The sequence below is a fragment of the Canis aureus genome, chromosome 26, assembly GCF_053574225.1.
Source record: "Canis aureus isolate CA01 chromosome 26, VMU_Caureus_v.1.0, whole genome shotgun sequence".
NCBI lineage: Eukaryota > Metazoa > Chordata > Mammalia > Carnivora > Canidae > Canis > Canis aureus.
Genome location: NC_135636.1, coordinates 25,228,310 through 25,507,780, shown reverse-complemented (window position 1 = coordinate 25,507,780; position 279,471 = coordinate 25,228,310). Strand labels below are relative to the sequence as shown.

Here is a 279,471-nt window from a genome sequence, read left to right as displayed (position 1 = left end):
AACATGGAGAAAATACTTCTCTCCACCTGGAGAATTTGGCTTTTGCTCAAATGGTTTAAGCAAAAAGAGAACTCATTGGCCAATGTAACTGAAAAGTGTAGGGGTTTCTAGCTTCAGGCATATCTGCATCCAGATCCTTAAATGATAGCAGGAATCTTCTTTTTCCTCGGCTCTGGGCCCCTGTTTCTCAGTTGGCTTAAATCTCTGATAGTTCTCACCACCATTACCCCCATCATTGGTGGCAACAGTTCCAATCTATCAACTTAGCAACCTCTCCCGAAACAGAGTGCCCCTTTCCTTATGGTTCTTGGGAAGGTTCTGGCTTGGGTCACAAGGACATTCCTAAGCCAAATACTGTAGCCAGAGGGATGGGGTACTCTGGTCCATCAGGCCGGGCCATGTGCCCAGGCCTGGAGCCCTGGAGTAGGGTTAACCTCATGGGACTGAGAAGGATTAAGGGAAGTGTAGAGTGGTTTTCAAGGAAACCTAGAGTAGAATGACCAGAAGGAGACGGGTGTTGAGGGTGCAAAGAACCTGCCCACTTGCCTCTTCATCCTGGCAACTCACCAAATGAACCGGTTCCCTCCACTGCCACTGTCACCCCAGAGCCAGTGGAGCCTCAGCTTCACCAGGGATGCCATGGGAATGTAGCTCCCATTTAGCTTGTGAGAGAACATACCTAGAGGGGGAGGCAACTTGCCCAAGGTCACACGCTGGAATTTATTTTCCTGGAAGCACTGATCTTCCTGCTCCTGGGAACTGAGGCATTCCTGGAGAATCACATGCCCACGTGGGGCTCCTTGAGTATTTGGATCCAGAGGAGATGAAGCCACAAGCCTGAGTCTCTCACTCTGGGCCTTATCTCCAAAACCCAGCACTTCTCCCAGCCCCCTTCCTTTTTGGCTCCCTGCATTTGAACACCCAGGGTGATAACTGAGGGTGGCTGGTAGGGCGGCATGGAGGGCCCCAAAGCTGTGCAGTGCACCGCCCTCAGGACATCACCTGGGCATCTCCTGAGGCCACTCTGGTGGCGTGGCGAGTCCTGGCATGAAGCTCGGTGCTGCCAACCACCTTGGGGATGGCATGTTCGTGTCTTTAGGAGGTCGAGGGCCAGATCTCACGGAGCAGGACTCGCGGTAGCTCTGTGAGACTTTCCACTCGAGACGATGGTCTGTTTGTCAACTGCTCCCTTCTTCCACCCCAAACCCTGAACCACAACACAGTTCATGAGTCAGAGGGGACCCAAGGTTGGGGAGGGGCATTGAGGGGGTATCCACCCGGTACCAGTGTTGAGTAACAAAGCACTCTAACACTTTGTGATTTTCAACAATGGTAATGTGATTTCCCTCATATATGTACAGTTCTGGCCAGGTTCAGTGGGGATGGCATGACTCGACTCCATCGACAGCAGCTGGAGCAGCTTAGAAGCCTGGAGTAATCTGAAAGCCAGTCCAGTCCTGTATCTGAAACTCAGCTGGGCCTGTCATCGAGAATAGCAACACGAGGCCTCTTCTGTGAGGCAGGGTCTTCCTCACAGCCTGGGTGCTGGGTTCCCAGGGCTGGCATCTCTGGGAACCAGGCAGAAGGCATTTGACCTTTGATGGCCTAGCCCCACAAATCACTCGGGTCAGTCTTCTGCATGCCCTTCATAGAGACTGTTACAAAGCCCCACCCAAGTTCAAGGGGAGCCAGAAGAAACTGCCTCTAGGTGGGGAGTGGCAAGGTTCCAGAAGAGCACGTAGGGTGAGAGAGATTGCTGTGGCCATCGTTTGAAAACACAGTTGGCCACAAGCAGGTAGGATGAGACAATGCCATTTAAGAATTTAGCACCTAAGTGTTCCAGAGCCGGTAGTGTTATTATCCTTGCTATTATTGGAAAGATCCAGGATCTCTTGGCGTGAAAATGTCCTTTAGACCCTCTGATAGTGAAAGGTGCAGTAGGAAGTGGATTATTTCCATCAGGGCTGCCAGAGAAATTCACCAGAAGTGCTCCGGGATTTGTCCAAAGTCACCCAGCTTATCCATACCTAGGGCGGTCCTAGACAGATGGGCTCCCATTTAGCTGCCTCTGTTGTAAGCAACCACCTTGGCTTCAGTTTCCCCTCTGAACAAGGGGAGTGTCCTGGCTCTGCCACCCCAGAGCTGAAGGGTCCAGGGTGGAGGACGTGCACCCTCTCGGCTATGCAGCTCAGCCTGGGCCACCAGTCTACCCATCTTTTCTCAGGCCTGGGGAGCTCAGCTGCCTCTGAACCCATGTCTGGCACTCACTCTGGGATGTGAAGAATGAGCCTGCCAGGTCGGAGGGCAGATCTATTTTTGAACCTATGGTCCAGAAGAGCCTGTGACCCAGAGAACCAACATGCTCCTATATATTTTGTTTATTTTTATTAGACAAGCACAGCATGTCCTTCGTAGAAAAGTCAGAAAATTCATGTTAGCATGAGGAAAAAATAAATGGAGTTTGTATTGTCACCAGCTGGAGGCAAAGACCATAGCTCACATTCTGGAGTGTTCCCCCCCTAATCATTTCCCTCTACATATAGATGCATGTGTTTGGGGGTGGGTTTTCTAGCACACACACACATACACACGCACACACAGACACACACTGTGTGTCTCCACACACTGGAATATCCTCTACATTGTTTATTATATTTTACTTATTTTTTGGATTTACCTTTTGAAAAAAGAAATCGGAAATGTGCACAAGATCATATGATACAACCCTATGTACCCATCACTCTAAATGGGCATATGCCAGCATTTTGCATATTTGTTCCAGAGTTCTGTTTTGTTTTAAAAGATGTATTTGTTTGAGAGAGAGAAGCAGCAAGAGGAGAGAGTAAGAGAGAGTATGAGCTCGGGGAGAGGCAGAGGGAGAAAGAGAGGCAGACTCCCCGCTGAGCAGGGAGCCTGATGTGGGGCTTGATTCCAGGACCCCGGGATCATGACCTGAGCCAAAGACAGACTCTTAACTGATTGAGCCACCCAGGAGCCCATGTTCCAGAGTTTGTAAAGAAACAAAGTAGTATTACACGTTAAGGTAGCATCTCTCCCATCCTGCTTCCTGGTCTCATTTTTTCTCCCTTCCCACCCATAGGTCCGTATATATGTATGTATCCATAAATAATGTATATTGTTTTCGTGCTTTCAAAATTCAAGTATATGCTACTAAGACATAAACAATGTTGTGTGCACACGCTATGTTTTCCAGCTCTACCCAAATGACACATATAGATCTCATGTCTAGGTCACTTTCTTTTCACTGCTGTGTAGCATGACAGCATATGACTCTTTGTTTATCCAGCCCCTGGCAGATGGACATTTGGATGGATTCAGTTCTTCTCTCACTCCTATTGAGGCTTCTGTGGCTATCTTATCCACGAGCCCTTATGCCCACGAATACATTGCCAAACTGTGCTTCCAAGCGGCTGCTGCACCGGGTTATTTCCCGCCCGTCCGGCATGAGGGTTTCTTTGCTCCCCATTCTTGCTGTCCCTTGGTGTCACAGGCTTTACTCTGTGGAATCCAATGGCTTTGAAGTGGTACACGTATGTTATAGCCTGCTATAAGCTACTTAACAATATATTCCTATTTAACAATATTATGAACTACTTCCCTCAGCAGATATCTCTTCTATAAGCACATGTTTATTAGTGGCAAAAGCCTCTGCTGGGGCCCTGCCAGGATTTTCCAAACTGATTCCCTGTTGTTGGACACTGGGCTTTGTTTTCACCATAGATTGCAAAATTGACCACAGATTCCTCCCATCTCTGTGAGCACGCTGCTTTGCAATGTGACTTTCCAGCTCCTCCCACCAAGAGGTGGAGTCTATTTCTGCATCCCATGAAGCTGGGTTTGCCCCTCTGACTTGCTTTGGCCAATGCAACAGTTTGAAATGCGAGGCTCCTGAAGCTTGAAAGGAGCTGTGCCTTGGGACTTGCTCTCTTGCTCACCGGGGACATGGGGACCAGGGTGGGAATAAGCCTTGCTAGCCTGCTGGATGATGAAACACATGTGGTCGTGTCATCCTGTCACCCTAGCTGACGTTGAACCAACCCCAGATCAGCAGTGAGGCCATCCTAGACCACCCAACCCAGATGAGAAGAATTTTCTGTAGGTCCAGTTGACCCACAGAAACATGGGAAATAATACCTGTTTGTTGTTCGAAGCCATTAAAGTTTGAGAATGGTTTGTTAGACAGGAAAAAGTGATATAGCTCTGCTAGCAATTTCCTTTCCTCAGCTAATTACTGTGAACATTGGGCTATCATCCCTCAAAGTCATCATGAGGATGGAATGAGATGGCATTTGTCAATCACGGGGCAGGACTCAATATCCAGGAAGTCCTCTTTCACATCCTGGTGGTCTTAGATATGACTTGTGACCCATCTTATTTCCCCTTGATTCTCCTTCCTGCTCTGCCTTATCTCAATGGACTCATTCTTCCAGATTTTCTGGATGGTACCAATATTTAAATGTAAGTGTAATCATGTGAATTTAGATATTTAATGGCAGTGTTAGGAATATCCCTAGTGCTGGATTTCCAGGTGTCCTGTCCTTCCAGACAGTCTCTCTCTTGAAGTGAGGCATGGTCACATGACTTTTTTAAAAAAAAAGATTTTATTTATTTATTCATGAAAGATATAGAGTAAGAGGCAGAGACACAGGCAGAGAGAGAAGCAGGCCCCCCTAAGGAAGCCCGATGCAGGACTCCATCTCTGCTGCAGGGATCATGCCCTGAGCAGAAGGCAGATGCTCAACTGCTGAGCCACCCAGGTACCCCCACATGACTTGTTTTGACCACCAAAAAGTGAATAGTAACTTTTAAGAACCATTGTGTGATGCTCTATGCTTCCTTCCCCTACTGCACAGAACCGGGAGCCTCATATTAAGATAGCAGCAGCCGCAGCAAATGGTCTAAATTCTTGGCTCCTGTGAGGTTTTGATGAGCCTACCTGATGATCTCCATTAGACTAGAGCATGAGAAAGAAAAACATTCTTTCTTGTGTTGTGCTGTTTGTCATGGCAGCATAGCCTAACTATTTTGGGTTGAACTCTATTCCCCCAAATATATGTTGAAATCCTAACCCCCAGAATGTGGCCTTATTTGGGAAAAAGGATAATTAGTTAAGATGAGATCATGCTGGAGTAGGTTTGCCCTTAATCCAACAGGCCTGGAGTCTGTGTAAGAAGATGGCATGCAGAAGACACAAAGGCAGGATGCCATGTGAGGACAGAGGCAGAAATTGGAGCAATGCAGCCACAAGCCAAGGAATTGCCCAGATGTCTTAGAGAGGACACAAAAACAGAAATCATAAGAGAAAAGACTGGTAAATTGAACTTCATCGAAATGCATGGCTTTTATTCTCCCAAAGGCTTGATTAAGATAACAAGAAGGCAAGTCACAGACTAGGAGAAAATGTCTGCAAAATACATATCTAGGGGCACCTGGCTGGCTCAGTCAGTGGAATGTAAAGCTCTTGATCTCAGGGTTGTAAGCTTGAGCCCCATCGTGGGTGTAGAGGTTACTTAAAAATAATAAAAATATATCTAATAAAGGACTTTTATCCAGGATATATAAGAAGTCTCAAAATTCAATAACAAGAAAATAACTCAATAAAAACATGGGCAAAAATTTTGAATAAATTCTCACCGAAAGAACAGAAATGGCACAGAAGCACGTGAAAAGGTATTCAGGATCACCAGTCATTAGGGAAATGCAAAAGCCACAGAGAGACACCAATAAACATTCACCAAAATGACTATAATCAAAAAGATTGCTGATAAGTCCTGGTGAGGATTCGAAGCAACTAGAACTCTCCTTCATTGCGAGTGGGAATGCAGCATGCTACAGCCATTTTGGAAAACAGTTTGGCGGTTTCTTCTAAGATTAAACATATGTTTACTACAATTCATTAATTCTCTTCCCAGGTGTTTATCCAAAAGAAATGAAAATGTAGGTCCATCTGTATATATACAAATGTTCTTATGAACAATATTATTCATAATTGCCTCAAACAGTAAACAACCCAATTATCCATTAGCAGGAGAATGGATAAACAAATTGTGGTATTTCCACCCAATAGAATTCTACTCACCAAAGAAAAGGAATGAACTATAATACAAAGAACAACATAGATGGATCTCAAAAGCCTTATATTAAGTAAAGGAAGCAAAACTATAAAAGAGTTCCCACTGAGTGATTTCATTCATATGGAACTCTAGAAAAGGCAAATCTATAGTGACAGAGGGCAGATCAGTGGTTACCTAGGCCAGGGGGACTGAAGGGAAGAGATTGACTGAGAAGAGACAAAGGAAGGTTTTGGGGTAATGAAGTGTTCTCTACTGGATCAAAGTGGTAGCTACACAGGTATATGTATAAATTTGTTAAAATGCAAAAAACTATAAATATAAAATGGGTGAATTTTACTGTATGCAAATTATACCTTAACAAAGCTGGTTAACACAATAATAGGTCTTAGGGAAATGGTCAAACCTTGGTCATCACTAAAGTGTTTGACCGCTGCCCCTCTGTAAGACTAGGTCCAAGTCACTGTGCCTCATCAGCAAATGAGAATCACCATCCACCTCATTGTGCAATCCTTGTGAGCATTAAAAAGGATTCAGGGAAAGACCCCAGAAGACCATAGCACCTGATGGCTAATGATTGTTACCTTTAATAATCGTAAGGAGGGATAAGGTTCTTTAAAGGCTCTTAGCATCCTCTCTCTCCATTTACTGAGAATTCAGCCACGCATCCATCCCCACACCCATCCACGTACCTACACATGCACCCATCCATGCACCCACACATCCATCTGTGTACCCATCCATGCATCCAGCACCTGTTTATCAAGCACTTGCTATGTAATTAGCACTGTGCTCCACTCTATGGATTCAGTAACAACATTAAGAAGAAATGCTGTCCTGTCGGTTTATATTTTAAGGCAAGAAAATGATACCAACCAGGGGTGCCTGGGTGGCTCAGTCAGTTAAGCATCTGACTCTTGACTTTGGCTCAGGTCATGATCTCAGGGTCATGAGATGGAGCCCCATGTAGGGCTCCTCTGTGTTCAGTGGGGGTCTGCTGGAGATTCTCTCTCCCTTTCCCTCCCTCTCTGCTGTCCTTGCATGCACACACTCTGTCTCTCAAAATAAATAAAATCTTTTTACAAAAGGTTCATGAGAGAACACAGGCAGAGGGAGAAACAGGCTTGATGCAGGGAGCCCATTGTGGGACTTGACCCCGGGACTCCAAGATCACGCCTGCACTGAAGGCAGATGCTCAACCACTGAGCCACCCAGGTGTCCCCAAATAAATAAAATCTTAAAAAAAAAAGAAAAAAGGAAAAGAAAACAATATCAAGCAAAGAAGAGGCAGAAGATGAATGCCAATGTGACAAATGTTGGGAAGGAGGCTCCAGGGACCCCTGGGCCAGTGTAATGGGTCTTACTCTAGTCAAAGTCAGAAGACCCTTCTTTGATAACGTTTGAGATGGACCTCAGGGGAGGTTAGAGTTACTCAGGCACAGGGTCAGAGGACACTTTCCAGCAAAGGGCACAGCACATGCCTGGGTAAGGGAGGAGCTGTGAAGGAGCACTTCGTCTGCTGGTTGCTGGTTCCTTCGCTGCCAGGTCTGTCCACCTTACAGGAATGAATTTCCCATTCCTCCGTGGCCCTAGCCCTGGAAGTGGGGATGAGTGCAGGAGTCCAGCCTGGACTGGAAGCTCCAGGTGTTTGGTCATCTTCCCTACTTATGTGTCCTAGACCCTGGCCTCTCCCACTGTAATCTAACACTTTCCTCTGCCCTCCCCCCAGAAACCTGCGCAGGCCTGGAAACAGCCCTATTTGAATCCCTTTTGTTTGAGGCCCTTCTCAAGCCAAGTGGATGTTCTACTTCCTGACACAGAGCTTCCTGCCTCCAGCTCAGGTGAACTTGGCAGCTGTCCTTGGCTGGAAACCTGCTCATTGTCTCTGTGATGCTGCTGGTCCTGTGATGAGGCCTGGTGGCAGCAGTGTGGAGGGGCCAAGGGGCCAGGGCCCACAACTGACCAGGAGGTGTGTGAGCAGGGGGTTTCCCATTCTTTCAGTCCCCATCCTCCAAGAGGCCATTCCTGATGCCCTCTCTGTTCTACAGCACCCCCTCCTCTTCCTCATCTGGCATCAGACACACCAATAATCGCTGAGGGTACTGATGTTGCTGCTGACAAGTAGAAGTAATATCAGCATTGACAAGAATAACAGCATTGGCAGGGAAACAGAGAGGCTAAGAAAACAGACTCTGGAGTTGGATCTGACCACTCTGAGCCTCAGTGTCCTCACCTGGAAAATGGATTTAACATGGTATCTACTTACTTCATGTAGGTGCTGGAGATGGCACCAGATGAACATACATCATCCCTAGCATCAGAGCAAGGGCTTAATCTGGGATGTGAATTGCTGCTGTTCCTTTTATCTATCTATCATCTATCTATCTATCTATCTATCTATCTATCTATCACCTATCTATCTATCTATCTATCTATCTATCTATCTATCTATGAGAGAGGTGAATGGGGGGGGGAGAAAGAAAGAGAAAGCATGATCAAGAAGAGGAGCAGAGGGAGAGAGAGAAGCAGACTCCCCGCTGAGTAGGGAGCCCGATGCAGGGCTCGATCCCAGGACTCCAGGATCGTGACCTGAGTGGAGGCAGATGCCCAACTGGCTGAGTCACCCAAACACCCTGAATTGTTGCTGTTCTTACTGTCATTGCTACAAAGACTGTTCCACCAAGGACTTCCACAGACTAGGACCTGAACCACTGCCTCCAATATCACAAGAGTAACAGGCTGTTGTGGCACCACATTAGGACAACTGAGTTCCATCAAAAGTAAGGCATGGGTTCAAGGTACCGCAGTTAGAGGCAGACAAAGCCAGCAGTACATTGAAGATGTAGGTGACTCCAAGGCCTGGGCCCTCACCCAGCAGACTCTGAGCCCCCCAGGGTGTACCGCTGTGCACACTGGCCGCTGGAGGGTGCCAGGCTCACTGGGATCTGTCCTCAGACACCCTAGGCTCATTCCGCCTTCACCTTGAGTGATCCTGGGCCAGCCACTTCACCTTCTTGAGATCAGCATGTGCCTTTGGAAGATGAGATCACTGCCCTACTCCACAGGGGCTATGGGGGATTAATGAATAAGTGGATGGGAAGCCAGAGCCCAAGGCCTGGCACACAGTAGGGCTGATGGGGCAGGTAGAAGCAAAGAAGGCCAGGGCTGGAAATTCTGGAGGGCAGGCACATTACCCCTCCGGCCTTGCAGATATCATCTCCTTGGCAGAAACTGCTCTCAGAGGGTTGGCAACAAAGGAAGTTCTATGGGTGACAGAAAATCTCAAACTGGCCTATTTTCCTAAGTGGGGTATTTTTTTCATTTCACGTTGGTGTGAGAGGAATGTTCTTGGCCTAGGAGTTGCTGTATTAGGTTCATTCATTTATTTAGGCATTTCTCATGCAAGGGTCATGTAAGGCCAACCTGGGGTCTTTGTATTTTCTGTTCCCTCCATCTGGATCACAGTTCCCCCAGTGGACATCTTAGCATTCTAGCTAGGCTCGAATATCTGCCCTCAGAGAGGTCTTCCCTGGGCACCATGTAAAACCATGTATCCCTTCCCCACCATGCTTTCTTCAGGGCACTTTTACTATCTGAAGTTGTGTTTTAAATTTATTTGTCAGAGGGTGCCTGGGTGGCTCAGTTGGTTGGGTGTCTGCCTTCGGTTCAGGTCGTGATCTCAGGGTCCTGGGATTGAGCCTCATGTCGGGCTCCCTCCACCTGCTCATGCTTTCTCTCTCTCTCTCTGAAAATAAGTAAATAAATAAAAATGTATTTGTCTCTCTAACAAGATTGTGAGCCTCTGAAGAGCACAGATCGTCCCTAAGCCATTCATTTCTGTATCTCCATTGCCTACAACATATCTGGCATACAGGAGGTACTCAATAAACACTTGTTAAGTGGATGAAAGAAACACTATATGCTCTAACTCGAACATTTCCCGGGCACCTATCGTCAACGGGCTGTGCATATGGAAATAAATCAGACATAGTCCTCGGCCCCAAAGAGTGCTCGGTCTAAAGGAAAGCAGGATTTTGACAAACGCCATAGCAAAACATAGCTGGGAAATCCATCTCCAGGTCTTGCAAACTCCATGTAAGTGAGTGGAAGGAAGGAGCTAGGTAGTTACTGGGAGCTGGGAGCCTATGCCGTGACAGGACCTTTCACGTGTGACATCCAGCTCAGTCTTCACAACAGCCCATTTTACAGATTAATCATAGGGTGAAATGACTTGGCCAAAGATCAAATTCATGGCAGTGCCAGGATTGGAGCCTGGGTGGCCCGCTACTAAACTCTGAGTTTTTGTTCCTTTACCAGCAAGACCCCTCTTGCTCAAGAAAAAGAAGTTAAGTCCATCCTAAGGGGGCTCAAATGAAAAATTATATACATAGTTTTATATATAAAATATATATATACATTAAAAATTATATTTATAGTTTTATATATAAAATGTATAAAACATCTTATAAATGTCTACTTCATAAAGTATTTTATAAAATATATATTTACATTTAACATTTTATGTTTATATAAAAATTTAAAATACAAATGTAATAATTTATTATTATTATTATTATTATTATTATTATTATTATGTATTCATGTAATAGCCATGTCCAAGAATATCAGCCTTCAGGCATGGCTGGATCTAGTATGGCAAACATCATCACTAGAATTGGCTCCATTGCCAGGTGACCTCACAAGTCACGGTGGCAAGATGGCGGCCTTGAATGCCTGCCCTCCCATCCCCTCTCCATAGCCCCAAAGAACAAAATCTTGAGGGAAAAAGAATGTCTCCCTGCAGGCCTTGGGGTTGGCTAATCCAGGGCCATTTCCCATCAGCCTCCTCCCACAATGAAGGCTGTATAGCCAAATACTAACCTTTCTGGCCCCTTCTATAGCTGGGGGCAGGGGGCACATGACACAGTGCCAGCTAATGAGACAAACTAGAGTCAGCTGGCAGGAGGAGGGTTTTCACTGCTCCCATAACAGGGGTAGCTCCAGCCACAGCTGTCTTGAAAACAAGCATGGTGATGGAGCATCCTGCAACCATGAGGAGGAGGGGGTTAGAAATCACATGACCCCTGACATCGCTAAGCTGCTGAACTTCCACCTTTGGATTTCTTTCTAAGAGAGAAAAATGAACCTCTATTGTTTAGGCCAAGGCATTAAATCCCTTGTTACTTGTAGCTAAAAGCATTCCTGCTGCTCCACGTCTCTGTCAAGTCCCCATAAAATTCCTAGGGAGGTACCGCATTGGCTTCAATGGGGTCCTGTTCCCACTGCTAAGCCAGTTATGGTGGCCAGTGGGGACGGGATATACCAACCACCACGTAGGCTGGGTGTGGGCAGGGATGGTTCCCCAGTGAAAAGGGGGTCTGTCAGCAGAGGAGGAAATTATGGCTACACTCCCTCCAGTCCAGGATCCGTGGAGAAAACAGACACCTCGCTCTTGGCCTAAGGTTCCTTCTACCATTTCCTGCAACACGGGGCTTGTTCATCTTCCAGGCTTTTCTCTGGGGAGGTGGAAGGGAGGATAGTGGGACTGTCCAGCTAGAGGACCTTCCGGGAGATAAAACACAAGCCACAAAAACTTAATTAAATGCAATACCAGAGTGCCCTTTCCATACCCCAGGACCAGGCCATCCAATCACACCTCAATCCTTGTTACTCTGAAGGAAGAGGGGGTTAAACCTCTCCCTTCTCAGTCTCTCCCGTCCTGTAAGACTTTGGCTCCAGACAGGTTCGAGTTCAAACCCACCTCCATCATGTTCACAGGTGGGCAGCTTCAGACTATTATCTTATTTCTCGCCACCTGGATCTCTAACACTGGTTGGGGGTGGTGGGCAGAAGGACACTCCATGGGGTAGGGCAGCATGAAAAAGAGTGGACCAGGTGTCTGGCTCACAGTGGCCCTGTGGCCACCAGCAATAAAAGGACATTTTCTCTGCAAATCCTTCCCTGACGATCCCAGGATTCCAGGGAGAAAACCTGCTCCCATCTGAAGCACCAAGCACCCAGTGGTGACCAAACCCAGGCACATGGCTAGGCCATAGTCCTCAGCCTCCCTTGCATGCAGGAGTGGTCACATGACTGAGTTCCATTCCACTCCACACCTTCCCCTTCCTTGGGCTTGATGCACACAGGCCTGGAGACCTCAGAGCCACAGTGCAAGATGGCGGGGCTGTGAGAAGGAAGGAGTTTGGATCTTGGGATCATTGCTAGGGAGAGCTGCTCACTCAGTGGGCACCCCCTTATAGGACTTTCAGTGAGTGAGAAATAAACCTATATGGTGTTTGGTGCATTCACCTTTTGGGCTTACTGACGTTGCCCTAACTTACCTGCTGCACAAGGGTGGCTTATAAAGGCTCACAGGATGGGTGATGGATGGCCAGTCAAGAAGGGCACTCTGTGAGGGTGTCAGCCAAGGCAGGTGTTGGGGGTGGGGTGTGTGTGTGGGTGTGAGGAGGCTCTCCTTGAACCCTCCTTGCTGGCCGGCCAGATAGCAGCCATGACATCAAGCCTAGAGTCAGGGTAAGAGACAAATAACAACAATAATAATAATGGGAGTTGTTGCCAATTTTCAAGAGCGCTTAGCACTTGCCGGGCATGGGGCTGATTGCTGCAGAGCCTCATCTCTCTCACTGAATCCTCATGATGATCCATCAAGGAAGGCACTGCTGGCGTCAGCCCCATTTTACAGAAGAGCCCCAAGAGGGGTCTGAGGATGCTTTCCAAGAGGTGGGATCTTTGTAGGAACAACATTTCCCTGGCATAAGCCTCTTCCACCTTTTCTTGGGCTGTGCCTTCATCCCACTATGTGCCGGGCATTATTCGTGGGGCTGAGGACACAGCAGCAAACAAAATAGATGGAAATCCCCAGCCTCATGATGCTGAAAATCTAGTGGGGAAAACAGGCAATAAACACATAAGCAAATAAACACATTGCACCGTGAAGATGGCCCAATCCCTAGGGTTACAGTGAGGAGTAGGTAGGTGTACAGTGGCTGGTGCTCATAACTGTTGGGATTCCTATTATTACTATTATTTTACCATTTTGTTGCTTTTGTTATCGTTGCTATTAGCATTCATGCAGATCTGTTCTGAGGCCTCTTCTAGCTCTCAGCCTGGCCTGGTTGTTGCCTAAACCTCTCCCCCTGGGCCAGCGTGGGGGACAGTGTTCACCGGCCTCCCCGATGCTCTGCCTGGAGCAGGGGTGGGGAAGGGGCTTGATGTCCCCTCCTGTGGACGGACCCAAACCCTCTCTTGCCTGTAGCTGTCCTGGCCTGGCCCCCTTCAGCAGGGACCCAAGCCTTACTCCCTTGAAAAGGATGCTTTCCCACAGAAGGAGAAGTCAAGACCAGAATCATCCCTGAGGCCTGAATGACTACTCAGGAGGAATTGTTTGAGAGCCTAGAGAGAGCAGGGAGGGGACAGGATGGAGCTAGGGAGGACAAGAGATGAGCCCCAAAGCCAGCTGTCATCCCTGGTCTTCATCAGGGTCCAAGGGACCAGCCTCCCTCACATTCTTCCTGCTTCCCTGCTGCACTCTGGCTCCTGTCCCATCCTCTGGCCGCCTCCCTCGCCCTCTGAGAGGATGCTCCCTCCCTCCCTCTTGCCCCGGCCACTGGCAGCAGCAACCTGCTCTCTTCATGCCCCGCTGGATTAAAATGCAGAAGACGCCTTTATCCAAAAAAATGTGGCTAGGCCCTAATCGCTCCCATCCTTCTTGGCTGCGTAGCCACTGGCTGCTGGCTGCCCTCCTCCAAGACTGAACAGGACTTGCAGACAAGGGAGCAGAGGCCAGAGTGGATGACAAGTTGAGCTTCAGGCTCCTGGTCCAGTGCTCAGGCCTGGTGGGAAGGGATGTGAGAGGAGGTGGGGTGGATAGCCCATTGATCCCCCACTTGGGCTTCCATTCTTCCATCTGCAAAATGGGGATGATAATGGAGATCTCGTGCTTAGAACAGTGCCTGGGCCACAGGAAGCACTTGATAAATCCCCAGTAAGACTTTGGCCTTCAGACTCCCACTATCTGCTCACATGGCCTCCCCCCAACCACCCCGTCCTGCCATGTCCACAGAAGCCACTGTCAATCAGGCACTTGAGGCCACAGCCCAAGGGAGGAACCCCAATGGTCCTCTTCCCAGCTCCACCCCAGCCCTCAGCTGACCCAGGGCTCAAACTGCCTTTGTCAACATTGGCTGAGCCCCTTTCGTGTGCTGGGCACCGAGATGCATGCTGTTCTTTGTTTGTTGTTGTTGTTGTTATTGTTGTTCCAATAAAGCAATTATTGATTCAGTGAAAGAAGTTCTGAAAGGATGTAAAGCAAAGAGTTAAAATTATATCCAGCCAGTGGCTCGTGGGCCCTTCCCACTCCTCCGTGACTGTGCACAGAGAGCCTGGGCCCTGGGTGCGCTGTGCACATGCTGCCCTCCAATGCCCTTTGTCCGCTGCACAATGGGATCCCTGCAGAGCCTGGGGATCAGGCTTTTTCATCACTGCATAGTTGGCCACGGTGCAGCTGCACCACTGGCAGTGGGGCCAGTGCACCTGATGGACTTCTGGGCTGCGGCCTGGGTCCTTCTGTTTCTAACAGGGCTGCAGGGAAAGCCCTAGTTCATGCCTCTTTGTCCACATGGGCACTGTTTCTCTACGACAGACACTAGGACATGAGCTGATGGGCAGCACATGCTCTTTATGCTGGGGGTGCTGTCAAATCCCACACCCTGGGGGCTGTTCTAGGCCTGTGCATTTGCTGCCCCACTCCCCAGTCCTAGCTGTCTCCAGCCTGCTTGCCCCCTTTATTTTCTTGTTCCATTCCTGGCCATACTGTTGCTGCTCCAGTCTTGGTCAGCCGATACTGGTTGAGATCAGCTTTCATCTCTCCCTGAGGGGACAGTGTCACAGGCACCCACAGGAATCAGGGAACATTGAGGAAGAGGTTTGGGTCCACAGAGGAAATAGAGGAAGAGCTTTGGTGTGGGGGTTCTGGAAACAGATAGCCCGGGTTCGAATCCTGGTATGCCCCTTGCTGGCTCTGTGACTCTGGGCAAGTCATTCAACATCTCTGAGCCTCAGCTCTGTTATCAGAAAAGCCAAACCAGTAGGAGCATCTAGCTCAGATGGTTGTTGTGAAGTCTGGATAAGTTAGGAAATACTCGGTGCTTCGAGCAGCGCTGGGCACATTAGCTATTGATACTGTTTGGGCCCTTACAGTATTGTAATGAAACCCGGAGGGGCATGAGAAGATAATCACGATGATTGTTTATGGAGCATGGACTGTGCCAAGCGATTTGTGTGAACTGGCTTATTTAATCCTTCCAACTGGGAAACCTGAAGTTTAGAGGGGTAAAGGCATATGACAGCCTGAAACTGGAAACCCACCGCCTGCTATTCTTGGGACCCTGTTCAGGTCCCAGTGGGGAGGGTGGCTGGTGTGAGGGTGGCCCGGCCCTGCTGGGAAATGGGATTTCCAGGGCTGGAGCCGCATCTATAGCACCAGTCTTGATGAGGAACAGATGCACACAGAGTCAGGGGCCCCGCCCACCCCTCCTCTGCAGTCCAGGATGAGGGGTGGCGATCGCTTCCAGATGGGCCTGGCTCCGAGCAGCACCTTGGGTGATCCCATCTAGCTCTCTGAGGGGACAGCACTGCGAGTCTCCTCCATGGCCCTCTGCCCCTCTGGTCCTGGCAGATACCTGACAAGGTACCTTGGTTGGGGCCAGTTGACCTGGGGAACATCTGCCTTGCTCAGTTTCCCCATCTGGGAAACCAGCATTCTCATCAAGCTGGTCCAGCAGAGCGGTTGCATGCTGGGAAAGCTGCAGAGGAGCAGGAGACGATTTCCCCAACTGTGCAGGCTGTGCCATGGGACAGAATTTCCCAGACCAGGCGCCCCTGGAAAAGTGGGGCTTCCTAAGTCGGTTTTACTCTTCCATTTGGATTTATTTTTAGACTCTTTAATGCATAACCATAGTGCAAAATCTCAGAGGTGCAAAAGGAGACATATGAAAAGTGAGTCTCTCTCTCACTCCTGTCCTCTAGACTCTCAGAGCCCCCTTCCCTGAGGCAACTCTTGTCACTAATTCCTTGTGAATCTGTCCAGAGATATTTTATGTGCATGTTGGAAATACACATAAGGATTTTTAACTCAATGATGGCAAATGTCACACACTATTCTGTTCTCTTTTTGTTATTTAATATTTATATTTAACTTTATATATATATATACTTTATATATTTTATATATATATATTTTATATATATATATTTTATATATACTTTATATATTTTATATATATATTTTATATATATATTTATATATATATATATATTTATACTTTTTATAAAGTTATATTTAACTTTAGAGATCTTTCTACTTCACTTCATGAAGAGTGCCTCATACTTTCTGACGCCCAACCCAGATTAGAGCCAAACATCAGACAACTACTCAGCATGGACACTGACCAATCAGAATGGATCCCAGCAGCAGTATAGGGCGGGCAGTGGGCTGGTGCTGGTGACTGGTGGCAGCTCTGTGTCTGCACAGTTTTTGCGTGACATGGGTGTGCCAGCATGTATTTAACCATCTTCAAGTGATGGCATGTGGGCTGTTTCCAATGTTTTACTTTTTCACTCAGGGTTGCGAGGAATACCCATTTTGCACATATGTAGGAGGATAGAAGTAAGATGATTTTCTAGAAGTGAAATGGCATTCTGCATCCATATGTTACAAAAATTATTTTAACTCATCTCTCACACCATACGTAAGAGTAAACTCAAAATGGACCATAGAGCTAAATGTCAAACCGGAAATCATAAAACATCCAGGCAAAAACCTTAGATCAGGCAAAGATATTTTTGACAAGACACAAAAAAACCTGAACCATGAAAGACACAAAAAGTCTGAGCGATGAAAGAAAAAAAATGATCAATTTGACTTAATCAAAATGTAAACCTTCTCTTGTCATAGCACTGTTAAGAAAATGGAAAGGCAAGCCACAAATCAGGAGAAATATTTGCAAAAGTCATATCTGATAAAAAATGTGTGTCCCGAATATATATAAAAAGCTTTCACAACTCAATAGGAAGACAGATAATCCAATAAAAAGTGAGTGAAAGATTTAAGAAGACACTTCACCAAAAAATACATAGTGACGGTTAATGAGCGCAGGAAGAGATATCTAACAGTATCAGATATGCAAATGAAAGCCAGAGCGAGGCACCGTGGCACATCTCTGAGAATGGCTAAGATGGAAAAACAGCTGATAATACTAAGCAGCAGTCAGGGTACACAGCCACTGAAACTTGGGAAATAATTTGGCGATGTTGTAGAAAGTTAAACATATACTTACCACATGACCCAGCAATCCCACACTGATGCATTTACCCAGTAGAAACAAAAACTGTGTCCACACACAAAAAAATTATATGCAGATGTTTAGAGTGGCTTTTTGCATAATCACCAAAAACTGTAAATAATTGTCCAACAGGTGAATGGATAAATGATGGAATACTAACTGGACAATAGAAAGGGATGAAGTATTGATACACACATGTGGGAAGAAAGAAGCCAGATTCAAAGGCTACATACTGCATGATTTCACTTATAGGACTTTCTGGAAAAGACAAAACCATATGGACAGAGAGCAAACCGATTAATGTTCGTTAGGGGCATGTGGGGGTATAAGGGAGACCAAGCACAAAGGAGTACGGTGGAGTTTTTTGGGTGATGGGATTGCTCTAGAGCATGATTGTGAGAGAGTTGTGTGAGAACACAACTGTATGGGGTGAGTACACGACTGTATGATTGGCCCTTGGACAAAACAGGCTCAAACTGCATGGGACCGCTTATATATGTGGGGTTTAGGTGTAAATACAGTATGATACTTTAAATGTATTTTTTCTCCCTTATGATTTTGTTAGTAACATTTTATTTTCTCTAGCTTACTTTATTGTAAGAAGAGAGTGTATTACATCTACTGTACACAATATACAAAGTAGGTGTTAATCAACTGTTTGTTATGGGTAAGGCTGGTCAATTGTAGGCTATTAGTAATGAAGGAGATTTTCTACCAACTGGCGTCAGTGCCTCTAAACCCCAATTTGTTCAAGGATCAACTGTAGATGTTCGTCAAAACACAATGAGCTTTACATCTCAAAGGGATGGGTTTTATTTACTGTAGTGAACTATATTTCAATAACCTTTATACTTAAGAAAACCATATGTATGTCTGTAAATGTGATAATTATTTCTAAATGGCCCACAGAGGGAGAGGCTGTACAGGTTCATTTGTCCTCCCTCATAGTATGAGAATGAGGGCCAGACTCTGAAGGATCAATAGAGAGTGGGGGGATGGGGATCGGTGACAAGACAGAGACTGGAGGCTGTCTGCTGGGGCCTTGGGGCCAGTGGCTGCTGCGTGCCGGGTTAACACCAGATCTCACTCCTGCCCAGTGCCACCTTGGGGTCATTCATTCATCTCTTCAATAGTGGCTAGGTCCTACCCTTGTGTCAGACTCTGACTGGGCACGGGGATCCAGAGAAGAGTCAGACCCAGGCCTTAACCTCATAGTGCCCCGATTTGGGAAAGACACACACACACACACACACACACACACACACACACACGGAGTCAAGGACAACACAGTCATGTCAGCGCAGAGCTAATGGAAGAGGCACCAGGCCAGCCTGGGAGGCTGTCAAGGAGGGCTTCCAGGAGGAGGTGGAGTCAGAACTGAAACCTTGAAGATGGTTGGGTTCACCAGATGAGGAAAAGAAGAAGGGAGCTCCAGGTGGAGAGCACAGCTGTGTGAAGGAGGTGAAGAGTATAGTCAGGGTGGGGGGAGTTACTCGGCATGGTTTACACACTCTGTATCCATGGGCCTCCCGCAGCCGCAGCCGCAGCCGTAACCGCAATCTCCCAAAGTGGTTGAGATGATTCAAGATAATGGGTATCAAGTGGTCAATGCACCATTGTGTCTGCTACAATGACGGGAGAAGGAGAGGGGCCTAAATATTTGGGGGCCTAGAGGAGGGGCAATCGGGAAAGTCTGGTGGCAGCCCCTTTGAAACAGGGTCAAATCCAAAAAGGAGGTCCTCATACTCTCAGCTTCAGGGATGTTTCCTCCAAGGAAATAGAGGTTTACTATCAGTCCTTTACTTATTCCTTAGAGTGAATTTTCACACCCCTCACCCTGCCCCTATTTCTTCTGAGATCTGCATTTTTTAAAGTAGGCTCCACATCCAGTGTAGAGCCTAATGCAGAGCCTGAACTCCTGACCCTGAGATCAAGAGTCAGACACTTAACTGCTTGAGCCACCCAGGCACCCCTGGGATCTGCAGTTTAAGCTGGGTTTCTGACCAGGGGATAAAGTGTCCCTTGAGATCAGCCCAACTCTCATTCCCATGTGTTACCTCCCAACTGGAGTGGTAATTAGTTCTCGATGATGAAATGCAAGCAGAAGTCTGCTAGGTGTGTAGGGTGGGGCTGGGGGGTGAGAGAGAGCCTGGAGGGAACTGGAGGTTTCCTGGGAGAGCTTTCTTGGCACAGATATAGCCTCTTTCTCTTGTTGCCTCCTTCTTTCTGCCTTGAATGTGTGCGTAGAGGTAGCCATCTTGCAACCATGAGGGGAAGTTCAAGAGAATCACATTCCTGACATAACTGGATCACTGAACCAATGCCAGCTGCCACCTACCTCCAGACTTTATGTGTGAAAAACAAACCATTATTTGCAGGGGGTGATTCGAAAATATCGAACAACTGGCATGACCATACACCTGTGTGCTGGGTACATATTCCTCCCGCTTATTTGCTGACACTTCTATGAGTTTGCGTTTTTCAGTGATTATAGTCAAATCAGTCTTAAAAGCCCACTTAACAGAGTCTTAAACAATTAGGGGCTTATTTTCTCCATGTAGTGGAGGTTTAGAGGTCAATGGCAACTGGTAAAGTTTCAGTGGTTCAACAAAGTCAGGGATGGCAGCTTTGCTCTTTCCCTCAAACCTGTCACCTCATGGACACAAGATGGCTGCTGCAGCTCCAGATATTACATCTACATTTAAGGCAGGAGTAATAAGAGGTTTGAAAGAGTAGTTCCATCCACTTCCTTTTGAGCAGACCTCTACTAAGGCCTCATTGGCCAGAATGGTATCAGATGATCACCTCTGGCTTCCTGGAGGCTAGGAAAGTGAGTATCTGGGAAAGCCAAGAAGAAAAATTGTGTTCAGTTAGGAAGGCAGAAGTGGGGGATGGTATTTGGGAAGCTGTGCCCACTATATGTCACTCTAGTGTCAGGAGCAGGTGGAGAGAGGCTGTAGAAGGGATCCTAGACTAGGGACGCCTGGGTGGCTCAGTGGTTAAGCTCTGCCTTCAGCTCAGGGTGTGATCCTGTGGTCCTGGGATCGAGTCCCACATCGGGTTCCCTGAGGGGAGCCTGCTTCTCCCTCTGCGTCTCTCATGAATAAATAAATAAAATATTTTTTCAAAAAAAGGTATCCTAGAATTCAATAATTTTTTGACAGAGTATAATTTACATATAGTAAAATACAAGGAATTTAAGTGTACAGTTGGATGAGTGTAGACAAATGCATCCTCCAATGGCACCACCGACTGAAAAAAGTTACAGGACATTTTCACCACTCCTCCCAAATTTCCTTGTGTCCTTTGAGAAGGAGAGATGGGGAGGTATTCAAGATGAAGAGCCTTTGCAAGTGACTACAGGACTCATGATGAGGTGGTTTTTCTGTTTGAAGAAAGGAAACCCTTGTCATCCATGAGGTGACAGATGTTGTAGCCAGATGGCCCTTATATCCAGACAAGGTCATTTAAAATCACAATAAGGGCTATGAAGAAACATTTAAACAGGTACTAAGCAGAGAATGCCTTGGGGTAGGTACTGGCTATTAGGTAAACTTGTCAGGGAAGGCCTCTGAAAAGGTGACATTTGAACAAAGAGGAAGAGAAAGAGGCAGGCCACATGGAGATCTAAATCTAGAGGGAGAGCACTCTGGGCAGAGGGATAGCAGGTGCAAAGGCCCTGAGGCCAGAATGAGATTGGTGAATTTTGGGAACAGATGAGGCTACTGTGGCTGGAGGGGCAAGGGGGACAGGAAGAAGATAAGATCAGAGAAGGAGTAGTGGCTGATTTAGTAGGACCTTGTGGCCATGAGGAGTATGGATTTTATTCTAGGAGTGGAGAAGCTTTTAGCCTGCACCAGTCCTGACACAGTGCAAGGTGCCCTCCAAATCCTTGCTCCTGGTGTCTTTGGGCCTCCTGCTTCCTCCTCTATGTTCATCAATGTCACTGGGCAGGTTGGCCATCCTGATTTCTTCCAATGCCCCTCTACCTGTCCTGGCTCATCTAGCAATGATGCTTACCCTTCCCAAACCCCCTTTACACAGGCTTCCAGGTCCTCACACTGCTCCTCTTGCATTTCATTGGGTCAGCAAAGCCAATGACCTAGACCACAGCCTCCTGAGATCTTGAAGGAACCAGAAAAGTCATTAACTGAGTGAAAAAGGGTGCATTATCATTGATGTGAGAAGGGCAGGCCAAGGTGAGGGCTCCCCCTCCCACCACTTGGGCCTGAACTTTGGTGGTAGCATACGGTTAAATGGGGGAGAATGTGGCAAACAAAAGTGTGAATCGATGCTCCTACATCCTCAGTGGTCATCAGAGAAATGGGAGTTAACAGTGAAGAGGCACACCTCCTTTCTCTGCACCACTGGGCTGGCAAAAATGAGAAAGCCAGGAGCTTCCCGGTGTTAGCAAGGTGTGGGAGATGGGAATTCTGTGTTCTGCTGGGTGTTCAGACTGGTGCAAGACCCAGGGATGGTAAGCAGAGATATACCAGTGGCCCCGCCACACTTTACCTGCATGTGTAGCCCAGAGAAATTCTCCCACAGGCCCAGGAGGGGGCTCTAAGGGGTATTAGACATGCCAGGTAAGTGAACCAGGGCGGATGCAGGAACAATACCACGAGATCTAAGAAACACGAAGTGGGTGAAAGGGGGGGAGAAGACGGGAGGAAATCTGTAGTGCAAAACCATTTCTGTAAATAAAAACACGCAAACCCAAGGATTCATGCACGTTAAACAACACCAAACGAACTTGTGAGAGCGGATACCTGGGTGGGAGGGGAAGTGGGGCAGAGCAGGGGGCGTCAAGAGGGAAATTAAATAAAGCAAGAGAGGGGTTTGCCTGAGTTGAGAATGAGGAACTCAATTCTCTAGACAGTGAGCTGGAGGAAGCAGAGTGCCCAGGGTGGTATCCGGCACACAGTAGGGCTTCCTAGGTATGCGCCACCTGGTGTTGCCTTGTCCAGCCTGGCTCCTCTGGCTTCCTGGGCAGCGCTGCCCTCTCCTGACCAAGAGAGTTACAGCACCCCCCGGGCCACTCCCCAGGGCGAAAAAGAGTGTGCAAGGAGGGTGGAGAACTGAGTCACACAAGGAAGAGACAGTGGATCAGGTAAAGCTTCCTGGAGGAGGAGCATCTATGCTGCAGGACAGATATGATTTGGAGTCAAGGAGACTGATGAACAAATGAAGGGATGAGTGGAATTACAGTATCACAAGCTACCATAGTAGTGCTAAGCCCTACTATGTGCCAGGACTTTACATACCCCCTACCATTTCATCTTCTACCCCTTGCCCCGGGAAAGGGTGCTCTTGCCTTTGGCAGCATTTACAGTTGCAGAAAGGAGACTTGGGGTGGGAGTTGAGGGGGGTAAAGTGACATGCCCACCAGTGTATTCTATCATCCCCTATTTTCTTGCAAACGAAGGAACCCCTGTGAGCTCAGGCAGGATTTACATGTGTCTTGGTGTCTGGACAATGTCTCAGCGGAGCTTCATGCTAAGTTTGCATAGGGAGTGAGCTTTCTGCTGCTCCTGTGTGAACAGGAGAAAGTTCCCTGTGGGACTTTGCTCAGGGGCTCACGTTGGAAGCTGGACCCCTGCTCTCTGGCAGGCAGCTAGGACACCCAACTTGGGGATTAAAAGTGGGCCTCCCTCCTTGAGCTCAGGGCCATTATTTTTTGGAGTTGGTAGCATATTCCTATGTCTTAATAGTTAAAAGGAGCAAAAGAGAAAAGTGGTCTCCTTCCACCTGCTGCAGTCCTAGCCCCCGCGCAGACGACACACAGTTCTGCAACTTGCTTTTCTCAGTTAATAACGCGTCTTGGCGATTGCTCTGTGTCTGTGCATTGAACACTTCCTCGTGATTCCTTCTCAGCGGCATGGCATTTTATTGAGTGCTATGCGATTATATCTTTAACAGGTCTCCTACAGAGGTTTAGGATGTTTCTAGTCTTTTGTGATCACACACAGGCTGCAGGGAAGAGCTCTGTGTCATGCACACTTGTTCTGCACTTAGGTGAGGCTAATCAGAGCATAAGTCCCTGGAAGTGGCTGGCTGAGCCAGGGGAGGAGTACATTGTCATTTTGATAGATGTTGTCAACTCATCCTCTATAGAGGTTGGGCCAGGTCCTTCCCCCTAGGAAGGCAGGAGAGAGCACGGGCTCACCTGCAGCCCTGGCCAAAGCTCTGTGGTTTCAAAATCTGACTCTTTTCCACTCAGGTCAAAATGGTAGCTCTGTGTGATTTTATTGTCATTTAATTTGAGTGAGGTCGACTCTTTTCCGTTGTGTGTGTAAGAGTCCTCTGGAGTCCTTTTCCAGATGAAGCTTTTTTGCTGTACAGGAGTGACCCTAAGTGGAGGACAGCAGCGGAGCTACAGCGGAGCTCCAGTAACGATGCGCATCTCCCCGGGGTGGAGTGGGATATGCCCCACAGGGGCCACACAGGAAGCAGCCACCTGGTGGAGAGTGAGATTTTAAGTTCCCACTCCACTGCTTCCTTTCTGAGCCTAGGATTCCTAGGCTATAAAAAGTAGGAAAAATAACAAAACCTACTTCTGAGGGCAGGATGGAGGATGAATTTAAGTTTTTAACGTGAAAGGCCTGATACAGTTCTAGGCTCAGACTTAGTGCTTAAGAAATGGTTGTTGAATGAATAAATGAAATAGATCTTAAAATAAAACCCTTTGTTGAGTGCACTTACTATGTCTATAAACTCTCGCGTGTTATTAAACTTAATTAAACCTCTAGGAGACACCATGAGGGGTGCTCTTATCCCCTTTTACAGATGATGAAGCTGTGGCACACAGAGATGTACAGGATGGTGCCTAAGAGCTCAGAGCTGGTCAGTGGTGAGATGACACGTGTGACCTTGCTGTGTGGCTCTCCCCTGTCCCTCCCTGCCCACCATCCCAGGAGAGCGGTGCCACTATTAACTCCCATTCCAGTCGTCTATCGCTGCGAAACTAACTTCCGTGACCTTAGAGACATAAAACAACAATCATTTTATTGGGTGTGTGGGCCTGAGGGCCAGGAGTACAAGACAGGGCAGAGCAGGGCCCACTTCTCTGGGCTGGGGCCTTAGCGAGGAAGACTTCCCAGTTGGCGTCTCCAGCCCCAGGCCTGACTGGCTGATCTAGTTCACCTTGTGGGTGGTGGGTGGCTGCTTGAATGGAAGACTGTGGGTGAAGCTGGCAGTTGGAGGGCAAGCTGGGGGAGCAGCAGACCCCAGGGCTGAGTCCTCTGGTCCCACAGGCGGGCTGCCTAGGAGGCTTGCAAATTCTGGGGTTGGCACCCAATGAGCACTTTCTGCTCCAGGCATTTGTGCATCCCATTTCCTGTAGCTGGGATCCCTCCTGGCCCATGTCAGTCTTCAGTTCCCAGCCTGCCTACCTGGTCCTGGAGGAGGTGCTCCCTGAGGCTCCCCTCCCCACCATGGGCTGTACATGGATCTCCTGTCCCTCCTCCCCATCCCCTCCTCTGGGGATCTGGAATCATGGTAATTGACTTAAGTACAGATCTTGTCCAGGGACAAGGCCTGGGGCTTTATCACCAGCACCCAGCACCATCTCAGGCACACAGCAGCCCCAGTGTGCAAATTTACCGAATGGATGACAGGATGAGACTGGTGGATTTTGAATGGCTTTAACTTGAGCCTCACTTTCCTTTTCTGTAAGTGAGCTTGCAGGGCTGTCATGAAGCTGCAGGAGATGAAGGATGGGGAAAAGCTCGCACACAGGAGGAAGTCAGAAAGATGATCTGTATGGAAGGCAGGAAAGCAAAGGAAATGAGCTACTGCCCCTGAAGTGCCCAGCCAGCTCAGTACATTTAAGACATTCTTATTATTAATCATCATGATCATTACTGTTGTTCTGTTATTACAAGAATGCACATTTCCTGAGTCTGATGGACCACACAGGATGGTTTGAAATCTTCCTAGAAGTGCAGATGGGAGAAATATAACTTGGCGAGTCACCCGTGCCGGGGGCCAGGATGTCTTGGCAGGAGGTCAGGAACTGCTGCAGTCATGCTTATCAGCTACGGGATGTTGGGCTCAGGTCCTCCTCTGAATCTGAGTCCCCCCTGTGCCCGGGAGGAAGGCCTGAGTGCTATGAATGTCACTCTGCGGAAGCCACCATCGCAATGCTTGTCGTTCAGCCTGAGGCAGGAGGCAGCCTCCCCTTGTCATCCACGCGCCCACCAGCCCTGCTGGGAGAGAAAAGCCAGACGGCCTGACCCCTATTTCTGAAAAGTGCCCAGTTACTAGCCAGGCTGCTGCACTATTCCTGGTTGGGTGGCACCCTCTAGGGACAGGATGTGGGAAGGATATGCGGGAATGGGGACCGATGAGCTCTGGGGTGGGGTGTCTGCCTGCAAAGAGGGCCTTGGAATGGCCCCTGGAGCCGGGGTGGGAGTAAGGGGGAGGCCAAGCCATGTTTTCTCCCTCTGGAGTAGCATCTGGCCAGCAACGAACCTCCCTCTGGGCTCTGTCCCTCTTCGGCTGGATGACACTAGCCAATTTTCTGAGCTTCTCTCTGAGCTTCACCTGTAAGAGGTAGTTCAATGCGAGAGTCTCCTTCCCAGTAAAGCAGCCCAATCCTCTGGAAAACGTGGGAGAGGCTGGGATGAGAATGGATTAGGAGCGGGGGTGGGGGGGGGGTGGGGGGGGGTGGGGGGGGGAGCAGGGAACATCTGAGATCCAAAGGTTATAGGAGGGGCTTTATCTCCTAATTTAAAAACATTAAAAAAAAAAAAAAAAAGAAAAAGACAGCCTTGTCCACAGCCTTCAATTGCAGACAGAGGACCAGGCCCCTGCAGGAAAGAACACAGCCAGGGGATTGTAGGATGGGAAGCTTCCACTCCCATCTCAATTTCTTAGAATGGTGGACTTTAGAACCTCCAGCATCCTAGAATTCAAATCTCATCAGAAAACAGAATGGAGAAGAGACATATACATGAAACTCTATAGAATCATATCGCAGAGGCTTGCAGTCAGAGTCAGGTTGGCAGCCGCTTCAAACTTAGGCCCGAGCACCGTGCAGCTGCAAGTCACCCAAGAGCCACCCTCTCCACTGAGCTTGTTCTGGAATGAGTAGCTAGCTCTCACTGTCTGTCTCCAAATTTGTTCACAATTAGCAGGCCTGGGGTAGGGCCCTGAAATCTGAATTTTTAAAAAGCATCCCGGAGGATGCTCTTGGGCCACCCAGATTTGGGCAAAGAGTATAATCTAGTCATGCCTCCTCTTCATTCATCAAATTGGGGGAGGGGAGAATTGAGGCCCAGAAAGAAAAACTGACTTGGCCTGGAGCCCACAGACAGCTGGTGCCAGACTGGGATATGAACCTGGGCCCCCAACACTGAGGCCACTGTCACCTGCAGCTCAGGGTATTCAGATAGCTCCTTGGGATGGTCACACCTCCTGGGGTGTCCCTGGCTTCTCAGACATGTCCTCTAGAGCACAGATGAGTTCCTGCGACCACTTCTGTGATTCATGGGACTAAGAAGAGCTGGGGGTGGGGAGCACAGTGTTACTGTTTCTGCCCCATGGTTAAACCCCCTTCTAGAGAGGACTGGGTATGGGGGCTGAGGGACCCTTCTCTTCTTTCAGCAACCCCTTTGTCCCCAACACACTCTAGTCTTCTCAGCCCTGAACATTCCAGGGAAAACCGCCCCACATGGTTTAGATTCAGTTATTCCAAATTCATCAGCATCATGGTTTTGTAACACCCGCCTGATGCCCAAGAAGCACTTGCAAATTTCTTGTTTCTTTTTTCTCTTTATTAAAAAAAAAAAAAGTTGGGGTCTTGAAACAACAATAGAGCATTTCAGAGGCACAAACTTTTGCAGAAGAGAAGCTGGTGGTCTGGCCAGGCGAGGAAGGGCTGTAGCTGTCCTCAGGGAAGTGAAGGGAACGTGGGAATGAGGGTGAGCCTTGGAGGGGTGGTAGCAGCATCAAGAGATTGAGCCAGATAGAGGGAAGCCTAAGGGCGGGTACTTTCTTGGAGTCGGGGAATGCTACTTCATCACCTGGAGCCTCTCTTCCAGCCTGTGGATACCCCATTCCCCAGGCCACCCTGGGCCCCTTGGACCTCAGACTCTCAGTGCTCCTAGCTCCTGGACCTTGAGTTCAGGCCAGCCAGTAATGCCAAGGAAAATTGGAAACGCCCCTTCCTGGGGACTCAGGGAGGCTGATGAGGAGGGGGTATGTACCATGATGGTGAAATGACAGGCAGTGAGGACAAACCTGCTACTGAGCTAAGTCTAACCTGAGACTCCCCAATGTTCTGGCGTGTGGGGGTGTCACAGTGAAATGCAAGTGCTCAGGGTTCATTGGTGGTGTGGGGGAGGGGGGAACTTCCCTTGCTCCAGACCCTTCCCTTGCTCCTTCCTTCATCACCTCCCCAAAGGCAGTGACAGAGCAGTGACAGGGCTTGGCAGGCATCGTCCAGGAGTGCAGACTCTGCAGCCACAGGAAGGCACAGGGCTGGCTGTCCAGCCAGAGGCCCCATCGTGCTCCTGCACAGTCAGCTGGGGAAAAGTGTCAAGACAGGGTACCGGGAGCCCCCAGAGCCTCTTGATGGGGGGTGTTCCTACATGATCCGGTGACCCAGGGCTGTGGAGGTGGCCTCCAGGGATTGGCCTGCCCACGGGGCACTCGCAGACCCGGGTTCTGGGGTCTCCTCTGGAGCAGAAGCAGGGCTGGCAGGACTCACAGAGCCTGTTTGAACCCGGGGCTTGGGCCCGCTTTTGGAAACCCCTTCCCTTCTCTGCCAACAGGGCGGGGTGGGGGAAGGTGGGTCAAGACAGCGCGAGGAAAAGGCCTAGAGAAAGATGTTTGCTTTCTTTAAGAAGTAGAGAGAGCAGCCGGGGAGCCAGGCACAGAAGGATCATCTCTCAAAGTGTGCGTGTGCATGCGTGCGTGTGTGCGTGTGTGTGTGTGTGTGTGTGTGTGTGTGTGTGACAGAGAGAGAGCAGGACACAGGGAAGAACAGGAAGGAAAGCACGAGGAAAGGAAAAGAAAAGCGGGGGAAAGGGAAAAGTGAGGGAAGGGAAAGGACGGGAGGGAAGGGGGGAGGAGAGAGAAGGAAGAGCAGGAATAGGGAGAGCGCGGGAAAGGCAGAGGGCACGGGGCGGACGGGAAGGGTGGGGAGAGGGTACAGGGACCGAGCGGGAGAGGGCGGGGCGGGGCGGGGGTGGCTGCAGGCAGCGGGGCGGGGGTGCAGGTGCTCCTCAGGCCGCAGGCGGGCGGGGCCTCACGTCCAGCGTGCGGTCCAGCTTCCTGTCCTTGCGCGGGCGCCGGTCTCTCCGGCCCTTCTTCTGGCTGGGGTTCTTCTCTGCACCTAGAGCACAGGGCGTTGTTTCTGAGGCCAGGTGGGCCCTGGAGAGGCCCCTCCATCCTGAGAGATGACGGGGTGTCCCCCACACCCCCGCAGGGCGCTCAGAACCGCATTTGGGGGCTGACCTTACAGTCACTCCTTTTTGGAGTTTGGACTGCAGGGTAACTTACCCCAAATGGAACATCGCCCCCAGTTCCTTAGCAGTTGAGGAGGAGCGCTGACTGGCTGAGACCCACACCCCCCCATGCTGGGCATCTGGCATGGCCAGGCCTGGAGGTTCACATCACCAGGTTGGGGGGAGTAGTCAGGACTTAGGGTGGCCTCCATGGGGGTGCCCGAGACCCTCCCACTGGCACTTACTTCCCAGTCTACAAGGCTCTACACTGGAGACTCAACACCTTTTACCCGGGTCCCTGCACAAACTTCCCTGATGAGCTTCTGGCCCCAGCTCTGGCCCTCAGACAAGGACAGTAGCATTTTGCTGGTGCTCCTGCATGCCAGGTGCATCCCAAGGGCTCTATGGATGTTAACCTCAGGACCGCTGTGGGGGCAGGCACAGCCCCACTGCCCCCATATGACAGTTCTTATGTGGGGTTGGTGTGCAAACCCCAGACTTAACTGAAAACTGTGACCCCTTGACCTTGTGCCTCCACCCCCAACTCCACCCTTGGGCCTGGGATGAGTTTCTAACACAAACATCTGATTTGTCCCATTTCTCAGATAAAGTGACTAAGGCCCAGCAGGGCCTTGACTTGTCTGGTGGCATAGTCTGGGCTGGGCTTCTTGATGTCACTTTCGAGTGGCTCCTGGCTCACATGGAGGAAAAGACCAGGCCTTCTCCCTGGCCTTCCCTCCTCCTCTTACCCCTCAGGGGGCACTCTGAGTCATCCCCTTAGACCCAGTTCTGTCCAGTTTTGGGCCTCACTTCTGGGCCTCCCTTCACCCACTCCTGAACCTCAGGGGTTGATTAGGCCAGGTTCCCACTCTAAACTGCCGGGGTGGCTGTGTCATCTGAGGAGACATGAGCATCTGGGTGATGAAGTGTGGGTGCTCCCATCCCTTCCTTATGCCTGCTGATATTGGCCCACCTCCCCTCCCATCTACCTACCAATCCACTCCTCAACAATGTGAACTGAGCACCTACTGTGTGCCAGGCTCTTTTCTAGGCCCTGGAGAAACAGGCAAAGAGTTGGTCCTCACTGGAGATCACATTCTAGTAAGGAGGACAGACACCAAACAAGCTAACACAAGAATGTGCGCCATCATTTTGGGAAGATGTAAGTGCTATGACACCAGATGTTGGAAAGTGACTCTTGGTAGGGGCCGTCATGGAAGGCCTCTCTGAGAACTTTGAGCTGAGACCTGGAGGATGCAAGTAGCTCACAGTAGGCTTGTCTGGAGATCAAAAGGGATCATATTTACAGAGCACTGACCACAGGGCCCAGCACACAGTAGGTGCTGTGTATGAATGTTTGCTGCTGCTGTTGTATATTATTACTATTATCTGTGGGAAGGGCTTTCCTCTCTCCAGGCCTCCACTGCCAATCACCACCAGCTCTCAGGTGCCATGAGAGGTGTGGTCAAAGTGACAAGTGTTATAGAGAACTTCCTATGTCTGTGTGTGTGGGTGCTTCCCTGGGTCTGGGGTCCTGTCTCAACCTCACTCTCTGTCCTCAGCTGCCCAGCATGACTCCTAGAAGACCCATCTCTGCTTTGCACTCATACCCCAGACACTACACGTGCTTCTGAAACCAGGCATGGGTTCGAGTCCTGGTTCCACCACATCCCAGCTGTGTGGCCCAGGTGACCTGGCTCCAGGCACCTTACACTTAAGCATGACTTTCGTTCCCTCTTTGCACACAGACCTACGTTTCAATTCCAGGTCCGGGCTTTCCTAGCTGCGTGAGCCTGGGGCAAGTGACTCAATCTGTGGCCTCTACCTACTCATCTGTAAAATGGGAATGGTAACAATACCACAGTATTGTGCCATTGTGCAGATTAAGTGACTTGAATGTGGAGGATGAGCTCCGTGCCCAGCACATAGTAGATACATAGTTAATGATGGCTAATTCCACATGATTGCTACTCACCATTCACGGTTTACCTACCACACTCTGCAGCCTCTCTTGATTTTAAGTCAATGGCTTTTTAACAGGCCTCATGGGTATTTTGTAACTCTGTGTGCTGATCTGGGTTGTTACAAGGAAGGGGGCCCCAGCAGTGCTCAGTGGACAGGGTCCAGGGACAGCTCGTGGGTCAGTCCTCCACAAAGAACTCTGGTTCCACTCAGTTCTTGCACCTCTGCCCCCTGCCGCCCCAGGCACACAACTGAAGACTACACCCTCAGAGCCAAGCTCCATCTCGCCTGTGAAGGTTATGTGTGCTTTTGAACACTCACCTTAGTCCCTGAACATCCCCAGGCTGCCAGCGTGGTGCCAGCCAAGAGATCTGACAGGTTGCTTGGGCTTTACTACGAGTGGGTCCCCTCTTGGGAGGTCGCGTCTCTGCAGCCCTGACCATAGCTCTCACTTTTGCCTTGACTCCACTAAGTGCTCACCGAGGGTGTGGAGCCCAAGTGCTGCCATGTGGGGCAATTTCTCTTCTTTCTCTTTTATGTGACAGGGCACTCTACTGATTTTTTTTTTAATGACCTGTGCAAGGGGATCACATTATCCATGAACTTTGGAGTTGTAAAAAGGGCACTCCAAAATCCTTGTTATTAAAAGGGAGGCAGTCAGTCCGAAAGGGCAGAGAAGTCCTGATGAATGCAGGCACACATCCCTCGGGTAGGTGGGACTGACCCGGGCAAGGAAGACTGCTTTTGAAGGACACCAGGGAGGGCGGTACTTTACCCACGGGAAGGCATGGCTGATCTTGGGCTTGCAGGCGGCCTTATGGGTGCTATATGGGCAGGCGGTGTCCCCAGCCACTCTACGTCCCCCATGGGCCCTGCCTGCCCCAGCCTCAAATGCCCGGCCCAGTGCTCACCTGCTGGGCATGGCCTCTGGATGGGACACTTCCTCGACTCGGACAGCACCTGGCAGGTTGGTGCCTCCTCCCGCCCAGCCCTGCCGGCCTCCCGCACTCGCACTCGGGTCTCCAGGCCCCAGGCCGAACCACAGGTCTTTCCGTTATGCATGCAGGGGCTCCAGCTGCCCCAGGGGCCCAGCTCACATTCTTCTGTTGGGTGGAGAGAGACAGACAGATCAAGTCAGCAGGCAGGGAGTGTCCTTCAGATCCAAGGGTAGGGTCTGAGGGGTCCTGGTCCTTGAAGACACCATCTCAGCATGCAGGGCGGGGTGGGGGGTGGGGGGGTAGTGGGTGCGGGTTTGTAAGCTCTCACAAGGAGCAGAGAGAGAGGAGACACTTAAATATCTATTTATGAGGACCTGGGATGGGTGCCATACTAAAGCATGCCTGGGTCAGAAGCAGGAGTGACCGTTGGCTTAAAGGGGGAGGCTTCCCTGAGGAGGTGTCAGAGGAGCTAAAGGGAGAGGAGGTGATCCGGGGGGCCCCCCCGAAGGAAGCACATTGCAAGCAGTGGTGCACCGGCAGCCCCATGGATCTGCAAACCGTGTCTGAGGAAGGACAGCTAGAGTGGGGGCTGGGGAAGGCTGGGAGGAGGGGCAGGCCTGGAGGCCAGAAGGTCTGAGGGGAGGCCCTCAGGGCCACGACATCACTTTTGACCTTGATCACGTGCCTCTGATGCGCTGTGCAAGGCAGAAGCTATACAGTGCTATTGTGAGGAACAATGAGGTCACAGGATAAGAAAGTTCTCAGTAGGAAACAACTTTAAAATACAGATCAATATATATGTTCTTTCACATTGGATTATATTAAGAGTCCCTGAGAGGTAGGCAAAGAACAGGGCAGCTATTAATACCCCATTTTGCAGACTAGGCCGCTGAGGCCTAAAGCAGGCAAGGGGCCTGCTAAGGGAACAGAAAAAGGGCTCACCGTCAGAGCACTGCAAGTGTTTAAGGCCCAACTGGATCCAGAAACCGGGTCTCCAGACCTGACGACAATGGTCCTTCTGCTAGATGTGTTCATTTGACAAGCAGGGACTGAGGACCTACTGCGTGCCTCGTGCTGCGCTGGGTGCTGAGTGGCAACGGGGACAAGACAGACCTGGCTTTGACTCCCAGAGTTTGCCCATAGAAACGTCAGGACAGAGGAGCAAGGTACTTGTGCAGTAATGGGGGAAGCACAGGCAACGGCCGAAGCCTAGAAGAGGCATGGGTCCCAGGGTCCTGAGGAACCTGGAAGGCTTCCTGACCTGAAGCTTGAAGTAGGGGTGGGGAGATTAGCCAGGCTCAGGGAGGGGCAAAAAGGAGGCATGAAGAGGATTTGAACCCAGGTCTGTCTTACTCCAAAATCAGTGCTCTTCTTGTGGACTCTGCTGTCTCCCTTGCTAATAACAATGAAGCTGACGTTGGTAGTGATAGTGATCATAATAGCGGTGCTTATGATGGCTCTAGGGAATTGAAGGGTCCCTGTGTATACCTGACGTCACAGGTTGGGCCTCCCAGCACCACATGACACTCTCCTGTGGTTCTTCTGGGTCTCCTGACACCCCTCTCCAGCCCCTGAAGGGAAGGAGGCAGGTGAGAAAGCCCCCACTCACCCTGGCACTCCCGTGTGCTGGGCTGGGCCGCAGTGCCCAGCGGGCAGGTGGGCAGACACTTCCCCTTGTACAGGTAAAACCGCCTCTTGCACTGGATGCAGAAGTCCTGGCTGAAGCAGCTCTCACACGTGGCCCCACATTCTGCAATAGAGCCAGGGCCACCCCTGGTGAGGGCAGCTGCCCAGAAGGGGGCCCTCTGAGCCTGCCTGAGGTGAGAGGGCCTTTGAGCAGCCCAGGCTCTGAAAGCTGGGGTCAGGATTGAGTCTCCTCTGAAGCCCAAACTCCTGTAGGAACTGCATTCAAGAACTCCCTTCCTCATCTGAACGGAGGCTCATTGGAGGCAGGTAACATGTCCAAGGTAATGTGGTTATTTGGATTTAAAGTCCAAGACTCTCTTTCTCATTTGAGCCAAGGCTCAGAGAGGGCAAGTGACTTGTCTAAAGTCAAATAGCAAATCTGGGCTGTGAGTGAGGACTTTCTGCTGCATTTCCATCAAAGCTCAAAGATGGTCATGCTTTGTCCCAGGTCACAATGAAAATTAGAGTTAAGAGTTGGGACTCCTATTCCCATGTGAGCTAGGCCCAGAGAGGGTGAGTAACATGCCCAAGGCCACACAGCAAACTAGGCTAGAGAGGTGAAGGTTTCCTGCCCTATTAGTGCTGAGACCAGACAGGGCACTGATTGGCTTAGGACTTCTGAGCCAGCCTGAAAGCAAGCAAGGATCTGAGTCGGGGCTCAGGTACACAGCACTTCCCCTGTGGCCGTGTTGGGGTGAGAGGTGGGATGTGGCCAGAGGTCTCAGGAGCCTGGCACAAGCACAGGACAAGGGAGGAGCCACGTACTTTTGCACCTGTTGACCTCCTGGCCGCGGACGCCGAAGTAGCCAGGGGGACAGTCATGCACACACTTGCCGTACTGGCGGATACCTTCCCGGCGGATGAATAGGAAGAGCCTCTGCTGGCAGGTGGAACAGCCATTTTCTTCTGAGCAGATGACACAGCCTGTGCAGTTGCCACCCAGACCAGTGCCCACTGCCAGCCAGACCAGGGCGGAAGGTGGGGGGATAGGGGAGAGAGAGAGAGCCAAACCATATATGTGAGCAGCTTAGACTGTCTCCTGTGTCACATTAACTGAACACGTGGCCACCCAGACAAACGACTACATTTCCCATACAACTAGATACGGTGGTATGACCCCAACTTGGCCAAAGGGGTGTAAGCTAAAGCAATGTGTGTGACTTCCAAAAAGCTGCCTTAAAGGCCAGGGGCATGCCCTTTGTCATCCCCTCATCCTTCCTGTTGTGTGGAATGTGAACACGATGGCTGGAACACAAGCAGCTACTTTGGATCATGAAGTGGGAAGTATCTGTTGAGGATGGTAGAGAAATAAGAAAAAAGCCCAGGTCCCTGAGGAAGGGAAAACCTGCTAATCCAGCCCTGGGCTGTCTATGTAAACTTACAGGAGAGAGAAGTCACTGTCTGTTTTGTTATTTGGAGTTCTCTATAACTTACAAACTTAACCTTCAGTGGAAATAGTGTGTATTTTTCATTGTGGGGGGTGCACATGCACGTGGGGTGGGGGAGGCCCTTGTCCTCCTGCTGTGTTTCTGAACAAGACTCCTCCGTTCCTTCCTGTCACTGTCATCAAGTGCTCCCAGTATCAAGTATAGCGAGTTGAGAGAAGGAAACTTTTATTGCTCCAGAGTCAGCAACCGGGACCCAAAGCTTGGAAGAGGGAGGCAGAGAATACTCTAGAAAGAGAGCCTCTCCAAGGCTCATAGAGGGTCACTGCTCTCTTGACCATTACCTGATTAAGCTGACCACCCAGAGAGAGGGGCTCATGGGTGTTCAGAGTTGTCAGCCTGGGGAGAGGGTGGGTGGCTGTGGCTTTCCCTCTGTTCCCAACCCCCAAAACCAAGTAAAAAGAGAGGCAGGGATGCCCCACATAGAGACGAGGTACCTGCAAAAAGAGGTGACCAGCTTCTCATGTCCCAGTTGGACAGATATTCACTGTCTTGAGCAGAGACAAGAGGCCAGGAGAGAGAAGGGCAGAGTTGAGAGGAGAGGCAGCCATGGGCTGCTTGGTGTCGAGGGCCCCTCCGGAAGCAGCTGGGCTTCAGTGCTAACGCTGCTGCCTCCCCCAAGCAGGCTGCTTGCTGGCAAGGGTCCCAGCAAGAGGCAGCGGGGGAAACCATGACAGGTAGGAGCTGGGGAGAGTCAGAAAGTGACTGGGTGTCATGAAGGACCAAGCAGTGTCTTAGAGGCAACTAGAGGACACATTAAACCATTCCACGTTTACACTCCAGAAAGATCAGACTGTTTAATAAACACAGTTGCACACCCTGGCTCTCCTGAGCCCATGGCCACCCAGCATAGGACATTCTTGACTCTCCAGCTCTGTGCCACCACCACCCCTTCTATTGGTGCCTCATCTGTCTTTTATTTATTTATTTATTTTTTAAAGATTTTATTTATTCATTCATGAGAGACAGAGAGAGAGAGAGGCAGAGACACAGAGGGAGAAGCAGGCTCCATACAGGGAGCCAGATGTGGGGCTCGATCCTGGGTCTCCAGGGTCACGCCCTGGGCCAAAGGTGGCGCTAAACCACTGAGCCACCGGGGCTGCCCCTCATCTGCCTCTTAAAGGAAATTCCCTGTTGTGTGAGGACCTGGGAAGGGCAAATCCTGGTACACCCCCCACACACCCAGAGCAGAAACCAAGGAGGTCCAGCCCTTCTTCAAGCTGGTGATGACTGGGCATTGACCAACCCAGATACTCATTCCTGAGTCCTAGGAGTTAGAAAAAAAAGCAAGGGGCTATGTGAGGATGAGGGTCACTGTGAGGTCTTTCCAGACCAGCCTGGAGCCTTTTCTCCCTCCTTTCCCTCCTGCTCTGGGATGGGTACCACCACCCTGTCTCCAAGCTTAATCTCCAGCTGCCTGGATCCTGTGAGGCCCCCCACATCCTGCTGATAACTCCCACTGCTGTTGCTTACAACTGAGAACCCTGACTGATCCAGCAGGCTTACTAATTGCCCCTGTGAAGAGGAACAGCCACAGAAGAGCAGAGTAAAGGTTTGTGTGTTTCCAAAGCTGTAGCCCCGCAGGGACCTGAGAGCAGAGAGAAAGTATGATGTCACAAGAGGGATCCCCAGAGCCAGAGAGAGAAGATTGCTGAGAAGCAAACAGAACCCAGACCTCCCACCCAATGGGAAACAGATTGAATTGTGATAGCACAGAGGGCTGGCAAGGATGAGAGGAAACTATTTCTTCTGATAGGAGTGTAAATAATCCCTGGAGAAAAATCCAGCAGCTTCTAGTAAGTCTGAGGATGTGCCTTTCTGAATACAGCAATTTGGCTTGTGGTCTAAACCCTAGAGCAGTGCTTCTCAAACTCTTGCATCAGCCTCTTCTACAGGTCTTGTTACAACACACAATGCTGGGTTCCACCCTGAGTGCCTGCATGTCCCACTGAGTAGATCTGAGGCTGAGCCTGAGAATTTGCATTTCCAACAGGTTCCTTGAGGCTGATGCTGCTGACCCACAACCAGGCTCTCAGAACCACCAGTGCAGAGAAACTCTTGTGTCTGTGCCCAAAGATGTTCGCTGCAGCATCATTTGCTAGCAAACAAGTGCAAAAACCTGTCCATCAAAAGAAGAGATAAGCGCACTGAGTGTAGCCCCATACCTCAGCCATATACCACATATATGACCCATGATACGTGACTGATGTGGAGTTGGGGCTGACACCATGGACACATCTCAAACACAACACTGAGAGTAAGAAAGCAACTTGCACAATGAATCATAGAGGAAGAAGCCATTTATAAAGTTCAAAACCCTGCAAAACTATACTTTGGGACATGCATGATACTTGTTTGTATTAAGAGTAAAAGACGTAAGGGACTGATAAACACTGAATTCAGGATGTGGCTCCTCCAGGGCGAGAAGTACAAAAAGGGATTCAGGAAGAAGGTTGGAAGGCTCCTCTTGAATCTGTAATAGGGCATTTCTTAAAATCTGAAGCAAGTATTAAAATGGCAAGATTTGCTACAAGCGGTTGGCAAGTATGCAGATGTTCATTGTATTTTTTATTCTTGACTATAGGCTTGAAATACTTTGCAATAAAAATATATTTTAAAAACTGTTTAGCCTCAATTGTGTGTGTGAGCTGGGGGAGGCAGAGGGAAGAGGGAGGCAACTATCTTCTACTCCTACCCCTCCCAGCTTCCTTCCCCAGGTCCTGACCCATCCTCAAGCTGAGGGCTTGGGCAGGAGAAGGTGACAGAAGTTCTGAGAGCCGTGGAGACCCACAGCCATGAGCCATGAGTATCCCCCCAGGTCCATTCTCTTCTCAGTAATGGAACCTCTATGTGTAGCCCAAGGCTTGCCTCCCAAGAATAAAGACTACATTTCCCAGCCTCCTTTGCCTAAGTTTTGACCAGTAGGCTTCGAGTGGGAGTGTCCTGTGCCACACTCAGGGAATGATCTTTGTGGAAGGGCAGCTCTATTCTCCTCCCCTTCCTCCTCTGCCTGCAGGATTGTGGACTTGGAGGCCCAAACCTGGGAGGATGCAGGGGGCAGAGGGACCTGGCAGTGAGGCCGTGGCTTGGCCATGCTAACCCAGAGCTGTCTACTGCAGACTCCTGTATAGGTGAGGGAGGAATAATAATGATAATAATAATAATGACTGATACTGTGGGGTCTTCAGCTCGCAGGTAGGCACCGAGTGACATCAGTAGAGGAGACCAGGGTACCTCTTCTCAGTGCCTTGGTCCTATGTAATCCCGCTGCACGTGAGATGCTGTCCCAAAACAAAGGGCAAAGGGACCCTCAGCTGGCTTGAGGTGATCTCGGCCCCTTGGAGGAATAGGAGGTCAAAGTAGAAATTATGTTCAGTTACAGAAAAACAAAATAGTATTTCCTGCAAACTGAGTATGTGGACAGAGAGACTCACACCCAATATGGGTGTCCTTGCCCACTTTGCAGCCGAGGAGACAGGCTCAAGGAGGTGAGATGCACTCCCAGGGTCCATCAGCCAACCCCCACAGCCCTTGTGGAGCATTTGTTCAGGGCTCCTCCGTGTCAGGCAGAGCCTGGGGCTGAGGGGGGATGCGCCACACATGGCCCCTGCCATCATGGGACCTCACAGCTGGTGGGAAGGCTGAAGCCCACAGGAGTGGCTCTCTGGTCATGCAGACGGGACAAAGCAAACTCTTTCTAACGGGTCTCTGGGAAGAGCTTAGGAATCATCCAGCCTGACCCCTGCGGTTGCACTGGGGGTCCTGGGGCCAGAAGGGGTGGAGCCTTCCACAAGGTGAGTCTGTCAAACAGCAACTAGAGCTACAGCACTATTTGTAGAGTGATATTTCAACATGCTGAAGACAGGAGATCCTGATAAGGACCCTCCCCTGACCTTGGATGGTGTCAGTGTGTGTGTGTGTGTGTGTGTGTGTGTGTACACATGGGTGTGCATGCAGGGATAGATCTCAACTGGCTTCTTTCAAACCCAGGTCTTTGCCAAGGTAGCTTTGCCTCCTGCTGCGTTCTTGGTCCTGGTGGCGGGCTAGGGTGCCCTCTAGTGCCACTATGTTGTAATGGCACTTCTGGCTTTTAATTCTGATGGCCTCAGGCTTTTCATCACATCACTGTAACTTGTTGGAAAGAACTATGCTATTTCTCTCCTCCTCAAGGTCACGGGTGCAGAGTCTTGAATGATAATTTTGTGAATAATAAGTGATGACAACTAGAGTTTGTACAATGCTGCTTTAGAAAGATCCAAACATGATAGTTCTTAAACTTGACTGTGTGTTAAGATTCCCCAGAGAGGCTTGTAAAGTATCTTGATTCAGGCCCAGGAATGTGCATTATAATAAGTCCAAAATAAATGTAATGTGTTTTGGATGTATCTTCCCTGCTCACAATATCTCCTTTCCTTGAGAACCAGACCTGGCAACCGTGCTTGAATTGCACGACCCTGTCCCCTGGCCAATAGTGGATGGATTGAACGAGAATACTGATGGCCCTCCCTGGCTGGGCCAATTAGACCATCTCTCTTGAGAACTTTTAAAAAGATTTTATTTATTTATTCATGAGAGACATAGAGAGAGAGAGAGAGGCAGAGATATAGGCAGAGGAAGAGGCAGGCTATCTGCGGGGAGCCTGATGTGGGACTCAATCCCAGGACCCTGGGATCATGACCTGAGCTGAAGGCAGATGCTCAACCACTGAGCCACCAGGTGCCCTTCTCTTGAGAATTTTGACTTTGGGGCAACAGACAACGGTCTGGGTTGGCCTCTTGATCTAGGGACATTTGCAGGAGGGCAGGGTAGTGCCCATGTATGAGCAGCTTTGGTAGGCACTAGCATCTGTGTCCCCTCTCTTTGCTAAAGAGCCACTTACACTGAGACTGTCCCCCTGGAAAGGGAGGAACAGTCCCACCAGGGAGGGCAAGGGCAGAGGGTGGAGTCTCTCCACCCAGATGCACTTAACCTGGGCTCGGGCAATCACCACACCAGGTCCTCTTGACTATAGCGGCTGTTCAGACATAGGCACATGTCTCAACAAGAGCCAGTCTTAAGATTTTAAGTGAGGGGTGGGAGTGGTTAATGTGTGTGTGTGTGTGTGCGCGCTCGCGCGCACATACGCATGCCCATGCACATGCATGCATTTTCTTTTCCATTCTATTTGGATTTGGGAAGACATAGACCAGAGCTGGTGGACACCACATGACAGGAGGGTGTTCCTGAGAATGGAGGCCACAAAGTAGCAGCAGGGCTAAGAGATTGTCCATGCACCTGGATTCAACCCTGGGAGTGTCCATAAATTCTCTTCTTTTTTCAAGCCACTTTGAGTTAGTGACCACTTTGGTCACTTGCAACCAAAGCCTCCTGACTAATACAGGAGAGAGGAAGGAGAGAGGGAGAGAGAGAGGGATAAACATATGCAGAGAGAGTAAAGCAACCAGAAACCTCATGGGCCCCCAAAGATAGAGTTGCTGACCATCATCTAAGCCTGGGTTCCCTCAAGGCTAGGCTCACCCTGTAGCTCTGAAGAAAGTCACTTTTTCACTTGAGCCAACTCTCCTCCTATCAACTTATAATCAAAACGATGTACCTCACCAGATATGTGGAGCTCACCAGACCATGGTGGAGCTACTCTGCCTCAACAAGGCCAAGGGGCCTGGAGCACCAGCCACCTAGCTTGACTACCATGGCTCCCCAATGACTACCATGCCCTGGGCTTTAGGGAGCACACTGTGAAAGCCCCTGGATCCTTTTACACCTCAACTGGATCCTGGCCTTCATCACTGGCCTCTTCCAGCTCAGATGCACATTTCTAAATGAAAGCATTTGAATTCTACTTGCAACACCTTGGGTTTATCGGGGGCATCAGAGAGAATGGCTCCCCATGTGATTTCCTTTATCAATTATCTCCTGTGATCACAATCATCCTCCCCCACTCTAAATACCAGGCCCCAAATGCACGGTCCTGATTTACTCCAGCAGTTGGGTGGGTTTGGAATGACATCTGAGTCACTTCATCTTTCCCCAAGAAAATGACAGTGGAATAGGTCACATTGGGTTTGGCAGTTTCCAAAGGGATACAGGCTTATAACAATTCTGAATATGTCCGCTAGCCTGGGATTGAATGATCCATTCATTCATCCATCCATGCATCCAACCAATATTACTCTGTGTCAGGTTCAGTGTGAGGGGCTCTAAGGTTATGAGCTTTGGGGGGTCAGCTGTGTGATCACGGACAAAGTGCTTTAGCTCTCTGTGCTCAGTTATTCTGGTGTAAAAGGGGGTGATAAGGCTTATCTTGTTGTAATTAAAGGAGATATTTCCTGAAAATCTCCTGGCTTTGAGCCCAGCACAAAGCAGGCCATTGATAAACTGTGGCTACTGTCATCATATATAAGCAATGACTTGTTCTGTGCTCTCAAAAATCTAAGGATGTGTGTTACAGTGCAGGTGTTCCATCACTCATGGAGTGACCTTGGATAAGTACCCTCATCTTTGTGGGCCTCAGTTTCCACATCTGAAAATCTGTGGCAGCAATTCCTACCCTCATGAGGCCTTGATATGATGGGAGCAAACAAACCAGCAAGTGCCTGGCACATAGTAGGTGCTTCTTTATAAATGTAAGTTCAGATTCCCTTCCTGTTCCCACTGTCATGGCCCACAGTGAGATGTAAGTCCACACTTGGACCTCCTCCCTTTCATAGGTGAGCAGAGACCAGAGATGTTGGTGGACAGCAGGGTCCAGGGAGATGGTCTTCAGGACAGACATGAGGAGGCAGCTTTGATCTTGGATGAAGGGCAGGTTTATCCTTTCTGTTGGGATCAGGGGATGACCTGTGTCTTCCAACAAGGGTTCCCAACCTCAGGGTGACCCACATCCCAAAGCCAACCACAGGAACCTCATTGCAGTAGGAGTCAATGGCTCAATGTTTGCAAGTGATCTCCATATTTTTTCCATTTGGGAATTTCGAGTGGGTTCAGGATCATCTCTGCAATGTCGTGCCTCCCCGCACTCTTTCAGCCTGCAGAACTTTCCTGGAGGGGGTCAAAAGGCACAGGGTGACATCTAAGACCCTGCACATGACATGTTCTCCCAGATAGGCTCATGTCCTCAGCAGCCCACAGCGAGTCAGTCACTGAAAAATCCTCAATACTCAAGAACTCCAGCCCCATACTTAAAACAAACAGACAAACAAACAAACAAAAAAACAACCCAAAACCAAACAAAAGACCTTAATTTGGATAGATTGTTAACATTTAAAAAATCAGATTTCACATAAAAAGCTGGAATTTGGACAGCTCTGGAAAAAAATCAGAATATCTATCAACACGGGGCCTGCATTCCCATAAAGCAATCATTGACTGAGGTTACATAGATGGGGCACAGGCTCACCAGTCTGCCCCACCACTCGTTTGAATTATCCCTGACACTGAGGGCAAAGGTCAGCTGCCCTGCATTATCATCCTTGAGCCTCTGTGTATCTCGCACCCACTTCACTCACTGGTGTTAGAAGGCAATGTAGAGCACGGGTTCTCAAATGCAGGCATGCATCAGATTCACTTTGGATTTGTTAAAACACAGATGGTTGGGTACCCCCTTGCCCCCCCGAACTGTTGATTTGGTGGGTCTGGGCAGGGCTTGAGAATGTGCACTGCTAACAGGTTCCCAGGTGCTGCTGGTCCAGTTCCTGGTCCTGGGACCACACTTGAAGACTCAGGTAGGATTAAGAGCCAGACAGTATGGGTTCAAATCCCAGTTCTACCCCTTATCCTTGCTCATGTGACCTTAACCTCTCTGTGCTTCAGTTTTCCCACTGGTAAAACAAGTGTCATACTGGCTGAGCTTCCAGTGGATGTCCTGAGGACTGGGCAGGCCTGATCCCATGAGGGGCTCGGGATCCTTACCATCACCACCTGCCATGCATCTTGGGTGTCTGTGATTCAGAACTTGCTTGGGCAATCAGTGCAGAATTTTAATTTCGATGTCAACATGCTGGGGGTGGAGTTTCTTCCTAATTGGGGTGTGCCCAGGGAAGTGTGTCTTGCATGAGAACATGGTGTGTCATGGTCGACTGAGGATTTAACACAGCTGTCCCGAAGGACCCCCTGGGGGTGAGAAGGACGGGGATGGAGAGAGACTGCTGCCCCTTGCCCTGAGTCCTGCCTGCTTTTTCCCTGGGAAGTTTCCAGAACCACTGTTGTGGGGCGGGGGTGGGGCATGCAGAGAGCGCTGGGCAATGCATCCACTGATCCTGGTCTGGCAGTGGAGACACATGTCACCGATGACCAAAGAAAATAACAACATCTGGTCTCCCGCCTGTCCACTCAGGCCACCACATATGGGAGGCAGTCGCTGCCCTAAAAGCTGGCTCAGAGGAGCCCCAAGGCACATCGCTGCCTGGGGGGCAGATTGCACCATCCCCAGCTAGGGATGGGCCCTGGAGATGACTCCCAGCTTGTAGTGTCCCATGGGGTGTGGGGCTAAAGGTCTCCAGGCCTGCCTCCCTGGCCTCTTCTCAGCACGCAGGGGGGAACCTAGAGAGCCTCACATTCAGCAAAATATTGAGGTGGTCTTTCTTTTGGAGCCTGACAAACCACTGTTTCCTGGCTGGGTGATCTTAGGCAAGTGGCCTCATTACTCTGAACCTCAGTCTCCTCTTCTGCAAAATGGGAACAATAGTAGCAACCAGCTCCCTCCCAGGCACGTGTCTGAATGACATGAGCTCATCCATGCAAAGTGCTTAGCACCCCTCATGATGATCAATGGGCACTGTTTCATTACTTGGTTTCTGTGAGATGCATGGGAGGCGCCCTGAGGTGTTCCCTGGAGGGCCAGGGCCCAGTTTGGAGTGTTTTCCTTCAAGTTTCCATAGCTTTGCATCTTGTTCTCAGAGAGCTGCAGCTGTGGTGGAAGGGCCAGGCTCTCAGATTGCAAAGGAAGTTGATGATGTCCCGCTTCTGCCACTGAAGGATGAACCCCAGGAGGGCAGGGAAAAACCACAGCGCCCCACGGAGATGAGTCTGCACTTTGCTTGTCCTCATCCAAATTATCCTGGCAAATGTTACACCTCACTGCCTCATTCTTTTCCAGAGCTGCTCACCATCCCACATGGGGATGCTGCAAAATTTATTTAATTACTATTGTCATACCCACTTCAGAGACAAGGAAACAGGTTCAGGGCAGTGCTGCTGCTTGCTCAAGGGCATGTAGTAGGAGGTGTAGTGGGCCGTCAGACCTGGGCAGGGTAACTGCAGGACCTGAAAGCTTCATCTCCAGGCCACAGCACCTCCAGGGTGCCAGTACCTCATGCCTCCTTCAATCCTCCACACTGAGTAAAATATCCCCCACTAGGGCCTTCCTGCAAAGGCCACTGCCTCCTTCCATGTCCATTTGACCTTGACTGAGACAGGAAGTTGGTCCGGCTGCCCATTTCAGGCCATCCCAGGACCGAACCCGCCTCTTCTGCACGGCTCATTCATTCTCCCCTGGGCCGTGCTCAGCCCCGGGGGCGTGGAGCAGGTTAGCACATGTGCCTTCAATCAGGGCAGCAAACACCTGTTCCTGTGGTTCTTCCTTCAGGTCCCTTCCAAACTCTCTTTAAGGGATTCTCATGTTGCCCCCACGAGGGCTTGGAGAGGGAGGCGGAGAAGTGCCCTGCCCCACCTCCAGCCACTGCTTAGAATCCAGAAGGAATCCTTTACAGACACCAGCTTACATCCTCAGGGGGAGGCAGGGCCCGCTGGAAGATGGTGCGGAGCCAGGGTTCACACCCACATCGGTTCTTTCCCAGCCCTCGGTGATCCTCAGATTTCACTCCACGTAGAATCACCCAGGACTGCTTATTAAAAGCAGAGGCGCCACCACCTTTCGATATATGGGGTGGGTTTAAAGTATATGGTGCTGTGCCCAGTATTGTATATGTATGAATTCAGGCAATCCTCAAAAACCACTCTGTGGAGGTCAGCCAGGGCTTCCCAAACAGTAATGCTGCACAGAGTGCCCAGGGATCTTGGGTTCAAAGGTAGATTTTGATGCTAAAGGTCTGGGGTGGGGTCTGAGAGTCTGCTTTTCTACAAAGCTCCCCAGGAGTGCTGATGATGCTGGTCCCTGACCTTGTTTTAAGAAGCAAGGCAGTTGGTGTTGTTATTACTGCTCGTTATAAAGGTGAGCATATTGGGGTGCAAAGCCCAACCACTGGAAGTCGGGGAGCTGAACAGAGTCCCCAGGCAGTACCTTGCCCTGTGATGGATGAGAGGCTGGGTAATATCTAGAAGGGGCAACCCAACTCCTCTTATCACTCATCAGAGGGCTTTCCCAAGTGGCCCAAGTTGGGGACAGTCCCAAGGTCAGCAAGTCAGGAGGGGGAGGGGCTGGGTTTGTATGTGTCTGAGCGTGAGCATACTGCTGGGTCACTGGTGGGTGTGTGCTGGCAGGTGAAACCCACATCAAAAGGAGTCTAGTGCTCAGGGTTGAAGCGTGAAATCCTTGTCCTGTGTTGTCCCTGCCTAGCCCTCCTGCTAGATAGGGAGCTGGACACAGTTCAGAGCAGGCTGCTTGTGCCTGGCACCACCACCCTCTCTCCGCCCCCACCAAAACAAATCTTTGCTTCCCTAACCCTTAACGACCCACCCTGGCCCCAGCATGCATTCTGCTTCCCATTAACCACCCATCAAGGGCATTCACACTTGTGTCCCTGGGGGGAGCCCACGGGTGCTGAGCACCCAGAATCCACAGTACTGACCCTCAGAAAATCATCATTTTCTGTTAAAAAAAAAAAAAAAAGATTGTTATTGGATCTCTCATTATTTAGCAAGTTACCCTGGGGGTAGGAGTAGCCAGTGGAGACTGGGAGCAGGGGGAGGGAGTCCAGGTGGCTTCTCTGGGACCCATTTCCCCAGAGCTCAGCTGCCTGTTTTCCATGAACACAGAATCATCATGAAGCTGTCCTGAGAGTCAAATTGTCAGAAAATCAAGCTGCCCAGGTAGCACTGTGCCAATGCTGTCTGGTGTGTGGAAGTGTCACAATGTTGTCAAGTATATGAAATCGTGTAAGGAATTGTCTCCCGATTGTCCTACATGTAAAACGGTCACAAAATTGTCAAGTAGATGCAGTGGCCACTCTTGAAAAAATATTGAGAAAAGAGTTCCCTCACCCCCAGCCCGATTACAGGCACAGTTTTGCTATGTGAGCGGCTCCTGAACAAGTTGCGGAAGTCACTGTGCCTCAGTTTCTTCTGTATTTACCTCATCAGAATGTTTTGAGGATCAAATACATTCTGCTTAAAACAGTGCAGAGGAGGTGCTCAAGAAATCTTACTACCCCGCCCATGAACGGCATCTCCCTGCAGCAGGTGTGTTTCTGCCTTGCTTGTGGCTGTAACCCTAATACCTGGCAGAGTAGGTACCTGGTACACAGTCGGTGCTCAGTGAGGACTTGTTCGCTGAGAGTGGACCCAGACAGGTTCTGGCTCCTTCCAGTTCTGGCTCTCTGTGGTTTGCTGTGTGACCCTGGGCAGGCCTCTTTCTTCTCTGATCCTCTCTATACCTATTTGGCTGCTGTAAGGTACCCTGAGACCTGCGTATGAAGTACATGGCACTAATTCTAGCTGCTAATCCCCCTTCCCTCCCCTGAGGAGCTTGTGCTACTCCGTTTGCTCTTTATTTGTGGAGGCCTCTCATGGCTCTGTGGGAGGCTAGAAAACTTCACTCTGGCTGAGAAGGAGGATGTTCGCAGCAGTTAGGACCCTGGTGAGACATGTCCAGCCAATCTGGAGACCCCCTGCCACATGCCACGGGGCGGGGGGGGGGGGGTGCGGCGGCGATGGCCCACTGCCTAAGCCAGGAGGCTCCCACAAGCCCTGGGGAGGATGTGAGTGCCAAGATTCCAGGGAAGGGAGGAGAGACTTTCTAAGAGGAATGGGAAAGTGTGGATTCTGAACGTTAATCTGAGAAAGGTACTGGGTTTGACAGCTCTACAAGCAACCTCCTCTACTTTGTCCTTTGAAGTCCTGTGATTGATGGGTGCAGGGCTATGAATCAGGACAGGGGTACCTGTCGCAGCTTGGACTCAGACTCCTTGTATGATCTTCGCAGAGTTCTTCATCGCCTCGTGCCTCAGTTTCCCCAGCAGAAAAACAAACGATTGGTCTTGATAAAGGGCTTTCAAAATATTTGCAGCCAAGGAAGCTTTCTGTTTCCCATAATGAGACGGAATGTGGGCACTGAGGTAATAAGGCAGGTAAGAAAGGAGCTGCTTTGGTTGAAGCCTGGATGGGTGTGAGGGTGAGGATCTTGAGCCCAATCCTTCTGGTTCCCTTCGCTCAGTTCTGGAGGCAGCCCCTGAGGGCTGGGATCATCACTAAGGACCCTTCAAGCTCTGATGTCTCACAGTGCCAATGGCAGTAGGAGGGGTGGAAGAGCAGTTAGCAGCCCTGGCTGGAGACGGACAGCCTGGGTTCAAACCTCAACCTAACCTCTCTGAGCCTCAGTATCCCCATCTGTAAAATGGGGATACCAACTGTCTCCTATGTTGTTGTGAAGGCTCAGAGAGTTGGCATGTGACACGCTCAGAATAGGGTCTGGCAGATGGTAGGTGCATGGCAGCAGGATATTTGTGAGTAGCGTGGAGCTTCTTCTACACGGCCAGACTCTGTTGCAACAATCCTATGGAGTGTTATTATCTCCTCTCACAGACATAGAAGTTAAGGCATGGAGAAGGTAAGTAAGTTGCCCAGGATCACACAACTGAGAAGTGGCAAGCTGAAATTTAAAGCCAGGTCGTCCTAATAAGCAGTGGTTTTTATTAAGTATTAGGGAGAAGCTAGCCCTCAGAACTGGCTCAATATAGACACTCTCCTCAGCCTATAAGATGAAGCCCAAGGAAGCTCTGGGTATATGATCAGCAGTCAGCACAGACACATCCCGGGGCCCCACTGCCAGTAAGCACCAGGGAAGGGGAGCAGGTCTAAAAGTCGGGGCTGGTCCTCATGCCAGACCCTGTCAGGGTTCCAGAGACAGCCCTGGCCCTCTCAGCCAGCACCCTGGGGACCAGGAGGTTTTGAGGGGTAGCAGAGTCGAGAATCTGGTTGGGCCTACAGGCATGAGAGGCGAAGCATCTCCATGAGCCTGATTCTGGGTTTGGCCTCTTCTCATAGGCTCCCTTCTCCTCTCAAATCCTGGCAGAATGGAGAGAGCTGCAGATGCGGACTCTTGTCCCAGACCTTCGGGCCCTAGGGCAAGATCCTCCCTGTCTCGGAGCCTCAGAATCTCCATCTGTCAAAACCCACTGTGCATAAGGGTCCAATATTCACCTATCCACCCATTCATTGGGCGCATATTTCTTGAATACCTGCAATGTACCAGGCCCTATTCTAGACTCCGGGAACATAAGGGTGAACACAAGAAACAAAACACCCCCTCTCATTTGCTTTTATTTATTAGGCAAAGTTAGAAGACAAATCACAGACCTGTTGAAACATTTTAGAAGATGTACAATATTATTCTAGATTGGAAGGTAAATTTCCCAGGTTCTCTGTCTTTTCCATCCCTCCTCCCAGTGCCATGCACAGTGCTGGGGATGCTGGGTGCTCTGTAAATGCTGAATGAATGAATGAATGAACAGGACTTAGCTTGCTGCTCCCAAACTGGTAGAAGCAGTCTCTGAGTCCTCCCCTCCCCTGCCACAATGTTCTTAAGAGAGATGCCTCATGAGTATGAAATTGGGGCCTGACATAGGCTCCAGGGTGTAGTAAGAGGGGGCCAACTATCTTTGCACCCCCCTATCACCTCCTTTTCCATCACCTCCCCATCCTGGGTAAATGCATTTCTGAAGTGCATCCAAAAAAATTGTCCCACAGGGGCTGGGGCCAGGGCTGAGCACTCCCCATCTCCCTAAACCCATCTGGGGTGGCAAGAGAATCACTCATTGTTTAGAGGGGACCTGACGACCGTGGAAATGGCATTTCACCTACTGCTGGATACACATTCACTGACTCTCCCCATGCATATTGGGGAGGAGGGGAGAATGAGTGAGAGATACAGAATGGGCCTGCACAGACCTGGGGAAAGCCTGCACTGCCACCATTTCAGCCAATTCTCTGCCAAAGGTACTGAAGAAGGCAGTTGATCTTGATCCAAGCTGCAGATTCCCCACCCAAAGAGGCAAGAAGCTGTAGGGACACCAAGGGGTGGTGGTGATAGTAGGAAGATAGGAAGAAGTAGAGTCCACGCTCCTCCCCTGATAAGTCACACCCCTGTCACAGTTATGACACCTGCGGGGTCCAGGAGCATGAAGGGAGGCATAGGCAAGTTTAGACCTGACACCCTGCCCTGCTGCTCACTGGGGTTGGGACCCCGAGTTTATTCAGTGCTGTGAGGCCACAACAGCACCAGAGAAGTAAGAGACCACTGTACCTGTCCCCATCCCTTTTTCTGCTCCCCAACACACAGGGAAGGGAAGGAGGGAGAGAGGATGACACATCTCTCCACAGGGCAGATAATGGAGTCAGGAGACAAGTCTGTAATGTGGAAGAAGAGACCCTGGAATTAGACCTATGTTTTTAAAATTTACCACTGGCAGCTAAGTTTTTTAATACCAAAAAGCTTTGAGATCATCCAAATATTTGAGGACTGAGTTTTAGAGATATAAGAGAATAAAAGAGGGATCCCTGGGTGGCTTAGCAGTTAAGAGTCTCCCTTTAGCTCAGGACGTGATCCTGGAGTCTCGGGATTGAGTCCCACATCGGGCTCCTTACATGGAGCCTGCTTCTCTCTCTGCCTATGTCTCTGCCTCCCTCTCTCTCTGTGTGTGTCTCTCATGAATAAATAAGATCTTTTTAAAAAGAGAGAGAGAGAGAATAAAAGAGAGGGAGGAAAAAAAGCACATGTCATGTTTGCAACCCTCTGTTACAAGTTCAGTCTGATCATTAGGCCACTTATACACAAAGTAGGCTGCAGATTGTCATTTTTTTTTCAGATTGTCATTCTTAATATACAAAGAGCTCCTAGAAATCAATAAGAAAAACAGGAACAACCCAAGGGGGGGGGGTGGAAATGGGCAAAGATATCATAAGTCATTCAAAGAAGACAAACAAATGGGCCGGAAACCACATGAAGAGCTGTCTGGCCTCACTAACAATTTTCAAAATGAAGATTAAAACAAGAAAGAAATACTACTTGCGACCTACGGCATATGGAAACTGTGTAAGACTGAAGTCATCCAGACCTCCCTTTTGAGAAGAGAATTTGGGGAGTGTCTATTAAAGTTTAACATCTGTAGTGTGAGGATAGTAATGTCCTTTTATTTTTTATTTTTTTAAATACATTATTTATTTATTTATGATAGTCACACACACACACACACACACACACACACACACACACACACAGAGGCAGAGACATAGGCAGAGGGAGAAGCAGGCTCCATGCACCGGGAGCCCGACGTGGGATTCGATCCCGGGTCTCCAGGATCGCACCCGGGGCCAAAGGCAGGAGCCAAACCGCTGCGCCACCCAGGGATCCCAGTAATGTCCTTTTAGAGATGGTGCCCTGATGCCCAGAGAGAGGCAAGCACCTGTTTGGAGGCACCCTGGTTACTGGAGAGGTGCCCTTGCCCCTCTATCTCTAGCCAGCTGGTCCTCCTCTGTCCTTGTGTACAGTCTGGCCCCTGGTACCTGACTTGGGAGGGTAGGCAGACTCTACCAGCTGCTGCGCTGGGGCTGAGGACGGCTGGTGGCTGGCTCTTGCAGGTGACACCCTTTGCCCACTGTATATGAGGCTCCCTATCAGTCCTGCTCCTAGTGAGGTGCACGGGGTGGAGGTGGGAAGCCAAGGTCTGGGAACAGACAAACCTGCTCTCAAATTCCAGCTCCACCCTTACTTCCCAGGACAGTTATTTAACCTGTTTGCTCATTTGTAAAATGGAGACGATCACCAACTCACTGGAAAGCTAGTTCCTCCCTATAGAGGGCCTCTCTGTGCCAGGCACTGTCCTAGACACTGAGGACACATCAGCGAACAAGAGGGTCCTTCTGCTCATAAGATCTGTGTCCTGAAGAGAGAGTATTTGAGGTAGTGACAGGGAGTGAGCGAAAGTTAAGAGAGCGATGGGGAGGAGGATCCGGGCCAAGGATGGCCTCACTAAGACATACCAGGGAAGCATTCTTGACACAGGGAAAGGTGAGTACGGAGGTCCAGAGGCTGGAAAGAGCCTATTACGGCAGGGGGGTGGTGGCGGGGGGAGAGTGGTGGCAGGTGGGGTGGAAGGGTGAGCAGGCCAGCCCGGGGTGTGTGGGCTCGGAAGCAGCTGGCACGGTGCCGATCTTCTAGAAGCAGGTGAGTGTTTGCCTCAGCTCCAGCTGGTGCTGAGGGGCATGAGGTGGGGGCGGGGGGTTGGGCAGGAGCGGGAGCCGGCCCACGGACTGGGTGGCGGTCATTAGGTGGTCATTAGGTCATTTGGGTGGTCTGGATGAGGCTGGCAGCTGTGGAAGGAGGCGGGGAGGATAGGCGAGCTCTGCCTGGGGAGCTGCTAGGAGAATCACAAGGGAGGTGGCCCAGTCCTGGTGTGGTTGGTGTTTACAGATCCGTTACCCCGCCTCAGATCTAAGGAGACCTAATCTGAGAATCCCACAATCATGTTTACCCCACAGCCTCCTCCGTAAATGCCCAAACCACTTCTGCTTCTCCTTGCCATCACTTCTGGTGGTGCTCACTGCCCTGCTGTCGCTCTTTACTTCCACAGGCCACCAGAACCAGGTACCTGTCCTGGGTTCCGTCAGCTTGTGAAGCAGCCTTGCTGTTCAGTCACACCCCCTGCATCTGCTGCACACCCGCTACTCTCAAGATGGGGTGAACCCCGAGGCCCTGACCGGGTGGCTTCTCTTTAAGTCTGAGTTGAGAATAGGTGGTGAGTCACAGTGACATCTGCCTAGGCCAGTCCCCCAGACCAACTGCCCAACAGTGGGAAATGGGGAGGAGGAGGCAGCATCGGGCAGGTGGGACCCCAGTCACACACCTGGAGTTTGGATCCCAGCTTTGCCACCTTGCCCTGGGAAGGCCCTTGGACCCCTCTGAGCCTCAGTGTCTCATCTGCAAAATCAAATGATGCTATCCAAGGGTTGCCTGGAGGATAATGGGAGGTAAGAACCCACAGAGCACCTGGGGGTGTGCCTGGTGTATATGCCAAGCACTCACCAAATAAGAGCCAAACAGTCTTATGCTCTGCCCTGCATTTAGCTAACCAATTCCTGGCACAGTTAAAAGGAGCTCTTTGGAGCCCCAGCCTGGGTTTAACCCAGATTCCCACAGAACCTGGGTTACTGACTTCCCCCACCTGGGTCCTACTTTCCTCTTTTGTCAAATGGGTACCAATTTCCTAAGGTTGCAATGCACACAGAGTACCTGGCACATAGTAGGTGCTCAATAAATGGTATGACACCAGTGGGGAGGAAGTGAGTGGAAGAAAGGGAAACAGGTACAGCATGTGGTGGGGGTAGCAAGAGCACAGGGAAACAGGGACGTTGATGACCTTTGCTCTAACCCTCTCATGACCCCGAGGCACTGTCTCCACCAAACTGAAACCCAGGCATAGAACTCAAGAATCTGGGCTTGCACTGGCATGAAAATTTGACATCCACTGTCATTGGGCCTCAGTTTCCTTATCTGCAAAATGGGAATCATCCTTCTTGCCCAGTGAAAACCAGGACAAAGGTCTGCAACAGAGATGGGCATCATGGAGCCAGAGATGCTGGTCACTGGCAGGTCCTCGAAGGGACCAGGACTGCAAGTGAATAGAGCCCGGCTAATGCTGTCTGAGCCTCTGCAGCACGCAGGAACCCATGCCACCCTGGTCCTTGTGTTACATCACTTAAAATGCACTACAGCTCAACAAAGCTGGGGTTACACATTCCCCATCTTCATAGAGGAGAAAACTGAGGCTCAGAGAGATGAAGTGGTTGACCCATGAACTCACAGTGAGGAGTCAGGTAGATACAAAGCAGAGTCCAAGTTCTAAACTGCTGGGGGTCACACCTTCCAGAAGGCCTGTTCGCCACTCCCTGCTGACTCTCCGAAAGCAGAGGAAAACCCTTGAAAGCCATGTATGTGTCTCTCAGGGCCCAAGGTCAGCCAAGGGGGTCCTGAACTGTTTGTGAGGACAGACAAGATGACTTACTCCAAGCGGAAGAGAGGACCTTCAGTGAAGTCAGCTTTGCACACAAATGTCCTGAGTGTTTGTATTCTTTTTTCCTTTGGTGGTAGTGGTGGTGGTGGTGGTGGTGGTGGTGGTATAAGGTTGATGCAAGGGAATAAGATGATTTACAAACTGCGGCCCTTTAGACAAAGCAGCCCTGGGAAGTGGCAGCCTTTTGCTGGGGCTGCTCAGCAAAAGGCTTAATAATTTTAAGATTATTAAAAAATAATCTTTTTTATAAAAATAAAAAAAATAAAGATCTTATTTTTAACTAACCTCTATGCCCAATGTAGGGCTCAAACTCACAACGGAAGATCAAGAGTCACACACTCTACCAACTGAGCCAACCAGGCGCCCCTCATAAGGACATTTAAATATATATATATATATATTTTTTTTTTTTTAAAGATTTTATTTATTTATTCATAGACACAGAGAGAGAGGCAGAGACACAGGCAGAGGGAGAAGCAGGCTCCATGCAGGGAGCCTGATGTGGGACTCGATCCCAGGTCTCCAGGATCACACCCCAGGCTGCAGGCGGCGCCAAACCACTGCGCCACCAGGGCTGCCCCCTAAAAAATATATTTTATTTAAATTCAATTTGCCAACATTTTCTAAGATCAAAAAGCCCAGACCATAAGGCAGATGAAAACCTCCTCCCACAAAAAGCCCATATGGGATTTGACCACATGAACCATATCATAAGTAATGATTTCTATTCCCCAAGGGACATACAATGTTAGCAGATGGGTATAAGACTGAAGAAAGATATTTCCAATGTCCAAACCAACAAGAGGTCAATATGTAGGCAACGCAAGGAGGTCCTATAAATTGACAAGAAAAATTCAGGAAACACAATAATAGAGTGGAAAAAATAAAAATAAAACATAATAAAAAAATTGAAAAAGTTAAAATAAGGGGAATGAAAATCAAATAAAAATAGTGAAAATTGACAAAAATATATAATAAATAGCATTTTAAAACTAAGATAAAATAAAAATAACGTAGAAAAACAAAATGTAAGAGTAAAATTAAAAATGCATTTGTAACATAAATTTAAATGCATTAAAATTATTATCATTTTTTAAGTATTGGAAGCTGATTTCCTTTATGTTTTAAAAAAATATTTTATTTATTTATTTGAGAGAGAGAGAGAGCAGGAGCCAGTGGGAGGCGGGGGGGGGCGTGGCGTAGTGGAGGAACAGAGGGAGAGGGTGAGGGAGAGCCACATGTGGGGCTCAATCTCAGAACCCTGAGATCATGACCTAAGCTGAAGGCAGATGCTTAGCCAACTAAGCCACCCAGGCGCCCTGCATTAAAGTTATTTTTAATTACAATTAAACATTAAAACTACTAATAAGGAAAACTCCAAAAATAAAATTTAAATGTTTAAATAAAAGAAAAAATTTAAATAAGTGAAATAAATTTAAGAATAATTTGTAACAACTTTAAAAAGAAAGAAAACTAAAATACAAAATAAGAGCAGGATTTTGCATGACTGGTGCTGATAATGTGCTATGAATTAAGGAGTCTGATTGACTCAAATGCCTGCCAGAAGGGGAGCAGGGGGGAGGAGGAAGAAAAAGCATGTCCAAAAGACAGCATCTGACGGGGTTTTTCCAGCCTGCTGTGGGCAGAGGGTAGGACGTCAGGCCCCACGACGGCCTCATCCACAAATAGCCATCACATCATTTATACATTTATAATGTGCCAGCACCACGCACACATACCACACACATCCTTCCATCCTCACTGCTGTCCTCTGAGGTCTGATTTCACAGAAGAGTGAACAGAGGCTAGAGAGAATGGTCTCTGTGCCGCAGTCACACAGCATTTAGGACCACTCTAATCTCTGAATCTGGGCTCCTCAAAGTGACCTTCTTTTAGCAAGTTAGGTCTCCTGAGGACTTCCAAACAGGCAGGGACATGTCTGACATCAGGCTAGAATGTTCTGGACACTAGAAAGAGCCAACCTCCCATGGCGCATCATGGTTATTGCCATTAAGTGAACACTTACTATCTCTCAGGTGCGTTACAAACATAATCTCAATGCTCAAGACAACCACCTGGCATAGAGGCTCCTATCGTCTCCATTGTACTGACAGATGACGCGGAGATTCGGGAGTGGAATATTTTCACCCAAGCACGGCGGTCGCAGAGACAGGAGCTGGACCCATAGATGTCACAGCCCCAATCCTACCCTCCCCACCTGGAACTCTTGAGCGCTCCCCCTATTTGATAGAAATGTCCTATTTTGCAAGTTGGCCAACAGAGGCACAGAAGGGAGCGGTGACCCACCCAAGGTCACTCAGCTAGTGAGTGGCAGGGCCCATGGCCTTCGTGACAGCCCATTGGCCTCCCACTGCTCATCTGGGACTTGCTAGAGACAGCTGTGCCCACTTGCCAACCCCAGAGCAGGCTCCGGAAGGGCAGTGGTGACATTCTTTCTCTGCACGTCCCCACCCCTGAGGATGTGGGTACTGCTGTTGGGCTTCAGGGAAAGTGGAGGCTTCTGGCGAAAGGGAGTGGTTTTCCCCATGTGCTCTGGGTTCCCCCGGGCTTGGGAATGCCTTTCTTTTGAGCTGGTGAAACAGAACCCCCACCACAATGGCACACTGGAGCCCCCACCATGGACCGCAGAGCAGGGGCCCTATGAATCACGTGGCATTACTCCAAGAAATCATCCCCAGGCAGGCGGCGGTGGCCCAGCCCGAGGCAGCCATGCCCGAGAGGAGTGCCTCCCCCTTTGAGATGGGAACCAGACCATTCCCTGTGGGACCTGGAGGGATCCCCGAGGTTGGGGCTGAGGGCATGTGTCTGACAGTGCTGCCTGTTGCACAGGCCAAGAAAGGAGGCTCTGGCCCAAGGAGACCTGGAGGCATATCCCAACTTCTCCCCGTCCTGGCTGTGTGCCCTTGGCAAGTCAATTGCCCTCTCTGAGCTTGGAGGGACTCCTCTGTAGAATAATAGGATCAAACTACCTCATAGGCTATTCTGTAGCTGATTGGAAGAAGGCCTGGCAAGGTGGTTATGCACCCAAGCTTTGGAATTAATTGTCTAGGTTTAAATCCTGGTTTTGTCAAACTTACTCTGCCAAGCTATTAGACTGAGACATATGAAATTGCTAATATTGGGCTGTTTTTGACTTATAAAAATGGCAATTTCATATACTTCAACGAATACCCTTTTCTCTTAAATCAGTTTCTTCCTCTATAAAATATGGATAATAGTTCTCACGGCAACCTACGAGGATTAAATAAAGCTGAGAGGCAACTAAGCTCAGTAGAGCTGAGGCTCTGGGACCAGGCAGGATTTGAACCTTGGCTGTGTGACCTTGGGTAAATTACTTAACCTCTCTGTGCCTCAGTCTTCTCATCTGTAGAGCAGGGGTAATAACAGGATCCACCTCATAGGTTTTTAAAGAAACTTTAGGGATGCCTAGGTGGCTTATTGGTTGAGTGTCTGCCTTAGGCTCAGGGCATGATTCTGGGGTCTTGGGATGGAGACCCACATTGGGATCCCCATGGAGAGCCTGCTTCTCCCTCTGCCTGTGTCTCTGTCTCTCTCTGTGTGTCTCTCATGAATAAATAAATAAAATATTTTAAAAAATAATTTAACTAGTTCACATGTACTAGCACTTAGAACAGTGCTTGACATTGTTAAATAAAATAAAATAATACAGATAACAGCATCTGGCATAGAGTAAACGTTCAACCGTAAAACCAAATCAAAAGCAGACTTTAAGAAACCTTTGATGCCAGTGAAAGTTAAGTACTCTTAAAGAAAAAAAAAGTTTTTTAGGAACATACATGTGTGTGGAAATACGGGTGAGGAGCATGCTCCTGGGTACCCACCACGCCTGGGGCTGTTCTGTGTCCGGACAGTGTCCACAGCCCACAGTTCTAAGGGAAGGACTGGCCTCAAGGCTGTGATGGCTCTGAGTCTGGCCCTGGCCTCAGTCAGCTGCCTCTTGTGGAAGCACAGAGCCAGGCCACAGACCCTGGGTGGCACACAGGTAACTCCAGGCCCATCTGAGGCTCCCAACCCGTGCTGGCTTCTCGTTATTAAGAAACCTCTGCCAAAAGCCTTCGAGCTATGGAAGCCCTCTTGATTCCATCTATCATCTGACATTTATCCTAGACCCGGGAGACCCAGCACAGCCAAGTCATACAGGGAAACTGAGGCTCTCAGGAGCCCTACACCAGGACTTCCAGGCTCTGGAGTCAGCCACCTTCCTCCACTTCTCCAAAGTCGCCCTCCCCTCCTCCCCAATCTCTGCTGCACCCTCGCTTCCACCCCCAGCCAGGTGATGGTGGGTGAAGTGCTGCCCTGCTTGAGCCTCCATCTGCACAAATATTGATCTCAGAGGTCTCAATTGGCTTTTTCAGGACTAGCATTCCATTATTCTATAAAAAAGGCAAGTGGAACCCTTCCACAAACTGTTAAGTGCTGTGTGAACCAGAGGGCGTTAATGGCATTAACCATTAATGGGTTTTCCAGAGAAGTCTGGTAGGCAGGATTTGCTCCTGTAGGTCTGGAATCTGGAAGACCCAGGCCACACATCCATCTCCTGTGTGACCTTGGACAAACCAGGTTCCCTCTCTGAACCTGCTGTCCTCTTCTGTAAGGGCAGACGGAGCAACCACATTTGCCCAGCAGGATCACTGCAAAAGGCCCACACGATGCCTGGCACACACTGGCTGCTCAGGGGTGTCCGATGCAGGAGGATGTTTAGAGCCTTGCCCCATTGTTCTACCTTCTGGGGCTAAAAGTCATGTGTCTTGGGAAGGACGTGGCCACCAGATGCCATCAGAAATAGCCATACGACTTGCAAAATGTGTCAGGGGCAGTTGCTGCTCAGAGACAGTTTGGTGTAGCATTTGAAGCTCTGCAGCCAGACTCCCAGAGTTCACATGCCCCGGGGCCCTCTGGGCCTTAGTCTCCCCATCTGTGATATAGGGACCCTCCTAGGACCCGTCTCTGAGAGATTTATAAGGACTGTATGGAGGCTGATCTAGCAGCCTCCATACTTCCTTGACAGTGGTAAAAATTACAGTTTTATATCAGTTCACACACAGTATGCAGAACACACTCACTAGAACAAACACACACATTCACACATACCCCACATCCACGTGCACACAGACGAGCCTACACACTCACTCACATATTCACATATATGTGTAAACGGACACGCATTTCTCACAATGACATTTAATCTTAATACTTGCAATACATTCTGATATTTTCTAAAAAAGGAGGCTAGCTAACTAACTCTAGCCTATGGGCCATATCTGGCCCTCAGCCTATTTTTGTATGGCCTGGGAACTAAGAGTATGGGACAGGTCATATGTAGCCTGCAAAGCCTGAATTATTTACTACCTGGCCCTCTACAAAAAAAGTTTGCTGACCCCACCTTGTTTTATTCTATTCTATATTGTTGTGTCTTGTCCCATTGCCCTGTACTCCACTTCATTCAAAATTGCTGGCTGTACTTAACTAAATTTATCTCCCTGATATGCAAACCTCAGTTTGAAAACTTTGCATTAATGCAAGAATCAGGTTTTTTTACTAGATGGAAAAATGGATGAATAAACAGTGAACTCAGATGGACATAAAGACACAGGAGAACGAAATGGATAAGGTCACCTTGACCAAGCAATGTGCCCTCACGGAGTATCAGACTGCTCAGCTGAGTCCAGGAACACTGCTGAGCTGCCTGCCACCCAAGGCTGTGTTGAGGAGCAGTGGGGTCCTGTGTCAATCTTTCTGATGGATCTGTAATAACTGACATCTCAAGGAGGCACTGAGCTCTCTGACTGTAGGGACGGTGGAGCGCACGCATCTCTACTGTCCTTGTCAGCTCCCAGTGCAGAGGCTGGCCTAGAGGAGGGGCTGAATAAATATTTCTTTGTGATGATGGTACATGCAAGTGGCTTCCAAAGCCCTCCATGATTGGACTCAGGCCCTGTCCGCAATCGGACCTCCACTTCCTCTGGCCATACAGCCTCTTTGCCTTTTCCACTTGACCAGACTCTCTCTTCATCCTGCTGGAGTCCCCAACCCCTACGCTGCCTGAAAAAATCCCTGTGGTAAGGCTCCTCTCAGATGCCTTCACCTTGCAGCCCCTGGCAAGTCATCAGCAGGACCAATTTGTATTTCTGTGCATGGGCTTTGGAGCCTCCGAAACTCTAGGTCCATGACCCTGATGTTGGGAGTTCCTGGGCAGCTCACTGCCCTTCTCCAAGCCTCAGTTCCCCTGTCTGGGAAATGGGTGTAACACTAGGCAGCACCATAGTGAGGATTCCCTGTGTGCAGAGCTCCTGGCACATGGCCAGCCCTCACGACATGGCCTCAAGGCTCTCCTTTGGTGACTGGATGGGGGCTGGGTGTGTTCCATCCCTGGACAGGGAGGTGGATCCCCCCTCAAGGGAAGGGGCATGTGAGGTGAAAGCAGCATCCCCTGTGAGCCCAAGTTTGGCTCCAGAACCGGCTGCAGGAGAGGGCACGAGAGCAAACTAGTTTATTGAGTACCTACTACGTGCCAAGCATACCGCCTTCCTTTTCTCAACCAGCCATATTTTATGAAGAAAAGCCATCTTTTACGAAGAGGCAAGGATGACTTGCCTAACGGAGCCTTCTATTGACTCACACCTGAGCCCTCCAGGTGTGGTTAACACCCCTGGCCCCATCTGAGCTGCCCCAGGGGCCAGCTTTACCTGGTGTCACCTGGATGCCGCCAGTGAGAGGGATGCACCTTGTCTTGTGCCCGCCCAGCCCTGGCTCAGCCCTGGAACAAGAACCCTGGGTCATTCCCCATCTCTGTCACTGCCTCAGGCACCTGCTTGCTGGGTCTCAGCTTCTCTGCCAGGTACAGGGGACAGAGCTGCTGGCCTCCAGGGTCCACATGGAGCTCTGCAATTCACAGAGAATGATCACACTCACCCCACCAAGGGAGGCGCTGCCACAGTTGTTTCACAGATGAAGAAAGACAGACTCACAGAAGGGACAAGGGAAGAGGTGAGCTTCAACCCACAGGAAACCTCCTTTCCCACCCCCAGTCCAGACAGCACACCAGCCTGCTGTAAAATGGGAGGGAGAGGTGGTACAGTCTTTATAAAACACCTACTGTATGCTTCTAGACACCTTCCCTCTGGGGCTGTAGTGAATCCTCCCAACTGCCAAAGGGCTAGGTACTGTTCCCATTTCCCAGATGTGGAACCACAGACTGGAGAATGCATGAGGGATGCCCAAGGCCACACACCTAAGGCAGGAGAGGGCTCAGGAATTGCACCCAGGGCTATCTGAATTCCAGAGCCGGATGCCCTGAATTCCCTCTGCCCCTGGATGCCTCAGGTCTAAAAAGATTTGAAATCACCATGTGACGGTAGGGGACTCATGCCTCCACTCAAGCCCCCTCCCCAGAAGGCCTTGAACATCAGGAAAGTCTATCACAAGCGGTCTTCTCCTCATTGCCCAAATGAAGCTCCATATCGGGGTTGAGGGGTGCAGACCAGAGCTCCCTCACACTTCCTGACAGTCCCATTGCTAGGACACCCCAGCATGTTTCAAGAGAAATGTTTCCATCTGTTTTTGATTCATTTACACTTAATTAATCAACATGCTGTTTTGTAAGAGACACTTGAGATCCAAGAACCATTCTCAAGTTGTTCTTTCATTCTTTCTTGTCTCAGAAACAGAAGAATTGGGGGGGGGGGGGGGAAGAAACAGAAAAATTGGGTTTCATCAAAAAACAGTGACGCCAGAGCTTGAGGAAGCATGGGTCTGCGGGTGCCAGGCCCTGAGGGCAGCAGCTCAGGCTGGGCAGCTGCTGGGCCTTGCAGAACAGGCCGAAGACTGAGGCTCAGGACTCAGGCGCGCAGGGGAGGCGAGGGAAGTCAGGGACGGGGCATCCATCCCCCCTGGCAGCTGCTCAAGGGCAGGCCCCAGGTCTGGACACCTCGGCATCTCCAAGATCCCCAGCACAGGGCCTGGCGCAGAGGCTGCCCTGTAGCAACTGTTGAATGAACAAGTGAAGGGATGGATGCATGGAACACAGCCAGGGCCTAGGTGCCTTCAGGATACATTCTCCTCCTAGAGTTAGAGCAAAATGTCAAAGCTGGTAAGACCCTCAGGGATGTCCTGTAGAGTTTTCTAAGCAGTTGTCTTAAGAAAAATGGCCTCTGCTGCATAATTAGTTTCGGAAAGGTCCTGCTATCTAGCCCTACCGCTTCACCATTAATGCTCTGATAAGCCCTGCAGTCAAGAATTATGCTAAATCCAGCATTTCCCAAACCAGGACTCCTGTGACCAATTGGCAGAATATGCTACAGGAAGGGTTTTCCTACCCCTCCACCCCCACCCCAGTGCCAACAGGGAAACTGAGGCTGTTGGCAGGAGCAAGGGAGTCCACTTGCTCGAAGTCACACAGTACAAAGGAGTCTGGGGTGGGACTGAAATGCAAGGCTCTCTCCAATGCACCTGACTGATAAGTGGAGCTACAAGCCTCTCTCTGGAGATGCTGGATGGGGCATGTTTGTGTCCCATACACAAGACACCAACTATAGCAGGGAGGGGTCCTGAGAGCCTCCTTGCTAAACTTGGGCAGAATCAGGAGCAGCCATGCCCAAGCTCCTCACGGAGCAACTGGGGATGTGGAAGTTTTCTTTATCTTTAATCTGTGTGTGTGTGTGTGTGTGTGTGTGTGTATCTTTTTAAAACTGTGAAGCATCTTAAAGATCTCCCCAACTGGATCCTCTTCAGATGGGGAAGTGGAGGCTCTGAGAAGGGAAGACCAGCACAGCTCAGGAGCCATCATGACCGGAGTGGGATTCCAGCCTGCGTTGCTACTTACCCGCTGTGCAACCTTGTTCAAATCAGTTTCCCTCTCTGTATCTTCATCCAGATCATAAGCATCTCCCCAGGCCCCAACCCCACTAGGCTGCTGTGAGTAGCCAGAGACATCATGGCCGGGAAATGATGACTGGTACCTACAAATGCCCACTAGGAACCTGTATACGTGGCTACTTACTTAGTATACACACCAGTGTACCTTGTGAGTTGGATACTTCAGATTATTATTCCTTTCTTAAAAAAGGAGTCAATGAGAAAGTTTTTATTTTTATTTCTTTGGTACATTTTAAAACTGAGAAAAATCTTAGAGATTTTCTAAAAGACCCTCAGATGTAAACCCAGGCTCAGAGAGGCAAAGTGACCTTCTTGAAGCCACTCAGCTAGTAACTGGGGGAAGCTGAGATCTGAACTCAGGCAGGCCAATTCCAGAGCCCATGGACTCAACCACTATACAAGGGCCATTCGCGGAGGAGCATCCCTGTGAAGTTGTAAACTTCCCCTAGCTCACCTGAAGCCCACTGCTTCTCGGGCCCCTGGGTCCCTCCATCTAGACACACCAGGGATTGGAGCCTTTTGGGCCAGTCTCCCAGCCCCAGCCCATTCCACCACCCCATTCTCCCATAGCCCCTCTCTGCTTTCTGCTTTACTCCAGGAATGACGGTGTCCCCGCAGGGCTTTTCACTCAAATGGACTAGAAGCCCCTAGAGGTCAGACTCTCTCATTCCCTTGTAGCCTTGTTCAGACCTAACACCACAATTGGAAAGAAAGAAGACACTGGGTCTTCCACTCATCTGCTGGACAACTTAGCAAAGTTACTTAACCCATGTGAGCCTTGGCACCCGGCTTTATAAAATGGAATGAGCGATGGGGATTCCCTTAATAAGGGAAAACTTTGGCACGGTGGCTGGTATTCCAAGGCTGGTTCTCAGACTGGTACCAGCTCGGGAGACTTGCTAGCCTGCTTGCCCTCCGGAGCCCCATGGGCTCTGCCAACCCCGACTCTGCAGCAACAGCCTCAACTCCACCTCCTGGGGACCTTCCCTCACAGTGAGCGGCTGTGACATAGGACCCCGAGGGTACAAGGGGCCCCTCTGTGCCCCACGTACATTCATTGTCTGAACCTTGGTTTACCTTCCCAGTGTTCCCAGGTGGTCAAGATGGAAAAAGTGGGGAGCTCTGGGGTTTCTTCCAAGTCATCTCAGAATAAATGGACTTGAATTCAGGTCTCAGGGCTCCCTGAATTCCCAAAGCTCATGTCCTTGCCCGAGGGGGTAGGGGGCCGCTAAGGAATACTGCCTTCCCGGAAGGTGACAGGGTGAGTCAGGGTCAATGATGAGGCTGAGACTGGGGCATCTGCACTCCCAGCCCAGGGCTGTACTTGTCATGGCTTGTAAGTCACTAGTTCTTGTAAGTTCTGTCCCCTAGTCCTAGTGTCCTCCAGCCTGGCACCTGGCTTCCTGTCTCTGCACAGAGCCACCCTCCTTCTTCTCAGAAATGTTGCTACGATAGGGAGCGAATCCGCGAGCGAGCCCTACCAGCCCCTTCCTTCCTTGGGGAGCCTCCTTGGCCAGCTTGCTCGACAGGTGCCCCGGGGCCTCGGTCTCCCCGTCTGCAAAGTGGGTCTGACGGAGTCGGCGGCCCGGGGCGCGGGGCGCCAGGCAGCTGTCCCGAGGGCAGCCCTGCCCGCCCCGCTGTGCGCGCCCTGCCCCCCGGCCCGCCGCCCCGTGTACCTTGCTTCTTCCTTCGGCTCAGGGGAAGCGTGTCCACCGCGTGCGCGACGAGCAGCAGCAGGCAGAGTGGCGCCCGCATCTGGGCAGCCTGGTCGGGGCGGGCGCTCGGGGGCTCCCCCGGAGGCCCGATGGCTGCTCCGGGCGCCGCGGGCGCATCCGCGGGGCGCCTGCTGGTCCCGCCGCCAGGGACGCGCCGTCCGCCCGGACCGGCCGCCAGGTCGAGTGAGGGCGTCGGCGGAGCGGGGACACTGCCCCGGCGGGGAGGAGCCGGCGCGCGGGGCGGCGCGTTCGGCGGCTCCCGCGGCGCGCGCGGTGGGGGGCGGGGGTCGCCCGGCAGGGGTCGCGGGGTCGCGGGGCCCGGCGGGCCGCGGTCTGGCGTCGGTCCGCCCCCTGCTCCGCCGCCGCGAGGTACAGGCGCGCGGCCGCCCGGCGGCCCCCATCCCTGTGCTGGGGCGCGTCCCGACCCCCTCCCCGCCGCCCCTCGGGGCCACTCCTGCGCGCCTCGGTGTCCTGCCTGCGTCTCGCGCCCGGCTCTGCGGCCTGACCGCCTGGTGCGCGCTCTGCTCGGCCTCGCTCTTTCAAGACACTCGTGCGTCCCTTCTGGCCACTGACCCTGCAGGTTTCCTGCGCGGCCTGCGGGGAGCCCCTAATCTTTGACTCCGAGTGACCGGCACCTCATACATTCACTTGTGAAGGGGCTGGGGACTGGACTGTGTTTCCTCCAACCTTATCTACTGGACTGGGAGCAGCTGGGGCCGTTTTAACCCTTTCGGAACCAGATCCCTCTGACTACCCGGCAGAGAGCTCACTCCTTCCTCCCTGCCGCGTACCCACCGCAAACAGGACCAGTCATAAATAATCCCTGTAGCTCCCACTTTTGAGGCCTGTGCTTGGGGTTGTGCTAAGCACTTTACAGAATGTCATCTTCAAAGCCACCCAGTGAGAGTCTATTCTGATAAGCCCCACTTCAGAGAGGCCGTGATGTGCCCACCGCCACACACAGCAGGCCAGGGCCCTGTCTGCCTCCAGCGCCTGCCCTCAGCCACTGCTCCAGACACAGAGGAGCTTACCTTGGACAGCCTCTGGCTGAGCACTTGGCCTTTCTTTATCCTGTGTGTGTGGCTTGTCTCCTTCAGTCCCTTCTTTCCATCCTCTGAGTCCCCCATACAATGAGGGCATTTGAAGGCATGTGGAGGGGAAGGAGACACACAGGGAGGCAGCTGTGACTGGGCCATTCTTCTGTGGGGCTCCATGAACACCAGCAGACAACATCCTGCCGTCTTGATCAAATGTTGGAGCCGGTCCACCCAAATGGCTCCATTTTACAGATGGGGTCACTGAGGCTTCAGGATTATGAGTGCTTAGCTTAGCCAGCCCAGCAAGTCCAGGGCAGAGGTGGGATGGGAGTCCAGAAGCTCCAGCATGGATCTCTCTCTCTCTGGGCCTATACAGGCCTCTTGTTCTGATTCCTTTGATCTTAATCTTCCCCATCACTCCACCACTCACGCCTTTGATCCCAGAGATCTCAAGTCCTTGCAGTATTTGACAGACTCCTCCAGGCCTCCCACACCTCTGAGCCTTTCATGTATGGCCTCTCTGTGAATGTCAGCCTACATCCCATCCCCTTTCTTTGCTTACTCATTCAGGACCCCACCCTGGATATGCCCCTCATCCAGGAAGCCTTTGTGGATTCTCAGGCCAGGTTCAGTGCCTCCTCTGGGCTCCCACAATCTCTTTATCACAGCTTGGATCACACTAAGTGGTAACTATTAATGTTTCTGTCCCTCTCTCTAAATTGTCAATTCTTTGAGGCTAGAGGTGAGGTCTTACCTGAGTCCCTAGAGCACTGGCCCCCACTGGACAGAGATCAGGAGCTCAGCATGTTTGTAGGATGAATGAGTGAATGAGTTCTCTGGATGCAGGAGTCTCCTGGCTTATACATGGAATTCAGGTACTTGGAGAAATGAGGTGACCCCAGAATATCAAACCTTAAGAAGGTGGGAAGTGAAGTCAGTCCCTATCCAACCACCCCCAGGGCTGAAGTGTTCAGAATCTGGAGCTGGACAGCCCCCGGGGTGAGCAGGGGCTGGGAAACAACAATGTGCAGTGGGGACCGCGCAGAGCCCTTGGCTACTGGACGGCCACACAGCTCTGCTGGCTGTAGCCTCTCGCCCCTTCTCTTCTCACTCCCTCTGCTCTGGCTACTCAGCCTTCTCCTGTTTCTCAGACTCTGCCTCATGCCCTCTGTAGGGCTTTTTGCTATTTCCACCATCTGGAAAATCCTTCCTGAGATATCTTCAGGGTCTGTCTCTGCTCAAGGTTACCACCTCCGAGAGACCTCCTGACCACTCCAGATAAAACAGAACACCAATTTCCTTTATCCCCTTATCTTGCTTTATTCCCCATCCTACCAAGTACACAGTTCTGCTCATATTTGTAATTTGCTTGTTTATAAGTTCTATGAGGGCAGGATCTTCTATTTTTACTCATGTGCTTAACACATAGAATGCTTAATAAACACCTGTAGCATGAATGAGTGCTCACTCATCTGCTAGTTCACTGTAGGACCTCGAGCACCTCCTGCTAGCAGGGCCTCAGTTTCCCCATCTGTTCAGTGGAACAGATGGGAGTCTGTGTTTTCTTAGAGTCTTACAATCCTTTCAGAATCTGCTATTTCTAGGATTCTGGGAGCCAGAACTCAGGCCTCTCCCCGGCTCTGACCCACAGAGGGTCTTGGGGTTTCTGCAGCTATAGGGAGCTGTCTGGGAATCCTAGCCTGCCATCTGGTCACCCTCCCCCAACACAAGCACCCAGGATGGACATTGAGGCCAGTGGTGCTGATGGCATCCCAGGAGGTGTGCACATCAGGGGCATCCATTAAGGAACCACAGGACACTGTCACAATAGATAAGACTGGTATCATGGTTACAACGCATTATAGTCATATTGGATGTTCCAAGTCAGCAAATCCTTCTCCTCCATGAACTCTCAGGTTGTGCTCTGCTTTCTCAGTACACGTCTCAAAGCTCACTGTAGAAGCTCACTTGGAAGGATCTTCCAAGGCCTGGAAGATCACCTATGGCAGGTACCAATGTCCTGGCCAGAATTCAGTCACATAGCCACACCTACCTGCAAGGGTGGCTGGGGAATATAGTGTAGCCATGTGCTCAGGAGGAAAACCAAAAGAGTTTGGTGAACATCGGGCCATTCTATTGCACAGGACCACTCTCATTCTTGCCATAATGATGTAGTAGTTTTTGCCTGTGTTGGCTCTGACCTCTACAAGCTCTTTTTTTTTTTTTTCAAGCTCTTTTTCCTAAGCAGCCAGACGACCTGGATTTTCTTCCAGGTGAAGTCCACAATTTTCCTTGGGCCTGCAGGGGCTGCAGGATAGCCCCTGCTAGAGTGACCAGTTGTCCCAGTTTGTCAGGGATTGAAGAGTTTCCTGGGATGCAATTTTATCTCATGGACAGCTTTGTTTACAACCACATCAAGATACTTAACTAGACCTGCACAAAACTCCCTCATGATCCCTTTATGACTCCACCCTCTCCCTTCCCTACCCTTAACCCCTAACAACCACTAATATGTTCCCCATTTCTACACTTACGTTGTTACACAGATAATATATAATAGAATCATGTAGATGTGTCCTTTTGAGGTTGGCTTTTTTTATTTGGCATAATTTCTTGAGATTTGTCCAAGTTGTTGCATGATTAACAGTTGTATTTTATGGGCACCTGGGTGGTTCAGTCAGTTAAGCATCTGCCTTCGGCTCAGGTCATGATCTCAGGGTCTTGGCATCGAGCCCTGCATCATGCTTCCTGTTCAATGCAGAGCTTGCTTCTCCCTCTGCCTGCCACTCCCCCTGCTTGTGTTTCTCTCTCTCCCTCTCTCTCTCTATTAAATAAATAAATAAATAAATAAATAAATAAATAAATAAATAAAATCTTTTAAAAATGAACAGTTGCGTTTTCCTGCTGAGTAGTATTCCATGGTACGAATGTACTAGAGTTTCTTTAGCCATTCATTCATTGAAAGACAGTTAGATAATTTCCATTTTGAGGTTATTAAGTACAAAGCTACTATGGATATTTGTGTACGAGTTTTTGTATATCCTTCTTAGCAAAATGTCTGTGCATGTCTTTTGCACATTTTTGATTGGAATTTTTTAGTTTTACTGTTGCATTTTAAGAGTTCCTTATTCCACACTGAATTCCTTTGTTGGATATGTAATTTGCTAGTATTTTCTCCTAGTCTGTAATTTGTCCCTTTGTTCTCTTTCCAGTGTCTTTCACAGAACAAAGGTACTTAATTTTGATAGGGTTCATTTTGACAATTTTTCCTTTTATGGATCATGCTTTTGGTGTCAAGTCTAAGAATTTTTGCCTAGTCTCAAGTCTCAAAGGTTTTCTTATATTTTTTTCTAGAAGTTATATCATTTTATGTTTAAGTTCATGATCCATTTTGGATTAATTTCTGCATAAAGAATGAGGTTTACATCAAGGTTCAATTTTTTTGCCTGTGGATGTTCAAACACTCCAGTATTATTTGTTGAAAAGGCTATCCTACCTTCACTGAATTGCTTTTGCTTCTTTGTCGAAAATTAATTGGGCATATTTGTGTGAATCTGTTTCTGGGTTATCTATTCTGTTCTGCAGACCATGCATCCTTTTGTCTGCCAGTACCTCACTGTCCTGATTACTGAAATTTTGAAATTGAGTAGTCTGATCTCATCCACCTTATTCTTTCTTAAAATTGTTTTAGCTCTTCTAGTTCTTTTGCCATTTAATATAAATTTTATAATAATTTTGTATATACCTACAAAAAAATCTTGCTAGGAATTTGACCAGAATTGCATTAAACATGTATATAAATTTAGGGAGAATTAACATTTTGACTATACTGAGTCTTCCAATTCATGAACATGATATATCTCTCCATTTATTTAGGTCCTCTTTGATTTTTTAAAGAATCAGTGTTTTGCCATTTTCAAGTCCTAAGAGTTTTATTTGACTTACACCTAAGAATTTTTCTTTCCTTTTTAAAAAGTACTATAAATTGTATTTCAATTTTGTTGCCCCACATGTTTATCCCTAGTATATAGAAATACAACTGATTTAATTTTTTTTATTTAAATTCAATTTGCCAACATATAGTATAACACTCAGTGCTCATCCCATCAAGTGCCCTCCTTAGTGCCCGTCACCCAGAATACAACTGGTTTTTATGTATTGATCTTATATCCTGCCACCTTACTGAACTCACTTATTAGTTTTAGGAGTATTTTTGTAGATTTCTAGGGCTTTTCAACAAAGATAATGTGTCATCTGCAAATAGGGACAGTATGCTTGCTTGCTTGCTTTTCTTTCTTTCTGATTTATATTCCTTTTATTTCCTTTTCCTGCTTTATTATATTGGCTAAACTTCTAGCACTGTACTGAATAAGAGTAATAGGAGCAGACATCCTTGCCTTGTTCCCAATCTTAGTGGAAAAGTATTCAGTCTTTGATGTTGGCTGTAGAATTTTTGTGGATGCTCTTTACAAGTTGAGGAAGCTCCTCTCTATTGCTATTTTTCTGAGAGTTTTCAATCAGGAATGGGTGTTGAATTTTGTAAAACAAAACAAAGCAATGTTTGCATCTGTTAGTAATATAATCATGTGATTTTTCTTCTTTAGCCTGTTGATGTAGTGCATTGATTGATTTTTGAATGTTGAACTAGTCTTCCCTTCCTGGAGTAAACCCTATTTGGCCATGGTATAGGATTCTTTTTTTGTATTGCTGAATTCTACTTGATAATATTTTATTAAGGATTTTTGCATCTATATTCATGAAAGACATTGACTTATATATAATTTTTGTACTGTCTTTGCCTGATGCTAGCCCTAGTAGCACCAGAAGAACAAAGCAGACCAGAATTGAAATGCAAGGGTTCTAGAAACTAAATGGTCATTACAACTCCAGCCTCCAAAAGTAGATGAGAGATACAAACTACACCTAAAAAGTGAGGTTGCCTGCTAAAATAAAAGACTTAAATAGGGCCTGAAGTTTCCTAATATACCAGCCCAAATGTCCAGCATATATTACCTGTCACACTGAGAACCAGAAAACCATAGTTTGAATGAGAAAAGACAATCCACTGATGCTAAAACCAGGATGATTCAGATGTTGGGATCATCTGACAAGGACCTTAAAACAGCCATCCAAAAAGTGCTTTGGCAGGAAATTATAAATTATTTGGAAATGAATGAAAACATAGAAAATCTCAACAAAGAAATAGAAGTTATTTTTAAAAGAGCCAAATAGTATAAAATTGAACAATACAATAATTGGGAGAAAAAAAGAAAACCTTGCTGATGGACTCAGTGGTGGAATGGAGATAACCAATGATGGGCAATGACCCCAACCTCCTCCTTCAACAGGTGGAATAGCCTGAGGCATGTCTATGCTGTTTCCCAGAACTCCCCAGCAGTGTTGAGCTCCAGATGTCCCCAGTGGTACCTATGTCGATGACACACCCTTCACGGATTGGCCTCCCATCCTGTTTCACAACTTATTCACAGCCCCATGTTTCCTAGGACCAATTCCCAAATAAACTTCTTGAACTCCAATCTTTGTCTCAGTATCTGCTTCACAGCAACCCCAAATCAAGACAATATCTTAATTGTCATGACCTCGCAGGGGGTAGTGAGGTAAAAACAACATCTAACCCAGAATAAGTTCTCACTAACAATTTTCATTATCTGGGCCTCAGTTTCATCTCCTTAAAAGACAGGCATTGAATCCTCTACCTTCCTCCGCTGAACTTTGTCTTGTTTCCTGTTAAACCACAACCTCTGCCTCATTCCATCTTCATTCTTCACCTTGTCTGGTTTTTCCGAGGGAAGGCAAGCAGCCTTGTCCCTGGGTTTTTCAGGCAAACAAAGGAGCTGCTTTAGGCCAGCCGCCCCTCCCTCGCCAACCCCAGTGGAATCACAGCCTCCGTGGTGGGTTGGGTTGTTGTTTTTAATACCAGTGTGAAATAAATTGAAAAATTACCCATAAAATACAGGTTTTCAGCAGCTGGCCTGAAATTTCTTTCCATAAACAAACAAGTTTAAAGAGATGCCTTAATGCCACCCGCCAACTCCTCCTCTAGCCTTTCATGTCCCCTGGTGGGAGTGGGGTCTGCTGAGAGACAGCCTCCTGGGGAAAGGCAGCTGCTGGGGGCACGGGTCATTGCTCGGCCTGCTGCTGACTTGCACCTCTCACCCCTGTCTGTCTGCTTCAGGAATAATCCTCCAGACTTGTCCCTCACCCCCAGTGCCTACACTCAGCATAGACTTGGTAGCCAAAGAGCCTAGGTTCGAATCAGAGATTTTCTACATGTAAAGTGTGACTTTAAGCAAGCTACTTAACCTATCTCTGCTTCAGTGTCCCCACCTGAAAATAGGGATAAAGTCAGTACCTACTTCATATGATTGTTCGTAGATTAAATTAAATATGCACAAAGCTCTGAGAACAGTGCCTAGAACAAGGCCATGCTGCGTAACTGTTAGCTATTATTAGTTTTACAGGACAGAAGAGAAACTAGGATAGAAGGTGGAGTAGGAGGCTTAGTGACATTTGGACTTTTCCATGATCAGCCTTCTTTGGGGTTTCCCCCGGGGGTGTTTATGTAAACATCTGCCCAACACCCTGCAGTTTGCAAAGCTTGCTGACATCGCTATTTCATCCAGCCTGACATTTAACTATGGAAGTATTCAGGATGAGGTTATAATTTACCCCTAGCTCACAGAAGAGGAAACTGAGACCTAGAAGGTGAACTGACTCACCTGTCGTCCCAGGCCTTTCTTTTTTGGGGGGGCCTAAAGACCCAAGATGAATCCTGATCCTGGTCACACATTGAACCCTGACTCTCATCATAGACTGAGTCCTGGTCATTCATCACACACTGAAACTTGACGCTGATCCTAGGCCAAATATAATCCTAGTCCTAGGTGAAGTTCTGATCCCATTCTTGATCATGGACTGAGCACCAGACTAGCCACATGTTGGTTTTAATCAGACCCTGAATGTTGTTTCCTGCCCGGCCTTGACTCTAGCTTCAGCTGAGTTCTGGTCCTGATCTTAGACTGAGCCCTGACCCTGTGACAGACTGAACCCTGATCTTTGTTATGGACTGAGTCATATTCCTGGTTCCATACTGACCCATGATACTGGTTCCATACTGAGCCCTAGCTCTGGCCCCACATGGAGCCCTCAGTGGAGTCTCTAACCTCAAACTCCACCTGTGGCCCCATCCTAGATCTGCTGTCTGAACCCAATTGTCCATCTGCCCCAGAGTCCAGTGTGTCACCCAGGAAATGGCCAAGAGAACTTCTCTCAGCACCTTTAGGAGAAGGCTCGGGCATCAGAGCAGGATTTACAACCCATTACAGAAGCAAGACTCCCATCTCCTGTATTTGCAAAGCCCCAACCACCCCCGGGGGGCAGCCTCAAAGACCCAGGTCCTCTAGACGCCAGAACTCTGAGGAGTTCTATTGTTTGGGTGGTTTTCAGTTTTGATTATCCTTTCTGGTTTTGCGTTTGTCGTCCTGGTCCTCTGGGGTAAGATTTTTCTTCCCCCTGCGGTTGGAACTGTAGCACTCTTTCAAACAAAGGAAAAAATTTTAAAACAGTGAAAATATTTCCAAAATATGTTCACAATCAAGTTGATCTCTCAGTAATTGACTAGAGGTGGGGGGAGAAGGGAAGGACAAAGAGAAGGTTTTGGTAACAAAGGGCCAGCAGGTCTCTGGTGGACTGGGGGCAGGGGTATGGGGCCAGCCTTGGCTCTGGGTCAACACAGAGGTGACTATGGCATGGGGAGATATTGAACAGAGCGCAGAAAAGTGGAGGACAAAAGCCAAGGTCCCGGCCTCTAGACATTCCCACTCTAGAAGGAGCTAAGACCAGGAGCCACTTACTTGCTATGCATCCTTAACTCTGAGCCTCACTTTTCTACGCCTATGAAATGGAGGCAATACTGCTCATCCAAGGATGACTCTGGAGATCAAAAGAGCATGTGACTGCAGAGGCTCCAGCCCAAGTCTGGTACTGACCAGGTGCGTGTAATAACAGTTGCTGCTCTTGTGATTATGTGTATGCATTGTTCATCAGCTGAGAGGCAGTAGAGGCTGGCGGCACATGGAGGCCAAACTGCCGGGGTTCAGGTCTCCTTCTACTACTTACTACGTGTATGACCTTGGGCAAGCTGCTGAACTCCCCTGAGCCTGTTTCCTCATCTGTAATCAAGTTATGTGAGGATTAAATGAGTTAACACATGCCAAGCACTTAGAGCTGTGCTTGGCACAGAGTGAGTGTGCCTAGTGTTAAGTTTTTTTAGTAACTAGACGGAAATGAGACCGCCAAGGCAAGCGAGGGTCCAAGAACAGATTTTATTGCAGGCACCCTCGGGCGAGGTTCCACGACTCACGGGGGAAAGAGAGTGAGTCGAGGAAGTCGCCCCAAGACAAGGTGGTAGGGGGTTTACATAACGTGTAAGGCAGAACGGTTTCCTATTGGTTGGCTCATATGCAAAGGAAGGATTGCAATCCAACCAGTCAGAGTGACCCTCACTATGCAAAGGAAGGATTGCAATTCGACCAGTCAAAGGTGACTTCCTCCTCTGGGGTTTGAAGGGCATTGGGTTCGGTTGAGGAAGTCCAAAGGAGAGGTGTAAGGGTCTGCTCAAGCTGTCGTCCCAAGTGGAGGTGGTGACAGGAACCTCAGCCATTTTGGCGTATCCGCCATCTTGAGGAGTTTCCCTTCCCGCCTGGCCCCAACACCTAGTAAGTGTGAGCTATTATCACCTGTTCAAAAATTATTTCATGCATTTCTTACATGAGCAGGTTGGTGTTAGAAAATTTACTTCACATGAAGAGCAGTGAGGGACACTGGACCCCCAAGTTTTCTTGTCCCATATCCTCCATCTTGATTCTGACTACAAGCGGTTGATAATTGATGAACTGATTAATTCACCATGACCTGACCAAGCACTAACTGCATGCCAGGGAGCAGTGAGAGTTAAAGACACAAGGCCCTCATGGTCTGGTGGGGAGAGAGAGAAAAAGGAGAAATCACAACCATATTGGGAGAATTCTCAAATCTAGGCATGTGGGTGGGGTTGCAGGAGCTCAGGTGAGGTGAGGAAAGTGCCTGAAGAAGCCAATGGCTGAGCTGAGTCCTGAGTGGCTCGCAGGACTTAAATATGCACTCATTCAACACATCTTTACTGAGGGCTGGTCCACCTGCCCAGGACTCAACTGACAGTACAACAGGTCTAGAAATGGCCCTCTTGGAGCTTTGGACCCAGGAGCCATAACCCCGTACATGTGGAACATAACATTGGTGACAGTGAGTGCAGTGAAGAAAGCTGGAGTTGGAGCAGGGCGGGGGCAGGAAAGGCTGCTCTGAGACACTGAACAAAGACCTGAATAAGATAAAAGACTGAGCTGTGTGGAGATATGGGCAGAGCATTCCAGGCAGCAGGAACAACTGATGCAAAGACCCGGAGGCAGGAATGAACTTGGGGCCAAGGCAGTGAAGGGAGTGGCTGGAGCAGAGCTGTTGCAGGGGGGTGGGGTTAGCGCAGGGCTTTGTCTGAGTGTCTTCCCACAGAGATGGGAAGGGGTGGGTGGAAAGGGCCAGATGCTAGAGAGCTGGGGCAGGACAGATGGGGAGGAGTCTTGTTCATCCAGGGAAAGGTGAGGGAGTTTCCAACTTTCTCTGAAAGCCATTGCTGGCCACCAAGGAGCCCAGGACAGGGGAGGGATAAGATGGGACCCTGGCATCAGAAAGTCTAGAGTTCTGGGTCTTTGTACTCTCTCTCCCTTAATCCTCACAACAACTCATTTCACAGATGGGATGCTGATCGGAGAGGTCGAAGATCTGACTGCATCCAGCTATCCCACCTTCTCTGGCCTCTGCCTCCCAGCCCAAGGGCCCTCACACAGCCGCCCCAGGCCCATCAAGTCCTTAGCCACTTTATTTCCAGCTGCTCAGCAAAAATTGGACCAAGGAGGAAGTGAGAGGCGCCGACCCTCTGGTCTTGCTCAGCCTCTGAATCCTAGGACCAGACCTCCATCACCCTATGGCTCCCATTCCAATCCATCTTCACTTATTGGTTCAGCTCCCAAGAGGTGCTGGCCAAGGTATTCACTTCCAAGTCTCCACGTTTCCACTTCTGTAGCTCCTTCAGTGGCTGCCCTGCACAGACCAGCTAGGCATTCACCATTCAGGTCCTTGCTGCCGGAACCCAGGGAGCGACCACCCTCCCGTAGGCTGGGGGTGCTGGTGACTTAATGCCCCTAGGAACAACTCTCAACCAGGGGTGCTAGGGGTGGGTGGATAAGCCCCCAGCTCCTCGCCCCTGCATGGGATGATGACTCTGTCTCCAGAGTCCCAGCAGGATGGAAGCCCAGCTGCCCAACTCAGTTCTCACTTCTCCTTATACTCGCTTCATTTTCTTCCCTGTCTTCCTTCACTTCTTTGCTGGAGTTTTCTGGGATCCGCCCCTAAGTAACCAATTTGTCCTTGAATTCTTATTTCTAGGTCTTCTCAGGTGATCACCACGCCTAGTCCATTTTACGCAAACTAACTCTCAAACCCAGCCCCTTTCTGTCACCCATGTTACTGCCTGTCCATCTCTACCCCTGCATCTCCTGCCTGCATGTGCGTAAAGGCCTCCCAAATGTTCTTTCGGTTTTGCCTGCAGTCTGCTCCCCACCCCAAGAAGCCAGATGGATGTTGACATAAAGAATATCAGGCCATCTCCTTCCCCAGCTTAAAACCTGCCGTGGCTGCCTGTTGTTGTCCCCGTATCCCTGCCTATGAGGTCCATAGGATTCAGCCCTGCCACTCTTGTCTCTTATCTACCGCTCTCCTGTGGTCCTGTGACCAGGCCACACTGGTCACTTACCATCTCAGGGTCTGTTCCCTCTGCCTGGAGCACCCCCCAAATCTTGTGCAGTGAGCTCATCCTTGTCTTTCTGGCCTCAGCTCCAAGGTTACCTCCTCAAAGAGGCCTTCCTTGACCGCTGAGTCATCCTTCATCCATTCCCTTCCTCTGCTTCCTTCCCTTTATACCATCTTCCAGGATCTGAATGGGCCTTGTTGATTTGTTGGCTTGCTGATTGCACCCCTGAAAGCACGGACCTAGTTGGCATATGCTGGACCTCTTTGCCAAGGGACCCTGTGCGGGCCCCAGTGTGCAGCTGTGAGTTTGATGATGTCCCTGCCCTCTTGGAGGGCAGGGCAGTCTGGCTGGTGGGGCGTGGGGGAGGAAGGCAGATGCTAGGTCAGTTATGGAAAATACCACCAGGAAAGCGGGATCCCCTAGCAGGGGATGGGCAATGGAAAATCATGCTCGCTTGGGTAGCTAGATTCTGTAGAAGAACAGAGATCCGGGACAGGAATGATTGAAGTGAGGTGCAAGTGTAGCTCTCCCCCTCAGCAGCCCAGATGTGAGTAGTGCTGCTGGTGGAAAGTCTCCATGATACAGACTCATTGCACATGGTAGCTCCGTGGCTCCCTAGGGGCTACCCAAGATAGCCTCCAGCACACCCATATTCCAGCCGGTGTGATTGGGACGTGGCCGAGTCCAGTCTTCAGGGAGTCTGGGAAAGCTAATATGCTACAGGGAAGCCTCATGCTTAGCTAAAATGCAGAGGGAATGTATTACCCAAGAGAAAGGGAGATTAGATATGGGAGATGCCTGGCGGCTCTTGCCTCAGGCATCAGCTGGAAGCCACTGGTCCTCACTTCCTGTTTTCTGCATGTCCCCAGTTGGTGCATGGTGGAGGGAAGGATGACTGCTCATGGTTCTCAGCGAGCTTGAACCCACCTGTGAGCCCTCATACCCTCCTGCGTGGCCCTCAGCATGGACCTCCCTGTCCTGGAGCTCCATCTGCCTGGGGTCTGTCCTCTCTGTCCATCTTTGCTCCAACCTTCGCTCTGCTTCTCCCTCCTCACGAAACATCCCCAAAGTTCTGCCCACGCCTGTGGTGGCTGTTTTCTCGCTCTCTTCTCTCTCCGCTCCCTCCAGAAGCATGGCCTAGATCTAGTTCCCGCTCCCAGGAGTAGCTGACCCAGCAGGGCCGGTCCCTCCCCAACACGAGAGCCACTCTTCTTCCCAATCTCTGCACTGCTGGGCACTCTTCTGGATGCTCCCTGTGATACTTCACACACACTAGAAACACAGAACCTGGGTTCTGTGTTCAGGCAGAGGGAGCAAGGTCACTTCACCTCTCTGAGCTTCCATTAATCACTCCATCTGTAAAATGGGGTTAAGAACATCCACTAACTACTTAAATAATTTTTTATGCACAGCCACTCCTCACAGGTATTTACATAAACCCATATAAAAAAAAAACCATATAAATGCACCTGAAAGAGTGATGACAAAGCCAATAACTCCACCACCAAGTGCTTAAGAGGCCATGCTAAGCCTTTGACAGGCACAGCTCAGAGTGCTGCCCTCCTCAATCTGTTTGCACTTTCTTCTTCCTTTGCAAATTCGACTTACCCTTCCCTCTCCTTGCTGCCTGCCTGCCTTGCTGTGTTTCTGAGTCTGTCTGGGCTCTGTTCTCCCTCCATCTGTGCTGCTCTCGCAAGTCCTTTCCCAAATGTGACAGCTCCGCTGGAGGTCCTGTGGGCACCTCAAGCCCAGGTTGTCCGGAGCCGGGTGCAGCCTCTTCCCCTTCAGGCTTCCCACCCTGGGAGGCACCCATCTGCCCACTCACCAGGTCTGTGGAGCCAAGCTGCAGCCCGGCCGCAGCAGGAGGGCCCCAGTGTCTTCTGCAGCCACTTCCCTGGGTCTCAGGCTCTGAGTCTCCCCCTACCCTCTGTTGCCCACCCCACCCTGAGCGCTCAAGTACTCTTCCTAACCCACTACTTTGTATGTGTCACCCCACCTATAGCACTGGCCATCATCACTCCCTCAGTACCCAACTTTCCATGCCCAAGGAGCATCCTGCAAACACCTGCAGCTTTCTACTGAGGCCAGAGGTGCTGGGGAGTTAACAGAGCCAAGCATCCCCAGCTGGTGACCAATGGGAGCTAGTGGATAAATTCTCAGCTTCCAGCCCTCAGTTGGGATACCACTGAGGGATGTTGTTCACTGTCTCCCGGAGGCCCCTGGTTGAGATACAATTGGGATGGAGCTCCCATAGCCCACGTCAGCAACCTGTTTGATTATGCATCATTTTGGCTGTCTATCCTTCCAGGCCTCACTTCCCTGTGTTTCTCTGAATCACCTCCCAAATTAGCCACTTGCTTGATTCCTCATCTGGGTGTCTGCTTTGTGGGGAACTCAAACTGAGATGCCGTCCTCTTTTGTCTAAAATAAAACATATGTCTTCAGCTTACCCCAGTGTCATCATTGCCTCTGGGTCATGGGATTTTATGAAAGTCACGGCTTCTCTCCCCAGAGCCCATAATTAAAGCCCATTTGCCTCTGCTTGAGAGGCTCTGCTCTGCAGGATGACAGCCAAGCCCCTTACCAGGCAATCAAGGCACGAGTGCACCAACCTTTCCACCATGTACCTGTCCTTCTATCCCTTGTTCATGCTGTTCCCGCTGGTGTGAAATGATTGTCCTTTTGCTTAATGTTCATCTGAGTTACACCTACTGTTCAAGGTTCAGCTCAAGTCCTCCTCTGTGAGGAGGACTTCCAAATCACATTGATCCTTGGAGTGTTTCCACAGCCCCAGGAGTTGGCTCCCTGCTTGTGGCACAATACTTAGTTTGTTCCTCCAGGAGACGGTTAGGTTAGCATTTTCTTTGTGCATGGCTCTGAGAGCTGGGAGAGGTAAAGACATGGAGGAGAGTCAACATAGAGCCTACCCTGAGGTTCGAGCAATCCAATGCAGAAGATGTACAGGATATGGAGTTGGCATTCCTGGCAAGACATCAACTCCACAAAGAAAGGAACTATTTTTATACACCATTAGAAAAGCATGAATCATTTATGTTAGTGGCTTGAAACAGGGATTGGCAAATCATGGACCCAATCAGGTCCATCATTTGTTTTTATAAATAAAGTTTTACTGGAACATGGCCACATTTATTTATGTATTGCCTATGGTCGACTTTGCACTACAATGACAGAGTAGTTGCAACAGAGACCACATGGCCCGCAAAGACTAAGATATTTGCTATCTGAACTTTTACAGAAATGGTTCACTGACCCCTGGCATATGACACCAATAATTATGTATTATCTCACACAGCTCCTGAGGGCCAGGAATTTGGGAAGGGCTTAGCTGGGTGGCTGTGGCTCAGGGTCTCTCAGGACATTGCTGTGCAGATGTTGGCTAGGACTGCACATACCCTAGGGTCTGGCTGGGACCAGGGGACCTGCCTCTAAGGTGGCTCACTCATATGGCCATTTAGCAGATGCTGGCTGCAGGCTGCTGGCTGGGATCTCAGTTCCTCTCCACAGGGTTGCTTGACCACTCTCACAGTGTGGCAGCTGGTTTCCTGTACTATCTATGTTCTTTATACAGAACCTCATCAAATCCTCACAACAGAGCCTCATAGAATCCTCATACCATCCTTAAGGGACAGAAATGACTTTGATCTACATTTCTCAGCTGAGGAAATCAGAGCTCAGAGAGAGGAAGCAACTTGTCCGAGTCAGGGACAGACTTAGCGCTTGACCATTGGTCCTTCTGGTTCCAAAGCCCTGTTCCTAAATACTGGGCTGCCTGTCTGAATCATCACACACTTTCAGTGAATGATCTGTGGCTATGGATCCAGGATCATTTTGGCTTGATGTAGACCTCCCCTTGCTGGGACTGTGGTCCTACCCTCCATCGAATTACCAGATCTATGTGTAGCTCCACTGTCTCTCAGACTCTATCAAGTGAGTCACTGGTCCTATCCAGCCTCCCTTCCCAATAGTTTTGCCATCTACGTCTCCTCTTTTCTAGCCCCACTGCTTCAGTTTTATCTTGGCTCTCTGGTCTCACACTTGAAGACAAAGTCAGAGGAAGCAATGCTTCCTGACGATGTCTCTTATTTTACCCAGCTGGTGTACCCTCAACTCTCCAATGGAGATCCTTTTGGAAATCAAGATGTAAAGGATGACCTCAAAGCCACAGGAAAGCCCCAAATATATTCCAAAACACCATAAATTGTACTTCCTGGTCAAGTCCTATCTCTGATAATCAATAATAGTAATAATAATGATAATGATAACAACAACAACAACAACAACATAGTTTCCTGTGTTCAGCCCTCCACATTCACAAATAACGGGATCTTGGTATCAGTTGAGTTTCTTGAGTTCCTTCTTGGTCTTTGCTAACTTGTGTCCACAGTCAGGCCATGTCTTTTACTTTGGCCTCAGCCTCCTCATCTCAGGGTTGCTGATGAAGTTAAAGGAATTTGGCATTGCATTTGGTACACAGCAATTGCTAGACACCTGATACAAAGAAAATGTTTGTATATTTTGCAGATGTGGGAACAGAGAGTCAGAAAGCATGAGTAAGTCAGCTCAGGTCACCTGGTGAGTGGGGAGGAGACTGGAACAAAACCCCAGGTCTGTCTGATTCCAAGACCAGTGGTCTCCTTACTCTATTCACTGATCCTGTACCCATTAGCCCATAAAATCATAGGCCCATATTTCTATCCATCCATTGACCCATCAATCCATCCTTCCATCCTCCCATCTAACTAATTTCCCATCCATCAACCCATCATTTTCCTACCCAACCGTCCTCTCACTTACCATCCATACATCAACCCATCAACCCACTGATCAATAGACCTATTCTCTCATCCATCCATTGACCCATCAACCCATCCTTCTTTCCTCCCATCTATCCATCTTTCCATCTATTCTCTCACCATCTTCCCATCCATCTCCTCAACCACCATCCACCCATCCACCCATTGACCTATGACCTATCTTCCCATTCTCCTATCTACCCATCCACCAATCTATAACCACCCATTCTCTCTCACACTCCCATCCATCCACCCATCCTCCAGTCTATCCTCCCATTTCCTAATCACCATCCACCCATCTACCCATTTATTCAATTGTTACTAAGAGCCTGCCATCCATCAGTTACTATTCCAGTGAATGAGATACAACTTAGAGCCAGATCAAGTTCTGCCCTCATGGAGCTCACATTCTGGCTGTGGGAGGCAGACAATAAACAAATAAATACATACTATACATGAGATATAAGTGCTACTAAGAAAAATAAAGCAGAGGAACAATGTTGGGAATAACCCGGGCAAGATGGTAGTCAGGAAAGTCCTCTTTGAGAAGATGACATTTAAGCAGAACCCTAAAGGAAGTAACGGAGTAAGCCCTGTGATCACTTGGGAGAAGAGCATTCCAGGCAGAAGGAACAGCTGTGCAAAGGCTGTTTGGATCAGCAAGGAGGTTGGTGGGTATGAAGCAGGGTGAGGGAAGATGAAGAGGCCAGTTAGAGCTAGATGGCATGAGGCCCTGTTGGTTACCTTACCTGGACTTTATTTCAAGTGAGCTGACCAACAGAATTACCCCAAAATAGGTGATTTTTCTTCTTCCAGGGAAGGGGCCACAAAGTTCCAGGCATCAGAACTTCCTGATCTCCCCTTTATCAACCTCCCAGCCCAGTGGCTTTTATTAGTGCAACTGAAGCAGGGATGGGGCTCAGAAGGCTGAGATCTGTGCATTGGCTCCCATGGAAAATGAGTCTGTACTCTGTTAGATAAAGAAAGAGAGGGATTATTATTATTGTTGATAACCTTCATTAAGCTATGTTCATAGACCTTAGCCTGTTTCATCTTCATGACTTTCTAAAGCTGGCATCATTAGCTCCGTTTTATAGAAGAGAAGTTTGAGGCTCAGAGTGGTCATGAACTTGCTGGAGGACACATGACCAGGAGGCAGCACCACACTGGCCCTGTCTTTTCACTCTACTTAATTAAATCTTTAAAAAAATTGTTTGAGTTGCTATTGGGTGCTGGACTCAAAGTGAAAGGCACTTGTAGTGTCATGGTCAATTCTGGAGGGACCAGCCTGGTGCAGCCCACCGTTCTACTGGTGGGGGAACAGAAGCTCTGAGAATGTTCATCCTTTAGATCACACAACTTAGAGAAGATGAAGCTGTGACATTCAAACTCAGCTTGTTTTATCACAGCTCTACATGGAATGAAAGGGAAAGAGCCCATATTTTTCTCACAATTTAATGGCTTGACTTGGAGCTTAACAACAGATGTGTTCTCAGACTGTTGGCTGTAAAACAAAGCAAGCTAACCCACTGATTGTCATTGTGTTTTGTGGGAGGGAGTCTAGGACTTTGGTGTGTGCACTTTGAGTCAATAACTGCCTCAAAAAAGCATATCTGGTAAAAGTGGGAATTTATTAAATTTATCAACAGGCTTCTTAATTGATGGACAGATTTTTTTAAAAATATATTTCATTTATTTATTCATGAGAGACAGAGAGAGGCAGAGACATAAGCAGAGGGAGAAGCAGATTCCCTGCAGGGAGCCCAGTGCAGGACTCCATCCCAAGACCCCGGGATCATGTCCTGAGCCAAAGGCAGACACTCAACCAATGAGCCACCTTTCCGTCCCTGATTGATCAATGGATTTCTATGTCCCTATTATGTCTTCAAAGGATTTGAGGCATCTTAGGAAGGAAGGCAAAAGTAGAAACTGGTCATCTTCTGTCTTCTTATATTTCACTCATGGGGAGCATCAAGAAATGAAAAAAAAAAAAATTCCAGCTGCACCATAGCTGGAGAACAAATTTTTGGTATGGAAGTAATTCTAAAGCTAGCCTCCCCAGAGTACATTCCAAATGCTTTTCCTATTTTCAAATTTAATTAGGAGACATTTCTGTAACGTGAGTCATCACTTAATAATGGGGGGTAGTTTATTACGGGTTGGAAGGAAAGAAGACAGGACAGTTGGACAATTCAAATCCAGCTTCTGCAAGTCTCTGACTGGCTGTGTGATCTCGAGAGGCTTCTTTGCTTCTCTGAGCGCCAGTTTCCTTGTCTGTAAATTAATATTTCCCTGGCAGAAAAATTTGGGGAGATCTAAACCCATACAAACTTGCCACATATTCACTGCCTTCTCTTCCTTTTTTTTTTTTTTTTTTAAGATTTTATTTATTCATGATAGTCACACAGAGAGAGACAGAGAGGCAGAGACACAGGCAGAGGGAGAAGCAGGCTCCATGCACCGGGAGCCCGACGTGGGATCCGATCCGGGGTCTCCAGGATCGCGCCCTGGGCCAAAGGCAGGCACCAAACCGCTGCGCCACCCAGGGATCCCACTGCCTTCTCTTCCTATGTCTCTTCTCACTTAGTCACCTAAACAACACTGGGGACCATAGTAAGAGTGTTTGCTTTCTCTAGCACCAGCTCTAGCCTTCAAGAAGCCATTCAGTGAGCTCTCTGAATTGGCATTTCAGGTCAAATTTGGTGCACCTTCCTACACTGACATATCTTTGTCTCTCCCCATGGAGCTAAGCACACAGTCATTATGGTAAAAATGTCTTTGGATGGTGTGGAAAGTTCAGAAGAAGGAGGCATCTCCCGGGTCGGGGGCTCTAAGGACGAAGTGCTAGGATTTGGTTAGGAGGCAAGACGGGGGCATTCAGGAGGTAGAAACAGTAAAAAGTCAGTGTATGCCATCAGGACAACATTAAAGATACTGTAGTTGGCAATGATGATGGTATATTAGCCCCCAAAGTCACTGAGAGCTCAGGAGCAGGAGGGAAAAAGATGAGTTTCCATTAAAGAAAGACCAGTCACTCGTGGGTTAATATATTCTTTGGGTGAGCATCTTTTTCTTCCTCTCCTGGGAAATCTGCTTCCCTAGGACAATAGGCATTGGTCAGTGCAGACTTTGCCCACCACACTGTTTTTCCCTTTCCTCCATCTCTGAGGAACACTCTCCAATTCCAGGAACCTAGCAGAGCTGTGGGTCAAGACTGCTGTCACTCTAGCTACAAGAGAAGGGCTTTCCAGGTGGGGCCAGTTGGAATCTTTTCTTTCTGTTGAGGCTCTAGGGGAGGGTCTCCCCTCTTCAGGCTATCTGAATTGTAGACTTGGAGCTGCTGGTGTCATACTTATGCCACATGGAGTGAAGCTGTTTGAAGCAGGAAAGGGTGATGACCAAGTAAAAAGACAGAGAGAAGCAAAGCCAAGTGTGGAGGGAGGCCTGTCAATATTGTCTAGGTGCCTGAATCTAGCCATACCTGCAGCCCATTGGATTGGTTCTATATGTGAATCAATAAATCCCCTTGCTTGTTTGACAGGATTTCTGTCATAGGCAACTGAAAGAATTCTGATTAATACAGTTGGCAAATCAGACAAGGCTCCTCTTCAGAAACAAGCAGAGCCGGGAAGGAGCATAGACACGGAGAAGGCGGGCGTGAGTCTGGCCTTCTCTGATGACTCAATGCTGCCTTGGCTCAGGGTGCTGTCCCATCTCTGGGCCTCAGTTTCATCATCTGTGAAATGAGCTGCTATGAGCAGAAAAATAAAATCATTTATTTATGTTCCATCTGGAAGCAAAAATGCTTTTAGGCAGCTTACAGCTGTTACAAACCAGAGGATAGGAAAAGAAATGGAGAACAAAGCTGGGAAAAGGAAAAGGGAACTCAGGGATGAGATCAGGTTGCAGAATGCCTGCTGTGAGGTTCTGGGCAGTTGCTAGAGGTGAACAGGAAGGTTTGTTCTGAGCTCCCTTGCAGCCCAAGCATGAAAAGAGATACATAGATTCACTTGGGGGTGGGGGTGGGGGTGGGGGAAGGACACAACAAACCAGTTCCTGAGGGGAAGCCCACGTTTTCCTGGAAGAAAAATCTGAAATAAACTTTCTGTGGTTCTTAGGACTTTTTGAAATACCATGAGCAAAGATAAAAGATAAGTAACGGGTTAGATAGAGAAAATAGGTGTGACATATATGTCAGAAGATCAAAATATATAATAAATTGAGAGCTCCTACAAATCAACAAGAAAAAGACAAAGCACTCCGTCATAAAATGGGTGAAGGAGAATCTCATCACCTGACATATCACCCTGTATATGTATTCATTTGTTTGGGGCTGTTGCCTGACCAGACTGCTAGTTCCAGGAGGATGAGGACTATTTCCAGTTCACTGCTGAATTCCTAGAACCTAGAAGAGCATGCCCAGCACAGGAAAGGTGCTCAATAAATATTTATCACGCATATGAGTAAGTGAAAAAAATGAACAGGCAGCATGTAAATTAGTGTAGTATTTTTTGGTAAGTGATTTGGCAACATTCATTAGAATTTTACGTGCACATTCACAGATTCAGAAGTTTTACCTTCTGCTCAACAGAGATACACAGATTCTCAAAGGACTGGTAGAAGGGTGTTCCTTACAGCATTGGTTAAATGGCAAAAGTTGGAAATAACCTACATACCCAGTAGCACTCACTGATTAAATATCCTGATGGTATATCCTATGAAATACTCTGTGTACTTCTTAAAGCGAACAAGATCAGGTCTCTGATAATGATATGATCCAATCTGTAAGATATATTACTAACAGGAAATAAACAGTTACAGAAAAACAGTGTATGATGTTCATGGGAAAAACAAAAACTCTATCTATCCATCCATCTATCATCTATAAATCTATCAACATAAACAAATAGAAAAATATTTTGGAAGGAAGTGTCAAACTTAACAGTGGTGGGTTCTGGAGGAGAAAACAAAATGGGGTGGTATGCAAAGAGCTATTTTTACTTTGAAATTTTATTTGTGCTTGGATTGTCTATGTGCCTGGATCCGGTATAGCACACATTTGGAACATGCACAGAGGGGTGCCTGGGTGGCTAAGTTGGTTAGGTGACTGCCTCTTGATTTCATCACAGGTTGTGATCTCGAGCTCCATGATCAGCTTGGGATCTTTTCTCTCCCTCTGCCCCTCCTCCCTGCCCCCCCCCCCAAATAAATAAATCAATCTTGAAAAAATAAAATGCATACGGATAAGGGTGGAAGTTGATAAATTTTTCACAAACTGTGCTCATCCCTGTCATCACCACTCAGAAGAAGAAAGAGAATATGGCCAGCGTCCCAGGAGCCCTGTCTGCTATCCTCTCAAGGGTAGCCATCACTATCCTTCTATCCCCTTTATTATCTTAAGCGTGTTTTGCTGATTTTTAAACATTATATAAATGGAATCATAAGGTGGATACAATTTTGTGTTTGGCTGTTTTCATGCAATGTTCTGTTTATGTATTTCATTATTTTTACTCATTTATTGATCCATTTCAACTATTTTCCAAGAGAATGTATCACTCGTTTTCTACATATGTGAGTTGGATAGTTACAATTTATTAGTTAAAATGAGTCAACATAGAGAGTGTGTGTTCATCGAGTACCATAAGGAGTCTCAGGTACAACCAGAGAACAGGATTGCTGGGCACAGTTGCAGGCTGCTCTTTCAGACCCCTCACCCCAGAACCCGCAGGCAGAAGGAGTCCTGAAACCTGTTTCGTGAGGTTTTTTGGGCTTTGGCTGAGGATTTCATGGGATCTGGAGGTTTGGCAAATGGTGCTCATTTTCCATGATAACAGCAGCTTCCATGTGGTGAGCCCCACCTTGCCAAGTGTTTGCAGACACCAGCTCCAGCTCACACAGCAGCCCAGGGAGAAGACGTGACTTGGGCTTTGGGGGCTGAACTCAGGTCTGTCTTAGCTTCAGATTCTGAGCCAGTATTTTATGATTTGGTGGTGAAACAGGCAGCCAAGAAAACAATGAAAGCGTGCAAAGCAAGACACATGTGGCTGCACAGAAATCCACACCCAGGAGGCGTGAGTGGTAGAGAATGGGATGGTGGGAGGTCAGGGACGCTGATGCAAAATGCCGAAAAAAGGCCTGCACCTTGGGGGTGGGGGTGGGGGTGGGGTGGGCAGCTAGGGGTCAGGAGGCCTGGAGGCTCATCTTAGACCTCCTGGGCCTCTGCATCCTCCTCTGGCACGAGGGGGCCAAAGTCTCCACTTTGAGTCAGTGGGGGACGAATTGTATGGCTCCATTTCAGCTGTTGTCTGTGATTATTTTTATGTATTTCCAACAGTGCGCCGGGACAACAGGTGTAAGCTGACAATCGCTTCAAATGCCTTTAAAGATTTCTTTCTTCTTTTTCTTCCTTCCTTCATTTTCTTTTTTCTTTCTTTCTTTCTTTCTTTCTTTCTTTCTTTCTTTCTTTCTTTTCTTTCTTTCTTTTCTTTCTTTTTTTCTTTCTTTCTCCTTTCTTTCTTTCTTTCTTTCTTTCTTTCTTTCTTTCTTTCTTTCTTTCTTTCTTTCTTTCTTTCTTCTCCTTCCTCCCTTCCTCCTCCCTCCCTCCTTCCTTCCTCTTCCCCTTCCCTTTCTCCTACTTCTTCCTCCTCCTCCTTTCTCTTTCTTTCTTCTTTTTTTTCTGAACAGGTCCTAGACATAGGTTGTTCAAACACAAACAGTACAAAAGTGTATCCTGGGGAAGGAATTGTCGGTCCCACCTGTTCCCAGACACCCAGTTCCCCTTCCCAGGAACTGCCACTGTTTGGGGTTTTTTCCTTGTGTTTCCACTCAGGAGCGCTTTACGCATTTCTGCGCATGCGCACGAGCATCCTCTCTTCCCCTTTCATCTTTACCAAACGATGAGATGATCGCATAGGACCAAGTGTTCTGCACCTCGCTTCTGCAACACGTCGTAGGCGTCATTCTCCATCAGTACTTGGAGACCTGCCTCTTTCTTTTGCACAGCTGCCTGAATTCTGTGGTTGAGATGTGCCAGCAGCTTATTTAACTGGTGCCCTACGAATGGATGTGTAGGTTGTTTCCTGCCTTTTGCTGTCACCACAAGGCTGCCATGCCTGTCCTTATGCCGATGTCATTTGCAAATATGTCATGTGCAGAATAAACTCCTAGAAGTGGGACGGGGCAAGGAGGGGAGATAGAGGGGATGTGACTTTGTACCTGGGTAGATATTGCCAATGGCCTGACACTCCAATTGACGCAGTAGAGTGCCTGTACCCTAATGGGCAACTGGCCAATACTTTTCATCTGATCTGCAGTCTGTATTCCAATTTTGTCAGTTGCACTGATAATGCCCTTTATAGAATGTTTTTTCCAGTGCAGGATGCAGCCCAGGATCATATATTGCATTAGTTGTTGTCCCTTTTTATTCTCCTTTAATCTGGAACAGTTCTCGACCTTTCTTTGTCCTTCATGACATTGCTGTTTTTTGAGGAACATAGTTATGTTGTGTTACAGGATGTCATACCCTTCGATTTGGGTTTGTGCAATGTTTCTTTATAATTAGACTCAGATTATGTTTTTTTTTTTTTTTTTTTTTTTTTTTTGTCAGGAATACCCTGGAAGTGATGCTGTGTCCTTGGTGCATTGTATCAGAAGGCACGTCAACTTGTCCCTTCATGTGAACTACGATCACTTGTGAAGGTGGCATCCAGTTTCTCCACTATAAAGTCATTACTTTTCCTTTTGTAATTAATTTTAATGTTTAGGTATATACTTTAATTTCTTTATTAAATATCTATCCTTTTCAAACCTGTTGTACTTTTAAAATCTGAACTTAAAATCTGGAGTGATGGGAAGCATTTGCTCCTGTGTTTAAGAGCCTTGGGTTTTCTTTCTTTCTTTGTTTCTTTCTTTGTTTCTTTCTTTGTTTCTTTCTTTGTTTCTTTCTTTTTTGAATTTTAATAATGATTTTCTTTTCCTCAACTTGGAAGTTTGTGTGTGTGTGTATGTTTTTAACTGCATGCTTTAAGCTTAGCCCTATAACTCTTGATTCATGATGATAATAGTGATTTTGTATAAATCCTCCTTTCTCTGGCATCTCCAAGGAAGGTTCCTTTCCAAAATACATCTGGATCTCAGACCCAGGGATGGGCTTGGTCTGCCTTCCTTGATGGCAGCCAGAGGCCTCCCCCCACATTCTTGGCCTCAGGAGAGGACAGAGAAATGCCCCCTGCTACTCCTTGGAGGCTGCAGCTGTTAGGGGCTGCATGTAGAGGTGGCCCAGGCCAAGATTATAGCCCTGCCCTGAGAGCCAGTCCTTAGTTATAGAGTTATTGCCCCTAACCATCACCTTGTCCCCAGCCGGGCCCATTACATCTCTTGGATGCTGAACCAGACTCCAGGGTTGGAGACCCAACCCTTGTCCCCAACTTGTGCTGGCTGCAGTTTCCCCATACTGCCCCTCCCAGTATAGACTGTCCTAAAACACCTTTCCCACCTGACCCAAACCCTCCAAACCTGCTGCAAGGGATGGCCCTTGCAGCCAAAGAGGAGAATTTCCAGAGTGGTTTAGTTACAGCTCTCTGCTCAAATAAAATCCTACTCAGAACCTTAGCCTGTTCAACATTTCAACTCTACCTTGAATGTGGGTTCTATTTTTTCCACTTTGCTAGAACTCCTAGAGGTGTGTACCAATTGCCATTAAGTTTAAGCAATTGTGAGTTAAATAAATCACCCATAGCCAATACTTATAGAAGGTAAAATTTAAAAACTCTTTCAAATAATTGTATGGCTAAAAAATATATTTAATGTGGGTGCATTTAAAAATATTTGATACAATTTTACTTCAAAAATAACAGTGCCAGGGGCTCCTAGGGAGCCACCCTCCCACACCTCCCCCAAATAATCACGATCACCTGGTGTTGTCTCTATAGCCTGTTGCCTTTACTGTTTACCTCACTCAAATTGTGTATTATTGATGGGACTAATTGTTTAAAGTCTTTCTTGCCCTTGACCATCAGCTCTGTGGGGTAGTCAGGTCCACCACTGTCTCCCTAGCTCCAGGAATAGGGCATATCATAGAAGAGAAGCACTATTTTAAAAGAAAAAAAAGGTACATTGGGCTCCATTAAAACTAAGAAGCTTTTTGAGGTAAGGGATTCAAAAAGTAGCTGGTGGATAGATGAATGGATGAAGGCATGAATGAGAAAATCCACACAAGTTTCTGGTGAGCCTGGGGCTGATGGTGTTCCATTTGCAAGGTGATTGCAGAGGGCTTTCTGTGTTTGGATTTTGGGTCGGGCTGTCTGACGAAGTGACTGGTCACCACAGTGGCTCTGCCTTCTCTCCTGGACCCCCATATGTCTGACAGGGGGAAGAAGACTCCCTATTTCCAAGGGGGCCAAACTGGGCTCCATAGGTGGGGACAGAGGCAGGCCTTCCTGGTGGCTAGCCAGTATTTAATGGGAAGGTCCTGAGTCCATATCTAGACAATGGTCCCTAACACTTCTAATGATACTAATGCCCGGGGACACTGCAGAGGTCTGGGAGGGGTCTGCCGTGAGGAAACCTGACCTCACCTCCAGTGCACTAGGGGAACCTTGGTCCTGGCTGAGCACAGGAAGCTGGAAGGAAATGGAACTGAGTTTAATTATCCACTCTGGCACCTAGTAGCCATGTGACCTTGGGCAGGTGATGACTCCCTTGGCTGGGCTGCCAGGGATAAAATGAGGATAATCATACTCATAGCCCTGTACCCACATAATGCCATTGTGAAGATCAAAGAAGAGTGGGTGCAGAAAAGTTTAGCAGGGAGCCCTGCACCCAAGAGTGGCCATTCTTATATTTTTTTCAAGATTTCATTTATTTATTCATGAGAGACACACAGAGCGAGGCAGAGGCACAGGCAGAGGGAGAAGCAGACTCCTCTCAGGGAGCCCGATGCAGGACTCAATCCCCTGCCCAAGATCATGACCTGAGCCAGAGGCAGACACTCAACCACTGAACCACCCAGGTGTTAGGAGGAAATAAAACCTTATTAAGAGAAAGATAAAATATCCAAGCATGAGCTGCCCAGAGTCTTTAAAAAAAAAGATCAGAGAGAATAGTTCTCATGCCTGGAATGCCTCTCCACTCCAGATGCTTTCCCAGCCTCCCTTGTGGTGAGGAGTGGTCATGTGTCCCAGTTTTGACCAATGAAACAAGGGGAAGTCTTTCTGGGAAAGAGTTTCTTCCCTCTATCTACACTTCTCTCCCCCTTCATCCCCAAACACCTGCCCCCCCCCCGCCATCTTCTTCTTGCTTTTGGATATTGTCATATGAGGATGTGATAATTGGAACTGTGGCAGCCATCTTGTGACCATGAGAAAACCATTCTTGCCACACATGGAGTGTGGTAAAGTGAAGGATCCAAGAAGCCTTAGACTTTGATGATGTTATTGACTCTCTAAAGCAATCCTATTACCATAGATTTCTTATTATGAGTGATAATAATAAATTCCCTTGGGCCTAATGAGCCTTTTCTAGAACGAAACATGGGAAAATATTTTAATACTCTTGGCTATTGTGAAATATCTTATACAGAACGCAAAAAGCACCATCACAAAAAGAAAAATCAATAAACTAGGCACATTAAAATTTGAAACTCTGTTTATCAAAATACAACATTAAGAGACCAAAAAAGCAACACATGTTCTGGCAGAAGATATTTGAAATACCTCTACAACAGAGGACTCAAATACAGAAAATATCAGTGATAGATGAATAACCTGATTTTTAAAAATTGGGGCAAAACTTAGATAGGAATCCTAGAGAAGACGAGATCCAAATGGCCAATAAGCTCATGAAAAGGTGTTCAACATCGTTATCCATCAGGGAAATAAAAATTCAAACTACAGTGAGATGTAATGTTGAACCCATCAGAATGGCTAAAATTTGAAACACTGACAATACAGTGTTGGTGAGGACATGAGTAACTGAGCTCCCATACACTATTGGTATGAATATAAATTTGTACACTTACTTCAAAAAACCATCGAGGAATAGCTGTTAAAAACTAAATACAAACTTACCCAATAACTAGGCAGCTCCACATTTTGGTATCTACCCATGAAAAATTAAAACATGTCCACAAAAAGATGTGTATATGTGATAAAGGATATTTGGAGGAAATACAGGCAGGGACAAGGGGTCCCTGCCCTAAGAGGAAACCACCCTTAAAAGGATTTTACACCATCCTGGAAGGAGCCCTCCACCCTTCCTATGTGATGACAAAAACCCGATTGGGTGACAGGCTTGTGGAGGGTTAATCAGATTCAAAGAGCCCACCATCAAGTCTATAAAACCTCCTAGACTTAGAAACCAGTGGCAACTCTCTTGGGCCCCCTCCCTCTTCAGGAGCTTTGTACTATCACTCAATAAACTTTACTATTTCTCAGTAAATTTTGCTTTGCTGCCCACCACTCTTTGCTCTACCTCTTCATTCTTGAAGCCATGTGATTAAGAACTGCAGGCACTAAAGGAAGAGAAATCCTATAACAAATGAGAATTCACTGTAGTTTTGGTCATAATTGCAGAACATAAGGAACACCATCAATGTCCATTTACAAGAAAATGGATAAATAAGGTGTGGTATATCCATTCAGTGGACTATTATGTAGCAGTAAAAAGCATAAACTACTGATAACAGGAAACATGGATGAAGCTTAAAATCCTTATGTTGAGCAAAAAGAATAATACATATTACATGATCCCATCTATGAAGTTCAGGAACTGGCAAGCCTCATTGATGCTGTTAGAAGTCAGGTCAGTGGTTACCCTTTGTAGTGGTAGGAGGAGTGAAGGATTAGCTATGAAAGGGTCATGAAGGAGCCAAATGGGGTGCCAAAAGTGTTCTATATCTTCATCTGGAGGGTGAGTACATCTGCAAAACTCATTGAGCTGCGTTACTCAAGATTTATGCACTTTATTTATGCGATATATCAGTTTTGAAATGCTAAAAATAATTATCTTTATGATTTAAGCCATTTTTTTAAAAAAAGGTTGTATTTATTTATTTGAGAGAGACAGTGTGTGTGAGCTAGAAGGAGAGGGAGAGACAGAGTCTGAAGCAGACTTTGCACTGGGCATAGAGCCCGATGTGGGCTCGATCCCATGATGATCCTACAACCCTGAGATCATGGCCTGAGACAAAACCGAGAGTCAGTCGCTTAACCCACTGAGCTACCCAGGAGCCCCTAAGCCACTTTTAATTGGGTGTTCTGTTACTTATAGCCACTAGCACTGCAGTACATTCCTTACCACATCCTGGAGCTGACTCAGAAGATGTCTGTTGGGTGAGTGATGATAATGGTCATGCAGCATGTCACCTTTTTTCAGGATGTGACCATTCCTCACCTGATCCACCTGCGGACTGATATGTTTTAGCTGTGTTTTCTGGTATTGACTTCCATATTTCTAAGTCTTACAAATAGGGCAGCCCGGGTGGCTCAGCGGTTTAGTGCCGCCTTCAGCCCAGGGTGTGATCCTGGAGCCCCAGGATCGAGTCCCATGTCAGGCTCCCTGCATGGAGCCTGCTTCTCCCTCTGCCTGTGTCTCTGCCTTTCTCTCTCTCTCTCTCTCTCTCTGTCTCTTATGAATAAATAAAATCTTTAAAAAAATAAATCTTACAAATGGACAGTTATCTCTTCATGTAACCATTTTAGACATTCTGTTGACTTCCAGTTATAAGAGGAGAGATTTTAGCTCAGTTACATCATTTCTCCTCTGCTACCAACATAATCAATATCCATTTTTTGTTAATTTAATATCAGTGTTTTCATCATTATGATTGTGCAAAAATATTGTTTCCTGCAGAGTCAGCAGTGTACTATAAGGACATTTTCTTTCTTTTAAACGCCTAGCACTTTCTCCTGGAATTAATAATTGCCTATTTTCATTTGTTTTCTTTGAACATTTTACCTTCCCACACCCTGAAAACAGCTCTGTAAAACACCTCTCCATGTGATCCTCACAGACAAACTTGGCTGATAATGTAATGCTGCCATCTTTTTTTCCCAGCTCTCTGACCTTCAGTGCTCATCTGGACTTGGTTTGCTCCAGGACTGGGGCACAGATACCCTGGAGGAATTCCCTTGTCTCACTCTACAGTCTCTTGTATTTCATGCTGCCTAGGTTCACCAAATAAAGCCTCAAGATCTCTTGGTGGCTGAGCTCTTGCCCAAGCCACTTTCACACGACTGCTGGGCTTAGTCATGTGACTTGCTTTAACCAACACAATAATAGAAAATATGACACATGCAGAGGATCCAAAAGTACTTATGCATTTGGGGCTTTGCCCTTTTATAGGTCTGGGAAATCTAAAGAGCAGCACCAGTTTGTAGTGAAGCCAAGCTGGTTTCCTGGAGGATAAGAGACTCATGGCCAAATCATCTCCATTCTCCCTGCTTATATCAGCTGAGATCGACCACTGGACAAATGAGTGAGGCCGTGGGCCACCAGCTGACTACAGACACGAGGGGGCCCAGCCCATACTACTGGACCAGAGGGTCATGAGCAAATCAATGGTGGCTATTTCAAGTCACTAAGTTTTGAGGCAGTTTGTTACACAGGAAAAGCTGATATGTGTTTTCCTCTTCCTTGGTGTTTTGGTTTAGTCTTGCTTTTTGACGGAGCACATCCTTCAGTAGCTTGGCAGTTTTAAAACATGTTCCCAAATTCTTTGATATTTGTCCCATCAGAATATGGAATCTGTGACACACACACACACACACACACACACACACACACACAAACACACACACCTCACTTGAGTTTGGACCAACCTTGTAACACCACAGAAGTGATGCTACATACTTCTGAGGCTAGGTCAGAAAAGGCCAGGCAGTCTCCACCTGGTTCTCTTGGGACACTTGCTCTAGGGGAAGCCAGCTACCTTAAGAGATCCGACTCCCTCAGGCCACCATGCTAGAAAGGTCACATGTAATCATGCCAGTCAACAGTGCCAGCTGAACCCAGCCTTCTAGTCATCCCTGCCAAAGTTGCCAGGGAGTGCCACCATCTTGAACCCCTAAACCAGCCTGTACACCAGTTAAAAACCACTGAGTGACCTCCATCAACACCAGCTGGAGCAGAATAATCACCTAGCTGAGATCTCTCTGAGTTTCCAATTCATGAAATTAGCCCACTAATTTTTGGAACAGTTTGTTAACATAGCAGTGGCTAACTAGTAGAGCCTCCATCTCCTGAAGGGCAAATGGGCAGGCATTTTGGAATGGGAGGAACTGTGGCTATTTGTTCAATCTACCACATGTACTTTTAATTTTCCTTATTCTGTTTCTTTTTAATAGCTTCCTGTTCATGTTTTATGGATGCAGTATGTTCATCTCTCAAAGGATATTAATTGTAGGACTTATTTTTCAGTTTTCTTCTGTTCTCTTCGTTGTCTCTAAGTTTTCCCCCCAACCCCCATGGCTTGCTTTGGTCTCTTTCATGTTGGAAATTTCTTTAAATGTGTAGTGATCCCTGGCTGTTCACTCATATTAACACCTGGTTGGACTCTGTGGGTGGGGCTGATGGACTGGTACGTTTCCATGTAGAGCGGGTGATCAAGTGGCTGCTTGGCTCATTCTCTGGAGCATTCTCCTTTCTCCCAAATTATCTTATCTATAAGTTTTTGTCTTGGAAGTGGTTCTCCAGGTAATTTTCTGCCTGTGGGTGAGGAGAGGGCATAAGCCCACCCAATGACACTCTGGAACTAGACCAATAAATGGAACTAAGGATCTCATCTTCTCTGGGACTGTTGTCCCTGCTTTTAGAGCCTCTTTGGTTCTCCCTTTGCTGGCCTGGATGGGACAGGGGCTATTGGCAGGATGGGCAGAGTAGGAATCAGGGACCTGAGGATTTGGTGCTCCCTGTATGGACTTCCAGACCAACCCCCTCTTCCATCCCTGTCTCACTGGCACCTTCTGTGATAACTCATATCTGTCATTTTCGAGCCTTTCAGGAATATCAGCTTGTTTCTTTTTGCATCTATCCATCCACAGAGCAACCTTCTCCCTGGGCACTTCCATTTGATGCTATTCCTCACTGTGAAGCTCCTGGCCATTTCTTCATCCATTTCCCTTCTCTGTAAACTGTGGTTCGGGGTTATAATATCTCCCAGTTTTCTCAAAGACAGAGTTTGTGTTTCTCTTTCTTGTTTTAGGGAGATTTTTTAACAAGAGAAGAGGAGTAGAAATCCTTTTGTCTAGTAGAAATACCATTTCATTAGAGTTTTAAATGGTAAAAGCACCATTATATTGAGCAGAAGCATGTCAGCAATGTGGGTTTCCTGAGTCTTGCTGGACAACTTGTGCTATAACCCAGATGGCTTTGTGTTCTACGTTTACTAAGGTATTTGATTCACTTAGTAAAATGGCAAATCACATACTAAGTAAAATACAGATAAGTCATCGCTGGCTAGGCAGAGAGAAAGGCAGTCCAGGAGGCCCTGACAAAAGACCACAGAAGGATGGGACACCTGAGTGGCTCAGTCGTTGAGCGTCTGCCTTTGGCTCAGGGCATGACCCGGGGTCCTGGGATCAAGTCCTGCATTGGGTGTTTCTCCCTCTGCCTATATCTCTGCTTGTCTCTCTCTCTCTCTCTCTCTCTCTCTCTGTAACTCTCATAAGTAAATAAAATCTTAAAAAAAAAATCCACAAAAAGAAAAGAGCAGTGAAGGCACAAGGCTGCTCTGTCTCTGCTGCGGCAGAAGTGCCCCTCTCTACCTGCAGATCTCTGCTCAGATATCATCTTCTCAGAGAGACATGCGCCAACTCATCACTCATTACCTGCAAACTGTTTCAGCTGTCCCCATCTGACTGCCTGCTGATGGGTTTATATTGACTTACTCATCTTTAGTATCTTTCTAGAATTGGAGCTCCATGACAGGAGGGATTTTTTTCCTCTTACCTTTCTATATGCTCAGTGCCTAGCACAGTGCTTGGTACATTAGTAGAGGCTCAACAAAGAGTTATTAAATGAACAAATGAGAAAATGAATGGTCTTGTGAGTGCACAGGTTTCTACAAGAAGGCAGGATTTGTGAGGACAGGTGGAGGCCGAGGCGGGGTGAGAGAGCCTTGCTGACCCAGGCAGTGGGCTTGGGTTGCCTACCATGGCGGGCCCTGCTCTTGGGGAACCACAACTGCTTCCCTTCTAATAATTCCCTCCATAGAGGTCAGGGGGCTATGAGAAAAGGAGAGAACACAAGGTCTCTTTATTCGGGGGAGTAGATTCCATCCCAAGACAAATTGTTACCTCTGAGGCCACCAGCCACCCAGCCAGCCTATCACCGTGGCCTCCCTCTCAAGGATGTGGGCACGGGCCTGGCTAGAGCTGAAATTGCCCTGGAAACTAGTCTTCCCTTTAATTAACAGGGAGAGCGACCAAGCCTGCTAATGGAGTGGGGTATGGAGTGGGGGTAGGGTCAAGTTCATAAAGTCCCCAAAGCATCAAGGCCTCCTTGTTTATTTTCCCGAAAATGTTGCCCTTTACCCAGAACAGGGTGGGGGCCCAGTGGGCCGCAGGCAGGGAAAAAGCTTTAACCTCCAGCCTGCTCGGCTCAGCATGTCACAATTTGACTTGCATTTTTTTAATAATTGCAAACTTAATGAAAAAATAACCTAACCCCAAAACACAGCAGGGACTCATGGCTAGTACTTGGCGAGAGCCCCTGGCAGCTGTGAGGACAAGATGCAAAGGGTAGAGGACCAGTGGAGGACAGCGGGTACCCTTCATCTGGAGACTCTCTCTCTCCAGAGCCAGGCTTGGTTCCCCATTGCCTTTTGTGTCATGCCCAACTGTCTCAGCCTAGGTCTTAGAGCTGATTTTCCTCAGATCTTATGTAGAGGACTCTGGGACCCAGAGGGGTGAGGACATGGCAGTTGTAGGCTGTGTGAGAGCTGATGCAGGTAGTGGGACTGCTTGAGATGAGTTTTGAGAACGTTAGAGGGGAGTAAGAAGATGGCCGTCTACAATCCAAGCCCGGGCTGGCTATGCCCAGCATGTCAGGCAGCTAGCCCTGGGAAACAAGCATTGTGATTATTCCTTTTTACATCCCAGGACTGGAGCCCAGGCCTGTCTGGCTTTTAACCCACCTTAAGTTCCCTGAAGTAAGGTGGGGATTGAAATCAGTAACACTACTAGCAACTCCCATGGATGGCAGACCTGCTGTGCCAGATACTGTGCTAAGTCTTTCGCTCTCTTTATCTTTATAATAACTATATCTAGTAGGTGGTGAATCAGTCCATTTTACAAATGAGGCAAAGAAGCACCAGAAGTTCATATCATTGGCCTGAGATCATGCAGTAAATAAGGGTGGGGCTGCCAGTAGATGAACCCAGGGCATCTGGCTCTAGAGGACACTGCACTGCTTCAGATGCTGAGTATCACTGAAGCTCAGAATTTCAGAATCATAGGAAGTTACATGGCAGGATATTAGAGCCACTGAATCTTAAAAATCATAGCACTTTAGAACCCACCATCATTGACTTGTCAAATTCTGCACTCATAAAATCCAGGCATTTTAGAATTATGGAATTCTAAACTCATGGGGGCCTCAAGTCAGAGACATTTGGATTCTAGGGTATTAGACCCACAGAAAAATTAGCAAACCAAGGTCTTTCCTCTCAAATGGCAGCCAGGGAAACTGAGGTCCACAGACAGGAAGGGAGGTATCTAGGAGAGGTAGAGCCTGGAGGCCTGGATGTTGGCGTTTGGCGGAAGAAACTGGAAGGAACAAAGAAAGGCCCTGGTGGACGGGGATCTGTCAGTGAAGAGCAGTGGGTTTAATGCTGCCAAGGAATTTGCTCACGTTATGCTAGTCCGCAGGTTTCTGCTTCCTCCCTTTCCCTCTGATGCTTTCCTCGGAGCCTGCCCTCACCAGGCTCTGTATCCTATTTATACTGCAACAAATTGAATTTTCAGAAGTTGGCTTCCTAGAAGCCAGCTTAATACATTGGAGGTTTTCTTTGCTTGCATCCTGTTTCTTGGTGAGATGCCTGCTCTCTGGGAGCCCAGGCGAAGCCCATAGAGGTTTTGTACACTCACACTGGCAGTGCAGAAGGGAAGAGGGTATAGGAACCAGGAGCAGGTGTGTGGGGGCATGTACAGACGCAGGAGAAGGGATAGAGATGAAGTGTCCCGAGGCAGGAGGTGACAGGCCCACAGGGGCTCCATGCTTCTCAGACCACACCTGGGAATGTATGTCCTAAATGGGGGTCCTTGATCTCTCAGAGACATCCGCCAATGCAATTTGTCCAGACAAGGTCTGGGGAGCGGTAGGTGGGAAGCCCATGCACTGGGAGGTCTTTAGCCTGGAGCATATGGTCAGGAAGCAGGAAACTTAGCTTTCTAGGTGCCGCCCCCTTGAAGGTGAAAGAAAGGCTAGTGGAAGCCTTGGGGGGCAGACCTAAAACCCAAGGGTGGAAACTACTGGAGGAGATTTGGCTTCCATCAAAGGCAGTGGTTCTCAGGGGCACCTGGGTGGCTCAGTTGGTTAAATGCCTGACTCTTGATTTTGGCTCAGGTCATGATCTCAGGGTTATGAGATCAAGCCCAATGTCAAGCCGGCAATGAGTGTGGGTGGAGCCTGCTTGAGGATTCTCTTTCTCCAACTCTGCCCCAGCCTCCCTCTCTAAAAACAAAAACAAAAACAAAAACAAAAGCAATCAAGCAGTGAATCTCGAAGTACAGTCTGCAACCCTTGGGGTCCCATGACCATCCCAGGAGGTCTACAGGTGACATTACCATGTTTCATAATAGTACTAAGACATCATGTACCCTTTTCACTCTCAATGAGATTTTCCCAAGTTAATATGACATGTGATTGCACTTTCATTCGGAAAACAATGAAAAAAATAAATGCAAAAAAAAAAATTCATGATCAACAAATTGTCAAAATTTTAAATAAAGACAAGATCGATGTTGTTAATTTTTCCTTTTGCCTCAGGCTCTGATATTGATATACCTAAATATTATTTGAAATTTTTTATTTTGATAACTGAGATTTGGGGACACTCAACTTTTATGATCATTTAACTCTCTCTAATCCTGGCCCTGAAAGTAATCCACCCAAATAGAAGCTCTTTGGGGTCCTCAATAGTTTTTAAGGGTGTAAAGGGGTGCCACATCACCACTAGCAGCCAACGGATCTTCTCATTTCCCCACCCAAAGTCTCTCAATGGTTTGCCATCACACTCTGACCAAAATGCAAATTCTTTTCTATGGCCTGTGTGCCCTGGCCCATCTCCCACTCCAGGCCCTAAGGGGCCTCTAGCTCCTAGCTCCATACCGGCCTCTTTCCAGTCCTCTTTCCCACCATAGGGCTTTTGCACATGATATTTCTTCTTCCAGGAACACCTTTCTCTTCACTCTTGGTAGCCTTTCATCCTCTCCAGCTTGATTGTCACCTCCTCTGGGTGAGCCTACACTGATCACCCTATAGAAAGCAGGATTTCTCTAGCTTTCTCTCAACCTCTCATTTGTTACTGTCACAGACATCATCACCACCTATTTTATCTTTATTTGTTGGCATGGATGGTTGATATCCATTCTCCCCATGAGATCATGAGCTCCTCCAGGGCGGGAAGTCTGACTATCTTTAGAGTGGGTCCCAGCATCTGACCTAGCACCTGGCATGGAGGAGGCCCTTGAGAAATATTTATTGAGCAAATAAACCAATTCATCATCAATGAATGAGTAAATGAATAAATGATGAACAATTGCCTACTGATGCTCAGGCACTCACGAGGATGCCTAAGGCAACACAGATTGCTGGAAACATCAGTAACCAACACTGGATATGCTGTCTGATGAAGCATTAAGTGCTATATATTTGCCCCACCACCCATGAGCACTAATCAAGTGAGACAAGAGAGTTATTGGACTGGCTAGAAACTGGATGAGTCAAATCATGAATACAAACCTCTGGATCTTTGCTCAGGCAGTTGCCCTTGCCTGGATGCCATCCTATCTGTCTGATGATTCATAGTTTATTCATTGTCAGGGCTAGGCTCAAGTAGTCCTATCCCCTAGGGTCCTTCCCTGACTCTCCTTCCATCAGAATAAATCACTCCTTGCTCTGGGTGTTCTTTTGTTAAGACAAAAACCCTTGTCTACTACCCTGATTTGAAAACATCAGCTTATAGAAATGTCCTGACAGACCAAGATGTCATTGTCCTATTTCAGAGATGAGAAAAGTAAAGACCAGGGAAGAGCTTACATTTTAGTAGAGGAGACTTATTCTAGGCCAAATAAACAGATCTGTATTATGTCGGAGTGATAAGAGCGATGGTAAAAAAAAAAATATTGCAAAGGGGTGGGGATAAGGGAGGCCTCTCTGAGGGATTGATAGCCATAGGTTCAAATTCCAGTTAACTTTCAGTTAACTGTTACTCCAACATTTAGTTAGTCTTTACTTGCAGGATGTCAGCTGCACAGGGGCAGGGATCATGTCTGTTTATTCACTGCTCTGCCGCAGCCCCTTGAACAGTGCCCAGCACATAGGAGGTGCTTTGTATTGGTGCAAGGTGAGCAAAGGGCTGTCTGTGCCCCAGGCATTATATGTGTCCTGTCTCATCCCCTCTCAATGGTCCAGTCCATGAGGTAGGTCTATTATCACCCCCATTTTATGAATAAAGCAGCTGGGACCACAGCAAAGTTAAAGACTAACACGCCCACAAACACTCAGCTAGTGAGTGATGGAGCCAGAGCTGGACCCTGATTCAGGCCAGTCTGTGCTGCATCTTGGCCATGACCTCACACGGCCTTACTCCTCCGACTGCTGTGTGGTCAGAGCATGTGCCTCCTCTCTGAGCCTCAGTTTATCTTTTAAATAGGACCCATGACACAGCATTCCCATGAAAGTTCAAACCCTACAGAGCTCCTAGGCCCCTGCCCGGGGCTCAGGTGACCCAATCTTCTTTGATATCATGAAACAAAAGGGCATAGAATAAACATTTCCAAGAGGATAAACTTCCTATGATTTCTGGAAGGTTTTGGGGAAATTGATAGGTTATGGAAGACACAGAGAAGAAGGCCTGGAAGTGAAGTGTAAAAGCAGGTGTCCCTGCCTGTGCAGGTTGATTTATAAACTGTCTTCCTCATCCCTTGGGAGAGGTTGTATAGCAAGCAGTATTTAGGGGGCACCCCTTCGCAGACACTATGCTAAGAGCTCTCCAGCACCCCTTGTTGATTCTTTCCAGCCCCATTATATAGTTGGTACTACTGAGGCCCAGAAAGTGAAGGGACTCATCCAAGGAACAGAGTGGGGACTCAGACTCAAGGAGAGGCCTCAAAGCCAGCATCCCCAATCACTGTGACCAATCACCACAGAACTAGGGAGGGCTCAAAGACAAGGGCAAGAAGAAGGCAGGCATGTTCCAGAGATCTAGAACAGGGCCTCCCAGCTTTGTCCGGGCCGGTGTCCCAATCTCCTCTCCTGGCCTTCCTTTCCATCTTTCACCCTGCCACTACCTGGGTTCCTACATCACCTTCCCTGTTTGGGAGTTCTGGAACTTCAGCCCCAAATGCCTATTATCTTCTATTGGTTCTTGAGATGGTAATCCGTGTTATTTAGGAGTGCTCTTACGGGGGAGGGAAGGAGGGAGGAAATGGAAAAGACAGGTCTGGGATGACACAGTAGATTTACAGTAAGACCTCAGCTGATGCCACAGGAGTTCTGGAGCTGAGATGGCCCCTCACAGTTGTCCCCAGCTAAGGGTGGAGCTGAGTATTTGTATGCACATCAACCAGGGACCTCCTCTGGGAAAGGCTGTGTCTTTGGGCAGGCATTTCCCTGCAGCTGAGGGCAGTTCCCATCTGGGAGCCATCAGAGACCGAAATTCCCATCAGGAGGAGTGGGTGGAGGACTGGGTTCTGGGCAGAGCCTCCAGGATTCACTCCACCTGCCCACCATCATCTGAAAAACAAGGATTGTGCCTCCAGAAGCAACCACTGTTGGAACACTGTCTATCTCTCAGGCACCTCCCTACATGTTAGGTGGATTCCCTCATTTCATCCTTGTGACAACCCTGAGGGTGACACTATTATTTCCACTTTACAGATGTGGAAACTGAGGTTCAGTGCAATGAAGAGCTTTCCCAGAGTTACATGCATGGAGAACACTGCAGCTGGAATTCTAACCCAACCTAAGGAGGACCTCAGGATCCTACCATTGCCCCTTGTAAGAATTCCTTCCTTTAACCCAACTCAGCTCTGAGTCCCTGGAGTCCAAGTTCCTGCCCCTAAGGAGTGCAGAGTCCAGTGGGGAAGTCAAGGCATCTAATGTCTTACAGTAAGTATCATAAGGAGAATTGACCCAGGCAGGGGCAGTGAGGGGGGTAAAGTGATTCCTGGCCTGGAAGCCAGGGAAAGGAGGCAAGTTCAACCAGGTAGAGAGGCCAGCCACAGGATACTACATGACAAGCCCTGCCCTTCTAGGAATATTTGTTGAGTGAATGAATGCATGCATGCATAAATGAATGGATGGGTGGTTGGATGGATGGAAAAATGGATGGCTACTAGTAGGGGGTGGATTGGAAGATCCAGACAAGAGGCAGGGAGACTAATGAGGAGCCTAGAGCAACCATCGAGGGGAGATAGTGGGACCTAATCCTGCAAGGAACATGGAGCTAGAACAATGAGAAATAGGAGGTGAACCTTACAGGATTCTGGGACCTAGAACCTCTACCAGCCCCATTTCTCAAAATTCTATCCATATCTTCACCTCCATGCCCTGCACTGTGCTGTTTCCCTTTCTTTCCCCTCTACATCTCCCATTCTTGCCCATTTCTCCTGGCTGCCTCAGCCTTGCTTCCTCTGGGAAGTCTTACTGACACTGTAGTTTTCCTTCACCCTGAGACATCACTTCCCATTCTCCTTCCATTTGGAGAGGGCTGTGTTCAATCCCTGTTCTGCAACTCCTGACATCACACTTGCGAGGAACCACTGAACACCCCAGAGTAGCCGTATGATGGGATGAAGGTGATGCCATCTACCCAGCACAGGTGGGATCTCTCTGCCCTCATATCACCTACTCATTAGACCTCTGAAGGCAGCATCTGACTTCAGAGGTCTAAAAAAAATCAGGGTGTGGAGCTCAGATAATTGGAAACAGGAACATCTCTGGGGATGGTCCCTAAATTCTCATGGAGCAGAGTTTGTAAGTCCTCACACAGAGGCTTGCAAAGCCCTTAATTAAAGATATCATCAGAACACAAATTCTTTGAAGCAAAAGGGTTTGGACCCCATCATAGCCCCAAATCCAGGGAACCAGGCCTGCCTCAGTGTGCAGCACAAAACCAAATGAGGCCTGAGGAAGACAGGGCTCCGTCCTTCGCATGCTGCCCACATGAGGGATGCTATCCTACTGCTAACATGGATTGTGTTTTTATCAGTTGACTCCTCTGATTGTGGGCAAGTTTCTTTTTTTTTATAAATTTATTTTTTATTGGTGTTCAATTTGCCAACATATAGAATAACATCCAGTGCTCATCCCGTCAAGTGCCCACCTCAGTGCTGTGGGCAAATCTCTTGTGCAAAAGGGGATTTTTTGGACTGGAAATCCCAGGCTGGAGCTTCAGATGGGGCAGGGTCTAAGGACTCCAATGATACCATCAGAAATTTCTCTCCATTTCTCTGCTCAGCATCCTTCAGAGTTGGCTTCATCCCCAGGGTCCCTGTGGAGGCAAGATGGCAGCATCAGGCAGGTCTTCTTGAACCAATGCAGTCATACACCCATCCTGAACCAATCTCTGTGGCCAAAGAGTACAATACCCGGATTGGTTAAGGCCTGGGAAGTGGCCCCCACTGACCAAAGAACAGGAAAAGGTTCCCCAAATAAAAATTAAAGGGGAAATGAGTTCTGGGGAAGTAAACAACCAACATTTACTCACTGTGTGCAAGGCAGATATTGTTCGCTTTACCAATTTATGGAGGAGGAACCAGCCTCAGAAAGGTGAAATCATGCTCACAGTTAGGAAGGGGCAAAGGCTGGTTTCAAACCCAGCTCCATCTGGCACCAGAGCCTGAACCCTGAAGTGTGCATCCTGCTTCTCAGGCAACATCTGCTTGAACTCAGACTTGGTGCAGATAATTACAAGGAGGATGCCATTCCCAGGAGGTCTTCTGGGACACCCTCTCGGACAGCCTGACACTTGGCAGCATTGGCTTTAATTAAATTCACACTCAGAGCAAACTCGTCTGGAACTATCTGAGGGGACAGAAAGTAGCCTGCATGTATGACCTCAGACCAGCTGGGCCTGGAGGAAGAAAATGCTCCGTCCTTGCAGGACTTCAGGACTTCGTAGGGGTTATTCTGAATGACAGTAAGTAACATTTATTGAGCACTTTCTTCACAGCAGGCATGATTCTAGGTCTTTCTGTGTCTTCTTCAATCTTTTCAGCAACCTTGTGAAATTGGTCCTGTTATTAATCCTCATTGTTGAGTTATGGAAACTGGGGCACCATGTGGGCTTAACTCAGAGGAAGTGCTCAGTAAGTGCTGCTGTTTATCATTAGCATCAGAGGATCATTAAACCTTGGATTCTATGGGTCTCTCTAGGACTCAATTTCTCTATCTCTTGCCATGCTTCAAAGAATCAGTTTCTACCATGTCATGGAACCAGCACATTCTATTACCTTTCTTCTCTCTTCTTCTCAATCCACTCAGAAAAACAAAGGCTAGAGTTTGGAAAAGGGTCATCTTGTACTTAGAATCATGGGATCAGACTTTAGTTACCAGGGAGGGATGTCCATTTAGGTGCCAAAGGACAGCAGTATTCTATAAAGATTGCTGACTTTGGAGCCAGCTAGATCTGAATTTTAATCTTGATACTCCTACCACAGATTATGATGTGAAAAATGCCTCCAAGAGTTGTGCAATGTATAATCTTCACAACCTTATGTGGTGGCTCAGCTGAATGTCCTTGTCTGCAAAATGAGAAGTATGGGGGCTGTCTCAAAGATCTGCTGAAAGGATTTAATGAGTCAACATTTGTAAAGTGTTTAGCATAAAGCCTACATAAAATAAGTGCTCAAAAATAAAGATAACTATAATATTGCATGAAATTGTCTAAGGTCACAAAGGTAGAGCTCAGATTTAAACCTAAGTCTGATAGCAAGCAAAATAATACTTTCGGCTATGTTCTTGTCATCACATGACATAAAGCCTGAAATGAATGGAATGAATGGTTTACTTATCTTTGTTTTAGTCCAAGGTACACAATTGATGCCAGACAGATCTTGAATGACCCGAGTTGTGTTGGAAGAACAGATAGATGGAGGTGTATGTGGATGGATGGAAGGGCAGATGGACAGAGAATGAATGAATGGGGAATAGATGGGTCAGTAGGTGGAAGGATGGATGGATGCTGGATTATTGGCTGGGAATAAGGGTAAACTGGTAGATGGTTAGACAGAAAGATGGGTGTGTGGATAAGTGGGCAGACACTTGAATGCTTGGGTAGGTAAACAAGTGAGTCAGTGGAAGGACAGATGGAAGAATGGGTAGGTAGCTAGAAGTGAAGACACTAGAATATGCTGAGAGAAGCACAGGCGGCAAGTATCTCTGGCCTTCTGGCCACCTCCCCTGAGTTGCCTTTTCCAGTGGAAAATTGAAAATCATGGGCCCTGGGAAGACATTTCCTTGTGTGGTCTGTTAATAGAGGCCCAGAAAGGCCAGCCAAGGCTGAAAGCTCACCCCCTACCAGGACCCTGTTATTAGCCATGCTCTCCTACCCTGGCCCTTGAGTAGAAGTATGGGCTGGTGGCCACTGAGGAGGTGGGCCCTCCCATGCCCCTCATTAAGCCTTATTAAGCCCTCAGAGTGGGAGGAAGAAGGGGAGGGGACCTTTTTCCCAAAGGTCAGCTGTTGGGAAAAGAAGGTACAGATGTACTCTGGGGTGGTCGTCTACTCTTGAGCTATGAGGAATGTGGAAGTTTCCTTGAGCCAACCTGCTCCACCTCCATCTTGTAGGTTAGGAAGCCAAGGCCCACACAGAAGAGAAGAGGGACATGCCCAAAAGCCAGGACAGAGCCACACTCAAATTCAGGTCTCCCAACTCACAGACGGCAGCCTAGCCTCTCCCTGAAATCTGTGGCCTTAAGATTGACATTGGAGATGGAAAGAAATTAGCATTAGCAGAGCTCCTGCATATGCCAAGGCGCTAGACCAAGAATTTCCTGTTCATAAAGCCTCCAGTCTCCTCTGTGCTCCCACTGGTAAAATGGAAACTATTTGTGTGTCCTTTCATTGATTCAACAAGCACTCACTAAATATCTACTCTGGCCAAGCACTGATGTAAGTGCCAGGAATATGGTGTTAACTAGCTAAACAAGATTTCCACCCTCACAGAGCTTACTTTCTAGAAGGTGATGGAGATAATAAACAAGCAGATAAATAAAATGTACCATGAAGACAATCAAATAGGGATATGAGGGCCCACTGGGTGGCTCAGTGGGTTAAGTATCTGGCTCTAGATTTCAGCTCAGGTCATGATCTCAGGAGATGGAGCCCCACATAGGACTCTGTGCTGGGTGTGGAGTCTGCTTAAAATTCTCTCTCTCTCTCCCTCTGACCCCCCTACATGTCTAAAAAAAAAATTAGTGATATGAGATGTATAGTAATGGAAGGGACATTTCTTGGATGAGATGGTTGGGGAGGCAGGGCCTCTTTGAGAAGGTACCCATGGCTGAGGTAGTCAGTTGTCTGTACAATCTATATTCCCCTTTGATGGTATATGGTTAGAGCTGTCCAGGCAGGTGCAATATTTCCCACTCCTCTCTGCATTCAGGGGACCAGCTCATTCCCTGTTAATGGGATGGGAGCAGAAGTGATAAGTGCCCCTTCCAAACCTAGGCTCTCAGATGTGGTCGAGCTTCCTCCGTGCTCTCTTTCCTTTTCCCCTGGCTGAAAGCAAGGGATGAAAAGGCTCCAAGATGGAAGAATGGAAGAGCCTAGATCCCTGCATCACCCCGTGGAGGAGAGCCACATTGCACTGGCACAATCACTGTATAAGTGAGAAATACACTTTTAGTGTGCTTGAGCCATTGCACATTTCAGGGTCTTTTTATTACAGCACCTTAGCCTAACCTGGGCATACCATGATGCTTGAACTGAGACCCAAAAGACCACATGGCAAAATGGGTTAGAGTATCACAGGCAGGGAAAACATCAAGTGGAAAAGTCTCAAGGCAGGACTGAGCTTGGCATAATGGAGGAACAGATGGATATCAGTGTGACCAGAATGAATAAAGAGGTGAAATGTGCAGGCAGTGGCCTCAGTCAGAAATCCAGATTTTAGGGGAGGCCACTGTGGCTGGGCCCATAAGCCTGGGAGAGATACAACTTGGTGTACATTTTGAAAAGATCCCCCTGGTCACTGTGCAGAGGTGAGCTGGAGGGAGGCAGGAGTGGACGTGGGAGCAGAGAGGGGCTGAGGTAGTCATGGCAGATAATGGGGGCCTAGATGAGTTTGGGGGCAAGAGAGAGGGAATCCAAGGAATTGATTTAGGGTACATTTTGGAGGACTTCCTGATGGGTTGGTTGTGGAGGGCAAAAGAAATTAAATAATCCATTATAGGATAAGCCAATAAGCCACTAAGCAAAATCTAATGCAGAAGCCAAAATGTATTAATAGGCACATGGAGGGTATTTTTCCAGCTCACAACCTCCTCTCCTGAGAACCTCCCACCCATGGGAACTCTGCTTTGTTCATCATCTGGCCCTTCCCCTGCTGCTGAATAGATCAGAGTTGAGCTCATTAATTGGAGCTCAGCCAATAAGATCCCTGGGCTCTGTCCTTGGTGGAGACTCCCAGGGAGATGTGTCTAGGAGCTGAGGAAGAATGCTCTCCCATCCACCCATCCCAGAAGAAAGGAAGAACGTAGCTACAAATGGAGTCAACTGCCATCAGCCAAGCACAGGCTGTCTACCCTTTGAGGAGCCTTGGCCTGGCAGTGCAAGAATGGGTCTCCCAGGGCAGAGGACAGGAGGGGCAGGCCAGACTTCTGGGCCCCAGGCTGGAAGGTATGACCACTGGGTTCTGTGCGAACAGAGGCCAGTCATCCCCTGGGAAGGGGGAAAGAGCTTCTGTTTCCTTCTTTGTCAGGTGGCTTTTTGTGGTAGATTGTATTTTCCAAAAATAGCCACAACAATATTTCCTTTCCCACATACTCTTCAAGAACCCTGTCACTCTCCTCCACTAAGAGGCTGAATCTCTCTGGCCTCTCTGTGGTTAAGCGTACAGGTCCTAGGGCCTACCTGGGTTCTTTCTCCTCAGTTTCTTCATCTGTAATATGAGGATGACGGTAATAGTACCCCCTCCTATTTTTCTGTCAGGATCACATGAGTTAATCCATCTAAGCACTTAGACCAGTGCTGGGCACGTGGTAAAGGTGAGCTAATTTTAAAGTAGGAGCAAGAGCTACAGAGCCCTTGACCAATGCTTGGCACCCAACTGATACTTAGTAAATGATCTGGATCTTTCTTCACTTTCTGACTCTGTAAACTGTATCACCACCCAATGTGGCATTTGTCTGCTTTTGTCCCCTTCCTCCACCAGAAGTGAACATCATAAGGACGAGGATTCTGTCTCTTTTCTTCCCTGCTTGGTTCCCAGGCCCTAGTACATAGTAGGTGAATATTTGTTGAATGCATGCATTCTTAACCTAATATTTAGTTCTGTGCTTGGCTCCAATCAGTTGTTCAATAAATTCTGGTCTTTCTCGCCCCTGCCAGCCTCTGCATCCCGCCCGCCCCATTTCTACCTATTCTAGGAATCCCTCCAGGGCCTCACAGCATCCTCCGATGGCTCTGTGGCCCTAGGGTCTTAGCCGTCTCAGGCAGTACTCCACTGACCTCTTCAGCCCACCTCTCATGTGCTTTGCTCTATGTGATGAGTGAATGCTCTCCTTCTTCCCCAGCCCTCCTACCCAACACATGTCATATCTAAACATGGGGACTAGAACCAGCCCAGAGAGGAACCCCAGCCCCCCTGCCCACCCCTATATCCCAGGCCAGATGCACTCATGCCCCTAAACAGACTGCAGAGATTTTCCATGTTGCTGAGGCCAGATGCTGCTGGACCCTCCCCTCCCCCTGACTCCCAGCTGTAGGGGCTGCCGTCCCACCAGGGCTAGAGCCATCCCCCATGCGTGATTCCAACATCTGTAATACTTTCCCCTCTACTGTGGACCTCCTCCTCCAAATTCCTCCCGCTTCATTATTAGTATATATAAAAAATAAAAAAATTAAGCTGTCTTAATCATTTTCCATATTAGCTGACAGCCGGCTCCCATATGCCTGGGAATGAGACCATTTCTCCTGTGCCCCCCTCTGCTTTTCCAAAATAACTAACCCCAAACAAAGCCCAGTTGTCAAAACCCTCCCGTGTTGGAGACCCCATAGCCCTGTCTCCTCGGGGTCCTGTCTGGCTGGTGTGGCCTGAGTCAGAAGCAAAGGATGGAGGTTCTCTCCTGTCCCCAGTAAGCACAGACCTCAGGGCTGGGTTGCTCAGGGTTCAAACTGGCATGATCACTCACAAGCTGGAAGCCTCTGTTTTTGCTTTGTCTGTTTTATCCAGCCCACAAAAGGAAAAGGCACGAATTCTGGAGCAGACAGACAGGCGTTCCAACTCCAGCTCCTTCATTTTCCAACTATGCAACCTCAGGCAATTCACTTAATCTCTCTGAGCCTCAGTTTCCTCTTCTGTAAAATGGCAGAAATGATAGCATCAACTTCTCAGTGTTGTGATAAAGGGTCAATAGATGACTACAATGACAAGAGTTATGCTCCTAACAGTGGAGGGGCTGAGATTCTAACACATGCATCCTGACCCCAGCCTCTACAGCCTCAGGCGTGTAGATACTCCGTAGGTGCACACACTCTCTCTCTCTCTCTCTTTCTCTCGGCCTTCAACCTGAGCACCAGGGATTGGCAGATCTGCTCTATCTTGTCCCTCCCCACCCTATCCCCTACCCACCCTATCCCCACCCTGTCACTGCTAGGCTGTGGGCATCAGGAGGGTATGGTCCCAGTGCCCACGGCCCATGCACAGTAGACTCCAGCTCCACTCGGGCCACTCATCAGCATCCCCTGGAAAAGCGTGGACACTCGTGCCCCATCCTTGGGGTCAAAGAGCTAAATGTTCTGGGTTGAACTTCCACTGGAAGAGAAGTCCCAAGCCAGAAAAGGATATACTGTTTTTCTGACTTCAAATTTGAAAACTATTTTTGTTTTTGCTTATGGTGAACCCAACTGCTTTTTTTCTCTTGGCAAAAAAAAAAAAAAAAAAAAAAAATATGATGAGTCAGTTCATAATAGAAGCCCCCAATATATCTCCTAGAATTTATCCAAAATATCCCAGATAGAACTTGACTAAAATATTAGAATACTCATATTGATATTGACATGCCACAAGACTTCCAGCATTTCCTCTACAGCCCTGATCCACATCCCCATGGTTCTAGTTTCTCTATGTGAAGAATTCTTGCTGAGTGAGGTACTTTTGTGTATATAATTCCTCATTCTTTCTACAGCCCTGTGAGGGAGAATTCATCTATCTCCAGTTTACAGATGAGGAAATCAAGGTTCAAAGTGGTTAAATGATCTATAAGAGTCATGTCTGGATTTGAACCCATGTCCCAGAGCTGCACAGCCATGTTTTTGCTAACACAGCCTTGGCATGATTCTCCAGGAGGCCTCTGGTCCCACCAAGAAATGACCCCATCCAGCCGTACTGACCTGTATTGCGTGAACCTTCCCTCCTTGAGTTAGGCTGGCCTCCACCTGGAGAGGCAGCATTGTTCCCAGCCCCCTGGGCTCAAATCCCAGCTCAGCCAGTCACTAGCCATGACAACTCAGACAACTGCTGCACCTTTCAGCTTCTGCTTCTCCCTTCATTCAGTAGAAATACTGTCTCCCATCTTTTAGGTCTGTTCTTTGGAATGAAGCCATCCTGTACCTAGGGTGCTAGCACAGAGTGGCTAGAATTGTTTTACTTCTAGGTCCTTAAGCAGGGCACGTAGAATAAGTGCTCAAAAATTACTTGGGGCAGCCCTGGTGTCTCAGCGGTTTAGCGCCGCCTTTGGCCCAGGGCCTGATCCTGGAGACCTGGAATTGAGTTCTGCGTCGGGCTCCCTGCATGGAGCCTGCTTCTCCCGCTGCCCACCGCCCCCCCCCCCCCCATATCTCTCATGAATGGATAGATAAAAATATTTTTTAAAAAATTACTCATTCATGGTAGAAGGGAGACTTGGAACAACAAAGGCAAGAGACTGGAAAGAAATATGACAAAATTGTTGGCAAGAGATCCCTCAGGGGATGTGATTCTGGGTGATTTTGTTGTCTTCTATGTGCTTTCTTTTTTCCCTCAGGATCTCAGACTGAAAGAATATTATACTGTTTCCCTTATGCAGTGACATCATGAGCTAGGAGATCCTGTCAACCAAACAGCATTTTTTTCCAGAGGAAAGAGGGAAATATGACCCTATGGAATTGTCAGACTTCTCCCAATTTTAGAAAAGTTAACTGCCTATGGAGGAAGTGCCTTAGAATCAAGGATATAGGGATGCCTGGATGGCTCAGTGGTTGTGTCTGCCTTTGGCTCAGGTCCTGATCCTGGGGTCCTGGGATCGAGTCCCACATCAGGCTCCCTGCAGAGAGCCTGCTTCTCCCTCTGCCTGTGTCTCTGCCTGTGTCTCTCGTGAGTAAATAAATAAATCTTTAAAAACAAACAAACAAAAAAAGAATCAAGGAAATACATGTGTAACCAAGCAATCAAAAGGGGAGTGTTCGGCAGGGGAGGGTAAAATTTATTTTTAAAAGAAGAGAATACATCACTTTCCAGAACCCTGGAGCGTCCACTTAATCCTGCCAGCACACACCTGACTGACCAGAGCCCCATCCTGGTCCTAAAAACGCAGCATCTCTGGGCTGGGACCCGCAGTCTGTGTTTTGTGCTAACAGGGCAGATGGTGGCAACTCTGCTGGAAAAAAATCTCCCTCTCCTCTACTTCTTGTGTCCATCTTACAGATAGGAAATCTGAGGTCCCCGAGAGGAGTCATTAGGACCCTCCTGCAATTGGTAGGAGCAACCAATTCCCCCTTCACCCCAAAGGGTCTTTCTCACTTCCCTGCCCCAGTCGTCACCCCCCACCCCCGCCCCCGCACACACATACACACACAGTTTCCCTGTCTGCCTTGAGCTGTTTCTTCCTTCTCTCCCCTAAGGGAATGTCCCCTGCTCTTCATTAGGAGACTCTGGGTATTTTTGTCTCTTTGAGTACAGTATTTTATTGCCAGCAAATAACTTTAAATAGAAAAAATATGCCCAAAATTAAACTGGAAAACAGAAAATAAATAGGAAAGAAGTGAGTCGAGCGTCTGCCTGGTCTCTTGGGGAAGAGGATGGGCCCTGAGCCTTCTTTCCCACATCTCTGAAATGGGAGCACAGCATCCACCTCCTGGGTCCTGCGAGGACCAGATGAGAAATGCTCACGACACACTCCGCACAGAGCATCCATGTTCATTCCCATCCATGGCTACTCAGCAAGTTACTAGCAGCTTGAACTTTGGATTTTGAGGTAATCATAGGAAGAAAATATCAAGGCACCCAAAGTCCTCCAGTTGACATTTCCCAATCTTTATGTAGAGTCCCCCCTCTCTCTCTCTCTCATTGTGGGAAAGAGCTTAGAAAATGTGATATTGGTGTCAGAACCCCAAATTTACATACAGAATTAAGGTCTGAGTGCATTCAGAGAAGGACCTTGCCTGGTGATGCCTATATGATTTTATCCTTCAGTCGAGAGTGGCTTATATTTATGCCTATTTAAATAGACATGTGTTGATCAGGAGCCATTTTAAAACATGCCATCAGATGTCAACTATTCACAGCTCGAAGGAGTGACCTTCCAAAAGCCTAACACAGACCCTATGTTCCTCCAGCTGCAAAACTTTCCAATGCTCCCCATTGTCTACAAAATATAGCTAACACCCTCAGCCTCAGAGATCCGGGCATGAAGGGTTTCAGATTTCAAGTTTTACCTTCCTCTACCTTCCTCCCACCCTCTGTGCTCCCACCACACTGAGCTGCCCGTCAGCCCCAAAAGGACATCCACCTCTGTTCTTCCCCCAGGTGGAAGTCAGGTGCAGGGTTGGGGTAATCATTGGCCTTAGCTTCAGCACTTTTGTTACTGATCAGAATGAGACCCTCCCTTGTTTTATTATTTGTCTCTTTCATGTCCCATCCCTGCTGTCATCTTCCTGCACCTTGGCAGCCCTCTAACACAGCTGCTAAATGTCATTAAATATGTACATGTCCTTGGAGAATATGCAATGTTGTGTTCTGTGTGTAAGTTTTTAATTTACATAAATGCCATAAATATAATTGTTTCTTGTCCTTTCCACTCAGTGCTCTTTTAAGATCCAGCCTCCATGTATGGTGTTTCTACCTCCTGAATAGTCTCCAACAGTGAGCATCCTCCATGCTGTACCTGCCTTTCCCCCTGGGCTCAGAGGCCAATGTTGCCTCTAATTCTGGAAAATAAACCCCTGGACCACTTGTCATCTGGGAGAGGACTTAACAACTTCTGCTTATCACACAAGCCAGTCACTGTTTAGTGACAAGTGGCAGGTGCCTAACTCAAGCTGGTTTAAACATGCAAGACAAAGAGTGTACATATAGATGTTCATTAGTGGCTGCTGCTAATTAAATGGCACTCTCTGACCATCTTAGCAACTCCACGCCCCCTGCCGTTAGCAGCTCCAGGGGAAGAGTGCCTGCCTCAGTCAAGGATGGCTGCCAGCACAGTCCTTGCCCACTTTCTTGATGGGGGTGCGGCGCTGGTTTGATCCTATCTTCAGCTCCCTCCCCAGATGCACCTGTTTCAGAGGATGTGGGCTCCCGGCTCAGGAGGTGAACATTCATCTAAGGCAGTGTTTCTCCAACTTGTCCTCCTCAGGAGGCTTCTTAGACATTTTTCCTTCTAAATGTGCCCTACGAAATTTTAATACAACAAGCATACCATGTAAATGTTCACATACTATGGCCTTTTAGAGGACCACAAACCACTGCAGTGTCTACAATTTTTTTTCAGTCACCTCCAGCAAACAAATCTTCAGCCCCTTGGGGGAGATATTGCCCCCATGAGGAATGCATCGGCTGAGGCAATTTTCCTGGCCTGTGATTGGCTAGAACATGGGCAGGTGAGGTCAACATAGACAACAGAGGTGATATCCACAACAGAGGAAGCAGTTCTTTTTCTACTTTTGGTCTTATCATGGCTGGATATGATGCCTGGATCTGCAGCAGCTATGTTGTGACTGTGAGGACAAGATTGATTTGCTTCAGGTGGCCAAATAAGACACCAGAACCTACACATTGATCAAATCATTGAACAAAGTAACCATCCCTGAATTTGCCCTAGACATGATCTCCCCTTTCTGTGAAGTAATGCATTTTCTCTTTTTTAAGCCTGGCCAGCTGTTTTGCTGTTGATTTTGTTGTTGGTTTTGCTTTGTTTTGTAATTGCAACTGAAAGCATCCTAACAGATTCTGTTCTCTTTCCTGTAAGTTTTGGCAAATATCTCAAGGCAGAAGCTCACAGACATTTATGGGTCAACAACACATCCCCAAACTAGCCATGTGGCAGGCTTGAGTCCTGTGCCCACCCACCCTTGTGTCTTAGGGGTAGGAAAGGGCTAGACACCCCTAGACCTAGAGTGGGGGCTATTCCTCAGAAGGAGACCAGGAATGTGTTTGCCAAAGGGCTCATGAATGCCAAAGGGGTCCCACAACCACACTGCCCCTTCTGCATAGGGCATCTCCTAATGCCCCACCCCTACCCTCAGCCCTCAGCCCCTTTACTCATCTTAATGCAGCTCACAGCTTCTTCCACTGAAGGCTCTCCCCTAGGCCCAGGTGAAGTTATCCCTTCTCTGGTGATGCCCCAGGGCCTTGAGTGGCCAGTCTTCACAGCATGCAACCATCCATCCACCCAACCACCTAACCATTATTAATTAGCACTTTCGATGGCCATTCACAGGCCTCAGGGTACCAACGAAGAAGAAGACAGGATTCTCATCCCCAAGGATTTCAGTCCAAGGGAGGAAGCAAGAATCACATGCATTCATTCAATATACATTTATTAGGACCTTCTCCATGCCAGTTCTCAAGGTACAGAGACGAGTAAGATATTCCTTCTCAAAGAAAGAGGGAGTTCCCCAAACAGAGAAGGAACACATAAGTAAAATGTATAATGAGGTGCAGAAGCCACCCCCACCGATTGCTCCGATCAGGAAGAAATGACAAGATGCCTTAGACAGTCTTGGCCCTGAGTGGTGCGTGCATAGAAGTCACACAAGTTGGCGCCGTTTCCTGGGGGTCAGGTGCAGGGGATGCCTTTGCAGCCTGACTGAGGCCACAATTCACCACATCTCAGGTTCAAAGAGCTCCTGTCAGGGTCCTGCTCATAAGGAAACCTGGATCTTCCAGGGAGAGTGAGAGGAGCCAACACCCAACTTCAATCAATCAAAATTGGTGCCAGAGGTGGAGATCTGTGCAGGCAGGTGCTAGGAGTTTAGGGTGGAGGACCTGTTATTACCAACATCTGTGGAAGAAAGGGAGGCGAAGAAGAACCAAGCAGCAGGCCCAAAACAGCATGGGCCAACCTGGTGAGGAAGTCAGGAGCAAGAATTACCCTTCAGAGTGCCCCAGAAGGTGCCTAAATGTCTAGATCTGTATTCCCTACTCTGCTTATCCGGCAGGTGCAGACTGCCTGAGGGAGACATGACCTCTATCAAAGCCAAAGACTCCAAAGGGGCTGACACTGAAGTCTCCCTGCCTTTGGCTGTCAGGTCCCTCAGGCTCAGCCTCGGTTCTGAGTGCCACTGTTCTCGGGGCCACTTCTTTGAGAGGGGTTTTGGGGACACACCACACTAACCAGTACAATTAGGGAGACCTATCCTGGAGGATCAGTATGGCCCAAGCTAAGGTCAAGAGAAACCCCAAGAAAAGGCAAGTGGTTTTGCATGTTTCATTTTTTTCAAATGGGAAGCTAAATATTTTTTCTTTTTTTTTTAAGATTTTATTTATTTATTCATGAGAGACACAGAGAGAGAAGTAGAGACATAGGCAGAAGGAGAAGCAGTCCCCCTCCCCACCCCAGGGAGCCCGATGTGGGACTTGATCCCAGGACCCCGAGATAACGATCTGAGCCAAAGACAGATGCTCAACCACTGAGCCACCCAGGTGCCCCGGTGTCTCTACTTCACAGAGTGTTTGTGTCAAAACTTAACTTTGCTAGGAGCACTCTGAAGGCCAGGCCACAGCATGTCAGACAACAATCTGTCTTTATTGTTATTCATGACCTGTTAAGAGAAATCGATATTGGAAGAGATCGATAATAATTTGCATTTGTTTAACTATAGGCTTTTTCAAGCTGGAAAGAAAAGCAAACACTAAGCACAGCCCAGGTCCCAGGACCATGGCAATGCCTCACCTGCAAGCCCATCTCCTCCCCGTGATCTCTTCAATCTAGCTGCAACAGCCTCGCCAAACCACCCAGGATCTCCTCTCTACGAGATCCGGCACTCCTTTTCCTGACCTTATATTTATTTGAATCCCCCTCAGCATCTGTGATATTTAATTTGACCAGTTGTTCGCTCCCTCCTCCATAGGATCTAGGCTGCCCTCCACCTAGCAGATTGACTTGGATCTCACACCTGTCCTCCTCTCCTCTCCACCTATCCCCAGGGTTCTCAAAGCACTTGCTGATGCGGAGATGGCTGGGTCTCACCCCTATGGTCTGTGATCCCATAGTCTGAGAGGAAACCTGAATGTCTGTTTTGCTAACAAGTTTTAGATGATGTGATGCTGTTGGTCCTGGGACCACACCTGGAGAACCACTCACCTGTGTCCAGAGCCCTGGCTCTCAGCATTGGCCACATGCTGGAATCACCAAGGAAGCCCTAAAATGCTGACGCCTAGGTCCCATCCCCCAAAGATTGAATCGAACAGTCTGCATTATATCCTAGGCAGTTTATAAACCACCATAAGTGCTTCCACTGTGCATCCAAAATTGCAAGACACTGGTTTGGATACTACCGGCAGACAGATGACTCCTAAATCCCTTTCCCTTTCCTAGACTCATCCTCTGAGCTCCTGCCCAATTAGACACTGAGTATCTCCACCTGGCACACAACATCTCAGCCTGAACACATCAAAAGCAAAAGTCTGGATCTTTGCTTCCAAACATGCTACTTCTCTATCTACCCCCTCTCAAAAAACAGCAACTACACCTCTTTAGTTGCTCAGGCTACAAACCTTAAAGTTTTCCTTAACTTCTCTCTCCCCTCCAGTCCCACATGTAATCCTTCAGCACATCCTGCTGTGGCCACCTCCACAACACAGTGCCCAATTCTCCTCTTCTCTCTACCTGCATGGCTTACATCTGGCTCGGGACACCATCTTCCCTGGGTTGTCCCCGTAGCATCCTGACCTTCCCCTGCCCCTCTCTTCCCCCGTACCAAGGCACTCTCCACAGAGTGGCCAGAATCATCTCTGCAAATCCTAAACCAGACCATGGTCTACCTTTATTTAAGGTCCAGCAAAACTTCTTCTCACCCTGATATGAAATCTCAGCTTCTGCTTCCTTCTCAACTTGATCTATTCCACTCTTCCTGGCTCCAACCATACCGGCCTGCCCTCTCTCCCTTATACACACCCAGTTCTTTCTTGCATTCACTCTTCTACTCACCTGGACATCTGTGTCCCTGGGTCTCTGCTTGGCCAGTGACTTCTCACCTCATGTCTAAGTGTCAACTCCCCCCAGATAATAATCCTGGCCCCCTGTTATTCTTTACAGCCTATGCCCTTCTCAGCACCTGTGAGTCTGCAATTATTGATTTATTTACTGGTTCAGTGAATTTCCCACTAGACTGTGAGCTCTTTGAGGGTGGGAACTGCATTTGTCTTGCTCACATCTGAGGCCTCAGTGCCCGGAAGAGGGAGTGAAACATGGTGGGTGCTCAAAATATATTTGAGGAAGAAGGAGAGAGAGAAATGGAGGAAGAAAGTAGGTCTGACAATAGAGCCCATGAATGACCCACCATACCTGCTTTGCTTCTGCCCAGGAGATGGTTCTACTCACAGATTACATCTTAGGTCTCCAGCTTGGAAGCTCAGAACTGCTTCTACCTGAGAGACAGAATATGCAGGGAGCAGAACCAAAATGTGAAAATGTCTATAAGCAATCATGGTTTGATCACTCCTTTAGCACTGGTGTGTGCACAGACCCAGGCCCAGTGTGAGTGTTCACTAAATGTTTTAGAAATGATTTGAATGCATTTACCCAAAGGAATTCTGAGATAGTCTTGTCTCAGTTTCCCCATTAAGGGGGCATGCAGTTCTGATGCCCCCTTCCACAGAGCTGCTGCCAAACCTAAGGACTCCATCCTAGAAGTAAAGACTGGCAGTCACCTCCACTTGATGGGGGTCATCCACAGCCCTCAATTTCCCAGGCAACCCCAGTGGACCAGCCTGTCCTAGCAACTGGAGCAGATGCTTAGTTATGAGCACTCTGCAGGAGGATGTCTAACTAACTGCCTTGGCTAGCATGTAGTTAATCCCCCAGGGGGCTTCCTCTAATTAAAACCAAAACTGAAATTATAACTGTGCCAAAGCATATGCACATGGTGCCACTTAAAAGGGACAGATTTACAAGGTGTTGACAATTCCAGAGGCAGCCCCGCTCCAGCATCAGGTGCTACAAATCATCAAAATTGGAACCAAATGAGTCACTGGGGCTCAAGATACAACATCCAATGAGGGTTGCTGGGTAGTTCTAAGAAATTTATGAAGATTGTTTGAAACACACTAAATATATTACTGCCACAGGGCCTTTGCACTTATGATATATACTTAAGTCATAGATTTAAGTATAGTTCATGGTCTTTAATCCATTATATTTTATCCTGACACTCAAACTGTCTCACCTTTGGCCAGTAAGAAACACTTTAGGTTGGCTCTTGAGTCCTTTGGACATTTCTACATTAGTCTTTATATCTAGCAACATTTATATGTGGTATGACAAAATATTCCAGGCTTTTCTTATCCTCAGGCCCAAAGCAGTCATTTCTCCAAGGAGTCCTGGTTCCTTCTAATAGGAAATGATGTATTAAGACTGTGATCTGGATGCTAAAAATGCTCATTGCTAGTGGGCTGGTTATTATTTATAGGTCCTGCTAGTGGACAGAGCTACAACACAGTATGTAAAATAACTCATGAGTTCATACTGGTATTTTCCATTTGAACTCAGGACTCAGGTGTTTAACTTCTTTCCAATTGCTGTGTATCTTTTCTCTCACAGAATTCTAGTTCTCAATGTCATGGAGCATAATAGCAGTAGTCCACAACTAGTCATTTGCTAAATTCCATGCTACACACACAACAGTCTTAGATTAATAATACTAACACTGTCATCATTAACTAATCACTAAGAGTAGATAAAAACTTTTTGCATAAGCAGTCTCATGCCCTCCTGCATTTTTAAGTTTCCATTACCAGATACAAAAGCCAGATACTAAAGCCAGTACTATATTCCCTTCTTTCAAGAAACATCCAGTCTTTTTTTTTTTTAAGATTTTATTTATTTATTCATGAGAGACACAGAGAGAGAGAGGCAGAGATACAGGCAGAGGGAGAAGCAGACTTCCTGCAGGGAGCCTGATGTGGGACTTGATCCTGGGACCCTCGGATCACGACCTGAGCCAAAGGCTGAAGCTCAACCGCTGAGCCACCCAGGTGCCCCCCCCCAAAAAAATGTTCTTTCTATGTGCTTTCTGAGATATTCTGGTTCTAATCCCCTCCCCGACTTGAGTCAAGGCCTTTCTCCTCTTTCTGTATCATCTCAATCTTGCTCTATTTTCAATACCTGTTGGCTTTGGGGTTTCTCCTACTTTCAGGCTTGCCAGACACAGTTTGCTTTCCCCAGCTTCCTCCAGTACAGACTGATTTTATGGCTGTTGTACCCCACAGATTTTATGGCTGTTGATAGTTTCCCCACAGTGTGCCTATACTTAGCATTGAAGGGAACTTTTTTACTTAGTTTTGCCATAAATGTTATCTATAGATTTTAGTTTACTATCCACCTATCTGCATTGTTTTTATGAGAGGGTTTAGAAAGATCCAAAAACTATGCTTCTATTGTTGCTGCCATCTTTCCAGAATTTTCCAGGATATTTTTAATTTCAATTTTAATTTAGATCAAATTCAGACCTAAATTTTTGACGTGAGGCTATAAGGTAGACATAAAAAATGGAGGCAGTACTAGTTGTGATTGATGCTCTTATGGTGGTGTTATTGTTTTTGAACATAGAGTTTGGGGTGCCTGGGTGGCTCAGTCTGTTAAGACCTGACCAGCTTAGGTCATGATCCTGGAATCCTTCAGATTTCTCCAGTTTTTCTTGGGGAAACAATCCATCACTTGAGTCCCCAGGAAAAACTCAAACCCAAGCCCACACCTCTCCAAGTATCTGCAGGAGAAACATACATTCCTGTCGAGAGTGGTAGCACCCTGTCCGAATTTCTCCAAGGCAGTTTTAGGGTCCTTAATTAGCCTGTTACTAAACCACATGGGGAAGTCTCCAGATAAAACTGGTAAAGGAAGGAGAGCAGGCAGACATGAGCTGTCCCTTTTTTTTTTTTTTTAATTTATGATAGGCACACAGTGAGAGAGAGAGGCAGAGACATAGGCAGAGGGAGAAGCAGGCTCCATGCACCGGGAGCCCAACATGGGATTCGATCCCCGGTCTCCAGGATCGCGCCCTGGGCCAAAGGCAGGCGCTAAACCGCTGCGCCACCCAGGGATCCCCGAGCTGTCCCTTTTAATGAAGAAGTCTGAGTCCACACCAGCCTACCCTACATACTAATCTCACTTCACTTACTTTTCTTAGATACAGAGAATGGCCCCTTGAGTCAAACCCAGAAAAGCAAGGGATCCAGCCAAGGTCACACAGAGGGATGGGAAGAGCTGGACCCTCTTGGATCCAATTCACAGTCCAGAGACATCACATAATATGAATCAGCCTTGAAGTATAAATTGTGGAAGGGAGCTGTTGCAGGCACATCTTAGACCCATGACCTTGGTGATGTTTGTTTCAAAAAATCCCCATGTTGAGCACCCAGCTGAATTGCCTAGATGTGTCCTTGGCCACAACGGGATGTAATGCCAAGGTAGTATATCGCCACAGTATGGTTTGGACAAGATCCACCGACATCTGCACTTTTATTGACTCCATATTTTTCTTTAGATTCCTTTTTTCTTCACACGAATAAATATGTTAAAATATATTTACTTAAGTAAATATAATTAAAATTTAAAAATTGAAAATCATGTCACAATTCTAAGTCAGAAAGGCAATATCTATCTCTGCTATGACTAGCAGAGACCTATAAAAATAAATGCTCTAAAAACTACCTTCTTAGACTCTTGCCAGATCCTCTTACCTATCTGAAAAACTTGAACCTTACTTCTTTGTTTAAAAAAAAAAAAAAAAGGATTAGCCAGTGTTGGAAAGGTGTTGAAGAGTATTAGTGCCTAATTGAGAATTTCTCCTCAAACTTATTAGGACTGTTGAAGAATTGAAAGTGGAATAAGACTCCCCCTCTGTGATTCAGTGCTTTTCAGAGTCCTTGCATTATTTTACAGATTTCACCATTTGTAAGACAATGACATCGAGCTATATCAGCTTTTTTCCACCAAGGGACTCTTTATTTTTCTTCTACAAGGCCCAAATTGTGAAAGATTTTTATGTCTGTAGTAAACTGCATTTATTAAGGTATAGTTTCTTTTACACTTTTTGAAATAGTACTATCTTCTGGGACATCAATTTTGAAACCCCTGGATTAGATATTCTTTAAATATTTAATATTCTACATATCCAAGAGTCTACAAATTTATTAAATAGTTTTTCTAAGATTCTAAGCTTTTAAAATATTCAAGATGTTAGTATTTTTTGTTATATACATCTAGGACTCAACAACTAGTCGATGAAACTACATTTCCAAAGAATCTGTGTTTGTACTTCTAAGATTCTCTGGATTTATTTCCAAGATCCAAAGACTATGTATGCTAGTACATCTTAGGATATTAACTGAAGGATTTTCCCCTGCACTATTATACTCTGTCCTATTCCCTCATATAGGATAAAGTCTGTTTTAGTGAATGTTCCATGTGCACTTGAAAAGAATGTGTATGATGCTGCTGTTGGGAAGAGTATTCTGTAAATGTCCATTAGATGCAGTTGTTTGATGTGGTGTTCAGTTCTATCTTCTTGCTAGTTTTGTCTGATAATTCTATTGATTACTGAGAGAGGACTATTGAAATCTTCAATAATAATTGTGAATTTGTCCTTTTCACCTTTCAGTTCTGTCAATTTTCACTTCATATATATATATATATATTTTTTTTTTTTTTAAGATTTATTTATTTATTTGAGAAAGGGAACATAAGTGGAAGGGGCCGAGGAAGAGAATCTCAAGCAGACTCTGTGCTGAGCATCTGAGCATGGAACCAGGCTGGGTCTCACAACCCTGAGATCACAAAACCTGAGCCAAAACCATGAGTTCAATGCTTAAGTGATTGTGCCACCCACGTGCCCCTCACTCCTATATTATAAAGTTCTTTTTTTTAGGTGCATACACACTTTAGGATTCTTTTATCTTAGTGGATAGACCCATTTATCATTATTGAATGTTTCTCATTCTCCCTAGTGATTTGCCTTCTGCTGAAGTTCACTTTGATATAAATAGTCCCTCCAGCTTTCTTATGATTACTGTTGGCATGGTATATCATTTTTTATCCTTTCAAATTTAATCTGCCCATGTCACCATATTTGAAGTGAGGTACTTACAGATATCATATAGTTGGGTCATGTTTGGCTTTTTTATCTATTTGGCCATCTCTGACTTTTGATTGATATATTTAGACCATTTATATTTAGTGTGTTTATTTATGGGTTCGGATTTACATCTACCATTTTATTGTTTGTTTTCTATTTGTTTCCTCTATTTTTCATTCCATTTCTTCCATTTCTTACTGGATTTTTAGGGGAGGAGGATACTTGAATGCTTTCAGTATTCCATCTTATTTATTGTGTTTTTATTTTATCTCTTCGTATGGTTATTTTGAGTGGCTATTCTATTGATTGCAACATATATACTTGACTTGTCATCATCTATTTAGAGCCAACATTTTATCACAGTAAGTGGAAGATAAACACCTTACCATTTATACATCTGTTTACCATCCTTCCTTTATGTTACAGTTGTCTTATATATCACATCTACATACATTGACATTTCTAAAGGACAATGATCAGGCAATTTTTCACTGTTATGTGTCCATATATTTTAAAGAACTCAAGAGAGAAAAAATAGTTCATTATTTTTACCCAGATATATACCATTGTTACCATTTTTGTTGCTCTTATTCCCTGGTCTTCTAAATTCCCTTCTGTTTGAAGAACTTCCTTTAACAATTCTCTTAGAGCACCCCTGATGGCTATGAATTCTCTTAGTTTTTTTTTTTTTTTTCATTTGAGAATGTCTTTATTTCATTTTCATTCTTGAAGGATATTTTTTGTTGGATTATAGACCTCTGAGTTGACAGTTCTTTTATTTCAGCACCATAAATGTGTTGTTCCACTTCCTTCTCACCTCCATGGCTTCTGCTGTAAAATCTGCAGCCAAACTGTGGGGGGAAAGTATTACAGGGAGTGTCAGACAGTTAAAAAAACTAGTGTGTTATTTTCCTGGATTTTGTATTGCTTGTGGTATATATCAGCTTTTTAAAAATTGTGATTTATTTTCATTTCCTTCTCTCATTCTAAAAAAAGATTCACATTCATACCTAAATGTATATTCATAATTTTCTCTTCTTTTTCTTAAGGAGGTTCACCCAAAATGATATAAACTTTAGACCTCACCCAAACCAGATTGAGTCTGGCTTCCACTCTCCTTCTGCACCCTCATCCCTTCGGGGACATGTCAGGGTCAAAAAAAGACAGGAGTTGGCTGAGTCATAGCCAGAGCCCTCCTTCTTATCACCATACAGGAAAATTCTTCAGGAGTTGCCTAAAGAAACAGATTACCTCTCACAGATTCCCACAGGTCAGAGAGTCGAGGTGAATCAGGCACCTGAAGGTGGCACAGGTGAAGCATCAAAAACTAATAGTCCTGGCTAAAAATCAGAATGAAGAAGTTATAGCAGGGGCAGAGAGCATAGCTGTAGGACTAGCTACTCCCTCCCATGTGGGGATTATATAAGCACTTTAGGATTTAGACATAACCTAGCAGAGAAGAACATTAAACTGACTGAGATTTCAACCTCCATCTCTATTCCTCCTCCTCCTCCTCCTCCTCTCTCACCTCTGCCCAGCTATCTAGGTCTTCTTACTATTTGTCCCATGACAGGCCAAGCACACTCCAGGCTGGCCCCGGGGCCTTTGCACGTTCCATTCCCTCACCCAGATGAATCCTTCTTCCCTGGGTCTTCATGGCCTCAATCTCACATGTCTTCCAAGTCTCTGCATAAAGGCTGCCTTGTCAGGACATGTACTCTGATCACACTGCATAAAATAACACTCCTTCTAGATCCTTCTCCATCACTACCTATCCCTACCCCTGCTTGATTTTTCTTCAGAGCACTTATCACCACTTTTGACATTCTATCATACATTTGTTTGTTAATTTGTTTTTGATCTGTCTCTTCCACTAGAATACAAACTAACCTCCATAGTGGCAGAGATTTTTATTTGACATGTCATGGTTATACTCCTACCACAAAAAGAAAGAAAGAAAAAATATTTGGTACATAGGGGCTCTTGATAAACATTTATTGAATGAATTAACTGATCAGTTAAGTGTTTACTAGCTGTACTAATGGAAGCTGATAAATTTAAGTTTGTGTAAGGAAAAATAAAATTATATTTATTGGAATTTGTATCTGGCTCATCTATGCTTAGTGCTAAGATAGATTGGCTCTTTAAGAGTCTTGTTGTGTATAAGATTCTATAATCCGCCCTATACTTGTTTATAAATTTCTGTAATACTGTGATTCTCTGTGTCTGCGTTAAGGATCCTGGAAATCCTGGCCTTGGTGGCTCTGGACAGCTCACCCTGAAATATAAAGCCAGATCTTAATGACTGCAAGATGTACAGGATAAGCTGAGGGCACCCAGCCTGATTTCACACAGCAGTTCCAGCTTGGAGGGATAATTGGAAAGATTATCACCAGGAAATTGTTTACAGGACAAGCAAGCTCCAGACATAGCCATCACCACCCCCAGCTCCTGCTGGTTTTTATTTCACATAAGTGGTTTTCTGAGCAGAGAAAAGGGTAGAAGCCTGCCTAGTTTGATGGGTTTATGTAGATCCAAGGACAAAAAAGGGGGCACCCAAAAAGGTCAAAGATAACCAGGCCATCATGAGAGGGGAAAAGGTGCTAAGACTTTGGGCAGCCTACAAAGCAGTTGGATAGTTATGGCACAGGATCAACATACTCATATGCCCACAGGGACCAGGCAGGTGACTTAAACAAAGACAGCTGGATGGGGGCCTAGGCAGATAGCACACCCGTATCCCTTCTCAAAAGGGCAGCTCTGACCGATTTTTGCCAAATAGGCATGCTAGTGTAGCCAGATTTTCTGATTTCTCATTAAAAGCCAGAAATCCAAATTTGTATTGGAAATCTCCTAATTTTAAATGTTGGCAACAGAATCAACAAATTTTAAAGCACAATTTTCTAGTTAATATTTCCACGTAACAAACCACTCCAAATTTAGTGACGTAAAGCAACCATTTTATTGTGTCCATGGATTCTCTGTGTCAGAAGTCTGGACAAGGCACAGTGGGGATAGCTTACTCTGCTCCACAGTGTCTAGGGCTTCAGCTGGGAAGACTCACATGGCTGGGGCTAGAATCATCTGGAGGCTTCTCGGCTCATATATCTGGTGCTTGGGTTGGGATGATTCAAAGGCTGGGCTCAGCTGGGATTGTCCACTAGAGTGCCTACACATGGCTTCTCCATGTGGCTTGGGCTTCTCACATCATGTGGCTGGTTCCAAGACAGAATATCTAGAGTTGGGAGCACTGCAAATCCATACAGTGAGCACTGCAGGAGAACCAGGCAGAAGGAATCCAGCCTCTAGTCCCACAGTGTTACTTCTACCAAACTCTACTGGTCAAAGCGACCATAGACCCACCTAGATTCACAGGCAGGATACACAGACCCCACCTCTAGGTGGGAGGAGAGTCAAAGAGTTTGTAGCCATATATAAAAACACCACACACTGTGTGGCCCTGCCAGATGGGTCTGCAGGCTGGATTTGACCATAATATGGCCAGCAGTATCTTCAAAGGGCAGAAATGGACGAAGCAAATGGTATTTGTCATTTCTAATAGCTGAGTAATATTCCATTGTATACATAAACCACATCTTCTTTATCCATTCATCTTTCGTTGGACACCGAGGCTCCTTCCACAGTTTGGCTATCGTGGCCATTGCTGCTATAAACATCGGGGTGCAGGTGTCCCGGCGTTTCATTGCATTTGTATCTTTGTGGTAAATCCCCAACAGTGCAATTGCTGGGTCGTAGGGCAGGTATATTTTTAACTGTTTGAGGAACCTCCACACAGTTTTCCAGAGTGGCTGCACCAGTTCACATTCCCACCAACAGTGTATGAGGGTTCCCTTTTCTCCGCATCCTCTCCAACATTTGTTGTTTCCTGCCTTGTTAATTTTCCCCATTCTCACTGGTGTGAGGTGGTATCTCATTGTGGTTTTGATTTGTATTTCCCTGATGGCAAGTGATGCAGAGCATTTTCTCATATGCATGTTGGCCATGTCTATGTCTTCCTCTGTGAGATTTCTGTTAGTAAATTGAACACCAATAAAAAATAAATTAAAAAAAAAAGAAATGGACGAAGATCCAGCTTACACAGTAGAGTGAAGACTAGAAGTTATATTCTCAGGGCACAGATACAGGTGTAGAGCCCAGAATAGAGGGGTGTCTCCTGGATGGGCTTTCCTGAAACACGCAGTCTTGTGGGACTTCTGGTCCAAGTCCCAACACATGCACCATCGCAGAACCTACTCATAGGCATCCTTTCCCTTATCTACAGGCTCAGACCCATTCCTGACCCAGAACACATCTCAGCATGGCTGAGGCATCTGCTTCCTCACTGACCCAAAGCCTCAACCATTTGCCCTTCCTCTTCCTGTCTGAGAGATCTTTAAGTCCTTGGACATACAAGGCTGATCCTACTCTTTTTCTAGGCAATATGACATAAGTGCCTCTGGTGGGCCCAAGTCCTCCCAAGGAGGAAATATCTTCCTTTCTGATCATCTTCTGAAAGGCAATCCCTGTGGAACTGCACAGAAATGGGTGTGTAGTGGAGGAGCAAGTATAGACTTCTTGCCAAGCATCGTACATTCGGTCTCTTTACATCCATTCTCCTCCTCCTCCTCCTCCTCCCCCTCCTCCTCCTCTTCACCCTCCTCCTTCTTTAGATTTTATTTATTTATTTTAAGAGGGAGGGGAGGGGTAGAGAGAGAGAGGGAGTCGCAAGCAGATTCCCCACTGAGTGCAGAGCATGATATGAAACTTGATCTCACAGCCTTGAGTTTATGACCTAAGCCGAAATCAAGAGTTGGATGCTTTATTGATTGAGCCACCCAAGCACCCCATCTTTATATCCATTCTTGCATGTAATACAATAACCTTGCAAAGCAACTGTCCCCATTTAGGAGATGAGCAAATTGAGTTTTACAGGAAGTACATAACTTTCCAGAATTACTCAAGTAAGTGGGTAGGTTCACACCAGGTGGAGCCATGGGGTTGACTCTGAAGCCAAGGTGCATGGGGAAACAGAAGACCAGCCTGCTTAGAGTGGACGAGGTAGATTAGAGAAGAAGGGGGTGGGCCAGGTAGAGCCAGACTTTGAAGAGCCTTGTGAGCCCCACGAAGAAACCTCTGCTTGATGAGTTGGGCAGTAAGGACCTATTCAAGGTTCTTGAGTTGAGGGGTGACTATACTAATTAAGGCCAGTGATGATGCACTGTCCTCTCTACAATTCCTTACAGAGGATTTTATTTTGCAGATCTTCTTTTCCATGAATTTCCTCATTTGATTCCCACCTTTGTGGTTAGGCTCCCTTGTTTGCCAAAAGAGCAAAATAAGAGTCTCTGAAATTACCATATGCCAGGACTCCTAGGTGGCTCAGTGGTTGAGCATCTGCCTTTGGCTCAGGTCATGGTACGGGGAATCGGGTCCCACTTCAGTCTCCCTGCAGAGAGCCTCCTTCTCCCTTGGCCTATGTCTCTGCCTCTCTCTGTGTCTCTCATGAATAAGTGAAATAACCATATGCCAAAAGTACTTGTGGCAAAGCCAGAACTGCAATGCAGGCCTCCTGACTTCCACACTCCAGTAAGTGGGGCAGTGTGGATTGCCTGATACAGAGGATAGTTGCCATTCTGACCCCCTAGCATCACTTCCACTTATCCCATCTTTTCCTTGTGGGATCTCTCCCTCTCACCTCCAACTCTAAGAAATTCTGGTGGGCTGTCAGTTATATGGTTCTATAAGGAGTGAGCACAAGGCCAGGCAGGCCAATCACAGTACCTCTCAGGGATTAACATGGATGCTAATGAAAAGATAGTCTCAGTATTTTCTTGAAGGTTGCCCATGATGGGGATCATGTAAGCCTGGAGCCTCTGGCAGCTGGCTTTACTGGCAGATGGGGAATTCCCACTTGAGAATGAAATCAGCAGAGAGGACAGCTGTGTTGAGAGGCAGAGGGAGGGAGACTGTTCCTGTGGCACCAGTGAGAGGCCCCAGATCCAGTGATGCCTTGACTCCCAAATGTGAGAACCACTCTGACTTCCTCCTCATTTATCACTTATACCTGAAGCAGCCCTGACACACAAATTTAGGATAAGACAGACTTGTGTTCTTTTTCTGTGTTTCTTCACCTGTAAAATGGGAATAATGAAAATACCAAAAATATAGTTTCTGGAGAGTTAAATATACTTCAAAAACTATGAGGCAGAAAGAAAAAGACAAGAGGCTAAGGCAAGGCTATGATGAAAAGGAATAAAAATTACTGCCAACAGCAAATGATATAATTATCCTCACAGAAATTTCAAACTCTGGACATAAGAGGATCTTAAGAGGGTTCAGTGAAGTTGCTGGATAGATGATCATGATTCACAAACAAATAGTATCTCAGTATACCATCAGTGATATATTTAATAATATATGCATTTTAAAAGACCTCATTCACTCTAGCCATAGAATCTCTAAGATTGCCAGAAATAAATCTAAGGAGATGTAAAAACTTATAAATCTGTAGTGAAGGACCTATATGATGGCCTACATAGGTGCTGAAATGTACCAGATTCACGGATGGGAAGTCTCAGTGTGATAAAGATGGCAATTCTTTCCCCCAATTTGATTTATAAATGTAATGCAGTTTTAGTTAACATCCCAAAAGAGTTTTTCACTAAACTTCACAATTTGATGCTAAAATCCATATTGGGAAATAACAGACCAGAAACATTAAACCTAAGAAAGAAAGATTTGTCGTACAAGACATCAAGATGCACTCACTCTAAGGTTATAGTAATGAAACCATGAAACACCAAATACAGATGCATTGAATGTCTTTCTGGATTAGCAAACAATCCAAATCAGGCAGTATTTTAAAATAGGAAGGCCACTTCCAAAATGACAGAGTGGACAGGTTTTGTTGTTGTTGTTCCCAAAGCTCTCTCTCCTGTCAAGATGATTATACTTCCTGTATCACTGACAACAGGCCAATTACTTTGGCCAATAAGATGTAATCTTGGATGATATAATGCCACTTCTGAGCAGAACCTTTAAAAGCCATCACATGTTTCCAATGTGGGTTTTTCCCCCTTCCACCAAAGCAGCGTAACCCAAAAAGAGTCACTGGGTCCCATAAGGAAGACATGTACCGAGAGCTGGAGCCAATCCTGGAGATAGGATGGGGGAGAAATAGACATTTGTTGTAAGCCAGAGAGATTTGAAGCTTGTTACCTCAGCATAATCTAGAGACACTGACTAATACGGAAACATAACCTAATGGATTAAATAAAATACTGCAATTTTTATCCTTTGTCAGTTATTAATGGCAAATTTTTGTAATTAATACATTGATGCTTTACACTGGTTTCTCATTGCTCTGCTAAACCAGAGAATTCCTCAAATTATTTTCAAGGATGTATTACATTTAAAAGCATTTTTAAAAACAAGTTTGGGGAAATGCTGCAGGCCACTGTCTTCCCAGATGAGATCCATCCTTCATATTTGCATATCCTCCAAAATTGTGCAGGAAAGAAAACTTTACTAACTCAGTGTTTCTCCACATCATTAGGTGATAGAACCCTTAGCCTGACTTAACATATCATGAGAGTTTGGGATACAGGTTTTTTTTCTCTCTTTGCTGTTGTTATATATTGTACACTGGGTGCCCTACATGCATTATATCACTTACATCTCTTAACCTCTGAGAGAGAGGCATCATTATTCCCATTTTATAACTGACAAAATGAAGGCTCAAAAAGATAAATTGACTTGCTCAGAGAAAACACAGCAAAAATAAGAGAGAAGCCAGGGCTCGGATTCAAGTCTAACAACAAAAACTGAGTTCTCAATCCACCTGATTTTCTCTTGCCTCCCAAATCACCTCCTGGCTTCTGAAGCTAATGGTGAAGGGCCTTTGTTAGCTCTGATACCTACCCAATCCATCTAATTCTTCATTTTAGTCCTGACTGTATCTCCTTATGCTCTGTACCTCCTTCCTCACTATTCCTTTCTCACTCAGGGCCTTTCTTCCTGCAACCATCCTTAAACTTCTTTTCCACCCTTAAGCCTCCTTTAAGGTTTAGCTCATGACCCCTCCTCCAAGAAGCATTCCTTGACTATCTCTCTCCACAGGGAATTCTGACTTTATACAAATAGGTAGTGAAGCAGAACATTTCCCTGGGATGCAAATTCTCAGCCACTCCCTCTAGACCTACTGAATCAAAAACTCTGGGGATAGGACCCAGCTCTTTGGGTTTTAACAAGCCCTCCCTGCAAGATTGCTGATGCACTTCGAAGTTTGAGAACCACTGATCTAAGCCAACCACATCGGGGTTTTTTTCCCTTCTGACAAACAATTAGCTTAGGAAAAGACACTGGACAAAATTCTGGACAGAGATGTGAGAGGAATCTGTAGGGGTGGGGTTTATGGGAACTATTCTCATTCTTAATAATAAACATAGGATGAAAGGTTATACCCAATATTCTGCTTTTGGTTTCAAGCAATAGAAAATTCAGCTAACAGGAGATTAAGTGAAAGAGGATTTATTCTTCTCACTTTCATAAATTCTAGAAGTAGGAAGGGACTAGCATTGATTTGATGGCTCAGCAATGTGTGTTATTCTTTTCACATAACAACGTGTGTTCAGAGTTTCCCTCTGAACACAGGATGGCTGCCACAACTCAGGTATCACGTCATATTCCAGGCTGTTGAAGATTGTATGTCCCTCTTATCAGGAAAGTGAAGGCTTCCGTGCATGTCTCATTGGTTAGAACTGGCCATGTGGGCACCTCTGGCAATAAGGGATGCTGGGAAAGTAGGTGTTTGGTTTTTTTCCAGGCTCTATAATGATGGTAGGCAGAGAAGGGTTGGGGGTGAGCAAATCCACATTGTCTTCTTACTGAAGACAATGAGTTCTAACTGCTGGTAGCTGAAAGACTCCCTGACAGGGAGCTTCTTCCTCCAGCTTCTTCCTCAGTAGTTGGGGGATTGATAAAATGGTTCAAGAGTCAAACCAGGATCAGCTCAAAAACTAAATGAGGATCCACCACAGTTCGTATGGGTTTCTCCAACATGTCTTTCCCCTTCTCTTCTCTTACCTGTCTTTTTGCTTTTTATAAAATCATTCCTACTAGAATATCAAAGGGATAGGACTTTAGAATCCACAAGATGAGAAAGGGTCAAGCAGTTTAGGTTCAGAGAGGGAGACTGGTCTGTCACTTCCCTGTTGCCATTTCCATGCTGTGTGACCTTGGGCAGGTGGCTCCACCTCTCTGAGCCTTAGTTTCTTTCTTTTAAAAAATTTATTTATTTATTTATTTATTTATTTATTTATTTATTTATTCATGACAGACACAGAAAGAGAGGCAGAGACACAGGCAGAGGGAGAAGCAGGCTCCATGCAGGGAGCCTGATGTGGGACTCGATCCCAGGACCCCGGGATCACACCCCGAGCCAAAAGCAGATGCTCAGCCACTGAGCTACCCAGGTTCCCTGAGCCTTAGTTTCTATATCTGTGAAATGGAGCTAATTAGAGCCCTTACCTTCCTCTGGGGAGATTATGAGGATGAAATGAGATCAACTATATAAAGCAACAAGCTCAGTACCTAGTACTAAGCTAGGTACTTAGAGCACTGGTACCTGTTATTGTCATTATCAATTATTTTAGCACATGCTTGTTGTGCAGTAGAGGAGGCTGCTGTTCAGACATCAGGACATGGAAAATTAATAGACAGTTTTCTTATTAGTCCTCCTTAGACAAAATGCCAAACCAAATTCTCATGAGTGTGTCAGTCATTTGCATGTCAATGAGTGTCCTGTAAGTCAGGAAGTGATACCCTTGATTGTAGGGGGAAAATGCCTCCCCCATCTTTATCAGAAGTACAAGCCTAGTGGGGGAGGGGAGGTCAGTGACTGTCGTCCCTCTCAGGATGGAGGTGGCCAGCATTCCACACTGCCCTCTACACTTCCTGACATTTGTGGTTTAATCAAGCCCCATTAATCCCTCCCAGTTTCAAAGCCCAGCACAAGAACCACAAACTCCCACAGCCTCTGACGGGAATCGTGCGGCTAAAGCCAAGGGGAACTCTTTGAAAGGTAATTAGTGTCCTTTGAATCCAGAGCCCTTTGATTTTGCTTCCTGGCTTTAAACGGTCACAGGAGATTTCGCAGCATGGGGGAAAACAAAAAGGCAACAGCAGGAGCCCCTTATGCTGGGGCCTTCTGCTGCCTCTGGAGTCCCAAGTGCCACCAGTGGCCTGAAAGAGGATGCTTGCATCATGGTCAAGGGTGGTTGAGTTGTTGAGTTGTACCAGGAGCCATTTACTCATTCATTCATTCATTCATTCATTCAGGCTTACATACTGTGCCAAACATCATGCTAAACACTGATGTACAGTTTTCATTCAATCATTCATTTACTAGTATCTCTGTGGCAGACATGGAACTACACTCCAGGGCTATATGCTTATTGTTTAGTGGAAGAGGCAGACAATAAACAAACAAGTAAATAAAAATAATTGCCTTTGAGAATAAGGTACCAAGAAATAAATAAGCTGGGTGTTCATTGAGAGAAGAGCAGAGGGAGCACCTTGACAATGGGTAGTTAGGGCAAGCCATACGAAGGAGAAAAGAGTACCAGTGGGTACCATGGAGCCAGGTATGTAATACAGAGCCGTAGGATATAAAGTATTGATAGAAGTATGTGCTGGTTGCCATGGCAACCCACAAGCTGTGATCAGCTCTGTTTGAGGAAAGCTTAGGGAGGCTTTCTTAATGAAAGAAGTCAATACAGGGTAGGTAGTGCTGTTATTGCAACTCTGGAGTCCTAAACCACAAGGCGGATGTTTTTTGCTCAACACATCTAAAAATGGTGTACCTGCAACTTTACTCATGCCATCATCCTCACTCCAGGGTCTAGTTACTGTGGCAGAGGGAAAACACAGTTCTAGAAAGTCTTGAAACTGCTGTTAAATGCTCCAGCCTAGAAAAGACATGTGTTATTTGTAACCACAAATAACCATGCTCTTGTTCACATGGCTCTGACCCAATCACAAAGGGGCTAGGAAGTATCATCCCACATCATGTCCAGGACAACCAAACAAGTGTGGTGAGTAGTGTTAGGGACACCCTCAGGGGGTAGCTGTGGACTAAGCCTTGCAGCAGAGAAGCAGGACATGTGAACAGTAGGCAGAGAACAGAATATACAAAGACACAGTGACCTGAAATAGTCTGGTGTGTTCAGGTAGGTAGGACATTGTCAGGGCTGGAGATAGAGTTGGTGGTCACAAAACCCGGTGTGATGAGTGTTGTTATTGTCTCTAGTTTTGAGATGAGAGAATTGAGCACACAATAGGTGAGTGGTGGCACTGGTAATTAAAACCAGGTGGTCCAGGATCTCCCAGGTGGCTCAATCAGTTAAGCATCCAACTCTTGTTTTCAGCTCAGATCATGATCTCCTAGGATGGAGCCCCATGTCAGGCTCTGTGCTGGGAGTGGAGCCTGCTTAAGATTCTCTCTCTTTCTCTTTGTCTCTCTGTGCCCCTCCACAACTTATGCACATGCCCTCTTTCTCTCCCTCAAAAGAAGTAAAAAAATATATATATGCTATGTGCATATTAAATATACAGAAATATTCTTCTCTCCTAATAAGAAATGTGGTCACCCTGATTCTTCTTAAAATGGGAGACCCTCTTTGCCCTCTTTAATATAGATGAAGTCGAAGTGAACTGTTTCTCTACAGTAAGGAAATAGGCCAAGGATTTTAAAAAAATATTTATTAATTTATTTTTGAGAGAGAGAGAGAGAGAGAGAAAGAGAGACTATGAGCAAGGGGAGGAATAGAGGTGGAGGGAAAGGATCTCAAGCAGATTCCCTACTAAGTGCAAAGCCTGATGCAGGGCTCAATCTCAGGACTCTGAGATCATGGCCTGAGCTGAAATCAAGAGCCAGATACTTAACAACCACCCAGGCATCCCAGGTCAAGGATTATTATTAATGATCACTAAAATCCAGTTTCCCTGTAAGGGATCAATAAAGAATGGTGGAAAATGTGGTAAACTGGAAATAATCATGTCCCATGCAAAGAGAGCAGCTATTTTTCACCACTATCCTGTTGTTACCCATGTGGGGGACAATTTAGATATTTTTGATATTTTGTGAAATCTCCAAATTTAAAAATATTGACATAACATATGGTACAAGCCTAAGAAAATGCATTTATTGATCATGAAAGCATGAGTTTGCATCTTCCATATGGCAGCCAGCCTCCAAGATGGCCCCAGTGATCCCACTTCCTGTATTTCTTCTCTCGTGTCATCCTTTCCTACATTGAGTCAGGGCTGGCCTGTGTGATGAGTAAGAATATGGCAGAAGTCACAGTGGGTGCCTTCTGAATCTAGCTCATAAAGGCATTGAGATTCAACCTTGTTCTCTTGAATCACTCTTTCTAGGGACAGCAGCCACCATGCATGAGAACATTCAAGCTATCCTGTGTTGCCCATGTAAAGCAGAATTGAGTCCCCCAGGATATAACCAGCAGCAACTGGCCAGCCATATGAGTGGAACCTTCTTGGATGAAATCCTTCAGCTCCAGTCAAGCCTTCAGATGAGTGTAGCTCCAGCCAATATCTAACTGAAACCTCCAGAAAGACCCTGACCCAGAACCACGTGGCCAAGCTGCTCCCAGATTCCTGGCCCATAGAAACCAGTAGACATAATAAAAGATTACTGTAGTGTTAATCCAGGGATTGACAAACTTTTCTGTAAAAAGCCAGATAGTAAGTATTTTTATCTGTGTGGCTCATATAATTTCTATGTAAACTGTTCAACTCTGCAAAAGCAGCTGTAGAACACACATAAATGAATGAGTGTGGCTGTTTTGATAAAACTATTGACCAAAATAAGCAATGGGCCAAATTTGGCCTGAGGACTATGGTTTGCATACTTCTATTTTAAGCCACTTCGTATTGTAGTTTGTTGTGTTGCAATATGTAAGTAACCCATTCCCTGAATTTGTGAAGTACCTGAATACCTCACATTTCAGGCAAAGCATATTGTTGGTGATTTGGAGGCTGGATTAGAAGCTCCTGGCAGGGGATCAATGGTCCCAGGAAGAGAAAATGATCTCAGGTTTGGATGAGAAGATGTAGGAACCCAGGTGATAACATAGATGCCTTTTGTTTTTCCTACCAATCAATATCCCAGGAAGATGTTAAAGCCACAATGCAGACCATTTCCTTTGATTCTCCCTGCACTGTCTAGTGCTAACCTTGAAGTATCTCAATAATAAGCAAATGGGTCAGATAAGGGGGAAATATTCCCCTCCCCAGTGCTGTGACAAGCATGCAGAGCCAGCACAGGGCAAGCTCCTAAGCTGGTAACAAGGCTGCCAATGCCAAGGGAGCCATGAGCCCAGAATGAAGAAGCTCTCTATTGAAGACAAGGAACACTACCTGTTACCTGGTCTCTCTGCCCCTTCCATGTACCCTCTGCAGACTGCTCCTCACAGCTCCCTTAAAGACCCAGTTCCTGTCCTGCTGGGTTGTAAGGTTGCAGCTGGGCCAGGCACCACCTGGAACAGGCCTGACTTGAATGGGATAGGGCAGCAGGGAGGCAAGATGCTCAGGGCCCGGTGCAGGTTGGGGGTAGGAGGGAGATCAAGAACAGAGAAATAAAAGAGAGAGGAAAAAAAGACGGGAAGGGGAGGGAAGAGAAAATCAAACCTAAGAGAGACTGGAGACAGAGTTCAAATAATGTCATCAGACTCTGGCCTCTCTCTTGATCCATCTGTGTGGATCCCCTTCTTCAACAACCTAGGCAGTTTTTGGGTTCCAGAGCCATACAAAGCAGGGACAGTCTCCAGCAACTCCAGCAGCAGTTTCGGGAGTCACTCGAATTGGCTCTCAGGTCACATGCCCATGTGCCTAAACTAATCACTGTATCCTGAAACACCTAAGTTTGGTTGGTTTAGTTAGGTCCAGAGCCCTACTCCCAACCAAAGAGAATCAGGGTGTTTTCCAGAAGAAAGGGGAGTGGCTGCTGGGAGGATAAATGCTCCTTTCAAGCTTACTGGCTGGTCAAAACTTTCTGTACAAAAAGGGAGATCAGGCTGGGAGGGGATGATGTGCCTATAATCGCAGTCTGTCAGAGGTGCTATGGGCTAAATGTTTGTGTTCCCCACAAATTTATATGTGAAGCCCTACCCCCTAATGTGATGGTATTAGGAGCAAGGGTCTTGGGGGGTAAATAGGTTCAGATGAAGTCATGAGGGTGAACCCCCCATGATGGAATTAGTGTTCTGGCAAGAAGAAGAAGAGAACATAGTCTTGTCTTTGCCTTGTGAGGATACAGAAAGAAGGTAGCCATCTGCAAATCAAGAAGTGAGTCCTCCCCAGACACTGAATCTGCCAAAAGCCTGATCTTGGACTTCCCAGCTTCCAGAAATGTGAGAAATAAATGTCTGTTATTACAGCTCCCTGGTCTAGGGTATTTGTTTTGTGACAGGGGCCCAAGCAGACTGAGACAGTGACAAAGTCCAGGCATAGTTCTAGGCCTTACTCTCTGGCAACTGCCTCTTCAGGGGTGAGGCCAAAGGACCCAGACCCCAAGGGAGTTCATGGGGTTCCAAAGCCACCAGGGAAGATTTTCAGGAGGATTGTGGAGGTCTTTGAGCGAAGGCTTGAAGGGTGGGTAGAGTTTCGTATGAAGGAGCAGGGAGGAGGAATGGGAACAGTTCCCTCTCCCTTTGAGAACCTAGCAGTTGTGGGGGAGGATGGAAATAGGACAGGTGGATGGCAGTTGCCACAGAGTGTGATCAGGACATTATAGGAGAAAGCACTGTAGGAAAGGGTGAGGGTCCAGGCACAGCCTCTTGCCCAGCATGGGGAGGTAGAGGAGGCTTCCTGGTGGCAGTGATGCTTGAGATGAATTTTGCAAGTTGAGCTAGGAAGAGAGAAAAGGTTTTCTCAGTGATGAAAACATCATGTACAAAAATACAGAAGCACAATAGCTTGTGATGTGGTCATAGAAGAGAAATAGCTGGATGTGCCATAGAGTGGTAGATGATAAGCCTGGAGATTTCAGCAGGCACAGACATTGGCCTGTTACCAGAGCCCCAACATTGTTCCTCTTGTTCTGAGGAAACAGAGGAGGGCAGGGGAGGATTGTAAGATAGGCAGTGACCGTTAGTAAATATGAAAGTGGCCTTGGTCTTGGGAGGCCTAGAAGTGGCACAGGTATATAAATGAGGACTTCTGGTTAGAGGAAGCAGAAGCTACTCAACTGAAACCATCTTAGCCCAAAGTGCTGTTTGGGAAGAATTTTGGAGCAACTCGTGTTATTGATCCAAATTGTGTGAAACATCTGCGAGGAGGTGGCCATTATAACTTCGCTTTTTCTTTCTTGAAGACAGTTGGGCAATTTGAACTAAAGCCTAAAACCTAGAAATTCCACTTCTGGGAATTTTTCCTAAGAAAATCAGTAAAGATGAGGGCAAAGATTTAGCTTTGAGGATGTTCATTGCAACACCATTCATAGGGAAATAACTGGAAATGATCCGAATATCCAACACCCAGAGCTGCCCTATCGAATGACTGGAAGTCTGATGATGGACTGTTCTTTAGTCATTCACTCTGCTGCTGTGGTCAGAATCGACAGTTTCCAGACATCTGTCCCTGAGCCAAGGCGGCTCTGTGAACAATTGCTGCTAGTGGATGGCAAAATGAGAAACACAGAGACAACAGCAAGACGTCCATAAAACTTTTTCTTCCTGTAACATTGTCTCCTCTCTACCTCTTTGGCTTGATGACGATAATGAATGTCCACTTTTTTCTTCTCAATTTCACAAAAAAATCTAATTAACAGTGCCATAAACAAACGGGAGCTGATCTTTTCACATTAAAAGGAGTCTGGAAGTAGAGACCACTGGGGAAGTTTCAGTGCTCACAACATGAGGCAGGTAGGAGTCTCTGTGATTCTCTTGCCCTTTGCTTCATGGGTCCATGAAGGCTGCCACTGGTCTTCTTGGTAGGAAGAGTAGGGATGAGATACTGCCAAGGACGTTTTCCCTTTTATAGGAAAGCAAAAGCTTATCTAGAAGTATCCTGCAGACCTCTTAGTCTTTTTGGTTAAATTAGATCATGGGACTGCTGTTAGCTGCAAGGGAGTCCAGGAAATCTGAAATCTGGCAAAAGGAAATGATATTATCATATTGGATTTATTGACGATGATAAACTGGCTGGGACAGAATACGCATCCCCCTCAAACAAAACCAAGAAGGAAGGGGGCAGAGTGGTAGGCTATAGCTAATAAGAGGGTAGCTAGCCATGTCTGCCACCCTTTATGGGAAGAGATTTGGCAGCCCTAGATCAGTGCCCCCTAATTTTTGAAAGTGGAATTTATTGGTCCTTAAAATGCTGAAGACTAAACCCTTGAAACAAATGACTGGTTTTCAAACCACATTCCTGTGTTGCCCAGTGTTATTTAGGCACGGCTGTTAGGGCAAAAACATGCAAGAAGGGGTAAAGGTAGGTCCCAATCTTCCTTCAACCCAACAACTTCCATTTTTATCTAAATAATGTACTGAACATCCACATAAAGTTCCACTTGATGTACATGCATATATGTGTGGTTATCTATATATGTAAAAATGTGTGTTTATCTTTGTATACACATATATAAGTATTTAGACGGATGGATAAGTTGATTGATTAATTGACTGATTGGTAGATCTATAAAGATATATAGCAAGGGTGTGATCCTAAGAGGGCTAGAGGTGGCAGACTGGTAACCACTAGAATCCAAGTCAGTATTTAAAATATCTTTGGCTTTTGAATGTCTTTACACTGGCTGCTTACTCTGCAGTACGCTACAGATTCAAACATTTCCTGACATTTTTTAATATCACAATTCATATATTTATATTAATTTTCATATAAATTAATTCACCTTACACATATACATTAATTTTAATATCACTCGATTCACACATTATTATTAATTTTAGTGCCAATACACACTCATATTAACTACCCGGGCTCCTGTGAATTTCCTCTGTGACCCCCGAACACAACAGGGCATGACAATGGCTCTCTCCGGGTCATGGGTCATTTTTAATTTTTTCTTTTTCCTGGTCTGGCCTGTCTAATTTTGCTAAAATAAACAGACATGGCTTTTGTAATAAGGGGGAAAGACGCCATTTTAATTTAAAAGTAATAACAATGTGGCCTGTGATCCCGTGGGCTGTTTGGGCCGTGCTCCATCGGGCCCCCACTGAGCCTGGCTCTTCTGGGCTGTGCCCGCCTCCCACTCGGCCTCAATGATGTCGCCAAGAGAATGACTAGGGTCCCAGCCTCGCCCTGTGAGTGAAGTTCTCCCCAGGAGTATGAATGAAAGACAGGGGCTGGATGACCTCTGAAGAACGGGTCCCTCCTGGAAGAGCTTAGAAGTCCATTTGGGGTCCGAGGCCCTTTCAAACGCTGAACTCAACCATGGGGACACGGTTCCTGCAAATTGTAACTGCTTTGTGCTGGCTGAGGCTGTTGATAGATATATTGCTTCCAGCTAATATGGCATTATCACAACAGAGTTCCACCCTCAGCTACTACAAGCCACCAGGACCACATCTGGTTTGAATCTCTTCTCATTACAATTTCAAAAAAAATTAAAGCTGAAATCTAAGCCACCTCTTTGACACTCTGTATCTCATCCTCCTTTCTTCCTCTTTCTTTGTCCTCCTCTCTCTTGCTGTTTTACTCTCCCACTCCAGAAACTTCAAACCAGATGTGCCCAACCCATTTTACAGATGAGGACATGAAGGCCCAGGGAAGTAGCAGTGACTCTATCACAAAACTTCCTACTGACCTGGCAAGCAGCTGGAGTCCTCCAGTTTCATTATCCACAAGGCAGGGTGGTGCTGACACCCAGCACCCTATGCCCCCATCACCTGCAATAATGTTACCGTCTTTCCAATCCTTCCTCCCAAATCAATTGTAGATGATGCTACAATTAGAAATCAGGGGAAATGAGTTCCAGAAAGAGCTAATTCTGTCAACAGTTTACTAGAAGCCCTGGAGGGACAGTGGCAATAGCCTTGCTGATCATTAGGCCCTTCCTCTTCCCCCATTTTGTGAACTGCTTGTCTGTGTGTGTTGTCATTTTTGAAATTGGTTCATCTTTTTCCTTAATGAATGGAGGCACTCTTTATATGTTCTGGAGAACAAGTCTTTTGTTCGTTATTCAAATAGCAAATGTAGCTTCTCTCCCTCTGTGCTTACCTTTTCACTTTCTTAGTAGTATCTTTGGATGAAAGATATTCCTAATTTTAATAAGGTCCAATTTATCACCATTTTTCTTTCTGGTTAGTGTTTTTCTGAAGTGTTTGAGGAAATTTAACCTAACCCAGGCTTATGAGGATATTTACCTATTGTTTTATTTATCATTTCAATTTTCACATTTAATATCACAAACCACTTTGAATTTTTTGGTATGGTGTTAAGTAAAGAATCAATATTTTGGGGTGTCTAGGTGGCTCAGTCAGTTAAGCTTAGGTCATGATCTCAAGGTCCTGGGATGGAGCCCCACATTGGGTTCCCTGCTCAGTGGGGAGCCTGCTTCTCCATCTCCCTCTGCCCCTCCCTACTGCACCCCCCATGCTCTCTCTCTCTCTCACACACACTCTCTCAAATAAATAAAATCTTTTTTTTAAATCAATATTTTATTTTCTCCCAGCTCAGTATTCAGTTGACCTACCAATATTTATTGAAAAGTTTATCCTTTTCTCACTGTATTACATTGTCAATTTTGTCCTGAATCTAGTATCGCATACATGTGGATCTGTTTCCAGCCTCTCTACTCATTCCACTGGTCCCTTTCTACCAATACTACATTGTTCTAATTACTGGTTGCTTAATATATCAACACGCAATACATCCCGATACCTGCTAGAGTAAATTTTTCTTTCTTCTCAAGACTTTATTGGTTACTTTTGGCTGTTTGAATTTTCATGTACATTTTAGTATAGTCTTGATGTTTTTCACAAGAAAGAAAGAAAGAAAGAAAGAAAGAAAGAAAGAAAGAAAGATTTCTTAGAATTTTGATTGAGATTGCATTGAATTTGTAGAACAGATCAATGCTGAACACATATGAACATGGATTCTACCTGTTTTAGGAATGAGAAAATTGAATTTCAGTCTAGTAATAGAGAAGTGTGACTCAGGCATTTCTGAAACAAAGATGATCACAAGTATCTGAGAGGGCACACTGTGAGAAATAACTCTTTGGGTGTCACTAGAACAGCTGGAAACATGGCAAGAGCAGTCCTGTGCTCAGTCAGTTTGGGAAGAGAAACAGCATTGGCCAGAGGAAGGAATCCCGAGAACAGAGGAAGATGGACTTAACAGGTCCCTGTGCCTCCACAAAACAGGAACGAGTGCCTTAGGCTCATCACCTGCCATTAAAGTGATCAGTTTCCTCACTTTATAGAGCTAATAAACATAGTCTAGACTTACAGAGTTCAACTAAGATCATGGAGGTACTTTTTCATTCGTTCATCCATTCACAAAACAAATGGGTACATTGAATTCCAACTGTATGCTAGAAGTACCAGGTGAATTAGACAAACTATCCCCACACCTAGAGGGGGGAAAGAGACAAAATAATGAGATGATTAAAAAAAATAATCACAGTAATGTTCAAGGGTTATAATTGCCTTGGGGTAGTGGGGTAGCTTCTTTAGAAAAAGATTTGAGACTGCTTTATAAAAATAAGAGGGCCACACAAACTTGAAAATCATTCTTCTTTTTAAGATTATTTATTTATTTATTTTAGAGAGAGCAAGAGAGCATGTGAGAGAAAGAGCGAGCATGAGCAGTGGGGAGGAGTAGAGGGAGAAGCAGACTCCCCGCTGAGGAGGGAACCCAATGTGGGGCTTGATCCCAGGACCCCAGGATCATGACCTGAGCCGAAGACAGATGCCCAACCATCTGAGCCACCCAGGTCCCAAGAATCATTCCTATTTGCTTTTTTTCCCCCTCTTTTTCTTCTCTAATAAGTAGAGGTCAAAATAAGACAAATTATAGTTCATTTATTCCCCCCAACCCACTAAATTTGGTAAAACAATTTTAAGATAATAACAGCTAATGTTTAATGAGTTTACCCTGTGTCTGGCACTGTTCTGACATTTTTTTTATTAAGAGATAATTCTCATTAAAAGATAGTCACATAATTCACGTAAAATTCACCTTTTTAAAAAAGTGTCCATGACGGGCACTGGGTGTTATTCTGTATGTTAGTAAATTGAACACCAATAAAAAATAAATTAAAAAAAAAAGTGTCCAATTCAGTGGTTTATGCAACTATTGCCACAATCTAAATGCAAAACATTTATCACCCTAAAAAAACCCTTCACCAAGAGTGAACCCTGATGTGAGCTATAGCCTTTGGGTGATAATGTTGTATCATTGTAGATTTACTGATTGTAACAAATATACCACTCGGGTGTGGGGTTTTGATAGTGGAGGAGGCTGTGTTGATGCGGGGGCATGGGGTATTTGGGAAATCTCTGTACCTTCTGCAGTTTTGCTGTGGACCTACAACTGCTCTAAAAAATAAAGTCTTGGGCACCTGGGTGGCTCAGTTGGTTAAGCGTCTGCCTTCAGTTCAGGTTTTGATCCCAGGGTCCTGGGATGGAGCCCCACATTGGGTTCCCTGCTCAGCGAGGAACTTCTTCTCCCTCTCCCTCTGCCTGCTGCTATCCCTGCTTGTCCTCTCTCTCTGTCAAATAAATAAAATCTTTTAAAAAATAAAATAAAATAATAAAGTCTTTTTTTAAAAAAGAGAAAAAAAAGAAACCCCATCCCCATTAGCAGTCACTCCCTATTGCCCTTCTTCCCAGCCTCTGGCAGCCACTAGTCTGCTCTCTCTAAGGATTTGACTTAGAAAAAGACATTTGGACATTTCATATAAATAGGACAAGATATATACTTTTTCAGTCTGCTTTTTTCAGTTAACAATATTTTCAAGATTCATCCATGTAATCTAACACATTAGTACTTCATTCTTTTTTGGTGGCTGAAAAACATTCCAGTGGATAGATATAACACATTTTGTTTATCCATTTATCAATTGATAGACTTTTGGGTTGTTTCCACTTTGGGGTTATTATGAATAGTACTGGTATGGACATTCATGTACAAGTTTTAGTGTGAATATGTTTTCAGTTCCTTTGAGTATATACTTAGGATTGGAATTCATAGATTATATGGTAACTCTACATTTAATTTTTTGAAGAATTACCAAATTATTTTGTAAAGGGTCTACATGATTTTACATTTCCACCAGCAATGCATGAGAGTTTAAATTTCTTTACATTTTTTTATGCCAACAATTTTTACTGTTCACTTTATCTGACCCATTCTAATGGGTATGAAGTGCTACCTCATCACGGTTTTGATTTGCATTGCCCTAATAACTAATGGATGTTGAGCATCTTTTCATGTGCTTATTTGTATATGTTCTTTGGAAAAGCATCTCTTCAAGTCCTTTGCCCATTTTTAAATTGAGCTATTTGGGGTTTTTTTTGTTGTTGTTGTTCAGTTATAAAAGTCCTATGTGTGTTCTGGATACCACAACTATACCAGATAAATGATTTATGAATATTTTCTCCCATTGTGTGAATGGTCTTTTCACTTTCTTGATAGTGTTCTTTGAATTACAGAAATTTAAAATTTTTGTTTTGGTTGCTTGTGCTTTAGGTGTCACAGCTAAGAAAACTTACTCCTAATTTTTTTTCTAAGACTTTTATCATGCTAAGTCTTAGATTTAAGTCTTTGATCTGTTTTTCGTCCATTTATATGTATGGATTGAGATAGAGATCCATCTCCATTCTACCTGGATATTCTCTTTTCCTGATACCATTTGTTGAAAAGCTATTCTTTTTCCCACTGAATTAACTTGGCACCTTTGTCAAAAAAAAACAATTATCCATAAATATATGAACTTATTTCTGAACTCTCAATTCTACTCCAAGGATCTATATGCCTATCCTCATACCAGTATCACACAGTTTTTGTTATATTATAGTAGATTTTGTTTTTTTTATAATAAATTTATTTTTTATTGGTGTTCAATTTGCCAACATACAGAATAACACCCAGTGCTCATCCCATGAAGTGCCCCCCTCAGTGCCCATCACCCATTCACCCCCACCCCCTGCCCTCCTCCCCTTCCACCACCCCTAGTTCGTTTCCCAGAGTTAGGAGTCTTTATGTTCTGTCTCCCTTTCTGATATTTCCTACCCATTTCTTCTCCCTTCCCTTCTATTCCCTTTCACGATTATTTATATTCCCCAAATGAATAAGAATATATAATGTTTCTTCTTCGATTGACTTACTTCACTCAGCATAATACCCTCCAGTTCCATCCACGTTGAAGCAAATGGTGGGTATTTCTCATTTCTAATGGCTGAGTTATTATAGTAGATTTTGAAGTAGGGAAGTCTACACTCTCTAATATTATCCTTATTTTCAAGATTATTTTCACTATTCTGCGTGAAAATATTAGGATCAGCTTACTAATATCTTCAAAAACATGGGATTTTGATAGGGGTTGCAATCCATCTGCAGATCAATTGAGGGTATATTGCTAATATATCTTCTAAGATATGAACACAGGACATCTTTCCATTTATTTTGATCTTCAATTTCTTTCAATGGTGTCTTATCATTTTCAGTGTACAAGTATTTCTTGAAGGGCAGGTTTGCTAACAACAAATTCCCTCAGGTTTTGTTTATCTGGGAATGTCTTAATTTCTCTTTTATTTTTTAAAGATTTTATTTATTTATTTTAGAGAGAGAAACTGGGAGTAAAGAGAGGGGCAAAGGGGGAGGGAGAGAGAATTTTCTTTTTAAGATTTTATTTATTCATGAGAGACACACAGAGAGAGAGAGAGAGAGAGAGAGAGGCAGAGACACAGGCAGAGGGAGAAGCAGGCTCCATGCAGGGAGCCAGACGTGGGACTCGATCCCAGGTCTCGAGGTTCACACCCTGGGCTGAAGGCGGCGCTAAACCGCTGAGCCACCCAGGCTTCCCGAGGGAGAGAGAATCTTAAGCGGACTCCATACTGAGCGTAGAGCCAGATGCCGGGACCCTGAGATCATGACCTGAGCCAAAATCAAGAGTTGGATGCTCAACCAACTGGGCCACCCAGGCAGCCCTCTCTTTCATTTTTTTTTTCTCTTTCATTTTTTAAAGATAGTTTTGCTGGATGTAGAATGCTTGATTGACAGTCTTTCCACCCCCCACCCCAGTGTTTTTAATATCTCATCTCACTGCTTTCTAAGCTCAGTGGTTTCTAAAGAGAAATCAGCTGTGAATTTGTTGAGGATCCTTGTACCTGAGAAGTCACTTCTCTCTAGCTGTTTTCAAGATACTTGCTGTGTCCTTGATGTTCAGTAGTTTGATTATGTGTCTAGGAGCACTGGAATCAAGAAGTGCAAATTTAAGTCCTAGTTTTGTTGCTATCCTTTTGTGTGATCCTAGGTGCACCAGTTCTTTACCCTCTGCCTCAGTTTCCCCATATGAAAAACAAAGTAGTTGGCTGATGTCTCCTATTCTCTCCCAAGATTTTGAGTCTCTTCAGAGCCTGGAATGCCCACCATGCTCTTCCATGAATTTATGACCCCTGGATGGGGCCAAGTCTGGGCACTCCTGCTACAGAGAGTGCTCTGTGCACCAGAGCCCATCCTTGGTGGGCCAGCAGCTATCACACACTGCTCTGGCCCATCCCAGTTGCCTGAGGGCTTTACGTAAGTCCAGAGTAGGCTTTGTCTGCTGGGGCTATTACTCACGATAGGACCCCTTATCAGCTGTGTTGTGGAACTAGGCCACTGATTTTCCTTCTGGCTTCAAGGCTGAACCTCCTAAGGCCAAGGAGGGCTGGGCTTGGAAGAGGCGATCCTTGCCTTATTCTCCAATCCCCCTACTTCTTCCATCTCAACACTCATCCCCACCAAAGCCTACAGGAACAAGACTTGGTTTCAGGCTGTGAGATAAAGAGCTTTCTTGAAAAACATTTATTTTTCTTTTTGTCTTTTTCCAATATTTGGTTTTAGGTGATCCTTCTGACTTCAATTCCCACCTCTCTCCTCCCTTTCTAGGCTCTGGACATGCTTGCTAGGCACACACTTACCTCAGGGCCTTTGCAATTGCTGTTTCATACTCCTGAGACTTCCATATGGCTTACTTCCTCACCTCTTCCAGGTCTTTGCTCAAATGTCTCTTGTCAGACCTTCCATGTTCTCCCAAGGCAAAATATACCTGCCTCACTCCTACCTCCCTTTCTCTTCATTTTACTTGTTTCCTTAGGACAGACAAATTTTTTATATATGCCAATAAATTGCTTTTTTTGCCAAACCAGTTTGCATTGAGTTTTCCTTCCTTTGCACACCAAACATCCTAAGCACTGCATCCCTGATGAAGACTTGACAGTGAAACCCTCTGAAGACAGGGCCACCCTCCCTTCCTTAGCTCCACCAAAGGACTTGGCAGAGATCTGGGTGCATGGGAGACCCTGATCCAAAGTAGGACAACCTGCCTTGCAACTGCAATGCCACAGGGATGCTCCAAGATGACAGCTGTGTGCAGGATGACAACTAGGCTGTGGGTAGGCAGAGGGAAAACATTGATTCAGATGAGCTGGTCTGGGCCTCATCCTTTCCATCCTTGCCAACCTGGAGTTTGACCCAGCAATTGGGAAACTCCTTTCTTTGTTCCTTGTTAAACTCCAGCCAGGGCCAGCCCTTCCTACTAGGCTTGTGAGCAAGGTGGAAACTATGGTGGTTCTGGATGGGCTGAGATTTGCGTGCTGGAGGCTGGACTTCATCCCTGCCATGTCCCTGGTAGTCAGTGTCACTGACCACAATACTCACACCACCTGCTCACCAGGCCAGTCCCACAGTTCCTCTGGCCTGGCCAGCTTGGCAGCCATGGAGCACCTCACACAGCGGAGGAGCTGGGAGGTGGCATTCAGAAGTCAGCCAATCCAATCGTCCTGGAAAGATGGGCAGATTGAGGCCAGCGAGGGGAGGTGACCTGCGTAAGGTCACACAGATGTTCAGTAGAATCATAGGGCTTGCGAGGCCACCGATCTGGGTTTTAATCCAGTTTACACTCACTGGGTAAGTGCAACCAGCATCATGAGCCTTGGTCCCCTCATCAGAGGTTACAGTGGTCTTTCCCATCTCTAGCTATGGGGAGGATGAAGTGAGGTAACATAACACATGGCCTGATCCACACCATGTACAAGGTCCCATCTAAACACCCTACCTGGGGTACCTGGGTGACTCAGCAGTTGAGTGTCTGTCTTTGGCTCAGGTAATGATCCCAGGTCCTGGGAATGAGTCCCATATCAGGCTCCCCATGTGGAGCCTGCTTCTCGCTCTGCCTATGTCTCTGCCTCTCTCTGTCTCTCATGAATAAATAAATAAAATCCCTTAAAAATTAATAAATAAACACTCCACTCCACCAGCTTGTGTAGCCTTCACAACAACCCTGGGAGGCCAGACATTGAATGCCCCCATTTTACCGATGAGGACACTGATCCCAGAGGGCTGAGAAGCCCTGCATTTGCTTGGAATCTCTGGGCCAAAATAGGCTGCAGAGAAAAGATAGAACAGCTTCCTGCGGTGTGATTCTCGCCCCATTTAGGCATGCAAACTCTGTTTCATCCAGTAGCATTCACTTCTTTCCCTTTCTTTTTTTTAAGATTTTATTTATTTATTCATGAGAGATATATAGAGAAAGGCAGAGACATAGGCAGAGGGAGAAGCAGGCTTCCTGCAGGAGCCCAGTGTGGGACTCCCCAGGATCATAACCTGAGCCAAAGGCAGATGCTCAACCACTGAGCCACCCAGGTGCCCCTCTTTCTTCCCTTTTGTGGAGAAACTAGCTTTGCCTCCATTCCTAATTCAGTCCTTGCCATCTGTATGAATTTGTGCCTTTTTGAGTTTTTCTTTGAACTTGTTATAACATCTGTCAGACTCCCTCATTGTTTAACAAGTAAAATAGAGTCTTTAACACATGCTTCCTTCTAGATTTGTATGAGAATCATGATTTTTACCTTTTTCTGAAAATGACCATTCACAGGGCCGTAGAAATTAGTAGCAGATCCTTCTGGCAATAATCCTGTAAATCGACCTTCCCATTGCCCCTTGCTTAGCTCCAGTGCTTAGGACTCAGCCCTGCCATGGACATTTTCTAGATGATCCTCATACAGGATGCTTCTTATCACCCTTCACTTTGCAATTGAGGAATTAGGGCTCAGGGAGGCAGAGAAACTTAGCCCAAGTTACACAGCTAAAGCCAGCCAAACCTTTCTTCCTCTGAAGCTCTGTGTGTGTGTGTGTGTGTGTGTGTGTGTGTGTGTATGTATGTGCTGCCTCCCTGACTATTGTGAATCCAGCTCCAGGTGGAGTCCAAAGAATACATTTGGAAATGGCTCAGTGTGTGGCCCAGGGGGCTCAGGTGGTGCTGTGGTTAAAAAAGCAGGTTCCAGAGGCTTTGGCATGTCCCCCAATCTCAAGGGAGCATTACAGTTGGTGGTGTCTTTGGCTCCTCCAAATCTGAAAGACTGGCCCAGGCCTATGCAGTGGCCTACTTCTGCCCCTTCTGACATCTCCCCATTAAGAGACGTGCCCAGAGGCATCTGAGTGGCTCAGCAGTTGACCTTTGGCTCAGGGCATGATCCAGGGTTCCAGGATCGAGTCCCATGTCGGGTTCCCTGCATGGAACCTGCTTCTCCCTCTGCCTGTGTCTCTCATGTGTGTGTCTCTCATGAATAAATAAGTAAAATCTGAAAGAAAGAAAGAAAGAAAGAAAGAAAGAAAGAAAGAAAGAAAGAAGAAAGGAAGGAAGGAAGGAAGGAAAGAAAGAAAGAAAGAAAGAAAGAAAGAAAGAAAGAAAGAAAGAAAGAAAGAAGAAAGAAAGAAAGAAAGAAAGAAAGAAAGAAAGAAAGAAAGAAAGAAAGAAAGAAAGAAAGAAAGAAAGAAAGAAAAAAGATGCCCAAAAGAGCAGGACTTGAACACAAGAAGTCTAATCTAGCAACACCTGGACATAAACCTAAGTTTATTCTCAGACCTGTTCTTCTGTGACTCTGGGCATGTTATTGAACCCCTCTGAGCTCTGAGCTCCTCAACCTCTCACAAAATAGTTAAGAAAATGGAATTGGAGAATATAAGCCTACTGCCAGACACATGGCAAATCCTCAATAAATAGCAGCTGCTTTCCAAGGGCTCATTAGCTCAAATAATGAGCCACTGCTTAGGAGTCCCTGCCATGGGCCTGGCACTGTGGGAGGTGCTTTTGTGACCTCATCTCCAGGAATCCTTTCGACAATCCTGCTGGAGACACCATTATAATCCCTATCTGATAATTTGGTAAGTCATTTGGCCCAAGTCGCACAGAGAGTAAGCACTGGGACTGAGATGTAAACACAGGTTACCTGACTCCAAGATCTAGACACTTCCAGCCTATGCATTTGTTCATTTACTCGTTAATTCAACAAATATTTATTAGGAATCACTATGTATGCCAGGCACTGTTCTAGGATCTGGATGGCAGCAGTGAACGAAACAGATGACATCCCTACACTCAAGAAACTGATGTTCTAATTAGGGGAGTAGCAGGCAAAGCTGCTGGCCTTCCAAGATGAGGCTAATCACCCATGCTACCTGCCAGACCAGGAGGGGCAAGGGCCTGAGGGGACTTTGGGGCTGGGGCTAGACATAGCTGAGGTGGGGGCGGGAGATAGGATCAGGACCAAGTCTGTGAAAGGATGGATTCAAAGATGTCTGCTGAGGGAAGTGGCGGATTCTAGAAGAATGGCCTCAGAGAGGAGCAACGCAGACTCTCTCACCTCTGGGACCAGGGTTCCCTGAGGACTGCCTCCCCTTGGGGTGAACAATGCAGAGAACTACAAGCACGCATTTCCATGCATGAAGATTCTAACCGCACTGAGGACACAGCCTCCAGTGGGGCCCCCAGTCTAGGGCTCCCCTGAATCTCCCAGTAGAAAGAGGACAGGGGAGATTTGCATCTTACCCTGTGTGGCTGCCCTGGGTGGGCATTTGGGTGGGCCCGGGCGCCCTCTTGTGGCTTCTCTTGTCTCTGCATGGACCCTCCTCTTGTCCCTGTGGTTGGAGAGGCTTCCCAGGCTTATATGGTTTGTCCCCAGCCCATACCCTTTCCCTGTTTCCAGTCTTACCAGCCTCCAGCCAAAGTTTGAAAAACTCAGCTCTCTCACCTGTTCTGGCGTAGACCTCAGAACACGGAGCTTGTGTGTCTGCAAGCCCCTTCGATGCCATCATGGGGCACAGCCATGCGGCGAAGCAGTGTATGTCTATACTCTACTACACTATGCTATACCATCTGGCTCAAATCCTGACTGCATCACTTAGGAGCAATTGTACAACCTGACTGTGCTCACTCATCTCACTTTAAAACAAAGGTCATAATAGTTTCCACCTTAAAGAGTTAAGGGAATTAAATAAGATAAAATTGGCCAAATTGTCTGTTAAAGACTCAATACCATCCCCTTCTTGGGACACCTGGGTGGCTCAGAGGTTAAGTGTCTGCCTTCGGCCCAGGGCGTGATCCTGGAGTCCCGAGATCGCGTCCCACATCGGGCTCCCTGCGTGGAGCCTGCTTCTCCCTCTGCCGTGTCTCTGCCTCTCTCTCTCTGTGTCTCTCATGAATAAATAAATAAAATCTTAAAAAACAATACCATCCCCTTCCTACCCACCCTTTTCCAGAATGTCTTGCCAGCAGGATTCTGGGTTAGATCCAGCCAATGGGAGGCAGCAGAAGCACCTTATACCCTCTCCAATAGCAGTGGATCCAGAGTTTCAGTTCAGGTTTGCAGCCACTTCCTGCAGATTTCATCCTGAATACTGCCTTAGGACAAGAGGCAGCTGTGATCATTGCTGGTGCTCTCCTTCAGTTCCTGCAACTTCCAGACTCTCTGAAAGCTGAAGGTAGCTTTCCCTAATCTTTGCATTCCAACCCATCCAGTGGGTTCCAGTACTGAACACTACTAATCATAGAGGGATTCCTGGAGGAGGTGAGGGTGTTAGAATGATGCTAGGCCAAAAAAGCAGAAGGCCTACAGTATTGAATAACTCCATCTCGGTGCCCATTTGGGCCCTGCCCTTCCACTCACCTCTTCACAGTTTCCAGGGAGACAGTTTCCAGGGAGCTTGAGATCCTCACATTGCTGTCACTTGGCAACCAGATGCTGGTGGCTGCAGCCACCTCCCATGTTCTTTTCATCACCCTGAGCCCTCATCTCTGGCATGGGCTCTGCACTGCCCAGGTAGCAGGGGCCCACCTGGGGGAGGCATCTTCCATCTGCTTCCCTTCTCAGCCAATCACAGGCCTCACAGGGACAACCAAGACTCTTGATAGTGGTAAGTCCACAGAAAGTGCCAAATGGATGAAGGGCAGGACACAGACAACCCTCTGGTCCCAAAGGATCCTCTCATTTATTCTCATCCATGGAGGGCCCTGGGGTTCAGGGGTGGACAGAACACAGTACCAGCCTAAAGGGCACACAGCATAATGCAAGAGACAGAGCTTACCTCATTCTAGCAATACACGGGTGCCAGTATCTACTCCATGCTGAGTACTAGGACACAAACTACCAAAGGCATGGCTCGCCCTTGGGGAGGGGGGCTGGGGAATGAATAGCAGATGCCATGGTGTCCAGCTCACTTCTTAGCAGTCATCTCTAAGCACCAAAGGCTACTTCCTCTAAACTCTATGATTCTCTACCTGAGGGCTTTTCATGCCCCCCAGAAGCAGCCCTCAACGAGGGAGTGAAAAACAAAAAACAAAAAACAAAACAAAAAAACCTTATTTCTCTTACCCTCAGTCAGAACAAAACTGGGACATGTCTCTCCCAGAGTTGCTGGTCAGGACTGAGCTCAGGTGCCCAGAGGGACCTGGCTTCATCACATAACACCTAGTGGCTGCTTCCTAGTACACTTCTCTACCCTCTTGCTGCTATTTCCTAGAATCAGCTCTCAAATAAACCAGTCAAATCCCTGTCTCATGTTAGCTTCTCAGGGGACACTGACTAACACGGGATGATGATGTATTACAGGGAACCAAAGTTCTGTGAGACTTAAGCTATAACTAATTGTATGCAAAGCAGTGGCTGAACCACTAAGGATGGGTAAGGGAGCTATCTGCTATCTGCTCCGGTACAGGCAATGAGCGGGTGCATCTTTTGTAAGAAAGTTAAAAGTAATAATAAAACTGACCAGTATGCTTTTAATTATAAACCAGCCATTCTAATGTTTCAATTATAAAATTCTCCTCCTCATCTCCTTCCCCTCCCCTGATGGCTCTTGACATCCCGTGCCTGTTCCTTAGCACCCCACTGATGCCAATTGAAGACAGAGAAATTGACTGTGGGCAGAGGAGATGGGGGAAGGCCTCACTCAAGAGGCAGCATTGATCTTCTATCACACAGTATTAGCCGCGTTTCACACCTCCATACCTTTGCATGTGCCAGTCCCTTCTATGGGGATACCATTTGTGCCTCAACTCCCTCCTACTCTTCCATCATGGTTTAGTGTAGTTGGGCACCTCCTCCTCCAAGAAGCCCTCCCTGACCCCGATCTGAATTAGATGTCTCCTCTGGGCTCACACAGACTTCCACGTGCCCCTATGTTATGATGGTCTTCACATTGGGTTCCTTTGTATATAATTTTCTTTATCTCTAGACAGTGGGCTCCATAGTGGCAGGAACTGCAGCTTGTTCACCTAAGCATTTAGGAATAGGGCTGCCATTGGGTGGGCACCTTTGTGCTGTGCACAGATTGCATCACCATCCGTGGTAACACAGCCTCTGGATATTTAGCAAATCAATAAATGAATGAGTGAGTGAATGGATTGGTGGAATTTTCAATAACTGGGGAAGGATACTTTTTTTTTTATTGGAGTTCAATTTACCAACATATGGCATATCACCAAGTGCTCATCCCGTCAAGCGCCCCCCTCAGTGCCTGTCACCCAGTCACCCCAACCCCCTGCCCACCTCCCTTTCCACTACCCCTTGTTTGTTTCCTAGAGTTAGGAGTCTCTCATGTTCTGTCACCCTCACTGATATTTTCACTCATTTTCTCTCCTTTCCCCTTTATTCCCTTTGGGGAAGGATACTTAAAGCAGAAGAGACAAAGCAAGCAAAAGCAGGGATGCTTAAAAGTGCAGAGCTTCTTAGTGGAAAGGGTAAACAGCTTTTAGGCCACAGGCAGTATATCTCAGGAGTCCACCAGCTTTAGCACCACCTAGATTGTGGTAAACATACCTGCACTCTACCTCAGACACTCAGAGTCTCTGCAGATGGGGTTCAGGAATCTGGGCGTCCCAGAGGAGTCCCAGGAACACAAAATTTGGAGCAGTATGGGGCCAGCTAACAAAGTGAGTGGTGAGCCACAAAGGGGTGAAACTGGCCCAGTTACGTTGAGCCCACACCAATAATTCATTCACTCAACTTTCATTTACTCATTCATTCAATATGTATATGTTGAGCCAGGAAGGCACTTGAGTATACCTGTGCACTAGACAGACTTGCTCTCTGCTCCCTCGTCACAGTCTAATGGGAAGACAGTTATTAAATAAACAAGCAAACAAACAAATACCTGTTATAAGGTCAGGTTATGATTAATGCTTTGCAGGAAAGAAACCAGGATAAGGAAGGGATTAAAGAGTATTACACGTTATTTTGGATGGGTGTCAGGGAAGCCATCTGGGGAGGCCAGTAGGAGGTGAGAGAAAGAGTCACTTAAAATAAAGAAGTGAACCATGCAGATATTTGGGGAAAGAGCATTCCAGGCAGAGATAGCAGTAAAGGCAAAGACCTGGAGAACAGAACATGTGAAAGTGGAAGCCTGGTTAGGAAGCTACTGCAATCGTCCAAGTATGAGATGCCAGAGGATCAGACCAGAGTGGAGGCAGCAGAGGTGGTAGGAAGTGGTCAGATTCAGAATTCAGATTCAGACGGTAAAGTTGACTAGCTTTGCTTTTGAATTTGTGGGCACGAGAGGACAGAAGTCAAGGTTATTGCAGTTAAGAGTGCAGGGGATGAGGGAAGAGTTGGAAGAGGTGATGTCAGAGAGACTTAAGGTGGGGTGGGGTGGGGGCACAGACCATATGGAGGTCTCTGCAGACCAGGGAGAGGACTTTCTTTCCCTGAGTATGATGGGAGCCCCGGGAGGGTTTTAAGCAGAAGAGTGAGGTCACTTGGTGTGTGTTCACAGAGTACAGAACAGACTTTAGGGAGACAAAGATGGACTAGGGCGGTTCAGAGGCTGGTGCAGACATCCAAACAAGAGAGGATAGTGGCTCCCCACAGTGTGCTGACTGCAATGAGAAAACTAAATTTATCTGAGCAAAAACCATAAGTGGAATCGAGAAACTTGGGGGGGGGGGGCGTTGTATGCATATATTTTTAGAAACTTGTTGAAGAAATAGTAGGTGGTGAAAATCATGGAGACAGGAAATTAAAAATGATTGAAAGTTGGTAGTGGATCAGGAGCTCCAGCTCTGTGGGCAGCAGCTGTGTCTCCTTGGAGGAAGCGACTTCCATTCTCTGAGCTGGTTCTGTCATCTTCAGAATGGGGATGATCATGGCACACGCCTCACAGAGCTGTGGACAGGGCGATGTAAAGGTTTTGGCACAGGATCCAGCACACAATAAACATTGAAGAAGCGTCATCCTGGGAGCTAGACTGCTAAGTTCCAGTACCATCTCTGCCACGCACTGGCTGGCTGGCTGTGCCATCTCGGTGAAATTCACCCCTCTGTAAAACGAGGCTATCATGAACTCCAACTTCAGAGGGTCAGGTCGTGATGATTAAAGTAATGAGTACAAGGAAGCCATTTAGAATGAGGCGGCCCGGAGGAAGCACCGCATACGTGCAGGCTATTATTACGAATATATGTTGCCCATATTTCGTCAACTCTTCCCCCACCAGCAGATGCCCGCCTCACTCTGCGGATGGGTCGTCTGCGGCTCAGAACCAGGTGGCCTCTCCTCGGGGATCTAACTTAACATCCTGCGGGGGGCGGTCCCTCCCGGCTACCGGGGAAAGGGAGACTCCCGCCTTAAAGGACCACGCCCCCGCCCCGCCCCGCCCCGCCCCGCCCCGCCCGCGAGATGCCTAGCAGAACCTTTAAGTGCCGCGCTCCGGTTTCCAGCCGGCGCGCTCGCGCTGCTGAGCCGGCGCTCGGAGCTACTTCCGGCGGCCGCGCTCCGCCCCCGGGCGGCTCCATTTTGGCCGCAGGTGGAGACTAGGCCTGGGCGGGCGGAGTCTCGGAGGGGCGTCCTCGGCAATCGCGGGGCCGAGTGGGCTCACGGCACCATCTCCTCTCCTTCGTCCGCAGAAACCGGGGGCGAGCATGGCGGGCTTGGAGGTCCTGTTCGCGTCGGTGGCGCCGGCCATCACCTCCGCGCAGGACGCGCTCGTCTGCTTTCTGCACTGGGAGGTGGTGACGCACGGCTACTACAGCGTGGGGACCGGCGACCAGGTAGGCCGGAGAGCCAGCCGTGGCGGGGGGGGCGTGGGGTGGGGGGTGGGGGGTGGTGTCTTCTGCCCGGGTCCGGGGCGCGGGCCTGACGCTGCCTCGCCCGAGTCCGGTCCCCGGGGGCTGCCGACGCCGTCGGTCCAGGGAGCGGTGCGGGGTGCCCGGCCCGGCGCCCCTCACGACACAGCTGGGACTACATGATTCGGAAGCCCGAGGACGGAAGCTTGCTTCAGCACAGCCTGGATCGTGCGGTCCTGACGCTGAGACCCGGGCGTCGCTCCGCTGAGGACTGCGCTGGCGGGAGGGGGGGGGGGGGCTCCACTCGAGCCTCCGCGGGTGAATCTGAATCCGAGCGCGCTTACACGGTGAGCTTCGACCTGTTCAGCCCCCCTCAGGGGCCCTTCCTTCACTCCACACGGCTTTCACCTTTCACTGAAGGGCCCCGTGAGGTTCCCACCCGCCGCTGTCATCCCTAGCTCCGGTTCTGGGAAACAGCCAGCAGCCACCCCATCCCCTCCCGCTCCCCCACCCCCACCCCCACCCCTACCCCCAGGTGCACTCCTGCAGCTGGGACGTGAGGGCCAGGTAAGATTACCTCCCCAACAGCTGCCCTCCCTACAGGATCAGCCCCTCCTGCTCGCCCATCCTCAGGCTGCCTCTGGGAGCTGGGGGCCTTGTCCACGCCCACTGAGCCCTGGGACTCCTGGGCCTTGCCTACTGCGTAATTCTTTGGGGGAGCCTTTGTTCATCTTCCTTGCCCCTTCCCTGGCTTGCTTTCACCCTCCACATCATCCTGCACATTAGCTTCCTGTGAGAACTGGGCCTGGCTGCCTTCCTGCCCCTTCAGTTCTCTTCTACTTCATCAGAGTAGATACCCTCTTAGCCACCCACTCCACATACACGCGGGATGCCCCAGCCTGCCCCTCACCACCACCTTCTCACCCTCAGAAGCTAGATCAGCTCTGGGGAGTAGGGCACCTCACCCCTTGCATCTCTTATGGTGAGATTTGGGCCCTACTTTCATTTCTAACTGCTTCAGTTCTCAAACTCCCTAATCCTTTCTTAGTTACTTAGATGTACATCTAGCGTCTTATGTTGTCCTTTCCTGACACAGCTTTAAGGATCCCTCCTCAGACACAGCGTCCACATCCCGAGCACTGAGAGGCCAGGCATTCCCTTCCACTCCCTGCCGCCCCTCCCTCTGTCCTTTAGAGCAGTGGACGAGATCACCACTCCCTCTCACACTTTCCCCACCAACAGGAGTCACATCAAAAGCACAAGAACTGTCATGATGTCAGGTTTGTTTTTTTCCTCCCAGACCTTGAGTATCTCACAGGGACGCCAGATACACACTTAGCATCCCCCATCCCCAGCCCCCTCCAGGCTCAGACATACATTGCCCCTCATGTGGAATCTGGGACTGGGTATAAGGCTGGAAAAGAAGAGGCCTCACACACGTGGAAGCAGGAACCACGTTTTCCTCCCAAATAGCTCTGTTCTTGGTCTTACTGTCCACTCTGCACTCCATTCCATTTATCCTGTCTTTCTGCATTTCAAGCCTTGGGATTGGGTAGAGAGGAGGCCTCTACCCACAAGTATTAGACTCCCACTCCAGGGCAGTATCCCCAACAGCAACTTTATGTTTCATCACTTGTCCCACTTTAGCTTTCTTTTCTTTTTTTTTTTTTTTTTTTTTTTTAAGATTTTATTTATTTAGTCATGAGAAACAGAGAGGAGAGAGAGACAGAGACACAGGCAGAGGCTCCATGCAGGGAACCTGACGTGGGACTCGGTCCTGGGTCTCCAGGATCACGCCCTGCGCTGAAGGTGGCGCTAAACCGCTGAGCCACCCGGGCTGCCCCCACTTTAGCTTTCTAATCTTGTGTGACTCTTTAACTTGCCCTGGTCATTTCATTTCAGCTCTGCCTGGGAAATCCAGGAAGCTGATGTACAGAATGGCATGGAGTGCAGTGGGGTTGGAGAGGGAAGGAAGACTTACTTGGTCCTGCCTTTGGGGCTCCTCTGTGGGCCCTCAGTTCCCCCCACCCCTTGCTCTGTCCTTCAGATATAACAGATCTGCCCTGCTCTCTGCCTTTGCTCATGGACCTCACCTTGTTTACTCATAACTAGCTACTTCTGCTCTGACACAGTTGGGATCTTTCCCCCCAGAACAGGAACATGTTACCAAGGGCCTGTGTGACTCCCTCACTTCTCTCCCATGTCACAGGGACATGTCATCACTGCAGATCTGCTCCCACCAATTGTCCCTTCACACACCTGTCAGCAGCTCTGGGTTGTTCTGACAGCTTAGGGATGTCAGTTTGTATGGGTCATTGCCTCCTTCGACATCATCACCTTGCCGAATACTCTGGGCCCCAATTTTTCAGGTGAACTGTGCAGAAAGAATACAATCCCATTTAGCACTGATTTTAAAAAATAAAAGATCTTTGATTCCTAAAGATCCATCTAATTCCACTCTGTTCATGGTGCCACCTGTTGAGTTCGTGCAGGCCGGGAAAAGATGCTGGTCCCAAATGTCTTACAGGAGGCCAGGGAGACCAGGGAGGAGGGTTTTGAAAGACACTGCCCAGTGGCAAATCAGGCATGCCCTCTGGGGTTGGGTGTTTGTATTGCTGTCTGATGTGTCATCTTGCTTCTGTGCCCTGTCTCCAGTGCTGCTCAAGCTCTGGTTGCACTTGTCCTCCTGTGACTTTTGCTAAGTCCACTTCCATGAGAGTAGAAGCCCTTTAGAGAGGCATCTATTAGTTTATTTTAAGAGAGAGTTTAATTTTCTGGCCTGGGACCAGCAGACTCTGCTGAGATTCTTCTATGCTCAGAGGATGTTTATGTTGCCTCTCCAGCCAACCTCCTGCGCCCCACCCCTTGTAGAGGTGATGAGAGAGGAAGGCTCCAAAAGTGTGTGCTTCATTATACAGTATATTGACAGTTAAATAGCTGAATTGTCTGCTGGTCTCCTCTGGTTTTATCTCCTCTTGTGTGGGGCGGTTGTGTATGTAAAACATGGTTAGAAGAGCAGTGAGGCCATTGGCTTCAACAAAAAATCCAAAATTTGAATTTGGATTACTTTTTCAAAGTCAGTACCACTCATGTGAGCTTTACAAAGGTGTCAAGTGGGTTAGGCGGCAAAGGTTAGAGATGGCTACAGGTAGGAGTTCAAGAAATTTGTTTTCTTAAAAAAAAAAAAAGAATCTTGTTTTCTGTTGTAGGAATCTAAAGGTTATGAAAAAAGAGAGGAAATGCCCAGAATGATCTGGTTGTGTTTTTTTGGTTGCATTTTAGCCCAGAGAGACCCTGGGATAAACTCATAGCCACTGCAGAATGCTTCTAGCCCCAGGATTTTGCCTTTGTAGACAACTATCTTTACTTTCCTGAGGCCAGTCCCCTGGCTGGGAAAAATTTCCAGCCGTAGACCAAGCAGCCAGGAGCTCTGAATGCCAAACCCAGCTCTGTATCTGAGTTACTGTGACCTTAGGTGATTCTCAGCCCCTCTGATCCCTTAAATTTTTCATCTGAGGGTGTTCAACTACACAGCCATATGCTTTGGCCACTTTCCAGGTGCAGCTTTCTGGGGGGGCCTGATATTTGATGTCGGGACCTAGAAGACGGTTGAAATGCCCTATTTGACCTGATATCACCAGGGCTGATCCCTGTTGGTTCCATCTGCCTTATATCAGAGCAGGCCCGTGGGCTGGGACCATCAGTCCCCCTGCAGTGAGAGGCATTAGCCTCATCTAACCCCAGGGTTCTCTCTTGCCCACAAGCCAGAGTCTGTAGGAGAGTGAGCAGGCAGGATTATCTATATTCCAAGGAAAACTTCTGGTGGGTTAAATGCTGTATGTGAAAGATATACATACAAACTCAAAGACCTCTGACAGAACAAACACAAGGCACAGTTATCAAAATCTTAGCTTCCAGAGTAAACCTTGAATCCACTAAACCTGTTAGGGGAAATGTACCCAGCTGGAGGTGAGGGATTGTTTGTTTCTCTTTCTCACTTGGCAGATTTGTATCACTTTCGTTTTTTGTCAGTCTCATTTCTTTGCTTCAGGCTGTGAGTTTCCTTGTCATCCAGCCAGCTTTGAAACCACACCAGTTGCAACATCTTGAATTGTATTTGGGACCACTTCTCCCATTGGACTCCTGAGTACCAAGGGTGATCAGAGAGGAGAGGCCCACAATTTTTTGCTCTTGGCCTCTTGTTGTCCTTGGTGTGTGTAAGGACTGTGGTGCCGAACTTTTGTCTCTTGCGCTTGTTCTTCATCTTTGGTCCAACTTTTCCCACCATATTTTCCTGAGTTCAGAGCTTTCCAATCTACTTGCTTTGTGTTTAGCCATGTAAATAGGTATTGAAAAAAATATATATAGGTTACTTTTGTATGTCTTAAAATTTTTTTTTACATAGATGGTACCTGGCTATAAATCTCATTTTTTCTTAATTTCTAAGAAAAATTTAAGTTTTTCTATGTGTTTATATATATAAACTTTTTTTTTTAAGTGGGCTCCATGCCCAGTGTGGAGCCCAACACGGGGCTTGAACTCATGACTCTGAGATCAGGACCTAAGCTGAAATCAGGAGTCGGGCACCCAACAGACTGAGCCTTCCAGGCACCCCTTAAGTGTGTGTGTGTGTGTGTGTGTGTGTGTATGTATGCAAGAATTTTATTCATGAGAGACACAGAGAAGCAGAAACATAGGCACAGGGAGGAGCAGGCTCCCTGTGGGGAGCCTGATACGGGACTCAATCCTAGGACCCCGGGATCACACCCTGAGCCAAAGGCAAGATGCTCGACCACTGAGACACCCAAGTACCACTATTTTTTAAGTTATATTTTAAGTTCTATTTTCTACCTTTATCTGTGGTGTTACAATTTGATCTTTTTGTTCCTTCTAGCTCCTATATAGTCTTCCATTGTGAGCTTATTTTTTTTAATTTCACCTCCACTTTGTTGTTCATGACTAGGTTATGACAAAGATCCCTTGTCATGTCCCCTGTGCCTTTGTGCACAAGGTTTCCTCCAAGAATGGGGGCTTGGGGTCAAAAGGTGTCAGCTTACCTGAGGGTACCACATACTGCTAGGCTGCTTTCCAGAGGATTTGCAGCAGTTTCAGTGGCCACCTGCCGTGTCTGGGGGTCCCCATTGTCCTCACACCCATATGAACAAAAAAATCAAGAAATGAGTAATACCAGTGTGATGGGCGTGACATGGCACCCATTGTTTCAACCTACATTTTTCTGAGTGCCAATAAAGTTGAATAGCCCTCTATATACAGTTGTCTGCTCTTTTGCTCGTTCATATCTTTTGCCAGATTTTCAAGTGGGTTTCCAGTTGTTGTTGTTGTTTTTTTTTAAGATTTTATTTATTTATTCATGAGAGACCCAGAGAGAGAGAGAGAGAGGCAGAGACACAGGCAGAGGGAGAAACAGGCTCCATGCAGGGAACCCGATATGGAACTTGATCCCAGGACTCCAGGATCATACCCTGGGCCGAAGGCAGGCGCTAAACTGCTGAGCCACCCAGGAATCCCCAGGTTTCCAGTCTTTTTTTTTTTTTTTTTTTTAATATTTTTAATTTTTATTTATTTATGATAGAGAGAGAGAGAGAGAGAGGCAGAGACACAGGCAGAGGGAGAAGCAGGCACCATGCACTGGGAGCCTGATGTGGGATTCGATCCCGGGTCTCCAGGATCGCGCCCTGGGCCAAAGGCAGGCGCCAAACTGCTGCGCCACCCAGGGATCCCTCCAGTCTTTATCATCATTCATTTTCCAGGCATTCCCTTAATGTGCTAGTTATTAATTCTTTTTCATTTGTAACCATGGCAAATATCTCACTCTCGCCTGGCCTGTTGCTGTCTGATACTGTTGCAGTGTCTGTCGTTGAAAAGAAGCTTTAAACTTAGAATAGTCTCAAAGATAGTACATTTTTTCTTTTGCAGATCTTAAGAACTCTTTCCCCACCTAGAAATCACTATATTACTTTTTCCTATAGAAATAGTTCAAAAACGATTTCTCAAACTTCAGGGTGTAGAAGGAAAGTCCTAGGATAAGTTAAAAGGAAAAAGAAGACCTCACAACACACAGTGATGCATTTTTACACCCACCAGGTTGGCAAAAATTTTTAAATTGGACAGTGACAATGTTGCTGGCCACATGGAACTACAAGAACTCTCATTGACTTTACCTTAGAAATTAAAAGTTCTTTTCCCACAAATACTCTATAGAAATTCATCCACCTGTCAGCAGATGTATGCACAAGTGTTCATAGCAGCATCATTTATAACAGCTCACCTGTACACAGTCCACATATCCATCAGTAAGTGATTGTGTACCTTGCAGCATGCTCATAAACTCCACACTATATACAGCCATGAACTGTACTGCAATGGAGTGCTGCATAGTGGACTATATACGGTTAAATGTTTTGACACAGTGAAATCTCATAATATTGAACGAAAAAGGAAGTGATGAAGGTGATACAAATTCAAAAACATTTGAAGCAGTATATTTTTAGGTTTTTTTGTATAGTAACACAGCTATAAGGAAAAGTAAAGAAATTTTTAAAAAGGCAGAGTAGCGATTACCCAAGAGGGGAAGGAGAGAGATTCATTAGGAGTACTGTACTTGAGGCTTTGGTGGTGGTGGTGTTCTATTTCTTAAGCAGGTGGCACATGTACAGGTATCCACTTGATAATGTTTTATCTCATACATATGCTACATTTTATTTGTGTATGAAAATTGTTCATAATTTCTGTGAAACCACTACAGTATGGAAGGGATTACCCTAGAATCTTTATTTTTAGTCAACACTTTGGTGATCCTGTTGCAGATGGTCCAGTTCTGAACTTAGAAAAAACACGGTCTTAGAATTTCACATTATCCCTTCAGGAAATTGGCCTTATTCTTGGCGGGGGGGTGGAGAGGAGATTCTTACTAAAACAAGGCTTCAGATTCTGGACAGGTTCTAGTACTGTGTCATCAAGGCAGTCAGCTACAAGGGAAGGAGTACTGGAGCAGGAGTCCAGAGACCTAAGTCCCAGACCTCTTAACTTGGACATTTTATTTCTCTTGACCTCCATGTCCTCATCTGTGAAATGAAGAAGTGGGATTAGATTATCTCTAAAATCCTTCATAGCTCTGTGTTCTGAGGTTGTGAACTTACTTCTCTCAATCCTGGTGTCTTCTCAGCCAGGTCCCAATGATAAGAAATCAGAACTGCTGCCGGCTGAATGGAACAGCAATAAAGACCTGTATGTCCTCCGGTATGAGTCTAAGGATGGGTCCAGAAAGCTCCTTGTGAAGGCTGTCACTGTAGAGAACAGCATGATCATCAATGTGCTGGTGAGTCTCAGGGATGTGTTGGCATCTGCTGGTGGGAGAGGACATTGGGATCACTTTTGTGTCGCTCATTTAACAGTACAGATCAAGAGCCTTAAATGTTTGTGAGGACTTTACCCAATGACCTTACTCTTGGAACCAAGACAGGAATCCTCAGTATAGAACAGCTTTGTGCTCAAAGAGGTTCACCTTCTAGTATTATCAAGGGAGGGACTTTCCATCACAGGGGAATGATTACATAAATTAGGGTAAATCCTTTCAGTGACAATAGGGATGAAAAAAGCATACTGTAGGCCCAAGGGGCTACTTTTAGTCCTTTAGAGAAGCCTGCTCTCTGCTATCCTGGTGCCCTTACGTTTCTCCTTTTCAGGGATGGAAAACTTTTCCCTGCCGCCATGAGCCACCCCATATGCACCCTCTTCCCTTCTAACTACCTACTCTAACCTGCCAGCAAAATCTAAATTATGCCTTTCTACTTCATCCTTTTATTTCCTTGCTGGTACTTACAACAGTTTGTAACCACGTAGTTCTCCTTTGGTTTGATATTTGTGTTCCGCCACTGGCCTGTAAGCACCACAAGGGCAGTGACTGTCTTCTTAAGTTTGTCCTGGTTATCTCCATGTGCTCATATAAAATTGCATTGTACCTTGCTTTTTTCATTCAATATATTTTGGAGGTCTTTACGTGGGAATGCATAGAGATACACCTTATTAATTTTAACTACTATGTAGTTTTCTGTAATACCATAATTTATCCCTTTCTGTTTTTTTTTTTCCCTTTATTTAAATTCAATGTAGTTAACATAGAGTGTATTTATTTGTTTCAGGGGTAGAATTTAACGAATCATGAGTTGCACACAACACCCAGTTACATCGCATGCCCTCCTTAATGCCCATCACCTAGTTACCTACCATACCCCCACTCCCCTCCCCTCCAGCAGCGCTCGGTTTGTTTCCTAGAGTTAAGAGTTTCTTATGGTTTGCCTCCTGCTCTGTTTTTATCTTATTTCATTTTTCCATCCCTTCTCTTATGTTCACCTTATCCTTTTCTGTTTTGATGAACATTTAGATCTTGTATCAGACAGGGTTCTTAGTTATAGAAATCCCCTCAAGTTAGTTAGACTAGGTTTATTAATAGAACTGGGATAGCGTATTGAATTGTTAGAAGGAATTGTTTCTCTAAAACAGGTTCAAGTCTGGGCTTTCAAGACAGTGCCTCAAACCACCCCATGGAAACTAGTCCTGCTGCCACCACCCCAGACATGAGCTGCTGCTGCATGAGGTGCTGACTTATGCTCCAGGCCCTAGAGCCCCTTCTAATGAACCACTGATGCATCTGCTGCCCCCTCATTAGGGAGATGTCTGCCCCCTGCTGGGCCTGCTTTTCCATGTTGCCCACCTCTAAGCCAAAGACGTGCATCCATTTGACACCTCAGTTATATGCCTGTGCCCAGGAAATAGGTTTACTGGGCTCTGCCTCAGAAAGGCAGTATTTCTAAATCAAGCATCAGAAGGGTGTTTCACATATCACAGATGTTCCTGGTATATTTCTTTGTGCATCTGTATTTCTTTAAATTGAATATTTAATTGTTATTCTCCCCTTAGCCCAGAAATATCCCGTCTCTCGTTTTCTGTTTTCATTTTTCTAGGAATTTGGGTCACAGCAGGTATCAGATTTGACCCTGAACTTGGATGATTATATCGATTCAGAACACCTGGGTGACTTCCACAGGTACTTCTAAGGGATGGCTTTTCCCTGGGAAAAAGAAGAAACAATGGAACGGGGTGGAGAAGTTCAGAGAGCCAAGAAAAATTAATAGAATGGTCTTTGTCTCTTGGGCATAGCCATTTCTCAATTCTCTTTTTTGTTTTTCAATTTATTTTAAGAGAAGATTCACATGGGAAATGCCGCGTGAAGTAAAATGATGTAAGCCTGAGTCCGCAAGTGTTTCAGTGGCTACAGGGGAGAGGTGGAATCAGGCCAATGGAGTCAGTAAGAATAGGCTCCTGGAGAAAAGGTGTGCCTAATCTGGTCTCCACCTCCAGCTTTTTCTTTTAAATGGACTTAATTTTTTCGAGCAGTTTCAGGTTAACAGCAAAACTGAACAACAAGCGCAGAGAGTTTACATGAATAGGTCTGCCTCCAGCCACCTCGACACAGCCTCCACTATCAGCTTACTGTATATTTGTTATAATGGAAGAACCTGCATCAATATACATTCTCACTCAGATTCCATATTTTACATTCACTTCACTATTGGCAGTGTAGGAGTATGTTTAACCTTTACCTTTTTTTTTTTTTTTTTTTAAGATTTTATTTATTTGAGATAGAAGTAAGCCAGAGAACATGAGCCGGGGGCAGAGGGAGAAGGAGAAGCAGGCTCCCTGCTCAGCAGGGGCTCTATCCCAGGACCCCAGGATCATGACCTGAACCAAAAGCAGACAGTTAACCAACTGAGCCACCCAGGAGCCCCAAGTATGTTTATTTTTGTACGAAACTGCTGTAGTGGCTTCCATAGTGGCAGTACCATTTCACATTCCCACCAGCAGTGTATGAGAGTTCCTGTTGCTCCACATCCTTGTCAGCATTTGGTGGTATTAGTTTTTCAGATTTGACCGTTCTAATTAGCGTGTAGTAGTATCTTTTAATTTAGTTACCAAGTGACCTATGATGACCTGGAGCATCTTTTCATATGCTTATTTGGTGAGGCGTTTGTTCAGGTCTCTGGCATTTTTTGATTGGTTTGTTCTCTTACTGTTGAGTTTTAAGAGTTCTTTGTATACTTTAGCTAACCATCTTTTATCATATATGTTTTTTGCAAATATTTTCTCCCAGTCTGGCTCATTTTCTCATTCTCCTGACTTTTTATTTTGAAATTTGCTACCTTACAGAAAAGATGGTTTACAGAAATATTGCAGTGAACACCCATATACCTATCACCGAAGTTTACCAGTTCTTAACATTTTGCCACATCTGCTTATTTTTTCTGTGCGCTATTCTGTTCTTAAACCACCTGAGAATTTTTTTTTTTTAGATTTTATTTATTTATTCATGAGACACACACACACACACACAGAGGCAGAGACATAGGCAGAGGGAGAAGCAGGCTCCATGCAGGGAGCCTGATGCGGGACTCGATCCCAGGTTTCCAAGATCATGCCCTGGGCCGAAGGCAGTGCTAAACCGCTGAGACATCCAGGGATCCCCAAACCACCTGAGAATTATCTCCAGGCTTTGTTAACCTTCACCCCTAAATATTTCAGCAGTAGCTCCTTGTTCGTACAAGGGTATTCTCTATAATCTTAACACAGCTCTCACACTCAGGAAATGTAGCGCAGATACGGGAGTATCCCTTAATACACCATCTACATTGATATTTCTGCAGCCGTCATGCAGTGTCCTTTTTAGCTAGTTTTTTGAGTGTTTGGTTTGAGGGTTTTTTCTTACCCAACCAGAGATCCCATATTGCATTTATTTTCATGGCTCCTTAATTGTCTTTCATCCTGAACAGTTTTCCAGATGTTTGTTTTCCACGGCTTTGGTATTTTTGAAGACTCCAAGTCATTTATTGTGTAGAATGTTCAGATTGTTTCCTCATGATCAGATTTATTAGGTTATCTGGTCATCTTTGATTCAGACTGAACATTTTCAACAAGAGCACTCCTGCGTTCTCCTCAGCATCTCACATCAAGCCCAGACGTCTGTCTCGTTGGCTCTGTTCAGTTTGATCACTTGGTTATGACAGTATCTCCCAGCTCCCTCTCTAGTAAAGGTGTCTATTTTCCTTCATGCTTAAGAAGTGATCTGCGGGATTCTACCAGCAGACATTGAGTACTCTGCTTCCTAGTGGTCTTTCATCTAGCCGTCTCAGCATCTGTCAGTGTTCTCACCGGAGTCCGTTAAATAGTGACGCCTGGAAGAGGGTAATTTTCTATCTTAGGCATTCTTTCCACATTAATCAGCATTCTGTACAAAAAAAAAAAAAAAAAAAGAGTTTTCTATTCTTCCTGTCCCCTTTACTTTTTATTTTTTAAAATACCAGTATAGACATAAGGATTCTTCTGTATTCTAGGTTATGGTCTGTTTCTGTCATTCTCTGGTTGCTGTTGTTCAGGAGTTGACCAGTGGAAACCCTTTCACACTACCTCCTCTATCCTTGTGACATGTCCCCATCATTGGTCAAGCATCTCATACTTGCTGGTACAGTGAGATGTTCCAGCCTCACCTTGTCATTTCCTTGGCCCTGCCTTGAAATCAGCCAGTTTTCTCAGAAGTCTTGACTTCTGTTAGTGGGGAATCATATTTAAGAACCAAAACCTGGGCCCTGAATGTGCTTGTTAATACTGAGGATACCTTGGCTTCCCAGCCCTTTCAGTGAATGCATAGAGCTTGGAAGCTCTTTCCTTAAGGCCTTTTCTTAAATGTTAAACTGAGGCTTTCATTTTTAATCTAATCACCATGGGCTTCTTACTCTTTTATTCCGTACTTGTATCTCTCTTCTGTGGTGAGAACTCCAATTTCCAACAGCACCAACATATTTATTCAATTGTTTGATCCTAACATATACACAGAGTTTCTGAACTGCCACATCAGTATCAACAAAGAACAAATCAACCAAGTAAAGTTCCAAATACAATCTCTTTTCAATTCTTTTTGTTCAACTCTGTCCAACTGATGATGTACATAGTCAGACTGTTGTGTTCAAAAGGCATTTAGGTGAATGCTTTTGTTGTTGTTGTTACATAGTTAGACCCCATTATTTTCACTTTATATTCCATTTTGCCATCCGCATTGACCTCCTTGGTTTTAGAGGAAGCTGGACATCACTGTAAAGTCCCAGTCATCAGAACTGCCTAGAAACTTTGTTGTATTTTATCTAATTAGCAATAACCATTTTGAACCCACTCCACTCCTCTTAGGCTTGCAAACCACCTGCCTCCATGGTTGTGGCCACCCGTCTATCTCTGCCTCTCTTCCGTGCAGCCTTTACGTGCTACATAAAGGAGATTCCCTACTTCTCCTCCAGCTTACTACCTACCCTTCAGTCAATTTCTCACAGTCATGGGACCTGTCTTTTTAAAACATAGTTGAGGTTAAAACCCTGGCTTGAAATCCTACAGTGATACCACCTCACATACATTAGGATGGCTACTACCAAAAAAAAACCCAGAAAATAACACGCATTATCCAGGATGTGGACAGATTGGAACCCTTGTGTACTCTTGGTAGAAATATAAAATGGTGCAGCCACTATGGAAAACAGTGTTGTGGTTCCTCACGAAATTAAATTACCATATGATCCAGAAATTCTGCTTCACTAGTGCTGAGAGCAGGGTCCAGAATAGATATTTGTACACTCACATCATAAAAGCATTATTTTGCAACATCCAGAAGGTGGAAGCCATGTAGGTATCCATGAATACCTAGAACAGATGCATACATAAACAAGATGTAGTTTATACATACAGTGGTAGGTGTGCAGTGTGGCCTATACCTACAATTATTCACCTTTAAAAAGAAAAGAAAAGGTGGACATTTGCTTCCACATGGAATAACTTTGAGGACATTATGCTAAGCAAAATAAACTGCTAACAGCAGACAAACATCGTATGATTCCACTTAGGTGAGATGAGATAGTGGATGCCAGGGACTGGGAAAGTGGAGAATAGGGAGTTATTATTTCATACAGAGTTTCAGTTTTGCAAGATGGAGAGTTCTAAAGATGGGTGGTGGTAGTGATTGCACAGTAATCTGAATATTTAATGAATCCACTGAGCTATACATTGAAAATTGGTTATGTTGTTAAATTTTATATGTATTTTCCCACAATTAAATTTTTTTTTAATCTGAAAAATACCCAGAACCCTCCAGTGAATGTTGGTTGCTCTTAGAATAAAAAACAAAATCCTTGACGAGAGGCCTAAAGCCTAACCCCTCTGGCCCTATCCTGTACCACTTCCCCCTTAGTTGCTATGCCTGGGCCACCATGCCTTAGCTCCTTCCCTCTTCAGAGCTGTCCCTTGTGCCGAGAGCACCTTTCCCAACCTCCTCACACAGCCAGCTCCTGTTCTTCCTTCAGTTCCCCCTGAAACATGAGTTCCTCAGAGAAGCCTCTCCTGCCCCCCACCATATTGGGGGTTTTGTAGCACCTTTTAAGCTTTAATAAGTGGGTATTTTATCATTAGAGTTGGTCTCCCCCGCACGGGCGTGTGATCTCCATGAGGGCAGGGCTGTTGTTCTTCATGCTGCCTACTCCATGACCCCCCACACCCCTAAAGTGGGTAAGGAAAGGACATGGAGTCTTTCTTTTGACTTCTTCATGCTTGAATTGTATTGCAAGAGAAGGTGATAAAACCTGTGGAAGAACCCAGGTACTAGTCTCTACGTGCTCATTACAACATTTAGTTCCCTTAGTAATACTGAGAGAAATGGTGACAGTGCCTCTATTTATTATTATTATTTTTAAATACACTTGTTGGGGTTTTGTGCTGGGGGAATGTTTTGTTTTTTGATGACTGAGTTGCAGAACCATCAATACTACCTCACGGTGTTCTGAGAACAAAACGAGATGTCAGCGCAGAGTGCTCAGGGCTGGTGCAGCAGCTCTTAGTAAACATACAAAGGGAAAAATATCTCATCACCAGGAATCATCTCCATGGAAACTGAGGCTCTGAGACCTGGGGTATGGATCTGCCTCCTGATCATCAGGCCCTCCCTCCCTGCTCTCGTACTGCCAGCAGCGCAGAACTGCCTGCCTCTAGTCACCTTCCCCCGCCAGGCCCTCCTTATTAGGTCATTGTGGCATGTCCTGTCCATGGTAGGTGGGAATTTGTGTCCCTTGGTGAGCAAACTCTGATTTGCTAAGGAGTATACACCTGTTCCTTTTTGCCATGCCCATTCTCTTTCTGCCCTTGCAGGATGACAGGCTACAGGCTATCTTTTGCTGCTACCAAAATGGCAGTGCTACTAAGGCTTAGAAATTGTGTAAGAACTTCAATACTTGACAGTTTTTAAATCAGTCCTGAGTTCTGCAGGGAAACACACACATCCTACATAGGGAGCTCAGAAGCCTTCCAGCTAGCTGTACCACACACGACTCATCTGATTGAAAGGAAAGAAGATTTAGATATACCCCTTCCACCCAACTTAGGGAAGCAGCACGTATTCTGTGTTCTGAGCAAGAACCTGATCGTTGTAGGGATATAGAGACCACAGGCCCTTAGATCTTACAAACCATTGCAGGTGTTAGACTTTTGAACAACAGAACTCTTTCTTCAAGCACCATGTTCTTAAGGATTGACATATTAAACTAGTAAAAGTAAAATTGCTCTGGTGGAAAAGGTAGAGACAGGAAATGGGGGTCCCTGGGCTTTCTCTTTTGCCCTTGTTGGGCCATTAAAATGTGAGAGAAAACATGAAATCACTGATCTAGTCCAATATTCTCAGTTTATCTTATGGTTATATAATAAAAATGTATTTTTTAATTAAACTTTTTATTTTAAGAGACACCTGGGTGGCTCAGTTGGATAAGTGTCCAACTCTTGATCTCAGCTCAGGTCTTGATCTCGGGGTCGTGAGTTCAAGCCCTGCTTTGGGCTCCATGCTGGGTGTGGAGCCTACTGAAAAATAAAAACAATAAAAAAATTTTATTTTGAGATCATTGTAGTCTTAAATGCAGTTGTAAGAAATAATACAGAGATTCTTTGTATCCTTTATACATTTTACATCAGTGATCACATTGTACAAAACTATACTAGGTATTACAGCCAGGATATTGACATTGATATAAAGATACAAAACCTTTTTATCACCATAAGGATCCCTCCTTTTTTCTTTTCTTTCTTTCTTTTTTTTTTTTTTAAAGAGGAGTGGGAGGAACAGAGGGAGAGCAAGAATCTCAAGCAGACTCCACTCTGGGGCTCAGTCTCACAACCCTGTGGTCATGACCTGAGCCAGAATCAAGGGTCAGATGCTTAACTGACTGAGCCACACAGCTGCCCCCATGCCCTTTTTTTTTTTAAAAAAGATTTTATTTATTCATGAGAGACACAGAGGGAGACGCAGGCTCCATGCAGGGACCCTACCCTGATGCAGAACTCGATCCTGGGACCCCAGGACCATGCCCTCGGCTGCAGGCAGGCCATAAACTGCTGAGCCACCCAGGGATCCCCTCTTGATGCCCTTTTATAGCCAGACCCACTATCCCTCCCCAACTCTAACCCCCTGGCAACCACCACTTATTCTCCATTTCTAAAATTTTTTCATTTCAAAAATGTTAATCATACAGTATGTAAGCTTAAGCTTATGGGATTGGCTTTTCTTATTCAGCATAATGCCCTTGTCATCTAGTTGTTGCATGCATCAATAGTTTGTTCCTTTGTAAAGCTGAGTTCATGATATGGGTGTACCACAGTTTGTATAACCTTAAAGGATATCTAGTTGTTTCCAGTTGTTTGCTGTTAAAAATAAAGGTGCTTTGGACATTCAGGTACAAGCTTTCATGTGAATATAATCCTCTTTCTCTGTGATAAGTGCCTAAGAGCACAATGGTAATTGTATGTTTAGTTTTTTAAGAAACTGTCAAATGATTTCCTAGAGTATCTGTACCATTTTACATGTCCACCACCAGTGTATGAGTGATACCGTTTCTCTGCATCTTCACCAGCATTTGGTGTTGTCACTCTTTTTCATGTTAGTTATTCAGATAGATATGCAGTATTATCTCATTGTGGTTTTATTTTTATTTCCCTAATGACTAATGATGTTGAGCATCTTTCCATGTGTATATTCGCCATCTGTGTATCTTATTTGGCATTATTTGGCATTCTGCCATCTGCCATCTGACTATTTTCTAATTGGATTGTTGGAGGTTTTTTTTTTTTTACTGTTGTATATTTGAGAGTTCTTTATATATTTTAGATGCAAGTCCTTAGGTGATGGTTTATAAATTTTTTTTTCCAGCTTGTAGTTTCTTCATTCTGTTAACAGGATCTTCACAAAGTTTTAAATTTGGTATTTATTTTATCAATTTTATGGATCATGTTTTTGGTGTCAAGAATGCTTTGTCTAGTTCTAGATCCCCAAGATTTTCTCTTATGTTTTTTTCTAACCTTTTTATAGTTTTACATTTAAGTCTGTGGTCTATTTTAAGTTAATTTTAATATAAGGTATGAGGTTTAGACAGAGGTTCATTTTCTTTCCTGTGGATGTTCAATTGCTCCAATACTGTTTGTTCTTCCTTCATTGAACTTCTTTTGCAACTTTTTCAAAAAGCAGTTGTCTGTACTTATGTGGGCCTGTTTTGAGGTTTTCTGTTTTTTTCCCATTGATCTTTTTGTGTGTCCCTCTGCCAATATCACAGTTTTGATTAATGTACTACATAATAGACCTTAATATTGAGTAGAATGATTCCTCCCACTTACCTTGTCAAGATAGTCTTAGCTATTCTAAGGTCCATGCCTCTCTAAATACTAACTTTAGAATAAGCTTATCTATGTCAGTAAAAACCTTGCTAGGAGTTACATTAAGCCTAAAGATCATTAACCTATAATGGGGGAAATTGAGATTTTTACTATGAACATGATATATATCCATTTATTAAGTCCTATTTGATTTCTTTCCTCATCATTTTGTAATTTTCAGCTTTTAGATCCTGAACATGTTTTTGCTATTTTTTTTCTGGAGGAGGGGGGTAATTATAAATTGTGTTCTGCTCTTAGTCTTGATTTTCAAACATTCATTGTTAGTATGTAGAAATGCAGTTTATTTTTGTGTGTTGATCTTGTATGTGATACTTTGCTGAATTCATTGTTCTTGGAGGTGTTTTTGTAAATTTCTTGGGAATTTCAAAGTAGACTATCATGTCATCTGCAAAAAGGGAAGTTTTATTCTTTGCTTTCTAATCTGTATGTTTTTTTTTTCTTATTTATTTATTGCTTTATTGCAATGATCAGAACTTCAGTGTTAGGTTATTTAAGAGTGGTAAGAGAGAACATCCCTGCCATGTTCCCAGTCTTAGAGGCAAAGTATTCAATCTTTCATTATTTTTATTATTATTTTCATTCAAATTCTGACTTTATTTACTATTTATTTATTTACTAGACTAAGTTCTGAAAACTTAATTAATGTATGTAAAGGACTTAGTTCCTGTCACATAGTAAGTGTTCAGTAAATATTAGTTGTCTATTAGTTGTTACATCATTATTGCTCCATATATGTATAAGCAGCCTTGTTCCAAAACATTTAAGATCCCAAGAACATACTACCTAAACCATATGGGAATATAATCCATATATGCCACTTTCACCTGTTCAGTGGCTTCCCAGTTAAAGGGAAATAAACTTAGTTTGTAAGACTTTTACCTCTATTCCTATTCCAGTAAACTAAAAGGGGGAAATTTATAGCTCAGCTTTTGTTCCCTCCTTCCCTACTCCCAGGTCTCTTCCTCCCACTTAGCTTCAGTAATATCCTCCAGTCAATTTAGGTCTTTCATTATTAAGTATATTGTTAACTGTAGGTTTTTGTAGGTCTTCTTTCTGAGGCTCAAGAGTTTCCCTTCTGTTCCTAGTTTGTTGAGAGTTTTTATCATGAATGGATTTACATGTTGGATTTTGTCAAATGCATTTTATGCATCAATTGATAGGTTCATATGATTTTTCTTAGCTTATTGATATGGTAGGGATTTGTGACTACTGAACCAGCCTTGCATACCAACAGATATATGATTCTTTTTATATATTTTTAAATTCAACTTGTTAGTATATTAAGTATTTATACATCCAAGTTCATGGGAAATCCAAGTCTTTGGTTTTGTTTTTTGTGCTCTCTTTGTCTGGCTTTGATATGAAGCAATCTTGGCCTCAAAAAATGAGTTGGGAAATGTTTCTTCCTCTCCTATTTTCTGGAAATAACTGTAATTTGGTGTTAATTCTTCTTAAAGTGTTTGGTAGCATTCTCCACTGAAATCATCTGGCTTTGGAGATTTTTTGCTTTGGGTGCTTAAGTACAAATTTTGTTACTGTAATAGAACTCTTTAGATTATCTATTTTATTTTGCCTGAGTTGTTAGTTTGTGGTTTTTGAAGAATTGGTCTGTTCTAAGTTGTTGAAGTAAGTTGTTTTTAGCATTCTCTTGTTATTCTCCCAGTGGCAACACATGTGTTGTAATATCCCATGTCATTCTTGATATTGGTGATTTGTGTCTTCTTCCTTTTTGTGTTTGCCAATCTTGCTACAAGTTTGTCAATTTTATTCATTTTTTCGAAGAACCAGAGGGTTTTTTTTATTAATTTTCTCTCTCATTTTCCTATTTTCTCTTTTATTGACTTTTATTCTTTATTATTTCCTTTAGTCTTTCGTCAGGTTTAATTTGCTCTTTTTCTAGGTTCTTGAGGTCAGAATTTTGATTATCAATGTCTTTCCTCTTTTCCGATGTAAACATTTAGTGCTATGGAGTTTCTTCTCAACACTGCTTTAACTATATCCCCATATATATATTTTTTTAAGATTTTTAAATTGGGAGAGAGAGTGCATACACACAAGTGGTATGGGGAGGAACAGGAGAGGGAGAGAATCCCAAGCAGATGCCCTTCTGAGTAGGGAGCCTAATGCAGGGCTCAATCTCACAACCCTGGGGTCATGACCTGAACTGAAATCAAGAGTCAACCACTCAACCAACTGAACACCCCATCCCACATACTGTAATATGTTATATTTTTATTTTTATTCAGTGCTTTGTATTTTTCATGTCTTCCTCTTTGACATGTGGGTTATCTAGAATTAGGTTGCTTAATTTCCATGTATTTAGAAACTCCTTTCTATTTTGATGTTTAGTATGATTCCATCTGGTCAAAGAACATACTCTGTATGGTTTCCATTTTTTAAAATTTGTAAGGTTTGCTTTTTTGGTCCAGGATATGGCTCATTTTTAAATGCCAGATTTTTAGGAACTCTAGAGCGCTGCCCACTCATTGCTACCTCAACTTGCCTCAACACCTCAGCTACAGCTCACAGTGCTTATCCGTCACAGGCAAAGAAAAGAGGCCCAGAGCAGCCTTCCGAGAGGGCCCTGAGTTGGTGACAGAACTGGGCCTTGAGCCCCCAGAACCCTGCTTACCTGGCCCAGGAACCTGGTTCATCCTCCCCAAGAAGCCTTGGCAGTCCATGACCCTTCCCATGACACACGATGAACACACAATGAGGCTGGGGGAGGGGTTGGGCAGGTACAGAGGAGTAGCCAGTCCAGGCCCTGTGCCCCTGCACCATCACCTCTTTCTAATGGGGTGGTAAATGAGGAGGGGCAACTCAGATGCCTAAGAAGCTTAGGCCCAAATCTCGGAGACATCACCGGGCTGTTGCCCCCCTCACACAGGTCCGCCGGGCGGCCCGTTCCCACCCTTGCAAACAGTCCACGCGCAAAGCCAAGAGCTTTCAGGGCCGCCGCCGCTGCCGCCGCCGCCGCCTCCGCCGTCGCCACTGCCGCCAGAATAGTGTATACAGGGTTGCCAGCCAGGTGCAAGCAGTTGACACCTCGTCTCCTTCCCGCAGGACCTATAAGAACAGTGAGGAACTTCGGTCTCGCATCGCGTCTGGGATCATTACACCTATCCATGAGCACTGGGACAAGGCTAGTGTCAGCAGTCTCCACCGGGAGTTTCCGCCTGCCACTGCCAGAGAGGTAGACCCCCTCCGGATTCACCCACAGCACCCACACACAAGCCGGCAGCCTCCCTGGTGAGTACAGAGCCCCCAGCAGGCAACTAACCCATGCTTCTGCAGGATTCTAGCCATAGTGATCCTGCCACTGGCCCCCTCTCTGGCCTCCATGTGTCTGCAACAAATTGTCAGTCTTGGTGGATGGAGACATAAGTGAAGCAGTGAGTTCTTGTACGACTCCTGATAACTACCTAGCTTCTTCTAGTAGCAGGGCCCCAGGCCAGGTATTTTAGGAAAATGGAGAGATGCAGAAGTACTTTTCCAGAGGGAATGTAAGCCAAATGTCTTGGCTATTTCATTTCATTCATGGTAGTCACCTAACCTCTTTGACAGCTTCAGAACTTTTCCAAAACAGCATGGAGTATGAGGATATCACATCCAAGATCTTAGCAGGTTAGGGTGGCAACGTCTATGACCGGAGACTCATGGTCTGAGGAAGGAGACAAGAATCGAGGGGAGATCTTAGTCTCTAGCTGAGACAGCACTTCCCAATTTGGAGTCTCCTGTGTGGTAGTAATGGGGGGGTTGCCTGGGGGTTCACTGTGGGGCCATAATAAGCACTCAGTAAGTGTTAACTGCCATTGTTATTTTATCCTGTTTTGCAGTTATTATCTTTGATTATATTAAGATTATATTTATTTTTTTATTAAAATGGGAAATTAATTTATTACAATAAAGTAATAATTGGTAAATTTCTTTGGCACTCTTCAGAATTCCTGTGGGGAGGGAAAATCATAAAAAGTAGTTGAAGGGTTGGAACATCTCATCTGATCTAACCTCCTTATTTTATCGACAGGAACAGAGGTAGAATGACCTGCCTAGGTCACCAGCCACTAATAAAGAAGCAGGGCCAGGGCTGCAGTTCAGGTGTCAAATCCCAGTGTAGTGCTCTGGTTGTCACATAACCAGAATATGGTGGCAAGCTTTAAGAATAAGCTCTCGACAGCAGTCAAGGGGGGGGGTGAGGCAGATTTTTACACCTTAAGTAGATAGTAATTCTCAGCTCTCTCACACTCACTGCCCATGTCAAAACAAATATTCTGTGAAATCTCTTTTACTTCTCTTGAAATGAAATTCATAGATAATCTAACTGAATGCACACTTTAGAAGGAATCAGTATAAAGTCCTCCCTATAATATAAATGAGAAGTAGAAAGGTGGTAACTAATAAGATAATTTCTGTTTGTGTACATGCTTGAGCACAATTACACTGGAAAATATAGTCAGACACTTGCACTTGTATGTGTAATTATGTTGAATTTGACTGTAACAAAAGCTGGCATATACAGATGTATTATAACAGAACTCAAATACTACAAATTGTATTGCTGTTACTAACATGACTTTTCTGAAATGATGAACAGTTCCTAGGAGAATGGCAAACAAAACAGTAGATGGACAGTGTCTCATATGTAAAATCATCTTAGACTTGGGTAATTTATGAAGGCTTTGCACCTTCTTGAAAATCTAACAAGACTTTCAAAAGTATGGGATGTAAGTCATTCTTATAATGTAGAATTCATTATGTAGAATGTGCATTGTCTCTGGTATCTGCCTCTAAGTGCTGGGAGGACCCTGTAACCACTATAGTAAGCAAAAATCCTCCCAGGGCTTCCACAGTGGCCACCTGGAGGCTCTGCCACCCTAACTAGGAATCAGACCTGAAGTTTACAATTGTGAAGATAAAAATTCCTAGCTGAGGAAGATACATGAGGATACACATATTCCAGCCAAAACTGGAACATGAAAAATTTTTACAGGATAAATTGACCTTGTTTTCATTGTCAAATAAATAAATGGCATGAGGAAAAAAGAAGAGTGGGGCTCTTATTAAAAGAGTTATATCAACGAACTACAGTGTTGGATCTTGTTTGGATCTGTGGGGCCCTGATACCAAAATCAAAGCCCTCACAAGAAAACTACAAACCAGTATCCCTTTTGAACATAGATTTTTAAAGCCTTAAAGTACTAGCAAAAACAAATTCAGCAACATAGAAGAAGGATTATATACCATGACCAAAAAAAATTTATCCCAAAAATGATTGGTTTGACATCTGAAAATAAGTTAGTGTAACATACCACATTAATAGAACAAAAACCAAAGGTTCATCTCAGTGTATTGATAAAAAGCATTTGACAAATCTAACACCCTCTCATGATAAAAGGATTTAGCAATAGAAGTTTCTTAACTCAATATGTAATGTCTGCAGAAAGTTAACAGCTAACATCCTACTTATGGAGAAAGACCAAATGCTTTCCCCCTAAGATCAGGAACAAGACAAGACTGTCTGCTCTTGTTACTTTTGTGTAATATCATACTTGAGATTTTAGCCAGGACAATCATTCAAGAAAAAGGAAAAGTATCTAGATTAAAAAGGAAGATGTAAAACAACTCTGTTTGCCAATTACATGAGATCTCATATATAGGACATTCTAAGGAATCCTCTAAAAAATGTGTTTTACATAAACAAGTTCAGCAATGTGACAGGATAAATGATCAAAAAACAAAAATCAATGGTATTTCTACACATGCACAATGAACAATCTGAAAATTAAGGAAATGATTCCGTTTATAATAATACCCAAAAGAAAAACTACTTATGAATAAATTTAACAGAAGTTAATTTGTACACCGAAAACTGTAAAACATTGTTGAAAGAAATTAAGGAAGCTCTAAATAATGGAAAGACATTCTGTGTTCATAAATAGGAAGATTTACTATTCTCCAAATTGATCTACATATTTAATGCAGTCCCAATCCCAGAGTTTTTTGTTTGCAGATTTTTTGTTTTCAAATTGTCAAGCTGATCCTAAAATTCATATGGAAATGCAAGGGTATCAGAATAACTAAAGCAATTTTGAAAAAGAAAAAAGAAGACTCACACTTTCCAATTTCAAAACTTATTACAAAGCTACAGTAATCAAGACAGTGTGGTACTGGAATAAGGATAGACATAGCTGAGGGAATAGAATTGAGATCCAGAAATAAACCTGTACATTCATGGGCAATTGATTTCAACAAATGTGCCAAGACAATTCAATGGGGAAACAATAGTCTTTTCAAATGATACTGGAACAACTCTATATCCACAGCCAAAAGAATGCAGTTGGACCCCTTCCTTACACGAAAAGCAACTTAAAAATGGATCATAGACCTAAGCATAAGAGAACTATAACACTCCTAGCAGAACACAGGAATAAATCTTCATGATCTTGTGTTCCACAGTAGTTTCTTAGATACAATACCTAAAGCCCAAATTGGACTTCGTCAAAATTAAAACCTTTTGTGCTTTAAAGAACAGCATCAAAATGAAAGGATAACTCCTAGAATGGGAGAAAGCATTTGCAAATCAGAGTTGGTAGTACGCTTGTATCCAGAATATATAACCCTTACAACTCAGTAATAAAATTTAAAAATGGTTCAAAAGTGTCCAAGTGGCACATGAGCCTGTGAAAATTCCCTAATTAATCATTAGGGAAATGGAACTCCAAACCACGGTGAAATAGCACTTGTTTGTGCACATGATCATGTACAAACTTCTGTACATGGATATCCATAGTATTATTCATACTAGCCAAAAAGTCAAAACAGCCTATTATGCATCAGCTGATGATCAAGTACACAAACGTGAAACACGTATACCGTGGAATGTTAATTCAGCAGTAAAAAGAGGATGAAGTACTTGATGGATGTCACAACCTGTGTGAGCCTTGAAAACATGCTAAGTGAGAAGAGCTACATATTATGTGATTTTATGTGAAATGTCTGGAATAGGCAAATCCATAGAGACAAGGCAGGTTAGTAGTTGCCACAAACTGAAGTGGAGGGTTTAGTGGGCATGATGAATAGGGTGGGACTGCTAATGGGTACAGGGTTTCTCTTTGTGGTTCAGAAAATATTCTAATTAGAATATTTACATACTCTGTGAACATCTAAAGACCACTGTATATTTTAACTGGATAAATTGTATATGAAATATATCTCAATAAACTAAAAAAAAAAAAAAAAAAAAGTCCTAGCCTTAGCTTAGGAAATGTGAACATATAACAGTAGAAATGAGGTTCCTGGGTTCAAATCATAAGAGAATTGATAATAATTGTTCATGATTGAGACTTTGTGTCTTTCCTTCTATTAGAGAGTAGTTAGTTAGTACCTAAATGATATTTTATGGGTTTATCATCATACGAGCAAAAATGGTTTACTTAAAATTCACTGCTGACTGCTTTCCCCCTTAGGAACAAGGCACAGATATCACCCATACCGCTCTTTTTTTTTCTTTTTTTTTTTTAAAAAAAAAAAAAAAAAAAAAAGATTTTATTTAGAGAGGTAGAGAGACAGGCAGAGGGAGAAGCAGGCTCCATTCAGGGATGATCCTGACACGGGACTCGATCCTGGGACTCCAGGATCACGTCCTGGGCCAAAGGCAGGCCCTAAACCGCTGAGCCACCCAGGGATTCCCGTACCCTCACCACTCTTATTTGGGTAGTACTGGAAAATTTTGCTACCACATTAAGACAAGAAATAAAACTGATACAGTTAAGAGAGGAAGAAATAAAACAGTTCATGTTCGCAGGTAACATTATGGTCTACATAGAAAATCCCAGGGAATCTACCAAATAATAGCAGTAACAACAGTAATTAATAATGAGTTCAGCAAAGGTACCAGCTCAGGGCTCAGAAAGAATGTGAGCTGATAGCTCATATGAGATCACAAATTTAAATGTGAAACTTAATGCTGCAACACTGTAAAGGAAGGACACTAAAAGCACAGTCTGTAACAGGAAGAAATGGTTACATTATACTTCATCAAAGTTAAAAATGTTTGCTTTGTGAAAGACCCTGTTAAGAGAATGAGATAAACTACAGACTGGGAGAAAATGTTTGCAAACGATGCATCTGACAAAGCAATCAAGCAATCTGACAAAGCAATCATATCTAGAAAGATACAGAACACTCAAAAGTGTACAGGTTAAGAAAAACAATCCAATTAGAAAATGGGACAAGATGTGAAGAGATAGTACACTGAAAAGGATACGCAGATGGCACATAGCAGGTGAAAAGGTATTCAGCACCAATAGCCATTAGGGAAATGCAAATTACGCAAATCCTTCACACCTACTAGAATGGCTAAAATGTTTTAAAATGCTGGAGAGGGTGCAGAGAAACTCAATCTCTTATTCATTGCTTGTGGGAACATAAAATGGTATGGCCACTCAAGAACACTGGCAGTTTCTTTTCTTTTTTTTTTTTTTTTTTTTTAAGATTTTATTTATCAGTGAGAGACACACAGAGAGAAAGAGGGAGGGCAGAGACACAGGCAGAGGGAGAAGCAGGCTCCATGCAGGGAGCCTGATGCAGGACTTGATCCCAGGACTCCAGGATAATGCCCCGGGCCAAAGGCAGGCGCTAAACCACTGAGCCACCCAGGGATCCCCAAACATTGGCAGTTTCTTAAACGCTTCCTAGTATGATCTAGGAATCTTACCCCTAGGTGTTTATCTTAGAGAAACAAAAATTATGCACACAAAAGCTTGTACACAGATGTTCGTAGCAGCTTTATTTGTAACAGCCAAAAACTGGAAGCAATCCAGATGTGCCTGAATTGTTAAGTGGGTAAGCATGCTGCAGTGCAGCCTGTGGAATACTACTCAGCAATGTGAAGGAGTGACATTTAGGATGGACCCCAGGGTCATCATGCTGAATGAAAAAAGCCAATTCCAAACGATCATATGCTGTACAATTCCACTTACACATTTTCAAAATGACAGTATTAATAGACATGCTAAACAGATTAGTGGTTGCCAGACGTTAGGGATGGGGACAGGCTGTAGGTGTGATTATAAAGGTGGGCGGGGTAGCATGAGGGAGCTTTGTGGTGGTATAACTTGGAGAAAACTGGATTTCTCTGCACTATTTTTCCTGTAACTCTTTTTATTTTAAAATACACAGTATTTAAAAATGTTGGTGCTAAGGAGCCACTTAGGTTCTTAAGGCCATAGTATTTCTTGAGCTCACTAGGTGTGGGCCCTAGATCTAGCCTTGGGTGCTTCATGAAGACCAGTGATGCCTTCTGCTCCTGCTGTCATCTCATCAGTATACTGGGGAGCACATGGAAGAAGAGCCTGAACCACACTTGGTGTTCAGGGAAGGCTTCAGCAAGAAGAGACTGACCTTTCAGTGGGCTCCTAGAGAATGAGAAAGATGTGTTAGTCAGTGAAGAGTAGAGTAGGAAGCGTGTTCCAGCATGAAGGCCTGTCCTATACAGAGCCCTGGAAGGATAGGAAGTGGTTAGAGTCTAGTGCGGTGGTGGGGATAGGGAGGGGGACAATGTTTAAGGCTGAATGCTGAGCCTCATTGTTTCAGCATACCACTCTTAGCACAGGGGACTTGGTCCCTTTTTTCCACATCCACACCCTCGCCCCCCCCATATCAACAAGAGAGTATTTATATGGTATTCTAGAGCACAGGCTTTGGAGTTGATCAGCTAGATTCAAACCCTGACCTTGTAGCTCTACCTGTCCTTCAGTGAGCACACTTAGCTCTGGGAGGATCTTGGTCCCCTGATCTGCACTCTGAGAATTATTACGCCTATTTTATTATTATTCCTGTATCTCTTAATATTGATATGTAGGTGAATGTCATGTGTCAAGTTCATTGGTCAGAATATAGTAAAGGTTTGATAAATACCCAGTGGATCCCATTCGTGGTCAAGCTCAAAACCAGACTACCAGGGTTAATTAGTAGAGGGTCCTCCCAAAGACAGAACCTTGTTTTATATTTTTAAAGACCTAGCCTCTTCCCCCCAGAAAAGGATTTGATGTAGTAGTGGAGCCACTTAGATGTGAGAGTATGGACCTGGAGGGTGGGTTGGGTGACTATATTTAGGCCCCAGGCCCTTATAAACATAGTCTCTTTATCATCCATATTGGCTGTGTTTATCCAGGAGGGGAATAACTGCCATTTCTTGGCTGTTTGGCCATGTGTTGACCACTGAACTAGGTGATTTCATTTATGGTTGCTCATCTTCCAGACAGATCTGTGCGATCACTAGCATCCCAGCTTTACACAGGAGGAGAAGGTGGATAAGGACATAGCGTAACTGTCCAGTTACCTCACTGGGAGGTAAAGACTGGGCCCAGTCTGCCATTAAGTGGTTCTAACTCTGCTTATGCTTTCCCCACTGCACTATCCAGTTTTAGTTCATGTAATAATCAATTTGTGTACAAATTCAATATAGTGAGTGCATGTGGAGCGTGGAGAAAAATCCATCCCCTTGCCCTCCCTCAGCTAGGTCTTTCTCAAGCAGATCCGTCTCCCAGGACCAGGACATTAAACTACAAGACATGGTTGGAGAGGAGGCGGAATGTTTAGAAGGCTTTTTGTCAGCCACTCACCCCCACCCCCACTCTTCACCAGTCCCCTTCCTCTGTCAGCACAGATGTCTGGAATGACACCATTCCTTTATTAGAGCCCCCACTACCACCAAGTTGCCGAGCAACCAGCACTCACACTTTCACCTTTTTGTTTTTCCCTCAAATGCAGGATTTGGGGGTGGGGCTTTAGAGCAGGAAGGAGGGAAAGAGCAACTTAGGAGCCGGCCCATCTGGCTGCTGCAGGGTGTTAATTAGCCCATCACTGAACAGCCGAGGCTTGTGCTCTGAGCCGGGAAATAGCAGCCTCTGCCTCCTTCCTGTAGGACACGGTCCTGTGTTTCACTGCTTGCCTTCCACACCCCATCTTGTCTAGTCCACCCCTGGAAACCTCCAGAAGCAAACACATCAAATGTCTGTTGCAGTGCAGAAAGAGATTTGCCTCCCTGAGTGCAGAGACATGTACCGGGAGCTTGTCAAGGATACTGGTCTGCCGGTTTGATGCTGGCTGCTTCTAGGCCAGGAGTACACATGGAGAGGACATTCCATTGTGATGGAGAATTGGTTGTGAAAAGTAGGTCTGTTTACTCCTGAAATCTCTAGGGAAGAATTACTGAAAACAGCCCATCTGTAAGGGAACGGTTTTTTGGTTTTGTTGTTTTGTTTTTGTTTTTGTTTTAATCTAAGCCTAACTTTTGTTGTTGTTGTCTTAAAATTCTAACCCATTTCACTTTGCTCCATCTGTCCTCATTCAGACTGTATGCCCCAAATCTATTCGCTGTTTTGAAAAAACAGTTTTTCTTATGCTCAACTGGCTTCACTAAAAATAAATCCTTAGATATAGAACTCTTGCCATTCAAAATTCATTTTCAGTCCCAATCTGTCTCTTTACATATTTTTAATGTTTCCAATATTTTGTGTTCTGCATTTTCCTTTTAAATCTGTTTACTAAAATGCTAAATATATCTTTTTTTAGTATCTGATATTTTATTTTGCTGATATGCTGTAGTTTGCCTAACCTCCATGGGATATTTTAAATATGTTCAATTTTTCATTTTAAATAGTAAGGCTATATGCAGCTGTATATAGTTTTTTTCTTTAACTTCATTGAGTTATATTTTCTATGCTGGTGGATCTCAACATTTTTGGTCTCAGAAACCTTGAACTCTGAATCATTGAGGAGAAATCACTAAATTTTGAATTATTAAAGAGTTCTTGTTGGGGTTCAATCAATATTTATCATATTAGAAGTTACAACTAAAATTTTTAAATTACACATTAATTTATTTAAAAATAACAATAATAAACCCACTACATGTTAACACAAATAGAAATTTTTACAGAACTATCTATTTTTTCCCCAAACACAAAAATTTTATGAAAAGAATGACTTGTTTCATATTGTTGCGACCTGTTTATCATTAGGTATGGAAGACAACTAGATTCTCATTTCCATCCAGGACCCTGAGATCTTGACCTGAGCCAAAGGCAGATGCTTAACCAACTGAGCCACCTAGGTACCCCAAAAGCAGATAGCTTCTAAGATGAAATAGTTTTGATCTCATGGACCCCCTGAAATGAAATGAATTTCAGGGACCTCCAAGATTCTGTGGAGGACATTTTGAATCCTTTCTCTTTTAAAAATGTTTACAAGCCCTTTTAGATATCCCCTTTTGTTGAAGCATCTTCCAAATCAGTCTCGACCATTTCTCTCTTTGGTTGTCTTATCTTTTTATGATTTGTAGGCATTATTTGTATATTCTTGATTTTAGTTCTGTGTCAGATAAATGTATTAGAAATATTTTCCCTTTATACTTTGGCTTTTCACTCTGTAATAAAATGTTCTTAATTTTTATGTAATCTAGCTTCTCAATGCTTTTCCTTTGTTTGGTGTTTTTTTGATCTGTTGAGAAATCTTTGCCCTACCCTAAGGTCATGGAGAATTCCTCATATATATCTTCTAGAAGCTTTGTTGTTTTACCTTTTGTATTTAGATCTATAATCTACTTGAAATTAATTTTTATGTGTGGTACAAGATAGGTTGATATTTTACTATGTTGATAAGTTGATCCTCCATATTTTGAGAAGAATTCTCCTCTACCTATGCCACCCTAATAATCAAATTTTCATTTTTCACTGCTCTTGAAACTATTATTCCCTGTTCTTAAATTTTGCCCTCATTGCTTTTCATCTTAGAGCCAAATAAACTTGATCTCTTTAGTTTCTCCCATGGATGGCAAAGCTAGTTCAATAATAATTATACAACCACTGCTTACTGAGTGCCAACTGTTTGAAGCAACAGGCGAGGCATATCATCCATATTCTCTTACTTAATCCTCTCAACCCTATAAGATTGATAAGGGCTATCCCCATTTTACAAGTAAGAAAATTGAGGCTCATGTATAATAAGTAACTTGATCACAAGCAGTAGAAAGCAGAAGTTGTGATATAATAATAGAATATTAGATACCATTTATTGAACTCTTTGCTACATACCAGGTGTTACGCTTTTGTAAATACTCTCATTTGATACTTAACCTTGAGAAATAAATACAGTTATCATATTTCGCAGTAGAGAAAGCTAGGTGCTGTTGTCATCTCCATTTAAAGAAAAGAAAACTGAGGCATAGAGAGGTTAATTAACTTATCCAAACCAACACAGCTCATAAACACCTGGAGCAGGATTCAGCCCTTATTACTTCCTCCTTGTAACACACATATCAGCAATCATTTTGAAAGAAACAATCTTGTCTTGGATTGTTCTGAGAACAGATTAAGTAGTGTGGTTGGAGCACAGTAAATTGGTGGGGTAGAGATGGGTGATGACACTGCAGGGGTAAGCATGGGCCAGGGCATTCAGAGCCTTAGGGGCAAGATCAGAAGCAGTAGGAACCCCTGGGTGTGTTTAACAAAAGAGGGACTTCATCCTGTTTACATTTTATTTTTGAATCTCTAGCTCCTTTGTAGAGAATGGATTATAAAAGAATAAGAGTAGAAACATGAAGACCAGGTCAAGAGCTGACACAGGCACCCAGGCAAGAAACAGTAGTAGTAGGTAGTAAATGGTGGCAGGCAAGGCAGATGATCTTGGGTATATTTGGAAGTACACCTGACAGAACTTGCTGATGGGTTGGCTTAACAAAGAGGAGACAAATCAAGGATGATACATGGGAAGTCATTTCTAATTTGGGGCTACCACAGCTAACACCTCAGTGAACATACATTCACACTCAGAGCACATCTCTGAATATGTCCTTAGCATGCATTGCTGAAAGTAGAGTTGCTCCATTAAGGACTAAGCATGTTTTTAAAGATTTTGATGTTGCCCAGTTGTGCTCCTAAACAGTTGTACTACTTGTCATTCCCGCTATATTTTAAAGTTTCCAGATCCTTGCCATATTGCTGGGTTTAGTCCCCTTTTTCTTTCAAATTATTTAGAAAAGCATTATCCCCATAATATTTGTAAGTTGATCGAACGTGAATTCAGTTCCTTGTTTTTGTATGACTTGAGGTCCCCGTTCCTCATTGGCTGTTGGCTGAGGGCCTCTCTCAGCTCCTGAAGACTTCCGACACCTCTTCTCACAGGCCTCCATCTACAAAGCCAGCAATAGTTTGTCAAGTCTTGCCCATGCTTTTGACTCTTCCCTTCCACCTTCTCTTCTACTGCCAGCTAGAGAAAGTGTTCTGCTTTTTAAGGGCCCATGTGAGCAGATTAGCCTGTTCAGATCATCTCCCCTTTTTGAAGTCAACTGTACTATACTATAGCAACTTGCTATAAAACAATCACAAGAGTGATTTCTCATACCCAAGTTCTGGGGATTAGACAGTGTGGAATACTAAGAGCGACCATTTCTAGAGATTTTACCTACCACAGTCTACCCTCTGGCCTCCCAAATGCAAAATGCATCTTCCCTCCCCTAAGGTTCTGAAGAGTCTTACCCATTGCTACTCAGCTCAGTGTCCACTCTTACCTGAATCTCATCAGTTTGCAGGACCCAAATCTCACCTTCTGAATTACCTAAGTCAGATGCAGTTGAGGGTCCCAGACACAACTCTTTTCTTTTGACCAGAGAAATAGGTTGCCCCCATCATATCATGGTGAGACAGGCAGAGGATAACAGTTACACAAAAGTTATTCATTGTACCGTTCTTTATAGTTACTCAGATCAGAAGCAATACTAGTACCTACAGTAGAAGATTAAATGTTAAAAATTTGCTTCACTTGAGTGATTATTAGTTGATCATTAAAAATGACAATAGCAAAGACAGACAACTCAAGAAATATAGGACATAAGTGGAGGAAAACCATGGGACCTGAAATTACAACACTATACTTTTATAAAAGCATGTTTATGAAAGAAGACTAGAAAAGAACAAAAAGAATCATTATGTTAGATTATGGTGACATTTTTCTTACAGTTAGTATAATGTATGCATATCTTTTTTTTCTTTTAAAAATCTTTGTTCACCTAGCCTAAAAGCACAATACTTCCCAGCCATTTTCAGTCCCCAGCTAACCCTTGAACTCACAGGATATTCTCAGGGTGGGGAAAAGGAAAGGGTTCATGCCCTGCTTGCTCAGAGCACTCTACTACATGAGCACATACACGCTTTTGTCTACAGTTCTCAGCATCTCCATGTCCCCAGTCCTAGGTTTCCACACTTAGTAGAACAAAGTAAATAATTCCAGACCACCAAAATTTCATAGCTGAACTTGAACCTGACAGGCCTAGCCATCTGTGTTCCCCAGACTAGCAAAATCATGTCACTTGGGAGCTTATAAAAAATGCAGAATATCAAGTCCCATTCTTGGTCTTCCGTATTAAAATCTACAGTTTAGTAAGATCTCCCACTGATTAATGTGCACAGTACAGTTTGAGTAAAACTGCCTAGGTGGTTCAGACAATGCTTTGTAGCACATATGTGGTACAAAACTGAATAGCACTGCAAAAGGCGTTGAAAACAGACTGACATTGAAACCAGAATTTGGATTCTGAACCCAGCTATGTTGATTGCCTACTAAAACAAAAATACCAGGATTCATCGAGCCTCATAACAAATGTTCAAGTTTTGCCGGATACAGTCCTAAATCACTGGGCATACAAAGAACCAAGGAAACTTCAACTCACAAAAAAACAACAAACAGATGCCAGCACCAAAATGACACAGATGTTGGAATTATCTGGCAAGCAAAGATATTAAGTAGCTATTATAAAAATGCTCCAAGAAGTGAAGACAGATAGTCTTGAAATGAGTGGGATAATAGGTCTCAGCAAAGAAATAGAAGATAAAAGAAGAGCCAAATGGAAATTTTAGAAATGAAAAATAATCAAAATAACCTCACTGGATGAATGAGTATCAGAATGGAAATAACAGAAGAAAGAGTGAACTTAAAGATAGAGCACTAGAAATTATCCTGTCTGAACACAGAGAAAAAGAAAGATTTAAAAATGAAGTTTCAGGGATTTGTGAGCCAATTATAAAAAGTCTAACATTGCGGTGATCAGAGTCTCAGAGGAAGAGGAGAAAGAGTACAGTACAGAAAAATTATTTCAAGAGAATAATGGATGAAATTTCCCAGATTTGGCAAAAGACATAAACCCACAAATTCAAAAAGCTCAGCAAACCCTGGATAGGATAAACCCAAGGAAGTCCATGCACAGACATCTAATCACACTGCTAAAAACTAAAAATCAAGAAAAAAAAATAATGAAAGCGTAGGGAAAAACAATGACTTGCTTATAGAAGAGTAAGAACTTGAGTGTGGATTTCTCATTAGAGATCATGGACACCAGGAAGAAGTAGATCAATATTCGTAAAATAAGAAGAATTGTTAACCCAGAATTCTGTATCCAGCAAATATTTTGCTTTATTTCCGAAGGATATTAAGATATTCTTAGTGAAAGGACACTAAGAGAATTTATAGTCAACAGCTCTTCTCAAAAGGAATTGCTAAAGGAAGTTCTTCAGACAGAAGGGAAATGATACCAGATGGAGACTTGGAACATCAGGAATAAAAGAAAGCAATAGAAATGGTAAATGTCTGAGTAAATATAATTCACTGTTCCAATCTTGAATTCTCCAAAATGTGTTAGAGTTGAAAGCAAAAATTGAGCATCTTAGTGTATGTTAGTGTAATGTGGAACAACTGCAGCATAAAGGGAGGAGAATAAATGGACCTGTATGTGCTGGTTTGTTCTCTGCCTTCTACTTGAAATGGTAAAATAACTGGGGTTTTTAAAAAAGATTTTATTTATTTATTTGAGAAACAGAGAGCACAAGTAGGGTGAGGGGTAGAGGGAGAAGCAGATTCCCCACTGGGCAAGGAGCCTGACTTGGGTCTTGATCCCAGAACTCCAAGATAATGACCTGAGCCAAAGGCAGACATTTAACTGACTGAGCCACCCAGATGCCCCTAAAATACTGTTTCTAAGTAGACTGAAGAAATTAAGTACACTCAATCCCTGGAGCAACCACTGGGAAAGCAACTCTGCAAAGAGATCTAGTCAGAAACACTAAAATTGAATAAAAAAGAGAGAGGAAACAGAGGAATGAAAAACAGGGAACAGTTGGAAAACAAATAATAAATGGTAGATATAAATCTAAATATCTCACCAAAAAATCACATTAAATGTAAACGGTTTCAACACATCAGTTAAAACAGCATGGTTTTTGAAGTTGGGCCGACACTTAACTACCTGTGTGGCCTTGTATAGAAACCTTGCTTCTGTGAGCTTCAGTTTACTCATCTGTAAAATAATCCTAAAGAACATATGTACTTAGAGGGCTGCTGCAAAGATGAAATAAGATAATATATATAAGGAGTTGAACACATTCATCTGTTTAAAAAAATAGAGATATATATTTGCTGTCTATATATGCAGAGTATCTTTGGGAAGACATGTAAGAAACTGATATCTTAGTTGTCTATAGGAAGACCTGGGAGGCTGGGAACAGGGGTGAGAGGGATCATTTTTACTTTGATGGGCCCACAGTCTTTTATGTGCAATTTTGAAATCAAAAGAGCTCTGAAAACCAGGTATTGGTTTTGTTTTGTTTTTTCCGTAAGACTGGTACAAAACCTTTTTTAGGTAGCAGAAGTGAGGAGTGTTGTTTTTATCTAGGAGGAGGGGGAGCACAGAAGGAGGAAATTGTGGTCAGGATCACACTCAAATCCCCTAGCGGAGCCCCTATAGGAGCTAGGACATACCACCACATGAACCCAGCCAGGCACTTTTGCCTACAGCATTAGTGTGTAACACTCTCCTTCAGTTGATTTCAGATGAAGTAGTAGGGGCTTGATTTCAGAAACTATATACAAAAATTACCTTTTAATTCTTGTAATCTGCCTCATTCAACACATTCTGGACTGAGACTATTTTAATGTGGGTTCTGAGCATGTATTTAACAAGTTCAGAGTAGTGTGCATGTGTTATAATGAAGGCTGCATTAAGTATGTTGAGTCAAAGGATATGCTGTGACAATTTCAAGTACACAGTGGTTGGGGTGGGCCTGGCAGCTGCCTTTCCAGCCTTCATTGTTCCCTTTTTCTTCCCCTGTGCCATGCTCTGTGGCCTAGGAGAGAGAAAGAAAGCTGTGTGTTTCAGGAGCAATTTGGCTCTCTGTCCCAGGCATTTTTATAGCCATTTGAAGCCCCTTCTGTTTGCTGATCTGTACCAGAGCAGGTCTTGGGGATAACAAGTAAGATACTCTCAGCTCTCCAGTATACCTGGTGTATCAAGGGTGGCAGGATGATAACAGAGGTCACCAGAAATTTCCACCACCAGCTCCATGAACCATGACTTGGGAACAGTTATCTAGGTCAGGAAAAATTCCTTCCCTTGGAAATCTAGCCACGTCCACCTAAATTACAGTATCTTTTCTAGCATTATTAGGTAGAACTGACTGAAGAAACACCTCATTTAGATTTTTTTTTCCCAGTTCTTTAACTAAGGGCTTCTTACCTATAAGCATTTATTAGCTGCTGTTTACAAGTTTACAAAGCTCCTAAGGTCTGGCAAGACCCGCCCTCCCCCACCGCCGCCCCACCCCAAACCCAGAACTGCCAGGTTCATATTGCTCACTAGGGCTCCAGGCAGACTCCAAAGCACACTTTTGCAAATTCTAAATCTTTTTTGTTTTTATTATATCTATATCCTTTATAGAAAAAAAACAGGAAAGTATAAAGAAAATCATCCCAGGAGCAACTATCACTGTTTATATTTTCAGTGTGATTCTTTCTAGTTTTATTTATACATACACACCCACACACACATTTCTCACCCTTGATTTCCTAGACTCTCCCTTTTCCCCCACAGTCAACACCAGAGCATAAGCATTTTTTTCTTATCAGTTTAAAACACTCTAAGAATATATGGTCTTCATAATTGCATTTAGGAATATACCGTAACATGCTTATCTGGCTGCTATCTAGGCCAGTTCCAGTTCCCTTGATTAAAGCTTCTATGTGATATTTTCATTTGAATGATGTGTTCTTTAAGACAGATACCTAGATATAAAACTATTGGATCAAAGAGTATGAAAATGGGCAGCCCTGGTGGTGCAGCGGTTTAGTGCCGCCTGCAGGCCGGGGTGTGATCCTGGAGTCCCAGGATCGAGTTCCACATTGGGCTCCCTGCATGGGGCCTGCTTCTCCCTCTGCCTGTGTGTCTGCCTTTCTCTCTCGCTCTGTGTCTCTCATGAATAAATAAAAAATAAAATCTTAAAAAAAAAAAAAAGTATGAAAATACCTGACTTTTGAAAGACGCATATGTGGTATATACGTTAGACAGTATAGAACTGCTCTCCAGAAAGCATGCCCTCATTTCATGCTCCTAGCTCGTGCATACCCAGGGAGAGCAAAAATGGGCTCTTGGTATGGGGGTGAAAAACTCTGAGGTTGCAGTGGTTTGTGGCCCTCCAGCGGGCTGCAGTGAGTACACAGATACATGGTGTCTGTGGGATTGAAGTGTCATACAGAGGCCATCATGGAAAAAGGCCGAGGAGCCCTGTTCTAGCTGTGTGTGGGCACCCATTTCACTCCACTCCTGGAAGCTTTTAAATCTTAGTCTTGGAGTTCTGGTTTTGGTTTTCCGATATTTTCTGATCTAAAAGTTCTTGGTTCTTTACACAAAGTTTAAGAACTTGAGAAATGTGTAAATAAATAAAATTTATCTGGAGGTTACCACAGTTAATATTTGTATTTTTGACAGTCTGGAGATCCTCCTTGTTTTCAGCTTCGTGTTCAGCTCCTTTCCTATTGCCTCTGTAATATTATCAGTGTTGGTCTGTGCCGAAGACCACTTTGAAGTGTCTGGTGTGTTATGGTCTCAGGCACAGGTTTTCCCCTCCCCCCATACCGGGGAATGCATTTGGGCCCTGCAGGTGTCAGGTTCAAGCCCCTGGGAACCCACGAGCCCAACTGCTCTGGGACTTATGGTAATTGCCCCTTGTTTGTTTCAGGTGTGATCCCCTGGGCCCATTTGCTGTCGGGGGAGAGGACCTGGACCCCTTTGGGTGAGTACTGCTGGGGAGGGGGCAGCAACACAACCTACTCTTGTGACTTTTCAGCCCAGCTCATCTTCTAATCTTAGAGCTTTTCGTCAGACTCCTTTGGGGTGAAGGAGGCTGCTGTAGCTGAGCAGCCAACAAGTCACTGCCGCTGTTCTGCTCTGCTGTGCCCGGAGCAGTGCCAGAAAGCCCTGTGTTTTGGGAATGACTGAGCAAGCCCAGCTAGCAGCCTCTGTCATGCCTTAGCCTACTGGCCCTGGTGGAGGACCACAGCCTCCCTTGGATGGAAGGTTTCTCAGGTGCAGACTGAAGAGCACACGGGGGGCCACAGACTGATGGGCAGTTCAGGGCTATTCAAAGGTCAACGTTACTTGCTTGGGGGAGTCTCTGATCCCCATTAGACTGTGTGTGGTGGTTGTCAGGCACCCAACAAAGTCATTATAGCCTGGCTATGCCCTGTCTTCCCTGAATGCTTCTGAGTAGATTTTAATCTCTGCTGCAAAGTGACCCCAACTTGAGCCTTTCTTTTAGACAGTGGGAAATCACAGGAGCCTATAGTTAAGCTGGAACAGTGACCTCAAATTTTGGGGAACATCAACTCACTCATCCTGCTTTGAGCACAAGGGGGTTGGGTCCATGGAACTCCATGCTGACAGGAGCCAGACTTGGGCAACCTACGTGCTGTCATGGATCACCCTGAGCCCCTCTAAGGAAACACAAGAAAGCCAGCCTTGTGAATTGTCTCCAAGCTACTACTAGTCCTTAGATCTAAAGTAGTACTCTGCAGAGCCTTGTGATGGATTTACATTGACCTTGGCAGGTTCCAGCACCTGTTCTTTTTATTTATTTATGTATTCATTCATTCATTCATTCATTCATTCATTCATTCATTTTGGAGAGAGAGAGAATGAGCAGGGGGAGGCACAGAGGGAGAGGGAGAAGCAGGCTCCCCACTGAGCAGGGAGCCCAGTGCTTGGCTTGATCCTAGACCTTGGGATCACGACCTGAGCCAAAGGCAGACGCTTAACTGACTGAGCCACCCAGGCACCCGTGGCACCTATTCTTGATAAAATTGTCCCCCCTGCAAGTAGGACATGGCAGGAATCTCAATTTTGTGGGTTCAGGGAGCCCGAAGAGCTAGCAGGCCAGGCCATGAGTGTCAAGAAAGGTGTGCTCTTTGCATTCTTGTTCTTGCACACTTCCTGCGCAGATGGCGCTCAGGCAACCATCCACCTACATCTGCTTGGGCTGTGCAGAGTACATACCCCCTCCCCCCCCGCATTCTTGGTCCCCTTTCCCCTCCTTCGCCCCTTCTCCAGCAGCTGCTTGCCACTCCTGCTCACACATCTTTTCTTGCCTCAGGTGTCGAAGAGGTGGCATGATCGTGGATCCCCTGAGATCTGGCTTCCCAAGAGCACTCATTGACCCATCCTCGGGCCTCCCAAACCGTCTTCCTCCAGGCGCTGTGCCCCCAGGAGCACGCTTTGACCCCTTTGGACCCATTGGGACCAGCCCATCTGGGTAGGTACTCAGGCCTGCTGAGAAGTAAGGCCTGATGGCAGCTCTGCTCCGTGTTGCAGGAACAAGGGATCTGACTCCAGGTACAGAGTCACCACTGGGCTCCATCCACAACTGCCAAGGGAATGGAGCCTCCTCCAGGCCTCTGCCAGATACTTCCCTGGAGCTCCCGATCCCTCAATGCCTCCCTTCCTCCAGCCCCTCTCAGGGAGCACTCAGAGGAGGAGCTACTCATACTTGAGGAAATTTAATCTGCATCAGGAACTCAGGATTCCTGGGTGCATATTACTGTCCACATCCTATAGAAATCAAGGCCTTGAAAGATGAATTAACTCTCCAAGGTGGGAGAATCAGGATTCAAACCATGACCGTAGAGCACATGCTCTTAAACCCCACAAAATCCTGCATTGTTCTGGTGGACAAACTCCCTCAGCTCAGGACCGCATTCATCACTCCCAACTCACCAGCCCCTCTTTCCATTCCAGACCTAACCCAGACCATCTCCCCCCGCCGGGCTACGATGACATGTACCTGTGAAGGCCTCAAGAATGTAACATCCCAGCCTTCCCTCCACTCTCCTGGAGCTGCCACTGCTGGCCCCATCAGCAACCGTGTTCTTGCGGGCTGGGGGCAAGGGACTCTGCCCATGTGTTTGCGGGCCGGCTGGGATTGCCTCCCCCCTACCTGTCAGAGCCAAGGCACTTGCTGCAGCTTTCCACCTGGCTGCATAAAGGTCCCATAGAGAAATCAGTGTTTCTCTCCCCACCAGCTGCCCCACACTTCTCAAAGGAGACTCCGGCAACATATACACTTGGTCCGATGCAGTCCCAGCTGCAGCGCTATAAGAACAGAACGCATTTTGGATGTTATTATAAGAACCAAATGTCAATACAAAAATCATGTTGCCAGTCTCCCACTGTTCTTTACTGCCCAGCTTCTTCCATTTCTGACACGTAGAGCTTGTCTTTGTAGGGCTAAATGACTCTTTTCCTACCCGGGGCTTGTTCTTGCACCTTCTCTTCATAGATTGCTTTTTTGCTCCTGACCTCACTAAGTGGGTCCCCATGTGACTGCAGAGATGAAAATGAGGGACTGGAAACCCCATAGGGCCCTAAGGATGACTTTCACAAGGGCAGGCATGTAGCAAAAAGCCTGTCGTTCCGAGAAGGGCAGAGTCCTCCAGTTCTGCCTGTCTGCACACATCCTCTGGTCTGTCTGTACCTGGACAATGGCAGCCTCTAAGCAGAATAAACAGACCTGAAGTCTGAGCTTCTTTTTTTCTGCTACCAACTTAACCCAAGGGGCTTTCCCGTCCACTTTCTTGTGGCCTATGAGATCTGAGGGGCCTTTCCTACTCTAAAACATTCTGGGGTCTGCTTCTGTGTAGCTACTGCTAGGAACTGAAGCAGAGGAAGGAATGAAGTTTTGAGGCTCTGTGTGGCACTTCCCTATAGTGTAACTATAGGGAAGTCCCCCTCGGGGCCCAGACAAGAAGAGCACAGGAGCATGGGTTCCATCAGAGTGTGGTATTGAACTCCAGAAAGGAGCAGGGAGCCCAGCCTCTGGAAGCCAGTGGCTGTGGTGGATGGAGGAGCTACTAAAGCAGGAAACAACCCAGGGAGGGCCTTTCACCAGGGAGCCCCAGCCTCTAGAAACCTGTGTCCTTTGTCCAGGACCGCCTGACCTCTGGTGTTCTCCGGATCCTTTTCAGCCCGAGGCCTGACAGACGTGGTCAGTGATGAACCCCTGTGCTGGAGTGGAAAGAGCACCAAAGAGCATCAGGCTCAGAGGCAAGAGATCAAGGCACTCACTAGTCACTTTCCCTCCGCAACTAGCATTTCATCCATTGGTGGGTCATTTTACATCTCAGCTCCTTGGGTTCCTTCCCGGATACTAGGACATAATATTTATCTGTGGGTAGAGGATAAGCTACCAGAGCCTTCCTGAGGTGTCTGCTAATATGCTATAGACTGGAACTGCCTGTCTGCCCTGCCTGAGAGTGGGTTAGGGGTAAACTAAGTTGGGGTCTGGGTCAGGAGGCTAGCATGAGCAGACTCCCCAGGCATTTCTGGCAGGCCCTATCTCAGGCACCAATCTAGTAAAAGACACTCTGGAAGCCTTTAGAACATTTCCACTCTGGAGAGGGACTCAGAGATTAGGCAGAGCTGCAAATGCAGTCATCAGTCCAGGGCCTGCAGGTAGATGGAGGTTTCTTTTTGGGAACTGGGTCATACCTGCTACAGAAAGGACTTGGGACACTTCGGTCACACAAGCATCCTTTATTATGAAAGGAAGCATTTAAAGGAACATCACACTAGAAACCATCAGACAGGCAGGGAAAGTAGACCACTTTTAGAACCATGATTCAAGGAAAAGGTGATTGGAACAATAAATTCGCCACTTAGGTTTTCTAGCACTAGAGGTCGAAAGGATGCTCCTATACACAATTCTGTTTTCTGAAAACAAACTTCAGGGATTCTCCTCTGCAGAATCTGCCACTTTTTGCATGTGTCTCCTTGTATCAGGGACACTAAGAAACATATACAATGTCTTAGTTGTGTGGGGGTAGTGAATGGGGCCTTCAGGAACTTTCAAGTCATGGTGTCTGTGATTGTCCTCTTCTGGGCCACTTCCCCCTCCCAGCTGTGAGCAGTTGCCAAGTAGCCAAAAGGAATGGTATTGTGGATGTGTCCTGTGGAATGGAAAGGTGGGAGCCTTAACAATAAATATCAGCACTTCATAACCTGTGCCTTCTTTAAAAAAAAAAAAAAAAACAGCTTTATTGAGATATATCATATGCTCATAAATTTCAAGTGTGCGTGTCGGTGGTTTATAGTATATTCACAGTGTTGTGCATCCATCAACACATCTAATTCCTGAACATTTTCACCACCTCAAAAAGAAACCCCATACCTACTAACAGTCACCCCCCACTAACCACCTTCCAGCCTTAGGCAACCCGCTAGTCTTTTTTCTCTCTCAAGATGAGATCTCAAGATCTGTTCTGGACAGTTTGCATAAGTAAAATCACACAATATGTGACCTTTTATGTCTGGCTTCTTCCACTTAGCATTTTCAAGATTCATATCCATGCTGTAGCATGTGTCAGTACTGCATTCCTTTTTATGGCTGAAGAATATTCCATTGTGTGGATATATACCACATTTTCTTCATCCACTTATCAGTTAATGAATAGTGGTTGGTTTTTTTTCCACTTTTTGTTTGTGTGGATAATGGTGCTGTGGACATTTGTGTAACAGGTTTCTTTGTAGACCTAGGTTTTCAGTTCTCTTGGGTATATACCTAGGAATGGAATTGCTCGATTGTGTGGCAATTCAGTTTAAACAGTTAAATTTTGAAGAACTGCTAGACTTTTCCAGACTGCCTGCACCATTTTACATTTCCACTACCAGGGTATGAAGGTTCTGGTTTTGCCAAATTCTCACTAGTACTTGTTAGTCTTCTTGCATATAGCTATCCTAGTAGGTGCAAAGTGATATTTCATTATGGTTGGTTTTGTCTTCTGTTTAAAAAAAAAAAAGAAAAGAATTTTTTCTAGGCTGAGCAAGACAGATCAGAACCAATAACCCCTGGGGTGACCATGGCTGGTGAGCTACAGAGGGATTGGGTTTGACTTGGGAAGATTCTGATCAGAATGTGCAGTACTTCTAGGAAGTACTTCTAGGGAAGTTCCTCTGACCTTTTCAAGTCTAGTGCAGTTCATGGCACTCTTTTGCTTGGTTTACAATTCCTGTTTACCTAGTCGCTTACAAGGAAAATAAACGTGTGATTCCAAATCCTTATCTTTTGTTGATGTGCCATAGATCACTTGTCCTACCTCTGAGAGCCCCCCATGTCCTCACCTGCTGTTCCTTGCCTTGTTTCCTTCCTACTTCCTATAGCTGGCCATCTTTCTTTTTGCTTCTGTCTACTCTGTGTCCTGTGTCTGGCTGCACCATGGGCCAGGATACAGAGGAATACCACAGCCACAGTTCCCCAGCTTGCCTGAGCCTAACAGTCTCCTGAGGTGCTTGGTTAAAAGTTTGAGATGCTCTGGTGTACAATCTTTGTATCACTTCCTTTCACTTGGCTATCAGGTGCAAAGAATTCAGCCAGTCGTCTTGGTTTGTGGCACACGATGACTAATGCATGTTAGAACTCCCTCATTTTGTTTTTCGAGTTTTATCCCTTATACCCACTCCATTCCCTTACACCTATGGGTCACTCACATGTGTTTCATATATGTTTCTAAATATACATGTACCCTTGTAAAATAACATCCATTATATCTTCAAATCATAACAACCATAATGAGGTAGTGTCCTCTTTCTCTAAACCAGAAAAAGAGTTTGAAAAGGTCCAGTAAGCTTGGCTTGCTCAAAAGTCAAGCAGGAGTCTTAAGAATCAGGTGGGCATGGGTATGACTCACAGAATTACCTTTGTTGGCATGTGGCCTTATCTACAAAATGAGCATTACCTCTACCTTCAGGATCGTTGCAGCATCCAGCCAAATAGTGTATCTTAAAAACAGATAGTTGGAGCTCAGTACCAGTTATTACTGAGGCCATATGGATGGAGGATAAAGGCTCAGCATAAAGCTGCCCTCCCTCCAATGCAAGAAACAAGTATTTATCTGGTACCCATGGTGTACTCAACTTTTCTTTAAAAAAAAAAAAAAAAAGATTGTATTTATTTATTCATGAGAGACACAGAAAGAGGCAGAGAGAGGAGCAGGCTCCCCGTAAGGAGCCTGATGCAGCACTCGATCCCAGGTCCCTGGGATCACACCCTGAGCCAAAGGCAGATGCTCAACCGCTGAGCCACCCAGGTGTTCCTACTCAGCTTTTCCTACTCATGTAGCACCCTAGCCACCCACAAGGCAAACACTGTTAGCCTCAGTAGTTGACATTCTAGGCTTGCCCCTCTAGGGATGGCAGAACCACGAGGAGAACCTGAGTCAGCCTGGTTCTAAAGCCAGTGCTCTTTTTGTAGAACTGCTATACCCAGATCCCCAGATCCTCTCCAGGGGAGGAGCATGGATCTGTGTGCAGGACCCATTCCTGAAGCTGGAAAGTAGAAGTCAGGACTTGTGTGAAAAAGGAACAATGCAGCATAATCCCCAGGATGGTCTAAGACTCTCAGGTGTGCCATGTGTATCTCATGTTGTTGAGCACTTCCATCTACAGCCACAGCACAGCGCCCAGAGTACCCACATTAGGAGCCTGTGAAATTACCCAGCACAACCCCTATTTCAGAGGAAGAAACAGGCCTGTGAAGCCCCTCTGTGAGGGTGAGCTCCTGAGAGCCATCACCAGGCCCAGAGATGGGCTTGGGGTCTGTGCAGGGCTTTGTCACCTGTCCCCAAGGGATGCTCACCTCTGCCTTCTAAGTATAGTAGGATCAGAGCAACTCTCTCCATTGAACAGATGAAAAAGCAGGTCCAGAGCTGTTGAGTGGCCTTCCCAAAGCTTCAGACCACAGAAACTGTAGCTCCACTAAACTGCCCAAAACAGTCATGTTGGTCTCATAGGAGTCTCCTTCCCTTCTACCTCCTCCCCTCAGCTAGGCTGAGTGTTAGAGGAAGGGCCATCCAGGTTCAGCACCCTGGTCAGCACCAACCTTCGGTGCAGCTGCCTTTGGAGGATAAGCCAAACTGGTGGCTACTCTCTGATCCAGGATAATCCATTCCTGGGGCAAGCAGGCAGGCATCGGTAAGAGAAAAGGGCCTGGACCTAGGTGTTGTGCCTCTAAGGCAGTCCTTCCCTTCCCTCCTTCAGATTAGAATCACAGGAGCGCAGTCCCAGGACATAAAATTCAAGTAAGAAGCTTATGAAGAAGAGAGGGACAGGTAGAGGGTCTGAGGCATAGTGATCTTGGGCAAGTCCTGGCGCCCTGTGGCTTTCCTCATCAGTAAAATGGGGTTAAAGTTGGACCTGTCTGCAAGATCCTGCCCATCTGTGAGAATCCATGATTCTAAGTGGGCCTTGGGCCTGGCCCAGTTCAGCACTCCCTCTCTAGCCTTCCGCCTTTCCACTACAGAGCTTCCCAACATGTTGAAACTACAGGCCTCAAAGTGGCAGCCCACAGCCCAGATCCACCCAAAGACATACTCTTGCCCCCATGTTATTAAATAATAAGAGTCCTGATGGCATATTATTAAGTTTGAGTCTTGACTCTGCTAGGTATCAGCCTGTGTGACCTTGGGCAAGTCACTTAACCTCAGCTTCCTCATCTGTACAATGGAAGTAATGATAACATCTACTCAGCAAGGTGGTTGAGAGATTTAAGTGAGCTATTAGTGCCAAATGCTTAGAAGAGTGCCTGGCAGAGAACACAATATTTCACTTAAAAATGGGATGACTGACGTATGTAATGCATAACTGATTCATTGAAATGTACAAACACAAAGTATTTTCTTTCATCCAGCTGACCTCTGTCAATTCCCCCTTTCTCACCCCTACATCTACAGCCCAAGAACAGCCCTTTGATTCTCAGACTCAGTCCAGTCCAAGTAAAACTTTCCAGCTCACGTGCCATTTTAATAGGTCTCCCCTGACCTCTCAGACCTTTGCTGCTCCTCTGTGGTAGGGTGAGGAGAAGGAAAACAGAAAAAAGTATCTCTTCACTGGCATGGTGGGGATGGGGTAGGGGAGTGGTGCTCTTGCTCTAGTTCATACTGGGTGGGTTGGTGGTTTTTTTGGTGCTGGGGTCCCCAGTAAGCAGCAGGTATAATTTGAGGGGTGATGAGAGCTGTGTCCTGGACCCTCAGAGGGGATGGGGGCTTCTATCTAGTCCACCAGAGGCTCATAGCCCATCTGCTTCTCGGGTTAGTGTGCTGGCTACACAACTACCTGTGCCCCCAATAGCTCCAGCCTCCTCTCCCCTTGGGGCCCCGCCAGCCACAGGGTCCTCCATGTGCCTACCTTTCTAGGGCCTCAGAACACCAGGAAAGAATGCAGGACTGCCCTTCCTACCTAGCAGGACTGCTACCTGTGCCCTTCCAACACCACTGTCGCTTTGAGCCAGCACAGGCCACTTCCATGGCCCCCCACATCAGAAATTTTCCAGGTCAGCAACAGACCTCATCTTGTTCACAAACCCCTCCCTCCTGAGCTCCAGAAGGCCTATCTCAAGTCCTTTCAAGAGTACTCTCCATACAGTTTGCATCTGTTCAGTACTGGATCCCCAAAACCTAGCAGAGAATTGGTACTCAAATATTTGTTGAAAAAATGAACAAAGAAGGATCCTCGGATGGCCAGCATTTAGATGGTCTGCAGGGCTAGCACTTCAAGCCTCCAGCCAAGAGGCAGAGGTCAGTCCACTTCTTGAGGGTGCACCTAATCTCCTGGAGTGACTTGGGAAGCCCTGGGCAGGGGCCGGGTGGATATCTGGGCCCAGGAGGCGGCATCTCATCAGACACTCTCATGTCCTTAGTTTTGACTGTCAACAGTTCTTAAGCCATGGGATAATCCCTGTCAGCATCCTTTTACCCACAATGTCCAGATGTCCAGTTGCTCCTGACAAATGAGGAGCCCTAGCAAGTCTGAGCCCATCCACCACAGGGCACCAGCCAGCCAGAGCTGAGCTGAAGCAAGCGCCCCTTTAATCCTGCCACCAGTGTCCACAGCCACCTGCTTCTTTCGTGAATGTCACCTGGTAGGCCCTGCTTTCATCTTTGATGGGAAAGGGTGAGGTGTTTCAGGAGGAGAGTCAGGGGGCTAACAGGTGAGTCAGCAATAGTGACAACTCACCTGTGGGCCCCTTACCCTCAGGAGTGGCTTTAGTGAAAGAAGATGTGGACACAAAGAAAGGAGCCAAAAAGGAGGAGGATAGGGGGATGGGAAGAGAAGAGGGGAGAGGGAGGAACGTGGCCCTTTCTGAAAGCCCTTGACATTAAGTATTGGCCCCCATGCCCCACCCCCAGGGAAAGACCAGCATGGCAGCCCCTTCTTCTGCCCTCCCTGCTCCCCTGGTGGGGCCAGCTTTCCTACCAGAAGATCCTTCCATTCACTAACCTTCCCCTAGGCCCAGCTGAGCAGCAGTCAGCACCTTGACCTTGGCAGCTTGAGGGCGTAGAGGACCGGGCTGCCAAGACAAGCCTGGAGGTTAAGGTCCTGTCCTCTGGCTGCAGCTGGAGACCACAGTCCCGTGGACTGGCCTCCACAGTGCCCGTGTTAACCGCTACAGTACATCTGCCATCAGAAGAGTCTTCCACACACATCTGCAGGCCATCATGATGGTCGGCAGCGAGCTCTCACCATGTACCAGGCCCTGTGCCCTGCCCTATACCACTGTGAACTCAGACTCCTCTTAACAACTCTGTGAGCTGAGGACTGACACGCCCACAATGACACGCCTCCCTTCAGCATGCCTCAGCACAACACCCCAGCACAGAACCTACAGACCTTCCTCCCCTTTCTTACCCTCCCAGGTAAACCCCGAGCTTTGTATTTCACTGAGCCTCTGCCAGTGCTCTTCCCTGCCCAGTATACCCTTCTCCCCCATGTCAGGCACTCTCATATCAGATAAGACCTCCCTATTTAAGATTCTATTAGTCATCTCCCTTCCAGGAAAGCCCTTTCTGACCCCAACTCAATCAGATACTTCCTCTGTGTACGTGTGTGTGTGTGTGTGTGTGCACGCGCGCGCGCACACCCTGATATGCACTGTTCTGTTTCCCCAGGCAGTCTATGACTAACTTAGGGACAGGGGCGTGTGTCCCCACAGTACCTTCCCAGGGAAGAATGCTGATGAGATGCGAATGAATGAGTGTGAATAGCTCATTGTATTGGCAATTATGAAGTGCCAGGCACTGGGCTCAGTGTGCTACAGGTATCTCATTTACTGCTTGCCATGCCTTCTGGGGAAGGTGCTGTTATTAGTGCCCCCGTTTTACGGATGAGGAAGCAGAGGCTCAGAGACATTAGACATTAACCAAGCATCCAGGCAATCAGACTCTGAAGCCAGTTTCCAATACACTGATGGGCCATCTGTCAACCTCCACCATGAAATTTGAGTAGGGACAAAGCTCAGAAGTATGGGGCCTCCTGGGAGAAGGAAGGCAATAATCTTGCCAACTGCAACACCATTCAGATATCCTGGACCTCCTCATTTGCTCCTGGATGACCTGACCCAGGAAAAGGAATGATCTGGGGAAGAAGGGAATGAGGGAGATACAGAGGGCCAGGCTCTGGCCATTGGGACATTGGCTCTCCTTAATGAATGGGGGTTGAAAGCTAGAGGGGAGTCTCTTGATTAAATCCTCCCAACTCTACTATGCGCCATCCCTAAAGATACCCAACACCTGATGAGTAATGTAACATATCTCCACTAACAAGGAGCTCCCTACCACTCCAACCAGGACAAGGTCTCAGCAAGCTCCTCCCTCCTTAGCTAAAACCTACCTCCTTGGGGATATCACAGGGAGTCTACTCTCTCTCAGAAAAATCAACAGGCCCAGATGGAGGGCATCTCCTTGACTTTGTCAGCATGACCAACACCCTACTTTCCTCACCAACAGAACCCATAGACGGAACTCCAGCTCCTGTGGCTTCTTCATAATACCTCCCTTCCCTCTCCCTCCTCCTGCCCTTCCAAAGCTCTCCAGACATGGAGTAACATACTCTTAACTTTGAAATGTCCTCTGCTTGTATTTCCTGATCTCCTCAGTCCCCAAACAAGGCAGAGTGGCAAGGTTCCAATTTCATCCTGGAGGACCAGAGGGGGAATGATGGCCCAGAGGCCCACAGGGAAGGGGTGACTTACAGGACCTGGCTCATCTGGTTCCCAGCCAGGACCACACAGTTCCCCTCCCAAGATGCCGGTTGGAAAGACTCTGTGGACATCTCCCCTGCCTACCCCCACCCCACAGGGAAGCAGGAAGAATGGAGACACCAGGATAATTGGGAAAGGGGAAACTTCACTGTTGCTGTGAGGTTAGCATCCTGGGAACTGCAAGGCCTGTGGCTTCTGGAGAAAGAGGGTACGTTCTCAATAATCCAGAGGTTGCTTTAGTTTGGAACTGCTTCAAAAGAGCACATGTCCTGGCTTCCGAGCTAGGTCAGACAAGAGGATGTCGTGTGAATGTGTGTGCACACCCACATGTGTGCATGCACAGGTATGTGCTCCTGCACGTGTGCGTATGTGTACATGTGTACATGTACTTAGGGGGGACATTTTAAAGAGAATCCCAGAGAAGGTGACGCTTATTCTCAAGGAAGGCAGCAGTTATGAGGAATCTCCTCAACAACACTGGGGAAAAAGGGTCTTCCTCCGTCAGAGAAAGTCCTCTACCTCTCCCACATAATAAAGCAGTACCAAGGGCCTGAGAGAGGAGGCAGATGGGTTCCCAAGCTCCAACTTCAGGTCCCAGAGACAACTCTGTCCCTACTTCCAGCCACAGGATCTTCTTCTGCATGACTATCTCCCATCCCTAAGTGGGGCTCTAGGAGCTGAGGCAGGGGCTGTGGGTCTCTGGGACCCAGCAGGGCCTGGGTCAGTGCAGCAGACAGAGGAAACTTTGGTTACGTTCATTCATTCAACAGTGAACACCTACCAGGTGTCAAGCCGTGTTCCAACCCTGGGACTATGAAATGCCAGCCCTCCTGTTGCTTGCAATCCAGTGGGCAGGTGGTGGGAGAGATAGACAATAAGTAAGTATAAAACACAGCCAGCTGAATGGCAATTAGTGCTCTGGAGAAAAATCAGGGCAGAAAAAGAGAATGATGTTGGAGTGGGGGAAAGGTGTAATTTTAAATAGGCAGTCAGCAGAGGATTCATTGAAAAGTTGATACTGAATAAAGCCCCTAAGGAGGTGAGCGAGTGGGCCTTGCACATTTTAAGGGAAAATGCCTTTCTGGTAGAAGGAGCAGCAAGTGCAAAGGCCCTAGAGGTGGTAGTGTGCCTGGCAGGAATGGCAAGGAGGCAAGTGTGGATGGAGAGAGCAAAGAAGCAACGGGTGAGAAATAGGTCAGAGAGGCATAGGAGCCAGATTTCGTAGGGTTTCATGGGCCACATGGGGGATGTACCCATGTCTGGGGGACCTGAATTTATGCAATTTCAGGGGCTATTCTATTCTTTATTCTTTAAAGAATAAAGAAAATCAAAATTACAAATAAAACTTTGACTCAGAGCCTTGGAGGGGCCTGGGGCAAGTGAGGGACCTAGACAGTACATCTACCTCTGGCCAAAGGGAGAATTTTGGCTTCTGCCCAGAGCGAGAGGGAGCCATAGGAGGGTTTTGAGCAGAGAGTGACCTGACCCAATTAAATCTGGCTGCAAAGTGGAAGGCGAAATGGACACAGAGGGTGGACAGGAGAGAAATTCAAATTCCAATGAGCAATGTGGACCAGGTAATTGTAGCCTAGGGGTGGGCAGGGGGCAGATTCCTAACAGAACCAACCAGTTATGCTCATGGGTAGGATGAGAAGTATGGGAGGAGGCAGGTAGAATGTGGGCCTGGCGTTTAAGGCCTAATCCAGTTATCCCCCAACTGAGGTGGGGAAGGAGTGAGCATATTGACTGGACTTCATACATCTCCCACTTCACAGATAAAGAACACAATACTCAGATAGGTGGAGCCTGGACTCAAAGCCAGGTTTTACCAACTCCAAAGTAGATATCTAACACACAAGGGAAGCAAGGTTTGGGGGACCCTAATAGCATATCGGGTAGGAGAGGCAGTTCCTGGAGGTGAGGCTCGGTCCAGTGACCACAGGGTCTCCTGGGACCACTTCACACCTACCGTCAAAAAACCTGCAAAGAATGTTCTCGGTACCGTGCACCATGCTCCTCCCTGATTCCTTCCTAAACCTGTTTCTGCCCCACCGTCTGGGAGAGCTCAGCTGCAGTCTTGGGGAAATGTTTTTGGCATCTCTCAAGTTTTCTTAATTCACTGACAAGGTAATGACTGCCTTGATCCATTATACAAATTTTCTAAAGGAGTTTCTGCATTAGGATGCAAAGCAGGCTTCTCTGGCTTCAAGAAAACCTGAGATTCCCGGGATTTCATCTTCTAACAGATTTAGCCCTTAAATACAATTCACTGCCTTTAAACTGATCAGAATCGGTGGCCCCATATGCATCCACTCAACAAGTTTGTGTCAAATGAGGCCCCCGCCGTCATGGTAATCCATGTGGCTTGGACCAGTATTTCTATTATCATCACTGTGGATTTTGAAAGGCCTCAGCCCATCCTTTGGGATGTTCAGCATGGCTGCAGTTTACCTAGAAGGGCTCCTGCCACTCTGTGCATCTACTCCTCCCTTGGAGTGCAGGTGGGGGGAATAGAAACATCAGGGAAGCCCCGGACTTGTGAAGCTTTTACCAAGTCCGAGGCTTTGTTCTTTTGAAACCATACCCCTTCGGCACCAGGAACAGGACCCAGCAGACCAAGCTGAAGAGCCCTTGTCCCCTCTAGTCCTCCCCCAGCCCTCTGCTCCTGGCAAAATCTGCCAGCAGGAGCAGATATTTGATCTGTCCTAGCAGCTGTGATGTTACATTGCCCAGATGTTCGGCTCCCGGGAGGGAAGGCTCAGGCTACAGCTAATCAGGGCTGCTCTAGCCTACAGACCCCATCCCCACCCAACCCTCCCACCCTCAAGGGACAGTTAGCAGCCAGAGCCCACATGGCCAACTGAGATGGAGTGAGTTGGATCTGCATGGGGTCAGGGGTCTCCTGGAAATGCCCCTCCCCCCCCTTAGAGTCTTCACACCAGCAGGGTGGAGAAGGCACATACTCTCAAATCCCCCCAGGGCAGTTCACATGGGGCCATGCCTCCCCCAGTCCCCAAGCACCTGTATCTCCCTGCCCCCTAGGGCCCTCTTCCTTTCCTTGTCAGTGGTTTAGAGAATCTGGACAGAGCCTGCAAGCATGCCACAGAAAAAACTGAATGGTGGTCACTGCGGCTGGAGCTTCTAGGCCACCAGAATGTGCCTGATTTCTTCCCAAATACATAGGGGCTTGCTTTACTGCTGAGGGGGAGAAGGGAGGTTACAAATTCAGCATGAAAATAATTTTGTCTCTGCTACCAGAATAAGGTCAGGCCCAGACATAATATTGAAAAGGGGGAGGTAATGGAAGCCCATATCATCTCCATGGAAACACAACAAAGCCCTCACCCTTTCTTGGATGAAAGACCTCTCATGTCCATGGGGTTGTTGAAAACTGGGCACTTGACTCTGCAAAATGTGCACTAAGATCTGGTCACTGCAGGGAATTTGATCCCAAGACCAAAATCAGGCAGTAGCAAACTCTGGACTTGAACTAGCAAACTCTGGACTTGAACTCAGCCTAACCAGGGGGCCTTAGCAGGGCTCTTCAGCAGGACTGTGCGAGCTGCTGGATGTCCAACAGGGGGTAGTCATCAAAGTGGGGCTAGAAAATGGCAAAAGAATGGTGAACAGCCACCCTCCTTTCCTGCAGGAGTGGCCAGATGCAGAGATCTAGTGGGCTCCTCTTCCTAGGGCAAAACTGGAGGGGCCCCGGGGATCATCCAGCCCACACCTCTCACTTCCCAGGCAGAGGGACTGCGGGCTGGAGAGGGGACGGTCACCTCAGCACTGATTTCTCCTCTCATCGGGAGGCCACCTTCCAGCAGACAGTCAGTGCTGAGAGGGCATCCCCTCCAAGGTCACCCAGCACCCACACCTGGCTGATGAGGGCAGCAGAGATCCTGGAATTCCCCAAGGCCTGGGGAACAGGATGGGCAGCCTTTCAAACGGCTCTCAATCCTCCAAAATGCCAAGAAACCTTGAAACTTCATCCTCCAAGGGCAGCATTTCCAAACTTTTGTATTTTTAGCAGCAGAAGCCATCCTCCAAACAGACCTTATGCAAAACCTCAAGCTGCAAACAGATCAGGGGGCCACTCTGGCACGTGCAGCCCGGTCCTGACCCCAGGACTCCCCCCACCCCCACCAGCACCCAAGGCTCCTTCCGCAGGGCCCTCCATGGAGCTCAGTCTGCAATGCCAGACTCGGGGCGGCGGCCGGGGGGGAGCTTGTCACCCTGCAGCTGAAGCAGCCAGACAGGGTGAACTCTTCCTTAAGACCCCTGAAAGGTGTGGCTGCTCTCCGAGACCTGGACGACTTCGTTCTCCACCAGAGCCTGGCCGCCCTCCCCATTGAGCTGTCTCATGCGCAGGTTAATGGAGCCGTAGGTCTTCCCGGAGCCCCTGCCGGGGACGAAGGTGGGCCGGCGGTACAGCTCACCCTTGCACAGGGAGACCATCAGCAGGACTGACAAAAGCATGCCGCCCACTGTGAGCAGCCCCAGGCCCGCGATGATGCACCTGTCCAGGTGGGAGCCCAGGCGGGCATAGTACGTCTCCAGGCGTTCCATCTCCCGCGCTGTCACGGTGTCAGGGTTGACACGGGCCTCCCGGGGGATGGCGTATGCTGTCACCACCAGGAGGATCCCGCTCACCAGGAAAACCAGAGCAGAGACGAAGCCATAATCCACCGGGCGGCTCACGGGCTCTAGGCCGGGCCCCTCTTCTGATCGCAGGGATAGATCGTCCCGCTGGGATCGGGGCTGTGAGGGGATGCCCCCTGGGGGGCTAGGGGACCGGCCCAGTCTGGTGTTCCCAGGGTTCTGGAAATGGGTCTCATGCTCCTCTGAGGAAAAGCAGACGTTCTCCACACCTTCCCGGGGCGGAGCCACTGGGCCCAGAGGAGCAGGTCTCCTTGGGATCTGGGGGCCATTACGCAGTGTCTTCAGTTCCAGACCAGGGGGAGATGCCATTAGGAAGGAGGGCCCCCGCTCATCCCTTGGCCCCTTGGCAGCTGGAAGAGAGGAGAGAAAGTCAGTCAAATTTAACACACCTCTACCAAGAGCCTGCTGGCGCCAGACATCACACTGAGGCCAGGAGCAATGTGAGGGTGTCCTGGGCACCGTTCCCATAGGGGAGCCAGCCAGGCAGAAGAGAAGATGGGGAATCAGACAATGGAAGAGCAGTGCCATCCCATCCAGGTCAGGATGCTGCTTCACCACTGGCTGGCGCGTGGCTTTGGGCAATTTACTTATCCTCTCTGGGCCTCGGCTCCCTGTCTATGAAGGGACAATAATACTACACCTCCCTACTTAATGGGACTGGTGTCAGAACTGAAATCATCCACATCAAGGACTCAGAACTGTAAGTGCTCAGTTATCATTCAGACAGTGGACACCAGGTGCAGATCCCAGCTCCGCCACTCGAACTGGGGGAGGTGATGTGACCTCTCTGGACTCAGTGTTCTCATCTGTTGAATGGGAATAGGCAAAACACCTCCCTCCAAAGGTTGATGTGAGGATTTCATAAAATAATGTAAGGCCTCAGCCAGTTCAATTAATGGACATTGTTGTGATGAAATGAGGGTGACTTCACGCAGGGTGGGGCGCGGGACAGAGATGATGAAGATGGTGTGAAGACGAAGAGAAGAAAGGGAAGTTTCTAGGAGTTGCTAGCATTTGAGCCGGACCTCAGAGGATGAGTGGGCAATCCCCCCGCAGTGAGCGGAGGTGAGGACATTCTAGAGAGGAGTGCCTCAGACGTCAGCTGGGACCAGTTCCCCAAGGACGCTAGAGGCTAGGCCAAGGAACCAGGAAGGCTAGGTGTGGGCACAGGGAGTGCTGACATCTGCCTAGGTTTCAGGGAGCTCTCTCAGACTCCTGCGTGGAGCCCATTGGAGAGCCATGAGGTCAAAGCTGAATGCCTTTTATGGAAGTAGAAGATAGGGGGGCACCTGGAGGGGCAGAAGGGGAGCTGAGGATGGGGGACGGAAGGGGGCACTGCTGCTCAAAGAGGAGATACACCACCCAAGCATCCGAACATACACCCACACACACAGACAACACATATGCATTCCTGTCAAAGAATGCCAACTTCAGCCAATGGACCATATTTGGCTCAGAGAAGTTTTACTTTTTTGTTGTTTCTGGTCTGTTCATTTGTTTTTGAAGTAGTTGCCAATATATAAAAAGCAAAAGATTTTACATTTTAAACTTTGGATTCCTGGCTTCTCTTGCAAAATGGAAGAATCTGGCCAACGTAGGTCCTCATTCCCTCACGACCACACTCAGCTGGACTGGATGATGTGTCCTCCCGTAGGCAGATGCAGTGCTGCCCCCGCTCCCAGCTCCCGGTTCAGGCCCCTTCCCCACCTGACCCCACTGAAGAACTCCTTTGTTCCCTGTACACACCGACATCCTGGGGGCACATATATACCCAGCGCTCCAGGCACACAGACCCAAGTCCCCATGCTGCACAGAGACCCCCAGGTACAGAGTGGCTCACACGCCCTGGTGTGCCGACACATATACACGTGATTCTAGATGTTTCTCTGTATTGCCATGCCTGAGTTTATCCTCCCGTGCCCTGTGGTTCTGTGTGTGTGTGTGTGTGTGTGTGAGAGAGAGAGAGACAGAGACAGAGACAGAGACAGAGACAGACAGAATGAGAAAGAGAGAAAGAATATGAGCAAATGAAGTGCAATTGAATGGAACAAATGAATGAATGAAACTCAGAGCCCCAGTGCAGGAAGGCACGTTTTTCAATCTTTCTGATCTTCCTTCCAATGTGGACTTTGCAGCAGATACTTCCTCTTAGCACACACAGGGCCTTTCATCTGAGTACAAAGCCTGTTTCCACTTACAACCCATTCCTACCACCACGTCCCTCTTTCCCAAGTTCCAATTTAATAAACGTTTACTGAGCACCCGCCTGCCCTGTGGCAGACTCTCCTGTAACCTTCACCAGCCCCATGAGCAGGAATTACTATCTCTGCTTTACAGACTGTAGCCAAGATCCCCTGGCATGCATGTGGGGGCCAGAAGTTGAACAGTTTCCCTAAGAATTGTTACCACCTACAGACCTGCGGCCCCACCTTCCCCTGAACAGGTGGCGTCATTCCACCCTCCCTCCCTGGCTCTTCCAGCCCCCACTCGTAGACTCTACTTTGTCCCACTGTTTAAGGCCACAGTGAGCAGCTTGAGGGCAGGGATGTGTCTGAGTCCCGTCTGGATCCCAGCCCCCTGGCTTGGAACACTGCCAGCGCTCAGGAATGGCTTGGCAACCAGCCCAGGCAGACAATCCCTCCCCCAACCCAGGGTAGCGGAACCCAGGGTAGCGGGGTACCTACTCAGAGCCAGGCTCTGCCCAGACTGTTCCCACTTTCCAGTAAATGGAGAGGCGAGATGTGGTGTGCTGGCTGGCTTTTTTACTCTTGGTACCAAACACATTTTCCTGAGTGCCACCACAAACAGGGAGGGGCAGTCGCCATTCCTGCCCAGTGGGTGTCTGGATGTGCCCCTTTCTACCCAGATCTTCAGCCTCCTCCACAGAATTCAGCTCCTGGAGTGGCGGAAGAACTCTCCTCCCAGACCAGCATGTTCATGCCTCCATATCCCAAGGAAACTCAGGGCACCCAAATTCTGGGAGCAGGGACCCAAAACTTTTTCTGAGGATGCCAGAGTTAGGAAAGGGGCAGAGAAAAAAAGAGGCCCCCTGTCACCTAGAGTTGTGATGTCTCCCACCCAGATTCAGAGATTCCCAGCAGTTATACAAGGGCATGCCCAGTTACCCCCACACAAGCGGAAACAGACATACTGACAAAGATGCTGGTGGCCACTGCTCACCACCCCCCTCCCAAGGGTACCGGTAACACTCCGATTTCATCTGCAGTCCAACAGGACCTGAAGGACGCACCCTAGTTCCACATTCACACCCCAGGGACCTTTTCCACAGGCAGCACCCACAGACCTGGGAAGCCACGCAGTATTGACCCGCAGATCCGCAGACCACATTGGGGCTCACACCCAGGGAAAGGGCAGGGCTGGTCAGCACACGCAGTCAACTGCCCCCGGGACGGCACCCACCGAGACCCGCCCAGGGCCCAGCACCCCACCCCTCCCCACCCCACCCCACCCCCGTGCTCACTAACACGCGGGGAGACAGACGCGCAGCGGCCGCGGGTGAAGCTTCACAAAACCCAATCGATACACACACGCACGAGTTGTACACAAAGCCTCGGGGCGCGCACATACGCACACGCAGGTCCACGCTGCTAGACCCAAAGTTCCGCGCAGAGAGCCGGCAGCCCCGCCGTCCGCCGCACCGCGCGCCCTTCGGCCCGCAGCCCACGCCCCCCGCTCCTGCCCTCGGCCCGGACCCCGCCCGGCAGCGCCAGGCCGGAGCGGGCCGGGCGGCGCCGGGAGCAGGGCGGGCAGGCGGCCCAGCGAGGCCCGGCCCCGCACCGACCGGCGTGCGCCCGGGTCCCCTCGCCGCGTGTCCTTCGGCCGGGCCGCGAGGTCAGGCGAGCTCCCCGCGCCGGCCCCCCGCGCCCGGGGCCCTCGGCCTCCCGCCAGCCCCCGCCGCCCCGTCCGCGTGCGTACCTGCGCCGGGCCTCCCTCCCCGGCTCCGCGCGCGGGAGGCTCCCCGCCCGGCCCTCCCGGGGCGCCCGCCCGCCGCCGGTGTCTCCGCTGCGGCGCAGCCCGGGCGCGCGCGGGCCCGGCCGCCGCCGCCTCGCCCTCCCCGGCCCCCGCCCCCTCCCCGGCCCGGCCCGGCCCGGCCCGGAGCCGCTGCCGAGGCGCACGTACCTGCTCGCGCCGCGCGGGGCTCTACGGCGGCGGCCGCTGGGGGCTCCGGGGAGGGAGGGGCGGGGGCGGGGGCGGGGGCCCGGGAGCTCCCGGTGCGACCGATCGAGCTCCGCCCGCGGCCGGCGAGGGCGCCCGGAGAGTTCGCGCGGGGAGGCACCGGGAGGCGGCTGGCGGGCCGGGTGGCGGGCCGGCGGGGGATCGGGCTCCGCGCCCTCCCCGGCCCCGGAGGGCTTATCTGTTCGCCGGCGCCCCGGCTCGGGGAATTGAAGCTCTGAGCCCGCGGGGCTGGGTGCAGGGGCGGGGCGCGGGGGTGGGTGCCGAGGGAGACCCCTCCCCCGCCGGCGGCCTCCCCGCAGCCCCTCGCGGGGGCGCTACTGCCGCGCGCAGCCGGGTCACCCCCCCCCCCCGCCCAGCTCGCACAGCCCCCGGGTGGGACCCGGGTCCTCTCCCAGGTCCTTGGGTCGGGACGGTCTTCCCAGGCGCGTGCGGCTCCGTGGCTCAAGGGCGCCACCTGAAGGCTGCAAGGAAGCTCCTGACGAACCCTCCCCCTTCCCTGCTCTTTGTGGGACGGCGGGGCGCAGGGTCCAAGGTCGAGTCCTCCTGGGAGCTGCGGGTGGCCACACACACCGCCGCCCGCACCTCCTCCCGGGGGAAGCCTGCCTCGGGCCCCTTCGCTGGGCTGGCCCTCGGCGCACAGTGTTGCTCTGAGCTCTGAAAAGTCATTTTCTCTGCGTGCCAGCGTCCTCCGGGGACTGGCCGCTCCCAGAGGACAGGGCCCCTCTCTGATCCCCTAGAGCCCCGCGCAGTGTGCGTGGATGGATGTGCGTGGCTGGGCTCTCGCTGTTTCCTTTACAGGCCCGGGTGAAGGTGGAATCAAGTGAAGTGCCCAAAGCCAGAAGGTGAGGGGGACATTCCGTCTCTGGCCCGGGACAAGCCCCCAGAGAAGTTCAGTGTGAAGATGATGGAGTTTCCAGGAAGGCGTAGAGGCCAGATCCCTTGCATGTCCTCAGCTGAGTCCTCTCACCTCTGTGAGCCTCAGTGTTCACCTCTGTCAGCGGGATCATGAAAACGAAGGCTCTGGGAGGCTTTCCGAAGATCAGTCGGGCGTTGGCCGCTGAAGGGCAGGCGGATGAGGATGTCCCGTCCCGGCTCCTCTGCCACCTCATGGGAGAGCCTGACGTGTCCTGCCCCAGAGGTCTGTGCAGTCCGTGCCAACCAGGATTGCTTGCCTGGAAACTGGGTGCGTTTGCCTTTGAGGCTGGTGTGGTGGAGACCTGGGCGGGACCTTGGGGATGGGGACGCTTCGGTCCCTCCTTCCTGCCTTCAGAGTCCTTGTTCAGGACTTGGAGTGGAAGCTGGCCGTGGCGCCAGACTCCCGTGTGCCTGCCAGCACCGCCCCCGCCGCACCTGCGTGGTCTTGTGCAAAGGGCGCCAGAGCTTCTGGAGCCCAGCTTCTCATCTGTGAAATGGACATAGTAAGGGCTCGGGCGATTGGCTGAGACCTCCCTGTAAGGCACTCACTGTTCCCTCCCACAGTCATGCATAGTCCTGCCTCAGAGCCTTTGCCTGCTGTTCCTTCTTCCTGGGACACTCTTCCGCCTGATAGCCCCAGACCTCACCCCCCTCTTCCTTCCAGTCTTTGGTCAGATGTCACCTTCTCAGAGATACCTTCTCAAACCATCATTTTTTTTGTTGTTTTTAAGATTTTATTTATTTATTCATGAGAGACACAGACAGAGGCAGAGACACAGGCAGGGGGAGAAGGAGGCTCCCTGCAGGGATCCCTATGTGGGACTCGATCCCAGGACCCCCAGATCTCGACCTAAGCCGAAGGCAGACCCTCAACCACTGAACAACCCAACCGCTGAGCCATCCAGGTGCCCCCAGACCATCCTTTTAAAACTAGCAGGGCCCGGCACCCTTTAATCCTTAAAGAGTGACTCTGACTTCTCCATAGCATTTATCAACTCCTGACATTAGCTTATTTCTTTGTTTTTGTCACCCCCCCCCACCCCACCCCACTAAAAAGTAACTACCAAGAGGCAGAAGCTTGGCCTGTTTCCCTTCCTCCTGGATCCCCAGAGACTAGAAAAGGGGCCTACTCATAGTAGGCCCTTAATAAATATTTATTAAATGAGGAATGGAGAAAAGGAGCACATATTTACTGAGCGCCTGTTATATACTGATTAACTAGGTAAACTTCAGCCCTACCCTCAAGATGCTCATATTCTAATGGAAGGAAAGCATGAGAAAATGTAACACTGCTACGGTAGTAAGTGCCACAAAGCAGAAGGACATAGTGCTGTGCCGAGCCTGTGACAGGGTGCTGACCAAGTCCAGGAGATGGAGATGGCTCTCCTGCAGAAACAAGGATTGGGCTAAGGTCCAAAGGATGAATTGCAGCAGTCTGATAAAGAGGGTAGAGAAAAGAGACCTGCCCAGCAGGGGGACTGGCATGCATAAAGGCCCTGGGAGAGGAGAAGGATGGTGTGAGGCTTGGCAGAGCCAGGGCGGTTGCCATGGAGGAACATGGGAGCAGAGGAGGCTGGACTGTCAGGAAGCCAGGTGGCTGTAGGGCCCATAGGCCAGGGAGTTGGTTCTGACCCACAGAGCAGTGGCAGCCACTGATCTATCTGTGTGAGTAAAGAGTTAACAAAACCTCTTCCTCTTTTGCCTGAGAATTTGACCTTTGGTTAACTATCTAGCTCTGTTTCCTTGGAAACAGATAAACATATGTCCACTAGGTTACTAGGCAACATAGCTATGATAAAAATGACCCCTGAGGAAGAGGCTAGAATGATCCACATGGTAATTGATTAGAAGTGGAAATGTCAGGGGCGCCTGGGTGGCTCAGTTGGTTAAGCAGTTAAGTGTCTGACTTCTGCTCTTGCCAACATCTCAGAGTCCTGGGATCAGCACTATGCGGGGCTCACTGCTCAGCAAGGAGTCTGCTTGTCCCTCTCCCTCCCCTTCTGTTCCTTCCTCTGCTTGTGCTCTCTCTGTCTCTCTCAAATAAATTAATAAAATCTGTTTTTTAAAAAAGGGGAGAAATCAGTATGAACTCATGTTTAACTTAATTTAGATGCAGAAGATTACATACAGAAATATTTATAGATATGTGTATGCACACAGGTTAGTGTACACATGTACATTTCCTCTAGCAGCTCAGAGAGCCTGGACAATGATGCTGCACAGTATCGAGCACACACGGTGCCCAAACTTGGTTTCTAATACCATTCACCAGCACAAGGAACCAGGGAGAAATGGCTGATTCTGGGACGGGAGCAGGACATACATGCTGCTGGAGAGCATGGAGTGTCAGGAAGTAAAGAAGTCCTTCAATACACAAACACACACACACATACACACAATGATGAGGATGTGTCAAAGGACATAAGGAGCCCCTAAAAGAGCTTTCAAAAGCTGGACAATTTCGATCAAATAAAATAAAGTATTATTGAATTGTAACCTAAAGTATAACAAATGAGAAAAAAAGAGGGGGGAGAAAAGATAAATCTCCCACAAAAAAATTCCAAATAAATAGATACTCCGTCCCCAAGAAGCGGAATATAACTCCCCAGTTCTGAAGTGTGGGATGAGTATGGTCACTTTCAGGGCGTACAGTATGAAGAGGGGATAACTTTACAGAGGAGAAATGTGACAGATATAACTACCTCTGCCACATGATCAAGGTCAACATCAACAGATTATGTTGACAGCCTGTACCCTTGATATGATATCATGAGAATGGCACTTTACCTCTGCAGTCTTCCTCCCCAAATCCACAATCCCAGTCTCATTATGAGATAAACATCAGACAAATACCAATTGACAGACATTATACAAAATGCCTGATCAATTCTCCCAAAATGGTCAAGGTCATCAAAAACAAGGAATGTCTGAGAAACTGTCACAGCCAAGAGGAACCTAAAAGGATGTGACATCTAAATGTAGTGCGGTATCCCCAGTGGGATCCTGAACAAAAAAAAGGACATTAGGTAAATACTAAGGAACTCTGGATAAATATGGACTTTGGCTAACAACAATGTATCCATATTGGTTCATTGGTTGTAACAAATGTCTTGCACTAATGTAAGGTGTTAATAAGAGAGGAAGCTGGGTGCCAGGTATATAGGAACTCTTGTACTACCTTCCCAATTTTTCTCTAAATTTAAAATTGTTCTTAAAATAATTTAAAAAAAAAAAACAAGGATTGAGAAATTGGTAACCTACGTCTGGAAGGAATAATAAATACCTGGTAGAAAAATCATACTTTGGGCTTCCTGAGCATGGTGACTCCTGTAACTGGGCAGGTCCAAAAATATTGGCTCCCTTGGGGCATGAAGCCTTTAAGCTGGGATGGCTCCTGCACCCACTGATGGGATCCCATCTCCTTGCACCGATGCTTTTACTCTGCTGGCCAGCAGGAAGGAACCCCACTGAGAGAAGGGCCTGGTGCTAGCATTCATTGAATGCCATGCTAAGGTTCCTGTCCTATAACCTTCAGAGTAGGTCAATGCCAAGTGTGGCTTATGGTCATCTGTTGAGTGTGCATGTGTATTGAACCTGGGAAGACCCCACACGCACACTGCAGTGGGTGATAAGCAAGAGAGTGATGTGGTCAGATTTGCATTCTGCAAACATTCTCTCTTTGGCTGCTCCCAGGTGCAAGGGGACAAGAGAAAAAAGAGACCATTTGGGAGGCTATTGTGGTCATGTTGGCACGCCACAAGTCTTCAATCAATTTCCTGTTTGTGCATCTATCTGGTGATGTCTGAGTCTGTGAGAGGGAGACAGCATGCATGCTCTTCTAGAATATTAGAGCATCACTTAATTCGGAATTTTTCAAAGAGTAAGGATGCATAACATGATTTTAGGTGTTATAGAGAGAAATGTGCTTTGGTTATATATTGCTGCCTAACACACCACCCCAAAATTTAACAGCTTGAAAGAAAAATCACCATTTATTTGCTCAGTTTTGCTGTTTGGGCTGGGCTTGGTAGGGACAGCTCAATTCTGCTCTACATGGTGTCTGCTGGAGTGGTCCATACTGCTGGGAGTTGCCTGGAAAAGCTCAGACATGGCCATGTATCCAGGACTTGGTTCTCATTGTCAGTCATCAGCTGGGCTTTTCTGTTTTCTTCTACATTCTCTAGGTAATTAGCTTGGGTTTCCTCACACAATGGTGCTATCAAGGTGGTCAGTTTTTGTATGGCACTTGACTTTCCCCAGAATACATAAGAAGAAGCTGTTGGAGCTTCCTAAAGCTGGGAGTTGAGGGGCGCCTGGGTGGCTCTGTTGGTTAAGCATCCAACTCTTGATTTTCACTCAGGTCATGATCTCAGGGTTGTGAGATCAAGCCCCATGTTGGGGGCTCATTGAAGCCCTGTTTGTTGCAAGATCTGCTTAGGATTCTTTATCTCTTAAAAAAAATGCTGGGGGTTGAAACAGACGTGGTATCAGTTCTGCTGCATTCTGTTGCTTTCGTGGAGGTCACAGTCTAGTCCAGATTCAAGGAGGAGGGGTCTACATAAAGATATGAATACCAAGAGGTGTGGATTACTGGGGATGGTAACAGTCTCCCACCCTCTAGAGCATATCTGTATCTATACTCATACACACACACCTCTATGTATATATGTATTCATTTTAATGGCTGGGTATTTATTTTAATATATTTTAGAAAAATATGTAACTAGCCTATGAAACCAGAGATATCATGGATAACATTGCTTAGAGTGAAAGAGAAAAAACAAATACAAGTGTCTATAAAATTGGGGCAATGTACTCTACTGGTTTTCTCTAAAATTTACTCTCCTTTTCTCCCACTGGGATAGAACCCTTGATCAGTACCTGGCACAGTACCCTTGGAATAAGGATTCCATTTCCCCGCCCCTCTTGAAGTTAGGTGTGATCAAGTGGACAGTAAGCCATTAGACTGTCAGAGGAGGTGGGATGTGGGCAAAATGTATTGAGTGTTCTTAAAGGAAGGGGATATACTCTCCTCTTCTTTTGTTATTCTTGCTGCCAGGATGCAGACTTGATGGCTGGAGCTTGTGCAGCCATCTTGGACCATGAGTGAAAGCATGTTAGGATGGAGAAGCAACAAAATGGAAGGAATCTGGATCCCAAATGACCATGAAACAACCAGCTTGGGATAGTTTTATTTATGAGAGAAATAAACTCCTCTGTTACATAAGCTACTATTAATTGGGATTTTCTCTCACTCAGAGGAACTATTCCTATCTAATATGGTCAGCTTAAAGACAAATCAAAGTAGAGGTGGTGGGCAAAAATTGAGAAAGAGGAACGTGAATGGTTGGAGTTTGAAAAATATAGATCAAAACTGCCCCTCTGTGTTCGGAGTGAGGAAAATCTGGAAACAGTGTGTCCAGGAGGGTGATATGAAAACATAACCCAGGTAAGATTGAGGTTTTGCTATGTGAAGGAGGAGGCAGTAAGGAAAAGTGTTCCTGGAAGAGCTAACAACACTTAAACAGAGATGAAGTAATACTAATGAATTACTTGTGTGTTTATTCAACAAACACTTATATAACCCTCCCCATATGCCAGACACTGTTCTAAGAGCTTTACAAATATTAACCCACTTAATCACCATAACCAGCTTGTCACATAGGTGGCTATTATTCCCATTTTTAAAAAATATTTTGTTTATTTATTCATGAGAGACATAGACAGAGAGGCAGAGAGAGAGTCAGAGGGAGAGGCAGGCTCCCTGCAGGGAACCTGATGTGGGACTCAATCCCGGGACCCCAGGATCACACCCTGAGCCAAAGGCAGATGCTCAACAACTGGGATGCCACCCAGGCATCTTGCTATTATCCCAATTTTAAGATGAAGAAACTGAGGCACAGAGAAGTTAATTATTTGCCCACAGTCAGTATACCACAGACCTCTGATTCAAATCCAAACCTCCGGAGCACCTAGGTCGCTCAATCAGTTAAATGTTTGACTCTTGGTTTTCTGCTCAGGACATGACATTCCCTCATGACATCAGGGTCATGATCTTATGGTCATGAGATCAAGGTTCGTGTCAGGCTTGAGACTCAGCACAGAACCAGCTTGAGATTCTCTTCTCCCTCTCCCTCTACCCCTCTTGCCCATTCCTCTGCTCTGGAGCAAGCTTTCCCTCTCTCTCTCGCTCCCTCCCTCCCTCCCTCCCTCTTTCTCTAAAATAAATAAATAAATAAAATCTTCAAAAGAAAAACCCTCAACTCAGTGCTCATAACCACTATGCTGGGTCCCATCATAATTTTCCAAGCACATGTAAAATTTCTGAGTTGTTAACATTATTCCCATTTTTACATTTGGAAAAACTGAATGCCAAAGAGAAAAGAGATTGTCCTATGGCCACATAGAGGCTTAGTAGAAGCGTAACCAGAACCAAGGACCTCTGACTTCCTGATTGATTCCGGGACCTCAGATAAACCTAAAGTTCCAGGGCTGATTGGCCATATGCCTACTGTCCCCTACCCCATTCACTCTCATCTGTCTCTGGGCATCTTGCTGAGTTCTGGTGTTTGGGTTTGTTCACTTGCTTTATATTTACCCTCCGGCACCAACCTGGCTCATCTGGTTTTCCTGGAGCTCTGATGCTTTTATGGAGTGGCTCTGATATCACGATAACAGGACATGCTTTGGGGATTTGAGGAAATGAATTGGTGGCCTTGCATTCTTCAGGCCCTGGAAGGAGCATCCACACTACCCTACATGCACACGCATCTTCAGCCAGCTCAGCCTACATTTCTTTCCTCTCCACTGGGTCTGTCTGAAGTTCCCAGCCTTGGAGAATGAAAAACTTGCATGCTGTGATTTCTCCCTAACCTGGAGAGAGAAAGAAGGGGAATCAAGACTCCTGTCCCCAGGCTCTGCAAAAGCGAGCATCTCCACCTAGCAGCTCTATGAGGACAGGGGCCTTGTCTCCTCTCATCCACGTGCCCTTCTTCCCGGGTCAGCACAGGGTCAATGTACTGGAGGCAGTGGGCTACCTGGATTTAAAACACCCCTTTGGGAGATGGTGAGTCTAGGAAGAAAGGAGGTGGAGAAGCCTTGATGGAGCACCTGTGTGCCACCAGTCCGTGCTGCACTTCATGTGGGTTATCTCCCCATGACAACTTAGTAACTTGTAGCTCATTTACCAGAGGAGGGAACTGGAGCTCAGATCAATCAGGCAACGTGCCTCAGAGTCACACACCAAAGCCAGCTGAGGTCCAAGACATTCTCCCTACTGTCCCATCCTGTTTCACTAGAGTCTGCACCACCTCATCAGAGGCAGAAGCTACACTTCCCTGACATAGGATGTAGGACTGTGTACTGGATACCTGGACATTGGACAGTTGTGTGTAAGATAGGGTACCTATGTACCATGGAGCCAGCATACCATGTACAGGACACTCACATGCAGCACAGCGTGTGCAGAAAGAGGTGAAAGGGACTCATGTGTACAGGGCACATGAGGATAGGATGTATTATAGGTTCAGTTCCCCCAGAAGTAGACCTAAGACAAGAATTTGAGGACAAGTGGCTTATTTGGGAGGCAGTCCCAGGAAGCACTGTAGAGGAGTGGGAAAATGAGACGGAGAAGGGAAGGCCCCCAACACACTGCAGGGGCATCGATGAGCATGTGACCGCTGTGGGCAACTGGAGGTTGGTCCTGCTAGATTTCTGAGAGTCAAGGGAAGGCAGAGATTTACCCACTGACCGCTGTTTGTCATTGGTGAGGGCTGCTTCCATACTCCAGTCTGTCTTCCACACAGGTCAAGCATATTTCCTAAGCAGAGAGTCAGTTGCGTTTTGCAGTAGGAGGCCTGGACACATATGGAGAAGGTGGGGGTTGAGGGGATATGGATGGGGCTCTCGCAGCATTTGTTGCAAGATCCAGGAGTATGAGGCATGCGCTCAGGACCTGCAAGTGCAGAGATGCAGGGCGTGAGCAGCAGACAAGTGACTGGATCACTGACCTTGCTTGTCTGGGCTGAAGTGGGGGCCTGCTGGAAGGGGATAAGCAGCCACAGAAGGAAAAGTGGTGTTGGGCCCCCCAAGCCAGCTGGACCCCATCCTTGTGCTCCCTCTAGTTGGTACGTTACCATGTGCTTGCATGATGAGACAGGAGACTGGGAGGGCTCAAGGCTGTCACAATGTGGAGGCTTCTCTCTGCTAAACTTCCACCTCATTTGCATTTTGAGAAGTAGGGATGAGGGCAAAGGTGCCCAGGGTACAAGAAGAGATATCACCAAAAGGTGAATAGAACTAAATGTCGTCTCTAAGCCCATTTGCCCCATCTAAGAGATGGGAATAACTCTGCCCATGTGCCTTAGGGCAGATCTCTTCTTGCCTTTTGGCTTTCCTCTCTGCCCAGGGAGCATCATGGATGTCCTCTCTCTGCTATGAACTTCACAGAGCTGTTATGAGGAACAGATCTGGTCACAAACAAGAAAACATGTGGAAGAAAATAAAATACACTGGGGCAGGGAGGATTGTGGAAAGGGCCTGAGAGGAGGAAATCAAGAAGCCTGGCCTCTGCTGCTAGCTCTGCTGCTATATTTTTAGGACATTGGCTTGACTCCTATAACAGAGATCCAAAATAATAGTGTTTTCAATAAAACAGAACTTCTTTCTCCCTCATGTTAAGGGAGTTAAGGGTTGGCAGTTAAGGCTGGCATGGTGGCTTCACCAAACACGAGAGACCCAGGTTCCTTCTATCTTGTTGCTCTGCCATCTTCCCCCTCGTGGTCCAAGATGCTGCTCCACCTCCAGCCCTTTGGTCTATGTTCCAATCAGCAGAAGGAGGACAAAGAGAGGGGGAAGGAAACCTCCTCCTTCCTTTTAAGGGCACAACCCAGAAATTGCACACATTTCTGTTCATATCCTATTGGCCAGGGTTTAATCATACAGTCACACCTACCTGCAAGGGAGTCTGGGAATGTAGTCTTTTGCCATCTGTTGCCATGAGGGACAACCTGCAATTTTTACCACAGTTGCTAACTTGTGTGGGCAATTCACATCTCCAGTGGACCTATAGTTTTAGTTTTTTTTAATTTGCAAATTCATTCACTCACTCATTCATTCATTCATTCATTCGTGAGATATATATACATATATACGCCATGCTTATAGTATAAAGAATGATTTTTTTAAAGATTTTATTTATTTATTCATGAGGGACACAGAGAGAGAGAGAGAGAGAAGCAGAGACACAGGCAGAGGGAGCAGCAGGCTCCATGCAGGGAGCCCGATGTGGGACTCAATCCCAGAATCCCAGGATCCCAGGATCACACCCTGAGCCAAAGGCAGATGCTCAACCACTGAGCCACCCAGGCATCCCTAAAGAATGATTTTTGAACCACTTGATTGCTAATGGATCCTCTCTCTAGCTAGACCATAGGTCCCAGAGGTCTGGTGTGAGATCTTTCTTGCTCACTACTAGATATCTGCAACATCCAGTGCAGGGTCTGGCACACAGAAACCATATTATCAGCTGCCCATGGATGATGAATGGATGACTGTTCTGGCTTTTGTATTTGGTGAGGATATTTTTCCTCACTCAAGGGTTTAAGTTTTTCCCTTTTCAGGCCTCCTTGCTCCACCACCCCTTATCCCTGTGTGCCAAGCCTTGCTGAGCCTGTGAAATAAAATGTGCTGTGAGCCAGAATCTTGAGAGTGGGATTAAAAATAAATGAAAGTGCATCAAAACAAGTTAACCACAAGAAATGGCTTTCCAGGGTAATTAGGCATCAGTGCTACAGGCCAAGGACAGAGCATCATCCTCTAATTTCCAAGTGCTCCTATCAACACCACTTCTGTGTTGGGCAGAGAACCCACTGGGCCCGCCCAAAAGGACAGCATGTGGCCTGGCTTGAGCCCTTCCATGACCCTCCACACTGGGAGACATCAAGCAAGACCATCCCATGAGGTCAGGGAGGACAGGTTCTAGTTCCAGTCTTGTTGCTCACCTGCTGGGTGGATCCTAGGAAAATCCACACTCCTTTGAGCCTTAGTCTCCTCATCTGTAAAAGTGGTTAATAATAGGCTCTATCTGCTACCAACTATCAAGCATGGAAAACAATGGTACCTACCTCACAGGCAGAAGTTCACAGCACCCTAAGCATCTCCATAATTTTTTCAGTGTTCCAGGCTCAAAGAAATACCAGAGGGTTGTTTATTAAGCATTTAGGTTCAAATAGCTTAATAATAGTTTGCCCAGCATCTGGCAGATGTCACCGTAGCTCCCTCAAAGTTGTAAAATATTTTGCAGGGTCTCTGTGGGTTTTCTGCAGTCCCTCAGGGGACCGGGGCACTTGGTTTGGGAACTGCAACCATAAGGTTTTAAGGATGAAATGGGGTTATGTATGTCAGGAGCTTAGCACAATGCCTGGTCTAGAGTAGAAGATCTCAATAAATGTTGGTGGTCCTAAATTATCCTTCCACTCTCATTCTGAAATCATCATCTTTCTAGTTCTTTCTGTGTCTCATATCACTGCCACAGCAATTCTTTCTGCCTCTGATTCCCTCCCTGCCTGCCGCCTTCTCTGTGGGCCCCTCCATACCCAGGTCCCCACTCCAGAACTAACTTCCTTTCTGGTCTAGAATTGGCGCTCCCACTTCTCCACTCCTCCCTGACTCCACACGAATGACAGGATCTCTTTGTAGGTGGAATGTGCTTCCCTGCCTCATAACTTTGGGCTGGGCCATGTGATTCCTTTTGTCCGGTGGTACATGGCAAAGCAACAGTGTGGAACTCTCGAGTCTAGGCCTTAAGGGGCATTATGTGGTTCCACTTGCTTTCTTATCCTTTGCCGCTGTCAAGAGAAAAACAAGCTTCCATAGCTCAGTGATGCAGGGAGGACCAGAGGCCCACGGAGCAGGCTCAGACCTGCAGACCTACAGACTATCCCAGTCTACCTACAAACTCAGGAGTAAAAAGAAGTGATTACTGTTTGAAGGTATGGAGTTTGGGAGAGCTTTGTTGCACAGTGTTCTATGACATTCCAACCTCTCCATCTGTGGCAAATTCACCTTCTCTGAGAGAAGATCTGATTAGGTCATTTAGTCACCTCCCAGGACACAGCTCCTTTCACACACTTTCATACCCACAAACCATTCTGTCCTGTCCCATCCATAGATGGCTTCCTCGGGCCAGGGCACTCACCTCTGACCCAGACCATTGCCCTGTAATTACAGGGTCATGTGACACACCATCTGTCGACTTGCCTGGAAGAAATCCATTTCTGGACCCTGTGGTTAGAAGGCATGTGAATGTGGCAGATGAGAGTTCTCAGACCCTCTCTGGTTCTAAAGAGTGACCCCAGAACCAGGAGAAGTTGCACATAAAATTTTCTCTGCCTATGGCAGTAAGTCTCAGGCTGCGTCATTTCTTTTTTTTTTTTTTTAATATTTATTTATTTATTTATTCATGATAGACATAGAGAGAGAGGCAGAGATGCAGGAGGAGGGAGAAGCAGGCTACATGCTGGGAGCCTGACGCGGGACTCGATCCTGGACTCCAGGATTGCGCCCTGGGCCAAAGGCAAGCACTAAACTGCTGAGCCACCCAGGGATCCCTGGCTGTGTCATTTCTTACAACTCAGTTTGGCAACTATTGTGAGTCTCATTATACCTAAGTCAGAAAGGATGAGGCCCAAGTTCACATAGAAAGTTTGGTAGAGCCAGAGTTGGATCCCAGGTGTCCTGGCTTCCTGCAGGACCACTTTTCCCACCTGGTCCATCACAGCCTTGCCAGGAGCCCCAGGTCCCACTTCCAAACCAGGGGAGCCCCTACCCCTCCCTGATCATTCATGCTGCACATCCCCACTCCATTGAGTGCCCCTGGAGAGAATTCTGTGCAGCACTTTCCTCCCACTGAATACCAGTTTACCACCCTAGCTCCTGTACCTACCACCAGAAGTAGTCGGGGACTACTCTAAAGGTACACTCTTTTTTTTATGTATTTTAGAAACATTTGCTTTCATTTTTACTTCTATAAATTCTATTTAGTTCTTTTTTGAATCACCTTTTTAAGTTGTCTTTTCTCTTATATTTTTTTATCCCTTCTTGTATGAATTTAATTCTTTCCAAAAATACCTTGTTGTTATCTTCATCTGAAGTTGTTGGGAAAAGAGGCACCTAACCCTGCTGTTGATAGTGTCTGCTGACTCTTGCTTATGGTGGGCAGTTTCCTTGTAATTCTGAATTCTGAATTCATCTGTAGGGGAGCTTTGTCTCTGATCAACTTGTGCAGCCTAGGTTGAGGGCAAGTCCCTCCAAAACGGGTTGAGTTGGTTTTGCTGGTCCCCTCAGCTCTTTATCTGGGATCACCATGTTAATTCTTAGTTTGGGGTTCCTAGTTCATGTGGGTAGAATAAATTATTTTAAATCTTATGTGATAATAGATCCTATTTATTTCCGTCATAATATTAATAATGATTAATGGTGATTAATTACTTATTGTTTGTTTCCATCCACTCCAATGTCCTCCAGGAAAGCTGGACCCATGTCTCTCTGATTTGGGGCCACATCCCCAGTGCCTAGAGCAGAACCTGGCACATAATAGATACTCAATAAGTGTTTGTTGAAAGAGACAACTAAAAAAAAAAAGAAAAAGAAAAAGAAAGAGACAACTAAAGAATACCCACTTCATAGTGTGTTGTGAAGGATAAACGATGTGTCTGTCGGCCTGTGTTTGCCCAATTAAAAATGAGGTTTTATTGTCTCACATAACAGGCAGATGCTGTCGGTGATTCAGTGGCACAGTGGTCTCTAACGTCTCTGCAAGTTTTTTGGCCTTTGTCTCTGGGTTGCAAGATAATTATTGTAGCTCCAGGTATCACGTCCATATTCCAGGCTGAAGGAAGGAGAAGTTGGAGTTTAGGGGGAGCTTCACTGACATTTTTCCTTTTATCAGGAAGGTGACTTTCCTAGAAGTCTAACAGCAAATTTTTGCCTTAATCTCCTTTTCTAGAAATGGGTCGCGAGGACACTCAGAAGCTAAGGGACCTGGAAGGTGAACATTTCCCTTTAACTAGATTCTACAGAGAGGTGAGGAAGGAGGAAGGGGATTAAGGACACAGATGCAGTATGTGCCCCAAATGGAGTCATATGTAGTAAAGCCCTTGGAACAAACTAAGCCTTCAGAAAGGGATGCTTATCCTCCTAATTATTAATTTATAACTAATACTATACTAATAGTATATTGATAATTATTATCATTGAAAGCTTTATAGTCACTGTGATCCTATTGGCATCAGACTTTAGACTCCAGAACCACTGGGCCCTGAAGTGCCCATACCCCAGTGGTTTCCCTCCCTCCCTCCTTATTCTGTTCAGAATACTGAAGCCCTTAAAAAAAAAAAAAAAAAAAAAAAAAAAAAAAAAAAACCTACATTTTTCCAATGTAAGCCACTTCCTGCTCTCATTAACTCTATCCTCAGTGACTTAGCCAGACCCTGCTCCCTGCCTGAAGCAGGTCCCTCGGGCCCATCACCAGGTCAGTGACAACATCTTCTCCAAGGACACTGAGATGAAAACAGAAGCACCAACCACGAGTCTTGGACAGACCCTGGAGTGGCTGAGAAAGGAGCTGGTAAGGCTTTGCATTTCTTTTTACCTGATGGCCTCACTCCATGTCTTCTCAGGTTCCCTGGGCCCCCTCTTAGGAGCCCTTTGGCTGGGACAGAGGCTGCAGCTCCGGTGTAGGCCCAGCAGTCTCCCCCATGATACCAGCCATGCAGCACACCATCACTGTCTCAGGTGCCGGGATAAGTAGGTCATGGCCTATATAGGAGGAGGCTCTGGGTGCTGGCCCGACTGGCCTTAGAATTACACCAAAATCCTGGGAGTATGCCCAGCTCTGCTGCTGCATAGCCTCTGCCAGTAGCTTTCCCTCCATGAGCCTCAGTTTCCTTATCATAAAATGGGGGTGACAACAGTACCAACATGGCGTGGGTTATTGCAATAGTTTGGGAAGGAGACAGGTATAATTGACTTAGTGTCTGCTTGGCCATCAAAACCATGGCCCAGGTAGACATGGATCACACCCACTGTCCTAGTCCAGACTGTCTAGAAAGCAGAAGCCCACACAAGGATTGGGGTACTAACGATTTATTTGGAGATGCAGCCCCGAGCAGAGCGATGAGAGTGAAGGAAACAGCGTGGCAGCAAAGGGTGATGGTATGTGAGGTGATGCACTGTGTCACCAAGCAGGCCATCACTTTGCAAGGAGCCTCCAGAGGCCCAGCACACTCTCAGCAGCTGGTTTTCCTGGCTTTGGGCTTCTCTGCAGGGGTGGCAAGGGATCTGCACCCTGGGGGAGAGGGGAGAAGACGAACTTTGCCTGCCCAGCTCACTCCTGTCTCCTCCCTATAGGCATTTACTCACCTAAATTTATGGGTTATGTTGCTTACTTCCCACATGGAAGTAAGCCTTGAGTAAGGCTTGAGTAAGCCTTGATGGCTCCTCAAGAAGCCAGGCCTTCTGCCTCTGTTTGTGCAGTTTTCTCCAAGTCCAAAAACAGAGGTATGCCCCAAAGCACATGGGGACACCAGCCAAGAGATAGAAAGAAGTTTGGATCCCAATAGGCCAGCTTCTCAGTCAGGGGAGAGACACATGGGACTGTCCAAAAATGATTTTCTGGGTTGCCAGGAAACAGATCAGCTGGGGACCCAAACCTGTTCTCATCCTAATGGAAGAGGCTGACCCAGTGGGGCATCTCATGGGACCAGGAGACTCCAGCTGCAGGAGGGGCAGCTTCTCACAGTCTCCAGGGATCCAGAGGCTGAGCAGGGGCCTTCCCCATGCTCCCGTAAACCCCAGGCTCCCACACTGAGTCTGCTTGGTTCCTGAACCCAAAGGGCCAATATCCACCTGATAAGGTACCCCTCTCTCACCACATAAAGAAGGAAAACAAGGCAGGGCTGGAGGAAGCCCACCTGGGTACAGCCTCCCAGGTCCAAGCAGCTCCCTCCACATGATGCCAAGAGATGGGAGCCTTGAGTCTCCACTTCCTGTTGCCAGACTTGTCAATTTCCCAGGCAAGCCTGTTTTCTCCTCGATCACATGGAATTGACATGACTCCATAAAGGCATCTTAGTGCTTATGCAGCAGGAAGCTGCATTTGACCATCAGGGAAGGATCAGTACTTCATGCAGTGAAGGAACACATTGGTAGCACTGACTACCATGGATGAAAGTCCGGTGCTCTCCCTCCTTTCATGGCCCTCACGTGATGGGTGATCATGGAAGCCCCAAAGGTCTGGTGGGATCTAACAGAGGAGAGAGACCTACAGCCATCTTGTGATGAGCCAGACCAGTCTGATGACTAAGGGGCATTCATTCAGAGGGAGGAAAGAGCTTTCAGTGCAGAACTTGAGCAAACTGAGTCCAGAGCACGCTGGACTGGATTAACCTGTCCCCCCTCTTGCCCTGTGAGAGGGGACATCTCCCTCCTGTTGAGGCCAGCTTGCTCAGGGGTTCCGGTCCTCAACTCCAAGGGCATGGAGTCTATCACCTTCCTTACCACTGCTTCCATGCTGGGTGCTGCCCTACGTTCTCACGAGCATGTGCCCAGAACTGGTGCTAAAGGTTGAACGATAAAAATGTATGGGAGGAAGACCCTAAAATTGAGAAAACACAGACATAATGGTGTCCCAAGAATTTGGGAAGAGGTGTCCCTGTTCCCACTCACACCACAGCCTGGGAAGCCCCAGGGTTCTCAGGAGGTGGCTCTCCTTCCTTCTATCCACTCTCTTGGAAGTGCAGGAAATGGGTCTTATCTTCACACTTGTAAAGTAGTTTGTCCTGAAAATAAAATACTATTCTAGTGAAGAGGGAGGCCGGGGTGGCTCAGCGGTTGAGAGCCTGCCTTTGGCCCAAGGCGTGATCCCGGGGTCCTGGGATGGAGTCCCACAGCGGGCTCCCTGCATGGATGGAGTCTGCTTCTCCCTCTGCCTGTGTCTCTGCCTGTGTGTGTGTCCGTGTGTGCGTGCGTGTGTCTCATGACTACCTATTCTAGTGAAGAGATAATGTTAATAATTATCTCTTGGAGAGACTGACAGACAGACAGAAGGGACACTGTTCCCAGTGGTGCCTCTGGGGGAGCAGACTGAGTAGCGGCATGGGGTGGAACAGGTGGGAGGGAATTTAACCACATGCCCTTTCTGTAGCTTCTCAATTTTGTATCACGGATAAGAATCACCTAGTCGAAAAAAAAAAAAAAAAAAAAGAATTACCTAGTCAGAAAGGTAAGGTTTTAACATCTTCTTATGAGAGTTATAGTTATACCAACCAGTGCTGGCAAAAGGAGAAATTTTTAGTGTTTACTGAATGCATTTAAAAAGAACATTAGTAAACTCTTTACGAAAGAAAACTGCTGGGTTCTCCTATCTGCTTCTGCAAGTAATCAGATATCGTATCATGTGTCATATAGCTTCTGGAAAACTCCACTGTAGGCTCATAAGAGGATGAAAGGGCAGATAATATCTTAGTGTTGTAATGAAAGTCATTTTGACCTCCCCGAACACCTGAAGGAGTTTTTGGGATCCAAGGGTTCCCTGGACCGTATGTTGAGAATCACTGTTCCCAAGGACTCCTGCCTGTCTGCAAGGTATACTCCACTTTGTTTTATTATGAAGTCACGTGCACCTTAATACCTATAAAGTGATTTGTTTGTTGCAGTGAGAATTAAAGCATACAGTGGAGGTATAAATAAGAATAACATTTGAGGGGGATCCCTGGGCGACTCAGTGGTTTAGTGCTGCCTTCTGCCCAGGGCATGATCCTGGAGTCTCGGGATGGAGTTCCGCATCCGGCTCCCTGCATGGGGCCTGCTTCTCCCTCTGCCTGTGTCTCTGCCTCTGTGTGTGCGTGTGTGTGTGTCTCATGAATAAATAAATAAAATCTTTAAAAAAAAAAGAATAACATTTGATAATGATGATGAAGATGATCATATAACTTGGTGGTCCAGCATTTTAAAGACTTTATTTATTTATTTATTTATTTATTTATTTATTTATTTATTTATGAGATAGAGAGTTTGAGGTGTGGGGGTAGGAGAGGGAGAGACAGAATCTCAAGCAGACTCCCTGCTGAGTGCAGAGCAGCATGCAGGGCTCAACCCTGAGATCATGACCCGAGCCCAAATCAAGAGTCCAAGGCCCAAACCACTGACCACCCTGGCGCCCTGTGCATCTCAGATTTTAGAGCATGGGCTAACTCATTCAGTCCTCCTAAGAGCCTTGAAAGGTACAATTTGCTTTCCACTTTGCAGATGAAGAAACTGAGGGTTGGGTGGACTCGGCTTCTGCAAGGCTGCAGGTTTGTCTCCAATGAGACAGTGATGAGAACAACCTTCCTGGAGAACGCCCAGTCCCCTCACACTGATTCTGTCTCCTAGGCTGAGATGCAAGTGCAAGACCAGAGACTCCTGCTCACACTGAGGCATCTTCACAGCGTCCTGGAGGAGCTGCGTACTGAGAGCGCCCACTGGGAGGATGCCAGGTCCAGCGGAGGGACGTCCCCTATCAGAGCTCGGGCAGGCTCTGAAACCAGGGGCCGCCCTCCCGTCTCTTCCAAAGGGCTCGCCCAGCTCATACGAGGGGAAGACAGCAGACGAAGCTCCCTCCCTTAGCTGGCCAGGCCTGACCCCCCGGGGCTTGAACCTCCCACCACTTGTCCAAACTTTGATTGTGATATTGCTGGGACAGAGCCCTGGGAGTCAGGGAGCTGGGGCTCTGGGTTCTTGTCTGCATTCATCTGCCGTGTGTCCCTAAACCCATCACTCAACTTCTCTGCGTCACTGGTTCCTTTTCTGCTGCCCCGCCGGGGTTTTGGTGGGACACAAATAAGTTATCAGATGTGGACATGCTTTGAAAACACAAACATGTTACATGGCCTCTGGCAAAGCTCCGAGACATCAATCCTGCCCTCGCGCATTCCCCCCCAGGTGATTGTTAAACAAGAGCTCAATGTGTGTAGTAGATGTTTCCTGTTGCCATGGTGAACAACAGACCCCCCCACCCCCACCCCCACCCCATTCACAGTGACTCCACAATTGTTTACTGTCTTCCCAGTAGGTCTGCACTTCCCTCTCTGAAAGCCACAGGCTCCCACCACTCTGGCCAGAGGGATGGGCATGAGACCAGGCCTGGCCAATAAAAACTCACGGTCACCCTCATAACATGATTGGCCCAAAGGGAGGGCATATGACTCAACAGAGCCAATCACAGTCCTTCTCTGGGATCACTCTCTGGATGGTGTTGCCACTGCATTTGCCAGGCAGGGCCTGCCAATGGCCACATTCCCCCAACAGGTGAAGCGGGCATGAGTGCATTAAGGAAAGAAAGAGAGGAAGAGGGAGGGCCACGGAGAGCTGGGCAGAGAGGAAGGGCGCTGGCTGCTTTTAGTCCCTGGTTTCAGGCCCTAGTTCTGTGAGTTACTCCTGCGTTCTTTCCAGTGACGGAAACCAGTAAATGCCACCACCACCACCATCCTCCAGCACACACACCAGTTTGGTTTTGGTTAAGCTGACTTGAGTAGAGTTTCCCTCAGGTGCAAACAAAACGATCCTGAAGAACCCAATCCAGATGTTCAAAGAAGCAAAAAGCAATGCTGAAGAAAAGGGCATTTTGCTCACTCGGGGTTGGCAACAACAGCCTTTCAACCGCAGACTGGGGACTGTGATGTAGCAGAACACTCCGTCATATGGGGTGCTGGGGTCATGACTTCGACAACTTGTATCTGCCCATAGGAGAGACTTTAGCTAGGAGAAAATTTTAAAGGCTTCGTGTTAAGATGATCCAGTTATTGGTAGGACTTTTTATTATTGAAAATCCACTCGCATGCTGTTAGGATACTGTTTTTATGGTTTTGAAAAAGTAAACCCCTGTATACAGAAGCAAAGTGTGTGTGTGGATGTTATCTGTACAATGTTTCTAGTCAGACTAACCTGGGATTTTAATACAGTCTTTGATAAAATAAAAAAATACTTGTCTACCAACAGCTGAATGGGTAAACAAACATTTTGTGGCATGTTCATAAAATGGAGTATTAGTCCACCTTAAAAAGGAAGGAAATTCTGACACAAGCTACAACACAGGTGAACCGTGAAGACATGATGCTAAGTGACATGAGCTAGTCACAGAAGGACACTGTATGATTCCACTTATTTTTTTTTTGATTCCACTTATTTTTTTTTAATTTTTATTTATTTATGATAGTCACAGAGAGAGAGAGAGAGGCAGAGACACAGGCAGAGGAAGAAGCAGGCTCCATGCACCGGGAGCCCGACGTGGGATTCGATCCCGGGTCTCCAGGATCGCGCCCTGGGCCAAAGGCAGGCGCCAAACCGCTGCGCCACCCAGGGATCCCTGATTCCACTTATATATGAGGTCAAATCTATAGGGGACAGAGTGGAATGGTGACTGCCAGGAACTTAGGGAGGGGACAGTGGGGAGTTAGTGTCTAAAGGGTACAGAGTTTCAGTTTTGCAAGATAAAAAAGTTCTATGGATAAATGGTGGTGGTGGTATGACTGTGTGAATATACTTGATACCACTGAACTGCATGCTTAAAGGTGGTTAAAATGGGAGTGCCTGGGTGGCTCAGTCAGTTAAGTGTTTGCCTTCAGCTCAGGTCATGATCCCAACATCCTGGGATTGAGCCCCGAGACACAACAGGCTGCCTGTTTAGTAGGGAGTCTCCCTCTCCCCCCTGCCCCTACCTCCCACTCATTCACTCTCTCTCTCAAATGAATAAAATATTTTAAAAAATGGTTAAAATGGGGATCCCTGGGTGGCGCAGCGGTTTGGTGCCTGCCTTTGGCCCAGGGCGCGATCCTGGAGACCCGGGATCGAATCCCACGTCGGGCTCCCAGTGTATGGAGCCTGCTTCTCTCTCTGCCTATGTCTCTGCCTCTCTCTCTCTCTCTGTGTGACTATCATAAATAAATAAAAAAATTTAAAAAAAATGGTTAAAATGGTAATATTTGTGTGATATTTTACCACAAGTAAAAATAAATACTTAAAAAAGAATACCTGGGACACCTGGGTGGCTCAGAGGTTGGGTGGCTCAGTGGTTGAGTGTCTGATTTTGGCTCAGGTTGTGATCCCAGGGTCCTGGGATCAAGTCCTGCATTGGGCTCCCCACAGGGAACCTGCTTCTCTCTCTGCCTATGTCTCTGCCTCTCTCTGTGTGTCTCTCATGAACAAATTTTAAAAATCGAAATAAATAAACAAACAAACAAACCTGTTCTGTGATGCTGGGGCTGGTAACACATTTTTGCGTTACCAGCTGCTCCGGGTTAGACTTTGTGAGGCTTTGCCAACAAGCAGGGTGAGGCTGGAGGCACACTGCAGGGCTAGAGCAGAGAGAAAGAACTTGCTTCTTTATCTCTGTTTTCTGTGGCTGCCCATGGGCCCCAGTTCCTGGGAGTTCCAGCCAGCAGGGCTTCATCTCACAGCAGTACTTCCCTTCTCAAGGTGCTAGGTCCCAGCCTCGAGAGGCCTTTCCCCCAAAGCCAGAGGCACCAGCTTCAGGTGTGTAGCCAGAGTCTCCTCCCCTAAAGCCCAGTTCCTGCCCCATCTGGACCTTCTTGGGTGGCTGAGACATGAGCCCCAGCTGAGCAGAGCTCCCTTCTCAAGTATCTGAGGTTTACTCCCCAGAGCTCCTCCTCTGTTTCTAAAGTTTAATAATTTCAGTCGCTTCTCTTTTTATCCTCAGCCCTGGGGCTGGTAAATGCTTACTGCAAGTGCTACCTTCATTCTATCTTAGTAATAACTAAGATAACCCTAATAACCCTTCAGTCACCAAGTTAACAACTTTATACCTTGTTAGCAATTCTTTTTTTTTTTTTTAGAAAGAGAGACAGAGCAAGTACACATATGAGAGGGAGCTGGGGGAGCAGAGAATCAAGAATCTCAAGCAGACTCCTGCTGAGCATGGAGCCTCTCACAAGGCTCAATCTCATGACCCTGAGATTATGACCTGGGCTGAAACCAAGAGTCAGACACTTAACCAACTGAGCCATCCAGGCACCCCAGTAATTCTTTGTGTTAAATTCTCTCCCTTAAATAACTGGGGTGCTTCTGTCTCCTGCCTGTCTCTGACACAATTATGGCTATTCCTACCAGTGCTGCTGGACTCACTGGTGTTTATGTCCCCCGGTGCACAAGAATGAGACTTTCTCCAAGGCATGTAACAAAGGGTTGAATTGGAGGTAGACAAATGATCAAGTTTATGAGAAACTTGTTTTTCATGGTGGGCCACTTACACTCCCACAAGCAGTGTCTCAGAGTCCCTGTTGCTCCACATTTCCACCAACACTTGGTATTATCAATGTTTATTGTTGCCAAGAGAATGGGTGCAAAATGATATTACATTGTGGTCTTAACAGGCATGCTCCCGAATACAAACATGGGTGCTAACCTGACTTCTCATTCCAGGTCCACCATTTACTTATTTAGCTACCTCACCTGAAAAAAAAAAAAAAAAAAAAAAGATAGTATCTATGCCCTAGGATGATTGTACAGATTAAATGAGATAATGCATAGAAATCACTTGACCCAGCACCTGGCATTGGAAAGGCTAGTAGATGACAGCTCGTTATTACAGGTCATGTGATTGTGTGCTGATTTGCAGAACTATGATTATTACAGATAGAGAAGTTTGCTAGCAACCATCATTGAGAGATACTTGCCTGGCTGGGCAAAGCAGGACACTGGTCTTCCATGCCCGGTTCCAACCACCAGCATCCACTGTCCCTCCCAGCTTCCCACAGCTGGACCCCCAACCAAAAACCCCTGCCAAGTGCCCCTCAACCAATCTAGGAAGACAGACCTGGAACTCCTGAGCCTGTCTCCTCTGTCGGATTATTTGTTGTTCTCCAAGACCCCACATCTGGAACCAAGGTTCAGTTCCTGATCCTTGGTCAGAGCAAACTTAGACTGAGCCTAGAGGCTGGGGTTAGGGGCTTACAGTGGAAGTGGGATCAGCATGGGCTCCTAGAGGACTGAGCTGAAAATCACGTACATCCAGAACAGACAGTGAGCACCAGAGGGAGCATGTGGTCATGGTCTCAGAAAGGGAAATCCAGTGTTTTCTCCGCTAAAGCAACAAAAACAGGACTATACACTCAAGCTTTACATTCAAGGGTGAGTAGAGGATGCGCCACAGATGTGAAAAAGAAAGATGAGGTTGGAAGCTAAAAAGCTCTAGGAGAGAGTGCATTCCTGGCCTCTTCTAGCTTCCGGTGGCTGCCAGCACTCCCTGACTTGAGGCTACATCACTCCCATCTCTGGTCTGTCTTCACATTGTCCTCTCCTATGTGTGTGAACTCTCCCTCTGCCTTTCTCTGACTCAGGATATATGTGAGTGCCTTTAAGACCCACCAGGATCATCCAGAATAAACTTCTCTCAAGATCCTTAACACAGTCAATGTCTGTGAAGCCATGCCCCCTCTTCTTTTTTCCATGTAAACCAACATTCACAAATAGCAGGGATTAGGGTGTGGGCATCACTTTTCAGCTACCACCGTAGGTAATCAACAAGAGAACTTCCCTCTCATTTTTTTTTTTTTTTTTTTTGGAAATCATTCTCTGGACAACATACAGGGCTAAGAAGAATTCTGTATAGCTGGAGTGTGTTGGGCCCTGTCCAAAGAAGGATGACACATGTTTATTGAACATCTACTATGCACAGGCACCAAAACATATCACCTGGCTAGGGACCGCATATTAATATTCCCATTTGACAGAGGAGAAAACTGAGGCTCTGGGAGATAATGGAAAATATATATTGATCTATGCCCCTGGTTCCTGGTACAGAGCTTCTCACTCCCTTGTAATCTCTTAAGCAATAAGAGCACTAGGAGCATCTCTTATTCTATATTTGCCTGACCCCGTCCGTGATGCAGAGTACCAATAAACCCTTGTAAATTCCTAAGTTATAAGAGCACTAGAGGCATCTTTTATTCTAATGAGGGGACTCAGGTAGGCTCCTGGGTAGCTGGCTCTTGGATGGGGGCTGGTCACCAGAAACTAAGCCATGATTAAAGGTTAGAATTTTCAGTGTCTCCCTCCCATCCTCCAGAGAGGAGAGAGGGGCTGGAAATGGAGCTTATAATTGATGGTACCTACATAAGGAAGCCTCCATGAAATCCTAATATCAGGGGGTTGGGGGAAATTCGAGATTGGTGAATACAGTCACGTACCAGAGGGTGCCATACCCCAACTCCACAAGCACAGAAGCTCCTGTGCTTGGGACCCTCAAAGACCTCATCCTATGTATTTCTTCCTCTGGCTATTCATCTGCATCTTTTAATAAGCTGGTAAAGGTAAGTTTTTCCTGAGTTCTGTGAGCCATTCTAGCAAATTAACTGAGCCAGGGACGGGGTCATGGGAAGACCCAATTTGTAGCCAAGACAGGTGGAAGTTTTGGGTAACCTAGCAACCTACTACTTGCTACTGGCATCTGAAGTGGGGGAGGGAGGAGCAGTCTCGTAGGATTAAGCCCTTCACCTGTACACACAGATCTCCAGGTAGATAGTATCAAAATTGAGCTAAACTGTAAGGGACACCCAGCTGGTATCATGGACAATTGCTTGGAGTGGGAGGGAAAAATGCACATTTGGTGACAGACGAGGTGTGGAGAACTGGGTTTTTCCCTACTCAGGAGGAAGAGACCAGGTTTTCTATCCAGGCCCAAAAAGCACTAGCCAAGGAAGCTAAAAGCAGGATAGTTGAGAGCCAATTAAATGGGCCATTCAAAGTTTGATATTTGACCAACGTTTTTGTGGTCCTTCCCAAGAGCTGTCAGCCTGGGGTAACTACTCTGTCCATGGGCGCCACCTGGTGTCCACGCAGAGTAATTCCTCTGGAACCTGCCTGCTCTGAGTTCTACAGGACTGGCTCCTTCACCATCCTTTCCTGCGGTGGGACATCTTCCTGGGAAGGCTATGAAGGATGAGGCTTTCTGGTCCTCGAACTCTGGGTGTGAATTTCAGCTCTGCCACTGACTTAGTGACCTAGGGCGAATCACTTCTCTGATCCTCCATTTAACCTTAGCTCTCAAATGAAAATGACACCTCCCCAAGCCATGGAGAGGATCTTGAGAAAGTGCTTTGTAAACTGGGAATAATCGGAGACAATGGCGAGAAGCATTATCTGCAATCGAATAGGCCTGGATTCATTTTTTAAAATATGAATTGTGCACATGCTATAAACCCGGCAATTTTCTGGACATGGGAATGTAGCAAGGAATCAAACATATAAAATGTATGTTTTCATGTATTTAACATTCTAGCATTCCAGTTTCCGAGTCATTCATTGATCCACAAATATTTTTCTCTGATATTACTATGTGCCAGCCGCTTTCCTAAGCAGCAGGCATAGAGGGAGTCCAATATGGCTAGAAGACAGGAAGCCAGGGGAAGGGGGTTGAGCAGGAGACAGGACCAAGTTTCATGGGGCCTGAAGCTTTTAAAATCTAGGGTATTCTTGGGACACCTGGATGGCTCAGCGATTGAGCTCTGCTTTTGGCTTAGGGCATGACCCTGGGGTTCAGGGATCATGAGTCCCACATCGGGCTCCCTGGGGGGAGCCTGCTTCTCCCTCTACCTATGTCTCTTCCTCTCTCTCTCTCTCTGTGTCTCTCATGAATAAATAAATAAAATATTAAAAAAAATCTAGAGTCTTCTTTTATTAAAGAAACAGAACGCAGGTCATAAATACAGAACTAGGTTAGAAAGGGAATTTTTAAAAGAAGGACAGAAGAAATAACAAATCACAGAGTTCATAAAGCTGACAACTATCACAAACATCATACATTCTAGAGACATTGAATAATATTTTTATTAATGATACAGTTCTACAATAATTTTTCTCTACATTTTTTTGCTGTGTATTCTTTGATCATCCAGTCATAAAACAATGATTTTTTTGTTTTTCTAGAAAGATAAGGAAGGTAATTTGGTCTTTACAAGATTAACTTCTTTGTGGATAGTTTAAACAATTTTTTTAGGTTGTAAAGGTTTTGCCATGTAAAATTTTCATATTATTGTCAAATTTGGGAAAGCTTCTAAATTTCTTTTATGTATGATCTGTCTTATGTACAATAGTGACTAATTTTAAGTGCTTTTTTTAAAAAAAGATTTTATTTATTCATGAGAGACACAGAGAGAGAGAGAGAGAGAGAGAAGGAGAGAGGCAGAGACATAGGTAGAGGGAGAAGCAGGCTCCATGCAGGGAGCCTAATGTGAGACTTGATCCGGGATCCCAGGATCATGCCCTGAGCGAAAGGCAGATGCTCAACCACTGAGCCATCCAAGATTCCCTAATTTTAAGTACTCTTGAGTTGACCAGAGTACCAACCTTAACCAGTTTACCAACGTTGCCCCCGAAAGATGAAATCTTTAACATGTCAGTATTTCATGTCAAAGAAGTGAGAAATCTTAATCTTTTCCCAATAAATTTTATAATTCACTTCTTTAAATTAATGAGATTATTAAACAATCCAAGTCTATTCATTTCTTTGATTTGAAATGTACCTATTTCTCTTAATGAATTGCTACTTTTGTTAGATCTGCAGGCCATTTTATCAGTAAGTATCAGACGTCCCTAGGGCAGAAATGCTAAGAAAGACATGACACAATACAAATGAGGTCATGAAACATGGGACTTCCCGCATGGAGGTACTAGCTGTTTGTAATCCTGCCACGTTTGCCACATGGCCTATGAACACAGGACTCTGATGTTTCTGTTAGAAAGAAGAAGAAATTCCTGTTAGAAAGAAGAAAAAATATGCAGTGCATTTCTAATTGCATGTGCTGCACTGCCTGGTATATTTCTTTTTTTTTTTATTTATTTATGATAGTCACAGAGAGAGAGAGAGAGAGAGAGAGAGAGAGGCAGAGACATAGGCAGAGGGAGAAGCAGGCTCCATGCACCGGGAGCCTGACGTGGGATTCGATCCCCGGTCTTCAGGATCGCGCCCTAGGCCAAAGGCAGGCGCTAAACCGCTGCGCCACCCAGGGATCCCTGCCCGGTATATTTCTGATGGCCAAGAACGTCTGCTTTAACTAGGCTTTGGTGAGAACCAAATCCTCTGCTTATAGTTTAATATGTCTGATGATTGAGAGCATTATTTGTAGACTAGCTTCTGGCTCTATAGGTTTCAAGTCTATATGTTGTGTACTGACTATGTACTATGTACTGACTCTCGATGCTGGGCCCTAAATATGATATATGGTCTTGCACCATCATGTCACAATGCAGGATGAGTCAGCAGGGGCCAGTGAGTGTATTCCTGGAAGAACCCCTGCACTGAGATGGGCAGCAGTGACCTTACTATAGATGAAAGCTACTGTGAACCACATAAATGGACCCTTTTTGTCTCAGTCTTTTTGGGCTGCTATAACAAACTACCATAGACTGGGTGGCTTAATCAACAGAATAAACATTTGTTTCTGACCATTCTGGAGGCTGGGCAGTCCAAGGTTCAGGTGCTAACAGATTCTACATCTGGTGAGACACCCTGATTCCTGGTTTATAGACATCTCTTCTTGCTGTCCTCATTTGGTGGAAGGAGCAAGGGAGCTCTGCAGGGTCTCCTTTATAAGGACGCTAATCTCATTCATGAGGACTCCACCCTCATGGCCTAATCACCTCCCAAAGGCCCCCTCCTAATACCATCACATTGGGGGGTAGGATTTCAACATACAAATTGGGGGGGAGGGGCACAAATATTCGGTCCAAAACATCTCAACCAAAATTAAATGTACACCTAACTCAACTCCGCCTTAGCTGTGTGAAAATTACTAATAGGGAACCTCACTTAAATGGAGTGGGGAGGTTTTGGCAGAGGGAACTTTCATGCCCTACTACTCTTAGTCAGTTACAGACCCAGCAGGAAGAGCCAGAGTTGACCTTTCATGATCTTGACCTTTCATGAACTTGACCTTGGATGTGGATACTACTCTACCATTCCAGCTGGAGGAAGAGATGTTTTCCTTATCCCTCCAGCAACAGCTCAGTCAATAAAAACCCACAATACTTCAAACTCTCATTTACTCCAATGGACTTTTAATTCATAACAGCCTTCCCAATCTATCCCCTTTCCCCTTTAAAAAAAAAAAAAAAATCATGCCTCTCACCTGTTTCCCCGACATGCCTGCAGGTCTGCAGCGGTTTATTTATTCTAGATTGCAATTCTCTTTTATTCCTAAATAAAACCCATCTTTGGTGAGGTAAAACTGGCAGTTTTTATTTTTAAGGCTAAAAGCTACATCCTTCAAGACTCCCTGCCACCATGGTGTGATGGATGGAGAACTAGGATGGAAGGAGACATCAATCTTAAAGGATTATAGTTAAATATCTTACTTCTGCAATGTTTACAAAGACGTGTGCCCAGATGAACACATTGCTATGTTTTGTCCAGGGCCTTGGAGGGCTCTGAACCTGAAGATTCACTGTAGTCAAGATAAATCCACCCACCTGAAATGAAGCTAGAATAATAAGTAAGGGAGAGACTATGCAGGACCCTGCACTTATTAGGAGGGAGTTTGGATTTTATTCTAAGAGAAACAGGAAAATGTAAAGGGTTTTAAGGGAGGAAGACAGAGGGTAAAGTGATTTGATTTATACTTTCTTTTTTTCTTTTTAAAGGTTTTATTTATTTATTCACGAGAGACACACAGAAAGAGGCAGAGATATAGGCGGCGGGATAAGTAGGCTCCCCATGGGGAGCCTGATGTGGGACTCGATCCCAGGACCCCAGGATCATGATTTGAGCCACCCAGGTGCCCCGATTTATATTTTTCAAAGACTACTCTGGCTTTGGTGTGGACAGTGGGCTTAAGGGGCAAGTGATAGGAAGGAAACTGCTGAGGAGGCTGGTGGGCCTTCTCCAGGAGACAGGTGGCTTAGATGAGGGTGGGCTGGGTAGAGGTGGTGAGAAGTGATAGCATAAGGTGAGTGGTGGGTGTGCTGAGGGACTGATATTAAGTGCACGTGCGGTGGGCATCAAGAGTGTCTCCCAGGCAGCCTGGGTGGCTCAGCAGTTTAGCTCCTGTCTTCAGCCCAGGGCGTGATCCTGGGGAGCCGGAATGGAGTCCCATGTCGGGCTCCCTGTGTGGAGCCTGCTTTTCCCTCTGCCTGTCTCTGCCTCTCTCTCTCCTCTCTCTCTCTCTCTGTGTCTCTCATGAATAAATAAAATCTAAAAAAAAAAAAAGTGTCTCCCAGATATCTCCTTAAGTGGTTGCTGTGACCCCATCCCAAGCTGGGAAAATGGGACTTAGACCGAAGTTTGAATCCTGTCTCTACCATCATTCCCAGCTATGTGATCTGGGACAGGTCGCTTCTCCTCTCTGGGTCATCTCCTCATCGCAAAATGGGGAAAAGAGTATTTTGTTTGAAGAGTATTAAAAAGAAAACCATTGGGACTCCTGGGTGGCTCAGTGGTTGAGCATCTGCCTTCAGCTCAGGTCGTGATCCTGGGGTCCTGGGCTCCCCCCAGGGAGCCTGCTCTCCCTCTGCCTAGGTCTCTGCCTCCCTCTGTGTGTGTGTGTGTGTGTCTCTCATGTATAAATAAAATGCTTAAAATTAAAAAAGAAATAAAAGACAAAGAAAACCACAGGCCCAAAATAATGCCACTTAGGCCAAGTCCCCAAATCGGGGACTTAATCCATAAGCTAAGTGCAGTTTCAACCTCCCCCAGAAATGTGGTCTTAACTGGTCAGTCAGGAATTTTCAGACAGGCACCAATGAGTCTGCCAAGGAGCCCTCCCCATCCCCCACAAAGGATGAGTTAATTTGCACAGTAAGACCCCTTGCTCTTGCTCCTAAGTGAAAGCAAGATTACCTGAAACAATCCTTCTTTTGCTAACTTTCACGCCACACTGCTATTCCATAAAAACCTACTTTGTGCTTTTCCGTCTACTTGCTAGATGTGGTGCTGCCTGATTCATGAATCATTTAATAAAGCCAATTAGATCTTTAAAATGTACTTGTTTAAATATGTGTTATTTAACACGCGTAAATGCGACAACCTATCAGGAGAAGCCTGGGACCTTATCAATAATCTACATATTAGATATCAGAGTTCTTCCAAGGTTTATTAGCATTTACCATGAATCTCGAGGGAGGAAACCAGCCTTGGATCCTTATTCAGTGGTATGATTTTTCTTAGGCTCTAGCAATTGTTTTTGACTATTGAAAGCTGTGATCTTCCCAGGCAGGAAAGTAACTGCTGTCCCCAAAAGGTAGGTCAATATGATCAATCTTTTTAATAATAACAGTAATAATAACTAATATTTCTTGAGCATTTATTATTGCCAGGTTCTTTACATGCTTTGTCTCATTTATCTCTTACGATACCTACAGCACAGTTACTTTAAAAAAAATTTTAAAAAGATTCTATTGGGCAGCCCGGGTGGCTCTGCGGTTTAGCCCCACCTCCAGCCCAGGGCCTGATCCTGGAGACCCAGGATCGAGTCCCACGTCAGGCTCCCTGCGTGGAGCCTGCTTCTCCCTCTGCCTGTGTCTCTGCGTCTGTGTGTGTGTGTTTCATGAATAAATAAATAGAATAAAGATTTATTTATTCATGAGAGACACAGAGAGAGAGGCAGAGACACAGGCAGAAGGAGAAGCAGGCTCCCTGAGAAGGACCCTGATGTGGGACTCGATCCCAGGACTCCAGATTGCGACCTGAGCCATCCAGGCGCCCGGCACAGGTACTTTTATTAGCATCATTTCCATTCCACAGATGAGAAAACCTGGGGTTCAGGCGATCAAGTAACTTCTCTAGGGAACCCCCCAGGTACTAAGTGGAAGAGAAGAGAGGCCGTCCTCGGATGTTCAGAGACCAGGCAGAGGGGTCAGACCACCCTTCACAGTTGCTCTGTGGGGCCCGGCCCCGCCCCTGTCCTCCTCCCTGTAGGGTCCATGCCCCGCCCCCTCCGCTCCCCGCCACGCACTGCTTGAGTCCCAGGTTAGAGCTCGGACAGCGCAAGCACCCAGCCGGGTCCTGGCGCGCCCCGCCTCCGTCCCGGCCCCGCCCCTCGCCCCGCCCCTCGCCCCGCCCCATTCCCGGCCGCCCCGCCCCTCGCCCCGCCCCTCGCCCCGCCGCGCCCCCCTGACGCCTGGCAGCCCCGGGAGGACTCGACGCGCGGACCCCGGCACCTGGTCCTCCAAGCCCCTGCTCCCGCACGCCTCTCTTCAGACCCGGCTCCGAAAGTAGGGCGCAGCCTGAGGGGCTGGGCGCAACCCGGGGGCTGAAGGCGGGCTGAGTGCTGGGGCCGCGGCGCCGGCACCCGACTCGCGCCCCGCCAGCTCCTCAGCGGCGCGAGCCCTGCGGACGGCGCCTGAGGGAGGAACGCCGCCTCCCTGAGCCCTCCCGGGCTGGAGGCGCGACCCGGCGCCCCCTCCCCGCGCGGGAGGAACGGGCGCCTGCGGCCGCCGCGCTGCCCTCAGGGTCTCGGGGCCGCCGGCCTTGACGGCTGAGGAGGAGTCGCTGTGGAGGAAGCCCCCGGGCGTCCTTGCCCTCGCGCTCGCGCCTTCGCCTCGCCTCGTGGACGCCCCACCCCGCCCCCAGCGCCTCCCCTTCCTCGCCGCTCACCGGCTTCTCCTCCCCTGAAGCAGCGCCCGGGCTCTCCCCACGCCCCTGCCCCAGAGCCGCCCGCCCCTCGGCTTTGCGCCCCTCCCCCGCTCCCCGCCGCCCTCCTCCCCTCCTCCCCTCCTCCCCCTCCCCCTCCCTCTCCCTGGCTCCCGGTTCCTGTTTCTCCTCAGCCTCTCGGCTTGGCGCGAAGCCAGGCCAATCTAGAAATAACCCCGCGGGACTTTGGGGTTTTTTTTGGTGAGGGGGGACGGTGGGGGGGGGGGGGTGGAGAGTGTGCTCGGGAAAATCCGTGTCTCAGGAAAATTAAATCGCAGGGTTGTTGTTTTTCCTTAGAATACGTCAATGACCATATACCTGGGAGCAATCCTGTAAGATAAATTGGAATTTATCCCAAGACCGAACGTAGAACAGACAAGAAGTGGACCCAAGGCAAGGCACAGGCCATAAACATTAAAATCTCCAGCTCTCTCACTGGGGAATATGGTTCGGTAGATGCCTAAGTTTTAATTTTGGGGCACAGTGATTTGGTTTTGGGGAGGAAATGGGCGTTGATCCAAGTTCACCTCAGTTTGGAATTCTGTGACTGATTTTGTTTTTGTGTTCATTTTGGCTCGGCTTTCTCTCCTGATCAGAACTTTAAGTAGAAAAGCAAAAAAGGCTTTTATAGTGGCAGCTTAAGATTACTTTATGTGCGCAATAACTTGATTCTTCTCTAGAAGCCAAAGTATTATTCCTTTGCTTAAAGTGGAGTCTTAACGATATTCTCGAGGATAGTACAATAGGTAGAAACGTGCATAAATTGTTTTTCTTCTAAGTTAAGGTTTTCTTTCACCATTCTTATTTGAGAACATTTACATTTGATTCCAGTTTCCTTTCTTTGTGTTTTTCCTGCACTTTATTGTTTTCTTCATCTTTCCACTTTATAATCCTTTGGAGTTCATTTTTTTTAACTCCAAAGATTAATCCATTGTTGAATGGATTATGGAACCAGATCATCTTGAAGAAAAGAAAGAAATTCAACACTTAGTTACAAGCCAGTAATCCAACATGTCTCAAATTCCTAAGTTTTAGAAAAGAGGGGACATGTGTTCACTTTTCTTAGTTTAGTCCACCTTTTCCTGTTTTGTTTTTTGTTCCCTGTTTCCATCTCCTATTTTTCCCAGGCTTTCTCTTCTATTTATTTGACCGTGTTAGTAAGAGAACTCAAATCCTTTGCTGGGTAAAATAAGTAGAATGTAAGAAGCCATCAGTGATCAGAATACATATAAACTGGTTGTGGTTCACAATCAAACAGAGCTCTCATTAGTTTATGATTTCATATTTTAAATGACGTTTCTTCTTTAAAGAAAATCATTTGAATGATGCCTTGAACTAGAAGATAATCTGAGTGTTATTTTATAGAATTAATGAAAAAAGTGTTTTTACTGTGAAACAGCATGGAAATATTTTTGTAATCAAATTTTAAATATCTTTTAATGTTCCCTCTAGTTTGTTAAACAGCTAAGGAAAACAGGCAACATGTTCTACACACATGTGCTTATGAGTAAGCGAGGGCCATTGGCCAAAATCTGGCTTGCAGCTCACTGGGAGAAGAAACTCACAAAGGCTCATGTATTTGAATGTAATCTAGAGATAACCATTGAAAAAATTATTTCACCTAAGGTATGTTATTGGTTAAAATTACAGTATGTATTTGGCATGACTTATGAAGAAGAAAGGAACTGAATTATGTTAATATCACAAAATACATTTCCAAGGAAGTTTCACTTTCTACAATGGTCTTCTCTCTTTTAATTCCCATAACATTTATTACCTGAGAATAAACATATCAGTTTCTGTTGGTAATTAACTGTTTCATATGTTTATCATGAACAGATTGGACCCTGAAGGAGAAAGGTCATGTTTTATACATGCTTTGTAATCTTTTCTTATTCTCTTAATAAAATACCATGTATGTAGTAGGTACCAAATAAGTACTTAGAAAAATAATGAGTACATGAATATGGAGAGAAGAAAAAAAAGTCTTGAGTATAAATCAAAATATGTATGTAAACACTTCACAAAGTACTATGTTCCTTATAAAACACTCTAATAAGGTATTAGAACTTGCATTAAAATATTTTAATATTTTTTTTAGGTTAAGTATTTTTATGTTTGAAAGAAGGATAAATTATAATTGAAAACCTTCCATTTGTCAGGCACTGGGCTAGGCTTTATGTTCATTAGATTATTTAATCTTCACAACAACCCTATGAGATGGGCTTCTTTTAACCCCAGTGAAGTGTAATAGATAAGAGCATGAACTTTTGAATTAATCTAATTTAATTCCTACTCCATTAGCAGTTGTGTTATTTTGGGCATGCTACTTACCATTTCTGAGTCTGTTTTTTCCTTCTGTAAATACAAGTTGTCAAAATTAAATAATATATGAAGAGCTGTTAGGACAATGGCTGGCATAAAATAAGTATATAATAAGTTGTAGCCATTATTAATAAACTGAAGTTCCAGAAGGTTGAATGGCAGCCTTAGCAACTGAGCCAGGGCTTGCACCTGAGTCGGCCTGACTGCAGAGTTTATAGTCTTCCCATAAAACCAATAATAACGTATTTCACTTAAATGGTACATGAGATTATCTTCATTGAATAGGAATAAAAGTTAATCATTTTACAAGATGAGGTAAAAGTTAAATAATTCACTTTAAATAAGAATAAGCAAAATGTCTGCTTTTTAAAGAGAAGAAATTCTATGATTTTATAATTTTCAAACAGGGTTTATGAGTCTAATTCTTACCATTCTAATACTTTAAAAATTATTGAAAGGTGAAAATTGCACTTCGAACTTCAGGACACCTTCTTTTGGGAGTTGTGCGAATTTATAATAGGAAGGCAAAATATCTTTTGGCAGATTGCAGTGAAGCATTGCTTAAAATGAAGATGACATTTCGCCCAGGTATACTTGCAATGTTGATTGGTCTCACTTATTTTGGTTCCCTTTTGTATTTTTATTTTGAGTGAGCTCTTTTCATTGGTGGCACTCTGTAATTCCAAGATATATAGTAAATATAAACTTCCTTTTTACTGATTCTAAGTTTCTGTAGTTAAGGACAAGTTATATTCTTTCCCTTGAGCTCTTCCTATGTTTGCAGGGAAAGGTTATGTTTTCAGAAACTTGTAATACTCCTGCATATTTACTTAAGAAATATACATAAAGCTACCTTACCAGAGTAAGAAACTCTGATACTCAGGATTTTTTTAAAGATTTTATTTATTTATTGAAGAGAGACATACAGAGAGAGGCAGAGACACAGGCAGAGGGAGAAGTAGCTTCCTCGCAAGGAGCCAGATGCAGGACTCAATACCAGGATCACGCCCTGAGCCAAAGGCAGATGTTCAAATGCTGAGCCACCCCGGCGTCCCCTGATACTCAATTTTAATGGCTTGCTTAGTTTGCTGTATCTGTTTTTGCCTTTATTAGATGAATTAGAAATAGCGTAATTGACAAAACCCAGATATCATAATTGTCATTGTTTTCAGAATTCTCAGGATGCTAAGCAGCATTCTATTATGAAATATCATAGAAAATCTCTGGGCATTCCAAAGTGCTAGAGATTTACATGTGTCATAAATATAATGCCTTTTAGTTTTAATTTAATTTTAAGACATTCATCATTTCTACCTTGTATTTTGGTTATTTAGGTACAGGCCTTGCCTGTCACACCAGTTTGCAAGCCCCTTGAAGGCAACATCTTTGTTGTATTTATTTCCTGAATCTCTTATACAACTTGTCTCAACGCCTTGAACATACTCTTCCCTCAATATTTGTTGAATCAGGGTTGACAGGGTTTTGTTCTTTATTTAAAATATTTGTAGAATCTCTACATAGGGTTTATACTCAATCAAATATGGTTCATTTGCTCATTATTTTATTTATATAATCCACAGATATTTGTTTATCCCATACTCTGTGCCAAACACTATTTTAGGCTCTGGGATACAAGGACAAACAAGGCAAATAAGGTCTCTTTGGTGAGGAAATCAGATAATGACCATGTTTTTTTTTTTTTTTTAATTATTACAACAATTATAGATTGCAATTTTGCTATGCAGAAATATAAACAGAATGTTTCATCAAAAAATAACAGGAAACTACTTGAGTTAGGCTGATTGGGAAAAGCCTTTCAGAGAGGATATAACTTATTTGTTTATTTTAAAAGATTTTATTTATTTATTGATCACACACACACACACACACACACACACACACACACAGAGGCAGAAACACAGGCAAAGGGAAAAGCAGGCTCCATGCAGGGAGCCCGATGTGGGACTGAATCCCGGGACTCTGGGGATCACACCGAAGGCAGATGCTTAACCACTGAACCACCCAGGCATCCCAAGAGAGGATAGAATTTAAGGTCAAACTTGATGAATGAGAAGTACTTAGCCATGTAAAACATCCCTGAGGGAATAGCATTCCAGGCAGAGGGAATAGTGAGAGCAAAGGTCTTGAGGAAGAAAAGTGTTTGACTTGTTAAGGGAACAAAAAGACCAGTATAGTTGGAGTCTAGAGAATGAGGGAAAGATGATGCTGATAGGTTTGTAGGGCTGCAGAGGCCCTGATTAGAAGTTTGGATTTTATTTAAATGCACTGGGGAAGTCACTGAATCATTTTAAGCATGAGAGCAAGCTTATCTGATTGCTTTTTAAATATTTTTAATATCACTCTGGCTGTTTGTAGAGCATGGACTGAAGAAAAGCAGGAGTTGGGAGTTTTTTATATAGCATTATTCCTCATTGATTGTGGTTTTTTATTTTTTCAGGACTGGTGGACCTTCCAAAAGAGAATTTTGAAGCTGCTTACAGTGCTATCACATTGCCAGAAGAATTTCATGATTTTGACACCCACAATGTGAAGTAAATTTTTAAATTTTCCTTCAATTTGATTTTCTTTAAAAAAAAAAAAAATTTATTTATTTATTTATTTATTTTTATTGTAAAGATTTTATTTATTCATGAGAGACACACAGAGAGAGAGAGAGAGAGAGAGAGAGAGAGGCAGAGACACAGGCAGAGGAAGAAGCAGGCTCCATGCAGGGAGCCTGACATGGGACTGGATCCCAGGTCCCAAGGATCAGGCTCTGGGCTGAAGGCGGTGCTAAACCGCTGAGCCACCAGGGCTGCCCTCAATTTGATTTTCTTGATATTGTATTATTTTCATCTTCATATTTCATGTACACAAGTGGAATCTAGTTAACAAATGAAATACACATGCAGTTGATGAAGACTTAAATTTGGTGTGAAATTTTGAAGTACAATGCCAAAAATGTATCATTATATTTGCTGAATGTAGTTTGCAGTATTAACAGTATGTCCATTCATTCAGTAAATATTTATTGTGTGCTTTCTATATACCAGGCACTACTCTAAGCACCAAGGAGATAGCAATGAACAACAGCTCCTGTCTGCATGAATCTTATAGTTTAAACAGATAATAAACAAATAAATACACAATATGTCAGGAAATGATCAGCAAAAATATTAAAAAAAGTAGAACATAAAGTAAATAAATGACAGGATAGTTAGGAAAGGCTTTTCTAATAAGGTCAGAGCTGAAATCTGAAGGAGGTGTGGGAATAAACCATTCAGTAATGTGAGGAAGAATGTTCCCGGTAGAGCAAGTGGGAAGGCCCTAGGGCAGAACACATTGGACGAGTTCAGGGAACAACAAGGAGGCAAGTAAGACTGAAGTGCTGTAAATGAGCGTCTGAGTCGTAGGAGACGAGGTCAGAGAGGTAGCTGGGGGTGCAAATGATGTAGGGTGTTGTAGGCCACAATAAGAATTTTTATTTTACTCAGATGGGGGCATAGAGGGGTTTTGGATAGAAGAGTGACTGGATCTGACTTGGTTTTAACATGCTCCCTCAGGCTACTTGCTACAAGGGGGAAGGAGCAGAAGCAGAGAGCCAATGAAAAGGTTATTGCAGTAAGAAGTCCAGATGACTCCCCCCCCCACACACACACACACACGTATACAACACACATAGCCCAAGTCCTCTGCCCTCAGAGGCTGCAAGGGAAACTCCCCCTCAACACTTACAGGTAGAGCCCAGCACTGAGAGGGTCTCCCTTCCCATACCAGGCTACATTCCCCCCACACACACACAAACACACCCCAATAATCTGGAGTGAAAGCCCAGGGGAATGGGGAGAAGAGGGCATTGGTGGTTGAAAAGAGTTAGTGCCTTGGATGGAGGATGCCAGGACTTATAACTGGGACTGACAGCCCTGTCCTGTCTGTGGGAACCTCAGGGTCCAACTGAGGGCATACACTCTCCCCACCAGCAGCCCACAAATGTGGGGTCAGGATGCCTGGCCTCTGTGTCCTAGAAGGGACCCTCCTGTGGTCTTTGTCTTGATCTTCCTTAATAAAGGGTATTATCCCCTCAAAAAAAAAAAAGTCCAAGTGAGAAATAACAATGTCTGTGATTACTTCTCAGACTTCATGTTATCAAGGAGGTAGCAGTCAAAATTATGAGTATATTTTGAAGACAGAGCCAACAGGATTTGCTGAAGAGTTGGAAATGGCTTTAAGGGAAACAAGTGAAGGATGACTATGATTTGGATATGAGAATGGAGTTAGCCACCTAATGAGATGAGGATAACTAGAGAATGGCAGGTCTAAGAGGGGCAGGGTAAAGGCTTAATTCGGCTTTAGACATAAGTTTTGAGATGACTTGCATATCCAAGGGGAGTAGGCAGGTAGTGGAATATCTGGGTCTGAAATTCAGGAAAGCAGTCTGGATTAGGATCTAAATTTGAGAGTTGTGAGTATATAGGTGGAACTTCAACTGTGAGTCATAAAACCCCTAGAGAGTGAGTGTAATTTTTTAAAAAGAGATCTGAGAACAGAGTTGTTGAGTTGTTCCTAGTAGCTAATAGTCTGAGAGACTTGAGGAAGAACTAATAAAGGAGATGGAAAAAGAGCAGCCAATGAGGTAGGGAAAAAATCAAGAGAAAGTAGACCAAGAGAAGACTGGGTTCCATTAGGGAATGAACATCTGTTTCAAATGTGGTTGGTTAGTGTAAGTAAGATAAGGACTGAGAATCAACCATTTGGATTTGACAACCTGGAGATCACTTGTATAGAAGCATGTATGGTACGTTAGTGTTTATAAATAATACTATTGAGGAAAAAAGTATTTTTATAATAAAACCTGTTTTTTGTTTTAGGGATTTGTGGGGTTTTTTTTTTTCCAGTATACCACAAAATCCTTGAATTCTGTTCACATGTTTTTCTCAATCTTCTGTTTCTCCGTAGTGCTATTGACGTTTCAGAACAGTTTACTCACAACCAAAGCAGACCGGAAGAAATCACACTTAGAGAAGATTATGGTAATGATCTACTTTTCCAAGCTGGGAGCTTTGGTGAGAATATTTGAGAAATTAAAGCTACAAGCTATAATCAATTATATTTGCATTTTTATACTGAAACAACGTCAATAGAAATATCTTTAGAATGAATAGAATATCTTTAGAATGAATCTTTAGAATGAATATCTTTAGAATGAATATCTTTAGAATGAATCTCTTGTGTAAATGCAACTCTCCTTAAGTTTGCCTTTATCTTTTTCTAAATAGGTGTCAATGCCAAGACTCAGTCTTAGGCTATAAACTTCCCTTAGTGTACAATTATTTATTGAATACTTACTATATGTTAGGTGTTGTCGTAGGCATAGGCAGTACAAAGTTTGCAGAATCCTTTCCTGAAGGAGATTCAGGCAGGGAGATAGACATGCAAATAAACATTTGCTATAGTAACATATATATAAGGTTTTACATATGTGCTGCATATACTGCCTTCAAAATATGATAATTCCTCCAGTATATGATGATATCAATTGTAAAATAACATTTTAACATGGCTTGAGACTGCGGAGAAATATCACATGCTGAATACTTACTCATTGATTGTGAAACAGAAACTGTTGAGTGTATTTTAGAATTGAGCCATATAGTATTTGTTTTTTTTTTCTGGCATTTACCTCTGTCTTGTGCCATGATATTATGTATATCCTGTGTTGGTCTGAAAACTCCATGATGATAAGATCTGTGTCATATTCATCTCTGACTCTCATATAGTGCCTGAAGCAGCATAGGAGAAGGATGACCTAAATCTGTGTTCGGTGAGGGTGGGTGGTCAAGGCAGTAATGCTTGAACTGTATCTCTAACCTCCATTTCTCATCCTTACTCTCCTTCCATAACTCTCATGATCTATAGCTGTGTTCTTAAATGATCTGTGGGGACAGGACAAGTTGTATAACTTTTGTTAATTTCCAGTCTGTCATGGAATAATACTTTTGTAAAACATTTAAAAATTGATGACTAGAAAAATTAAAAGTTTAAAATCAAAATATATGCTTCAATTTTTGTTATTGAATTCAACATATATAAAATTACTCTGTGAAATTGCTATAAAATATTCTAAATATTTACCTCTAATTTGTGTATTTACTCCGTCACAGTAAAGCACCAACCCACAGACCATACTTTGAGGTGTTTGGATTTCTTACTGTCTGTAACCCCAAGCCTTAAAATGTAATACAGTGGCAATTTTAATCTTATTTCCTACTGCCAAGATACTCTTTACACATTTCCCTGTAAATGCTATTATTCTTCTTTAGGCCTGAAACTTTGGGATCACTTAAAAAAATTTTTTAATTAATTTATTTGAGAGAGAGAGAGAGAGTAAGCAGGATGGGGTAGGAACAGAGAGGGAGGGAGAGAGATGAGTAAGGAATCCCAAGCGGACTCTGTACTCAACGCGGAGACCCATGCAAGGGCTCAGTCCTACAACCCTAAGATCATGACCCAAGCTGAAACCAAGCATCAGATGCTTAAATGACTGAGCCACCCAGGCACCCCTCTAGGATCACTTTTTACACTTTCTGTAAGCTTAATGCCAGTGCTGATTAACAACAACAAAAAAATTGGAAATGTCTCTTAGGTCTTCTATTTCCCTAGCCACCAATGTATATAACACCAGTACTGGGCCGCCTGATTGGCTCAGTTGATTAAGTGTCTGACTCTTGATCTCAGGGTCATTGTGTTCAAGCCCTGCACTGGGCTCCATGGTGGGCATGGAGACTAGACCTGGAGTACTGTAATACCCTCCTATATATCTCCCAAGCTCTTCCTACATTTTATATATCTCTGCAAGAGCAATTGTCCTTAAATTCCATTTTTTTCTCATATCACATTCCTCTACTTGAGTACCTTGGGTCTCTCTGACTTTAGAGACCCCTGCCTATCCTCAAGGCCCTCTACCAGTTTATTACCTTCTTTGTTTTATCAACTTTGTTTTACTCTCACTACGACTTTTTGCTCAAGTTACAAAAATATCTTATTAGGCAACCAGTACAATTTAGCTATTCTCAGACTGTGTCTCCTACAATTCAGAAAGAGGGAAGAACATGTTTTTAGTATACCAACAGACCTGAGTTTGAATAAGCTTTTTCTGTTGCCTTGCTGTGTGATATTGGGCAAATTACCTAGCTTCTCTGAGCTTTACTAGCCTATTTGTAAAATTGGGATACTACTAGAACATCAGAGAGTTATTCCTCTTATTCCCTCCTTCAGTCTTTTTCACCAATAAGTGATTTTTATCTTCCTCAAAAACTAGCTGAAACCTAATGGTTTCTGGGAAGTGTTTAATATTAATCCATCCTATTCTGAGCTATAATACAAGATTGAAAGCAATAATTCTTTAATTTTTTTTGAGTAATCTCAGGGTATCATGATGCTCAGTGCTCAGAATATCGTGTTTGTTCATAAATGTTATTTTCTTATTGACCAAAGCTGGTTTTTCTTTTGGGAGCTTTTAAGCTGCTCCTGGAAGATGTGAACATGTCTTTAGGTTTTGGGGTGGGTAGTTGCTTTTTTTTTTTTAAGTCAGTCTTTTCTATTGAGCAAATCTTTAATCCAGTGCAGTGAAGGCTGCCTTTTTCAACTCTTCCTTTCTAGAAGATGTAGGCCTATAGAAGAATTTTAATATAAATGATACTTAATTATTATTTTCTTTACTAACTAGCACTAACCAACATGAGTTGTTAGAGAGAGGGAAGAGAATACCAACGTCTGTCTGACCTCTGGGTTTCAGATTCCTAGACCTAGAGATTCAAACCAAGAAAGGGAAAGAATATACATGTGCAGGTGGCCAATCTGGAAGGAAGTCATTTTGAAGCAGGGGAGTTCATTTTATCTGCTATCAGTGTTTTAAGAATTTGCTCTCATAAATCACCATTTTACAAAATATTTCACCAGTGAAATTCTAACACTGATACTATTACTGTGTCTGCAAGGTTCAGATCCTGGCCTTGTCATTAGGGTATAACTATGTGCAAATTCTAAAACCTTTTTGTGGACATATTTCCTTTTCTGTGGACAATACAGATAGTAATAGTATCTTCTGTTACATAATATAATGCACATAATAAGTACTCAGTTAATGTTAGCATACCGGGGTTTGTCTTTTTCACTGCTGTATCTCCAACACCTAGCATATTTCCTAATACCCAGTCATTCAATAAAGATTTATTGCATGAATGTTGTAAGCCCATTCTTTAATATTTTACTTGCCTTTCCATTCCTAAGAAGACAGATATGCTCCTTATTTTCCAAATCTCCACTATGGATAAACAACACAAGCAATTACACTTGAAATAATATAAAATAATACTTAATCAAGAAGGACATGACCTATCTAACATAGAAAAAATCATTCCACTGTCAATACTAATTTCCCATCTGGGAAATTATTAAACTGAACCACAACTAAAAATTCTATCCTAATGTTTTTTCCCTATTGTTTTGGAAAAAGTATTAGTCTAGAAATCCAGTCTCCACTGATTGATTAACTGAGTGACTTTAGTTGAACAATCCAAATATGTTTTTTAGCTCTCATTTTTCTTATCTGTAAAATGGAAGGGGCTATATAAGAAAATATATGAATTTCTATCTAACCCCAAAACTCTATGTTTCTATGGCTAACTCAGTATTGATAATATATATTTATTTAGGGGAGGAACCTGAAATTCTCAGAAGACATAGCTTCTTTGATGACAACATATTGCTGAATTCCAGTGGTCCTTTAGCTGAACATAGTTCTGGAAGCCTCATTGGAGAAAAATCTCTGTTGTATGACAGTGGAGATGGATTTGGAGATGAAGGGGCTGCAGGAGAGATGATCGGTATACTGTCTAATTATATAGAAGTTGGATATTTATTTCAATCATATTAGAATATATATTAATAGATTTATTAGATCAAACTAAAATTTCAGGTATGCCCCTGCATTTTTTACACAAGTTTTCAAAATCTGTGATGTAGTTAAACATTTAGCGTAGGTCTAAGTGAATAGCCATCTAAGTACATTTTTCATATAGGATATAAAATACTGCTTGTTTTTATTTTTACAAATTCCTAAGTTTTAAGGGGAAAGGAGTGGAGTTAATATACTCCTCACAAAATATATTAGATCATATATTAGAAACATTGTTTTCCTTAACAGAAATTGTGAAACAGCTATTCTAAAGTTTTTTTTCCAACATTTTATATTATAAATATATTTTTATTATGATGTTATTATTATAAAATAATCATAGAAATAGGGTAGACAAAAATTGGGAAATATAAATACACATATTTTAAAGATACTGATGGCTATATAACAAGTCTTTTTTTAATTCTCAGTTTACTTTAAAAGGCTGGTTATGGCAAACTTTGAAATTTCAAAACTGAAGAAACAGTGGTTCTACCTTAGATCTCTAGCAAAGGGTTTTGAAAGCCTTTACTTCTTGATTTAAAATCTAAACATGGCTATGTAACAAGGTTACTATCTTGATATTAGTTTAGTAAATATCTCCTGAAATGAAACATCTATTTAATAAAGGAAAGGAAATGATATATATATATAAAATTCTATATTATCCTGCTTAAAATGTGAGTCTATATAACCAATCAAATCTATTTAAGTAGAGTTGATTCATTTTTGTAGCCCCTTACAATTCTTGCATACAATAATGTCAATAAATGTTTAGTGAACAAATGACAGATTCAACTCTGTATGACAAAAGTATTTATTGTGTTTTTCAAGATAATCTACTGCAAGATGATCAGAATATTCTGTTAGAAGACATGCATTTGAGCAGAGAAATTTGTCTGCCTCCTGAGCCTCCTGAAACTATAGCGGGTATGATGAAATCATCCTTTGTGTAGAAAGTGAACAGATAGGAATATTCAAATTAAGCCTTATAACTGTGCAGTATAAGTAGCAATATAGTATAGTGAAAAATAATAAAGAATGTTGTCCCTCAAACTTTGAGTCTGACCCTAGACAATATGGAATAGAAAACTAGGCTCTGAGAAAGGTACAACAATGGTATTTAACCAGGATTGGGTTTATTTGGTATGAGAGCACATTTAAACACTCTGCCAAAATACTATGTTTTTGAATTATTAAATAATATTTTTTACCTGTTCAAAACATCATTAATGTTTGACATTAATATGGCTATTGATTATTCATATTATTAATTATTAATACTATATTGGCATTAATATAATTGGAAAATCCATATACCATTTGAGAAAAATTATAGATGTGGGGATATTTTCTACTTGAAATTCATGTGAAAGTCCTTCAAATTATTTGAAGTCTTTATGTCTGATTTTTCTTAAGAATTAAAACCATGAATAGCCCCATGTTGAGTCTTCACTCTTTTTGATGTTGCATTTCCCTCCTAACACAGAGTAGAAATTTAAAATGTGAAAAGAAAGGTGATACGAGTTTACTTAGGTTCTTTGTGGGTCAACTAATAATTATGTGATTTAACAGAATACAGGTTTTTTTTTTTTTTTTTTAAGATTTTATTTATTTATTCATGCGAGACACAGAGAGGCAGAGATACAGGCAGAGGGAGAAGCAAGCTCCACGCAGGGAGCCCAATGCAGAACTCAGTCCTGGGACCCCAGGATCATGCCCAGGCCGAAGGCAGGCACCAAACCACTGAGACACCCAGGGATCCCAGAATACAAGTTTTTTAGCAGACATATAATCAAATTTATATCAGTCATGTACTGTGGTTGCTACCACAGTATCTATTAAGTCCAACCTTAGATATCACATGTGCAAAAGAAGGTGATGATACTTGATTCACTTAGACACTGGGCTCCAGGCCATATAATCTCTTGTGTCTCTTCAACTCTATTAAGTACATGATTCTAAAAATCAGATTTGGCTCCAGTTAGCATTATAAATCTTCAATTATCATTATCTTTTGCTTTTATTCTCATATAAGCATCTAGCTTACACATAACCTTTTTTATAAAAATTATTTTTTTTGGTGATGTTATTTGTGGAACCAGATAATCCAAAGTATATATGTCTACCTGAAAATGGAAAAATGGATGAAACCTCATTATCAACTGAAGAACAAGGATTTACCCTTGAACCAATTGATATTTCAGGTCAGACTCATTCGTGTTTCTGTTTTTGTTTTAAAGATTTATTTATTTATTTGAGAGCCGGGGGTGGAGGAAGGGACTGAGGGAGAGGGAGACAGAGAATCTCAAGAAGACTCCCACTGAGGATGGAGCCCAACATGGGTCTCAATCTCACGACCCTGAGATCATGACCTGAGCTGAAATCCATAGAGTCAGCTGCTTAACTGACTAAGCCATCCAGGCTTAGTTGTTTTTACTTTAATGTAAGTAAAAACAATGCTTAGTTGTTTTAAAAAACTTTGTTTTTATTTTTGATATACTACTATCTTATTTACCATGAGAAAATCTGTAAAATATTATAGGAGGTAGTCAACCCAGTAGTGACATTTGCAATACAAAAGGGAAAGAACGTGGAGGAAATTTGATGTGATCCTTTCATTGTAGTCAGTCCTGGTCAAACTATATACCCAGTTTGGGAAACTGGAAAATCTAAAATTGAGTTCAATGCCAGTAGTTACTGAATCATTACTCTCTGTTGGGCACAGAAATGAAGAAGACATAGTACCTGCTTTTAAGAGGCTCACAGTCTGATTGGGAAGATAGATAAACATACAAATGAATATAAAGTAAGATGGAATAAAAGGATCAGAAGAGACGCATATACCCTCTAACATTTAACCGCACACATATTTTTAGGAATAAAAGATAAATATGAATCTAATATAAACTTGACCTTGTAAGGACAACATACCTTTAGTAGGATAATTGATATGAATTTCAGTTATAAACTCAAGCATGCAAGAAACAAAGCATTCAAGTTTTTTTCTTTATTGTATGCAACTCTGAGCTTCTATCTCACTGCTTTGGCAAAAATTTGAGTCTGTATAGTTCCCCTGTGTTCCTTAAGCCATGTAGCATCCAAATTTGGGGGAGGGGTGTGGCAGGTGGAAAGTAAACTGTGGTCATCAGCCACAACAGTTTGTGGTACCCACTGTCCCAGCCTGAATAGCCTCTGGGGTCATCACACAGCCAGCCTTTCTGGGATCTTGTCATGTTCCCAGGATTTTACTAAGGCACATTAGCAGGCAGGTTACTCTTCCTTCTGGCTCCATCTGATCTTAGATCTTCACCCATTTTAGGAAATCTAACCCTCCCCCTTTATATCTTCATAAGGAAGAGGTTAACTTTTGTTTTTTACCTGGTAAATTTATCTAAAGGAGTGAAATCCCATGGGCCTAGTTACCTACTTGGAATTTGTATATGAATTTCAATGGAGGAGGGAATTTCAATGGAGGAGAGAAAAATATACTGGAAAAATACAAATTAATGTTTCAAAATATCCTGTTATATGGATATTTTAGGGAACTTCAAAAAACTGAGCAACTTCACTCTCATTATATCCTCTGCTCCACATTTCCTCAGTTGTCTACTTGCTAGGTCAACAGTGTTCCTCCTAAGCACTTTGAAGGAACACTTTATAAAAGGCATCAACTGTTGGCTGTTCAAATACTGTACAGCTGTGCAAAAACCTTGTGAAGCATAATTTTTCAGTAGAGAGAAAGAGATTTTCTTCCCATGGCAGTTCCGTAGGTTGCATTGTGGTAAACGTGTCTTAGATATGCAGTGCCTAGAATATCATTTTACAGAGCTGTACAACCAATCACATTTATGCCTATTTCTTATATTTAGACATTGCTGAGAAAAGAAAAGGCAAAAAGAGAAAGTTGCTCATAGATCCAGTCAAAGAGATCAGTAGCAAAATTATGCATAAACAGCTTACTTGCTTTACCGACACACTCATGGTTTTGGAACTTGCTCCTCCTACCCAAAGATTGATGATGTGGAAGAAAAAGGGAGGAGTGGACACACTTCTGTCAACTGCTGCCCAGGATTTGACTCATGCTGAACTGAAGATGGTAATAGTTTCCATCTTTTTACATAGGTGCAGTGTTTGGTTATAAATAAATAAATACATACATATTTATATTCATATATACAACAGAATATAAACTTGTAAAAAAAATACCCTTTTTCTTTTAGGTTAATTTGCTTGATATGTGTGCATGAATTATAGTTTTCACTTTTTAGCATTTGTGCTTATATTTTATTGAATTGTTTCCTTGTGCAAAAGCAAGAAATAAAAATGTATATTTTTACAGTTGTTTACAAAATGCTTTCTGTCCTCTGGCTTTAAACTTGGAAGAAAATGGATACAGAAGGAATCAGTAAGGGAAGAAGTAGGAAGTGAAAACATAATAGGTGAGACATACTAACTGTTGGTATTGAGGGGGATGTTGTAGAAACAAAATGTCATTTTACATTTCAAAATGAAGATGGGAACCAATTCCACATTCCCAAGTATAAATGCCATCTCTGTAAGAGTATTTCAACTTAAAAGAAATTTTTACATCAGCATTGCCATTTTTTGCTTTGCAGATTAATTTTTGTTCAACAAGCTACATTAAAAAGATGAAGTATATATACTATGTGGATCCTTCCTAATCTCTCTCCTTCCTACCTCCCTGATCCATATAGGCAGTACTCATAAACCTTCAACAGATATAACTGTTTTACCTAGTAGGGTAATGTTTCACTTTAAGACAGTTAACATGAGGGCAGCCCGGGTGGCTCAGCGGTTTAGTGCCACCTTCGGTCCAGGGCATGATCCTGGAGACCCAGTCCCACGTCAGGCTCCCTGCATGGAGCCTACTTCTCCCTCTGCCTATGTCTCTGCCTCTCTCTCTCTCTCTCTTTCTCTCTCTCTCTCTGTGTCTCTATGAATAAATAAATAAAATCTTTAAAAAAAAGACAGCTAACATGAAAAGTCACCTAGTGATAAGAGTAGCATTTAAACAATGCAATTAGCCTGAGACATAGATATTTCCATTCACCTGGAGGATACACAGAGTATTAATAATTACTTATTATTATTGTGACTATTATAAAGGAATAATAAAGCCACCTTTGGTAGTGAGTGAATCTGTTTCCTGAGCACCTGTCCTAAAGGCATTAAATTCTGCTGAACAATGCACCAAGATGGGCTTGAACTATCCATATTGTCTTGTAAGTGCTTGTGTGGGAGTGAGTGGGGAGGAGATAGTTGGTGGAGGATGGGAAGTGGAGACGATAAGAAGCAGACAAGGAGAAAAAGAAGATAAATATGTGAGACTTGAGAAACTATAAGAACGTTTGGGGCAGCCCCGGTGGCTCAGCGGTTTAGGGCCGCCTGCAGCCCAGGGTGTGATCCTGGAGACCCGGGATCGAGTCCCACGTCGGGCTCCCTGCATGGAGCCTGCTTCTCCCTCTGCCTGTGTCTCTGCCTCTCTCTCTCCTCTCTGTGTATTCTCATGAATAAATAAATTAATTAATTAAAAAATCTTAAAGCTTAGCAGATGCTCAATAAATAGTGAATACACGAATCAAATTAAAAAAAAAAAAAAAAAAGAACGTTTGTACCCTTTGCCCAAATTCTTGGATTCCAAGTTTTCTGTTGGAAGCTTTCTTTTGTAATAACCATATCCCAAATTTAAGTTTGAAAGATATTTTGGTGAAATCATCTTTACTTCCTTAATAATTCAGAGACTTCCAAGATGGAAGAGCCAAATTTCCAGCAAGACTTAAATCAATCAAAAACTTGGAAGGATGTGATTAATGGATCTAAGTGTAGTTCTCATGAAGATATCAATAAAAATTTTAATTCTGAGGTAAGTTAAAGAAAAATCACAAAAATATTATTTTTCTGACACAGAGTGAAGGAACCTTGAGACTCCGGTATGTCTTCTTACATTTATAGTTTATATTTCATCTTATGTTATTCTGTAATTTGTTTAGTAAGTGGCAGTACTATGTAAAGCATCTACAGGACAGTATTTTCTAGAAGTTTTGGATAGTAAATCACAAGATAAGTAGTTTCATACTGAAATATTTTACATAGTACATCAAATAAATGAATGTACTTGAATCTGATTATATTCTACTAGGCCCCACATTCAGTATATCATGGAACTTTTTAGGACTCTAGACAGTGCACCTATGTTGTTTCTGATCATAAATTCACTCTTCTCACCTCTAAGGCTGTGTTTTAGACCTACCTTAACCCTGAATTCAAAAGATTATCTAAAGACCCATGACTAAACAAAAATTTTATTTGAAGATGTAATTTTCATTTAAAAAAAAACATAATTATTTAAGAACATGGTTGGAAACAATGTGCTTTAAAATATTTTCCCCATTGTCACTTTGGTGGTTGTACAAATGTAAATATTATAGGCAAACCAGATAAAAATAAACTGGTGCTTTTCTGGTTTGTTTCACCATCACTGTATTCTGATAATTATTCAGGGAATTCAAAGTCAATCCACACTGGAAGTGAATGCCATTGGAAGGAAGGACAATTTCATAATGCATTAAAATAATGTATTTTACTATATATTTGATAGTACACTAGATATTGAGATACTGTGTTGCCAGTACTACTATCTTTCTTATTTGGGCTCAAGCATTTCTTAGAGTGTACTTACTGAAAATTATGATAGATAAGCTTGTTTAGTTCATGATTTTTTAACGTATTATCAAAATAGATTTTCCCAAGTGCTTGAATTAAAGAGATTGATGTACAATTCTATTGACCCTCTTAACTCTACATTTATGCTTTACGCTTCAATTCCATTCTTCTACTACTTCCAAAAATGATGAACAGTTGTGAAATATAATCAGGAAAGGGAGCACATTGACAGGACAGAAAAATTTTGATTCTGATTAATCATTTTCAAATCTTTATGAAACATTTGTGTAAAGTAACTACAAAATTGAAAGTACCTAAAATGTAGAATATTCATAGAAATTAAAAGAGAAAAAACATAATTCTCGACAAATATGTAGATTAAAGGATAAAATGCAGCTCCTTATATTTACTAAAAATGTTAAACCTGAAATTAAAAATCAAGTAAGCTTTGTTGTAGGAAGTTCCTAACTTGAAGACTGGTTAAAGATGAAAAGGGGGCCGACACTTCTGTAACGATGAAAAAAGGTGATAATAAGGAATGGAGAATTTCTTGCTTTCTCTTTTTCCTTTTTCCCTTATGCCTTTGCTCCCCTTCCAGAGGGCACAGTTTTTCTTCCCTTTTGCCAGTGACAGCTCCAGCAGTGGTGGCAAGAATCTCATCATGGCTCTACATAAACGTATTAATATCCCTTCCCCCACTTTGAGCACTGTTTAGAGTTCTCCCTCTGCCACCTGGTACTGGCATGAGGATAAAGGTAGGGGGTGGGGCTAGACAAAATGCTTCAAAAGAAAATGGTCTCAGTCACAGAGCCATGAACGTGTTTGATATGCGGTCTACAGTGGTGAAGGAAGTAGGAGAGGAAAAGATAGGCAGCCAAGAGGGCAAGGATGTGCCAGTTCTTCATTTGTAGGAGACATATGGAAAACAGAGGCTATCTGGGATAGTTCAGAAATAATATTTTGTGAATGCAGGTAACATTTTAAACTAGTTTTAGAAATGAGCATTTATGTGATTAAAGCATTTAACAAAATAAAACTGTTCCTGTGATTACTACTACTGTGACGACTTACCTGTCTTTCCCTAATTTGCTTTAGCAAGTTATTGTTGAACTGGTCTCTTCGGCTGCTGAAGAATCCTCTCTAATGAATGCTATGTTAGCACAAGAAATTGAGAATTGTCCAGTGGAGCTGGTAAATATATGCATAGTCTTGAGAATGTTCTTAAAAACTTTGTTCCTAAATAGTTATCACTTTATTTATACCTAAAAATTGGTCTTAGAGCTATGGTGTTACTTTCTAGAATTATTATTTAAATTAGTGATCTCAACAAAGAGATGTGTCAGTAGTTTGATAAAACGTACTCAGAATTGCTCTGACCTATTTTTCTTTCTTTAACTTCTTCTGAAACCTCAAATAATTTTAAAGAAAATTGTGAGATTTTTACGTTATCAAAGTTAGTCATAGGTTAAAAATACTGAGAATCACTATTCAATCTTATTACAGCTTTAAAGAAGCAGAGCTATAATAGAGCATCCTAGGGCATTTTAAATTTTACTTTATTTACAAAAAAACAAACAAACAAACAAGAAACAAAAACAAAACATGACATTTTTTTCCCCAAAACTTTGTATGGCTCAAGGTCTATATCTGTCCAAGATTTCTAGAAATCAGAAAAAGAAAGTCTACTCAAAGGGCCACAATTCAATAGCAAAGCCAGAAATGATATCTGACTCACCTGGCTCCATACGTATCATGTTCTTATTTCTCCAGTCCTTGTTCCACAGTGCTGAAAGCATTTTTAAGATTGTAATGAATTTTAGCAAAAGTTTCTTATTGAATAATGTCAAAATAGCTATTAATGCCAGATGCTAGTTTGTTCTTAAGTAAATTATCTTTATAATGAGTTCCAAGACTATTAGATTCCTTTTTCATATATAGAAAACAAACTGAATTCTCTGGATAATCTAGGACAGGATAGATACCTGAACTTTTTACCTGAAACATACAAACAGCTCAGCCAGAAGTGGGTTGATTCATTTTCGCCTCTTTGCTTCTGTAGAGACAGGTTATTTTCATACATAGTCAAGCAAACCACAACACAGCACAAGTTTAGCTGTTTTAATAATCCACTGGACTTTCCACACAATGGATTCAGCTGTAGGATGTCCAGATAGATCAAGTAGATAGGCTTTAGCAGAGTGCACAGACTATTTTTTCTGAGCCTTTTCCTGGTTAGTTTAATTGTGCAATTATAGGTCAAGCTGCAATCTCATGGATCTTTAACAAAGAGTTGGGCCATTGCTTTTTATATTTGAAAAACAGCATTTGTGTATTTAACAATATAATAAATGTTAGTAATTGGGTGAACTCATTTATCCCAGGGCAGACCAGAAAGAAATAAAAATAAATTGTGCCTGGAGGAATTTGGAAAACTCTTCAGAATAAAATGACCATATTTTCAGGTCATTCCCTTTGGAATTTAAGAGAGGAGGCTATCTAGGCAGGACCAGGAAGCCAGTATAGCTGGAGGAATGAGGTCTTGGCAGTCAGTCCCCTTAGCTTCAAATGATTCAAAATATTATGCAGAATATTCTGGAACTTTCTGAAATCATTTTGGAGTCTGTGAAATTAAAAACAGATTGGAGAGTCTGGGCTCCAAAGGTACATGTAAAGTGACACTTGACAAACAGTGCACCTGTGGTAAGGATGATTGTATGGTCAGAGCTAGCCTAAGAAAAATTATAAAGTAGGTCAGATCGGTGCCACATTCCTCCCCTCCGCCCTCCCCTCACCCCCCACACTTTGTAGACTTGTTCTTTTGTCAGATTCATCAGCACCTTTCCTATACCCGGTTCTGTTCTTAGCTCATAAAGTGTCAGTTGATAAGAACTTAGAGTGAGTTCCTGTGAAGGGATTTCAACTTGACAATTTTTAAATATTGAGGTGTTTCTGAAGGTGGCTAAATTTTAAAGACTGGAAAGAATGAATCTATTCAGATAATATGACAGGAAGTGGGTTGATCTTTTTTGGACAAGTTGCCCTTAAAATCAAAAAGGTTGTAACTCAATTGTACACAGATTGCCAAATATCACTTATTAATCTTCTGTATCACCAGGTAAGTTCAGATAAAGGCCTTTATAAGGCTTTATGTTTATTCTATAGCTTTATGTATATTTCTGTCAACCCAGTTCAAATTGACCAGAGCTAGGATAGTCCTAACCAAAAGTCACTGCCAATTTTACTTTTGAAATTAAGGACACAGGGCCCTTGGATGTACTACCAATAAAGACTGCAGAATCTCCTACTGGAGCCCCTCATTGCCTCGGTAGCTTATATATAATCCTGGAAAGATTGATCTATATTTGTATGTTTCCAATTCTCTCCTTCATCGGACTATATAAGCTCCTTATTTAGCAGTATCCAGTGTTATAATTGGGTTTCTTGTAGCAACTAACTCTATGCTTGGTAAATAGTAAGCATTTGGTAAAATTTGTTTAAAAGGAAATATTTTATCAATCATTCAAACAGGAGTCCTCGGGGAATGAACAAAGTATTGATACAGAGAGATGGAATCGAAGAATCCTACAGATGTTAAATAGTTTGCGGGTAAGGTGGTAGGGTCTGTCCTATTTTTGTTTTTAAAAACAAATAAAATTTTGGCTTCAATCTTTTAGACGTTAATAAAAATGAAGACATCTTCGTTTTGTTGTTGTTGTTGTTGAGACCAAATTCTACTAGAAGGAAGTGATTTTGAGCACTGTACCCAGGGTAACTCTGGGAGTTTGTTGGTGCCTGTATATTCTAATCAACTTCTTACCTATACTCCTGCCCCTAAGACATCTAGTGTATGTCCCATTCTTATCTTTAGCAAGCTATCAACTATATGGAACTAAGTTTATAATAATTTAAGAGTAAAACAGACAATTGTAAAATTTAACTTATATTTTGGGCCATTTGGGTGGCTCAGTCAGTTAAGTCTCAAGATAGATAGAGGACCCCATCAGGCTCTGTGCTGGGCATGGAACCTGCTTGGAATTCTTTCTCTCCCTCTCCCCCTTCCAATTCCCCCCACCCCCACTTTCACCCTCTCTCTCAAAAATTTAACTTCTATTTTTATCAAAATACATGTATATAATTTTAAAGTTAAGTAGTTCTATGTATAAGGCTGAGAAGGAAACACAGAAGTTTTATCCTACCTTCTTTATTCCTAAATCCTGCTCACCAGAGGCAATTACATTAAGCTGTTTCTTTTAGTATTTATGTCTATATTTCTTTTTTTAAGATTTTATTTATTTATTTATTTGAGAGAGAGATAGCAAGAGAGAGCCGGAAAGAGCACAAGCATGAGGGAGAAGCAGACTCCTTGCTGAGCAGGGAGCCCAGTGTGGGGCTCAATCCCAGGACCCTGAGATCATTACCCAAGCCGAAGGCAAAGGCTTAATCGACTGAACCACCCAGGTGCCCCTATATTTATATTTCTAATTTTATGTTCTTACTGTTCTTTCTTGATATTTTAGCTTTTAAGTTTTATCTGTTGACTTCTTTCAACATGAAATGAAAATTTAGTTTAGTTATAGCTTTGCCACTGCAGTCTGTTTTTAGTACAGTATTTAGTGTTTACAGTGTTAAAATAGTTATGATGCAGGTTTGATTTTGATAGACAGCCAAAATATCAGTGTTTTAAAAAGATAAAGTATAATCTGATATGACCACTATACTCACAAAGTTGTCAGACCTAGGTAGGTTACCTTTATCTCATTTTCTTTATTCTCAGGATCAAAAATGGCTAAGTACCCAACATGTCTGCATTCCATTCAGCAGCAAAATTTCTTTTAAGAGTACAACCAGAAATTCTTTGTATCACTTTTCACATTTCATTTGACCCAGCACATAGTCACCATGACACATCTAGTTGGGAAATGTAGTCCTTATCTGACAACCTTCGGCCCAGGTAATAATTCTGTTACTATAAAAGAAGACAGGAATGGATATTAAGGGATAATCAGCTGTCACTGCTACCAAGACTATGCAAAAATTAGTGTAATTACATTTCTTGTCAACTTTATCATTTTTGTTGTTGCTGTTTTTTGTTGGTTTCCTTTTTTTTTTTTTTTTTTTTGGTTAATCATTGCCTCGTTTTTCCCATTTGCTTAGGGTCTATCTATCTACTCATCCTTAATTCTTTTCTTAAATTCTCTGACAACATAATGAAACCCCTCTTAGGATGGTCAAATTGTATCAATTGATTGATCAGTTTCAGTTTGTTTTCTTGAAGATACTCCTTCCAGAGCTCATCATCCTCTTGTTCTGATTAGACTAGCTACTCTCTAGGTCTTTTTTTTTTTTTTTTTCTCTAGGTCTTTTTCATATTTTTGTCCTGAGGCATTCCTTTATCATAACATGAGAATTCCTTTGTCTTTTTTCTATGTTAGTTTCTCTATTTCTCGATGCTTTGATCTTCCTCTACCTTAAATATTTTGGTGGTTAACATCCTCTCATATAATTTCCTGAGATAAAGAGTACACCGGAAATAGTCACCCTATATACAGGTGTGAAAATTTCTTTATTTTACCTGTAACTTGATTGGATATCTCTGAACATAGTTTGAAAATAATATCTTTCAGATGTTGAAGGTTTTGTAACATATCTAGGCTTTTTGTATTGTTACTGAAAAGTTAGATGCTGCTTGGTTGGCAATCCTTTGTGGGTGACCTTGATTTTTTCTCTAGAAACTTTTAGATCTTTTCTTTATTTGTAGTGGTCTGAAATTTCATGATGATGTGTTTTGATATGGGTCTTTTTTTATTTATTGTGCTGAGCATGTAATGGGTTATTTATTCTGAAAGTTCATGTCCTTGAATTCTAGGAAACTTTATTGTATTTCTTAGATTTCTTCCTTGTTAATCTGTTCTTTCTGGATTGCCTACAGGTCAAATGTTGGATCCCCTGAATTGCACCTTTAATTTTTAAAAAATCTTTTATCCCCTTATATTAATTCCCTTTGTCTTTTTATTTTTTTCTACTCCTTCGAAAATTTCTTCTACTTTACCTTCCAGTTTTTATTGAATTTTATTTCTGCTTTTACCTTTTTTGTCTTCCAGGAGTTTTTTCTTAGTTATTAATTGTTCTTTTATTTTGTAGCATTCTAATCTTTTCACTTATTTATTTAGTTTTTTAACAGCTTTTTGAGGTATTATTAAGATACAATAAACCACACCTATTTGAAGTGTATAGTAGATAAGTTTTGACATTATGTATATACCTGTGAAACCATCACTACAATCAAATTAGTGAACATATATATCTACAACTCCAAAAAGTTTCCTTGTGCCTCTTGATCATTCTTTGTCCCATCTCTCCCACTGGTTTCCCTCCTCCCTCCCCAAGCAACCACTAATGTGCTTTCTTTCAATAATCATCCTTAACATGTTTTATGGATACAGAATCTTCTCTTTCATAAGTTATAGTTTTCTTTTGGTCCTTGCATTGTCTCTGTTTGCTTAGTGATTCTCTTGAATGTATTCTTTTTTTGGTCTTGAATGTTAGAAATTATACCCAAATATCTGGTAGATCTTTGGTTATCTGTTCTTATTTAGGAGTGAGATAGCAAAGAAGTGCCTGAGTGGTGCAGTTGGTTGAGCACCCAACTGTTGGGTTTTGGCTCAGGTCATGATCTCGGGGTTGTGAGATCGAGTCCCACCTTGGCTCTGTGCTCAGTAAGGAGTCTGCTTGAGATTCTTTCTTCCTCTGTCTCTGCCCCTCCTACTCATGTTCTCTCTCTCTTTCTCTCAAATGAATAAATAAATCTTCAAAAAAATGAGATAGCAAAAATGAGATTGGAAGTTATATAAGCAAGGGTGGGCCTTGGAGACTTAGTCTTTATAGTGAGATAATCGGGTGGTACCCCCCCCACACACACATACTTGCTCCCACACATGCACCATTATCTGTATCCCCTCCCTCCCCATGGTCCGTTTTCCCAGCTAAATCAAATCTATTGCCTAGGAGATATAAGCATGATGCTGGTGGTTTAGGAACTGAGAAGAGGGAGGAGAGACCTTTGCTATCTCATTGTATAGTGTGTAGAATTTCACTTAACCCCCAGCTTGTGGTATGACACTTCACCATCCACAGTTGCCTGGCATTCCAATTCTAGAGTCTCAGTGATTGGAAGCTCTAAAAAGGCAACCTTCTGCCTCCTGGTAGGGTATTGTAGTTGTGGTCTCCTGGTTCAGTGAAGTGGTAGAGTGGACCTGAGAGTGTAACTCCTCCCAAGCAGACTTTTGAGGAATTCTTGTCTCCATTTTATAACATACTATTGCCTGTAATACCTGAGCTTTTCCAAGGTTCTATAGCTCACACTGGCTTGCTTTTTGCTGTCTTTCTTCCTTGCTGGCAATTAGGTTTTAACTTTCTCTACTCTGCTAAGTCAGTCTGTCTTTCACTTTGTCTTTATCTTCTTCCTTTGTCACCTTTTATTCTTTTACCTTCATTTTATTTTATTTTATTTTAAAGATTTTATTTATTCATTCATGAGAGACACACACAGAAAGAGAGGCAGAGACACAGGCAGAGGGAGAAGCAGGCTCCATGCAGGGAGGCCGATGTGGGACTCGATCCTGGGTCTCCAGGATCACGACCCGAGCCAAAGGCAGACGTTCAACCGCTGAGCCACCCAGGTGTCCCTTACCTTCATTTTAGAGGCGTTTCTGGAGGGAACAGAATAAATAAGCATGTGTGTTCACTCTTGCATATTTGTCCCCTTGGGGTGTTTTTCAAAAGGGTTCTTGAAATTGAAAAGGCTTCCCCTTGAGGTGCCTGGATGGCTCAGTAGGTTAAGTATCTGCCTTCAACTTCAGGTCCTAATCTCAGGGTCCTGATGTCAGGCTCCTGGGATCAAGCCCTGCATTGGGCTCCCTGCTCTGAAAGGATTCTGTTTCTCCCTCTCCCTCTGCCCCTTCCCCTGCTTGTGCTTTCTGTCTCTGAAATAAATAAAATCTTTTTTAAAAAAGAAAAGGGTGTCCCTCTTCTCTCCCAGGGGAAAAAGCCAGTCAATCACATCTTGTCTCCTCAAGAGGGATTAAGTAAAGGTTTGGCATGCCATCTCTGAAAGGCTGCTGGTACTGGTCCACTTCTTTTGTTGAGATAAAGTATGATAAACTAATTTATTAATTTGCTAAATATTGTGGACTAACCCAAAAAAACCTGTATATGGTATTTCTAAAAATGCTTTACAGCTAAGCTATCAAAGGAGTAAGATGCTCAAGGGATAGTGGCCCATATTCATTACAGTATTTCTAACTAAAAAAAACTATACTGTACTTCTATTCTAGAACTCTGATTCCAAGTACTAGGCTTCACAAAAGGAGTTATCTTCATCCATAATTAAATACTTCATTGCATCTCAATTTTTCTAATAGGTTCATGGGTGCCTTAAGCTTAATCCAACATTTTTTTAGTATGTGCCAAGAAACTGGGAGATGTTTAGATAGTCATATTCCTCTACCACTAAGATATATAAATGTAATTTTACATTTATAACTATAGTTGTTTATAGTCAACACCACCTCTCAGTACCTTTAAGGAAAAGAAGCTGATAATTTTCATTGTATTTGAAGCCTCTCAAACTCTTGTGGATTGTTTTCTGCCTGCAAGTGTAAACTAACTGCACTTTCCACAAGAGCCATTTATGTTAACATCAAATTTTAGATCTTGTCAAAGATCTAACATTTGTATAACACATCAGAAATTTGTATAACACTTTAGGAGTTCTTTTGCATGTATTTTCTCAATGAACCAAGCTTATACTCAATGACCTATAATGTTTTTTAAGTTTACTAATGAGTCATTTGCATTTTTCCATCTTAGGGTTTCACACTTATCAAAAATATCAGTATTTTATTTATTATGCATCCACAGTCTGCTGTACTTTTATTTTATTTTTTTTAAAGTTTGTATTTATTCATGAGAGAGAGAGAGAGAGGCAGAGACACAGGCAGAGGGAGAAGCAGGCCCCATGCAGGGACCCCAATGTGGGACTCGATCAGGGGACTGCAGGATCACGACCCTGGGCTGAAGGCAGACACTTAACCGCCGAGCCACCCAGGCATCCTCTGCTGTACTTTTAATGATGCTGTTTCTCTTTCCTTTCTTCTTTTCTGATTATTTTCCCAGGAATCCAACAGGATGGGAATGCAGTACTTTAGTCTGATGAAGCTCTGCAGAAATAGTGACCGGAAACAAGCTGCTGCCAAATTTTATAGCTTTCTTGTCCTAAAAAAACAGCAGGCTATTGAGCTGAGCCAGAGTGCTCCCTATGCAGATATTATAGCTACAGTGGGACCAATGTTCTATGAAATGTGAAGGAAATCCAGAACATGCAGATTTATGTAATCATTGGAATCTCTGTATAGATTGTTCGATTTAATGCAGAAGCTGTCTGGAAGCAGCTAAAGGTCCGATCCGTTTCATCTATAGGCTGACTCCTATTTCCTCTTTGTAAATTCAGAATAATCATAGCCAGAATTGGAAACCTATATACTTACAGAAAAACTTAATTGTAGCTAAGTAATATGTTTAACTTAGCTAACTTGAATGTATAGTATTTACAACATCTCCCTAACTTGAATGTTGCATTTAGAATACGTTTTTAAAATACTATGCGCATTCAAAAAACATTTAAGGATATTTTTAAAAGTCATTTTACATTGGATTATTTACTTAAATTCTATGAGACTAATTAACAATTAATACTTTCTTGCTCCCCCCCAACAGACAATAATTTATTTGATTCTACAATGCAAATAATCCTTGATTTGACCTACTGCCATGGTTTTTAATCTAATATCTGAATTGAAAGTTCTAAAATTCATGTTTGTTTTAAATTATTGTAGTCTATTTATAGTTCATTTAACATTTTTACTATTATTTAATGATTATTATAACTACCAGTCATGTGTCAGCAAAATTAAATCTTCTTATGTTAAAAAATTAGTAGACACTTGTTTAGCATGTTGTCTGCAGCTACATTTAAAGTAAAGGTCATTAAAATAAATGTTCTTTTACTTAGTATTTACCAAGCATTTATTTTAAAGATTTTATTTATTCATTCATGAGAGACACAGAGAGAGAGACAGGGGCAGAGACACAGGCAGAGGGAGAAGCAGGCTTCATGCAGGGAGCCCAATGTGGGACTCTATCCCGGGTCTCCAGGATCACACCCTGGGCTGAAGGTGGCGCTAAACCGCTGAGCCACCCAGGCTGCCCTTTGCTAAGCATTTTTGACATTAAAACCATTGTTTTTCTTTTTTCTTAGTTGAAGGTTGAGTTAGGAAATTTTCATGTAATGCTCTGTGAGCTCCATAATATACTATAAAGTGAAGCCTATAGTACTTTCTTCATTCCCCGTGTATTTGGAATTATGCTGCAAACAAAATTCTAAATGGCCTCTTTAAATGTGTTAATTTATGAGATTGATATGTCAAAATTGCCTTTTAAAAATGTCTTTTAGGGATCCCTGGGTGGCACAGCGGTTTAGCGCCTGCCTTTGGCCCAGGGCCCGATCCTGGAGACCCGGGATTGAATCCCACGTCGGGCTCCAGGTGCATGGAGCCTGCTTCTTCCACTGCTTGTGTCTCTGCCTCTCTCTCTCTCTCTCTCTCTCTTTCTCTGTGACTATCATAAATAAAAAAAATAAAAAATAAAAATAAAAAAAATAAAAATAAAAAGATTCTCTGTCTCTTTGCCCCTTCCCCCCTCCTCTCTCTCTATGTCTCTCAAAAAAAAATTATAAAAAATAAAAATAATAAAAATGTCTTTTATTTTTTGAGAGATACATGATTAAAAGTCGCCCCCCAAAAAATCTTTTATTTTTTATATTAGCATAAAGAAAAACGGACTTTTTCATTTTGGCACACAGTTCTATGAATTTTAACACATGTCTAAGATTCCTGTGCCCACCACTACAATCATCAGGATAGCAAGAATTATATCACCCAAAATAACTCCCTTGTGTTTTATCCCTTTGTAATCACTCCTTTGCCCATCCTAACTCCTGGCAACCACTTTTTTACATGACTATAGTTTTGTCTTTTTAAGAATGTCGTATAAAAAAAAAAAAAAAGAATGTCCTATAGATGGAATCAAATAATATGTAACCTTTTTGAGAACGGCTTCTTTCAATAATATAATGCCTTTGATATTTGTCTAAGTGGTTGCATGTATCAGTGGTTTGATACTATTTATTGCTGAATAGTATTCTGTTGTTTAGATATACCACCGTTTATTCATTCATTTAGCCCCTGGAAGACATTGAAGTTGTTCCCAGTTTTTAACAATTATAAATGGAGCTGCAGGGATCCCTGGGTGGCGCAGCGGTTTGGCGCCTGCCTTTGGCCCAGAGCGCGATCCTGGAGATCCGGGATCGAATCCCACGTCGGGCTTCTGGTGCATGGAGCCTGCTTCTCCCTCTGCCTGTGTCTCTGCCTCTCTCTCTCTCTCTCTGTGTGACTATCATAAATAAATAAAAATTTAAAAAAAAGACATTATAAATGGAGCTGCTGTACACATACACTCATGTACAGTTTTGTGTAAGCATAAATTTATTTCTCTAGGGTAAATATCTAGGAGTAAGATTGCTGGATCACATGGTAAGTGCATGTTTAAGAAATGTTTAAGAATTTCTTGATAAGAAATTATCAAATCATTTTCCAGAGTGGATGTACCTTTTTGTACTCACACTAGCAGTATGAGAGTTAAACAACTGATGTTTTGTTACTTTTTAGATCATAGTGGGACTCCATGCCCTTTAAAAAAAATAATACAGAGGGCAGCCTGGGTGGCTCAGCAGTTTAGCACCACCTTGGGTCCAGGGTGTGATCCTGGAGACCCAGGATCGAGTCCCATGTTGGGCATCCTGCATGGAGCCTGCTTCTACCTCTGCCTGTGTCTCTGCCCCTCCCCCCCGTGTCTGTCTCTCATTAATAAGTAAATAAAATCTTTAAAGAAAAATAATAATAATACAGAAAGATCACCCTTCACCCAGTTGCATAATTATAGTACAATAATTGCATAATTATAGTACAGTATCACAGGAAATTGACATTGATACAGTCTGTTCACCTTACTCATATTTCACCAGTTTTACATGCACTCGTTTGTGTGTATTTAGTTCTATGCAATGTTATTGCATATGTTGCTCCATGTGACTCCCACCCACCAGTCAAGAAACAGAATAGTTTCATCACAAAAAACATTCGTCATACCCTTTTGAAGCCACAGCCACCTGTTTCCGTACCCTCCTCATTAGTTTCTGGCAACCACTAATCTGTTCTCCATCTCTATAATTTTATCATTCATACAATTTTGTGGATTAATTTTGTATTCTGTGACCTTGCTAAACTTAAAAACTAGTCCAAGAGTTTGTTTTTTGTAGATTCCTTGGGATTTTCTTTAGGCATTCATGTCACAAAGAAGGACAGTGTCATTTCTTCCTTGTCAGTCTGTTCACAATATGAGGAGGAAAGCATTCATCTTCACCATTCTGTATATTAGCTATAGCTGGTTTGTGGGGGAGGAATAATTTTTGTCAGGTTGAGAATATTCCTTTCTATTCTTAGTTTGCTGAGAGTTGGGTTTGTGTGTGTGTGTGTGTGTGTATGCGCGAATGGATGTTGAATTTTGTTAAACACCTTTTCTGATTGTTTCATGAGGTTTTTCTTTACACAGTTAATATGGTGGATTACACCAATTGATTTTTGAATTTTTAAGCAGTTTTGCATTTCTAGGATAAATTCTACTTGGCTATGATGTATCTCTGGATTCTATTTGCTAATTTATTTTAACAGCTTTATTGAGACATATTTACGTACCATAGAATTCACCCCTTTTAAAGTATTCGCTTCATGTTTTCAGTATAGTCACAGTGTTACGCAACTATTACCATTATTTAATTTTAGAACATTTTCATCACTCAAAAAGAAACCCCATACTTATTATAATCACTCCTCACTCCCATTTCCCCACAACTCCAGGCAACTACTAATGCATTTTTTGACTCTCATATGGTCTTTTGTGTCTGGCTTTTTTTCCTTAGCATAACATTTTTAGGGTTTATCTACATTGTAGAATGTATCTGTATTTTATTCTGTTTAATGGCCAAATTAATATTTCATTATATGGATATACATTTGGTTTATCCATTCGTCAGTTGGTAGACATGTGGTTGTTCCTACTTTTTGACCATTATAATAGAATAATGCTGCTGTGAACATTAGTATTTAAGTTTTTGTGTATGTGTATTTTCATCTTTCTTGGATATATACATAGGAGTGGAATTGTTGGGTCATATGGTAACTCTATGTTTAACTTTTTGAGGAACTATCAAGCTGTCTTCCAAAGTGGCTGCGCCATTTTACTCTTCTATCAGTAATGTATGAGAGTTCTAATTTCTTTGCATCATTGTCAGTGTTTGTTATTGTCACTTTTTAACATTATAGCTATTTTAGTACACATAAATAAATAAACAAATAAATAAATTATTAATTATACCTATCTTAGTGAATGTGAAATGATAACTCATAGTTTTGATTTGCATTTTTCTAATAATGAACAATGGTGAGTATGTTTTCATATGGATTTTCTAGTATTTTGTTTGGGATTTTGTTTTGTGTGTTTATGATGGATATTGGTTCATGAGGGTAATTTGAATTTTCTTATTTTTTTTCTGGTTTTGGTATTAGGGTAATACTGGCTTCATAAAATAACTTGGAAAGTGTTTCCACCTCTTTTATTTTTCTGGAAGAGACTTTGTAGAATTAGTGTTATTTCTTTTTTAAATGTTCGGTAGAATTCACACATGAAACTATCTGGATCTGAAGATTAATATTTAGGAAGGCTTTAAACTATGAATTCCATTTTTAAAATAGATAGAGGGCTATTCAGTTATCTATTTCATTTTGAGTGACTTTTGGTAGTTTCCAGTTTTCAAGGAATTGTCCTATTTCATCTAAACTGGTGATTATGTATGTGGAGTTGTTTGGAGTATTCCCTTATTATCCTTTTAACATCTTCAAGGTCCACAGTAGTAACCCCTCTTTCATTCCAGATACTGTTAATCTGTGTCTTCTCTCTTTTTTTCTTTTCAGTCATTCTAGAGATTTATTAATTTTATTGGTCTTTTCAAAGAACCAGCTTTTGGTTTCATTGCTCTTTTTCTTTTTTCAATTTCATTAATTTTTGCTCTGACATTTCCTTCCTTTGGCTTGCTTTGAGTTTGTTTTGCTAAAATGGAAGCTTAATTGATTTGAGACCATTCTTTTCTAATTTAAACTCTTCATGCTATGTATTCCCCTTCAAGTACTGCTTTAGCTGCATTGCATACATTTTGATACATTATATTTTCACTTTTGTTTAGTTCAAAATATTTTCTAATTTCTTTTGAGACTTCTTTTTGACCTGTAGATTATTTAGAAGGATACTGTTTAATTTCCAAAGGAGATTTTCCTGTTATCTTTCTAGAGTTCATTTCTGGTCTTAGTCCAGAGAACATATTTTAAATGAGTCTGATTCTTTGAATTTGTTAAGACCCAGTATAGGGTCTGTCTTGGTGGATGTTCCATGGCACTTGAAAAGAATATATTCTGCAGTTGTTGAATGAAGTGTTCTATAAATGTTGATTGGACCTAGTTGATTGACAGTGCTCTTCACTTTTCCTTATCCTTGCTTATTTTCTGTCTACTCATTCTAATGATTACTGAGAAAAGAGTATTCATCTCTGTAGCTGTAATCATGAATCTGTATATTTCTCCTTTCAGTTCTGACAGCTTTTGCTTAATGTATTTTGAAGTTCTTTTATTAGGTGCATGCACGTTAATAATTATGCCTTCCTGGTAAGTGACTTTTTTATTTTTGTATAATAATTCTCTTTATCCCTGGTAATTTTCTTTGCTCTGAAAGTCTACTTTTTCTCATCTTAAGCCATTCCAGGTTCCTCTTGATTAGTGATCACATGGTATGTGTGTGTATATATATATATTTTTTTTTTGGTATGTATATATCTAACTTTTAATCTACCTATATAATTATATTTAAGTGAGTTTTTTATAGGGATGCCTGGGTAGCTCAGCGGTTTAGCATCTGCCTTTGGCTCAGGGCATGACCCCAGGGTCTGGGGATCAAGTCCTGCATTGGGCTTCCTGTGGGGGGTCTGCTTCTCCTTCTGCCTGTGTCTCTACCTCTCTCTGTGCGTCTCTCATGAATAAATAAATAAAATCTTTTTTAAAAAGTGAGGTTTTTTATAGACAGCATCTATTTAAGTAATTTTTTATTCATTCTGATCATCTCTTGTAATTGGTGTATCTAAACCGTTTTTTTTTTTTAAAGATTTCATTTATTTGAGAGAGAGAAAAAGAACGAGAGAGCATGAGCCAGGGGCAGAGGCAAAGGGAGAAGCAGACACCTCTGGGCTCCAGGATCATGACCCAAACCCAAGGTAGACTAAGCAGCTGCCACCCAGGTGCCCCTCAACCATTTATTTTTAATGTAATATTTGATATGTTTGGATATAGATCTACTATTTTATTATTTGTTTACTGTTCTCCGTATTTTTCATTTCTCTGTTCCTCCTTTCTTGCCTTGTTTTGGAATATTTGAACATATTTTAGAATTCCACTTTAATTTACCTGTTTTTTTTTCACTACATCTTTTGTTAGAGATATTTTTTAAGGATCTCTAAGAACTACAATATATATACTTAGCTTTTCACACCCTACTTAGAATTGATATTTTATTACTTTAAGTGGAGGGTAGAAACCTTGCATCATAAAAGTTCCTTTACACTCGCTTCCTTATAAT

At 45.4% G+C, this 279,471-nt stretch overlaps 5 protein-coding genes and 2 long non-coding RNA genes across 23 annotated transcripts; 3 read left to right on the top strand and 4 right to left on the bottom strand.

Moving 5' to 3' along the window:
- Positions 1-28,683: 28,683 nt before the first annotated feature.
- RSPO4 (R-spondin 4) lies at positions 28,684-63,789 on the bottom strand. Its single transcript, XM_077874106.1, has 5 exons — positions 63,711-63,789; positions 34,257-34,445; positions 33,415-33,555; positions 31,779-31,970; positions 28,684-28,793 (listed from the first exon to the last, which is right to left on the bottom strand). Exons 1-5 carry the CDS (start codon positions 63,787-63,789, stop codon positions 28,684-28,686), a joined length of 711 nt encoding a protein of 236 aa, XP_077730232.1.
- An 88,892-nt stretch (positions 63,790-152,681) lies between these two features.
- PSMF1 (proteasome inhibitor subunit 1) lies at positions 152,682-198,170 on the top strand. 3 transcript variants are annotated; one of them, XM_077872550.1, is made up of 8 exons: positions 152,682-152,839; positions 156,822-156,965; positions 164,167-164,319; positions 165,965-166,047; positions 176,862-177,047; positions 193,862-193,915; positions 195,272-195,430; positions 195,913-198,170. In XM_077872550.1, the coding sequence occupies exons 2-8, from the start codon at positions 156,837-156,839 to the stop codon at positions 195,962-195,964; spliced, it is 816 nt and encodes a 271-aa protein (XP_077728676.1). In that variant the 5' UTR covers positions 152,682-152,839; positions 156,822-156,836; the 3' UTR covers positions 195,965-198,170. The 3 variants fall into 3 exon arrangements, with proteins under 3 accessions (XP_077728676.1, XP_077728677.1, XP_077728678.1); XM_077872551.1 differs by lacking the exon at positions 152,682-152,839 and adding an exon at positions 156,614-156,721; XM_077872552.1 differs by lacking the exon at positions 152,682-152,839 and having other exon boundaries at positions 156,686-156,965; positions 197,139-198,170.
- On the bottom strand, positions 161,077-162,133 carry LOC144298105 (uncharacterized). Its single transcript, XR_013365093.1, has 2 exons — positions 162,038-162,133; positions 161,077-161,302 (listed from the first exon to the last, which is right to left on the bottom strand). It is a non-coding gene; the product is annotated as an uncharacterized LOC144298105 (long non-coding RNA).
- LOC144298104 (uncharacterized) lies at positions 163,760-176,544 on the bottom strand. 2 transcript variants are annotated; one of them, XR_013365092.1, is made up of 5 exons: positions 176,431-176,466; positions 171,826-171,932; positions 169,609-169,739; positions 164,141-164,344; positions 163,760-164,065 (listed from the first exon to the last, which is right to left on the bottom strand). It is a non-coding gene; the product is annotated as an uncharacterized LOC144298104 (long non-coding RNA). The 2 variants fall into 2 exon arrangements; XR_013365091.1 differs by having other exon boundaries at positions 163,761-164,065; positions 171,826-171,935; positions 176,431-176,544.
- Positions 198,171-209,192: 11,022 nt separating the features above from the next.
- Positions 209,193-215,453, bottom strand: TMEM74B (transmembrane protein 74B). Of its 4 annotated transcripts, none has more exons than XM_077872547.1 (2): positions 215,025-215,453; positions 209,193-210,210 (listed from the first exon to the last, which is right to left on the bottom strand). In XM_077872547.1, exons 1-2 carry the CDS (start codon positions 215,164-215,166, stop codon positions 209,471-209,473), a joined length of 882 nt encoding a protein of 293 aa, XP_077728673.1. In that variant the 5' UTR covers positions 215,167-215,453; the 3' UTR covers positions 209,193-209,470. The 4 variants fall into 4 exon arrangements, with proteins under 4 accessions (XP_077728673.1, XP_077728672.1, XP_077728674.1 ...); XM_077872546.1 differs by lacking the exon at positions 215,025-215,453 and adding an exon at positions 214,001-214,283; XM_077872548.1 differs by lacking the exon at positions 215,025-215,453 and adding an exon at positions 213,797-213,883.
- C26H20orf202 (chromosome 26 C20orf202 homolog) lies at positions 214,342-234,170 on the top strand. Of its 2 annotated transcripts, none has more exons than XM_077872554.1 (4): positions 214,342-215,240; positions 227,979-228,020; positions 228,448-228,599; positions 232,406-234,170. In XM_077872554.1, the coding sequence occupies exons 3-4, from the start codon at positions 228,537-228,539 to the stop codon at positions 232,637-232,639; spliced, it is 297 nt and encodes a 98-aa protein (XP_077728680.1). In that variant the 5' UTR covers positions 214,342-215,240; positions 227,979-228,020; positions 228,448-228,536; the 3' UTR covers positions 232,640-234,170. The 2 variants fall into 2 exon arrangements, with proteins under 2 accessions (XP_077728680.1, XP_077728679.1); XM_077872553.1 differs by having other exon boundaries at positions 214,343-215,240; positions 227,979-228,055.
- Positions 234,171-245,109: 10,939 nt separating this feature from the next.
- Positions 245,110-274,744, top strand: RAD21L1 (RAD21 cohesin complex component like 1). Of its 10 annotated transcripts, none has more exons than XM_077872538.1 (15): positions 245,110-245,233; positions 245,949-246,044; positions 247,104-247,277; positions 248,435-248,564; positions 250,435-250,528; positions 252,933-253,006; positions 256,691-256,861; positions 257,767-257,862; positions 259,029-259,139; positions 260,805-261,031; positions 261,275-261,374; positions 262,695-262,819; positions 264,715-264,810; positions 267,148-267,225; positions 272,794-274,744. In XM_077872538.1, the coding sequence occupies exons 3-15, from the start codon at positions 247,134-247,136 to the stop codon at positions 272,980-272,982; spliced, it is 1,635 nt and encodes a 544-aa protein (XP_077728664.1). In that variant the 5' UTR covers positions 245,110-245,233; positions 245,949-246,044; positions 247,104-247,133; the 3' UTR covers positions 272,983-274,744. The 10 variants fall into 10 exon arrangements, with proteins under 10 accessions (XP_077728664.1, XP_077728661.1, XP_077728663.1 ...); XM_077872535.1 differs by having other exon boundaries at positions 252,933-253,039; XM_077872537.1 differs by having other exon boundaries at positions 245,949-246,103; positions 252,933-253,039.
- The last annotated feature ends 4,727 nt before the right edge of the window (positions 274,745-279,471 follow it).

Bases quoted from the DNA above. Each gene is read 5' to 3' on its own strand.
- RSPO4 (XM_077874106.1), bottom strand. From the start codon at position 63,789: ATGCGGGCGCCACTCTGCCTGCTGCTGCTCGTCGCGCACGCGGTGGAC. The intron at 34,446-63,710 runs GTACACGGGGCG...TCTGGCTGGCAG, and splicing joins GAGCCGAAGGAAGAAGCAAG to TGGGCACTGGTCTGGGTGGC. The intron at 28,794-31,778 runs GTGAGCACTGGG...CCTGTGCTCTAG, and splicing joins CCAGAGGCCATGCCCAGCAG to GTGCAGAGAAGAACCCCAGC.
- PSMF1 (XM_077872550.1), top strand. From the start codon at position 156,837: ATGGCGGGCTTGGAGGTCCTGTTCGCGTCGGTGGCGCCGGCCATCACC. The intron at 156,966-164,166 runs GTAGGCCGGAGA...GTGTCTTCTCAG, and splicing joins GCGTGGGGACCGGCGACCAG to CCAGGTCCCAATGATAAGAA. The intron at 164,320-165,964 runs GTGAGTCTCAGG...TCATTTTTCTAG, and splicing joins GCATGATCATCAATGTGCTG to GAATTTGGGTCACAGCAGGT.
- TMEM74B (XM_077872547.1), bottom strand. From the start codon at position 215,166: ATGAGGTGGCAGAGGAGCCGGGACGGGACATCCTCATCCGCCTGCCCT. The intron at 210,211-215,024 runs GTGAGAGGACTC...CCTCTCTTCCAG, and splicing joins GAACACTGAGGCTCACAGAG to CTGCCAAGGGGCCAAGGGAT.
- C26H20orf202 (XM_077872554.1), top strand. From the start codon at position 228,537: ATGAAAACAGAAGCACCAACCACGAGTCTTGGACAGACCCTGGAGTGG. The intron at 228,600-232,405 runs GTAAGGCTTTGC...TCTGTCTCCTAG, and splicing joins AGTGGCTGAGAAAGGAGCTG to GCTGAGATGCAAGTGCAAGA.
- RAD21L1 (XM_077872535.1), top strand. From the start codon at position 247,134: ATGTTCTACACACATGTGCTTATGAGTAAGCGAGGGCCATTGGCCAAA. The intron at 256,862-257,766 runs GTATACTGTCTA...GTGTTTTTCAAG, and splicing joins GGCTGCAGGAGAGATGATCG to ATAATCTACTGCAAGATGAT. The intron at 261,032-261,274 runs GTAATAGTTTCC...ATATTTTTACAG, and splicing joins CTCATGCTGAACTGAAGATG to TTGTTTACAAAATGCTTTCT.